This window comes from Quercus robur, chromosome 8 (genome assembly GCF_932294415.1).
Source record: "Quercus robur chromosome 8, dhQueRobu3.1, whole genome shotgun sequence".
NCBI classification, from domain to species: domain Eukaryota; kingdom Viridiplantae; phylum Streptophyta; class Magnoliopsida; order Fagales; family Fagaceae; genus Quercus; species Quercus robur.
The window spans coordinates 6,028,304-6,316,661 of record NC_065541.1 but is presented as its reverse complement, the minus strand read 5'-3'; the positions used below and the strand labels follow the sequence as shown (position 1 = coordinate 6,316,661).

Below are 288,358 nucleotides of genomic sequence, written 5' to 3'. Positions count from 1 at the left end.
CACCATACGCTTCTTTATAACTAGGTTGGCCTCAAGCTCGTTCTCAAATTCATTTGGACTAACTTTATGATGCATATGTATGGCTTTCACTAGGATTCTCTCTTGCTTGGCCGCCAAGAATTCTCCGGTTTTGCCCATGACTAGTCCAAGAAGTCCCATTCCGATGAAGGCAAAAATACTGGAGAGTAGCTTCGTAAAGCCGTTATATATCAGGCACAAGGTCCCCATTCCCAACTGTGGTCATTGTGGAAGCAACATAGTAGATAGAATCAACAAGTCCATTTGTTTCCTCCCCATTGAAATCGGGCGACAAGAAGTAGAAGCACAAAGTTCCCACAACCATATAGATGCCAAAGAGTATGCCTACTTGCTTATAAGCTGGCTCTAGTTTTGCAGAAATGGATTCAGATAGAGGGGTTGGGGCAGTGCCATTTGCCTTCGGAAAAACAGAATTTGCAAGGGAAGCACTTTTGCAGTACGTGCGATACATTCTTCTCTTAAGACCATCTTCCATACTATTATTTGTTTGGGGTGTAGGCTATTCCAACCTGACAGAGTAGTAAGCTTCTCAGCACCATTGAAGGCCATTGTGATGATTCAGCAACTAGTATTTATAGACCAGCATACACGCATTAGAGTTTAAAGGTAGCATGTTAGTCCCATTTTTCATGTAAATACCATCCAATTTTTCAATCAAAGAAAGTGAACTTTTATAAGCAGCAAAGTTTATGTACTGAATTAAACACAACAAAACTTTTCCTTCCATTTTGACCTCAACAACAATCATATTTCTTTGTGCACAACGAGCATGAACTGCATGTGAGTTGACATTGACATGCGTTACAAAGACTATATGCCAAGTGTTTTCTTGGGAAATACTCCATGGAATGAGTATTTCCAGAGTTCTTTTGTCACTTTCTTCGATTTTTGTTTCCTGATCAAAGTAGCCAAACCCATATATCTGGAGTCAAAATTTTAGTGCCGGCCGAATGTACATATATTTTATAGGAAAATGAACAAGGGACAGCTCAAACATATATTTCATTCATCTCTATGAAACTACATATGTTTGTTAAACCCAGTTGTCTTTTTTTTTTCTTTTTTAGGATGTGTCATGCACAAAGTTATGCATTGGATTCTCATCCGAACTTCTGTAATTATCGTGGCATACGAATACTTTGGGAGGTGGAGCTTGATTCGTCTCATAATTGGAAAATTACAAATAAAAGCAAAAATATATTACCATTTCAGAAATATATAGGAATCTATCACTTTTTTAGTACTTGAGTTTGGGAAAATTGAGTTTTTAATGGTACCATTGATGGAACTCGATTTCCATGAACTCGAGTACTATTGAGAACTTGAGTTCCATGAACTTGAGTGCAAAGAAGTGGTAGATTGCTACTTATTTCCGAAACAGTGGTAAATTTCCATATATTTTGCCTAAAGGTGCTACGGTGCAATTTTTGCCAAGAATTGACAGTATCACGATTAAACTATGAAATTAGTTTAAAGTAGTGTTTATTACACACACTCTATTATACACATTCTTACCCCAAGCCTCACATCAAACTTAGTTATGCATTTTTCTTCAACACTAAAATTGTGCCACACTAAAATCTAGACGAAAAGCTAAACAAGTACCATAAGCTAGCAACGGGGTTAAGTTACAACTACATTTCCTCTTTAAAATGTTGTTGTATTGTGAATGATTTTCCTATGTTGATTTGTTGCCACGCATTAATTATTATCTTTACTATTCTTTGTATTATACACCTGAATGTATTCTTTAAAATATATATATATATATATATATATTTCTAACGTTATTAAGTCAAAAAAGCCTCTTTCGTTTATGATATACCAATACCTTATTAGATTATAAGCATGCTATAAATAAAGGAAGCAAAATAAATAAAAGATTTTAAAAAGTTGGATCACCATTTTTTGTTGCCTAATACAAATTTAGCATGAAAACTTCTTTGTTAATTTACCTTTTTTCATTTATGTTTATGTGTTTTACTTGTTTAAAATATATACTCAAACTCGTAATCACCTTAGAATTTAGAATACCTTAAAAATAACAGTGACTACTAAATTTCAACTCTAACACTAGACAAGGAAATTTTTTTTTGAAAAAAGATGAAAACAAAATATAATTTACATGTACCTTTATATTTAATCTTCCTCCCCTAACCCAAAGTTCTGACTCCACCATTGATTCTTATACATACGCTTAAAGTAAACAAAAATGGTGACTTCAAGTCATGATTTCCAAATGTGTATAATGGGATATGTGTACTAGTATTTTCTCATTAGTTTATAACATTAACATTTTCTTTTTTTTTCTTTTTTTTGATGAACGTAACATTAACATCTGAGCATAATGTATAGCGAGATTGTCAGGTTGAATCAGAGTGACGAAACAGAAAAAGAAAGAGAGAAGAAAAAATTATGCAGTACGAATTATATCAATGTTTGCTTTATTTCATTAATGCTGATTTTTAAAATGTTGAAAAAAATTTTTTTTATTTTTTTTATTTTTGAGAATGAGTTGAAAAATTAGTTGGTGATCATTTTTCCTTTTAATGTTTTCTTTATTGTGTAGTCTATAGTCTATACACTAGTTTTTGGACTGAATTTACTCCAGTGTGAATTTCCTGACTCAAAAATGCACCACAAGGAGGTTTGTCTTTGTTGCCTTGAAAAATGATAGACTCAAAGCCATAATTGATGGTGCAATTGAACCAATATTGACATCTCCTTTGGAAACATTATGTGAGTAGTGTTATACATTCACAAGGTGCTTGGCTATTTTGGTTCATTAGGTTAGTTGGTTAATTCAATTTATACTTAAGATGTCTCAATTTCTACTTCTTATTAGTTAATATTAGTTACCATACCAAAGGTTTACTAGCATTCGTTAAAGTTCAAATTGTACTCTCTAAATTTGGAGTAATTTTTCTTTTTTTCTAAACTTTTAATTTTGTTAATTTCATCATTTATAAATGTTACTAATGTGGTTCTTTCATCCACAATCTTTTAAAAAAGTTGTTGCTATAATCACAAAACAATGTAGTTTAATTACTAAGTTTGATTGAAATTCATTTCATGTCTTTAATTTTACTTTCATTTAATTGAATCCTCAAAAAAATTATAAAAAAGAAAAAGAAATTGATGAAATACCTTTTTCATTTATATACTTTACAAAGTAAGACATACAATTAAGTTGTGTTGTAATTCAATAATAAATGAGTAATGTTAGAGACATTATTTTTCATAATTATTAACATAATTTGTTGTGATTAAAACAAAATTACTTTCATTTTTTTTTATCACCCATCACAATATTTGAACTTAGAAGAAGGAAAAAAAAAGTTTTCGGGGTATAGGATAATAATAACAAAATAAGGCCCCGTTTGGTTTAGAGCTAACTCAATTCTCAGTTCTCAGTTTTCAATTCTCATAACTCAAACCCAAAACTCATAACTCAATTCTCAAACCCCATTTTCACTCAAAATTTGCAAAATAATGTTTCGACTCAATTCTCAGTTACCTATTTCTACCACTTTTCCCCAAACCCGTGGGCCCCACCACTGACACTACCCAATGTTGCGGCTGTTGCTACCCGCGTCTCATTATTAATGAAAAACCCACTTCTTCCACCTTTTCTTAGTTCTGCTTTACTTCTCCCACTTCTTCTTCTTTACTTCTCCAGACTAAAAGAGTCACCGTGTTCTACCTCTTGCCTCTCGCCTCCCACATCGACGCACGCCGACATCAAAGCAGGTATTTTCTCTAACGCTCTTCGCTCCGTCTCTCTATCTCCCCTGCTCTATTTCGATCCGTTTTTTCGTCTCTTGCTTTTGTCAATTTTTGAGATATTGTTTTTGTTTTTACACAAAAACTATAGCTTTTCTCGTAAGTTGAAGGATAATATCAAATCATATACCTACCACAACTTTCCAATAAAAATTTCGTCTAACAAATCTTAACGCGCAGTGATTTAATAAGATCTTGATTGGTTTCTACAGGAGCAATGATTTCAATGCAAAAGTTTCATCTTCCAAATTAGCCGTGAGGAGAACCCAGCTTTGAGGGGCCCTTTGGTGTATGTTTGCTCTTTTACTTGTTATTTTCTTAGCTAGTAATATTGTTATCGTGAGTTTTTTGTGCATGTCTTTGTGGCGATTGTGATTTGAAACTTTTATTATGGTAATGATCTGATTTACAATCATATTGTGCATATTTTGCAATTTGACAGTCACCCATTTTTTTTCAATTCATTTTTTCAAGGGAAAATGAGTTGGGATCTTTGATTTACTATTAGAACAAAAGAGGGTTCTTTGTTATTCTCCTGAAAGGTGACATTTTTTAGACATACTAAGAGTGACAATCTCCATCTATTTGTTTAATGTCTCAAAATTTCAATGTGCACTCTATTTGTGGACTGGTTGCTCTTTTGGTTCAAAAAATTTATAAATATTGATTTCCTTTCAAGTTCTGAGAGAATTGTGAATGATTACCTGCTTACGATGCATAATATGTACCATTCAAAATGCATCATTTGTAAGGCTTAATTCTATATGCGCTCATGGTTCTTGATTACTAGATATCATCCAAATATTGATACCCAGCGTTACATAATATTTTGACATTAATTCTATATTATGTTCGTTAGTTTTTGAAATCTTAGATTGCTATAAAATTTTTTTTTTTTTTGGATGTATTTGTAATCTGTGGTTGTTGCATGGTAGTCCTCTTAATCTTGAATTGTAAACTTTGGATTCTTATATATTAGTTGTTCTTACAGTGTCAAGTGTTCCAATGCTGATGGAAATGGAACTCCAATGAAGAGAACAGTTCTTCATGATCTCTATGAGAAGGAAGGGTAGAGTCCATGGTATGATAACCTCTGCCGGCCTGTTACAAATCTGCTTCCTCTAATTGCAAGTGGTGTTAGAGGTGTTACTACCAACCCAGCGGTAATTATGCACATATTATTAATATTAAAACTTTTCCATGATTTGGAACCAGTCTGATACGCAAACTCGTCCACAAATTCACCCTCAGTTCTTCCCCCTAAATCAAACCCTAAATCCACACACTCACCTAAACACTCCGGCCACTCTGCCTCACTAAATCTCGCTACCCATACTGAAACCCACAATTTTTAGAAGCTCGTAAAACACCAAGTAATCCATTTTGTTAAATGCTCTTTTTGTTCTGTGGGTTTGATTTTTTGTTTTTTACGCTTTTTTGTGTTGGTGGGTTGAACTGTTGATATATGGTTAAATCATTGAATCATGTATATCAGGCAAATCAAATTTCTATCTTGTATTTTGTCAAAAAAAGGGAACGCATTGTCTGTTTCTATGCATTGTTTTGTGATATGCATTGTTCTGTTATATGCAATCTGAGTTGGATGGATCTTCTATCAAATTTCTATGCATTGTTCTGTGATATGCATTTCATTTCAGTAATAACTTGTAAGAGTTAAATTTGATTTGGCATACAATGAGATCAATGTATCCTCTAACAAGCTTGTTTTTTTTGGCCAAAGGAATTTTGAGAGGTGAGGAGGAGGATGGAGTGGTGATTTTGGATGTACACTATCTTCTGGATTCATAAGAAAAAGAGTGGAGAGTGTATTGGTATCTTAGGTTGAATCAAGTTAGAAGTGGATATACATTGTCTTTTGGATATACATTTTCTTTATTAACATATTTTATCCTCCTTAAGCCCAAACTCCCATTCTCTTTTGATTTACATAAACTACTTGGAGAACCTATTACTGTGGATTTGGATTGCTTTACTCATGCTTGTATAGAATGTTTCAAGTATTCTTGTATTCGTGATTGATATAGAGGTAGGTTCTTACCAATGTCGGAAACAAGTAATTATTACTCTAGTACCAGTGGGCATCTGTGTGACCTAGACCATTCCACCCTTAGAACATCCCTGAAACTTCATACTTTTGGTAGGAGGTTTCATGGCTGTCGCTATTGGTCACCAGTAAGTACCACATCCAAAATTAGTAAAACATTGATTATGTGCATTAAGTCACCAATTTGTTGAAACGCTATTTAATTGCTTTATTTGATTGTACAAGGTGATAACCGTGCATGTAAGTTCTTCAAATGGTTGGACACCGACACTTGCACGCGTGGCGCAGCAACATCACCTATTGTGTTAGCAAAATTCCGAAGATTGGAGCACGAGGTGGAACTTGCTAATGAAGAGTTGAAGCAAGCACGTGCAATGGGAGAAGCTGCAAAACGAAAGGCTGAAAGAGCCAAGGTTGCGCGCAGGATTTCCGAAGAGAAAGCAGAGAAGTTCAAGATAGCTCTAGTAATATCATAGGTGATGTTTGGAGTACTGCTTATTTTGTCTACTAGGTTTGAGGATGTTAGAAGCAAGCAAATGTATTTGCCTGGATGAGTTGGTTATGTGCGTAATAAGCTAGAATTGTATTGTGAAAATTGGAGATCACTTGTATTGTAATGGTACAACTTCATGTACCAATTTTTGTATTGTAAGTATAAACATTTATGGTATGTATGACATTGTACTTTTATAAATCTTCCTTCCATGTTTTTCCTATGCTCAATTATTTTACCCCATGCCATGGAAGTCTCACAATGCTTTTATCCATTGATTTATATATATATATATATATATATTCTTGTATTGATTCTCTATTGCCTACCTTCTTTTGTATTTTGGATGCATTTAGCTATAGTTTTAGTGCTTTTGATTGGATAATTGAGAACAGATGGTGGCTGATATAAGCTGTAGCAAATTTCAGTTCTTCACTTTAACTGCTATGAGTCAGGGAAGAACATTGGCAACATCCTTGCCTTACAGGCGGGAAGATTAAGAGAAATTATTTAGTGGAACTAGTAAAAGCTTAGGTGATGGGAAGGATTTAAATTATTTTATTATGTGCATTATCCATTCATCTTAGATGCACTCATGCACAGATTTAAATATAAATTATTTTGTGTCATCTTTTGTGTCCTTGAATATAAAAAAATTTGTTTATAAAAAAATTAACATGATATTCATTGACCCTGTAGCTAATAGATGAGATTCTTGAAATCCAACTTTTCCAAAATATTGCGAAAAGGAAGTACAGACAATTGCATATAAGCATGTTTACCTGTACTTACATTACCAATAGGTATTAGATACACCTATTTTTACATTGCCAAAAGGAATTACATCAGAAGTGTCAATGGGTTATTGACATTAAGCCATAACATGTAACCATTGTTCATAGTTAATGTAAATTTACAAAAAGATGCATCATAATATCTAAAAGAATGCATCATGTATCTAAGGGACTTCTAGTCACAGTACCTAACTTTATACAAAAGTCGCCACAAAAAGTCATAGGCAAAGGTAATAACTCTATACAACAAGTCCCAACAAAAAGCAGTGAATCTGTATACGTGCCCACCATTAACCCCGTCATCATGCGTACTCCTTCCACATGCAAGCAGTCACATCATCCCTAAACTCACCCATTGCCCTCTTCACCGCATCAGACATCTCCCTTACATGCCTCCTTTCAGCACTTGCACTTGACTCAGGAGAATTCCCATTGTTTCCAGCTTGTACATCATCTCTATTAACGTCAAGGTTCTCCCATGAGTTAAACATTTCATCTCTACGATTATTGATACGTATAAAATTGTGTAATGCACAACAAGCAGAAACAACCAAACATTGCCGAGATTCCTTATAGTTTGCCATACAACTCAAGATGGAAAAGCGAGCCTTAAGGACTCCAAAGCTCCTCTCAATTACCATGCACAATGAAGAGTGTCTATAGTTAAACAACTCTCTCCCCGATGCCGGTTGCCTATTGCTCCTCCTGAATTCCTGAGCATGATATCGGGTGGCCTTGTGTGGTGGAAGAAACGATGCACCAATGGGGTACCCCGAATCAACCAAGTAATAGGACCCTACAAGAATAGCATATCTCAATTAGTAATAGGTGCATGTTTTATATATATACAAGAATTACTAAATGGCATTAGCATTACATTCAAAACCAGCACATAATATTTTATTTTAATAAGACAATAGCAACAACATTCAAAACCAGCACATAATATTAGGACATCAAGACAGAACCGATCAAACCACAATTTAAAAAAGTGAAGCAACAAATAAATCCTTATATCAGTAATCAACCTAGATATGCATAATTGTGTGAAAACTTTACTTCCTATGGCAAAACAAGGCTAGTTAACATCACTTCTTCTGTAGAAAAATAGGAAACAAATAACGTGACAATAAACTAGACTGGAATAGAGTGCAGTATTGTACCAATTCTCATTATCAAATATCTATGAAAGTTCTAGCTTTTACTAAAACTGCAGAAACAAAAGCAACATACATAGATTATGCAAGACAGAAAAATACCATTTCTCTAATCCTAATAACTTCAATCAGTGATGGGAATAACAGCTTTGCTCCTTCAAGTGTAAACAACCAAACAAACATTCCAGTAGCACACATTGTGGTAATTTTTACAAAAATCCAATATACTAACATGGAATCACATCAGGGAGAACATGGAATCAGCAAGTATGCTTGAAAATTAAAAAGGAAAAAGAAAAAAAAAAGCTTAGGGAGAACAAGAAATCAGTATGTATATGCTATACCAAGGGGGGAAATTCCTGAATTAAAAACATGCTTACTAAAAACTAGCATAATTGAAGAAGATGGCAAATAAAAATTAAAATCTTCAAGCATTGTGCACTGTACCATAGGAATAAACTCCGACACAACAAAGGCAGCAAATGAATTACACAAAGATATTAAAGCAAAGCAGGTGACATGCAATATCCAAGAGGAACGAGCCACATCATGTGAAACGTCCCTCTTCAACTGCAATTTCACAATTTTATATGATGCCAAACATATAGTGTTCTGCATTCCTATATTCTGCATAGCAAAACTCACTCATAACAAAACTTTACTTCTCACAATAGAAGAACATTGCCTTCCCATGTTCAAAGTTTTGCATTAAAGTTATTCAAAGTTAGGAATATCCATAAACTGAAACAGTAAGCAACTAAAGATTCTTGACCACAATTCTACATTCTATCAACCTATTAAACTAAACCAACATCCATTTAATGGCATTTCCCCAATTAGAAAGTAAAGTAGCTCTCTCTCCACAAGAACAAATATGCAATCAAATCACCTCGTAACACTAATACTTACATACATGATACACCATAAATGAAATACCATATTATACGACTTCCACTCCATTAAAATTACAAAATTTACATAACAAATACCAACTAGGCAAAGCTAAAAACTTCCCAAATTTCTTAAATTGGCAATACTTATAAGAAAATAAACAAACCAATTACACCTCATACCTGATCATGGTTGACATCATCATCATATTTTTAGTGAAACATATGCCTCTTTTTTTTTTTAGTTAAATAAATCTGGCCAGTTGTTGATAATTATTGCACATTCTGAATCTGTGCCTCTATTAAACTATTAAAATTTCTAGAATGAAACTTTTAGGACCTAAAATTTTTGGTCTCTATTGCTATTTGGGCCTCTATTAAAGAATTCACTATGTCAACAATCAAACACCAGGACATATTGGTTTTTGAAGTCTACTAAGTTGAAAACCCTTAAATAGGGTAAGCTAGATAAAAGTTAAAAGGGGGGAAAAAAACAAAGAACTATGCTATAGGCCACGTCCTTCAGAGGGAGAAAGATTTTGAAAGAAGAGAAATGCATGATGATTAACATAAACTTTCAGCACCTACAGAAAAGGTCAACAAGCATTAAATATTACGCAAGTATTCTAAATTAGAAGTGCAGAATGCAGAATTATAATGCAGAATGCAGAATGAAGAATTAGATGTGCAGAATGCAAAATTATAATGCAGAATGCAGAATTATAATGCAGAATGCAGAATTTGTTGTGAGTAGATTAGGCACATGTGTAAAAATGCAGAATTAGTACAGAACAGAATAGAATGCAGAATTAAAACAGAACAGAACAGAAAACAGAATGAAAAAATAGAAAACAGAATTCAGAACTAGAACAGAACAGAATTCAACATAGAAAAAATTAGGACAGAACAGCAATATGAACAGAATTCAAAATTAGATCAGAACAGAATAGAAAAACATACCAGAATTCAGAATTACAACAGAATAGAATGAAAAAACAACAAACAGCAAATAAAACTAGAACAAAATAGAATTCGGCACAAAAAAAATAGGACAGAACAACAATATGAACAGAATTCAAAATTAGACCAATAGCAAACAGATCAGCAACATGAAGATGCATACCTTCCGATGGCCATAGGAATCCATGCTTCGGATCTTTAATAGCTTCTTCGAAGACCTTTGAGTCGTGGGCACTTCCCTCCCAACCAGAGTGGACATATGTAAACTTCATATCATGGTCACATGCGCACATAACGTTGGTTGTAATCAAGCTCTTGCAACTCCTACAAGGCTGGGTTCTCTCACTTGGAGGCCGAGCATTAATATGCGTTCCATCAATAGCTCCTATGCTTCTCTACATTGAAGAGAGCCAATTATTTGTAAATAATATCTCTATATGTGAATGAAGGAATACAAAATAGTAATATGTGTGAACATACTCATTGAAAGAACTTGTATTATGAATTGATTTACCTCAAACCAAGGGTAGTATTTGTTATTCGATCGCATATGCTTTGGAAGGCTTACCACATTCGGATCGGGCTTGATTAAATATTGGCCATAGGTGTGGACAGCTTGCAACACCCTACAAAACTTGCGGCTGACAGTTTCAGTGGAATGTTGGAATCTGTCACCCACAGGTCGCATTCGAGTATTATGGCCGACAATGTACAAGAATATGGCAACAGCCTCCTGCATGTCCACACGCCCCTTCCTTTCCTTCAAGTACCCATGCTGTTTCAGCTCATCCACCAAATGATAGAGCAAGTCCAATGTCATGCAGAATATGTCATGACAATTGGTAGGATTGCCATCCCTCACTTCAACCATGTAGTCTTTCCCACTCAAAATGCTAGTACGCATTGGGCGCTTGTCATAATGCCGCTGGAAATAAGCCACCATCTCACCAACAAATGGAAATACAATCCAAAACTCTTCCTCCTCGTTGTCATAGTTTGAATCTGTGTCTACACCAATTTCCATGTCATCATCACAGTCACTGACATCCATATCATCACCGCATCCAAAACTCTCCATGTCATCATCGTCAGAGTCAAAGTAAGCATCGTCAAAATCGAAGGTCCAAAATGGATCATTGGGAGAGACCATTCTACCCTATACCCTACAAAAACCAAAGCATCAGTACTAATTCATTGCAATATGTAAACTAACAAAAGGAATAATAAGTGGTATTGAAGATGCTACAATAATGTTAGTACAACTCTCCTTATAATATAAGTACTAAAAAACAATTACCATAGAAATGATACAATACTAAAAAAAACACCAAGTACATAACAACAATTACCAAACCCATATACTAATGTAAATTGCATCAAGTAGAGATCAACAAGTGAGAAAGCTCACATACTAACATATGCTAATCATGTCAAATCCACATGCATAGTTCACAACAATTACCATTACAACAAAAATAGCTTTAAGTAAAAATTTTCAGCTGAACAAGGCAAACACAACCAAAAGTCCAAGATCGTCTACGCACACACATAAAGTCCTTACAAGCTACATAAGTGATTCACATCCAAATCACAATAATCCATACAAAATAGAAATAAGAAGTCTCCATTAATTTTCTGTGTTGTGAGCATAGCGCTCCATCCACCTCCTCCTCCTATGTTCTGGCATGCCCATGAACATCACTCGTCTCTCTTTTTTTTGGAGAACCTCGGAGATGTTGATATAGGTGTCATCATCAAGATCATTGTACTAGTTCAGCACATCTAAAGCCCTCCCAAGGGAGCAAGGATCGCCACCAATAGCAGATTGTACAACATGGTCGGAGCTACCCATAGACTTGCCCATTTTCTTGTTAAACCGTTCCCTTGCCAATGTAGTGTACTCTTGAAGAGCAATGGTCATCTCACTAGCCTTATCTGCTTTCTTGGCAACCTTCTTCCCCTTGCTAGTAGGCTCTTCAATGAGACGTTTGTCCGCACGTTAGGTTTGCTCCGTAGCAAGGGGATCATCTTGGGTTATGCCCTCCATGTCAAGATTGTAGCAGTCATCGGTACCCAATTGGGTACGACGAGCCTCATTGGCAATTTCCTCCTCTAAGGCACACTCTTCATCACTATCTGGGGCTGATGTGTTTGATGAAATTTGATAGGCACCGATTGTAGCATTAGAAGCAAACAACTGCTGTAGTTTGTCATAGCTAGGACATCCACTCTTCCGTAATGCATTTGCTTTAGAATCAACCTAAAATGACAAGATGTACATCAAAATCATACTAATACAAAATAGAAAATTACGAACATTTTACCAAGGAATCAAGGTAGTAAATCTAACATACCGCAACCACATTCGCCCACACCTCCTCAGAAGCAGTAACCGTTTGGGTTGTCTCATCCCACCCCAACCCGATATGGCTCAAAAGCTGGCTCCACTTTCTCTGCTTTTGCCTAAGCCTATTATGCTTTTGTTGCACTTGCTTAATGCGAAAACTCCTCCCTGTTTGCTCATTTAGGGCATTCGTAATTGATAGCCAAGTTGTAGCCTTAAAAATACCATGTTCCATATTCCCCTTTTGCTGTTCATCCACCATAATATCAATGAAGATTTTTCAATGTGGGAAGGCCACTTTGGCTCCTCAGCATTTTGAGATTCTTGTGCTGTCTTATACAAATATCCCAACACAATTGCGGAGATGTTAATATATATATAGTTCCTTGAATTGGCCACTTCATTTCTATTGGAAGAGGAATCGAGACAGTATTTTACTAAAGTTTTCATTTCTTAATGTAATTTTGATAAATGTTTATGTCACTTTGAAAAACAAAAAACTAATGGATGGACAAATAAAGCTAAGAAATGTAAATAGTGCAATATGCAGTGCTCTATCTGTTTTATTTTTATTTAATGCTTACTATCATACAGTGTCAATATCTAAGATTAAGTCATCACTTATCAGTTAGTTCCAAACAAAGGAATGAAAACAGTATTCTTAATAACAAAGAAAAGAACCATATTCCTAATTAATCCAAAACCTCAAAAATTAATCTAAAGCTTAGACATTTTCCTTTTTTCATACGTGTATGAAAATCAAGAGACCAAAACCATCAAAAGACCACCCAAACATGAAGTGAGTGAAATCAACAAAATTTTGGTAATTGTTAAATTGCCAAAACCAGAACCTTCTTCACAAGTTACTATAATAATAGGAAACAAGAGATACTACAAGAATAAAGGTTGCACTTGATGAAGTTGCATATCAATTTTTTCAATATACAACACAAATTAATGATCTGAAATGTGGGAGAGAAAAACCTCATCCTTTTTGTCTTCTATACACATTAGACACAATCAGAGTAATAGAACCACAAACTTTTGCGAGCTAAGTAAGCACTGTCATACTTGAGTTGCCATCAAATCAAGGTTTGATATCTTATTTGTTGTAGATGGTGAAAGAATCTCTAAAGGTAGGAAAATAAATTAAACAAATGGCAGTTTGATATAAACAAATGAATTTGAAATGTAATCTTAAGCTATTGCAGCAAAGGTATGGTTGGGAGAATGGAGAGCCAAGGCATGGGTGACTCATGGCTGTGCTTTACAGTGTGGTTTGTTTTGGCAAAGCACATGCCGACATGCACACACACCAGAAAGGACTATGCTTTGCGGACTGAAGGTAAAAACTATATACCAAAGAGGCAAAGCAAGGGAAAAATGGGCAATTTTTCCTTAATTTACAACCAATTATGAAGCAAAATGGTTTTTTTTTTCTTTTTTTGATCTAAAAGCAAAATGGTTTTATTTTTGCAATTTAACACCATATTTGTTCATCAATTAAACAAATAGGTCACATAAATTTCATACCACAGCTGTGGAAAGAAAGACCCACTTCAATAAAACACAAATAATGAAAAGAAAGACCCATGTGCAGATCAATAAAACAGAAATTATAAAAAGAAAGAAAGATCGAAGATGAGTCCATGGAGAAAAACCCACTTCAACAACAAGGCAAATACCTGTGGGCAAAAATCAATAAAACAGAAATTATACCACAATGCCCAAATCATACAATGGTCATTGACAATAGAGAGGGAGATAGAGATATACACCACACCTAGGAGAAGATCACAGAAATGCCTTCAAATGGTTTTTGCAACGGACAGAGAAATGACTTCAAACCCACTTTAGTTCAGACCCAGGTGAAGAGAAATGACTTCAAACCCACTTCATGCTTCGGTTTAGATTGCTGGAGGCCGAGATTTGATGGAGTAATGAAATGTGAGAGAAAACGGAGAGAGGGAAGTGAAAAGGGGGAAAATTTTGGCTAAAATATTTTGAGGGAAGTGAGAAATGGTTTTTGAGGGAGCAACGGTAATATCAAATAGCAGCTCTGAACTGACTTGACAACACAGAAGAAATGGGTCCCACAGAGTCCGAAAATTTACCTTAGTGCCACTGAGTTATGTAACTCAGAAACAAAAAACAACATTTTGTTGTTTCCGGTTTTCATCACTCTCACTCAACCCAAACTGAGTTTGAGTGATGAAAACAGGGAGAGAAAATCAAGCCAAACACTCAAAATTGTGTGGGTCCCACGTAATTCTCAAACTCAGTTATGAGAATTCAGTCATATGACTCAAAACACCCCTAATCCAAACAGGGCCTAAGTAACCAAGTTCAAAACCGGGTCAACCTGACTTTTTTACACCATGATTCCGGGTTGGAACCTACCTCTATATATATATATATATATATATATATATATATATCCAGAAAATGAAAATCTAAAATTTGAAAAAATCGTATTCACAGTCACAGAAAGAAAAAATGGAGGGAAACCGTGGGAGCTCACAGCGCTGCGATTTGTTACGAAAAATCAGAGGTTAAAAAATTCATTTTCCAATTCAAAAAAACGCATTGAAATACATTTACATTCTTCAATCACACTGTAATCAACAATTCAAATTCTTATAATTTATAGTTCTATGAATTTTCAGAGTTCACTCGGGCAATAGTACAAGATCTGAGCATCGGACGGTCACCGATCATTCTCGTCGATCGGTTCAGAGTTCACTGCACGAATCCTCACGCAAACTGGTTCGTTTGCTTCTCTTTCAATTACATTGATGATCGTATTTAGGTTTCGAAATTTTGATTTGAAGTTCAAAACGGCACCGTTTTGTAGAGTATCTTCCTAGTTTTTGAAAAATTCACACATTTTTAGCTCCTAATTGCGAGTTTTTGTAAAAAAAATCTTGTTCCTTGATTTTTTTTTTTATCCGAAATATGCGTGAAGGAATTGTAGGTTTAGATGAGAATTTGGTTATTACACTTTAGCAAAATAGTAATTATTATTATTATTATTATTAGTGATTGATGATCGTATTTAGGTTTTTGAAAATTGATTCAAATATCAAACACCACTGTTTTGTAGAATTTCTAATTATGGTTAAAATGAGATATGCATGAAGGAATTTGTAGGTTTAGATGAGAATTTGGTTATTGCTCTATGGAAAAATAGTGATTATTATTTTTTGTTGTTTTTAACTTTTTATCAAAATTAATGAATTTTAATAGTAGGCTAATCACAATGCAACTGTTATTTGGCTATGAAGGCTGGTTATAGCAAATAGTATCGGACCTAAGGTTTTAGTTGGAGAAAATAACACATTTAACACTAGGAAGTTGGGACCACAGGCACCACTAGGAAGTTGTGATTACAGCACTGGACACAAGATGGATGCGCCACGTGGCGTTCATCAAATGAACCGGATTTGGCTAGGGTCCAATGCCTTTGCACATTTTGATGTGAGATCAATGGACGTGCCACGTGTCCATCTCTTTATATTCTAGTGTTCATTGAATGCATAGGATTTGGCTTGCATCCAATGCCTTTGTGCAATGGATGGGAGATGGATGCGCCACATGTCCATCTCTTTATATGTGGTGCATCTATTGTTTGTCTATTGCTTGAGATTTGGTTTGGCCTGCATCTAGTGTCTTTGCACATTAGACACAAGATAAACACGCCGCATCTTTTTATATGTCGCACATCTAGTTTGTGACTCTGCTTCACAAGATTTGGCTTGTGAACATGAGATAGACGTGCCATGTGTCCATCTCTTGTATGCGGTGCATCCAGTGCATTGGATGCAAGCCAGACCTTTAAGGTGAGGTAACTAGCGTTTGTCGTTAAATTCATCTAGCATGATTGGGATGTAGTTGAAAATGTTACTATTGTTGTATGCAACTTTGCTGATCCCCAAAATTTTGGTACTGAGGTTTAATTTTTATTGTTGTATGCAGCTGTTGCAGCTCTGTTTTGCCAAATGGGAAGGAAATTCTCACACTTCAAAGGGAAAACCATGTGCATAGGCTTGGTGAGTGGGTTTTGACCTTAACCACTTATGAGAACCTTACAATGAGTCCTCAATTGTATGGAATACTATCCAACTATTGATGAGTTATTGAATTCTATTTCAGATATCCTGCTAAGAGTGCTATTGATTGTTCAGCAACTTCTGCAAGAAAACCGGCATGGGTCCAAGAGAGATATATATTACATGCATCCATCTGTATTTTCAGGTAAATCTGAATTAAGCTTCAGTCCCAATTTCAAATGATATTTCTTTTTATAACTTAAAATTTTAGATCTTGTAATCTTGCGTTTGTGAGATTTATATTCAAGTTTCCCTATTACTGTGATAGGAATCTGAAAAATGCATGTTCAGTGGAACAAATTTGAGTATCTGCCCTTAATTTATACTTTGTGCAATCACTTAAAATATATATATTTATACTTTGTGCAATCACTTTATGTTAAAGAAAGTCACAAGCATCATCATGGGGAGAACTTTATGAGAGATAATTTGATATCTTTGATTGTGCTTAGGTCTCCATTTGTCAACATTGTCAGTTATTTTGAAGGGCATTATTCAGCACTTAGATATTTCGGAGAAATCTGAACTTAAAATTAGATAGTATTTTGTTTTCTTCCATAGATTTCAGTCCTGGTCTGCTTAAATGACATTGCTTTCTTAAATATCTTCTGCTTATTCTGCAATCCAGAACAGTCAGTTGTAGACCGGGCAATCAATGACATATGCATCCTTATGCAATGCAGTTGCCACAATCTAAATGTGGTAGGTGTTTTTCCTTATGCTTTCTTTTTCACCTGAATATTGCTAATTCGTTTTTTGGTTCTGCTGGAGTGTATAAAGCCTTTGTGGTTTAAACCGAACAAATTGGGGGAATGCTTAAAAAATTTCCAAGTGCATGGCTGCACTAGCCTCAAATTTTTGTAAAACCTCTGTCACTTTGTTGTCAGTTACAAGGAACTTACACTTATTGGGACATTTATATCTTGTCTCTTTTGGCAGGTTTCTGTAGGCAATGGATAGGTATTTGAGATCACACTCAGTCCTTTTAAGATAAGTAGACAATCATAATTTTTTTGTCTGAATTCTCTTTCTAAGATCGTACTCAAAAGTGTTGTTTGTCAATAGCATATATGTGTTACTGGGTGAATTTATCATATCTTTCCATGTCATAGGATTATTATAGCCACTCATGTCATAGGATTTTTATAGCCACTGAAATGTAATATACGTTTAATTGAATGATTATCAACATGAGTAGTTTATAAATTTTTGGATATATGGCATTCATTAGGCATAGCCAATAATTTCTATATGCCGAACTAATTATTTCCAGTGATCATAAAATTTTCAGATCTACCGATTCTACCCTCAGTTTATGTACCATTGGACTCCAACAAGGCAGACCTTTCTTCAAGTAAAAAATAAAAATAAAATAAAATAAAAAAATAATAATAATAATAATAAGGAATCCAATTACTAAGATAATATGCAGGACAATTTAGACCAATCTATATTTATAATTGATGCAGGCATTGGCAATAAGATTTTTTTTTTTTTTTCCTATGCATTAGGTGCAAGGATTTTTTATTGTATAGTAGATCATTGAAATTTTCCTAATTCTTGCATGTAGACATCATTAGTGTTGCTGACTACATTCTAGTTGTGGAGAAGGAATCAGGTAAGCAATTATACTGGTAATACTTATAGGAAGCGCAACTTCTAAGTTCTAACATTCTTCCTTTTGACTAAATTATTAATGATGTGCAGTATTTGAGCGATTAGCTAATGACCACTTCTGCAATGCAAAACGTTGCATTGTCATCACTGTAAGCTCTTCCTTAAGTCATTAGGCATTTCAAAATCCTTTTTGACCATTTTTTCCACAGGGAAGAGGCTATCCAGATATCCCCACCAGAAGGTGAAAACTTTCACTTTTATTTTACAATGTTTCTCATCATATTGCCATATATATCACTTATCATTTTGTTTTCATGTATCTATTTGGGATTTCTGTGAATATATGCATTTGTACCAATAGGTTTTTGCGGCTGCTCATTGAAAAGTTGTGTCTACCTACCTATTGTTTGGTCGATTGTGATCCATATGGCTTCGACATTCTGACCACATATCGGTTTGGTTCAATGGTTAGGTTTATTAAATTGTTAATGATATTGTTGTTTATTTATCATCCACTTGAGCAAGCTAAACAACATATATACTGGCAGCTAGGAGTCTAGGACCGTGTATATGAAACTCTAAGAACCATGTAAATTTCCAATTTTTTTGAAAAGTTGACAAGTATTTTTTTTTTCTCTTACGCTTCTATTTTGTTAGCAAATGGCCTATGATGCAAAGCAACTGCGTTGCCCAGAGGTATGCTGGCTTGGAGTTTTTCCTTCGGATTCTGAGAAATACTGTCTTCCACAGCAATGTTTCCTTCCTCTGACAGCAGAAGGTGAGAGATGATACTTGTAATGTTTCAGATTGGCTTTCTTATGTTCGTAGTCTTCTGCCAAGGTTCTTGATATTCCTGCCAGACAAGAAGAAAGCTGAAGCTATGCTAAATAGATGCTACCTGCAAAGAGAAGTCCCAAGATGGAGGTAAAATTCTGTGAAATAACCTGTCATTCTTCTGTTATCCTTGTTTGCCTGGACTACACAGATTCTGAAGTTTTACTTTATCTTGAAAGGTTGGAACTAGAGTTGATGCTGCAAAAAGGGGTGAAATTTGAGATTGAAGCATTGTCTGTGCATTCACTATCCTTTTTGTCAAAAGAGTACATAACATCTAAGATTCAAGGTGGAGTGCACATTTAACTCGTCTGAAATTTTCAGTGTACCTGCTACCATCTGGGAGAACATTTATATGATATCTGCAAGATTTAAAAGTTAACATAATCTTTAAACAATGTTTTATAGGTATAGGAAGAAGTCTAGTCAAATAGAGCCCAAGTACTCTCTTTTGGATCCAAGAAACAGCCCTTAGAGATCTTTTTTCCTTTTGGAAGATACAAGAGCAAAACACAACCTATTGATATTGGAAGAGCCAAAAGAGTTACAATGTATCATTTCTGGGTCCAATGAAATTCTTAGGTATAGGAAGAAGTCTTATCAAATAGAGATTTCTTCTCACAACCATGAACCATCTTTTAATTGTTAATACGATATATAAGAATCAGTACGAAAAATAGTACTACGCTCTTGATCGTGAAATATCAATTACTTGTTGAACCCTATGAATTGAAAATAAGATGCTCCAAATTTGAGAGTCCAAAAGTTTTATAATACGTTCTTGATGGGGAAAAATGTGAATGAAAGATCCCATTCATAGTTTTGGAGCATCATTTAATAACAGTCAAGTAAATTACCAACAACCTTCAAAGGAGAAAAAAAGAAAAAGAAAAAAAGGATTTTAGAAAGGGTTTGGATGTGGCAAACAGAAATCATTACTTGAGTAAAGCATCGAAAACCTTCAAAAGTTTATGCTAGTAGGCTGCCTGATTTTTTTTTTAATCATTCAAGAATTGGGGGTGGAGGATTTAATGTTGGTTCTCTGTTGAAACATCATGAGGTGCTAATTAGTTTGAGTTATAAGACTCTTCACAGTTTGCTGATTTAAATCAATCAAATAATGTGATCGGCCTTTGGTTTAAACCAACTGGCTGGGTTCTTTTAATCTTGTTTATCCAATCTAAAAATGGAATAAGGAATGGATAAAAAAAAAAGGAAAAAAAAAAAAAAGAAGCAATGGATTTCTTTTTATCTTTTTTGTGAAAAACATTATTGATTTTCATATGGATACCATTTACATGTTGCTTGGCCATGTCAAAAATATTGGATTTCAATATTTTTTTTAATAAAATAAAATAAAAATGCCACAGTGATCACCTTCTGTGGGTGAAAGGGTGATCTAAGACCCTTTTTTTTTTCATTAGAAGGACCAAATTCTTGAATTTCTGGGCGACTGGGCTTTAGGAAGGCCTGCTGTGTTTTTTAAAATCTACAGCCCTCACAAACAGCCTGGATATGGGCTTTTTGTCCTAGGAAATTCAAGCTTATTCCAATTAGGCCCAATTGTCTTCTTGAATGTTTTAGAAACACACAGCGAAAAGCAGAAAATCAAAGTCCATTTACAAAATTTGACATTATACAATTATTATTATTATTATTATTTTTTTTTTGGATAAATCACAGTATACTATAATTCACCATCAAGGACGAATGTTATATGAAACCTAACAAGTCGGTAGATTAAAAACAAGAATCACACAACCACATCATGACTAGATAAGTCTCCACCCATTTGGGATTAATGGTCCACGTATCACAGCCAGCATCACAGCTGATTTGGCTAATAGAGGCAAGGAATGATACAATAAAACGGTAAATAATAATAATTTTGGGGGGAAAATAAAGTAAAGAAGATTCTTTTGACTTGATGTAAAAGTCTACACTTACGAGTTTATTCACAAGAACATTATTGTGTTTGAATTTTGGTTATTTAGTAGTCGATTCTAACCTTGACTTGAGCTTGGCTCATTTGCTAAATAAACAAACAAAATCAAGTTTTTTTTTTCATAAACTAAATCCACTACAAGCAATATGAAAAATCACCTTAGTGCATTCTTCAATTTACTCAACTAGGATCCAATTAGCTTAAGCCTAACTAAACATTACGTTAAGAAAATGAAAAAATCCCTCTTTACTTTAAGAGAATAAGAATAGAAGTGCGGATAATAGGGTACGAAGAGGTCAACACAATTATTGTTAGGCATAGGTGCTCATAAACATATCTAGTTCCTAGTGGGCTTTCAAACTACAATCAAGTTTTAGTTTCAAAATTTAAATATGGTTATGGACAGTTAATAGAAAAATTAGGTCAAAATTAATTCAGGAAAATGGGCATTTGCCCTTAATTTATAAATTATGTAGCAAAATGTCTCTATTTTGAAACTCATTTTAACAAACTCGAGTCACAGGTGGAACTCGACATTAGTAATGTCGAGTTCTATGCATACTTCCCCCTCTCACATGAATTGTAGGTCTCACCATAAATTTAATTAATGAGACCCACAGTTATGTGAAAGGATATAGTACACACTTATGGTACTCTGAGAGTACCCAATAATTTTCCTCACATTAGCCCTTCAAAGCCAATCCATACTGTGTGTTGACTTTGGAGGGCCCCACTGGTTTCTATAGTATTAGCTTTTATTTATTTATTTTATGGTCCTATATTTTGGTCATGTTTTTAATTTGGTCCTCAATTTTTTATAACTTCATTCTTTTTTTCTTATATTTTTAAACTTACTGATATTTTGATCCCGACATCATCTCACTTACAAAAAAAAAAAAAAAAAGTTATTTCAAACTAGTAGTGCATTCCATTTATTACTTAAGCATTTTTTGTAAATAAGTCCATTTACTACTTAGACATTCTTTGTAAATGAGATGATAATAGGGACCAAAAGGACAACAAGTTTAAAAATATAGAGATCAAAATAAAGTTATAAAAACTTAAAGACCAAATTATAAATATGACCAAAATATAGAAAGCAAAAAGTATTGTTGTCAAACTAGGTTTTTTTTTTTTTTTTTTTTGGTTGCCTCAACATTTTTTGAAAATAATCCATCTTTTAGCTTTTTGTAACAAATTTAACATAAAAATTACCAAATACCATATGTTTTGATAAACACAATTTGAAAAAAAAAAATGCTACCTCCATAACACACTCTAAATATAATGGATTTATGCAAACTTAAAATAAATAAAAAATGGAAAACAAATACATGTGATGCACACAAATTTTATGTGGATTGACCTTAGATCTACGTTCACAAGTGGTGTCGAGGAAAAAGTTTAACTAAAAAAATGGAATGACAACCCTCATGACATTTAAATCCCAAATGCACTCAATGAACTCTCTCTCTCTCTCTCTCTCTCTCTCTCTCTCTCTCTCTCTCTCTCTCTCTCTCTCTCTCTCTCTCTCTCACAAAAGCAAAAGCTAAAATAATTCTTGTTTTCTCTAAACAAAATTTTGGACCTATACTCTATTAGAAATATAAACATATGGAGGAATATACATATATATTTGAATTCTCAAAATATTAATCCAATATATTTCTAAAAAAAAGAACATTAAAATCAAATAATATAGTTATAGATTAGTTTATCATCCCTAAGAGCACTTACATCAATGGGTGCAAAATTGTACAAAATAGAAAAAGATGCAAAATTTACATAATATTTCCTAAATCCGCTCTGCATCAGTCTGGCTATAGTTGTGTAAATATACACATTTGTTATAGTAACCGTGCATATTTGCATGGTTCCTGTAGATGTGTATATTACTATTTTATTAATTTTTTCTCTCACCCTTGCTCTCATCAGTCTCTCTTCCCTCACATACTCTCAACACCGCCTAACCACCACTCAATCACCACCACCACAACCCATGATATTCCACTCACAAAATCAACCAAAAACAAAGGAAAATCAATCCAAACCTAAAATCAAACCTTCAATGGAAAACTCAACAACTTAGAACCCAAAATCAAACTTTCAACAAAAAACTCATCAACCCAAACCCAAACTCAAATCAAAGCCACCATCACCACTGCCATGAATGTAATAATCATTTTGAAATACCTCTATCTCTAGCTATCTCTCTCTTTCTCTTGGACTAAGGGTCTGTTTGGGATTCGCTTATTTAAGATTTTTGAAAATGTTGTAGTAGCATTTCTCAATTTTATTTTATTTTTCCTTATCTCTCATACGTTTCTTGTTTTCTTTTCTTTTCTCTCTTATTTTCCTCCTCACACGTATCCCCACTTCTCCTCTTTATCTTCATTTTTGCTTTTAATTTTCTACCTCTTCATCTACCTCTATCTCTAGCTATCTCTCTCTTTCTTTTGGACTAAAGGTTTGTTTGGGATTTGCTTATTTTGCTGAAATTGAAAACTTTTTGCTAAAAGTACTATAAATAAAGATAAAATTTAGCTGAAATAATACAGTGAGACCCATGAATAGTACAAAAAAGTGTACTGGAACTCATGAATAGTAACAAAAAGAAGCTGAATAGTAAAATAAGTTGGCAAAAATAATTTTTACCAAACACACACTAAAAACACTAAAACATTTCATTCATCTTCTCATCACACAGAAGGGTAATCACCACTGTGCTTCACCAAGGGAGAGAGAAATAGTCTTCGTCCTCCATTGCCTACTTTGCCTCCACCACTTGTCATCATCCTCTCGCTAACCTCATACAGCCTAGATGGGTCAATTTTTTATTTTTTTTTTAATATTTGTTCTAACTTCATTAGTTTTATGAGAAAGATTGTGTTCTGTGATTCAATTGCATTTTGCATTTTGCTCTGATTGTGTTTTGGTATCTTTTTAGCCTTTGAGGTTGAAATAAATGCTAAAATTTTAAATTACTGTGCTAAATTTTTTTATTTAGATTTATTCGAGTGTAGATTATTTTTAGTGAGAAAAATGTTTAGAGTTGCTATAGTAATCGCTACAGTACTCTCTTCTTCAAGAGAGCTACTATAGTAACTCTAAAAAAAAATTTGAAAAAGTTTGTATTTTAAAGAGACTGTTAGAGCTGATTTTTTTGGTGTGCATTCCAAAAAATGACTTTGGCTATTCTATTAAAGATGCTCTTAAAGAGATAAAACTTGGTGAAAATAAATATGTTGGCTCTTAGAGTAGATCGAGTTCATATCTAATATATATTTATTAGATAAAATTTAGTTACAAAACTGATTGTAGTTTTAGACTACAATCTTTCTCAATAAAATAAATATTATTACAAATTTTGAAAATCTAATCGTTGAATTGCATGTTCTTTACGTTTTTAATAAATATGTCAAATTTTGTATCAATAGGATATTATTTACAAGATGATCTATAATCTTATATTTTATGCATAATTTTAAACTACAAACAATTGCAATTTAAACAATTTACTAATGACATAGCTATTAATCTTTAATTTTCTAGAAAATTTGCAAGTATGAAGTATATAAAAAGAAGATGTAATCCAGTTGTAAATTTGTCAAAATTCACTTCCACTAAAAATATATTAGGTAAAGTTAAAACGTAAAGTGATAACCAATTTTGTATTTAAGCTTTATTCATATTTATTTAGTTAAAATTGTAAATCCAAACATAAAAGCTGCCAAAAGAGGTAATTATTAAATACTCTCGATCCTTTTTCTCACATAATTATAAGTCCCATTAATTAAATTTAAAGTGAAATTCAAAATTCATACAAAAAAGAGAAATACATATTTACGACACTCTCAAAATATTTAATAATTTTTTCAAATGTGACAAGCAAAAGCTGCACTTTCCTTTTGAAATTCCCAAAAAATAATAATGATAATGCGAGGAATTCAGCTGCACTTGCACTTTATAAAATAAAAAATAAAAAAAGGAGAGAGATGCGTGGAATGTAGATGACAAATTTAAAATCACCGACTAATGTGAAGCCGTGGGGCCCACCCGAGTCAACACACGGTATGGGCCTTGATCGGCTAATGTGAAAAGCAAAACCTGTACTTTCTTTTTTGAAATTCCGAAAAAGGCTAAAGAGGAGGAAAGCTCCACTTTACTTTTTCTTTACTTTCGATGAAACATCCCTCCTCAAATGAAATGAATTTACAATAAAAATGCCCTCATTGTCATACAGCCGAGCCTCCATCCCTCGCTAGCAGATTAGTAGAGCAGAAACAAAAGAGAGCAAGGAAGGACGTTCCACATTCAAGAAATTATGCGCTGGAGTTGGTTCACCGATCATTTCTTTAATAAAAGAAAGCAAAGAGAGAGAGCGTTTTATGAGAATGGAAGCAAGTTACTTGAGAAGCTGATTGCCTCTTGCAATGCCAAGCCTATTCCCATCCGTACCTTCTCCCTTCAACAGCTCCGCCAATCAACCAACAACTTTTCTTCTGAACATCTGGCATATTATCTGGTCGGTTGGTACAAGGGTTCTCTTGAAGGACGAATTGTTCTCATTAAGCGTTTACATGGTTCGCCCGATTTAGTCATCAATGATTTAGTGATTTCTGCACAAATGAGTGGTCACAGCAATGTATTAAAGCCCATAGGCTGTTGTCTCCACACTCCATCTCCCATTCTGGTGTTTGAATTTGCCGCCAATGGTTTCCTTTCTGATCGAATTTTTGTCTCCCGTGTTACTGAACTACAACATGAGCCGATGGAGTGGGAGAGAAGGTTAAAGATTGCAAGGCAGATTGCTCATGCTCTTTCTTATCTCCATACTGCCTTCCCTAGACCTGTCATCCACATGTGGATCTCCATGCGCTGTATCTTATTAGATGAAAATGATGTTCCCAAATTGACCGGCTTTCATTTTTCTGTATCAATTCCCGAAGGTGAAGCTGACGTGGAAGGTTTTGGTGGCATTCGATATTTAGGTTTCTGCGCCCCCGAGTTTAAAGCAACAGGCAAGGTAACTGAGAAAGCTGATGTATATGATTTTGGTCGGTTTCTTCTAGAACTTTTAACTGGAGAGGATTCTTTTAAAATATCCCGATTGACAATTGGTAAAGATTCTAGTTTAGTAGCATACATACATAACAGTGCTCAAGGTAGTTGCATAAACGAGATTGTGGACCCTGCAATCTTGGCTGAAGGAGGTGCTAGTTTACAGTACCAATTACAGGCTGTGGCAGACCTTGGCTTGACATGCACAGAGGAAGATCCACAAAGAAGGCCAACTATGGTTGATGTCACCAAACAACTCAGGCGAATTGAGAGGTTCGTTCCATCACTAATTATTTTCTCACTTGATTTCATCCAATCATATGTTATACATAAACAGATTCACATTATTGCATATCCAAATGATTTAGGCATGACAACAAACAAAATTTACTCACTTGATTTTCAAACAAATGGCCATGGATGGAATTTAGAAAAGTTAAAAAAGCTAATTTGATGGAGAGCCATTTAATGACATTATTAAATCCCCATTGCTACTAAGAAGCAGGCCTAATAAACTGGTATGCATCTTAAGTAATAAAGGAGAATTCTCTATGAGATCAGCTAATGGTATTTCACAATCACACAGGTTCACACAAACGGGTGAAGTGCTTGGGGGAAATTTGCAAAATTTAAAGCTTCTTGAGAGTGTTGAAGAGCATGCTTCTGCATCATTGAAAAGGAATGCTTCTAGTGATGAAATCCAAGCAGTGAACGAAGCCTCTGAAAGGCCTCTTGAAGTTTAATTGTGATGCAACTGAATGATGACAGAGCTTCTATGGCAGTTTTAACCTGTCATTGGGAAGGTAAATTAAAAGTTTGTTGGGTCATGAAAATTCTGTGGGTTTCACCAATAGCAGTAGTAGTTCAGGCTATTTTTTTGGAGCATTTACATTCTAAAGAGATGAAATTTCAGAAAGATATCATTATGGCAGACCCTTTAGGTATGTATTGATGCTATAAGAACTGGAGGATAGGTTGTTATTGGCAAAGGAGTTTGATAATTGTTCTTTTTTTTGAATAAAAGGAATGCAAACTAAGTAGTTCATGGTCTTAGTAACTGGCTATGTATAGTGGCTTGTTGAGGGAAAAAAAGACTTTTGCATTGTTTAGTTGGTTTGTAAATTTTCTTTTTCCAGAATATATATGATTTCTCAATTTATTTGGCAAACCTTTTTCTTTTTGCAAAATAGTCTTAAATTTTAATCAATCATGTGAATTTGGGTTGAAAATTCATTAAATAACTTATTGATCTTCTAATTGGTATAATTGCAGTCAACACCTTCCCTTTGAATGAGATAAATATTGTTGTCCTAAAAAGTATGAAACAAAAATGTCATTATCCTAACAGAGATGTGCTTAATCCTTCTCTACTTTTACTGCTCCAGTTCATTGTTATCCTCTTAAATTCAAAAGTCACCTTCTGATGGAACTGTGCTGTAGAAATATGGTTGCATAGGGCTGCTTGAACTTTGTACAGTAGTGGAGAGATATATCAAAGAAAAAACTCTAGGTCACGCACTCACACTAACTCATTTGATGTGCAAAAACTCTAATCCAATTGCCTTGGGTATCAATCTATGCTAAGACAGATAGTTGGCATTGTAAAACATATCCAGATGCCTTATCCCACAATCACAAAGGATAGTCACAATAGAACCAATACAGTTAACCAAAAAGGCAAGTGTTGTTGGTGCAAACACTAGGCCCCTTGATGATGGAGGATTGAGAATAGGATATATTTTATTTGAATTTTATTTGGTTTGAATGCTGATTTTATTTCTGAATTATATTTAATTGACTGTTTTGTTTCTTTCCTTCTTGATTCTAGCTTTGGAGGTCCTACTTCAAAAGGCTCCAAAAAAAAAAAGGCAAAACATTGTGGTATGGTGAATTTGATAATAGATAATGTTGAATTGAAATTTTTCTCTAACTTGGTGGTGATTTCAAGCAACCTTAAGTGGTGAAGCCCTAGGTTTGTTATGCTCTTTATAAATCCCTAGACAAGTTTACAAACCTTGTACTGCATCAAATATGGTAGCAAAGCAAAAATTTGATCCATGTACTGAAATTCACAACCCAAAATGACCACAACTGTATGCAGCTTTTGAAACCAACCTCATCAAAGCATTCAAACACTACCACCCTCCTCAGTCAATCATACCAATCCACAATAGGATCTCAACTAAAACACTTTCGCCAAGTCCAAATCAAGTTGTATTGGTCCTTGCCTTGACATGTACTGAGGAAGATATAGAGAAAATGCTAACAGTGATAGATGTTACCAAAGATTTGGGGCAGATTGAGAGGCTTGTTCCACGGTTGATTATTTCTCATTTGGTTCATCAAAGTACCTTTCCAACTAGAATAGCCTCTTATTTAAGCATTGAAAATTCAAATTTTACCATGAAATCAAGTTTCCAAAAACACAATTTCTATGTAAAATGCGTTTATACTGAAGTTGTGTTTTCAATTTAGTTTGGCAATCCCTGTTTTCTTTACAAAATAGTCTTAAATTTTAATCATTCATGTGAATTTGGGTCGAAAATTCATTAAATAACTTATTGCCTCACAATTGATCGTCTAACTGAAATAATTGCAGTTAACATCTTCCCTTTGAATGAGATAAATATTGTTGTCTTGAAAAGTATGAAACAAAAATGTCATTATCCTTACAAACAGAGATGTGCTTAGTCCTTCTCTTGTGTTACTACTCCAGTTCATTGTTATCCTCTTAAATTCAGAAGGCACACCTTTTGAGGGAACTTTTCTGGGGAAATATAGCTGCATAGGGCTGCTTGAACATTGGATAGAAGGGGAGAGAAACAGCCAAGTCAAGACTCTAGGTCACACTAACTCATTTGATGCCCAAAAACTCTAATCCAATTACCTTGGGTATCAATCTAAAAACTGAGACAGATATTTGGCATTGTAATACATATACAGATGTCTCATCCCACTATCACAAAGGATAGTCACAAACAATAGCATGAACACACACACACACACACAAAGACAAAAAGAGTTTTGTTGGTGTGGACATTAGGCCTCTGGATGATGGAGGATCAAGGATGGACATTAAGAGCCACAATAACGAGTTTTATTTTTGAATTATTATGTGTTTGTGGTTATAATAATATTATCAATGTTGAAGAATTATGCTTGCTTTCGCTAGTTGCTTAATAACAATGGAAATTTTGGTTGGTATGTTCATTTAGTCATGCAATGCATTGAGTCCTTTGTCTTGTGACTGTTGTCCTTTAAAATGATTTGCATTTGATGTATAATAGGAGAGTGAGACCAGTTAATAATAAACAACATATTCACATTATTGCATATCCAAATATTTTAGGCACGCCAACAGGTTGATTTCAAGTCTTCCTAGTTCACAATGGCTCAAAAGTTAAGAGATTAAAAGGAAGAACTTGGTTGATTTTCAAAAAATTTTCTTGTCTGTAATAGCTCAAAAGTTAGAGATTAGAAGGCAAAGCCAAGGAAGATGAGGAGCATTCATTGTTAATATCCTTCTACAATGATGCCCTAAGAGTCTTATTCACAGTAAAATTAACTAACTACTCAAATTTGTCTGATACGACCCCATCCACGGCCGCGTGCCGATCCTCTTTTCCCTTGAGGGGCTATGGTTAGATCTAAGGATTTTCAGAAATAAAATAGTAGACAAGAGGAAATTTATGGTTATACTTCGAGGGATAACCGAGACCTCCTTAACAAGCAAAGCTTGATTTTTACTAAAATATTCTCCTCCCTCATTATTAATCATAATAGGCCTTATATAGGCTTACAACTGAACGTAAAAAACAAATCCAACACCTAAACGATAGAAACAATTCCTACAATCTAGCCTACTAATTTGATAAGGATAAAGGCAATTGTTATCCCAATAAATAACAAATACTTGAAATATTAGATAACAATCAATAGCTAAGATAAAGATAAACTCCTAAGCAAATTCAAAAGCAAGAACCAAATCTGATATGGCAGCTGGTACGTAACACAATCTGATATGGCAGCTGGTACGTAACACTCCCTTCCCCTTAAAATCATCCCGTGTCCTCAAGGGATCCTTCTCCATGCTCATCCGGCCAACCCACCTCAATAAAAAATAGCTTCTTACATTGATGTCCTGGTGCAAATTTTTCATCACAATTAAAGCACAAGCCCTTGTCTCGCCTCTCTTTGAGTTCAGTAGGTGTAAGTTTCTTGATAGTCTTAGTAGTAGGACTCACTTTGCTAAGAGATAGAGGCAAAAGCTCTTCATTTTCTTTAGATGGAGGTTGTTGATGTTGAAGTTGGGACTTGGCTTCATAGAGGCGAGCTAAGCCCACTGCAGCAGATAAGGAAGCTGGTTTAAGGGCTTGAACATCAATTCGTAGATGTTCTTTAAGGCCACTAATGAAGCAACCCACTTGTTGTGCTGGTGGTAATTTTCCTACTCTGCTAAGCAATCTTTCAAATTGGCTTTGATACTCTCTCACAGATCCCATTTGCCTAAGCTTCGTTAGATCACCAAAGAAGTCATCAAACTCTGTTGGGCCATAACGTGTGTACAAGCCTTCTTTGAGGAGAGGCCAAGTGATCACTCTCTCTTCTTCCTTTAGTAATTGATACCATAATTGTGCTTCCCCCTCCAAATGGTAGGCAGCCAATGAAATTTTTTCTTCCTCAGCAATATTTTGGAATTCAAAAAATTGCTCTGCACGGCAGATCCAACTAGTTGGATCTTCATTTCCGTTGAAGCGTGGGAAATCTAGTTTTGTCACCCTTGGAATGACAGCACCATGTGAGCCGGATGGTCCAGAGTTGAATCTACCTGAAGACCTTTCCCCCTCACCATGCTTGTGAGAACTCTCACTACTATGATTACTCGAAAGGTTGTCAAAACGAGTATGCAGTGCAGCAAGCATTTCCTGTATCTCCTTCATCATCTTCTGTTGTTCCGAAACCATGGAAGTCAAGTTGTTAACCTCACCTTCCAATCTGTCCACACGATCCTCAGCCATAACCTGCTCTGATACCAATTTGATACGACCCCCTCCATGGCCGCGTGCCGATCCTCTTTTCCCTTGAGGGGCTATGGTTAGATCTAAGGATTTTCAGAAATAAAACAGTAGACAAGAGGAAATTTATGGTTATACTTCGAGGGATAACCGAGACCTCCTTAACAAGCAAAGCTTGATTTTTACTAAAATATTCTCCTCCCTCATTATTAATCATAATAGGCCTTATATAGGCTTACAACTGAACGTATAAAACAAATCCAACACCTAAACGATAGAAACAATTCCTACAATCTAGCCTACTAATTTGATAAGGATAAAGGCAATTGTTATCCCAATAAATAACAAATACTTGAAATATTAGATAACAATCAATAGCTAAGATAAAGATAAACTCCTAAGCAAATTCAAAAGTAAGAACCAAATCTGATATGGCAGCTGGTACGTAACACAATCTGATATGGCAGCTGGTACGTAACACTGTCAGGCAAACGTATTTCTTCTTGACATTACTGTAGACCATAATAATTGCTATAATAGAATTAATTCATTCAACTTCACTTGATAAAATGATTTCAATCATCCTTGTACACAGCTTTGAATCAATACCTAAGTTTGTCTAGCTGCTATCAAATGGTCCATGGTGTATATTTTCCCTCACTAGTCAATAATGTAAACGTTGGAGATCATTGCAGGAATATTAGAAAGTCATTGGTCACAGAACTCTGCTCATTGGAAACACATTCCAAATATAAATTCCCAATCGTGGTATTATCAGGGATCACCACAAGGCATTTGCATCAATAGGGACATGAGCAACTGTAGCAAGCACTCCCCTCAGTAACAACTTCAACTCGAGCTAGCTTCCCAGATACCAAAGCCTGCATAGAGCCACAAATTGAAATGCTAAGAAAATAAAATCAACCCTAATCATCAACAAACACAACATCCTATACTAAACATGAATTTCCAAACTTAGCATCACTTTCTTTACTATACGACAAGGCACCAGTATCGCTAGCTATTTGTTACTTTAGAGAGCCTTAATTCATATTTAGCATTATTCCATTATTGACAATGCAAAGCATCACTTCATTTATTTAAGAGGGGGAAAAAAAAGCATAAAAAATAACAATTTAAGTTTTTTCATTAGCAAAGTATTGTTCATGGAGATGGGTGTAATATTCATCCTTCTCACAGGCCATTCCTGATTAATTGACATGTAATTGCCACATTCTATTTTATCCTATAACCATATTGTTCATGGTTTGTTTGATATTAAAAATAAATAAATGTTAACCATTTCATAGTTCCAAAGTACCTGCAAAACATAACCAAGTAAAAAGCAGCATAAGGTACAAAGAATGAATACACATCAGCAAGTAAATTAGAAAATCAACAACGGCAATTTCTGGCTGCTCACTAATTAAAGAAAGCAATAGGTGAGACTCATTTTTACTGGATCATAAAATTAACTGTAAAAGCCAATTTCTTGATTTGTAACCAGATTCAGTTGACTGATTCCAAGCTGAAATGTGACGAAGTACAGATCATGAACCAGGAATTTAAGATATTTGTTCACACTCCAAAGATATATCAAAGTATCCATTTCCAAATCTCGGAATGGTTTTTAGTGAGCAACATTCTTCACGAAATTACATCTATTGCACATAAATCAAATGGATTTAAAACGAATCTAATAACAATCAATCTGGTTGTCAACTGCAAGAATTATGAAGAAACTGCCCCAAGAATTCTTTGCAGTTCAGTTTCACATCTACGTTGTCACTAAGAAGGAGATAAATTAAATTCTGCTAAATAAGCCAAAGCCTCTGAGTTACTGCTGCAAACCGTCCATAGATTCAATCTCTCCTTGGACAATGTACCACAGTCATAGTTCACTAAAGGAAGGGAACATGAAGCTCTGACCCTATCCGTTCCAGTTGAATGAATGCTAATATCTTAACTTCAAAACCTCATCTAGAGTACCAATACAAACGGGAAGAGCAACTACAATCAGTTCTATCAGAAAAATTCCTCCTGCACTATTAAAAAGCAATTCATGCAAGTGAAAAGTATCAAAATCTGGTGATATAGCAGCAACGATAGTATTACCTGCAAGTAAGGTAAGTTTCTGAAGCTTGATACGGATGAAAATTTGAGGCTGTCCATTCACCAGCTTCTTTGCCAATCTTAAATCCACCCACTGGTTTTCATGCTTGTAAAGCATCTTTAGTTGTAGCATCCATTAGCCCAGAACCAACCCACTCCATGAAGTGCAATCGAAAAGATTCAGAGTCTGCTCCATGGACGGTGTAAGATCATAAGAAAAGGCTATGCACAGTCAATGGGAAAAGCATGTTTCCAACATGAACTTGCCTCTCTTCTCAACTCTAGTGCTTGCAGATAATGACGATGACCAGGTCACATCCTTGAAGAATGCAAATACACGACTCCACCCCCAAGCTAGTGTAAGAGTTCATAACGTTGTTCTCTCTTTTCTTTCCTGTCAAACAATAAAACCAAACTCCCTACTGAACCTTATTGCACATTCAACAAAATCGCAAAGCATTTCATAAATTCACAATATTCATAAATTTTCTTAGTGCGTGACACTCTTGGAACAACCAATAAGAATTTCTAAATCCTGGCATTAGAATCCATAAATTTCATAGTCCACTTACAAGTCTATACTCCACCCACTGGTTTTCCCACTTGTAAAGCAACTTTTTTTTTTTTTTTTTTGGGTTGAATGTAAAGCAACTTTAGTAGCTGCATCCATTAACCCCGGACCAACCCCACTCCATGAAATGCAATCCAAAAGATTCGCAATCTGCTCCATGGTTGGTGGAATAGAGACAGAGCTGCGAGTTTGACTGAGAGGGGGGCGAAGTATAAACACCAAAAAAAATCATGAAAATCCAAATATGTATCCATTTAGTATTAACAAACTATTTACAAATAAAATGACACAAAATAGTTGTTTCTTAATACATTACAATACAATTATCTATTAAAAGAGAACTCAACATTCATTTAAATCTCATAAATCATCAATAATAAAATTCATACTAAATGTCAGAATAATTTCCCTTTCATTGTATAAAATCAAAGAGTGTGAAAAACTCATTTTCCAAATTTTAATGACAAATGACAAATAAACAAATAATTGAACAAATAAAAAGAGGCACATACACAGAAAACACGTGCTATGCACACAACACAACATTGCTCTACAATTCACACAACACCATGATCAACTAATTTGATCAATTTTCAATTTTCAGCAACTAATCATTCGAAGAATCAGACCAACTCCACTTTAAAAGGCACCAACTTTTATCCAAAACAATAAAAGCATACTACTGGCAAAATTTGGTAAATAGTACATTTTTAGGAAAAAATACGGTGACTAGCTTGCGTTTGAACCTATTTAATTAGTTAGACTATTTTTGGAACTAGAATTTGGCAAACTCGAGTTCTAACCCAAAATCGACTTTACTACACCCAAGGTCCGACCAATATAAGTCTAACGTGGAATAAATAAATAAAATAAAATAAAAAGACCATGTGGAACTCAAGTTTATCAAACTCGAGTTCCAGCCCGTTAAAAAAAATTTACCTAGATGGAACTCAAGTTTGCTAAATTCAAGTTCCATGACATAAAATTTACCAGCGTGGAACTCGAGTTCTTTTTTGAATGGAACTTGAGTATAGTAAACTTGAGTTCCAATTAATTTCACACCTACCCCATCTGTCTCTGTTTTTAACTCACAAATCACTTAGAATTCTCACAGATGCAAACTCTCACAGATAGTGCCTGTCCCAACTCTCTCCCACGCCCAAAACCCTTTTGGTTTACTTCATAGCCAACAACTTTCATTTATCATTCTACAAAATTAAAAGCTTCCTTCTTCTTCAATTGTAGGTAAATATTTGAACCTTTTAATTTTTAATTTTTTTTTTGGTTAAACCTGGTTAATATAAGTTTTCATTTGGTAGATATATATACACATACCACTTTTATTGTGTTTATGAGTAATGTGTTGTTTGTAATTGTAATGTTTTATTTATTTATTTTTTGTATTTGTAATTGGTTGTTATTTGTTCTTTGCAATATGTAATGGGGTTTTCTTTGTAATGGGTTGTTATTTGTAATGTGTATGGGTAACATGTTATTATTTGCAATGTGTTGTTATTTGTAATGGGTTGTTATTTGTAAGGTTTAACGAGTTTTAATTTTTAAAGGTTAGTGACCATATAAAAATTGCTTGAATTTAAAAATTCAAATATTTATATTTACTTGGAGACAATGTTTTATATTTGCTTGATTAATCATACAATGCTATCTTTAATAAAAATTTGCTTGGAAATTTCAAAAATATTATCTCCAATGTTATATTTGTTGGACCATACAATGTTATTTTTACTTGGTTAACCATACAGTATTATATTTTATATTTGCTTGGAAATAATAAAATTTCAATTGTTTATAATTTTTTAGAGGACTATACAATGTTATCTTTATATTCCCATGGAGACATTATTTTATATTTCATATCGGATAAAAGTGTTATATTTGTCATAACTTTTATTAAACTTATTTGACTTTGAATAGGCTTGTAATGAGTTTAATTGATTTATATCTATATTATGGTGGGGAGCTCTGTAGTGATGTGACTCATGGAGTGACGCATGAAGAGTCTGGTAAAAAGTTAGAGATTATTTAGCTAAAAAAACTATGGGAGATCAATTTGAAGAAGTTGGAAAAGAAAATTATGAAAGAGCTGGATTTGGACTGTCAGTTTCATGACATAAAAATTATATATCGTGCTCCTCATGCAGTTTTCAGTGACCGCATTGTCTTCACATCTATTGAAATAAAAGAAAATAAGCATGTTAAGATTATGTTTGACAAGATAAACTCTACGCCCCAGTTAAAAGTTGTTGAGTTTTATATAAGTGTGGAGCCTCGTACAGAAGTTGGCAGTGAAGATGTGCAACAAACAACTTTGGAAGGTGGTGGAGGGGAAGAATTACCATCATTACATAAGGATGGTCATTTAACTCTTACCTTGTGCACCACAGTTGGGGGTTATACACTACCATGTCACGAGACACCAACTCCAATAGAGGTTTGCGGATCTAGTTATCAATAAGAATGTATTCAATCTCTTAGGGGGGGGGGGTAGAGATGAGTATGAAGAGATGATTGAAAGAGATGACTTCCACGAGTATGTTGATCACTATGAAAATGCTAACAATGTTCATAATGATGTCGTGGATGATCATGATGATGATGATGCTATGGAGTTTCATAATGATATAGGTGTACAACATGTTACGGATATAGTCCCTTCCTACGAAGCTCATGGCCCGTCATTCCATGCAAAAATATGGGATAATATAGTGGTTCCTTCAAATGTTGAGATACCATTTTCATCAAGTTGGGTGCGGGTAATGAATTTTAGCAAAAGGTTGATTTTCCCTAATAAAGAGGCGGTGAGGCAGGCATTAATAGTGTACTCTATGGACAACAACAAAAGTTATATAATTGAGTGGTCCAACTAGCAGAGATTATGTGTGAAGTGCGTGAACGACTCATGTGCATGGAAAGTCCGAGCATTCTCGCAACGGAAACTTAACGGACTATAGGCCATCACAGTATACAGCGGTCCTCACACTTGTCCATCAGTTGGGGTGAACAAAGATGGTAGAATGATGGATTCAAATTTTCTTGCTTAAGAACTTCATAAATATGTACTTGAAGATCATACTTGCAAAATAAAAGATCTCCAAAACTTGATGAAGGAAAGGTTTCAGCACAAAATATCGTACTACAAGATATGAGATGTAAAACAAAAGGCCATTGCAAACATACATGGGAATTGGGAAGAGTTGTACCAAAAGTTGCAGAAGTTGTTGTTAACACATAAGGACAGCAATCCGAGTACACAAGTGTCTTATCAGTCGATCAATGGGGACACACTAGGTATTGTTATATTCAAGTATGTGTTTTAGGCTTTCGCTCCTTCCATTGCTGGATTCGCACATTGTAGGCCAGTAATTAGTATTAATGAAACTCATCTTTATGGAAAATATAAAGGAAAGTTGTTGATTGCAATGGCAACTGATGCAAACAATGAGATTTTTCCGCTTGCCTTTGCGGTTGTGGATGATGAGATGGGGGCTAGTTGGGGATGGTTTTTATCTTACCTACGAATCGTGATACAAGATGTGGTACCCAAGTTCGACATTTGCATAATATCCAACCGACATAGAGCTATCATATCATCCATTGCACAGTGGCCCCATGATTATGTATCGGTATATCATCGATTTTGCATTAGACACGTGGCTAGCAACTTCAACACTCAATTTAAGGACCCATTCTTAAAGTCTCTAGCCTTGAAAGCAGGATATGCTACTTAAGCTCACAAACTTGATAAAATATTGAACTGCCTTAAGGAAGTTGAACTCAAATTCAATAAGAATCCCAATACAGAGAAAAAAAAAAAGCCATACTTATATTTAATGAAGGAGGATTTGGAGATGTGGACACTGTCACATGATCATGGACGCTGTTATGGGGCAATGACTACCAATATATCGGAGTGTTTCAATGGAGTTCTTAAAGGTGCACGTGGACTATCAATATCTACATTGGTTGACTACATTTGGTGCAAACTTGTTGCCTATTTCAATAATCGGCACACTAAAATATTGGGTGATCTCGTACATGGTCAAAAGTTTAGCAGTTATGCCATGGAGACCTATGAAGCAAATTACAAAAAAGGGCTCAAACATTATGTGAGGTCATTTCACCAGCAAAATGGTGTATATCAAGTTTGCACAACCTATAATCCACACAGCTCTAAAGGGGGAAACCATAGTCATAAAGTAAGGTTACAGGATAACACGTGTACTTGTGGCAAATGGGAAATCTATAAGATCCCTTGTTAACATGTAATTGTAGTTTGTATCAGAGAATATATCAATGCAATGGAGTATATTGACCCTTGTTATAGTTTACAAGAACAACTTGCCACTTATTCACATGATTTTTGTGTGCCCAAGGATAAGTCATTGTGGTGGGAGGTTGTTGGCCCAAAGTTGTACTTTAACCCTAATATGTTGTGAGACAAAGGTCAACCTATGACAACAAGAACAAGGACTGAGATGGATTGGAGGGAGAATCAACCCAAGCTGAAATGTGGAGTGTGTCATGAAGAGGGCCATAACCGCAAAAGATGTCCGAATGTGATTTGTGCATCAACAAGAAGTCATGTTCGAAACTAGGTAAGCAACACATGCATTCAATTATCCTAGGTAAAGTATTTGGTTGGTATATTTAGCTCTTAACATATTTTGGGCCTATTATTTTGAAGCTACCTTATGCAAGAGAAAGGTATTATACTCTTGTTATTCTCACTCCCTCTCTTCCTTATATATTTTTCAGTGCTCCCATAATTAGAAAATGTGCAAAAAAAACATGTAGTTGAACTAAATGATGCCATATTTATGATGTATCTATGTTTTCATATTTTTTGTAGACAAGCATTGGACACCCCACGTGAACATCTACCAATATCTCTACTTCTAGTGCCTTTGAACTTTGTGGCATAGTTTATTAGTATCGACTATTGTTATACCTAGCATCCTTAGTTTAGTTCATTTCCTTGTCAAAGCGTTGGTAACTTGCTGAATTTACAAGAGACGTTTTCTGGAGAGGCTGTCGTCTGATGAGCAAGAGCAAAAGGAAGACATGATGGTGGAGCAAATATAAGAGATAGAGAGAGGAGGCATTGAGAGAGCCACGAGACTAAGGGAGACAAGGGATTGAGGAAGACGAGTCAGAGTGAGGGAGGAGAGCGAGAGTGAGAAATGTCGTACTGTGTGAGTGAGAGAGACTGGAGGAAGAGAGAGAGAGATATGAGTTGTGAAAAATCAAAAAGTAAAAAAGTTCTCTAGCCTAGAACTCGAGTTTACCATACTCGGGTTCCATTCTAAAAAAATTTGCCTGATTAGAACTCAAGTTTACTAAACTCAAGTTTCATTTAGGTAAACTTTTAATTGGCTAGAACTCGAGTTTAATAAACTCGAGTTCCATGCGGTTTTTTTTTTTTTTTTTTTTTCAATTCCACGTCAGACTTATATTGGTTGGACCTCAAGCGTAGTAAAGTTGATTTTGGGTTGGAACTCGAGTTTGCTAAACTTGAGTTCCAAAAATAGTCTAACTAACTAAATAAGTTCAAACGCATTCTAGTCACCAAATTTTTCCTAAAAATGTACTATTTACCAAATTGTGCCCATACTACTATTATTTCTCTATTTCAATAAATATCGTTTCTTTTATGATTATGTCATTTCCTAGCTAGTAAAAAATCTTTACTACAATTTTTTTTTTTTTTTTGAGGAAACTAAATTTACTACTTAGCTTTTTCTTCTCAAAAAAAAAAAAATGCTACTTAGCTTTTGCAGTTTATTGATTATATACTCTTATTCATTAGTTTTTTTTTTTTTAATTTTAATTTTAATTTATGGCGTCTGTATAACTTATTCATTAGTTTTTGATTGAACGTATTTATTGGAGTTGATTGGGTTGTTCCAATTTTTTAAGTGTTAAATGGGCTAAATTTCAAATTTTTGTTGATAAAATTTGTTGATTGGGCTTTTTTTACTTTTGCTTAAGAGGGACAAGGGTGTTGTTAAGGGAGGGCCAAGTTTAATTCAATTGGGCCAAACTTCTGAAATTAGCCCATCTATATATACTAATAATTTTGTTGAAAAACTTTTGGGCCTTGCGGTGGAAGATCATATGCAAAAAAAAAAAGCTAACCACATTTTATAGGAAAAGTATGTGTTTCCAAGATGCAATCTGTGGTTTTGTGCTTCCAAGTCTCAGGGTTCTTGATGCATATGAATACGTGATTTAGATACAAATATTTACATGCATGAATCCCAGGCAGGAAGCAACTTAATTTAGTGCTTACTGCTTGCAGGTAATGAGAATGGCCAAGTACTATTCTTAAAGAACCAAAATACACGACTCCATGCCCAAGTCTGTGCATGAGTTCATAACATTGTTTGTTTGTTTGTTTGTTTTTTTTTTTTTTTTTTTTAATAATTTAGTTTGTAACATTGATCTATCTCTCTTCTAACCTTTTAACCAATAAAACCAAATTAGCTGCTAAACCTTTTCGTACATTCAACAAGTGTGATAAAGAGTAATGTTAAGACTATAATTTTTGCCACAACTTATTAACGTGCCAAGCTGTGAGTGGTGGAGTTGTAGACCCACTACTTTTATTCCATCACTCAAAACTTATCATACGTGTAAGTTGTGGCAAAAGTTATGGTCTTAACATTTTCTTTTGATAAATTTACAATATTCATAAATTTACTGTTACTCTTAGAACAACCAATAAGAAGTTCTAAATCCTGGCATTAAGATCCATAAATTTCATAGCCCACTTTCGATTCTCTAACCCACCTCTATTCCCAAAAAAATGACTAAGAACTCCCTTTAGATATATAAGAATGCTATTTGAGTGTACCCTAGGCAAGCAGTTCATTTTCCTTCTAGAATTGTAATCTTTTTACTTGCCTGCCAATATATATAATCAATCTTAATGTAAAAGTCATCCATTAAGAGATTGAAGTTCCATTTGTTTCGGTACAAATCAAAAGCAGGAAATGTAATGCATTCACTAGTGAGCTGAGAGGGCTTGTATGATGAAATGTAAAAGAATTTTATCAACAAATTGAGTTTATGATTTGGGCCTGCTTAAATTCAAACTGCATCCCACAGGATCCTTCTCATAATCATTCCTATGATCTGTATAGTGGTTTGTTGAGGGAAAAAAAGACTTTTGTATTGTTTTAGTTGGTTTGTCAATTTTCTTTTTCCAGAATATATATGATTCCTCAATTTAGTTTGGCAAACCTTTTTCTTTTTGCAAAATAGTCTTAAATTTTAATCAATCATGTGAATTTGGGTTGAAAATTCGTTAAATAACTTATTGATCTTCTAATTGGTATAATTGCAGTTAACACCTTCCCTTTGAATGAGATAAATATTGTTGTCCTAAAAAGTATGAAACAAAAATGTCATTATCCTAACAGAGATGTGCTTAATTTTTCTCCACCTTTACTCTCCAGTTCATTGTTATCCTCTTAAATTCAAAAGTCACCTTCTGATGGAACTGTGCTGTAGAAATATAGTTGCATAGGGCTGCTTGAACTTTGTACAGTAGTGGAGAGATACATCAAAGAAAAAACGCTTGGTCACGCACTCACACTAACTCATTTGATGTGCAAAAACTCTAATCCAATTGCCTTGGGTATCAATCTATGCTAAGATGGATATTTGGCATTGTAAAACACATCCAGACACCTTATCCCACAACCACAAAGGATAGTTACAATGGGACCAATACAGTTTGCCAAAAAAGCAAGTGTTGTTGGTGCAAACACTAGGCCCCTTGATGATGGAGGATTGATAATAGGTTTTATTTGATTTGAATTTGATTTGGTTTGAATTCTAATTTTATTTCTGAATTATATGTAATCGACTGTTTTGTTTCTTTCCTTCTTGATTCTAGCTTTGGAGGTCCTACTTCAAAAGGCTCCAAAAAAAAAAAAGGCAAAATATTTTGGTATGGTGAATTTGATAATAGATAATATTGAATTGAAATTTTTCTCTAACTTGGTGGTGATTTCAAGCAGCCTTAAGTGGTGAAGCCCTAGGTTTGTTATGGTCTTTCTTTATAAATCCCTAGACAAGTTTACAAATCTTGTACTGCATCAAATATGGTAGCAGAGCAAACAATTTGATCCATGTACTGAAATTCACAACCCAAAATGACCACAACTTTATGCAGCTTTTGAAACCAAACTCATCGAAGCATTCAAACACTACCACCCTCCTCAATCAATCATACTAATCCACATTAGGATCTCAACTAAAACACCATTGCCAAGTCCAAATCAAGTTGTATTGTTCCTTGCCTTGACATGTACTGAGGAAGATATAGAGAAAACACTAACAATGATAGATGTTACCAAAGATTTGGGGCAAATTGAGAGACTTGTTCCATGGTTGATTATTTCTAATTTGGTTCATCAAAGTACCTTTCCAACTAGAATAGCCTCTTATTTAGCATTGAAAATTCAAATTTTACTATGAAATCAAAGTTTCTAAAAACATAATTTCAATGTAAAATGTGTTTATACTGAAGTTGAGTTTTCAATTTAGTTTGGCAAGCCTTGTTCTCTTTACAAAATAGTCTTAAATTTTAATCATTCATGTGAATTTGGGTCAAAAATTCATTAAATAACTCATTACAATTGATCGTCTAACTAAAATAATTGTAGTCAACACCTTCCCTTTGGATAAGATAAATATTGTTGTTTAGAAAAATATGAAACCAAAATGTCATTATCCTAACAAACAGAGATGTGCTTAGTCCTTCTCTAGTGTTTCTGCTCTTGTTCATTGCTATCCTCTTAAATTTAGAAGGCACCTTCTAAGGGAACTTTGCTGGAGAAATATAGCTACATAGGGTTGCTTGAACATTGGATAGAAGTGGAGAGAAACAGCCAAGTCAAGACTCTAGATCACACTAACTCATTTGATGCCCAAAAACTCTAATCCAACCTTGGGTATCAATCTACGCTAGCTGAGACAGATATTTGGCATTGCAATACATACACAGATGTCTCATCCCACTATCACAGAGGACAGTCACAAACAATTTCATGAACACACACACACACAAAAAGAGTTTAGTTGTTGTGGACACTAGGCCACTGGATGACGGAGAATCAAGGGTGGACATTAAGAGCCACAATAATGAGTTTTATTTTTGAATTATTATATGTGTGTGGTTATAACAATATTCTCAATGTTGAAAAATTCAACTTGCTTTCGCCTGTTGGTTAATAACAACGGAAATTTTGGTTGGTATGTTCATTTAGCCATGCAAAGCATTGTGTCCTTTGTCTTGTCCATTAAAGATGATTTGCATTTGATGAATAATAGAAGAGTGGGACCAGTTAATAATAAACATATTCACATTATCGCATATCCAAATGTTTCAGGCATGCCAACAGGTTGATTTCAAGTCTTCCTAGTTCACTATGACTCAAAATTTAAGAGATTAGAGATTAGAAGGCAAAGCCAAGGAAGATAAGTAGTATTCATTGTTAATATCCTTCTACAATGATGCTCTAAGAGTCCTATTCACAGTAAAATGAACTAACCACTCAAATTTGTCTGGCAAACTTATTTCCTCATGACATTACCATAGACAATAATAACTGGTACATTGGCATTAATTCATTCAACTTCTCTTGAAAAAATGATTTCAATCATCCTCGTACACAGCTCTGAATGAAATATATATTGTACACCTCTTAAAGAAAATAAATATTGATTTCCCGAATAGAATGAAACAGAAAATTGACAATATCCTAACATAGATGCGTCTTATCCTGCTCTAGTGTTGCTACTCCGGTGTCTTTTTAACTACAAGAATTCAGATGGATAAACACCAATATGAATTAGAATTAAATACATAATTTTTTTGGAGAGATATAGTCGCATGGGCTTGCTCAAACTTTGGATGGAAGTAACAATAAACATCTAAGTCAAAACTTTGGATCACACTAACTCATCTGATGTCCAAGAGGCTCTAATCCAGTAGCCTTGGGTGTCAATCCATACTGAGACAGATATTAAGCACTGTATAACTTACTCAAATGACTCATCCCACGATCACAAATAATTGTCACAACTCACAATAGTGTGACCTGGGCCTATGGATTGTGTCATCAAACGTCTGACGGCTCTGACACAATTCATGGCCAATGAACTTCCAAGAAAGAGCCCATCATTCTTCAAAAGAAACCTGATAAAATTTCAAGAAGCATAGCATTCAAACACACAGAAAGTATTTTTGTTCTAGCAAAGGATAATGGGTGAAAGAATGGATTTTTATTTTTTTATTTTTCATCATCTGACAAATATTAATGGTGGACCAAAAAGGGAAAAAATCCGCAGTAGAATCAACAAAACAACAAACTAGTAGAATTGGCAGAATCTTTTTCCCATTGGTTTCATTCTCATCCTATCAGAAAAATATATCACTTTAAAAAAACAAAGGCATGCTCCAACCAAGACATTTCAACACCTTTCAAATCTGTGCCTCTGAAAGTCCCCTCAAGTTTTGCCATCATGAAATTCTGTGCTAACCTATATTTTCCAAGTCCTTCTGTTATTGTGTCGAATGGATTCTTCAATCTTCGTCCTTCAGCATCGTCTCTAGTGTGCATCGTCTCTAGTAGAAATTCCACTATAATTCTCATGTAATGGTTTTAAGTAATTTGATAAATATTAATTATAACTTATGACTGCTTTTGTTAATCTCAAAAAATGATTAAATTATAACAATTTACAAACATAGATATAGTAACTATTTATGCATCTAAAACCCTCGAGATTAGCTTGAAACCAATATCAAATTATTAATGCTATATTATTAAAAAAATTTATTACAAAACACTCATTTTTATGAAAAATAATAAATTATTACCTAAACTAGATGTGGTCTTTGCACTTTTTAAAGATAACAATACTTTTTAAATATTTTTTCTATTCGATTAAAGCATTTGCTTCTTAATTTTTTTTTTCTTTATTTCTTTTTTATAGTTTTTGAACTTTTAAAAACATTGATAACATAGGATGAGGCATGACAAACAATAAAGATATATATAAAAAATATAAAATGTAGTTAAAAAAGAAAAAGAAAAAAACACCTATGATGGGGGGTGGGGTTGTTTTGGGTGAGAGGGGTGTGCACAGGTTAAATTGAGTGGGTGGAGGGCAATATTTTTATAACCCCCTAATGGAAGGTTGGAAAAATTGCAATCCGCTGCCGACACCAATCTATAAATACGACGGATTGGTTGAACATCTTTAACAGTTTTAACTTGGCAGGTTGAGCAAATTAGGCGGGTTGACAAATACAATTATCTAAATGAAATTATTTCAATTAAATTGAATAATAGCTTCCCCCTCAAATAAAAAAAGGAATGAAAAATTTTCAAATTTTATTAAAATATCATAAATACTACATTATTTTTATAAAAATGATTGAAATTTTATCACACTGAAAATAAAAACATCTGAGAATCTTAAAGTGGACATGTAGATAGATTAAGAATAATAACAAAATCTTAGAGAGAGTCGCTAGAGTTTATTAGGGATGATAAATGTGGAAATGAAAAAATGAAAAGAAAGAGATAGAGATGAGAGAAATGAAATGGATGTGTATGTGAGGTAGAATTTTGCAACATAACAAAGTTTTATATATGTATAGGTGGGCGGGTGGGGTTGTGGCGGGTTATTCAACCTGACCCGCTAAATTATTTGTCAAACCCACCCAACCCGACCTGTCTCACTTAATAGACCTACATGGATTGAGTTGGGTTGGTTTAGATTGGGCAAGTTAGATGGTTTATTGCACGGACCTACTTAGAGAGTGCAAATTTTTTCATATACATGGTTTGGATCCAATCCTTTTGTGCATTGGACTCGTCACATGTCATTATTTGGTCCAATACATGAGAATTGGACCCAATCTTCGCCAATTTCCAACCATTTTGGATTAATGGTCCAAGTATCATATCCAATCAATGGTCTTGTAGCTAAATTGGCATCTCCCCATGTACTAAGTGGTTGGAAGTTTAATAGGAAAAATGTTTGAGTTGCGGTGTTAGCCGCATATTATAATTATCTCTACGAAAAAAAAAAAAAAAAAGTCACAACTGATTTGGCAAATAGATATTAAACGGTAATTAACAATTTTGGGGAAAAGAAAGAAAAGAAGATTCTTTTGGTTGGATGGAAATGCCTCAATTCAAATTCTCCATGATCCTTACCTTATATAAGATCTCGAGCTCGTTATGGGATTTTAAAGATTCTGCTTAGGTGAATTTATAGAAAGATGAATATAATCATAACTTTTAATTTATGGAGGGAGAGATTTTAGGACAATCTCAACGCATGACAACTCAATATGGTATTGTATATTTAAGGAATATATTTTCATAGTAACCCTTTTTTTTTAAGGTCAGGGCACACAATTTTTGAAGCTTAGTCATAGCTAAAAAATCACTCTCGTTCTCCTTCATTCCAGAAAACCCCATTGGAAAAAAGTTGAAAAAACTCCAACAAAGTTGGTTACAATGGAATACTCCTCCGCAGAAGTGGTTAGATATTAGAAACAAAAACCTTTTTCTCGTCTAATTGTTGTTTTATTTTAATAATTAATAATCTTTATTTTTGATTTTTGTCTTTTTGTTTAATTTTCTTGAATTGTTGTCTTTGTAGACTTGTGTTCTGAAAGTGAATTCACAGTGTGAGACTTGCAAGAGAAAAGTGATGGAAGTCTTGCAGAATGTCGGTGGCATGTTTTTTTTTCGACGAATTTGTTGCATCTTTAATTGATAATTTATTTTTGATCTATGAAGCACGGGTGCATTTCGGGACTCGGGTGCGGGTGCGGGGGCGGGTGCGGGACTCGGCAATTTTTGAAAAAGTAGGGTGCGGATGCGGCGGGACTCGGCGATTAAAAAATTATTAAAAATATTTTTATTTATATTTTCTATATATTTTTACTATAAAAATATTCTTAAAAAACACATTAATATACTTGATTCATAAAACAAAGAAAGAAGAAGGCAAAAAACACATCTGAGGTCAGAATTTCGGCTGCTCCGGCGAGTTTTAAGGCCAATTTCGGCCGTTTTCGGCAGATTTCGGCCGTTTCCGGCCTGTTTCGGCCGTATTGGTCTCCGGCCGATACGGCCCGATTCTAGCCGAATCAGCCCGATTCGGCTCGAATCGAAGCCGATTCGGCGCGAATCGAGCCGCGTCGGCGCGAATCCAGCCGATTTGGCTCGAATCCGAGAAAAAAAAAAAAAAAAAAAAAAACTCAGACGCGGCCGGACTCGCGGTCAACCGCGTCGGACGCCGCGTCCCGCGTCGCGCCGCGTCGGACTCGGGTGCGCCACCCTCCCAGCCGCGTCCGTGCTTTCTAGTTTTTGATACTCATCTTGTTTAATTTCATAGGGTGTTTTTTAGTAAATTAATAAAATATAAAACTACAAGAAAATTGTGTATGAACTTATAATGACAATAATAACAACACTCATTGACATTAATGGGATGATGGGTGGCCCTTTTTTGTATATAATTCCATAGTCAGTAAAAGGGGAATTTGATCCTTCAACTTTTTTGCTAAAATTTAAAAATAATAGGAAGTTTCAGTTTTTTTTTTTTAAATATAAAAAGGAAGTATCGGTTGAATTATAAAACTCGTGATGCTAATATGGTTACTTTAGTTTAAATTACCAAGTTTGTATTAATTTTCAGAACAAATTCTTCACTCATATTTCAATGTTTTTTTTTTTTTTTTTTTTTTTTTTTTTTCATTAGAAATAAACCAGAGGTTGGTTTGTTATTGCAGGACAAGTTGCAATTCCTAAACACTTTTCTTTTAAACCTTTTCTATTGTTAGGAGTGTATAATATTTCTATAGATGCTGAGGAAGGGACAGTGAAAGTTACTGGGAGAGTAAATCCGAATACACTATTGAGGGTGCTAGAAAGGTATGGGAGACATGCAGAGGTCAAATGGATTCGGTTTGATGGTGAGGTTAGGGAAAGAGGTTACTATTATTATGGTGAAAATGGATATGTTCCATCTCCATATGCTCCTGCTCCATATGGGGTGTCATACCATTATCCAGTATCAGTAGGGTATGAATACCCACCATATGGAGGCCTTGCTTACCCATGGTATGACAGCTGCCGCCACATTCCGCCATTAATGCTGATTTTTAAAATGTTGAAAAATTATTTGGTGATCATTTTTTTTCTTTTAATGTTTTCTTTATTTTTTGTAGTCTATAGTTTATACACTAGTTTTTGGACTGAATTTACTCCAATGTGAATTTCCTGACTCAAAAATGCACCACAAGGAGGTTTGTCTTTGATGCCTTGAAAAATGCTAGACTCTCAAAGCCATAATTGATGGTGCAATTGAACCAATATTGACATCTCCTTTGGAAACATTATGTGAGTAGTGTTATTACATAGTCACAAGGTGCTTGGCTATTTTGGTTCTTTAGGTCGTTGGTTGTTTACTTAATTCAATTTACACTTAAGATGTCTCAATTTCTACTTCTTATTAGTTAATATTAGTGACCATACCAAGGTTTACTAGCATTCGTTAAAGTTCAAATTGCACTCTCTAAATTTGGAGTAATTTTTTTTTTCTAAACTTTTAATTTTGTTAATTTCATTATTTATAAATGTTGCTAATGTGGTACTTTCATCCACAATCTTTTTAAAAAGTTGTTGCTATAATCCCAAAACGATGTAGTTTAATTACTAAGTTTAATTAAAATTCATTTCACTTCTTTAATTTTACTTTTATTCTATTGAATCCTCAAAAAAAAATTATAAAAGAAAGAAAATGATGAAATACATTTTCATTTATATACTTTACAAAGTAAGATTTACAATTAAGTTGGGTTGTAATTCAATAATAAATGAGTAATGTTAGAGACATTATTTTTTATAATTATTGATATGATTTGTAGTGATTAAAACAACATTACTCTCATTTTTGTTTATCACCAATTGCAATATTTGAACTTAGAAGGGAAAAAAAAAGTTTTTGCCCTATAGGATGATAATAACAAAATAAAAGTAATCAAGCTTTAAACCGGGTCGACCTGACTTTTTTATAGCATGATTCCAGGTTGGAACCTATCTATAAATATCCAGCAAATGAAAATTTAGAGGGTGTTTGGTAAAGGAGTTTGGGTAATATTGTTTGGGTGTTTTTGATATAAGTGTGAGTGAAAAAGTGTGTGAAAATGTGTATAAGTGTTTTCAAAATGTGAAAAATGTGTGTTGAGTTGGCTACCAAACGGGCCTAAAATTTGAAAGAATCGTACTCACAGTCACAGAAAGAAAAAATGGAGGGAAACCGTGGGAGCTCACAGCGCTGCGATTTTTACGAAAAATCAGGGGTCAGAAAATTCAATTTCAAATTCAAAACAACGCATTGAAATGCATTCACATTCTTCAATCACACTCTCATTAACAATTCAAATTCTTATAATTTATGGTTTCTTTGAATTTTCAGAGTTCACTCGAGCTATAGTACGAGATCTGAGCATTGGACGGTCACCAATCGTTCTCATCGATCGGTTCAGAGTTCACTGCACGAATCCTCAAGCAAACTGGTTCGGTTTCTTCTCTTTCAATTGCATGGATGGCAGTATTTAGGTTTCGAAATTTTGATTTGAACTTCAAACGGCACCGTTTTGTAGAATATGTTCATAGTTTTTGAAAAATTCATTCATTTTTATCTCCTCATTGCGAATTTTTGTAAAAAATTCTTGTTCCTTAATTTTTTTTAACGGAAACATGTGTGAAGGAAATGTAGCCATGTAGGTTTAGATGAGAATTTGGTTATTACTCGTAGCAAAATAGTAATGATTATTATTAATTAGTAATTTGATTTTTATTTTTTATTTTTTCCATTTGTTTCAATAACATTGACGATCGTATTTAGATTTTCAAAAATTGATTCGAAGATCAAACACCACTGTTTTGTAGAATTTCTAAAACCTTCATTAATTTTCAGCGTGTAATTGATTCGCTAAAGACCTTTATTTTAAAATATTTTTTGCTTAAAAAAAAAAAATTGTTCATTAGTTTATATAACGGAATTAGGCTTTATTTATGGTTGAAATGAAAAATGCGTGAAGGAATTGTAGGTTTACATGAGAATTTGGTTATTGCTCTATAGCAAAATAGTGATTATTAAAATTTAATGAACTTTTATAGTAGGCTAATCACTATCCAACTGTTATTTGGCTATGAAGGCTGGTTATAGCAAATAGTATTGGAACTAAGGTTTTTTTTTTTTTTTTTTTTTTTTTTGAGAAACGGACCTAAGGTGTTAGTTGGAGAAAATAACACATTTAACACTAGGAAGTTGGGAGCACAGGCACCACTAGGAAGTTGTGATTACGGCACTGGACACAAGATGTACACGCCACGTGTCCATCTCTTTACATTATACTGTTCATTGAATGCATAGGATTTGGCTTGCATCCAACGCCTTTGTGCAATGGATGTAAGATGGATGCGCCACATGTCCATCTCTTTATATGCGGTGCATCTATTGTTTGTCTATTGCTTGGGATTTGGTTTGGCCTGCATCTAGTGTCTTTGCACATTAGACACAAGATAAACACCCCACATGTCCATCTTTTTATATGTCGCATGCTTCACAAGATTTGGCTTGCGAACATGAGATAGACATGCCATGCGTCCTTCTCTCGTATGCGGTGCATCCAGCACATTGGATGCAAGCCAGACCTTTGAATAAAAATGGGATGTAGTTGAAAATGTTACTAGCATGAGGTAACTAGCGTTTGTCATTAAATTCATCAAGCATGATTGGGATGGAGTTGAAAATGTTACTATTGTTGTATGCAACTTTGCTGATCCCAAAATTTTGGAACTAAGGTTTAATTTTTATTGTTTTATGCAGCTGTTGCAGCTCTGTTTTGCCAAATGGGAAGGAAATTCTCACACTTCAAAGGAAAAACCATGTGCATAGGCTCGGTGAGTGGGTTTTGACCTTAATCACTTATGAGAACCTTACAATGAGTCCTCAATTGTATGGAATACTATCCAACTATTGATGAGTTATTGAATTCTATTTCAGATGTCTTGCTAAGAGTGCTATTGATTGTTCAGCAACTTCTGCAAGAAAACCGGCATGGGTCCAACAGAGATATATATTACATGCATCCATCTGTATTTTCAGGTAAATATGAATTAAGCTTCCGTCCCAATTTCAAATGATATTTCTTTTTATATTCAAGTTTCCCTATTACTGTGATAGGAATCTGAAAAATGCATGTTCAGTGGAACAAATTTGAGTAGCTGCCCTTAATTTATACTTTGTGCAATCACTTATCAAAAAAAAAATTATACTTTGTGCAATCACTTTATGTTAAAGAAAGTCACAAGCTTCATCCTGGGGAGAACTTTATGAGAGATAATTTGATATCTTTGATTGTGCTCAGGTCTCCATTTGTCAACATTGTCAGTTATTTTAAAGGGCATAAGTCAGCACTTAGATATTTCGGAGAAATCTGAACTTAAAGTTAGATAGTATTAAATTTTCTTCCATAGATTTCAGTCCTCGTCTGCTTGAATGACATTGCTTTCTTAAATATCTTCCGCTTATTCTGCAATCCAGAACAGTCAGTTGTAGACCGGGCAATCAATGACATTTTCATCCTTATGCAATGCAGTCGCCACAATCTAAATGTGGTAGGTGTTTTCCTTATGCTTTCCTTTTCACCTGAATATTGCTAATTCGTTTTTGGTTCTGCTGCAGTGTATAAAGCCTTTGTGGTTTAAACTGAACAAACCAGGGGAAGGCTTAAGAAATTTCCAAGTGCATGGCTGCACTAGCCTCAAATTTTTGTAAAACCTGTGTCACTTTGTTGTCAATTACAAAGAACTTACACTTATTAAGACATTTATATCTTGTCTCTTTTGGCAGGTTTCTGTGGGCAATGGGTAGGTACTTGGGATCACACTCAGACCTTTTAAGATAAGTAGACAATCATTATTTTTTTCTGTCTGAATTCTCTTTCTAAGATCGTACTCAGAGTGTTGTTTGCCAATAGCAGATATGTGTTACTGGGTGAATATATCATATCTTTCCATGTCATAGGATTTTTATAGCCACTGAAATGTAATATACGTTTAACTGAATGATTATCAACATGAGTAGTTTATAAATTTTTGGATATATGGCATTCATTAGGCATAGCTAATAATTTCTATATGCTGAACTAATTATTTCCAGTGATCATAAAATTTTCAGATCTACCCTCAGTTTATGTACTTTCCATTGGACTCCAACAAGGCAGACCTTTCTTCAAGTAAAAATAATAATAATTTTTTTTTTAAAAACCCTCTTTTGTGAAGGGGATTAAATAGTCCTTTAGAGAGGAGGGGGGGGGGGGGGGGGGGGTGTTCTGGATGAGCGATAGTGCTTTACCACTTAAATAGTTCTTCACACACTGTTTTTTCATTTTGGAGTTTTCTCAACTACATAGCTGACCCTTTGACCCATAATATGCTGTGTTGATTTTTCTGTAGCATCCTTAGCCAATGTGCTTAGCTGTTAAAGTTTGTTGATCCCAATATTCTACAGGTTGGTGATGGGCTGGATAAGATTCTTAGAAGGTGGAAGGAAGTTTGATTGCATAAATCGTCCTAACACAGTAAGAACAGGAACTGGTATGGTTATTTAATTGTCTCCAATTTATATATGTCTGAACCGGTTCTATTGCAGGCCCACCCCATCCCTGTTCAAGTTGAAGAAGTCAAAGGTATCCAATTACTAAGATAATATGCAGGACAATTTAGAACAATCTATGTTTATAATTGATGCAGGCATTGGCAATAAGATTTATCTATTTTTTTCCTATGCATTAGTTGCAAGGATTTTTTATGGTATTCCTCACTTGGTGTCACGTATTGTCTGGAATACAGAGAGTAGATAATTGAAATATTCCTAATTCTTGCATGTAGACATTGTTAGTGTTGCTGACTACATTCTAGTTGTGGAGAAGGAATCAGGTAAGCAATTATACTGGTAATACTTATAGGAAGCACAACTTCTAAGTTCTAACATTCTTCCTTTTGACTAAATTATTAATGATATGCAGTATTTGAGCGATTAGCTAATGACCGGTTCTGCAATGCAAACCGTTGCATTGTCATCACTGTAAGCTCTTCCTTAGGTCATTAGGCTCATCTCAAAATCCTTTTTGACCATTTTTTTCACAGGGAAAAGGCTATCCAGATATCCCCACCAGAAGGTGAAAACTTTCACTTTCAGTTTACAATGTTTCTCACCATATTGCCATATATGTCACTTATCATTTTGTTTTCATGTATCTATTTGGGCTTTCTGTGAATATATGCATTTGTACCAATAGGTTTTTGCGGCTGCTCATTGAAAAGTTGTGTCTACCTACCTATTGTTTGGTTGATTGTGATCCATATGGCTTCGACATTCTGACCACATATCGGTTTGGTTCAATGGTTAGGTTTATTAAATTGTTAATGATATTGTTGTTTATTTATCATCCACTTGAGCAAGCTAAACAACATATATACTGGTAACTAGGAGTCTAGGACTGTGTATATTAAACTCTAAGAACAATGTAAATTTCCAATTTTTTTGAAAAGTTGACAAGGTTTTTTTTTTTTACACTTCTATTTTGTCAGCAAATGGCCTATGATGCAAAGCAACTGCGTTGCCCAGAGGTATGCTGGCTTGGAGTTTTTCCTTCAGATTCTGAGAAATACTGTCTTCCACAGCAATGTTTCCTTCCTCTGACAGCAGAAGGTGATAGATGGTACTTGTAGTGTTTCAGATAGGCTTTCTTATGTACGTAGTCTTCTGCTAATGTTCCTGATATTCCTGCCAGACAAGAAGAAAGCTGAAACTATGCTAAATAGATGCTACCTGCAAAGAGAAGTCCCAAGATGGAGGTAAAATTCTGTAAAATAACCTGTCATTTTTCTGTTATCCTTGTTTGCCTGGACTACACAGATACTGAAGTTTTACTTCATCATGAAAGGTTGGAACTAGAGTTGATGCTGCAAAGAGGGGTGAAATTTGAGATTGAAGCATTGTCTGGGCATTCACTATCCTTTTTGTCAAAAGAGTACATAACATCTAAGATTCAAGGTGGAGCGCACATTTAACCCGTCTGAAAATTTTCAGTGTACCTGCTACCATCTGGGAGAACATTTATATTACATCTGCAAGATTTAAAAGTTAAAACATAATCTTTAAACAATGTTTTATAGTTATAGTAAGAAGTCCAGTCAAATAGAGCCCAAGAACTCTCTTTTGGATCCAAGAAACGGCTCTTAGAGATGTTTTTTCCTTTTGGAAGATACAAGAGTGAAACACAGCCTATTGATATTGGAAGAGGCAAAAGAGTCTTACAATGTATCATTTTTGGGTCCAATGAAATTCTTAGGTATAGGAAGAAGTCTTATCAAATAGAGATTTTTTCACGCAACCATCTTCCATTTGTTAATACGATATATAAGAATCAATGCTAAAAATAGTACTACACTCTTGATCATGAACTATCAATTGCTTGTTGAACCATATGAATTAAAAATAAGATGCTCCAAATTTAAGAGTCCAAGAGTTTTATAAAACGTTCTTGATGGGTAAAAGAATGTGAATGAAAGATCCCATTCATAGTTTTGGAGCATCATCTAAAAACGGTCAAGTAAATTGCTTACAACCTTCAAAGGAGAAAAAAAAAGGATTTTGGAAAGGGTTTGGATGTGGCAAACAGAAATCATTATTTGAGTAAAGCATCGAAAACCTTCAAAAGTTGATGCTAGTAGGCTGCCTGATTTTATTTTTTTTAAAATAATTTAAGAATTGGGGGTGGAGAATTTAAATGTTGGCTGTCTTTGTTGAAACATCATGAGGTGCTAATTAGTTTGAGTTATAAGGCTCTTGACAGTTTGCTAATTTAAATCAATAAAATAACGTGATCGATCTTTGGTTTAAACCAACTGGTTCATCCAATCAAAAAATGGAATAAGGAATGGATAAAAAGAAAAAACAATGGATTTTTTTTTTTATCCTTTTTGTGAAAAAAATTATTGGTTTTCATATGGATCCTATTTACATGTTACTTGGCCATGTCAAAAATATTGGATTTCAATATTTTATTTTAATAAAATAAAATAAAAATGCCACAGTGATCACTTTCTGTGAGTGAAAGGGTGATCTAAGACCCTTTTTTTTTCATTTGAAGGACCAAATTCTTGAATTTCTGGGCGACTGGGCTTTAGGAAGGCCTGCTGTGTTTCTTACAATCCACAGCTCTCACAAGCATTCATAGCCTGGATATGGACTTTTTGTCCTGGGAAATTCAAGCTTATGTCAATTAGGCCCAAATGTCTTCTTGAATGTTTTAGAAACACAGCGAAAAGCAGAAAATCAAAGACCATTTACAAAATTTGGCATTATACAATTATTATTATTATTATTTTGGATAAATCACAGTATACTACAATTCGCCATCAAGGACAAATGTTATATGAAACCTAACAAGTCGGTAGATTAAAGACAAGAATCACACAACCACATCATGACTAGATAAGTCTCCACCCATTTGGGATTAATGGTCCACGTATCACAGCCAGCATCTCAGCTGATTTGGCTAATAGAGGCAAGGAATGATACAATAAAACAAAACGGTAAATAATAATAATTTTGGGGGGAAAAGAAAGTAAAGAAGATTATTTTGGCTTGATGTAAAAGTCTACGCTTATGAGCTTATTCACAAGAACATTATTGTGTTTGAATTTTGGTTGTTTAGTAGTTGATTCTAACCTTGATTTGAGCTTGGCTCATTTACTAAATAAACCAAAAAAAAAAAAAAAGGGTTTTTTTCATAAACTAAATCCACTACAAGCACTATGTAAAATTGCCTTAGTGCATTCTTCAGTTTTCTCAACTGGGATCCAATTAGCTTGAGCCTAACCAAACATTACGTTAAGAAAATGAAAAAATCCCTCTTTACTTTAAGAGAATAAGAATAGAAGTGTACATAATAGGCTACAAACAGGTCAACACAATTATTGTTAGGCATAGGTGCTCATAAACATATCTAGTTCCCAGCGGGCTTTCAAACGACAACCTTTTTTAGTTTCAAAATTTAAATATGGTTATGGATAGTTAATAGAAAAATTAGGTCAAAATTAATTCGGGAAAATGGGCAATTGTCCCTAATTTATATACTATGTAGCAAAATGTCCCTGTTTTGAAACTCATTTTAACAAAATTGAGTTACAAGTGGGAGCTAATGTCGAGTTCTATGCATACTCCCCTCTCTTACATGAATTGTGGGTCCCATCATAAATTTAATTAGTGAGACCTACAGTTATGTGAGAGGAGGGAGTATGCATTTATGATACTCCGAGAGTACCTAATAATTACCCTTACATTAGCCTTTCAAAGCCAATCCATACCGTGTGTTGACTTTGGAGGGCCCCAACGATTTCTATAGTATTTGCTTTTATTTATTTATTTTATGGTCCTTTATTTTGGTCATGTTTTTAATTTGGTCCTCAATTTTTTATAACTTCATTTTTTTTCTTATATTTTTAAACTTAGTGATATTTTGATCTTGACATCATCTCACTTACAAAAAAAAAAAAAAAAGTTATTTCAAACTAGTAGTGCATTCCATTTATTACTTAGGCATTTTTTGTAAATAAGTCCATTTACTACTTAGACATTCTTTGTAAATGAGATGATAATAGAGACCAAAAGGACAACAAGTTTAAAAATATAGAGATCAAAATAAAGTTATAAAAACCTAAAGACCAAATTATAAATATGACCTGTACAGCACCGAGATCCCAAGACCCATATGGGTCCTATGCTCAGGCCCAATGGAACGGCCCCATCGCCCTAAGCCCTTCTTGAAACTGCCTTCATAAAGAACGAGTTTTGGGCCTCGGATCCTGAGCCGTGCTCGGCATAAGAACTTCCCAAACAATCACATAAACCCCGTCCGGGCAAGTCATGGGATGCTCGGGGAACATCATTACCGAGCAAATTCGCCTAAGCTGGAACCAAGTTCCAAGGCCATAATTGTTACATCCCACTCTCACCTAAACACTCACTTAAAACAGATAATATTGGACCTTCAATTGCACTAGCGATGGCAGTAATCATGATCTCCCCACTAACCTAAGCTATAAATAGCAGAAGTTGGGGAAGATGAGGGGGTTCAGATAAAAAGAGAGAAAACAGTCATTTAGAGAGGGGAGGAACATTACTTTGAGTCTCTGTGCCGAGAATGACCCAAAGTAGGAAATCTTGAAGCCCACTTTACAAATAAATTGTGAGTCCAAGTAAGGTTGAGCCCAACAGTCTCGTTTTAGGCTTGCACATGACCAAAATATAGAAAGAAAAAAGTATTGTCGACAAACTTTTGGTTTTTTTTTTTTTTTTTTTGCCTCAACATTTTTTGAAAATAATCCATCTTTTAGCTTTTTGTAACAAATTTAACATAAAAATTACCAAATACCATATCTTTTGATAAACACTATAAATAAAATAAAAGGTGATACGTCCCTAACACACTCTAAATATAATGGATTTATGCAAATTTAAAAAAAAAATGGAAAACATATACATGTGAAGCACAAAATTTATGTGGATTGACCTTGGATCTACGTTCACAAGTGGTGTCGAGGAAAAAGTTTAACTAAAAAATTAGATCCACGATTTGGTTTTTCTAAGTGTCATGAGGGTTGTCATTCTACTCTTTTGTCTTTCTATGTCATTTTTTTGTTGCATTATTTCTATAGCACTAGTTTCTTTTTTTTCTATCAAAGTAATTTTTAGTGTCTTCAAATCTTCTTTTTTTTAAGTCATCTTTTTCAAAGTCTTTCTTATTGTCTTTATATGTTATAGCTATAGGTCTTTAGGTTGCTTTTAGTTTTCTATCATCTTTTCTACTATTATTTATATGCCAGTTTTCTATTGCACTATTCCTTTCGTCATGCCAATTGTCTGTCATGGTTTTTACTGAAGGTGATCATACACATAAGGAATTTGAATATAATGATCATAACATACATGATAGAACTAAGGCCGAGGAATTTTTAGGCCACCTCTGTGCTTTGCTTGGGCTTGCAATTTTTTCCTGATTTTCAGGCCCGAGTATCACTCTAATATATATAGAGTACTGTATTAATTAGGTTTATATAGAGTTACTACGCAAAAAAATATGTTCATTTAAATTTAGATTCTAAGTAAAACTCACCATCAGTTTGGATAGAACAACCCAACACCAATCAAATCTTGAATAAATTTCTTTAAACAGAATCTAAGTATTTGTAGCTTATTGTCGAATTTGAGTTCTGATTGGTGTACCAATAGCTTGGGTTACAGTCAAATCTTAGCCTCTCTTTTGGGCTGGAATGCAAATTTTCACTAGAATTGTGGTTAGGCATCAATTATTATAGTCAAGCCAATTTGTGCCGTAAACAAGTGAAATTGTGGGTTCAAGATGCACCAAATATCTTTGTAACTTATCAATTAAAAATTTTCTGGAGTTACTTTCAATAGCACGGCCTAATAGGTTAACTCTACTTTATTCTTTAAAAAAAAAATACAGAAGTTTCCATTGGAAACAGAAAAATATAGTCACCATAAAATTGAGATATTATAGGACTTTAGCCCAAGACATAGGGCTTATCTCTCATGCCCAAAGAACACCGACATTAATAATTAGCAGTTTTAACAGTATAGCAAGCAGCCATGACCAATGACACATCAATGATCACTAAATATCATAGAGAACTCACTAGAAAGTTAAGATGACTTAACTCTTCCACTATTTTTTTTTTTTTTTTTGTCCTTTGGAGTGAGTTCAACCAATAGGACAAAATTGCCTTATACCCTTTTCACCCAAATTATATAGCCTTATGCTCCATTCCCAAATTAATTAGGGAAATGTCCTTTTAAAACTCGATTTTCTCAAAATCTAGTTAAGCCCTATAATGATGTTTTTAAGGACCTATAGTAACGTTTTGTAACTCGATTTTGAGAAAATCGAATTACAAAAGAATGACATTTCCCTAATTAGTTTGGGAAGGGGGACATAAGGCTATATAATTTGGGTGAAAAGGGCATAAAGCCATTTTGTCCCAATATATATATATATATATATATATATATATGGGACTTCAAGAGGCCCTGCACCTCAATTCTTTACGAATTTCAACATGTCGCCCATAAGATGTAAAGAACCAGTTACAAGGACCTGATGAATCAATTTAAATAATATTAGAAGACAGCCAAATGAATGGAGCGAGATCATTCTTTACAAAGATGCTATATGACCATAAAGAACAAAATGCAAAGACAAGCAGGGAACTCGTAGATGAAACAGAACAGCATTACTCATTGAAAGGTGGGCTTGCAAGTTTTAGCAATTTACTCAATGCAGGTGTTGCAAATTGATGCAAGTTGATCCCATGATTAAACTAATCAGGCCGTAGGTCGAGTAAATAATTAAATTTGTCTAATCATGGTTTTCAACTGGGCATTGAATACACTGCCCATTCAAGTAACTCTTTAAATTTCACAAGCACTCAAAACAATTCTGTCAAACTCCTCGGTATCAGGTTGCAGGAAATATATATATTTCCAAATTTGCAAGTATAATTTGAAAAGTTGTTTGGTGTAAAACTACATTCATTGTCACATCAGTTTGTGAGATTTTTTTAAAGTAGAAACATGTTAAAAATATTACAAATTTTACTACATAATGCTTAAAAACTAGTGTGGCAATAGATGTGATTAGTGAGTTTTAATCACCTCATAAATGATTGTTGAGTTGTCTCTTTGTTATTAGTGACACATTAATTAATAAGCTTAATGTAGAAATACTTGTAGTACCCGTCACACTACACTTTGTAGTAAAACTTGTAGTATTTTAGCATTTTCCTTACTTTTGATGACACATTAGTGTGTAGAAATCTATATAGTAAAAATTGTAAAACACTTAATATCACTCCTAAAAAATTTTAGGAAGTTTTAAAACTTAAATCAAACTTGACTTGAGTTAAAATTTCATAACACAAAGATTATTTGTATTTCTTTCAAAAAAGTATATGGACATATGGTAAATATATCTGTATTTTTGTTACTAATTTCTCAAAGATGAATGTAATATACTCGTACTATACACATACTGTTCTTTTTCCGTTTTTGTATTTTTATGTCGAGCTTTTGACACGTACTTTTTAAAAGATGCCGAATTGCACCCATTCGTATACCTACTGTATTAAACACGTACCGTATTTTATTAACTATAGGGTAGACAAATATAAAAATTTTAAATTATTGTCATTCTGATTTTTTATTTAAACTTTTTCCTCGACCCCACTTGTGAACGTAGTTCTAAGGTCAATCCACATAAATTTTGTGCTTCACATGTATTTGTTTTCCATTTTTTTTTAAAATTTTGCATAAATCCATTATATTTAGAGTGTGTTAGGGACATATCACCTTTTTATTTTTTTTATAGTGTTTATCAAAAGATATGGTATTTGGTAATTTTTATGTTAAATTTGTTACAAAAAGCTAAAAGATGGATTATTTTCAAAAAAAAAAAAAAAAAAAACCAAAAGTTTGTGTAGAAAATTTGAAGACACTAAAAATTACTTTGAAAAAGATGACTTAAAGAAAGATGATTTGAAGACACTAAAAATTACTTTAACAGAAAAGAAAGAAACTAGTGCTATAGAAATAATGCAACAAAAAAATGACATAGAAAGACAAAAAATTAGAATGACAACCCTCATGACACTTAGAAAGATCAAATCGTGGATCTAATTTTTTAGTTAAATTTTTTCCTCGACACCACTTGTGAACGTAGATCTAAGGTCAATCCACATAAATTTTGTGCTTCACATGTATATGTTTTCCTTTTTTTTTTTTTTTTTTTAGTGTTTATCAAAAGATATGGTATTTGGTAATTTTTATGTTAAATTTGTTACAAAAAGCTAAAAGATGGATAATTTTCAAAAAATGTTGAAGAAAAAAAACAAAAAACCAAAAGTTTGACGACAATACTTTTTGGTTTCTATATTTTGGTCATATTTATAATTTGGTCTTTAAGTTTTTATAACTTTATTTTGATCTCTATATTTTTTAAACTTTTTGTCCTTTTGGTCCCAATTATCATCTCATTTACAAAGAATGTCTTAGTAGTAAATGGACTTATTTACAGAAAATGCCTAAGTAATAAATGGAATGCACTACTGGTTTGAAATTACCATTTTTTTTTTTTTTTGTAAGTGAGATGATGTTGGGATCAAAATATCAGTAAGTTTAAAAATATAAGAACGAAAATGAAGTTATAAAAGATTGAGGACCAAATTAAAAACATGACCAAAATAGAGGACCATAAAATAAATAAATAAAAGCAAATACTATAGAAACCGGTGGGACCCTCCAAAGGCAACACACGGTTTAGATTGTGAGGAGGGAAGCTCCACTTTACTTTTACTTTACTTTCGATGAAACTTCCCTCCTGAAATGAAAATTTACCATAAAAATGCCCTCATTGTCATTCAGTGGAGCCTCCATCCCTCGCTAGCAGTAGCAGAGTAGTAGTATTAGATTTAGAGCAGAAACAAAAGTTTGATAATTTATTAACCTCCTTGATCAAAAATGGAATGTCATTTGTTGAAGGGTGGGAACATAATTTTTTATATATATTAAAATGGAACATGCACCACCTAATTTTTTTATATGAATTGATGGGTTGTTTGAATTGTTGGCAATACATTCTTGTTCTAGAGATCTGGAGAGAGAAGCAAGTCACTGATGGTAACTCTCATCTTATCCTAGTTCCTTGAGTCTTATCCTTCGGCAGAAAGAAAGTATAGAATTTTTAAGGAAGCTCTTTCAAGTAACATGGTATGAACTGAACTCTTGTTGTGCGAAGTACATAGCAGTAAGTTTGGGTAACTTTAAGGTGGATTATTTTACTTTCCCAAGGTTTTAATGAAAAAAAAAATCCTCATAAAAAAATAGAAAGTTAGTAAGTAAAAACTAAAAACCATGATAAATAGATATACTTATAAAGATAAATAAATGAATAAATATAAGATATGAAAATAATAAAAGGCCAACTATGATACATGTCACCAAAGAACTCAAGCGGATTGAGAGATTGGTTCCATGACTAATTATTTACTTATTTGGGTTCATCCTATCATCTGTTAGCCAGTTATTAGCTTAAATTAACTAATGTCAAATATTAGGATGATAGAATTAAGTCAATTTAATTTTACTGTTATGGTCATATAATATCCTTAATACGTTCAACCTACTTTGGACAATGGTTTTAATATATAGATAAATAGATTCACACTATTGTATATCCAAATGTTTTAGACACAACAACAAAGACAATTTTCTTGATTTTGGGTTGTATATTTTGGTCATATTTATAATTGAGTCGTCAAGTTTTTATAACTTCATTTTGGTCGCTATATTTTTAGATTTCTTGTCATTTTAGTCCATACTATTATCTCACCTACAAAAACTAGGTAAGTAATTAGTGGATTGCACTACTAGTTTTAAATTATGTTCTTTTGTAATTGAGATGACATCAAGGATTAAAATGTCAGCAAATTAGAAAATATAAGAACAAAAGGAAAGTTATAAAAACTTGAAGACAAAATTAAAAACATAGACAAAACTGATAAACCAAAAAAGTATTTTCATCAAAAATTTAGGCGAATCCCAAAATCACTCTTAATTACATGTCTTCATTTTTGTTGAATGGAAACATTTTTTTTTTTTTTAAGAGTAATTGAATGGAAACTTTTTATTTATTATTATTATTGGAATTGAAGGGAAATTTATTGTAAAGCAAATGACAAAAGAGTCCTATAACAAACAAACAAAAAAAAAAAAAAAAAAAGAGTCCCAACAACAATTGTGAAACCGGTGGGGCCCTCCCTAGTCAACACACGGTATGGATTGGCATTGAACGGCTAATGTGAAAGGAAAGCAAAAGGTACACTCACCTTTTGAAATTTAAATAAAAATAAATAAATAAAAACTAATAGAGGAATTCAGCTGCACCTCCTGAAATGAATTTACAATAAAAATGCCTTTCAATCGGTATGTTTGGCATTGAAAGGCTAATGTGAAAAGCAAAAGCTGCACTTTCCTTTTGAAATTCCCAAAAAAAAAAAAAAAAAAAAAAAAAAATGCAAATAGAGGAAGGACGTTCCATCCCTCGCTAGCAGTAGCAGAGTAGTAGTATTAGATTTAGAGCAGAAACAAAAGAGAGCAAGGAAGGACGTTCCACATTCAAGCTATTATGCGCTGGAGTTGGTTCATGCCATTTCATCATTTCTTTTTTAAAAGAACAGAGGAAAGAGAGGAAACAGAGAGAGCGTTTTATGAGAATGGAAGCAAGTTACTTGAGAAGCTGATTGCCTCTTGCAATGCCAAGCCTATTCCCATCCGTACCTTCTCCGCTCAACAGCTCCGCCAAGCGACCAACAACTTTTCTTCTGAAAAGCTGGTATTGGGGTTCTCTATTTGGTACAAGGTTTCTCTTGAAGGACGAATTTTTCTCATTAAGGCTTCTTTTGTTCGCAATACCAAGCTTATTCCCATCCATACCATCTCCCTTCAACAACTCCGCCAAGCAACCAACAATTATCCTGCTCAACATCTGGAAATTTATTGGTACAAAGGTTCTCTTGAAGGACGAATTGTTCTCATTAAGCGTTTAGATAATTTGGCCTATATAGCCATCAATGATTTAGTGATTTCTGCACAATTGAGTGGTCACAGCAATGTATTAAAGCCCATAGGTTGTTGTCTCCACACTCGAATCCCCATTTTGGTGTTTGAATTTGCCGCCAATGGTTTCCTTTCTGATCGAATTTATGTCTCCCGTGTTACTGAACTACAACATGAGCCGATGGAGTGGGAGAGAAGGTTAAAGATTGCAAGGCAGATTGCTCATGCTCTTTCTTATCTCCATACTGCCTTCCCTAGACCTGTCATCTACATGGGTATGGATCTGCACAGTATCTTATTAGATGAACATGATGTTCCCAAATTGTCCCACTTTCATTTTTCTGTGTCAATTCCCGAAGGTGAAGCTGACGTGGACGCTCCTTTTCTTTCAGCGTTCAAATCCCCCGAGTTTAAAACAGCAGGCAAGGTAACTGAAAAAGCTGATGTATATGATTTTGGTCTGATTCTTCTAGAACTTTTAACTGGAGAGGATTCTTGGCAAATATCTAGATTGACAATTGATAAAGATTCTAGTTTAGTAGCATACATACATAACCGTGCTCAAGGTAGTTGCATAAACGAGATTGTGGATCCTGCAATCTTGGCTGAAGGAGGTGCTAGTTTACAGTACCAATTACAGGCTGTGGCAGACCTTGCCTTGACATGTACAGAAGAAGATCCACAAAGAAGGCCAACTATGGTTGATGTCACCAAACAACTCAGGCGGATTGAAAGGTTCGTTCCATCACTAATTATTTACTCACTTGATTTCATCCAATCATATGTTTAAAAAAGCTAATTTGATGGAGAGCCATTTAATGACATTATTAAATCCCCATTGCTACTAAGAAGCAGGCCTAATAAACTGGTATGCATCTTAAATAATGAAGGAGAATTCTCTATGAGATCAGCCTAATGGTATTTCACAATCACACAGGTTCACAAAAATGGGTGAAGAGCTTGGGGGAAATTTGCAGAATTTAAAGCTTCTTGAGAGTTTTGAAGAGCATGCTTCTGCATCATTTAAAAGGAATGCTTCCAGTGATGAAATCCAAGCAGTGAACGAAGCCTCTGAAAGGCCTCTTGAAGTTTAATTGTGATGCAACTGAATGATGACAGAGCTTGTATGGCAGTTTTAACCTGTGATTGGGAAGTTATCATTATGGCAAACCCTTAAGGTATGTATTAATGCTATAAGAACTGGAGGATAGGTTGTTATTGGCAAAGGAGTTTGATAATTGTTCTTCTGTTTGAATAAAAGGAACGCAAACTAAGTAATTCATGGTCTTAATAAATGACTATGTATGGTGGTTTGTTTAGGGAAAAAAGACATTTGTATTGTTTAGTTGGTTTGTAAATTTTCTTTTTCCAGAATATATGTGATTTCTCAATTTAGTTTGGCAAACCTTTTTCTTTTTGCAAAATAGTCTTAAATTTTAATCATTCATGTGAATTTGGGTCGAAAATTCGTTAAATAACTTATTGCTCCACAATTAATCTTCTAATTGGTATAATTGCAGTTAACACCTTCCCTTTGAATGAGATAAATATTGTTGTCCTAAAAAGTATGAAATGAAAATGTCATTATCCTAACAGAGATGTGCTTAATCCTTCTCTACTTTTACTGCTCCAGTTCATTGTTATCCTCTTAAATTCAAAAGGCACCTTCTGATGGAACTCTGCTGGAGAAATATAGTTGCATAGGGCTGTTTGAACTTAGTACCATAGTGGAGAGAAACATCAAAGACAAAACTCTAGGTCACACACCCACACTAACTCATTTGATGTGCAAAAACTCTAATCCAATTGCCTTAGGTATCAATCTATGCTAAGACAGATATTTGGCATTGTAAAACATATCCAGATGCCTTGTCCCACCATCACAAAGGATAGTCACAATAGCACCAATACAGTTTGTCAAAAAAGCAAGTGTTGTTGGTGCAAACACTAGGCCCCTTGATGATGGAGGATTGATAATAGGTTTTATTTGATTTGAATTTGATTTGGTTTGAACTCTGATTTTATTTCTGAATTATGTGTAATTGACTGTTTTGTTTCTTTCCTTCTTGATTCTTGCTTTGGAGGTCCTACTTCAAAAGGCTCCAAAAAAATAAAAGGCAAATCATTTTGGCATGGTGAATTTGATAGTAGATAATATTGAATTGAAATTTTTCTCTAACTTGGTGGTGATTTCAAGCAGCCTTTAGTGGTGAAGCCCTAGGCTTGTTATGGTCTTTCTTTATAAATCCCTAGACAAGTTTACAAATCTTGTACTGCATCAAATATGGTAGCAGAGTAAAAAATTTGATCCACATACTGAAATTCACAACCCAAAATGACCACAACTTTATGCAGCTTTTGAAACCAAACTCATCGAAGCATTCAAACACTACCACCCTCCTTAGTCAATCATACTAATCCACATTAGGATCTCAACTAAAACACCATTGCCAAGTCCAAATCAAGTTGTATTGTTCCTTGCCTTGACATGTACTGAGGAAGATATAGAGAAAACGCTAACAATGATAGATGTTACCAAAGATTTGGGGCAGATTGAGAGACTTGTTCCATGATTGATTATTTCTAATTTGGTTCATCAAAGTACCTTTCCAACTAGAATAGCCTCTTTTTTAAGCATTGAAAATTCAAATTTTACTATGAAATCAAAGTTTCCAAAAACATAATTTCAATGTAAAATGTGTTTATACTGAAGTTGAGTTTTCAATTTAGTTTGGCAAGCCTTGTTCTCTTTACAAAATAGTCTTAAATTTTAATCATTCATGTGAATTTGGGTCAAAAATTCATTAAACAACTTATTAAAATTGATCGTCTAACTAAAATAATTGTAGTCAACACCTTCCCTTTGAATGAGATAAATATTGTTGTCCTGAAAAATATGAAACCAAAATGTCCTAACAGACAGAGATGTGCTTAGTCCTTCTCTAGTGCTTCTGCTCTTGTTCATTGCTATCCTCTTAAATTTAGAAGGCACCTTCTAAGGGAACTTTGCTGGAGAAATATAGCTGCATAGGGCTGCTTGAACATTGGCTAGAAGTGGAGAGAAACAGCCAAGTCAAGACTCTAGATCACACTAACTCATTTGATGCCCAAAAACTCTAATCCAACCTTGGGTATCAATCTATGCTAGCTGAGACAGATATTTGGCATTGCAATACATACACAGATATCTCATCCCACTATCACAGAGGATGGTCACAAACAATTTCATGAACACACACACACACACACAAAGAGTGTAGTTGTTGTGGACACTAGGCCACTGGATGATGGAGAATCAAGGGTGGACATTAAGAGCCACAATAACGAGTTTTATTTTTGAATTATTATGTGTGTGGTTATAACAATATTCTCAATGTTGAAAAATTCAACTTGCTTTCGCATGTTGCTTAACAACAACGGAAATTTTGGTTGGTATGTTCATTTAGCCATGCAAAAGCATTGTGTCCTTTGTCTTGTCCATTAAAGATGATTTGCATTTGATGAATAATAGGAGAGTGGGACCAGTTAATAATAAACATATTCACATTATCGCATATCCAAATGTTTCAGGCATGCCAACAGGTTGATTTCAAGTCTTCCTAGTTCACAATGACTCAAAATTTAAGAGATTAAAAGGAAGAGATTAGAGATTTGAAGGCAAGAGATTAAAGATTTGAAGGCACAGCCAAGGAAGATAAGTCGTGTTCATTGTTAATATTCTTCTACATTGATGCTCTAAGAGTCTTATTCATAGTAAAATGAACTAACCACCCAAATTTGTCTGGCAAACTTATTTCCTCATGACATTACCATAGACAATAATAACTGGTACATTGGCATTAATTCATTCAACTTCTCTTGAAAAAATGATTTCAATCATCCTTGTACACAGCTCTGAATGAAATATATATTGTACACCTCTTAAAGAAAATACATATTGATGTCCCGAATAGAATGAAACAGAAAATTGACAATATCCTAACATAGATGTGTCTTATCCTGCTCTAGTGTTGCTGCTCCAGTGTCTTTTTAACTACAAGAATTCAAATGGATAAACACCAATATGAATTAGAATTAAATACAGAATTTTCTTGGAGAGATATAGTCACAAAGGCCTGCTCAAACTTTGGATGGAAGTAACAATAAACATCTAAGTCAAAGCTCTGGATCACACTAACTCATCTGATGTCCAAGAGGCTCTAATCCAGTAGCCTTGGGTGTCAATCCATGCTGAGACAGATATTAAGCACCGTAAAACTTACTCAAATGACTCATCCCACCATCACAAATAATAGTCACAACTCACAATAGTGTGACTTGGGCCTATGGCTTGTATCATAAAACGTCTGACAGCTCTGACACAATTCATGGCCAATGAACTTCCAAGAAAGAGCCCATCATTCTTCAAAAGAAACCTGATAAAAGTTCAAGAAGCATAGCATTGAAACACAGAAAGTATTTGTGTTCCAGCAAAGGAAAATGGGTGAAAAGAATGGATTTTTATTTTTTATGTTTCATCATCTGACAAATATTAATGGTGGACCAAAAAGGGTAAAAATCCGTAGTAGAATCAACAAAACAACAAACTGGTAGAATTGGCAGAATCTTTTTCCCATTGGTTTCATTCTCATCCTATCAGAAAAATATATCACTTTAAAAAAACAAAGGCATGCTCTAACCAAGACATTTCAACACCTTTCAAATCTGTGCCTCTGAAAGTCCCATCAAGTTTTGCCATCATGAAATTCTATGCTAACCTATATTTTCCAAGTCCTTCTGTTATTGTGTCAAATGGATTCTTCAATCTTCGTCCTTCGGCATCGTCTTTAGTGTGCATCGTCTCTAGTAGAAATTCCACTATAATTCTCATGTAATGGTTTTAAGTAATTTGATAAATATTAATTATAACTTATGACTGCTTTTGTTAATCTCAAAAAATGATTAAATTATAACAATTTACAACCATATAGATATAGTAACTATTTATGCATCTAAAACCCTCGAGATTAGCTTGAAACCAATATCAAATTATTAATGCTATATTATTTAAAAAATTTATTACAAAACACTCATTTTTATGAAAAATAATAAATTATTACCTAAACTAGATGTGGTCTTTGCACTTTTTAAAGATAACAATACTTTTTAAATATTTTTTCTATTCGATTAAAGCATTTGCTTCTTAATTTTTTTTTTCTTTATTTCTTTTTTATAGTTTTTGAACTTTTAAAAACATTGATAACTTAGGATGAGGCATGACACACAATAAAGATATATATATATATATATATATAAAATATAAAATGTAGTTAAAAAAAAAAAATGAAAAAAACACCTATGATGGGGGGTGGGGTTGTTTTGGGTGAGAGGGGTGTGCACGGGTTAAATTGAGTGGGTGGAGGGCAATATTTTTATAACCCCCTAATGGAAGGTTGGAAAAATTGCAATCTGCTGCCGACACCAATCTATAAATACGACGGATCGGTTGAACATCTTTAACAGTTTTAACTTGGCAGGTTGAGCAAATTAGGCGGGTTGACAAATACATTTATCTAAATGAAATTATTTCAATTAAATTGAATAATAGCTTCCCCCTCAAATAAAAAAAGGAATGAAAATTTTTCGAATTTTATTAAAATATCACAAATACTACATTATTTTTATAAAAATGATTGAAATTTTATGACACTAAAAATAAAAACATATGAGAATCTTAGAGTGGACATGTAGATAGATTAAGAATTATAACAAAATCTTAGAGAGAGTCGCTAGAGTTTATTAGGGATGATAAATGTGGAAATGAAAAAATAAAAAGAAAGAGATAGAGATGAGTGAAATGAAGTGGATGTGTATGTGAGGTAGAATTTTGCAACATAACAAAGTTTTATATATGTATAGGTGGGCGGGTGGGGTTGTGGCGGGTTATTCAACCTGACCCGCTAAATTATTTGTCAAACCCACCCAACCCGACCTGTCTCACCTAATAGACCTACATGGATTGAGTTGGGTTGGTTCAGGTTGGGCAAGTTAGAAGGTTTATTGCACGGACCTACTTAGAGAGTGCAAATTTTTTCATATACATGGTTTGGATCCAATCATCTTGTGCATTGGACTCGTCACATGTCATTATTTGGTCCAATACATGAGAATTGGACCCAATCTTTGCCAATTTCCAACCATTTTGGATTAATGGTCCAAGTATCATAGCCAATCAATGGCCTTGTAGCTAAATTGGCATCTCCCCATGTACTAAGTGGTTGGGAGTTTAGGAGGAAAAATGTTTGAGTTACGGTGTTAGCAGCATATTATAATTATCTCTATGAAAAAAGAAAAAGAAAAAGAAGTCACAACTGATTTGGCAAATAGATATTAAATGGTAATTATTAATTTTGGGGAAAAGAAAGAAAAGAAGATTCTTTTGGTTGTATGGAAATGCCTCAATACAAATTCTCCATGATCCTTACCTTATATAAGATCTCGAGCTCGTTATGGGATTTTAAAGATTCTGCTTAGGTGAATTTATAGAAAGATGAATATAATCATAACTTCTAATTTATGGAGGGAGAGATTTTAGGACAATCTCAACGCATGACAACTCAATATGGTATTGTATATTTAAGGAATATATTTTCAGAGTAACCCTTTTTTTTAAGGACAAGGCACACAATTTTTGAAGCTTAGTAATAGCTAAAAATCACTCTCGTTCTCCTTCATTCCAGAAAAACCCATTGGAAAAAAGTTGAAAAAACTCCAACAAAGTTGGTTACAATGGAATACTCCTCCGCAGAAGTGGTTAGATATTAGAAACAAAAACCTTTTTTCTCGTCTAATTGTTGTTTTATTTTAATAATTAATAATCTTTATTTTTGGTTTTTGTCTTTTTGTTTAATTTTCTTAAGTGATGGAAGTCTTGCAGAATGTCGGTGGTATGTTTTTTTAGATGAATTTGTTGCATCTTTATTTGATAATTTATTTTTGATACTCATCTTGTTTAATTTCATAGAGTGTTTTTTAGTAAATAAATAAAATAGAAAACTACAAGAAAATTGTGTATGAACTTATAATGACAATAATAACAACACTCATTGACATTAATGGGATGATGGGTGACCCTTTTTTTATATAATTCCATAGTCAGAAAAAAGGGAATTTGATCCTTCAACTTTTTTGTTAAAATTTAAAAATAATAGGAAGTTTCAGTTTCTTTTTTGTTTAATATGAAAAGAAAATGTCAGTTGAATTATAAAACTCATGATGATAATATGGCTACTTTAGTTTAAATTACCAAGTTTGTATTAATTTTCAGAACAAATTCTTCACTCATATATTTCAATGTTTCTTATTTTTTTTTTCATTAGAAATAAACCAGAGGTTGGTTTGTTATTGCAGGACAAGTGGCAATTCCTATAACACTTTGCTTTTAAACATTTTCTATTGTTAGGAGTGTATAATATTTCTATAGATGCTGAGGAAGGGACAGTGAAAGTTACTGGGAGAGTAAATCCGAATACACTATTGAGGGTGCTAGAAAGGTATAGGAGACATGCAGAGGTCAAATGGATTCGGTTTGATGGTGAGGTTAGGGAAAGAGGTTACTATTATTATGGTGAAAATGGATATGTTCCATCTCCATATGCTCCTGCTCCATATGGGGTGTCATACCATTATCCAGTATCAGCAGGGTATGAATACCCACCATATGGAGGCCTTGATTACCCATGGTATGACAGCTGCCGCCACAATTATTTGGTGATCATTTTTTTCTTTTAATGTTTTCTTTATTTTGTGTAGTCTATAGTTTACACACTAGTTTTTGGACTGAATTTACTCCAATGTGAATTTCCTGACTCAAAAATGCACCACAAGGAGGTTTGCCTTTGATGTCTTGAAAAATGCTACTCTCAAAGCCATAATTGATGGTGCAATTGAACCAATATTGACATCTCCTTTGGAAACATTATGCGAGTAGTGTTACATAGTCACAAGGTGCTTGGCTATTTTGGTTCTTTAGGTCGTTGGTTGTTTACTTAATTCAATTTACGCTTAAGATGTCTCAATTTCTACTTCTTATTATTTAATATTAGTGACCATACCAAGGTTTACTAGCATTCGTTAAAGTTCAAAACTACAAATTGCACTCTCTAAATTTGGAGTAATTTTTTTTTTTCTAAACTTTTAATTTTGTTAATTTCATCATTTGTAAATGTTACTAATGTGGTACTTTCATCCACAATCTTTTTAAAATGTTGTTGCTATAATCCCAAAACGATGTAGTTTAATTATTAAGTTTGATAAAAATTCATTTTAGTTCTTTAATTTTACTTTTATTCAATTGAATCCTCAAAAAAAAATTATAAAAGAAAGAAAATGATGAAATACCTTTTCATTTATATACTTTATAGAGTAAGATATACAATTAAGTTGTATCGTAATTCAATAATAAACGACTAATGTTAGTGATATTATTTTTCATAATTATTCATGATTAAAACAAAATTACTTTCATTTTTTTATTAAAAAAAAGTTGTTGGACTTAGGATAATAATAACAAAATAAGTAACAAAGCTTTAAACCGGGTCGACCTGAAATTTTTACAACATGATTCCGGGTTGGAACCTACCTATAAATATCCAGAAAATGAAAATCTAACATTTGAAAAAATCGTGCACACAGTCACAGAAAGAAAAAATGGAGGGAAACCGTGGGAGCTCACAGCGCTGCGCTTTGTTACGAAAAATCAGAGGTCAGAAAATTAAATTTCAAATTCAAAAAAACGCATTGAAATACATTCACATTCTTCAATCACACTCTCATCAACAATTCAAATTCTTATAATTTATGGTTTCTTTGAATTTTCAGAGTTCACTCGAGCTATAGTACAAGATCTGAGCATCGGACGGTCACCGATCGTTCTCATCGATCGGTTCAGAGTTCACTGCACGAATCCTCAAGCAAACTGGTTCGGTTTCTTCTCTTTCAAATTCTTTCAAAAATTCTTGTTCCTTAATTTTTTTTAACGGAAACATGTGCGAAGAAAATGTAGCCATGTAGGTTTGGTTATTACTCGTAGCAAAATAGTAATAATTATTATTAATTAGTAATTTGATTTTTTTTTCTTTTCCATTTGTTTCAATAACATTGACGATCGTATTTAGGTTTTCGAAAATTGATTCGAAAATCAAACACCACTGTTTTGTAGAATTTCTAAAAGCTTCATTAATTTTCAGCGCGTAATTGATTCGCCAAAGGCCTTTAATTTTAAAATATTTTTTGCTTTAAAAAATTTTTTTTTGTTCATTAGTTTATTTAATGGAATTAGGCTTTATTTATGGTTGAAATGAAAAATGCGTGAAGGAATTGTAGGTTTAGATGAGAATTTGGTTATTGCTCTATAGCAAAATAGTGATTATTAAAATTTAATGAACTTTTATAGTAGGCTAATCACTATCCAACTGTTATTTGGCTATGAAGGCTGGTTATAGCAAATAGTATTGGACCTAAGGTGTGAGTTGGAGAAAATAACACATTTAACGCTAGGAAGTTGGGACCACAGCCGCAGGCACCACTAGGAAGTTGTGATTACGGCACTGGACACAAGATGTACGCGCCACGTGTCCATCTCTTTACATTCTAGTGTTCATTGAATGCATAGGATTTGGCTTGCATCCAACGCCTTTGTGCAATGGATGTAAGATGGATGCACCACATGTCCATCTCTTTATATGCGGTGCATCTATTGTTTGTCTATTGCTTGAGATTTGGTTTGGCCTGCATCTAGTGTCTTTGCACATTAGACACAAGATAAACACGCCACATGTCCATCTTTTTATATGTCGCATGCTTCACAAGATTTGGCTTGCGGACATGAGATAGACATGCCATGCGTCCTTCTCTCATATGCGGTGCATCCAGCACATTGGATGCAAGCCAGACCTTTGAATAAAAATGGGATGTAGTTGAAAATGTTACTAGCATGAGGTAACTAGCGTTTGTCATTAAATTCATCAAGCATGATTGGGATGGAGTTGAAAACGTTACTATTGTTGTATGCAACTTTGCTGATCCCAAAATTTTGGAACTAAGGTTTAATTTTTATTGTTTTATGCAGCTGTTGCAGCTCTGTATTGCCAAATGGGAAGGAAATTCTCACACTTCAAAGGGAAAACCATATGCATAGGCTCGGTGAGTGGGTTTTGACCTTAATCACTTATGAGAACCTTACAATGAGTCCTCAATTGTATGGAATACTATCCAACTATTGATGAGTTATTGAATTCTATTTCAGATGTCTTGCTAAGAGTGCTATTGATTGTTCAGCAACTTCTGCAAGAAAACCGGCATGGGTCCAAGAGAGATATATATTACATGCATCCATCTGTATTTTCAGGTAAATCTGAATTAAGCTTCAGTCCCAATTTCAAATGATATTTCTTTTTATATTCAAGTTTCCCTATTACTGTGATAGGAATCTGAAAAATGCATGTTCAGTGGAACAAATTTGAGTATCTGCCCTTAATTTATACTTTGCGCAATCACTTTATGTTAAAGAAAGTCACAATCTTGATCATGGGGAGAACTTTATGAGAGATAATTTGGTATCTTTGATTGTGCTCGGGTCTCCATTTGTCAACATTGTCAGTTATTTTAAAGGGCATAAGTCAGCACTTAGATATTTCGGAGAAATCTGAACTTAAAAGTTAGATAGTATTAAATTTTCTTCCACAGATTTCAGTCCTCGTCTGCTTGAATGACATTGCTTTCTTAAATATCTTCTGCTTATTCTGCAATCCAGAACAGTCAGTTGTAGACCGGGCAATCAATGACATTTGCATCCTTATGCAATGCAGTCGCCACAATCTAAATGTGGTAGGTGTTTTCCTTATGCTTTCTTTTTCACCTGAATATTGCTAATTCGTTTTTGGTTCTGCTGGAGTGTATAAAGCCTTTGTGGTTTAAACTGAACAAATCAGGGGAAGGCTTAAGAAATTTCCAAGTGCATGGCTGCACTAGCCTCAAATTTTTGTAAAACCTGTGTCACTTTGTTGTCAATTACAAAGAACTTACACTTATTAAGACATTTATATCTTGTCTCTTTTGGCAGGTTTCTGTGGGCAATGGGTAGGTACTTGAGATCACACTCAGACCTTTTAAGATAAGTAGACAATCATTATTTTTTTCTGTCTGAATTCTCTTTCTAAGATTGTACTCAAAGTGTTGTTTGCCAATAGCATATATGTGCTACTGGGTGAATATATCATATCTTTCCATGTCATAGGATTTTTATAGCCACTGAAATGTAATATACGTTTAACTGAATGATTATCAACATGAGTAGTTTATAAATTTTTGGATATATGGCATTCATTAGGCATAGCTAATAATTTCTATATGCTGAACTAATTATTTCCAGTGATCATAAAATTTTCAGATCTACCCTCAGTTTATGTACTTTCCATTGGACTCCAACAAGGCAGACCTTTCTTCAAGTAAAAATAAAAATAAAAATAATAATTAAAAAAAAAACCCTCTTTTGTGACGGGATTAAATAGTCCTTTAGAGGGGGGGGGGGGGGGGGAGGGGGCGGCTCTGGATGAGCGATAGTACTTTACTACTTAAATAGTTCTCAAACTCTGTTTTTTCATTTTTGAATTTTCTCAACTACATAGCTGACCCTTTGACCCATAATATGCTGTGTTGATTTTTCTGTAGCATCCTTAGCCAATGTGCTTAACTGTTAAAATTTGTTGATCCCAATATTTCTGTTACAGGTTGGTGATGGGCTGGATAAGATTCTTAGAAGGTGGAAGGAAGTTTGATTGCATAAATCGTCCTAACACGGTAAGAACAGGAACTGGTATGGTTATTTAATTGTCTTCAATTTATATATGTCTGAACCGGTTCCATTGCAGGCCCACCCCATCCCTGTTCAAGTTGAAGAAGTCAAAGGTATCCAATTACTAAGATAATATGCAGGACAATTTAGGACAATCTATGTTTATAATTGATGCAGGCATTGGCAATAAGATTTATCTATTTTTTTCCTATGCATTAGGTTCAAGGATTTTTTATGGTATTCCTCACTTGGTGTCACATATTGTCTTGAATACAGAGAGTAGATAATTGAAATTTTCCTAATTCTTGCATGTAGACATTGTTAGTGTTGCTGACTACATTCTAGTTGTGGAGAAGGAATCAGGTGAGCAATTATACTGGTAATACCTATAGGAAGCACAACTTCAAGTTCTAAGATTCTTCCTTTTGACTAAATTATTAATGATATGCAGTATTTGAGCGATTAGCTAATGACCAGTTCTGCAATGCAAACCGTTGCATTGTCATCACTGTAAGCTCTTCCTTAGGTCATTAGGCTCATCTCAAAATCCTTTTTGACCATTTTTTTTCACAGGGAAAAGGCTATCCAGATATCCCCACCAGAAGGTGAAAACTTTCACTTTCAATTTACAATGTTTCTCACCGTATTGCCATATAAGTCACTTATCATTTTGTTTTCATGTATCTATTTGGGGTTTCTGTGAATATATGTGTTTGTACCAATAGGTTTTTGCGGCTGCTCATTGAAAAGTTGTGTCTACCTACCTATTGTTTGGTTGATAGTGATCCCTATGGCTTCGACATTCTGACCACATATCGGTTTGGTTCAATGGTTAGGTTTATTAAATTGTTAATGATATTGTTTTTTATTTATCATCCACTTGAGCAAGCTATACAACATATATACTGGCAACTAGGAGTCTAGGAATATGTATATGAAACTCTAGAACTATGTAAATTTCCAATTTTTTTGAAAAGTTGACAAGTTTTTTTATTTTTTATTTTTCTCTTACACTTCTATTTTGTTAGCAAATGGCCTATGATGCAAAGCAACTGCGTTGCCCAGAGGTATGCTGGCTTGGAGTTTTTCCTTCAGATTCTGAGAAATACTGTCTTCCACAGCAATGTTTCCTTCCTCTGACAGCAGAAGGTGATAGATGGTACTTGTAGTGTTTCAGATAGGCTTTCTTATGTACGTAGTCTTCTGCTAATGTTCCTGATATTCCTGCCAGACAAGAAGAAAGCTGAAGCTATGCTAAATAGATGCTACCTGCAAAGAGAAGTCCCAAGATGGAGGTAAAATTCTGTAAAATAACCTGTCATTTTTCTGTTATCCTTGTTTGCCTGGACTACACAGATTCTGAAGTTTTACTTCATCATGAAAGGTTGGAACTAGAGTTGATGCTGCAAAGAGGGGTGAAATTTGAGATTGAAGCATTGTCCGTGCATTCACTATCCTTTTTGTCAAAAGAGTACATAACATCTAAGATTCAAGGTGGAGTGCACATTTAACTCGTCTGAAAATTTTCAGTGTACCTGCTACCATCTGGGAGAACATTTATATGATATCTGCAAGATTTAAAAGTTTAAAACATAATCTTTAAACAATGTTCTACAGTCATAGGAAGAAGTCCAGTCAAATAGAGCCCAAGAACTTTCTTTTGGATCCAAGAAATGGCTCTTAGAGATCTTTTTTCCTTTTGGAAGATACAAGAGCAAAACACAGCCTATTGATATTGGAAGAGGCAAAAGTCTTGCAATGTATCATTTTTGGGTCCAGTGAAATTCTTAGATATAGGAAGAAGTCTTATCAAATGGAGATTTTTTCTCGCAACCATCTTCCATTTGTTAATGCAATATATAAGAATCAATGCTAAAAATAGTACTACACTCTTGATCGTGAACTATCAATTTCTTGTTGAACCCTATGAATTGAAAATAAGATGCTTCAAATTTGAGAGTCCAAGAGTTCTATAAAACGTTCTTGATGGGGAAAAGAATGTGAATGAAAGATCCCATTCATAGTTTTGGAGCATCATCTAAAAATGGTCAAGTAAATTGCTAACAACTTTCAAAGGAAAAAAAAAAAAAGGATTTTGGAAAGGGTTTGGATGTGGCAAACAGAAATCATTATTTGAGTAAAGCATCGAAAACCTTCAAAAGTTGATGCTAGTAGGCTGCTTGATTTGATTTTTTTTTTTTTAATAATTCAAGAATTGGGGGTGGAGGATTTAAATGCTGGTTGTCTTTGTTGAAACATCATCAGGTGCTAATTAGTTTGAGTTATAAGGCTCTTGACAGTTTGCTAGTTTAAATCAATAAAATAACGTGATCGATCTTTGGTTTAAACCAACTGGTTCATCCAATTGAAAAATGGAATAAGGAATGGGTAAAAAGAAAAAGCAATGGATTTTTTTTTTTTTTTTTCCTTTATGTGAAAAAAATTATTGGTTTTCATATGGATCCTATTTACATGTTGCTTGGCCATGTCAAAAATATTGGATTTCAGTATTTTATTTTAATAAAATAAAATAAAAATGCGACAGTGATCACTTTCTGTGGGTGAAAGGGTGATCTAAGACCTTTTTTCTTCATTAGAAGGACCAAATTCTTGAATTTCTAGGAGATTGGGCTTTAGGAAGGCCTGCTGTGTTTCTTACAATCCACAGCTCTCACAAACATTCATTGCCTGGATATGGGCTTTTAGTCCTGGGAAATTCAAGCTTATTCCAATTAGGCCCAAATGTCTTCTTGAATGTTTTAGAAACACACAGCGAAAAGCAGAAAATCAAAGTCCATTTACAAAATTTGACATTATACAATTATATATATATATATATATTGATAAATCACAGTATACTACAAATCTACAATTCACCATCACGGACGAATGCTATATGAAACCTAACAAGTCGGTAGATTAAAGACAAGAATCACACAACCACATCATGGTCCGCGTATCACAGCCAGCATCACAGCTGATTTGGCTAATAGAGGCAAGGAATGATACAATAAAACGGTAAATAGTAATGATTTTTGGGGGAAAAGAACGTAAAGAAGATTCTTTTGGCTTGATGTAAAAGTCTACGCTTACAAGCTTATTCACAAGAACATTATTGTGTTTGAGTTTTGGTTGTTTAGTAGTCGATTCTAACCTTGACTTGAGCTTCGGTTCATTTGCTAAATAAACAAACAAAAACAAGTTTTTTATTTTTATTTTTTCATAAACTAAATCCACTACAAGCACTATGTAAAATGCCTTTGTGCATTCTTCAGTTTACTCAACTGGGATCCAACTAGCTTGAGCCTAACCAAACATTACGTTAAGAAAATGAAAAAATCCCTCTTCACTTTAAGAATAGAAGTGTACATAATAGGGTACAAAAAGGTCAACACAATTATTGTTAGGCATAGGTGCTCATAAACATATCTAGTTCCCAGTGGGCTTTCAAACAACAACCAGTTTTAGTTTCAAATTTTAAATATGGTTATGGACAGTTAATAGAAAAATTAGGCCAAAATTAATTTGGGAAAATGGGCATTTGTCCCTAATTTATATACTATGTAGTAAAATGTCCTTGTTTTGAAACTCATTTTAACAAAATTGAGTTATAGGAGGAACTCGATATTAGCAATGTTGAATTCTATGCGTACTCCCCCCTCTCACATGTATTATGGGTTCCACCATAAATTTAATTAGTAAGACCCACAGTTATGTGAGAGAAGAGAGTACGCATTTATGGTACTCTGGAAGTACCTAATAATTACCCTTGCATTAGCCCTTCAAAGCCAATCCATACCGTGTGTTGACTTTGGAGGGCCCCAACGGTTTCTAGAGTATTTGCTTTTATTTATTTTGGTCATATTTTTAATTTGGTCCTCAATTTTTTATAACTTCATTTTTTTTCTTATATTTTTAAACTTACTGATATTTTGATCCCGACATCATCTCACTAACAAAAAAAAAAAGTTATTTCAAACTAGCAGTGCATTCCATTTATTACTTAGGCATTTTTTGTAAATAAGTCCATTTACTACTTAGACATTCTTTGTAAAATGAGATGATAATAGGGACCAAAAGGACAACAAGTTTAAAAATATAGAGATCAAAATAAAGTTATAAAAACTTAAAGACCAAATTATAAATATGACCAAAATATAGAAAGCAAAAAGTATTATCGTCAAACTTTTGGTTTTTTTTTTTTTTTTTTTTTTTTTTTGCCTCAACATTTTTTGAAAATAATCCATCTTTTAGCTTTTTATAACAAATTTAACATAAAATTACCAGATACCATATCTTTTGATAAACACTAAAAAAAAAAAAAAAAAAAGAGGGTGCTATGTCCATAATACACTCTAAATACAATGGATTTATGCAAAATTAAAAAAAATTATTATTAATTAGTAATTTGATTTTTTTTCCCATTTGTTTCAATAACATTGACGATCGTATTTAGGTTTTCAAAAATTGATTCGAAGATCAAACACCACTGTTTTGTTGAATTTCTAAAAGCTTCATTAATTTTCAGCGCGTAATTGATTCGCTAAAGACCTTTAATTTTAAAATATTTTTTGCTTTAAAAAAAAAAAAAATTGTTCATTAGTTTATATAACGGAATTAGGCTTTATTTATGGTTGAAATGAAAAATGCGTGAAGGAATTGTAGGTTTAGATGAGAATTTGGTTATTGCTCTATAGCAAAATAGTGATTATTAAAATTTAATGAACACGCCACATGTCCATCTTTTTATATGTCGCATGCTTCACAAGATTTGGCTTGCGAACATGAGATAGACATGCCATGCGTCCTTCTCTCGTATGCGGTGCATCCAGCACATTGGATGCAAGCCAGACCTTTGAATAAAAATGGGATGTAGTTGAAAATGTTACTAGCATGAGGTAACTAGCGTTTGTCATTAAATTCATCAAGCATGATTGGGATGGAGTTGAAAATGTTACTATTGTTGTATGCAACTTTGCTGATCCCAAAATTTTGGAACTAAGGTTTAATTTTTATTGTTTTATGCAGCTGTTGCAGCTCTGTATTGCCAAATGGGAAGGAAATTCTCACACTTCAAAGGGAAAACCATATGCATAGGCTCGGTGAGTGGGTTTTGACCTTAATCACTTATGAGAACCTTACAATGAGTCCTCAATTGTATGGAATACTATCCAACTATTGATGAGTTATTGAATTCTATTTCAGATGTCTTGCTAAGAGTGCTATTGATTGTTCAGCAACTTCTGCAAGAAAACCGGCATGGGTCCAAGAGAGATATATATTACATGCATCCATCTGTATTTTCAGGTAAATATGAATTAAGCTTCGGTCCCAATTTCAAATGATATTTCTTTTTATATTCAAGTTTCCCTATTACTGTGATAGGAATCTGAAAAATGCATGTTCAGTGGAACAAATTTGAGTAGCTGCCCTTAATTTATACTTTGTGCAATCACTTATCAAAAAAAAAATTATACTTTGTGCAATCACTTTATGTTTAAGAAAGTCACAAGCTTCATCCTGGGGAGAACTTTATGAGAGATAATTTGATATCTTTGATTGTGCTCAGGTCTCCATTTGTCAACATTGTCAGTTATTTTAAAGGGCATAAGTCAGCACTTAGATATTTCGGAGAAATCTGAACTTAAAGTTAGATAGTATTAAATTTTCTTCCATAGATTTCAGTCCTCGTCTGCTTGAATGACATTGCTTTCTTAAATATCTTCTGCTTATTCTGCAATCCAGAACAGTCAGTTGTAGACCGGGCAATCAATGACATTTGTATCCTTATGCAATGCAGTTGCCACAATCTAAATGTGGTAGGTGTTTTCCTTATGCTTTCCTTTTCACCTGAATATTGCTAATTCGTTTTTGGTTCTGCTGGAGTGTATAAAGCCTTTGTGGTTTAAACTGAACAAATCAGGGGAAGGCATAAGAAATTTCCAAGTGCATGGCTGCACTAGCGTCAAATTTTTGTAAAACCTGTGTCACTTTGTTGTCAATTACAAAGAACTTACACTTACTAAGACATTTATATCTTGTCTCTTTTGGCAGGTTTCTGTGGGCAATGGGTAGGTACTTGGGATCACACTCAGTACCCGTTTGGTTCAACTTTTGGACCCAAAAAGTTGCGTTTTACAAAAAGTTGGCCCAAAATTTGCGTTTGGTAATTACAAAAAGTTGCGTTTGGGTCAAAAGTTGCGTTTTAAAAACGTTCAGAGAACGCGCATTTGATTATGGACCTCATCCGGTCCATTTTGCAAAAGTCCTTGGGCGTTTTGGGGTATCCGTTGGGAGTGAGTGTGCAAATACCAAATTTCCATTCAGCTCATGTCTTCAAAGATCGCACAGTGCATTCCCCTTTGGGTCATCTTTCTGCTCTACGCAAGCTCCTTCACCATTCTCCAACCCAAGCAAAAGAAACACAGAACAAACACAGCATCCCAACGGACACAACAATCCAGCAAAAGAAGAATAAAAGAAAAGGAGGGGCACCACCCTACCACCAACCCGACACCACCACTGCAATCCATTTTCAACAGTTGATAATCCACCACAAAATTGACCTAATATCAACAGAAAATCAAACCAAACCATCAGAAAATCCGACTTAAAATCAAGCCAAACCCACCGTATCTGCTACAATTGTTGCCGTCAAATCTGCCACCGTTGTTGCCGCCGCCGATCTGCCTTGCTGCTACCCGGATCTGCTTGCTTCCGCCGCTGGATTTTCTGCCATGTGTGAATTTTGGGTTTGATATATGAGAGAAAAAGAGAGTTCAGAGAGTACCAGACCTTTTGGTTTGAGACATGAAAGAGGAAGAGAGTTGAGGGAGTCCTAGAGGCAGAGAAGAATTTAGAGAGAGGGAGAAACACGGTGGAGACTTAGGCTGTGTTTGGTTCGCGTAAAATCATTTCCGAAAAATATTCTATTTTCCGGAAATGCTATTTTCCGGAAAGGAAAACGTTTTCATGTGTTTGGCTGTCACAAAATTCATTTTACGGAAAATTAATTTTAGTGTTTGGTTCATTTCATCATTTTACCAGAAAATGCATCAAATCCGACAAAACGCTCGTCCGACGAGCGTCCGACGAGCGGCGCTCGTCAATCGACGAGCGCGCTCATCGGACGAACGCGCTCGTCTCTCGTTGATCGCTCGGACGAATGCGCTCATCTCTCGTCGATCGACGAGTGCTCGTCGATCGCGATCGTCGATCGACGAGAGACTAGCGCGCTCGTCGATCGCGCCGCTCGATCGACGATCGCGATCGTGCACCGCGCCGCTCGTCCGCGAGGTGCGATCGTCGGACGAGCGGCGCGATCGTCCCTCTCTCTCTCTGATCTGGGCTCTCTCTTCTCTCTCTCTCTCTCTCTCTTTTTCCGGAAGTGAATTGAAGTGAAAATGAAGGCAGAAATGGATTTCCGTGGTCAAAGGGGAAATTTGTGGTCAACCGGAAATCATTTTCTGGAAAATAATGTTTTCCGTGACAGCCAAACGCATGCATTTTCCAGAAAATCATTTCCGGAATCACTTTGAAGTCGATTCAAACGCAGCCTTAAGATGAGGATAAGATGAATTAGATATTAATAAAATAATAATAATAAATATTATTTAAATAGAAAATATGGTAAAAGGTGAAAATGAGCAATGGTGGTTCTCCGTTATTTCATTGTTAATTTTATTTGGGGATAATAATTAGTAGTTGTCTTTTTTTTTTTAATATCATGTAGTACAATTTAAACTTTGGTGATTGGTATGTATTTTATTATCCTTTTTACATTTATATGTAGTATAATTTAAACTTGGATTATTGGTGTATATTTTATCATCTTTTTACATTTTCATTTTGTGCTGCATGATGATGAAAATTATTTAGATTTAATTAATATTGAAAAATAAGTCATTAATGGTAATAACAAATAATTATGACACTAAAAAAGAAAAATTGCCTAAACATTATTAAAATAATACCAATAATATATTATTATTATTATTATTTAGTAAGTATATGAAGTAGTTGATTTAAGTATAAAATAAATTCCCTTATATGTACATTATCCTTTTTGGTAATTTATCCTTCAAACTGCAACTTTTATAAGTGTTAGCCAAACACTCAGCTTTTTTAAAAAGTACTTTTTAACAGTTTTTACCAAACACTCATTTTTTTGAAAAAACACTTTTTCATTATGCACTTTTTAAAAACTCAACTTTTTAAAAAAGCCCAACTTCAAAAAGCCAAACCAAACTCACCCTCAGACCTTTTAAGATAAGTAGACAATCTTTATTTTTTTCTGTCTGAATTCTCTTTCTAAGATCGTACTCAAAGTGTTGTTTGCCAATAGCAGATATGTGTTACTGGGTGAATATATCATATCTTTCCATGTCATAGGATTTTTATAGCCACTGAAATGTAATATACGTTTAACTGAATGATTATCAACATGAGTAGTTTATAAATTTTTGGATATATGGCATTCATTAGGCATGGCTAATAATTTCTATATGCTGAACTAATTATTTCCAGTGATCATAAAATTTTCAGATCTACCCTCAGTTTATGTACTTTCCATTGGGCTCCAACAAGGCAGACCTTTCTTCAAGTAAAAATAATAATAATTTTAAAAAAAAAAAAACCCTCTATTGTGAAGGGGATTAAATAGTCCTTTAGAGAGGGGGGGGGGGGTTGTTCTGGATGAGCGATAGTGCTTTACCACTTAAATAGTTCTTCACACACTGTTTTTTCATTTTTGAGTTTTCTCAACTACATAGCTGACCCTTTGACCCATAATATACTGTGTTGATTTTTCTGTAGCATCATTAGTAGGGGTGGCAAATGGGCGGGTTGGGTCATAAATGGGTTGAATGTGTAATTATCCATTTATCCATTTATAACCCGTTTATATATAAATTAATTATCCATTATCCGCCCAACCCATTTAATTAGTAACCCGCCCATTTAACCCAATATAACCCAAATACCTCTAAAACTAGTTGAATACCCTATTGACTTCCAAAATTACCAAAATACCCTTAAATACCCAAAATGACCCAAATACCCCCTACACTTTCAAAATTACCAATATACCCTTGGACATCCAAAATTACCAAAATACCCCTAGAATGATAAATATACAAGTTTTCTCATTTGTCAAATTAGTTAGCCAAAAAAAAAAAAAAATCAAAAATTAAACTTGATTCCTGAATATAAGCTATATTTCCATAAGGTCCAACATTATCCATTTTTTTTTAACATAATCCCACAAAAAACGTAAAGATCCAAAATTTTAGGTGTGGCTGAATCTTTTAAACAAATATAAGCAACTTCTATTTTATGTAATTTAGAAACACATGTATGTCTCATAATTTCAATCTTACTCATTAAAACATGATTAGAGATTGGAACCTAAAGAAATTACTAAGTAGCTCATAATTCAACACCAATATTAAAACAGTAAAATTTATAACCTTAATTAACATTGCCCAAAAACTTTATTATGTTCCAGCAATCATAGAGAAAAATAAAACCACAAACACAGTAATGAGCTATATTTTAGCTTAAATTTTTAATGAATCTTTATCAAGATGGAGGTGATAATAGTCAACAACGACGAGGTGCTAAATCCATCAGATCACATGGGACAAGCCACTGCAGCTGGTCATGGTGGTGCAAGTTCCACTGTCACTGGAAAGTCCAAAGATTCTCACACAGCTACTCATCAAGATGCCTCTGTCTCTACTCATTGCCCAGCCACCCCAAAGAAGCTACCAGCTGTGAAACCTGCCTCTGCCTGCAAAGCTGAAGATCAACGTTGAACCCATGAAATTTGCACTTTGGAACTTTTGAGTACTGTCTTTTTCTTGCTGTTGAATGTTTGATTATGCTTTTCTTCTTTTGTCCTGCTTTTTCAGTGCTACCTGTTGTTTAGGATGGCTTCTTCTTTCCTTTTTCTTTTTTTTCCTGCGTTTGTAGAATTTCCTCTCTCTCTATATGTACAAAAATAAATTGAGAAAATGTGAGAGAAACTAAGGGACCCTTAGTTTAGGTAATGAGCTATATTTTAGCTTAAATTTTTAATGAATCTTTATCAGAATAGTACTCTGACATCCACAATGAAAACCACTTAAAATTTGAAGCCAAAGATGGTTGCACCTAAACAACTCCAAAATTGGCTGTCATGTGCTTTAAAGAATCAAATGTGGAGGAACCCAGGATTTCATCAAATATAGTTTTAGTACAAATAAGGCAAATGGAAGAGAAACTAATCAGCAAAGAACATAATTTACGTAAAAAACCATTGGTGCTCAACAATTTCGTCATGAATTTCATTATACAAACAATCAGTTTAGAATGCTAGAGTAAAAGTACTACCTACACAACTAGTTGCTGACTTATAACCCAAATCCCATTTCTCCATTTCAGTTCGACACAAACAAAGAGAGCATCATCTTCTGCCAAGCATTTCATCAAGCACGTAATTGACATTTCAAACCCACAAACAAAAACGGAAAATAAAGACAAACCCACAAACAAACAAAAAATTCAAATGAAGAAGAAGAAGAGTTGAGAGCCCATTTCTCCATTTCAGTTCGACACAAACAAAGAAAGCATTATCTTCTGCCAAGCATTTCATCAAACACGTAATTTACATTTCAAACCCACAAACAAAAACAGAAAATAAAGACAAACCCACACATTATATTGTTTAGTGGGTAATATGTGGGTATATTTAATTTTAAAATTTAAATGGGTTTAGTGGGTATAGTGGATTTATCCATTTAGACCCATTTAATTAAATAACCAAATGAGCCTTTATCCATTTAACCCAAATATTTAAATGGGTTGGGTTAAGACTTACTCAAATAAGGTGGGTAATGAACGGGTTAATGGATATGGATAATTTTTGCCACCCCTAATCCTTAGTCAATGTGCTTAGCTGTTAAAGTTTGTTGATCCCAATATTCTACAGGTTGGTGATGGGCTGGATAAGATTCTTAGAAGGTGGAAGGAAGTTTGATTGCATAAATCGTCCTAACACAGTAAGAACAGGAACTGGTATGGTTATTTAATTGTCTCCAATTTATATATGTCTGAACCGGTTCTATTGCAGGCCCACCCCATCCCTGTTCAAGTTGAAGAAGTCAAAGGTATCCAATTACTAAGATAATATGCAGGACAATTTAGAACAATCTATGTTTATAATTGATGCAGGCATTGGCAATAAGATTTATCTATTTTTTTCATATGCATTAGTTGCAAGGATTTTTTATGGTATTCCTCACTTGGTGTCACGTATTGTCTGGAATACAGAGAGTAGATAATTGAAATATTCCTAATTCTTGCATGTAGACATTGTTAGTGTTGCTGACTACATTCTAGTTGTGGAGAAGGAATCAGGTAAGCAATTATACTGGTAATACTTATAGGAAGCACAACTTCTAAGTTCTAACATTCTTCCTTTTGACTAAATTATTAATGATATGCAGTATTTGAGCGATTAGCTAATGACCAGTTCTGCAATGCAAACCGTTCCATTGTCATCACTGTAAGCTCTTCCTTAGGTCATTAGGCTCATCTCAAAATCCTTTTTGACCATTTTTTTTCACAGGGAAGAGGCTATCCAGATATCCCCACCAGAAGGTGAAAACTTTCACTTTCAGTTTACAATGTTTCTCACCATATTGCCATATATGTCACTTATCATTTTGTTTTCATGTATCTATTTGGGCTTTCTGTGAATATATGCATTTGTACCAATAGGTTTTTGCGGCTGCTCATTGAAAAGTTGTGTCTACCTACCTATTGTTTGGTTGATTGTGATCCATATGGCTTCGACATTCTGACCACATATCGGTTTGGTTCAATGGTTAGGTTTATCAAATTGTTAATGATATTGTTGTTTATTTATCATCCACTTGAGCAAGCTATACAACATATATACTGGCAACTAGGAGTCTAGGACTGTGTATATGAAACTCTAAGAACAATGTAAATTTCCAATTTTTTTGAAAAGTTGACAAGGTTTTTTTTTTTTTTTTTACACTTCTATTTTGTTAGCAAATGGCCTATGATGCAAAGCAACTGCGTTGCCCAGAGGTATGCTGGCTTGGAGTTTTTCCTTCAGATTCTGAGAAATACTGTCTTCCACAGCAATGTTTCCTTCCTCTGACAGCAGAAGGTGATAGATGGTACTTGTAGTGTTTCAGATAGGCTTTCTTATGTACGTAGTCTTCTGCTAATGTTCCTGATATTCCTGCCAGACAAGAAGAAAGCTGAAACTATGCTAAATAGATGCTACCTGCAAAGAGAAGTCCCAAGATGGAGGTAAAATTCTGTAAAATAACCTGTCATTTTTCTGTTATCCTTGTTTGCCTGGACTACACAGATTCTGAAGTTTTACTTCATCATGAAAGGTTGGAACTAGAGTTGATGCTGCAAAGAGGGGTGAAATTTGAGATTGAAGCATTGTCTGTGCATTCACTATCCTTTTTGTCAAAAGAGTACATAACATCTAAGATTCAAGGTGGAGTGCACATTTAACTCGTCTGAAAATTTTCAGTGTACCTGCTACCATCTGGGAGAACATTTATATTATATCTGCAAGATTTAAAAGTTAAAACATAATCTTTAAACAATGTTTTATAGTTATAGTAAGAAGTCCAGTCAAATAGAGCCCAAGAACTCTCTTTTGGATCCAAGAAACGGCTCTTAGAGATCTTTTTTCCTTTTGGAAGATACAAGAGTGAAACACAGCCTATTGATATTGTAAGAGGCAAGAGTCTTACAATGTATCATTTTTGGGTCCAATGAAATTCTTAGGTATAGGAAGAAGTCTTATCAGATAGAGATTTTTTCACGCAACCATCTTGCATTTGTTAATACGTTATATAAGAATCAATGCTAAAAATAGTACTACACTCTTGATCATGAACTATCAATTGCTTGTTGAACCATATGAATTGAAAATAAGATGCACCAAATAAGATGCTTCAAATCTTCTTTTTTTAAGTCATCTTTTTCAAAGTCTTTCTTATTGTCTTTATATGTTATAGCTATAGGTCTTTAGGTTGCTTTTAGTTTTCTATCATCTTTTCTACTATTATTTATATGCCAGTTTTCTATTGCACTATTCCTTTCGTCATGCCAATTGTGTGTCATGGTTTTTATTGAAGGTGATCATACACATGAGGAATTTGAATATAATGATCATAACATACATGATAGAACTAAGGCCGAGGAATTTTTAGGCCACCTCTGTGTTTTGCTTGGGCTTGCAATTTTTTCCTGATTTTCAGGCCCGAGTATCACTCTAATATATATAGAGTACTGTATTAATTAGGTTTATATAGAGTTACTACGCAAAAAAATATGTTCATTTAAATTTAGATTCTAAGTAAAACTCACCGTCAGTTTGGATAGAACAACCCAACACCAATCAAATCTTGAATAAATGTCTTTAAACAGAATCTAAGTATTTGTAGCTTATTGTCAAATTTGAGTTCTGATTGGTGTACCAATAGCTTGGGTTACAGTCAAATCTTAGCCTCTCTTTTGGGCTGGAATGCAAATTTTCACTAGAATTGTGGTTAGGCATCAATTATTATAGTCAAGCCAATTTGTGCCGTAAACAAGTGAAATTGTGGGTTCAAGATGCACCAAATATATTTGTAACTTATCAATTAAAAATTTTCTGGAGTTACTTTCAATAGCACGGCCTAATAGGTTAACTCTACTTTATTCTTTAAAAAAAAACACAGAAGTTTCCATTGGAAACAGAAAAATATAGTTACCATAAAATTGAGACATTATAGGACTTTAGCCCAAGACATAGGGCTTATCTCTCATGCCCAAATAACACCGACTTTAATAATTAGCAGTTTTAACAATATAGCAAGCAGCCATGACCAATGACACATCAATGATCACTAAATATCATAGAGAACTCACTAGAAAGTTAAGATGACTCAACTCTTCCACTATTTTTTTTTTTTTTTTTTGTCCTTTGGAGTGAGTACAACCAATAGGACAAAATTGCCTTATATCCTTTTCACCCAAATTATATAGCCTTATGTCCCCTTCCCAAACTAATTAGAGAAATGTCTTTCTTTTGAAACTCAATTTTCTCAAAATCTAGTTAAGCCCTATAGTGACGTTTTTAAGGACCTATAGTAACGTTTTGTAACTCGAACTCCATGAAATCGAGTTATAGAATTGCCTATAACTTGATTTCATGGAGATCGAGTTATACAACGTCACTATAGGTCCTTAAAAACGTCACTATAGGGCTCCAAATTTTTTTTTTTTTTTTAAACTTGATTTTGACAAAATTAAGTTTTAATTAGTTTGGAAAGGGAGGCATAAGGCTATATAATTTGAGTGAAAAGAGCATGAAGCCATTTTGTCCCTATATATATATATATATATATATGGGACTTCAAGAGGCCCTGCCCCTCACTTCTTTACGAATTTCAACATGTCGCCCATAAGATGTAAAGAACCAGTGACAAGGACCTGATGAATCAATTTAAATAATATTAGAAGACAGCCAAATGAATGGAGCGAGATCATTCTTTACAAAGATGCTATATGACCATAAAGAACAAAATGCAAAGACAAGCAGGGAACTCGTAGATGAAACAGAACAGCATTACAACAGTCATGCTTTTACTCATTGAAAGGTGGGCTTGCAAGTTTTAGCAATTTACTCAATGCAGGTGTTGCAAATTGATGCAAGTTGATCCCATGATTAAATTAATCAGGCCGTAGGTCGAGTAAATAATTAAATTTTTCTAATCATGGTTTTCAACTGGGCATTGAATACACTGCCCATTCAAGTAACTTTTTAAATTTCACAAGCACTCAAAACAATTCTGTCAAACTCCACGGTATCAGGTTGCAGGAAATATATATATTTCCAAATTTGCAAGTATAATTTGAAAAGTTGTTTGGTGTACAACTGCATTCATTGTCACATCAGTTTGTGAGATTTTTTTAAAGTAGAAATATGTTAAAAGTACTACAAATTTTACTACATAATGCCTAAAAACTAGTGCGACAATAGATGTGATTAGTGAGTTTTAATCACCTCATAAATGATTGTTGAGTTATCTCTTTGTTATTAGTGACACATTAGTTAATAAGCTTAATGTAGAAAAACTTGTAGTATTTTAGCATTTTCCTTACTTTTGATGACACATTAGTGTGTAGAAATCTATATAGTAAAAATTGTAATACACTTAATATCACTCTTAAAAAATTTTAGGAAGTTTTAAAACTTAAATCAAAATTGACTTGAGTTAAAATTTCATAACACAAAGATTATTTGTATTTCTTTCAAAAAAGTATATGGACATATGGTAAATATATCTGTATTTTTGTTACTAATTTCTCAAAGATGAATGTAATATACTTGTACTATACACATACTGTCCTGTTTCCGTTTCTGTATTTTTATGCCGAGCTTTTGACACTTACTTTTTAAAAGATGCCGAATTGCACCCATTCGTATACCTACTGTATTAAACACATACCGTACTTTATTAACTATAGGGTAGACAAATATAAAAATTTTAAATTATTGTCATTTTGATTTTTTATTTAAACTTTTTCCTCGACCCCACTTGTGAACGTAGTTCTAAGGTCAATCCACATAAATTTTGTGCTTCACATGTATTTGTTTTCCATTTTTTTTAAATTTTTTTTGCATAAATCCATTATATTTAGAGTGTGTTAGGGACGTATCACCTTTTTATTTTTTATTTTTTTTATAGTGTTTATCAAAAGATATGGTATCTGGTAATTTTTATGTTAAATTTGTTACAAAAAGCTAAAAGATGGATTATTTTCAAAAAAAAAAAAAAAACCAAAAGTTTGTGTAGAAAATTTGAAGACACTAAAAATTACTTTAACAGAAAAGAAAGAAACTAGTGCTATAGAAATAATGCAACAAAAAAAATGACATAGAAAGACAAAAAATTAGAATGACAACCCTCATGACACTTAGAAAAATCAAATCGTGGATTTAATTTTTTAGTTAAATTTTTTCCTCGACACCACTTGTGCACGTAGATCTAAGGTCAATGCACATAAATTTTGTGCTTCACATGTATATATTTTCCTTTTTTTTAGTGTTTATCAAAAGATATGGTATTTGGTCATTTTTATGTTAAATTTGTTACAAAAAGCTAAAAGATGGATTATTTTCAAAAAATGTTTGAGGAAAAAAAAACAAAAAACCAAAAGTTTGACGACAATACTTTTTTCTTTCTATATTTTGGTCATATTTATAATTTGGTCTTTAAGTTTTTATAACTTTATTTTGATCTCTATATTTTTTAAACTTTTTGTCCTTTTGGTCCCAATTATCATCTCATTTACGAAGAATGTCTCAGTAGTAAATGGACTTATTTACAGAAAATGCCTAAGTAATAAATGGAATGCACTACTGGTTTGAAATTACTTTTTTTTTTTTTTTTGTAAGTGAGATGATGTTGGGATCAAAATATCAGTAGGTGTAAAAATATAAGAACGAAAATGAAGTTATAAAAGATTGAGGACCAAATTTAAAACATGACCAGAATAGAGGACCATAAAATAAATAAATAAAAGCAAATACTATAGAAACCGGTGGGGCCCTCCAGAGTCAACACACGGTTTGGATTGTGAGGAGGGAAGCTCCACTTTACTTTTACTTTACTTTCGATGAAACTTCCCTCCTGAAATGAAAATTTACCCAAAAAATGCCCTCATTGTCATTCAGTTGAGCCTCCGTCCCTCGCTAGCAGACTAGGGCAATGACCCAGTCTGTGAGGTTCTAACCAAGACGCGTAATCCATACATGTTTACTTCACTTTTTTTTCAACCGGCAATAGACGCGTCTCGGTTAGAACCTCACAGACTGGGTCATTGCCCCAAGCGCAAAGATGAAACCTCCTGAAATGAATTTACAATAAAAATGCCCTCATTGTCATGTCATTCAGCTGACCCTCCATCCCTCGCTAGCAGAGTAGTAGAGCACAAAGAAAAGAGAGCAAGGAAGGACGTTCCACATTCAAGCTATTATGCGCTGGAGTTGGTTCATGCCATTTCATCATTTCTTTATTAAAAGAAAGCGAGGAGAGAGAGCGTTTTATGAGAATGGAAGCCTGTTACTTGAGAAGCTGATTGCCTCTTGCAATGCCAAGCCTATTCCCATCCGTACCTTCTCCCCTCAACAGCTCCGCCAAGCAACCAACAACTTTTCTTCTGAAAAGCTGGTAATGGAGTTCTCTATTTGGTACGAGGGTTCTCTTGAAGGAGGAATTGTTCTCATTAAATGTTCTTTTGTTCGCAATGCCAAACCTATTCCCATCCGTACCTTCTCCCCTCAACAACTCCGCCAAGCAACCAAAAATTATCCTGCTGAACATCTGGGAATTTATTTTTACAAGGGTTCTCTTGAAGGACGAATTGTTCTCATTAAGCGTTTAGGTTTTTGGACCGATAAAGCCATCAATGATTTAGTGATTTCTGCACAAATGAGTGGTCACAGCAATGTATTAAAGCCAATAGGCTGTTGTCTCCACACTCCATATCCCGTTTTTGTGTTTGAATTTGCCGCCAATGGTTCCCTTGCAGATCGAATTTATGTCTCCCACCGACGTCAGCCGATGGAGTGGGAGAGAAGGTTAAAGATTGCAAGGCAGATTGCTCATGCTCTTTCTTATCTCCATACTGCCTTCCCTAGACCTGTCCTCCACTTGTGTACACATACGCGCAGTATCTTATTAGATGAACATGATGTTCCCAAATTGTCCCACTTTCATTTTTCTGTATCAATTCCCGAAGGTGAAGCTGACGTGGACGCTCCTTTTCGTTCAATATTCTGCGCCCCGGAGTTTGAAGCAACAGGCAAGGCAACTGAGAAAGCTGATGTATATGATTTTGGTCGGATTCTTCTAGAACTTTTAACTGGAGAGGATTCTCTTAATATAACCCGATTTACAATTGATAAAGATTCTACTTTAATAGCATACATACATAACCGTGCTCAAGGTAGTTGCATGAACGAGATTGTGGACCCTGCAATCTTGGCTGAAGATGGGGAAGGAGGTGCTAGTTTACAGCATCAATTACAAGCTGTGGTGGACCTTGGCTTGACATGTACAGAGGAAGATCCACAAACAAGGCCAACTATGGTTGATGTCACCAAACAACTCAGACGGATTGAGAGGTTCGTTCCGTCAGTAATTATTTACTCACTTGATTTCATCCAATCATATGTTATAGATAAACAGATTCACATTATTGCATATCCAAATGATTTAGGCATGACAACAAACAAAATTTACTCACTTGATTTTCAAACAAATGGCCATGGATGGAATTTAAAAAAGTTAAAAAAGCTAATTTGATGGAGAACCATTTAATGACATTATGAAATCCCCATTGCTACTAAGAAGCAGGCCTAATAAACTGGTATGCATCTTAAGTAATAAAGGAGAATTCTGAATGAGATCAGCTAATGGTATTTCGCAATCACACAGGTTCACACAAACGGGTGAAGAGCTTGGGGGAAATTTGCAGAATTTAAAGCTTCTTGAGAGTGTTGAAGAGCATGCTTCTGCATCATTGAAAAGGAACGCTTCTAGTGATGAAATCCAAGCAGTGAACGAAGCCTCTGAAAGGCCTCTTGAAGTTTAATTGTGATGCAACTGAATGATGACAAAGCTTGTATGGCAGTTTTAACCTGTCATTGGGAAGTTATCATTATGGCAGACCCTTAAGGTATGTATTGATGCTATAAGAACGGGAGGATAGGTTGTTATTGGCAAAGGGGTTTGATAATTGTTCTTTTGTTTGAATGAAAAGAATGCAAACTAAGTAGTTCGTGGTCTTAGTAACTGGCTATGTATAGTGGTTTGTTGGGGGAAAAAAAGACTTCTGTACTGTTTAATTGGTTTGTTAATTTTCTTTTTCCAGATTATATATGATTTCTCAATTTAGTTTGGCAAACCTTCTGATGGAACTCTGCTGGAGAAATATAGTTGCATAGGGCTGCTTGAACTTTGTACAGTAGTGGAGAGATACATCAAAGAAAAAACTCTAGGTCACACACTCACACTAACTCATTTAATGTGCAAAAACTCTAATCGAATTGCCCTGGGTATCAATCTATGCTAAGACAGATATTTGGCATTGTAAAACATATCCAGATGCCTTATCCCACAATCACAAAGGATTGTCACAATAGGACCAATACAGTTTGCCAAAAAAGCAAGTGTGTTTGGTTCAGACACTAGGCCCCCTGATGATGGAGGATTGAGAAATCAAGTGATGTTCGAGAATTAAAAAAAATAAAAAAAATTCCAAGCAATTCCATTCCAAAAAAAATAAATTTCCAGGCAATTGCTTTCCAATTAAGCTTCAGGAGGCCTCTGGAAGGCCTCCTAAAGCTTCATTGTGATGCAATTGAGTGATTACAGAGCTTCTATGCTGTTTAGTTGGCTTGTAAATTTCAATTATGATGCAAGTAACATGGAATTTTATTAATGAATTATAACATGTGGTAACAATAATATTCTCAATGTTGAAGACTTCAACTAGCTTTCACTAATTGATTGATAACAATGGAAATCTGGAATGGTATGCTCATTTAGACAAGCAAAGCATTGCGTCCTTTTGCCCTTTCAATATAATTTACATTTTATGAATAAGAGGAGAGTGGGACTGGTTAATCATGCAATATATTCACATTATTGCATGTCCAAGTGTTTTAGGCATGTCAACAGGCATAACTACTTAGTTGATTTCAGAATATTTCCTGATTCACGACGTCTCAAAGGTTCTCATTCAAGAACTGAGTTGATTTCAAAAGGCTTCAAGCAAGATTAGTATACATTGTACAATGTATATATCCTTCTGGTAAGCTGGAACTTAGTCTGGCAGATTTATTTCCACCTGACAGTGGTTTTAATTGTTGATGAGAATTTGGGTAGGAAAAAACATATACACTATTGCCCCACAATTGATCATAATAACTGGTATATCTGCATTAACTCATTCCATTTCTCTTGGAAAAATGATATCAATCATCCCTGGATACAGCTCTGAAAGAAAATACATATTGATGTCCCAAAAATAATGAACCAAAAATTGTCAACATGAAGATTATTTTTGGTTTTCTGGATTTATGTCAACATGTCTCAACATGTCAACGTGAGGGAAGCATCACAAGAGCAATGTTTCTTGCTTACATGCATGCACTGGGCTATAGTTGGCAGTATATTACACAAAAATGTCAGATCTTCTGTTAATATATGGTTGTTTGCAAAGCTTATTCTGAATTATGCTTGAACTTCCTGTCAAATTGGAGACTCTTATGTCCTAGGCAGAGTTTATAATTGTTTCAATAACCCATTTCCACATATTTGTTACTAATTCATGTCCCTGTAGTTCATTTAGTGGGTTTAGTAGATTGACCATAAATCTTTCAGCTTTGTTTGCACATACACCTTACATTAGGATGAATGGAACTCCAGGTGTATGAGCTTGGTCCTTTGAAGTTGATAACTACCTGATGTTCATAACACTAATGTTTTTTCTGAATTTGTTTCTTGTGTCTTGGGGTCACACGTGATTCTTATGTGATTAATCATTGACGGGGTTATCTTTTCACAAGGACAATTTGTTTCATCCATTACTTTGTGCAATCACTTTATGTTAAAGAAAGTCACAAGCTTCATCCTGGGGAGAACTTTATGAGAGATAATTTGATATCTTTGATTGTGCTCAGGTCTCCATTTGTCAACATTGTCAGTTATTTTAAAGGGCATAAGTCAGAACTTAGATATTTTGGAGAAATCTGAACTTAAAGTTAGATAGTATTAAATTTTCTTCCATAGATTTCAGTCCTCATCTGCTTGAATGACATTGCTTTCTTAAATATCTTCCGCTTATTCTGCAATCCAGAACAGTCAGTTGTAGACCGGGCAATCAATGACATTTGCATCCTTATGCAATGCAGTCACCACAATCTAAATGTGGTAGGTGTTTTCCTTATGCTTTCTTTTTCACCTGAATATTGCTAATTCGTTTTTAGTTCTGCTGGAGTGTATAAAGCCTTTGTGGTTTAAACTGAACTAATCAGGGGAAGGCTTAAGAAATTTCCAAGTGCATGGCTGCACTAGCCTCAAATTTTTGTAAAACCTGTGTCACTTTGTTGTCAATTACAAAGAACTTACACTTATTAAGACATTTATATCTTGTCTCTTTTGGCAGGTTTCTGTGGGCAATGGGTAGGTACTTGGGATCACACTCAGACCTTTTAAGATAAGTAGACAATCATTATTTTTTTCTGTCTGAATTCTCTTTTTAAGATCGTACTCAAAGTGTTGTTTGCCAATAGCAGATATGTGTTACTGGGTGAATGTATCATATCTTTCCATGTCATAGGATTTTTATAGCCACTGAAATGTAATATACGTTTAACTGAATGATTATCAACATGAGTAGTTTATAAATTTTTGGATATATGGCATTCATTAGGCATAGCTAATAATTTCTATATGCTGAACTAATTATTTCCAGTGATCATAAAATTTTCAGATCTACGCTCAGTTTATGTACTTTCCATTGGACTCCAACAAGGCAGACCTTTCTTCAAGTAAAAATAATAATAATTTTTTTTTAAAAAAAACCCTCTTTTGTGAAGGGGATTAAATAGTCCTTTAGAAGGGGGGGGGGGGGGGGGGGGGGTTCTGGATGAGCAATAGTGCTTTACCACTTAAATAGTTCTTCAAACACTGTTTTTTCATTTTCGAGTTTTCTCAACTACATAGCTGACCCTTTGACCCATAATATGCTGTGTTGATTTTTCTATAGCATCCTTAGTCAATGTGCTTAGCTGTTAAAGTTTGTTGATCCCAATATTCTACAGGTTTGTGATGGGCTGGATAAGATTCTTAGAAGGTGGAAGGAAGTTTGATTGCATAAATCGTCCTAACACAGTAAGAACAGGAACTGGTATGGTTATTTAATTGTCTCCAATTTATATATGTCTGACCGGTTCTATTGCAGGCCCACCCCATCCCTGTTCAAGTTGAAGAAGTCAAAGGTATCCAATTACTAAGATAATATGCAGGACAATTTAGAACAATCTATGTTTATAATTGATGCAGGCATTGGCAATAAGATTTATCTATTTTTTTCCTATGCATTAGTTGCAAGGATATTTTATGGTATTCCTCACTTGGTGTCACGTATTGTCTGGAATACAGAGAGTAGATAATTGAAATATTCCTAATTCTTGCATGTAGACTTTGTTGGTGTTGCTGACTAAATTTTAGTTGTGGAGAAGGAATCAGGTAAGGAATTATACTGGTAATACTTATAGGAAGCACAACTTCTAAGTTCTAACATTCTTCCTTTTGACTAAATTATTAATGATATGCAGTATTTGAGCGATTAGCTAATGACCAGTTCTGCAATGCAAACCGTTGCATTGTCATCACTGTAAGCTCTTCCTTAGGTCATTAGGCTCATCTCAAAATCCTTTTTGACCATTTTTTTCACAGGGAAGAGGCTATCCAGATATCCCCACCAGAAGGTGAAAACTTTCACTTTCAGTTTACAATGTTTCTCACCATATTGCCATATATGTCACTTATCATTTTGTTTTCATGTATCTATTTCGGCTTTCTGTGAATATATGCATTTGTACCAATAGGTTTTTGCAGCTGCTCATTGAAAAGTTGTGTCTACCTACCTATTGTTTGGTTGATTGTGATCCATATGGCTTCGACATTCTGACCACATATCGGTTTGGTTCAATGGTTAGGTTTATTAAATTGTTAATGATATTGTTGTTTATTTATCATCCACTTGAGCAAGCTAAACAACATATATACTGGCAACTAGGAGTCTAGGACTGTGTATATGAAACTCTAAGAACAATGTAAATTTCCCATTTTTTTGAAAAGTTGACAAGGTTTTTTTATTTTTTATTTTTTACACTTCTATTTTGTTAGCAAATGGCCTATGATGCAAAGCAACTGCATTGCCCAGAGGTATGCTGGCTTGGAGTTTTTCCTTCAGATTCTGAGAAATACTGTCTTCCACAGCAATGTTTCCTTCCTCTGACAGCAGAAGGTGATAGATGGTACTTGTAGTGTTTCAGATAGGCTTTCTTATGTACGTAGTCTTCTGCTAATGTTCCTGATATTCCTGCCAGACAAGAAGAAAGCTGAAACTATGCTAAATAGATGCTACCTGCAAAGAGAAGTCCCAGGATGGAGGTAAAATTCTGTAAAATAACCTGTCATTTTTCTGTTATCCTTCTTTGCCTGGACTACACAGATTCTGAAGTGTTACTTCATCATGAAAGGTTGGAACTAGAGTTGATGCTGCAAAGAGGGGTGAAATTTGAGATTGAAGCATTGTCTGTGCATTCACTATCCTTTTTGTCAAAAGAGTACATAACATCTAAGATTCAAGGGGGAGTGCACATTTAACTCGTCTGAAAATTTTCAGTGTACCTGCTACCATCTGGGAGAACATTTATATTATACCTGCAAGATTTAAAAGTTAAAACATAATCTTTAAACAATTTTTTATAGTTGTAGTAAGAAGTCCAGTCAAATAGAGCCCAAGAACTCTCTTTTGGATCCAGGAAACGGCTCTTAGAGATCTTTTTTCCTTTTGAAGGATACAAGAGTGAAACACAGCCTATTGATATTGGAAGAGGCAAAAGAGTCTTACAATGTATCATTTTTGGGTCCAATGAAATTCTTAGGTATAGGAAGAAGTCTTATCAAATAGAGATTTTTTCACGCAACCATCTTCCATTTGTTAATACGATATATAAGAATCAATGCTAAAAATAGTACTACACTCTTGATCATGAACTATCAATTGCTTGTTGAACCATATGAATTGAAAATAAGATGCTCCAAATTTAAGAGTCCAGGAGTTTTATAAAATGTTCTTGATGGGTAAAAGAATGTGAATGAAAGATCCCATTCATAGTTTTGGAGCATCATCTAAAAAGGGTCAAGTAAATTGCTTACAACCTTCAAAGGAGAAAAAAAAAGGGATTTTGGAAAGGGTTTGGATGTGGCAAACAGAAATCATTATTTGAGTAAAGCATTGAAAACCTTCAAAAGTTGATGCTAGTAGGCTGCCTAATTTTATTTTTTTTAAATAATTCAAGAATTGGGGGTGGAGGATTTAAATGTTGGTTGTCTTTGTTGAAACATCATGAGGTGCTAATTAGTTTGAGTTATAAGGCTCTTGACAGTTTGCTAATTTAAATCAATAAAATAACGTGAACGATCTTTGGTTTAAACCAACTGGTTCATCCAATCAAAAAATGGAATAAGGAATGGATAAAAAGAAAAAACAATGGATTTTTTTATTATCCTTTTTGTGAAAAAAATTATTGGTTTTCATATGGATCCTATTTACATGTTACTTGGCCATGTCAAAAATATTGGATTTCAATATTTTATTTTAATAAAATAAAATAAAAATGTACAGTGATCACTTTCTGTGGGTGAAAGGGTGATCTAAGACCCTTTTTTTTCATTTGAAGGACCAAATTCTTGAATTTCTGGGCGACTGGGCTTTAGGATGGCCTGCTGTGTTTCCTACAATCCACAGCTCTCACAAGCATTCATAGCCTGGATATGGACTTTTTGTCCTGGGAAATTCAAGCTTATTTCAATTAGGCCCAAATGTCTTCTTGAATGTTTTAGAAACACAGCGAAAAGCAGAAAATCAAAGACCATTTACAAAATTTGACATTATACAATTATTATTATTATTATTATTATTATTATTATTATTATTATTTTGGATAAATCACAGTATACTACAATTCGCCATCAAGGACGGATGTTATATGAAACCTAACAAGTCGGTAGATTAAAGACAAGAATCACACAACCACATCATGACTAGATAAGTCTCCACCCATTTGGGATTAATGGTCCACGTATCACAGCCAGCATCTCAGCTGATTTGGCTAATAGAGGCAAGGAATGATACATTAAAACGGTAAATAATAATAATTTTGGGGGGAAAAGAAAGTAAAGAAGATTATTTTGGCTTGATGTAAAAGTCTACGCTTATGAGCTTATTCACAAGAACATTATTGTGTTTGAATTTTGGTTGTTTAGTAGTCGATTCTAACCTTGATTTGAGCTTGGCTCATTTGCTAAATAAACCAAAAAAAAAAAAAAAAGTTTTTTTCATAAACTAGATCCACTACAAGCACTATGTAAAATTGCCTTAGTGCATTCTTCAGTTTTCTCAACTTGGATCCAATTAGCTTGAGCCTAACCAAACATTACGTTAAGAAAATGAAAAAATCCCTCTTTACTTTAAGAGAATAAGAATAGAAGTGTACATAATAGGGTACAAAAAGGTCAACACAATTATGGTTAGGCATAGGTGCACATAAACATATCTAGTTCCCAGCGGGCTTTCAAACAACAACCAGTTTTAGGCTCAAAATTTAAATATGGTTATGGACAGTTAACAAAAAAATTAGGTCAAAATTAATTCGGAAAAATGGGCACTTGTCCCTAATTTATATACTATGTAGCAAAATGTCCCTGTTTTGAAACTCATTTTAACAAAATTGAGTTACAGGTGGGAGCTAATGTCGAGTTCTATGCATACTCTCCCCTCTCACATGAATTGTGGGTCCCATCATAAATTTAATTAGTGAGACCTACAGTTATGTGAGAGGAAGGAGTACACAATAATGATACTTCGAGAGTACCTAATAATTACCCTTACATTAGCCCTTCAAAGCCAATCCATACCGTGTGTTGACTTTGGAGGGCCCCAACAATTTCTATAGTATTTGCTTTTATTTATTTATTTATTTCATGGTCCTTTATTTTGGTCATGTTTTTAATTTGGTCCTCAATTTTTTATAACTTCATTTTTTTTCTTATATTTTTAAACTTACTGATATTTTGATCTTGACATCATCTCACTTAAAAAAAAAAAAAAAAAAAAAAAAAAAAAAAATTATTTCAAACTAGTAGTGCATTCCATTTATTACTTAGGCATTTTTTGTAAATAAGTCCATTTACTACTTAGACATTCTTTGTAAATGAGATGATAATAAGGACCAAAAGGACAACAAGTTTAAAAATATAGAGATCAAAATAAAGTTATTAAAACTTAAAGACCAAATTATAAATATGACCAAAATATAGAAAGAAAAAAGTATTGTCGACAAACTTTTGGTTTTTTTTTTTTTTTTTTTTTGCCTCAACATTTTTTGAAAATAATCCGTCTTTTAGCTTTTTGTAACAAATTTAACATAAAAATTACCAAATACCATATCTTTTGATAAACACTATAAATAAAATAAAAGGTGATACGTCCCTAACACACTCTAAATATAATGGATTTATGCAAAATTAAAAAAAATGGAAAACATATACATGTGTAGCACAAAATTTATGTGGATTGACCTTGGATCTACGTTCACAAGTGGAGTCGAGGAAAAAGTTTAACTAAAAAATTAGATCCATGATTTGGTTTTTCTAACTGTCATGAGGGTTGTCATTCTACTCTTGTCTTTCTATGTCATTTTTTTGTTGCATTATTTCTATAGCACTAGTTTCTTTCTTTTCTATCAAAATAATTTTTAGTGTTTTCAAATCTTCTTTTTTTTAAGTCATCTTTTTCAAAGTCTTTCTTATTGTCTTTATATGTTATAGCTATAGGTCTTTAGGTTGCTTTTAGTTTTCTATCCTCTTTTCTATTATTATTTATATGCCAGTTTTCTATTGCACTATTCCTTTCGTCATGCCAATTGTCTGTCATGATTTTTACTGAAGGTGATCATACACATGAGGAATTTGAACATAATGATCATAACATACATGATAGAACTAAGGCCGAGGAATTTTTAGGCCACCTCTGTGTTTTGTTTGGGCTTGCAATTTTTTCCTGATTTTCAGGCCCGAGTATCACTCTAATAGATATAGAGTACTGTATTAATTAGGTTTATATAGAGTTACTATGCAAAAAAATATGTTCATTTAAATTTAGATTCTAAGCAAAACTCACCATCAGTTTGGATAGAACAACCCAACACCAATCAAATCTTGAATAAATTTCTTTAAACAGAATCTAAGTATTTGTAGCTTATTGTCGAATTTGAGTTCTGATTGGTGTACCAATAGCTTGGGTTACAGTCAAATCTTAGCCTCTCTTTTGGGCTGGAATGCAAATTTTCACTAGAATTGTGGTTAGGCATCAATTATTATAGTCAAGCCAATTTGTGCCGTAAACAAGTGAAATTGTGGGTTCAAGATGCACCAAATATCTTTGTAACTTATCAATTAAAAATTTTCTGGAGTAACTTTCAATAGCACGGCCTAATAGGTTAACTCTACTTTATTCTTTAAAAAAAAATACAGAAGTTTCCATTGGAAACAGAAAAATATAGTCACCATAAAATTGAGACATTATAGGACTTTAGCCCAAGACAAAGGGCTTATCTCTCATGCCCAAAGAACACCGACATTAATAATTAGCAGTTTTAACAATATAGCAAGCAGCAGGGACCAATTACACATCAATGATCACTAAATATCATAGAGAACTGACTAGAAAGTTAAGATGACTCAACTCTTCCACTATTTTTTTTTTTTTTTTTTGTCCTTTGGAGTGAGTACAACCAATAGGACAAAATTGCCTTATACCCTTTTCACCCAAATTATATAGCCTTATGCTCCCTTCCCAAACTAATTAGGGAAATGCCCTTCTTTTGAAACTCGATTTTCTTAAAATCTAGTTAAGCCCTATAGTGACGTTTTTAAGGACCTATAGTAACATTTTGTAACACGATCTCCATTATAACTCGATTTCATGGAGCTGGAGTTACAAAACGTCATTATAGGTCCTTAAAACGTCATTATAAGTCCTTAAAAACGTCACTATAGGGCTTTAGAATTTTTTTTTTTTAACTCGATTTTGAGAAAATTGAGTTACAAATGAAGGACATTTCCCTAATTAGTTTAGGAAGGGGGCATAAGGCTATATAATTTGGGTGAAAAGGTCATAAAGCCATTTTGTCCCAATATATATATATATATATATGGGACTTCAAGAGGCCCTGCACCTCAGTTCTTTACGAATTTCAACATGTCGCCCATAAGATGTAAAGAACCAGTTACAAGGACCTGATGAATCAATTTAAATAATATTAGAAGACAGCCAAATGAATGGAGCGAGATCATTCTTTACAAAGATGCTATATGACCATAAAGAACAAAATGCAAAGACAAGCAGGGAGCTCGTAGATGAAACAGAACAGCATTACAACAGTCATGCTTTTACTCATTGAAAGGTGGGCTTGCAAATTTTAGCAATTTACTCAATGCAGGTGTTGCAAATTGATGCAAGTTGATCCCATGATTAAATTAATCAGGCCGTATGTCGAGTAATTAATTAAATTTGTCTAATCATGGTTTTCAACTGGGCATTGAATACATTGCCCATTCAAGTAACTTTTTAAATTTCACAAGCACTCAAAACAATTCTGTCAAACTCCTCGGTATCAGGTTGCAGGAAATATATATATTTCCAAATTTGCAAGTATAATTTGAAAAGTTGTTTGGTGTACAACTACATTCATTGTCACATTAGTTTGTGAGATTTTTTTAAAGTAGAAACATGTTAAAAGTACTACAAATTTTATTACATAATGCTTAAAAACTAGTGCGGCAATAGATGTGATTAGTGAGTTTTAATCACCTCATAAATGATTGTTGAGTTGTCTCTTTGTTATTAGTGACACATTAGTTAATAAGCTTAATGTAGAAAAACTTGTAGTACTTGTCACACTACTCTTTGTAGTAAAACTTGTAGTATTTTAGCATTTTCCTTACTTTTGGTGACACATTAGTGTGTAGAAATCTATATAGTAAAAATTGTAATACACTTAATATCACTCATAAAAATTTTTAGGAAGTTTTAAAACTTAAATCAAACTTGACTTGAGTTAAAATTTCATAACACAAAGATTATTTGTATTTCTTTCAAAAAAGTATATGGACATATGGTAAATATATTTGTATTTTTGTTACTAATTTCTCAAAGATGAATGTAATATACTCGTACTATACACATACTGTTCTTTTTCCGTCTCTGTATTTTTATGCCAAGCTTTTGACACGTACTTTTTAAAAGATGCCGAATTGCACCCATTCGTATACCTACTGTATTAAGCACGTACCGTATTTTATTAACTATAGGGTAGATAAATATAAAAATTTTAAATTATTGTCATTCTGATTTTTTATTTAAACTTTTTCCTTGACCCCACTTGTGAACATAGTTCTAAGGTCAATCCACATAAATTTTGTGCTTCACATGTATTTGTTTTCCATTTTTTTAAAATTTTTTTTGCATAAATCCATTATATTTAGAGTGTGTTAGGGACGTATCACCTTTTTATTTTTTTATTTTTTTTATAGTGTTTATCAAAAGATATGGTATTTGGTAATTTTTATGTTAAATTTGTTACAAAAAAGCTAAAATGGATTATTTTCAAAAAATGTTGAAGAAAATAAACAAAAAACCAAAAGTTTGACGACAATACTTTTTGCTTTCAATATTTTGGTTATATTTATAATTTGGTCTTTAAGTTTTTATAACTTTATTTTGATCTCTATATTTTTTAAACTTTTGGTCCTTTTGGTCCCAATTATCATCTCATTTACGAAGAATGTCTAAGTAATAAATGGAATGCACTACTGGTTTGAAATTACATTTTTTTTTTTTTTTTTTTGGTAAGTGAGATGATGTTGGGATCAAAACATCAGTAAGTTTAAAAATATAAGAACGAAAATGAAGTTATAAAAGATTGAGGACCAAATTAAAAACATGACCAAAATAGAGGACCATAAAATAAATAAATAAAAGCAAATATTATAGAAACCGGTGGGGCCCTCCAAAGTCAACACACGGTTTGGATTGTGAGGAGGGAAGCTCCACTTTACTTTTACTTTACTTTCGATGAAACTTCCTTCCTGAAATGAAAATTTACCCTCATTGTCATTCAGTTGATCCTCCATCCCTCGCTAGTAGTAGTATTAGATTTAGAGCACAAAGAAAAGAGAGCAAGGAAGGACGTTCCACATTCAAGCTATTATGCGCTGGAGTTGGTTCATGCCATTTCATCATTTCTTTTTTAAAAGAAGAGAGGAAACAGAGAGAGCGTTTTATGAGAATGGAAGCAAGTTACTTGAGAAGCTAATTGCCTCTTGCAATGCGCAGTATCTTATTAGATGAACATAATGTTCCCAAATTGTCCAGCTTTTATTTTTCTGTATCAATTCCCGAAGGTGAAGCTGACGTGGACGCTCCTTTTATTTTAAGGTTCTGCGCCCCTGAGTTTAAAGCATCAAGAAAAGTAACAGAGAAATTTGATGTATATTGCTTCGGTCAGCTTCTTCTAGAACTTTTAACTGGAGAGGATTCTTATAATATAACCCGATTGACAATTGATGAAGATTCTAGCTTAGTAGCATACATACATAACCGTGCTCAAGGTAGTTGCATAAACGAGATTGTGGATCCTGCAATCTTGGCTGAAGATGGGGAAGGAGGTGCTAGTTTACAGCATCAATTACAAGCTGTGGTGGACCTTGCCTTGACATGTACAGAGGAAGATCCACAAAGAAGGCCAGCTATGGTTGATGTCACCAAACAACTCAGGCGGATTGAAAGGTTTGTTCCATCACTAATTATTTACTCACTTGATTTCATCCAATCATATGTTTAAAAAAGCTAATTTGATGGAGAGCCATTTAATGACATTATTAAATCCCCATTGCTACTAAGAAGCAGGCCTAATAAACTGGTATGCATCTTAAATAATGAAGGAGAATTCTCTATGAGATCAGCCTAATGGTATTTCACAATCACACAGGTTCACAAAAATGGGTGAAGAGCTTGGGGGAAATTTGCAAAATTTAAAGCTTCTTGAGAGTTTTGAAGAGCATGCTTCTGCATCATTGAAAAGGAATGCTTCCAGTGATGAAATCCAAGCAGTGAACGAAGCCTCTGAAAGGCCTCTTGAAGTTTAATTGTGATGCAACTGAATGATGACAGAGCTTGTATGGCAGTTTTAACTTGTGATTGGGAAGTTATCATTATGGCAAACCCTTAAGGTATGTATTAATGCTATAAGAACTGGAGGATAGGTTGTTATTGGCAAAGGAGTTTGATAATTGTTCTTTTGTTTGAATAAAAGGAACGCAAACTAAGTAATTCATGGTCTTAATAAATGACTATGTATGGTGGTTTGTTTAGGGAAAAAATACATTTGTATTGTTTAGTTGGTTTGTAAATTTTCTTTTTCCAGAATATATGTGATTTCTCAATTTAGTTTGGCAAACCTTTTTCTTTTTGCAAAATAGTCCTAAATTTTAATCATTCATGTGAATTTGGGTCGGAAATTCGTTAAATAACTTATTGCTCCACAATTGATCTTCTAATTGGTATAATTGCAGTTAACACCTTCCCTTTGAATGAGATAAATATTGTTGTCCTAAAAAGTATGAAATGAAAATGTCATTATCCTAACAGAGATGTGCTTAATCCTTCTCTACTTTTACTGCTCCAGTTCATTGTTATCCTCTTACATTCAAAAGGCACCTTCTGATGGAACTCTGCTGGAGAAATATAGTTGCATAGGGCTGTTTGAACTTAGTACCATAGTGGAGAGAAACATCAAAGACAAAACTCTAGGTCACACACCCACACTAACTCATTTGATGTGCAAAAACTCTAATCCAATTGCCTTAGGTATCAATCTATGCTAAGACAAATATTTGGCATTGTAAAACATATCCAGATGCCTTGTCCCACCATCACAAAGGATAGTCACAATAGCACCAATACAGTTTGTCAAAAAAGCAAGTGTTGTTGGTGCAAACACTAGGCCCCTTGATGATGGAGGATTGATAATAGGTTTTATTTGATTTGGTTTGAACTCTGATTTTATTTCTGAATTATGTGTAATTGACTGTTTTGTTTCTTTCCTTATTGATTCTTGCTTTGGAGGTCCTACTTCAAAAGGCTCCAAAAAAATAAAAGGCAAATCATTTTGGCATGGTGAATTTGATAGTAGATAATATTGAATTGAAATTTTTCTCTAACTTGGTGGTGATTTCAAGCAGCCTTAAGTGGTGAAGCCCTAGGTTTGTTATGGTCTTTCTTTATAAATCCCTAGACAAGTTTACAAATCTTGTACTGCATCAAATATGGTAGCAGAGCAAAAAATTTGATCCACATACTGAAATTCACAACCCAAAATGACCACAACTTTATGCAACTTTTGAAACCAAACTCATCGAAGCATTCAAACACTACCACCCTCCTCAGTCAATCATACTAATCCACATTAGGATCTCAACTAAAACACCATTGCCAAGTCCAAATCAAGTTGTATTGTTCCTTGCCTTTACATGTATTGAGGAAGATATAGAGAAAACGCTAACAATGATAGATGTTACCAAAGATTTGGGGCAGATTGAGAGACTTGTTACATGGTTGATTATTTCTAATTTGGTTCATCAAAGTACCTTTCCAACTAGAATAGCCTCTTACTTAAGCATTGAAAATTCAAATTTTACTATGAAATCAAAGTTTCTGAAAACATAATTTCAATGTAAAATGTGTTTATACTGAAGTTGAGTTTTCAATTTAGTTTGGCAAGCCTTGTTCTCTTTACAAAATAGTCTTAAATTTTAATCATTCATGTGAATTTGGGTCAAAAATTCATTAAACAACTTATTAAAATTGATCGTCTAACTAAAATAATTGTAGTCAACACCTTCCCTTTGAATGAGATAAATATTGTTGTCCTGAAAAATATGAAACCAAAATGTCCTAACAGACAGAGATGTGCTTAGTCCTTCTCTAGTGTTTCTGCTCTTGTTCATTGCTATCCTCTTAAATTTAGAAGGCACCTTCTAAGGGAACTTTGCTGGAGAAATATAGCTGCATAGGGCTGCTTGAACATTGGATAGAAGTGGAGAGAAACAGCCAAGTCAAGACTCTAGATCACACTAACTCATTTGATGCCCAAAAACTCTAATCCAACCTTGGGTATCAATCTATGCTAGCTGAGACAGATATTTGGCATTGCAATACATACACAGATATCTCACCCCACTATCACAGAGGATAGTCACAAACAATTTCATGAACACACACACACACACACAAAGAGTTTAGTTGTTGTGGACACTAGGCCACTGGATGATGGAGAATCAAGGGTGGACATTAAGAGCCACAATAACGAGTTTTATTTTTAAATTATTATGTGTGTGGTTATAACAATATTCTCAATGTTGAAAAATTCAACTTGCTTTCGCCTGTTGCTTAATAACAACGGAAATTTTGGTTGGTATGTTCATTTAGCCATGCAAAAGCATTGTGTCCTTTGTCTTGTCCATTAAAGATGATTTGCATTTGATGAATAATAGGAGAGTGGGACCAGTTAATAATAAACATATTCACATTATCGCATATCCAAATGTTTCAGGCATGCCAACAGGTTGATTTCAAGTCTTCCTAGTTCACAATGACTCAAAATTTAAGAGATTAAAAGGAAGAGATTAGAGATTAGAAGGCAAAGCCAAGGAAGATAAGTAGTGTTCACTGTTAATATTCTTCTACATTGATGCTCTAAGAGTCTTATTCACAGTAAAATGAACTAACCACCCAAATTTGTCTGGCAAACTTATTTCCTCATGACATTACCATAGACAATAATAACTGGTACATTGGCATTAATTCATTCAACTTCTCTTGAAAAAATGATTTCAATCATCCTCGTACACAGCTCTGAATGAAATATATATTGTACACCTCTTAAAGAAAATACATATTGATGTCCCGAATAGAATGAAACAAAAAATTGACAATATCCTAACATAGATGTGTCTTATCCTGCTCTAGTGTTGCTGCTCCAGTGTCTTTTTAACTACAAGAATTCAGATGGATAAACACCAATATGAATTAGAATTAAATACAGAATTTTCTTGGAGAGATATAGTCGCAGAGGCCTGCTCAAACTTTGGATGGAAGTAACAATAAACATCTAAGTCAAAGCTCTGGATCACACTAACTCATCTGATGTCCAAGAGGCTCTAATCCAGTAGCCTTGGGTGTCAATCCATGCTGAGACAGATATTAAGCACCGTAAAACTTACTCAAATGACTCATCCCACCATCACAAATAATAGTCACAACTCACAATAGTGTGACCTGGGCCTATGGATTGTGTCATAAAACGTCTGACAGCTCTGACACAATTCATGGCCAATGAACTTCCAAGAAAGAGCCCATCATTCTTCAAAAGAAACCTGATAAAAGTTCAAGAAGCATAGCATTGAAACACAGAAAGTATTTGTGTTCCAGCAAAGGAAAATGGGTGAAAAGAATGGATTTTTATTTTTTATTTTTCATCATCTGACAAATATTAATGGTGGACCAAAAAGGGAAAAAATCCGCAGTAGAATCAACAAAACAACAAACTGGTAGAATTGACAGAATCTTTTTCCCATTGGTTTCATTCTCATCCTATCAGAAAAATATATCACTTTAAAAAAACAAAGGCATGCTCCAACCAAGACATTTCAACACCTTTCAAATCTGTGCCTCTGAAAGTCCCCTCAAGTTTTGCCATCATGAAATTCTGTGCTAACCTATATTTTCCAAGTCCTTCTGTTATTGTGTCAAATGGATTCTTCAATCTTCGTCCTTCAGCATCGTCTCTAGTGTGCATCGTCTCTAGTAGAAATTCCACTATAATTCTCATGTAATGGTTTTAAGTAATTTGATAAATATTAATTATATCTTATGACTGCTTTTGTTAATCTCAAAAAATGATTAAATTATAACAATTTACAACCATATAGATATAGTAACTATTTATGCATCTAAAACCCTCGAGATTAGCTTGAAACCAATATCAAATTATTAATGCTATATTATTAAAAAAAATTTATTAGAAAATACTCATTTTTATGAAAAATAATAAATTATTACCTAAACTAGATGTGGTCTTTGCACTTTTTATTGATAACAATACTTTTTAAATATTTTTTTCTATTCGATTAAAGCATTTGCTTCTTAATTTTTTTTTCTTTATTTCTTTTTTATAGTTTTTGAACTTTTAAAAACATTGATAACATAGGATGAGGCATGACACACAATAAAGATATATATAAAAAATATAAAATGTAGTTAAAAAAAAAAATGAAAAAAACACCTATGATGGGGGGTGGGGTTGTTTTGGGTGAGAGGGGTGTGCACAGGTTAAATTGAGTGGGTGGAGGGCAATATTTTTATAACCCCCTAATGGAAGGTTGGAAAAATTGCAATCCGCTGCTGACACCAATCTATAAATACGACGGATCGGTTGAACATCTTTAACAGTTTTAACTTGACAGGTTGAGCAAATTAGGCGGGTTGACAAATACAATTATCTAAATGAAATTATTTCAATTAAATTGAATAATAGCTTCCCCCTCAAATAAAAAAAGGAATGAAAATTTTCCAAATTTTATTAAAATAACACAAATACTACATTATTTTTATAAAAATGATTAAAATTTTATGACACTAAAAATAAAAACATCTATGATTCTTAAAGTGGACATGTAGATAGATTAAGAATAATAACAAAATCTTAGAGAGAGTCGCTAGAGTTTATTAGGGATGATAAATGTGGAAATGAAAAAATAAAATGAAAGAGATAGAGATGAGTGAAATGAAGTGGATGTGTATGTGAGGTAGAATTTTGCAACATAACAAAGTTTTAAATATGTATAGGTGGGCGGGTGGGGTTGTGGCGGGTTATTCAACCTGACCCGCTAAATTATTTGTCAAACCCACCCAACCTGACCTGTCTCACTTAATAGACCTACATGGATTGAGTTGGGTTGGTTCAAGTTGGGCAAGTTAGAAGGTTTATTGCACGGACCTACTTAGAGAGTGCAAATTTTTTCATATACATGGTTTGGATCCAATCCTCTTGTGCATTGGACTCGTCACATGTCATTATTTGGTCCAATACATGAGAATTGGACCCAATCTTTGCCAATTTCCAACCATTTTGGATTAATGGTCCAAGGATCATAGCCAATCAATGGCCTTGTAGCTAAATTGGCATCTCCCCATATACTAAGTGGTTGGAAGTTTAGAAGGAAAAAGGTTTGAGTTGCGGTGTTAGCAGCATATTATAATTATCTCTATGAAAAAAAAAAAAAGAAAAAAAAAATAAGTCACAACTGATTTGGCAAATAGATATTAAACGGTAATTAATAATTTTGGGGAAAAGAAAGAAAAGAAGATTCTTTTGGTTGGATGGAAATGCCTCAATTCAAATTCTCCATGATCCTTACCTTATATAAGATCTCGAGCTCGTTATGGGATTTTAAAGATTCTGCTTAGGTGAATTTATAGAAAGATGAATATAATCATAACTTTTAATTTATGGAGGGAGAGATTTTAGGACAATCTCAACGCATGACAACTCAATATGGTATTGTATATTTAAGGAATATATTTTCAGAGTAACCCTTTTTTTTAAGGACAAGGCACACAATTTTTGAAGCTTAGTAATAGCTAAAAATCACTCTCGTTCTCCTTCATTCCAGAAAAACCCATTGGAAAAAAGTTGAAAAAACTCCAACAAAGTTGGTTACAATGGAATACTCCTCCGCAGAAGTGGTTAGATATTAGAAACAAAAACCTTTTTCTCGTCTAATTGTTGTTTTATTTTAATAATTAATAATCTTTATTTTTGGTTTTTGTCTTTTTGTTTAATTTTCTTGGATTGTTGTCTTTGTAGACTTGTGTTCTGAAAGTGAATTCACAGTGTGAGACTTGGAAGAGAAAAGTGATGGAAGTCTTGCAGAATGTCGGTGGTATGTTTTTTTTTCGACGAATTTGTTGCATCTTTAATTGATAATATATATTTGATACTCATCTTGTTTAATTTCATAGGGTGTTTTTTAGTAAATTAATAAAATATAGAACTACAAGAAAATTGTGTATGAACTTAAAATGACAATAATAACAACACTCATTGATATTAATGAGATGATGGGTGGCCATTTTTTTATAATTCCATAGTCAGAAAAAGGGGAATTTGATCCCTGAACTTTTTTGTTAAAATTTAAAAATAATAGGAAGTTTCAGTTTTTTTTTTTTTTAATATGAAAAAGAAGTGTCAGTTAAATTATAAAACTTATTATGATAATATGGCTACTTTAGTTTAAATTACCAAGTTTGTATTAATTTTCAGAATAAATTCTTCACTCATATTTCATTTTTTTTTTTTTTTCATTAGAAATAAACCATAGGTTGGTTTGTTATTGCAGGACAAGTTGCAATTCCTAAACACTTTTCTTTTAAACCTTTTCTATTGTTAGGAGTGTATAATATTTCTATAGATGCTGAGGAAGGGACAGTGAAAGTTACTGGGAGAGTAAATCCGAATACACTATTGAGGGTGCTAGAAAGGTATGGGAGACACATGCAGAGGTCAAATGGATTCGGTTTGATGGTGAGGTTAGGGAAAGAGGTTACTATTATTATGGTGAAAATGGATATGTTCCATCTCCATATGCTCCTGCTCCCTATGGGGTGTCATACCATTATCCAGTATCAGCAGGGTATGAATACCCACCAATACCATATGGAGGCCTTGATTACCCATGGTATGACAGCTGCCGCCACATTCTGCCATTAATGCTGATTTTTAAAATGTTGAAAAATTATTTGGTGATCATTTTTTTCTTTTAATGTTTTCTTTATTTTGTGTAGTCTATAGTTTATACACCAGTTTTTGGACTGACTTTACTCCAATGTGAATTTCCTGACTCAAAAATGCACCACAAGGAGGTTTCTCTTTGATGCCTTGAAAAATGCTAGACTCTGAAAGCCATAATTGATGGTGCAATTGAACCAATATTGACATCTCCTTTGGAAACATTATGCGAGTAGTGTTACACAGTCACAAGGTGCTTGGCTATTTTGGTTCTTTAGGTCGTTGGTTGTTTACTTAATTCAATTTACACTTAAGATGTCTCAATTTCTACTTCTTATTAGTTAATATTAGTGACCGTACCAAGGTTTACTAGCATTCATTAAAGTTCAAAACTTCAAATTGCACTCTCTAAATTTGGAGTATTTTTTTTTCCCTAAACTTTTAATTTTGTTAATTTCATCATTTATAAATGTTACTAATGTGGTACTTTCATCCACAATCTTTTTAAAAAGTTGTTGCTCTAATCCCAAAACGATGTAGTTTAATTATTAAGTTTGATTAAAATTCATTTCAGTTCTTTAATTTTACTTTTATTCAATTGAATCCTCAAAAAAAAATTATAAAAGAAAGAAAATGATGAAATACCTTTTCATATATATACTTTATAGAGTAAGATATACAATTAAGTTGTATCGTAATTCAATAATAAACGACTAATATTAGTGATATTATTTTTCATAATTATTCATGATTAAAACAAAATTACTTTCATTTTTTTATTAAAAAAAAGTTTTTGGACTTAGGATAATAATAACAAAATAAGTAACAAGCTTTAAACCGGGTCGACCTGAAATTTTTACAGCATGATTCCGGGTTGGAACCTACCTATAAATATCCAGAAAATGAAAATCTAACATTTGAAAAAATCGTACACAGTCACAGAAAGAAAAAAATGGAGGGAAACCGTGGGAGCTCACAGCGCTGCGCTTTGTTACGAAAAATCAAAGGTCAGAAAATTAAATTTCAAATTAAAAAAAACGCATTGAAATACATTCACGTTCTTCAATCACACTCTCATCAACAATTCAAATTCTTATAATTTATGGTTTCTTTGAATTTTCAGAGTTCACTCGAGCTATAGTACAAGATCTGAGCATCGGACGGTCACCGATCGTTCTCATCGATCGGTTCAGAGTTCACTGCACGAATCCTCAAGCAAACTGGTTCGGTTTCTTCTCTTTCAAATTCTTTCAAAAATTCTTGTTCCTTAATTTTTTTTAACGGAAACATGTGCGAAGAAAATGTAGCCATGTAGGTTTGGTTATTACTCGTAGCAAAATAGTAATAATTATTATTAATTAGTAATTTGATTTTTTTTTTTTTTCCATTTGTTTCAATAACATTGACGATCGTATTTAGGTTTTCGAAAATTGATTCGAAAATCAAACACCACTGTTTTGTAGAATTTCTAAAAGCTTCATTAATTTTCAGCGCGTAATTGATTCGCCAAAGACCTTTAATTTTAAAATATTTTTTGCTTTAAAAAAAAAAATTGTTCATTAGTTTATTTAACGGAATTAGGCTTTATTTATGGTTGAAATGAAAAATGCGTGAAGGAATTGTAGGTTTAGATGAGAATTTGGTTATTGCTCTATAGCAAAATAGTGATTATTAAAATTTAATGAACTTTTATAGTAGGCTAATCACTATCCAACTGTTATTTGGCTATGAAGGCTGGTTATAGCAAATAGTATTGGAACTAAGGGTTTTTTTTTTTTTTTTTTTTTTTTTGGAGAAACGGACCTAAGGTGTTAGTTGGAGAAAATAACACATTTAACACTAGGAAGTTGGGAGCACAGGCACCACTAGGAAGTTGTGATTACGGCACTGGACACAAGATGTACACGCCACGTGTCCATCTCTTTACATTCTAGTGTTCATTGAATGCATAGGATTTGGCTTGCATCCAACGCCTTTGTGCAATGGATGTAAGATGGATGCGCCACATGTCCATCTCTTTATATGCGGTGCATCTATTGTTTGTCTATTGCTTGGGATTTGGTTTGGCCTGCATCTAGTGTCTTTGCACATTAGACACAAGATAAACACACCACATGTCCATCTTTTTATATGTCGCATGCTTCACAAGATTTGGCTTGCGAACACGAGATAGATATGCCATGCGCCCATCTCTCGTATGCAGTGCATCCAGCACATTGGATGCAAGCCAGACCTTTGAATAAAAATGGGATGTAGTTGAAAATGTTATTATTGTTGTATACAACTTTGCTGATCCCAAAATTTTGGAACTAAGGTTTAATTTTTATTGTTTTATGCAGCTGTTGCAGCTCTGTTTTGCCAAATGGGAAGGAAATTCTCACACTTCAAAGGGAAAACCATGTGCATAGGCTCGGTGAGTCGGTTTTGACCTTAACCACTTATGAGAACCTTACAATGAGTCCTCAATTGTATGGAATACTATCCAGCTATTGATGAGTTATTGAATTCTATTTCAGATGTCTTGCTAAGAGTGCTATTGATTGTTCAGCAACTTCTGCAAGAAAACCGGCATGGGTCCAAGAGAGATATATATTACATGCATCCATCTGTATTTTCAGGTAAATATGAATTAAGCTTCAGTCCCAATTTCAAATGATATTTCTTTTTATATTCAAGTTTCCCTATTACTGTGATAGGAATCTGAAAAATGCATGTTCAGTGGAACAAATTTGAGTAGCTGCCCTTAATTTATACTTTGTGCAATCACTTATCAAAAAAAAAATTATACTTTGTGCAATCACTTTATGTTAAAGAAAGTCACAAGCTTCATCCTGGGGAGAACTTTATGAGAGATAATTTGATATCTTTGATTGTGCTCAGGTCTCCATTTGTCAACATTGTCAGTTATTTTAAAGGGCATAAGTCAGCACTTAGATATTTCGGAGAAATCTGAACTTAAAGTTAGATAGTATTAAATTTTCTTCCATAGATTTCAGTCCTCGTCTGCTTGAATGACATTGCTTTCTTAAATATCTTCCGCTTATTCTGCAATCCAGAACAGTCAGTTGTAGACCGGGCAATCAATGACATTTGCATCCTTATGCAATGCAGTCGCCACAATCTAAATGTGGTAGGTGTTTTCCTTATGCTTTCCTTTTCATCTGAATATTGCTAATTCGTTTTTGGTTCTGCTGGAGTGTATAAAGCCTTTGTGGTTTAAACTGAACAAACCAGGGGAAGGCTTAAGAAATTTCCAAGTGCATGGCTGCACTAGCCTCAAATTTTTGTAAAACCTGTGTCACTTTGTTTTCAATTACAAAGAACTTACACTTATTAAGACATTTATATCTTGTCTCTTTTGGCAGGTTTCTGTGGGCAATGGGTAGGTACTTGGGATCACACTCAGACCTTTTAAGATAAGTAGACAATCATTATTTTTTTCTGTCTGAATTCTCTTTCTAAGATCGTACTCAAAGTGTTGTTTGCCAATAGCAGATATGTGTTACTGGGTGAATATATCATATCTTTCCATGTCATAGGATTTTTATAGCCACCGAAATGTAATATACGTTTAACTGAATGATTATCAACATGAGTAGTTTATAAATTTTTGGATATATGGCATTCATTAGGCATAGCTAATAATTTCTATATGCTGAACTAATTATTTCCAGTGATCATAAAATTTTCAGATCTACCCTCAGTTTATGTACTTTCCATTGGACTCCAACAAGGCAGACCTTTCTTCAAGTAAAAATAATAATAATTTTTTTTTAAAAAAAACCCTCTTTTGTGAAGGGGATTAAATAGTCCTTTAGAGAGGAGAGGGGGGGGGGGGGGGTGTTCTGGATGAGCGATAGTGCTTTACCACTTAAATAGTTCTTCACACACTGTTTTTTCATTTTTGAGTTTTCTCAACTACATAGCTGACCCTTTGACCCATAATATGCTGTGTTGATTTTTCTGTAGCATCCTTAGTCAATGTGCTTAGCTGTTAAAGTTTGTTGATCCCAATATTCTACAGGTTGGTGATGGGCTGGATAAGATTCTTAGAAGGTGGAAGGAAGTTTGATTGCATAAATCGTCCTAACACAGTAAGAACAGGAACTGGTATGGTTATTTAATTGTCTCCAATTTATATATGTCTGAACCGGTTCTATTGCAGGCCCACCCCATCCCTGTTCAAGTTGAAGAAGTCAAAGGTATCCAATTACTAAGATAATATGCAGGACAATTTAGAACAATCTATGTTTATAATTGATGCAGGCATTGGCAATAAGATTTATCTATTTTTTTCCTATGCATTAGTTGCAAGGATTTTTTATGGTATTCCTCACTTGGTGTCACGTATTGTCTGGAATACAGAGAGTAGATAATTGAAATATTCCTAATTCTTGCATGTAGACATTGTTAGTGTTGCTGACTACATTCTAGTTGTGGAGAAGGAATCAGGTAAGCAATTATACTGGTAATACTTATAGGAAGCACAACTTCTAAGTTCTAACATTCTTCCTTTTGACTAAATTATTAATGATATGCAGTATTTGAGCGATTAGCTAATGACCGGTTCTGCAATGCAAACCGTTGCATTGTCATCACTGTAAGCTCTTCCTTAGGTCATTAGGCTCATCTCAAAATCCTTTTTGACCATTTTTTTCACAGGGAAGAGGCTATCCAGATATCCCCACCAGAAGGTGAAAACTTTCACTTTCAGTTTACAATGTTTCTCACCATATTGCCATATATGTCACTTATCATTTTGTTTTCATGTATCTATTTGGGCTTTCTGTGAATATATGCATTTGTACCAATAGGTTTTTGCGGCTGCTCATTGAAAAGTTGTGTCTACCTACCTATTGTTTGGTTGATTGTGATCCATATGGCTTCGACATTCTGACCACATATCGGTTTGGTTCAATGGTTAGGTTTATTAAATTGTTAATGATATTGTTGTTTATTTATCATCCACTTGAGCAAGCTAAACAACATATATACTGGTAACTAGGAGTCTAGGACTGTGTATATGAAACTCTAAGAACAATGTAAATTTCCCATTTTTTTGAAAAGTTGACAAGGTTTTTTTTTTTTTTTTTTTTTTTTTTTACACTTCTATTTTGTTAGCAAATGGCCTATGATGCAAAGCAACTGCGTTGCCCAGAGGTATGCTGGCTTGGAGTTTTTCCTTCAGATTCTGAGAAATACTGTCTTCCACAGCAATGTTTCCTTCCTCTGACAGCAGAAGGTGATAGATGGTACTTGTAGTGTTTCAGATAGGCTTTCTTATTTACGTAGTCTTCTGCTAATGTTCCTGATATTCCTGCCAGACAAGAAGAAAGCTGAAACTATGCTAAATAGATGCTACCTGCAAAGAGAAGTCCCAAGATGGAGGTAAAATTCTGTAAAATAACCTGTCATTTTTCTGTTATCCTTGTTTGCCTGGACTACACAGATACTGAAGTTTTACTTCATCATGAAAGGTTGGAACTAGAGTTGATGCTGCAAAGAGGGGTGAAATTTGAGATTGAAGCATTGTCTGTGCATTCACTATCCTTTTTGTCAAAAGAGTACATAACATCTAAGATTCAAGGTGGAGTGCACATTTAACCCGTCTGAAAATTTTCAGTGTACCTGCTACCATCTGGGAGAACATTTATATTATATCTGCAAGATTTAAAAGTTAAAACATAATCTTTAAACAATGTTTTATAGTTATAGTAAGAAGTCCAGTCAAATAGAGCCCAAGAACTCTCTTTTGGATCCAAGAAACGGCTCTTAGAGATCTTTTTTCCTTTTGGAAGATACAAGAGTGAAACACAGCCTATTGATATTGGAAGAGGCAAAAGAGTCTTACAATGTATCATTTTTGGGTCCAATGAAATTCTTAGGTATAGGAAGAAGTCTTATCAAATAGAGATTTTTTCACGCAACCATCTTCCATTTGTTAATACGATATATAAGAATCAATGCTAAAAATAGTACTACACTCTTGATCATGAACTATCAATTGCTTGTTGAACCATATGAATTGAAAATAAGATGCTCCAAATTTAAGAGTCCAAGAGTTTTATAAAACGTTCTTGATGGGTAAAAGAATGTGAATGAAAGATCCCATTCATAGTTTTGGAGCATCATCTAAAAACGGTCAAGTAAATTGCTTACAACCTTCAAAGGAGAAAAATAAAGGATTTTGGAAAGGGTTTGGATGTGGCAAACAGAAATCATTATTTGAGTAAAGCATCGAAAACCTTCAAAAGTTGATGCTAGTAGGCTGCCTGATTTTATTTATTTTTTAAATAATTCAAGAATTGGGGGTGGAGGATTTAAATGTTGGTCGTCTTGGTTGAAACATCATGAGGTGCTAATTAGTTTGAGTTATAAGGCTCTTGACAGTTTGCTAATTTAAATCTGTAAAGTAACATGATCGATCTTTGGTTTAAACCAACTGGTTCATCCAATCAAAAAATGGAATAAGGAATGGATAAAAAGAAAAAACAATGGATTTTTTTTTTATCCTTTTTGTGAAAAAAATTATTGGTTTTCATATGGATCCTATTTACATGTTACTTGGCCATGTCAAAAATATTGGATTTCAATATTTTATTTTAATAAAATAAAATAAAAATGCCACAGTGATCACTTTCTGTGGGTGAAAGGGTGATCGAAGACCCTTTTTTTTCATTAGAAGGACCAAATTCTTGAATTTCTGGGCGACTGGGCTTTTGGAAGGCCTGCTGTGTTTCTTACAATCCACAGCTCTCACAAGCATTCCTAGCCTGGATATGGACTTTTTGTCCTGGGAAATTCAAGCTTATTTCAATTAGGCCCAAATGTCTTCTTGAATGTTTTAGAAACACAGCGAAAAGCAGAAAATCAAAGACCATTTACAAAATTTGACATTATACAATTATTATTATTATTATTATTATTATTATTATTTTGGATAAATCACAGTATACTACAATTCGCCATCAAGGACGAATGTTATATGAAACCTAACAAGTCGGTAGATTAAAGACAAGAATCACACAACCACATCATGACTAGATAAGTCTCCACCCATTTGGGATTAATGGTCCACGTATCACAGCTAGCATCACAGCTGATTTGGCTAATAGAGGCAAGGAATGATACAATAAAACGGTAAATAATAATAATTTTGGGGGGAAAAGAAAGTAAAGAAGATTATTTTGGCGTGATATAAAAGTCTATGCTTATGAGCTTATTCACAAGAACATTATTGTGTTTGAATTTTGGTTGTTTAGTAGTCGATTCTAACCTTGATTTGAGCTTGGCTCATTTGCTAAATAAACAAAAAAAAAAAGGTTTTTTTCGTAAACTAAATCCACTACAAGCACTATGTAAAATTGCCTTAGTGCATTCTTCAGTTTTCTCAACTGGGATCCAATTAGCTTGAGCCTAGCCAAACATTACGTTAAGAAAATGAAAAAATCCCTCTTTACTTTAAGAGAATAAGACTAGAAGTGTACATAATAGGGTACAAACAGGTCAACACAATTATTGTTAGGCATAGGTGCTCATAAACATATCTAGTTCCCAGCGGGCTTTCAAACAACAACCAGTTTTAGTTTCAAAATTTAAATATGGTTATGGACAGTTAATGGAAAAATTAGGTCAAAATTAATTCGGGAAAATGGGCATTTGTCTCTAATTTATATACTATGTAGCAAAATGTCCCTGTTTTGAAACTCATTTTAACAAAATTGAGTTACAGGTGAGAGCTAATGTCGAGTTCTATGCATACTCCCCCTTCTCACATGAATTGTGGGTCCCATCATAAATTTAATTAGTGAGATCCACAGTTGTGTGAGAGGAGAGAGTACGCATTTATGATACTCTGAGAGTACCTAATAATTACCCTTACATTAGCCCTTCAAAGCCAATCCATACCGTGTGTTGACTTTGGAGGGCCCCAACGATTTCTATAGTATTTGCTTTTATTTATTTATTTTATGGTCCTTTTTTTGGTCATGTTTTTAATTTGGTCCTCAATTTTTTATAACTTCATTTTTTTTTCTTATATTTTTAAACTTATTGATATTTTGATCCTGACATCATCTCACTTACAAAAAAAAAAAAAAAAAGTTATTTCAAACTAGTAGTGCATTCCATTTATTACTTAGGCATTTTTTGTAAATAAGTCCATTTACTACTTAGACATTCTTTGTAAATGAGATGATAATAGGGACCAAAAGGACAACAAGTTTAAAAATATAGAGATCAAAATAAAGTTATAAAAACTTAAAGACCAAATTATAAATATGACCAAAATATAGAAAGAAAAAAGTATTGTCGACAAATTTTTTGGTTTTTTTTTTTTTTTTTTTTTTTTTTTGCCTCAACATTTTTTGAAAATAATCCATCTTTTAGCTTTTTGTAACAAATTTAACATAAAAATTACCAAATACCATATCTTTTGACAAACATTATAAATAAAATAAAAGGTGATACGTCCCTAACACACTCTAAATATAATGGATTTATGCAAAATTAAAAAAAAAATGGAAAACATATACATGTGAAGCACAAAATTTATGTGGATTGACCTTGGATCTACATTCACAAGTGGTGTCAAGGAAAAAGTTTAACTAAAAAATTAGATCCACGATTTGGTTTTTCTAATTGTCATGAGGGTTGTCATTCTACTCTTTTGTCTTTCTATGTCATTTTTTTGTTGCATTATTTCTATAGCACTAGTTTCTTTCTTTTCTATCAAAGTAATTTTTAGTGTCTTCAAATCTTCTTTTTTTTTAAGTCATCTTTTTCAAAGTCTTTCTTATTGTCTTTATATGTTATAGCTATAGGTCTTTAGGTTGTTTTTAGTTTTCTATCATCTTTTCTACTATTATTTATATGCCAGTTTTCTATTGCACTATTCCTTTCGTCATGCCAATTGTCTGTTGTGGTTTTTACTGAAGGTGATCATACACATGAGGAATTTGAATATAATGATCATAACATACATGATAGAACTAAGGCCGAGGAATTTTTAGGCCACCTCTGTGTTTTGCTTGGGCTTGCAATTTTTTCCTTATTTTCAGGCCCGAGTATCACTCTAATATATATAGAGTACTGTATTAATTAGGTTCATATAGAGTTACTACGCAAAAAAATATGTTCATTTAAATTTAGATTCTAAGTAAAACTCACCATCAGTTTGGATAGAACAACCCAACACCAATCAAATCTTGAATAAATTTCTTTAAACAGAATCTAAGTATTTGTAGCTTATTGTCGAATTTGAGTTCTGATTGGTGTACCAATAGCTTGGGTTACAGTCAAATCTTAGCCTCTCTTTTGGGCTGGAATGCAAATTTTCACTAGAATTGTGGTTAGGCATCAATTATTATAGTCAAGCCAATTTGTGCCGTAAACAAGTGAAATTGTGGGTTCAAGATGCACCAAATATCTTTGTAATTTATCAATTAAAAATTTTCTGGAGTTACTTTCAATAGCACGGCCTAATAGGTTAACTCTACTTTATTCTTTAAAAAAATATACAGAAGTTTCCATTGGAAACAGAAAAATATAGTCACCATAAAATTGAGACATTATTGGACTTTAGCCCAAGACATAGGGCTTATCTCTCATGCCCAAAGAACACCGACATTAATAATTAGCAGTTTTAACAATATAGCAAGCAGCCATGACCAATAACACATCAATGATCACTAAATATCATAGAGAACTCACTAGAAAGTTAAGATGACTCAACTCTTCCACTATTATTATTTTATTTTATTATTTTTTTTTTTGTCCTTTGGAGTGAGTACAACCAATAGGACAAAATTGCCTTATACCCTTTTCACCCAAATTATATAGCCTTATGCCCCATTCCCAGACTAATTAGGGAAATGCCCTTCTTTTGAAACTCGATTTTCTCAAAATCTAGTTAAGCCCTATAGTGACGTTTTTAAGGATCTATAGTAACGTTTTGTAACTTGAGCTCCATGAAATCGAGTTACAGAATTGCCTATAACTCAATTTCATGGAGATCGAGTTACAAAACGTTACTATAAGTCCTTAAAACGTTATTATAGGTCCTTAAAAACGTCACTATAGGGCTACAGAATTTTTTTTTTTTTTTAAACTCGATTTTGAGAAAATCGAGTTACAAAAAAAGGGCATCTCCCTAATTAGTTGGGAAGGAGGGCATAAGGCTATATAATTTGGGTGAAAAGGGCATAAAGCCACTTCAAGAGGCCCTGCACCTCACTTCTTTACGAATTTCAACATGTCGCCCATAAGATGTAAAGAACCGGTTACAAGGACCTGATGAATCAATTTAAATAATATTAGAAGAAAGCCAAATGAATGGAGCGAGATCATTCTTTACAAAGATGATATATGACCATAAAGAACAAAATGCAAAGACAAGCAGGGAACTCGTAGATGAAACAGAACAGCATTACAACAGTCATGCTTTTACTGATTGAAAGGTGGGCTTGCAAGTTTTAGCAATTTACTCAATGCAGGTGTTGCAAATTGATGCAAGTTGATCCCATGATTAAATTAATCAGGCCGTAGGTCGAGTAAATAATTAAATTTGTCTAATCATGGTTTTCAACTGGGCATTGAATACACTGCCCATTCAAGTAACTTTTTAAATTTCACAAGCACTCAAAACAATTCTGTCAAACTCCTCGGTATCAGGTTGCAGGAAATATATATATTTCCAAATTTGCAAGTATAATTTGAAAAGTTGTTTGGTGTACAACTACATTCATTGTCACATCAGTTTGTGAGATTTTTTTAAAGTAGAAACATGTTAAAAGTACTACAAATTTTACTACATAATACTTAAAAACTAGTGCGGCAATTGATGTGATTAGTGAGTTTTAATCACCTCATAAATGATTGTTGAGTTGTCTCTTTGTTATTAGTGACACATTAGTTAATAAGCTTAATGTAGAAAAACTTGTAGTACCCGTCACACTACTCTTTGTAGTAAAACTTGTAGTATTTTAGCATTTTTCTTACTTTTGATGACACATTAGTGTGTAGAAATCTATATAGTAAAAATTGTAATACAATTAATATCACTCTTAAAATTTTTTAGGAAGTTTTAAAACTTAAATCAAACTTGACTTGAGTTAAAATTTTATAACACAAAGATTATTTGTATTTCTTTCAAAAAAGTATATGGACATATGGTAAATATATTTGTATTTTTGTTACTAATTTCTCAAAGATGAATGTAATATACTCGTACTATACAAATACTGTTCTTTTTCCGTTTCTGTATTTTTATGCCGAGCTTTTGACACGTACTTTTTAAAAGATGCAGAATTGCACCTATTTGTATACCTACTGTATTAAACACGTACCGTATTTTATTAACTATAGGGCAGACAAATATAAAAATTTTAAATTATTGTCATTCTGATTTTTTATTTAAACTTTTTCCTCGACCCCACTTGTGAACATAGTTCTAAGGTCAATCCACATAAATTTTGTGCTTCACATGTATTTATTTTCCTTTTTTTTTTTAATTTTGCATAAATCCATTATATTTAGAGTGTGTTAGGGACGTATCACCTTTTTATTTTTTTTTATAGTGTTTATCAAAAGATATGGTATTTGGTAATTTTTATGTTAAATTTGTTACAAAAAGCTAAAAGATGGATTATTTTCAAAAAATGTTGAGGCAAAAAAAAAAAAAAAAAAAACCAAAAGTTTGTGTAGAAAATTTGAAGACACTAAAAATTACTTTGAAAAAGATGACTTAAAGAAAGAATATTTGAAGACACTAAAAATTACTTTAACAGAAAAGAAAGAAACTAGTGCTATAGAAATAATGCAACAAAAAAATGACGTAGAGAGACAAAAAATTAGAATGACAACCCTCATGACACTTAGAAAAATCAAATCTTGGATCTAATTTTTTAGTTAAATTTTTTCCTCGACACCACTTGTGAACGTAGATCTAAGGTCAATCCACATAAATTTTGTGCTTCACATGTATATGTTTTCCCTTTTTTTTTTTTTTTTTTTTTTTTTTTTTGCATAAATCCATTATATTTAGAGTGTGTTATGGACATAGCACCTTTTTTTTTTTTTTTTTTTTTAGTGTTTATCAAAAGATATGGTATTTGGTAATTTTTATGTTAAATTTGTTACAAAAAGCTAAAAGATGGATTATTTTCAAAAAATGTTGAGGAAAAAGAACAAAAAACCAAAAGTTTGACGACAATACTTTTTGCTTTCTATATTTTGGTCATATTTATAATTTGGTCTTTAAGTTTTTATAACTTTATTTTGATCTCTATATTTTTTAAACTTTTTGTCCTTTTGGTCCCAATTATCATCTCATTTACAAAGAATGTCTTAGTAGTAAATGGACTTATTTACAGAAAATGCCTAAGTAATAAATGGAATGCACTACTGGTTTGAAATTACCAATTTTTTTTTTTTTGTAAGTGAGATGATGTTGGGATCAAAATGTCAGTAAGTTTAAAAATATAAGAACGAAAATGAAGTTATAAAAGATTGAGGACCAAATTAAAAACATGGCCAAAATAGAGGACCATAAAATAAATAAATAAAAGCAAATACTGTAGAAACCGGTGGGACCCTCCAAAGTTAACACACGGTTTAGATTGTGAGGAGGGAGATGCGTGGAATTCAGCTGCACTTGCACTTTATAAAATATAAAATAAAAAATAAAAAAGGAGGGAGATGCGTGGAATGTGGATGACAAAATCAACGACTAATCTTTCTCAAAAAAAAAAAAAAAAAAAAAAACCAACGACTAATGTGAAGCGGTGTTGCCCACCCAAGTTAACACACGGTATGGGCCTTGATCGGCTAATGTGAAAAGCAAAACCTCTACTTTCCTTTTTGAAATTCCGAAAAAAAGCTAAAGGGGAGGAAAGCTCCACTTTACTTTTACTTTACTTTCGATGAAACCTCCCTCCTGAAATGAAATGAATTTACAATAAAAATGCCCTCATTGTCATTGAGCTGAGCCTCCATCCCTCGCTAGCAGTAGCAGAGTAGTAGTATTAGATGTAGAGCAGAAACAAAAGAGAGCAAGGAAGGACGTTCCACATTCAAGCTATTATGCGCTGGAGTTGGTTCACCGATCATTTCTTTATTAAAAGAAAGCAAAGAGAGGAAAGAGCGTTTTATGAGAATGGAAGCAAATTACTTGAGAAGCTGATTGCTTCTTGCAATGCCAAGCCTATTCCCATCCGTACCTTCTCCCCTCAACAGCTCCTCCTAGCAACCAACAACTTTTCTTCTGAACAGCTGGTAACGGGGTTCTCTATTCGGTACAAGGTTTCTCTTGAAGGACGAATTGTTCTCATTAAAAGTTCTTTTGTTCGCAATGCCAAGCCTATTCCCATCCGTACCATCTCCCCTCAACAACTCCGCCAAGCAACCAACAATTATCCTGCACAACCATCATGGGAAGTTTATTGGTACAAAGGTTCTCTTGAAGGACGAATTGTTCTCATTAAGCGTTTAGATAATTTTGCCAATTTCGCCATCAATGATTTAGTGATTTCTGCACAAATGAGTGGTCACAGCAATGTATTAAAGCCCATAGGTTGTTGTCTCCACACTCGAATCCCCATTTTGGTGTTTGAATTTGCCGCCAATGGTTTCCTTTCTGATCGAATTTATGTCTCCCGTGTTACTGAACTACAACATCAGCCGATGGAGTGGGAGAGAAGGTTAAAGATTGCAAGGCAGATTGCTCATGCTCTTTCTTATCTCCATACTGCCTTCCCTAGACCTGTCATCCACATGGGTATACGAATGCACAGTATCTTATTAGATGAAAATGATGTTCCCAAATTGTCCAGCTTTTATTATTCTGTATCAATTCCCGAAGGTGAAGCTGACGTGGAAGGTTTTGATGGCATTCGATATCTAGGTTTCTGCGCCCCCGAGTTTATAGCAACAGGCAAGGTAACTGAGAAAGCTGATGTATATGATTTTGGTCGGTTTCTTCTAGAACTTTTAACTGGAGAGGATTCTTATAAAATATCCCGATTGACAATTGGTAAAGATTCTAGTTTAGTAGCATACATACATAACAGTGCTCAAGGTAGTTGCATAAACGAGATTGTGGACCCTGCAATCTTGGCTGAAGATGGGGATGGATGTGCTAGTTTAGAGCATCAATTACAAGCTGTGGTGGACCTTGCCTTGACATGTACAGAGGAAGATCCACAAACAAGGCCAACTATGGTTGATGTCACCAAACAACTCAGACGGATTGAGAGGTTCGTTCCGTCAGTAATTATTTACTCACTTGATTTCATCCAATCATATGTTATAGATAAACAGATTCACATTATTGCATATCCAATTGTTTTAGGCATGACAACAAACAAAATTTACTCACTTGATTTTCAAACAAATGGCCATGGATGGAATTTTTTTTCTCACATTTGACGATTCCATCCTCACATTGTGCGGTTCCAACATCACATATGACAGTTCTTTTATCACATTAGGTGGTTCCCTTACTTTTTTCTCACACTTGACGGTTCTATCCTTACATTGTGCAGTTCAAACATCACATATGACAGTTCTTTTCTCACATTAGGTGGTTCCCTTACTTTTTTCTCACACTTGACGGTTCTATCCTCACATTGTGCAGTTTTAACATCACATATGACAGTTCTTTTCTTACATTTGGTGGTTCCCTTACTTTTTTTCTCACATTTAACAATTCTATTATCAGATTGTGCAGTTCCAACATCACATGTAATAGTTCTTTTGTCACATTTGGTGATTTCCTTACTCTTTTTCTTTTCGCATTTGATGGTTTCATCCTCATATTGCGTGGTTCTAACATCACATATGATAATTCTTTTGTCACATTGGGTGGTTCCCTTACTTTTTTCTCACAGTTAACAATTCTATCCTCACATTATGTAATTCCAACATCACATGTGATAGTTTTTTCTCACATTTGATGGTTTTCTTACTTTTTTCTCACATTTAACGGTTTTATCCCCACATTGTGCAGTTCCAACATCATATGTGACAGTTCCTTTGTCACATTTGGCAGTTCCCTTACTTTTTTCTCACATTTGACAGTTTCATCCTCACATTGTGCAGTTCCAATATCACATGTGATAGTTCTTTTGTCACATTCGGTGATTCCCTTTTTTTTCTCACATTTGATGGTTTCATCCTCACATTGTGCAGTTCCAACATCACATGTGACAGTTCTTTTGTCACATTTGGTAGTTCCCTTACTTTTTTCTTACTTTTGACGGTTCCATCCTCACATTATATAGTTCCAATATCACGTGACTTTTTTTTTTTTTTTTTTATATTTAGTGGTTCCCCTTTTTTTTTTCTCACATTTAATGGTTCCTTTCTCACATTGTGCAGTTCCAACATTATACGTGACAGTTTTTTAGTCACATTCGGTGGTTCTTTAGTCATCAATCAAGGCTACTACACCAAGTTTTATGTTTTTTAGGCATCTTCATTAGATTTGACTTTAATATTGTGAATTTTATCTAGGTTCATGTGATTTAGGAGAATGGAATCCCAGAAATTGAAATTTAATTGTTTATTGATTATTTGGGGGGATTGGAATCCTAATTTTTATTTAAATTTTTGTTTAATTGATATTTTCAATTTCGTAATTCAATGTTTTGTATCAAGGATAGGGAATTTTGAGATTAGAATCCTAATGTGCAACATTCATTATTTGTGTTGAGAGTTAGATACTAATGTGCAATATTTATTCACATTCACAAAACTTAATGATAGGTATCCTATGCTTTCTTTCTTTGTGAAAAAATTCAAACCCATTCCATGTGTTTGTCTCATGTTTTTGTTTTGTGCAAGGTTACTAAGTATAAGTAGTAGCTTAAATTCTTATTTCATTGTTAGAATTTTTTTCCCATTTGCTTTGATCGTAGAAAATAAACAATGATTAATTAATAATTCATATTCAATAGTTTTTCAATGTATCGTCACATTCTTATTCCATATTTGTACTTTTTTCACATTCAATGTTTCTAATTTTGTTTACTCACATTTGACAATTCCATCGTCACATTAAGCCATACCAACATTACATATGGGCATAGTCAACCCAACCCAACCCAACCCCACCAAATTACCTAATAATCGACGAATATATATAACAAAAATACTCCTAAAATCTCTAAAATTTTTGAAATACCCTTAAATATACTAAAATTACCAAAACACATCCTAACACTTTAAAATTTCCAAAATAACCCCAAAACTCGCAAAAATTATTGAAATATCCTAAAAACCTAAAAAATGACTTAAATACCCTATAAACCTAAAAAATAATTGAAATACCCTTAGATACTAAAAAAATGTCCTAAATGACCATAAAACCAAAAAAAAATGACTGAAATGACTTTGTAACTTAAAAAGTGACAGTAATGCCCTTAAAACCTAAAAAACGACAGTAATGCACCTTAAACCTAAAAAATGACCGAAATACCCATAAAACCTTAAAAATGACCCAAATGACCCTAAAACCTTGAATAAATTTCAAAAATACCCTTAAAACCTATAAAATGACTGAAATACCCATAGAACCTTGAAAATGACCCAAATGACCCTAAAACCTTGAATAAATTTCAAAAATACCCTTAAAACCTATAAAATTACCAAAATACCTCATCAAACTTAAAAATGACCAAAATACCCTCGAAACCCTCAACAATTACCGGAATACACTTAGAACCTTAAAAATGATCAAAATACCTTTAGAACCTAAAAAAAAAGATTAAAATACCCTTAGGACCTAAAAAATGACAGAATTACCCTAAAATCACACCAACATTACATATGACTGTACTACTATCACATTTGATGATTCCCCTATGTTTTGGTCACATTGGATGGTTCCAACATTAAATTGGCAGTACTAATATCACATGACAGTACCATGACCACATTTGGTAGTCCCTTTTTTTTGTCACATTAGATAGTACTAACATCAAAATGGTTAGTACCAATGTCATATTTGGTAGTTCATTTAATTATTTTTAGTCACATTGGATGGTACCAACTCAATATTCTCTCTCTCTCACATATGTCCTTCTAGCCATCTTTGCATTTGAGATATTTTACAATTTTTTGAAAAAAAAAAATTTCATATTTTGATTAAAAACAAAATTGGATTATATAAAAAGTCTAAGTATGTCCGTCACTCTTACACTCTCCACCTCTCCAAGTAACTCTTTGGAATTGGTGGCTATTCATCAATTTTAATAAAACCCATGACAATGATTTTTTATAAATTCCAAATATCACCATTAATATCTCAGAGTTAGAGAAATGTTTTAGATTATTTTTTTTTTATAATGAAATTAAAGGGAAATGGATCAAAGTACATCATTCTATGCCAGAATAGAAAAATCCTTTAGCAAACACAAGAGATTAAATCAAAATGATATAGAAGATAATTCATGACCTCGCACAACTTGTGAGCTCAACGCGCTTTGATGGTCATTTGAATTAATCTATGTGTAGCAAATGGAAAACTTGATCTACAAGTGGTCATTGGAATCTATTATTTCAATTTTGCATAAAGTTGCAGTTTTTCTAAGGGGAACACATAGGTCATGTCTCTCTTTTTTTTTTTTTTTTTTTTTTTTTTTGAGAATCTAGGCTGAAAGGCCCTTTTTTATTCATTGATGAAATAAATTACAAAGCATCTCTAAAATAGATGAGCTATATCATCAAGAATAGACTCAAACCAAACCTGTAGCTCATTGCCTAACTTAGCACTTTTGGCAAGAAAATGGGCAACGGAGTTGCCTAAGTGTTGGACATGGGTAAAGTTATAGACCCGAAAACCAGAAGCAATAAACAAAACATCTTGGATAACATGGCCATACTCTGGATGAGAGACATCCCTGACCAACAACGATTTGATAATTATCACCATTAGATTTACAATTCAGACAACAAGCATACTTAACCACACCTCTACACAATAGGTTATGTAAAGTTGGAAAAGTCTCACTAGCTGCTCTCCAAATCAGGTGCTTCACCTTGTAAGGAGCCTGTAGATGTCATATCTCCTTCCATAACTATGTACTCCTTTCCCCTGATGAGTAGCTTGGCATCGAATTTTTGTCATTCATTGCTAGTAGTTTATAGGCTGACCGAGTGGTGTATTCGCCATGGTTTAAGGGTAACCACACCTGTTTGTACTGTGATTCATAAACACTAAGAGGTATCCCTTTTCAAATCTTTGCTTCATGAGGCAGAAAATTATTGTCAATTAGCTCTACCTTCCACTCATGCTTGTCATGTCTTTAAAAGTGATAAAATCAAAGCTAAAATCAAAATTGACCACATGAGACTTTGAAATGTTGTTCAATGTTTTAATTGTTGAACAACTACAATTAAATAACAAGACATGAAATAGCTAAAACTAGCAATATTTTGAATAACTGATTAAAAGTACTCAACATCCTTGGACTACATTGTCTTTTATCTTAAAAAGAATTTTATAAACACAAAGATAACTTGATTATCTCTCCCTCTTATCTATTTTTGCTCCAGTGCACTATCTGCATCTCTCTGGTAAGGGGGGAAAAGAAGAAACAAGTAAAAACAGCCAAATTTATAAAGAAATAAAACCATAATCAAAATCCGTCAAACTAATTCTTCTTATTTATTCTTGAGCTATTATTTGCTACTCCTTGGAAACCCTAAATAATATGATAATGATTCTAAATTAACTACAAGCCTTTTTCATTTTCTTTGCTTTTAAACCCATGTGTATTTTTAATAGTTGGGGTTTTCTAGGAGTAGCATATAACAGCTCAAGAATAAATGAGGCTAAAAAGGAAACAAAGAATAAGGAACAAGTACTCAGTCAAGCACAAAATGAGGCCGAAAAGGAAACAATGAATAAATTATTCATATTGATAAGCTGAGTTATCTTGATAGGAAAAATGAAATGGTTATATATAAGCTAAGTTATTAAAATTAGATATTACTTTAAAAAACATGTTATAAGTGTTTGGACCCATTTACAAAAGCAACACACAAAGTAAGCAAATAATTAAACTTATTTAATAAACCCATCAATAAAGGATTAGTCTCTGGTCACACCACTGGATTAGGAGTAGGTTCTTAGAAATAACTTATAAATGGGGTAGATTTTTTATCAAGGAACTTAGTTCATTCCAATTAGGATAGTTTCAAATTTAACCCACCAAAACAAAGCTATTGAATGGTATGTTTCACAAGGTTTTCAGTTCAATACTGTTAGGATAGTTTCAAAAGCAAATGAATGGTAATGGCTACAAATTTTTCACAACTTCAATAGTCATCCCTCTACTCCCTTGCAACTTTCCCTGCTCCTTGACTCAAGCTAAGGCATACTTTACAGCTAGCATTTCAGTAGATAATTAGAAATTCCTCCATTTCTCAATATCAGACAGATAAACAAGTTCATAATCTATTGCATTTCACAAATCATCCCCTAAAGGTCTTCTATCACTATTGCTTAATTAATTTAACTTAAAAAAAAAAAAAAAAAAAACACATTTTTTCCTGGTGAAATTAGCATAGTTCCATAGATAAATGTCATCCAAATACCCCAAACAAACCACATGGTTAGGTAGGATGAAATATAAGCAAAACTAGCTTTCTGTATGAAAAATGAAACAAAAAGGAAAAGGGCCAAACCATAAGTGAAGAACGGCTCTTTATGTAGTCTCACTTTACCTTAAACCCCAATATTCACCGTCAGTGATTCATTTCTTAACTCAATCATCGATCAAATGGGCATCTAATAATCCACAATTCAGAGCCAACAAATTATTGCTATTTACTCGTGCAAACAAAAGGCATAACCAAATTCTAGAGACAAAAACAAAACAAAACAAATTTTCAACTTGAATTAAGATAAGGAAAAAAAAAAACATACCCAGAATTGAAATGATATTGAAAAAGCTAAAAAAACCCAAAAATTTAGAGTCAAAATGAGAAAGAAAAAAAAAAGAAAAAGAAAAGAGAGACCCAATATCGAATACAAATTGATAAGACTAAAAAAAATATTAAGAGTAAAGAGAATTGAAGAAATCTCACAGGTCGATGATAGATATCCATTTGAGAGTGGAGTAGACAAAATCTAGGTCATTAGGTTTGAATGAGTTATTGACGAAGCACACGACCCGAGAGAATGAGTCCTTCTCTCTCTTGGGCCATTGGTGGTGAAGCCAAGCATTGCAAAGATGCATCGTTTAGTATTTTTAAGTAAAAGAAGGATCACCCACTAGGTTTTCAGTTTGAGAGAGAAGACACGAGAGAGAGAACATTAGTTTGTTTGTCTGTGTATTCTTGCTTTTATATATTACCTACTTAACCGGTAACTGGTTTTTCATTAAAAATAAATAAACAGTCAGGATACAAATGTGCAAAATCTATGGCTAAAGAGGGTACCGTTCCCTCCTAAAAATACAGGGGTACGGTAGAATGACCCAATATATTATGAGATATTAAAAATTGGTTTAATAGCTTCACTGCAAATTTGTAGCCTTCTTAAGGTGAGATTATTATTATTATTTTAAATCATGAAACCAAAAATAAATGCAAAATAGTAACGGGACCATGAAAATCAACTAATTTGTGCTGTGTTCATATATTTCATACTATGAAATAAAAGTATACTCAACTCTCTGATTGTCTTCCACTCATCGATAGTGCAACGTTAAGACATAGTGTGGGCAAGTGTATATGCATGTGTCTTATAGATGATTTAAAATTAAACCATGGTAGAATATGACTTTATATTGCGCACCAAATATTCTCTCTACTTATATACCAAAAACAAAAACTAACTAACAAAATTACCTAAACCTAAATCATATTTAAGCCCCTAATTTAAAAAGAAAAAATGATTACCTGTAGGGGTTTTGGTGTCTTGATGGTGGTGGGAGGCTAATATAACGAAGGTGGTGACCCCTCAGATTCCTCCTTTTCTCTCTTTCAAATGTTTTGTTAATTTCAGGTCTTTTATTTTGGTAATATATAGTGAAATGGTGCCTTTTATTTAACAATCTACAAAATTTTTGTGTCTCCCTGTCTCTCTCTAGAGTCTTATCTTGTTAGTTATTACTATTAGTCCTTACTCTTTCTTTTTCTTTTTTTAAATAAATATTAAAACAGTGGATATGCTAAAAGACATGAAGAATAGTGAAATGTGTGGTGTAAGCTTAGACAATTAATGAGATATTAATGAGATAACAGTAAAATAAGATAATGTGAACTTTTGGGTAACAATTAAAAAAAAAAAAAAAAAGCTTAATGAAAGAGGTAAAAAAAGGCTAAATGCAAAATTTGAGTGCCACTTGGCAGGACCTCATGCACTCTCGCATGAGGTCTTTGAGAGAGACATTTTGTAACAACTTTTATTCTACAATATTCCTCCAAAAAAAAATTTTTTACTCATTTCTTGAACTAAATAATTATAATGGTTATGTATGTGTGCAATTTATAATTGTTGTTTCACTACATATTTAAAGCCTTCTCAAGGTAAGATTATTATTTTTTTAAAAAAAATTATAAAACCAAAAAAAAATGCAAAAGAGTAACATGACCATGAAAATCAAATAATTTGTGTTGTGTTCACATATTAAATACTATGAAATAAAAGTATGCCATTTTGGATATACACCACTGTAAGTTTCTTTAAAAAAACCTTCTCTCCTCTCCTCGTGTGTGTGTGTGTGTGTTAAAAATATTTAGTATTCTCAAAAGAAAAAATAGTGGGTTAATCTCACATTGGAAAATGAGTGTGAGTAAAAGAGGTTTAAAGCCTGTGCTGTGTATCCAAGAGTTAGGCCCTTTTGGATATACATCACTGTCAGTTTCTTTAAAAAAACCTTCTCCCCTCTCCCCATGTGTGTGTGTATGTGTTAAAAATACTTAGTATTCTAAAAAAAAAAAAAAAAAAAAAAAAAAAAAAAAAAACCTCTCTTATTGTCTTCCACTCATTGATAGTGCGACATTAAAACATGGTGTGGGCAAGTGTGTATGCACGTGTCTTATAGATGGTTTAAAATCATGGTAGAATATGGCTTTACATTGTGCACCAAATATTCTTTCTACTTATATACCCAAAACAAAAATTATCCAACCAAACTACCCAAACCTAAATCATATTTAATCCTCTAATTTAAAAAAGAAAAAAAAAACCCGTAGGGGTTTCGGCGTTTTGATGGTGGTGGGAGGTCAATATGATGGAGGCAACAACCCCTTAGATTTCTCTTTTTCTCTCTTTCAAATGTTTTGTCAGTGTCAAGTCTTTTATAGTGAAACAATGCATTTTGATTTTGTAGTGAAATAATGCATTTTATTTAACAATCCACAATATTTTTGTGACTCCCTATCTCCCTCCAAGGCCTTATCTGGTTAGTAATTACTATTAGTCCTTAATTATTATTTTTTTTCTTTTTTTAAAAAATATTAAAATGGTGGGTATGCTAAAAGACATGAAAAAGAGAGAAATGTGTGATGTAATCTTAAGCAATTATTGAGAGACTAATGAGATAACAGTAAAATAAGTTAATGTAAACTTTTGGGTAACAGTAAAAAAATGCTAAATGCAAAATTAGAGCTCACTTGGCAAAACCTCATGCACTCCCGCATGAGATCTTTGCTTATATATATATATTGATGATTATTCCTTTATAACTCCTAATCACTAATCAACATGAGTCTCAAAAAACTTTATGATAGGACTTTATCATACATACAAAATAAGCACAGATTTTTTTTATTATTATTATTTTTTAAGGATATTGCTATTGTGTTCATCCTTATAAGAATATAAGCATAGATTAAATTTTCATTATTTTTGACATTTTTTCTTTGATTCCTTTATAATTTATATATTGTGTTAGTTTAAATGAATTTTTTTCTCAAGCTTTCAGAGGATGGACTTTAGATAAGATGTTCAACTTTTATACGCCAAGCATTGATTGTAAGTCTTGTACATGGAACAAATAGAGATAAGAAATTAAGAATATGGTCCATTTTGGTTGGCCTTAATTAGCTTGATTTGTCTAGACATCAATTTTCTCTCTTACCAAAAGTCCGACTTATTTTAGGCGGAAGTTTCCTTGATTATTACTTGTATACAAAATTCCAAGATTAGTAAATTGGAATAGGTCTTTACTAACCTAACCAATTGGAATAAGATGAAATTTCTTCCCATTCACACTAAACGTTGTGTACACTCCAAATTTTTTTTGTATCTCATAATGATATGTTGTTGATAGGTGTCATCCAAGTCCAACATGATTGAGAGTTGTAATTGAGACTATGGTCCAGAAGCTTTACTATTCAATACTTTGCAAGAAAAATTAAACACTCATTTGATGTAACAGGAGACTATGGAATTTGACAATGTATACATTGGGGTTTGTTCTTGATGTTGTGAAATTGCTATAGGTACTAAAAACTCTAGTTTGATTAGTTGGCAAGTCATGTTCTTTAATCGTGAAAAGTTTACAATGAAAAACTTTTATATTCCTACAATAAAAGTTTTGGAGAGAAAATTGTTAGCCCCCTCATCCCATGGACCCCCCCCCCCCCCTATTTATAAAAAGAAAAAATGGTCCAATATTCCTAAGTGTGACTTAGTTACATGGAATTTTTGTGCAATTGTGCCTAGATTTCTTTTAAAAATTTAATTATAATTTTAAACTCTAATTTGGTGATTTTTATATGATTTTTGTAGTTTGATTTTGATTCAGTAAAAACATATTAGCCAAAAGAAACGAAGGTAGAGCTATTAAAGAAATTTGTACTTTTAGTTTTGCAATTACAAATGGCTAATACTGCATTGTCATTTGTGGTTGTGGTATGAATAAGCAGTATGTTGTTTGGGCGACTGATTGAGGCAAAACAATTAACCATATTAAAAGGGATTAGCAACTTTTTCTTTCTCCTTTACCATTTGTGGTATGTATATGCATTTTTCACATATGCTCAAGTGAAGTACCCATTAGGATTTCCCTTAATTATGATAAACATATTAATGAAAGAATATATTTACTTATGCATTTTATGAGTTTTATTTTATATAAATGTATTTCATAAAATTAACAAAATCTATCATAAAACCCTTCATTGTATTTTTTAAAATCACTACATAAAAATGAAAGAATATATTTACTACCAAACAGGCCTATTTATTTTTCAAGTTTGTAAAATATAAAGTTAATAAGAGATGAATAATTATTTATTATATAAAATGATAGTTTGGATTTTCTCTATTTTGAGATATTTTGCACTTTTAAATTATTCACTCGACAGAGGTTATGATCTATAATAAATGATAGTCAATTAACTCAAAGTTTGGCTTTCATGTTAAAAACTTTAAATTTTGGCGTTCATATTAAAAATAAACAGAGTGTGTAATTCAATAAAGAGATTTGCAATGTATTAATTCAACAAATGTTTATATATATATATATATATATGGGATTTGAGACCAAAAAAAAAAAAAAAAAAAGCAAACAAACAAACAAATTTTTTGAGGACAATACCTTTTCGATTTCGATATTTTGATCGTATTTAAAATTTATTCTTTTAAGTTTTTATGACTTCATTTTGGTCTATATATTTTTTAAACTTCTTGTCATTTTGGTCTTTATTATCATCTCACTTACAAAAAATGCCTAAATAATAAATGAATTACTACTAGTTTAAATTACTTTTTTTTTAAAGTGAAATGCTGTCAGGATCAAAATATTGGTAAGTTTAAAAAATATAAGAACCATAATAAAATTATTAAAAAAATTGAGAACCAAATTTAAAACATGACCAAAATAGAGTCAAAAAAGGTATTTTCAACCCAAAAAAAAAAAAAAAAAAGGCAAATCTGAAATCTCATAGAAGCCGGTGGCGGTCTCCCAAGTCGACAAAGTGACATGCTGTCAGGATCAAAATATTGGTAAGTTTAAAAAATATAAGAACCATAATAAAATTATTAAAAAAATTGAGAACCAAATTTAAAACATGACCAAAATAGAGGCAAAAAAGGTATTTTCAACCCAAAAAAAAAAAAGAAAAAAAAAAGGCAAATCTGAAATATCATAGAAGCCGGTGTCCCAAGTCAACAATCGCTATGTTTGGCATTGAAAGGCTAATGTGAAAAGCAAAAGCTGCACTTTCCTTTTGAAATTCCCAAAAAAAAAAAAAAAAAATGCAAATAGAGGAAGGACGTTCCATCCCTCGCTAGCAGTAGCAGAGTAGTAGTATTAGATTTAGAGCAGAAACAAAAGAGAGCAAGGAAGGACGTTCCACATTCAAGCTATTAATATTATGCGCTGGAGTTGGTTCACCGATCATTTCTTTAATAAAAGAAAGCAAAGAGAGGAAAGAGCGTTTTATGAGAATGGAAGCCTGTTACTTGAGAAGCTGATTGCCTCTTGCAATGCCAAGCCTATTCCCATCCGTACCTTCTCCCCTCAACAGCTCCGCCAAGCAACCAACAACTTTTCTTCTGAAAAGCTGGTATTGGAGTTCTCTATTTGGTACGAGGGTTCTCTTGAAGGAGGAATTGTTCTCATTAAGTGTTCTTTTGTTCGCAATGCCAAGCCTTTTCCCATCCGTACCTTCTCCCCTCAACAACTCCGCCAAGCAACCAACAATTATCCTGCTCAACATCTGGGAATTTATTGGTACAAGGGTTCTCTTGAAGGACGAATTGTTCTCATTAAGCGTTTAGGTTTTTGGACCGATAAAGCCATCAATGCTTTAGTGATTTCTGCACAAATGAGTGGTCACAGCAATGTATTAAAGCCCATAGGTTGTTGTCTCCACACTCGAATCCCCATTTTGGTGTTTGAATTTGCCGCCAATGGTTTCCTTTCTGATCGAATTTATGTCTCCCGTGTTACTGAACTACAACATCAGCCGATGGTGTGGGAGAGAAGGTTAAAGATTGCAAGGCAGATTGCTCATGCTCTTTCTTATCTCCATACTGCCTTCCCTAGACCTGTCATCCACATGGCTATCTCCATGCGCTGTATCTTTTTAGATGAAAATGATGTTCCCAAATTGTCCAGCTTTGATTATTCTGTATCAATTCCCGAAGGTGAAGCTGACGTGGAAGGTTTTGATGGCATTCGATATTTAGGTTTCTGCGCCCCCGAGTTTAAAGCAACAGGCAAGGTAACTGAGAAAGCTGATGTATATGATTTTGGTCGGTTTCTTCTAGAACTTTTAACTGGAGAGGATTCTTATAAAATATCCCGATTGACAATTGGTAAAGATTCTAGTTTAGTAGCATACATACATAACAGTGCTCAAGGTAGTTGCATAAACGAGATTGTGGACCCTGCAATCTTGGCTGAAGATGGGGATGGATGTGCTAGTTTAGAGCATCAATTACAAGCTGTGGTGGACCTTGCCTTGACATGTACAGAGGAAGATCCACAAACAAGGCCAACTATGGTTGATGTCACCAAACAACTCAGACGGATTGAGAGGTTCGTTCCGTCAGTAATTATTTACTCACTTGATTTCATCCAATCATATGTTATAGATAAACAGATTCACATTATTGCATATCCAAATGATTTAGGCATGACAACAAACAAAATTTACTCGATTTTCAAACAAATGGCCATGGACGGAATTTAGAAAAGTTAAAAAAGCTAATTTGATGGAGAGCCATTTAATGACATTATTAAATCCCCATTGCTACTAAGAAGCAGGCCTAATAAACTGGTATGCATCTTAAGTAATAAAGGAGAATTCTAAATGAGATCAGCTAATGGTATTTTGCAATCACACAGGTTCACACAAACGGGTGAAGAGCTTGGGGGAAATTTGCAGAATTTAAAGCTTCTTGAGAGTGTTGAAGAGCATGGTTCTGCATCATTGAAAAGGAACGCTTCTAGTGATGAAATCCAAGCAGTGAACGAAGCCTCTGAAAGGCCTCTTGAAGTTTAATTGTGATGCAACTGAATGATGACAAAGCTTGTATGGCAGTTTTAACCTGTCATTGGGAAGGTAAATTAAAAGTTTGGTGGGCCATGAAAATTCTGTGGGTTTCACCAATAGCAGTAGTAGTTCAGGCTATTTTTTTGGAGCATTTAATCCTATGTGGTTCACTCTATGGTTATTGCTTTAAATCATGGCAAACTCACCCTTAATTTTATGTCGTTAGCACTATGGTAGTTGCCTTTTATCATCAAACCAAGACATCAATGGATGTCTTTTTGGTGAAGAGAGGATTTGATTCCAGTCCCCTATTCGATAACAAGAGACTTTACCAATCGAGTCAACTGGAACCCACATTTTCTTTTTATTTGAATGGCTATGGTTTTAGGGACATGGGTGATGATGGGTGTGGTGGGGTTTTTGATGATCTAACTCAAAGTGCAAAATGGGTTATAATTAAAGACTTTAGCTTTAATATATTTTTTACCCATTTGGCTATGTTATTTGTCAAGTGAGGAACTAAATCAAGTACATGCGTTTAAGGTTTCGTGGGTTCAAAAACATTGGGTACATGTGTAACTTACCAATAAAAAGAAAAATAAAAGTGTTAAAGATTTAGATACTCTTGTTGATTTCTGGGGAAGTTATCATTATGGCAGACCCTTAAGGTATGTATTGATGCTATAAGAACTGGAGGATAGGTTGTTATTGGCAAAGGGGTTTGATAATTGTTCTTTTGTTTGAATAAAAGGAATGCAAACTAAGTAGTTCAAGGTCTTAGTAACTGGCTATGTATAGTGGTTTGTTGGGGGAAAAAAAGACTTCTGTACTGTTTAATTGGTTTGTAAATTTTCTTTTTCCAGATTATATATGATTTCTCAATTTAGTTTGGCAAACCTTCTGATGGAACTCTGCTAGAGAAATATAGTTGCATAGGGCTGCTTGAACTTTGTACAGTAGTGGAGAGATACATCAAAGAAAAAACTCTAGGTCACACACTCACACTAACTCATTTAATGTGCAAAAACTCTAATCCAATTGCCCTGGGTATCAATCTATGCTAAGATAGATATTTGGCATTGTAAAACATATCCAGATGCCTTATCCCACAATCACAAAGGATTGTCACAATAGGACCAATACAGTTTGCCAAAAAAGCAAGTGTTGTTGGTTCAAACACTAGGCCCCCTGATGATGGAGGATTGAGAAATCAAGTGATGTTTGAGAATAAAAAATAAATTTCCAAGAAATTCCTTTCCAAAAAAATAAATTTCCAGGCAATTGCTTTCCAATTAAGCTTCAGGAGGCCTTCCAATTCCAAAAAAATAAATTTCCAGGCAATTGCTTTCCAATTAAGCTTCAGGAGGCCTCTGGAAGGCCTCCTAAAGCTTAATTGTGATGCAATTGAGTGATTACAGAGCTTCTATGCTGTTTAGTTGGCTTGTAAATTTCAATTATGATGCAAGTAAAATGGAATTTTATTAATGAATTATAATATGTGGTAACAATAATATTCTCAATGTTGAAGACTTCAACTAGCTTTCGCTAATTGATTGATAACAATGGAAATCTGGAATGGTATGCTCATTTAGACAAGCAAAGCATTGTGTCCTTTTGTCCTTTCAATATAATTTACATTTTATGAATAAGAGGAGAGTGGAATTGGTTAATCATGCGATGGATTCACATTATTGCATGTCCAAGTGTTTTAGGCATGTCAACAGGCATAACTACTTAGTTGATTTCAGAATATTTCCTGATTCACGACGTCTCAAAGGTTGTCATTCAAGAACTGAGTTGATTTCAAAAGGCTTCAAGCAAGATTAGTATACATTATACAATGTATATATCCTTCTGGTAAGCTGGAACTTAGTCTGGCAGATTTATTTCCACCTGACAGTGGTTTTAATTGTTGATGAGAATTTGGGTAGGAAAAAACATATACACTATTGCCCCACAATTGATCATAATAACTGGTATATCTGCATTAACTCATTCAATTTCTCTTGGAAAAATGATATCAATCATCCCGAGATACAGCTCTGAAAGAAAAAACATATTGATGTCCCAAAAATAATGAACCAAAAATTGTCAACATGAAGATTATTTTTGGTTTTCTGGATTTATGTCAACATGTCAACGTGAGGGAAGCATCACAAGAGCAATGTTTTTTGCTTACATGCATGCGCTGGGCTATAGTTGGCAGTATATTACACAAAAATGTCAGATCTTCTGTTAATATATATGGTTGTTTGCAAAGCTTATTCTGAATTATGCTTGAACTTCCTGTCAAATTGGAGACTTTTATGTCCTAGGCTGAGTTTATAATTGTTTCAATAACCCATTTCCACATATTTGTTACTAATTCATGTCCCTGTACTTCATTTAGTGGGTTTAGTAGATTGACCATAAATCTTTCAGCTTTGTTTGCACATACACCTTACATTAGGATGAATGGAACTCCAGGTGTATGAGCTTGGTCCTTTGAAGTTGATAAACTACCTGATGTTCATAACACTAATGTATTTTCTGAATTTGTTTCTTGTGTCTTGGGGTCACATGTGATTCTCGTGTGATTAATCATTGACGGGGTTATCTTTTCACAAGGACAATTTGTTTCATCCATTGCTGTGCTTTTTAGCTTGCACTTTTTCCTAAGCAATTAAATGAATTATACATAATTTACTATATATGTATATGTTGCTGAGAAACTGTGGGAAAGAAGAGGAAAGTTTTTGTATTTTTTTTATATTGGGTTTTCTGGATTTATGTCTACATGTCTTGACGTGATTATTCAATTATGCTATTGTGTTATGAGTGTTGTATTTCATTTGAAAATTATTGGTTTCACCATGCTTTTTTTTTTTATTACATTAACACGCCACAACCAAAACTGCAGGCAACAATTAGTTTCACTATGCATGGTTTTTGGTGATGGCGTTGCAATTGGATGTGTTAGTGTATAGTTGTTGATGCGCAGGGCTTGTGATTTGGATTTGGATTTGTGGGTCTTGTTGATTTTTATTGGTGGAGTTATGAGTTTGGTGTTGCATGAATATTTGGAATTGGGCATGTTTGTATTGTGTGATTTCTCATTTTTGGACTGCATTGTGTTAAAGTTTTTCTTTTTAACCCATCAGTGTTAAATTGGGTATGTGTGGGCATTAGAGGTTTAACAAAGAAATGTATTTAGTATTTGACTTTGTCTCAGGAGCTGTCTGCACATTTCAAATTGCAGAAAAGTTTTGTTCTGAAAAGAAATGTAGAGAAGCTGAAATACTTTAAGGGGTTTTCTTTAGACATTAGAGTTGAAGAGATTAAATTGTTGTATGAGAAAGATGACCATATCTAATGTTTCAAAAATGTCTTTTACTTAGCCAATAAAAGAATTTCTTATCTATTGATATAGCTAAATCATGGAACCTGGGAAAAAAAAAATAGGGACCTGAAATCAGAAGTTATATTTTACTTAAAATTTATGAAGGGAATGAGTATATGCCTAAAAAGTTGTTTTAGTTGTTGTCATGAAAAAGAAATTGAGAATATGTGGCCTACTGATTTGATATCTTCATTCCCGATGTTATTATGTTTATTTGATGGGAATAACTATAAAAATGTTAAATGAGTTTCCATTCTAATGAACATGGGTGAATATAGTTAGCTGAGGATTAAGTTGTCAGTGTGAGGGAAACATCACAAAAGCAATGTTTCTTACTTACATGTATGCACTGAGCTATAGGTGGCACTATATTACACATAAATGTCAGATCATTTGTTAATATATGGTTATTTGCAATGCAATTATGCTTAAGTTTCCTGTCAAAGTGGAGACTGTTATGTCCCTGTAAGAGTTTATTATTGTTTCAATGGGCCATTTCCACATATCTTTTTACTAACTCATTTCCTGTAGTTCATTTAGTGGGTTTAGTAGATTGACCATAAATTAGACTTAGTGATCTTTAAGCTTTGTTTGCGCATACATCTTACATTAGGATGATTGGAACTCCATGTGTATGAGCTTGGTCCTTTGAAGTTTATAACTATCTAATGTTCATAACTCTAATGTATGTTTCTGAATTTGTTTGTTGTGTCTTGTCACACATGATGATTATTATGTGATTAATCATTGACGGGCTAATTTTTCACAAGGACAATTTGTTTCATCCATTCCTGTGCTTTTTCGCTTTCACTGTTTCCTAAGCAATTAAATGAATTATACATTATTTACTATATATGTATATGTTGTTGCCCATTTTTTTTTTTTTATGTTGATATGGTTATGCAGTCTCTGTCTTTCCATCTTTTAGAAGACATAGTAAGAATATGAGTAATTATTCAGTAGAGAATGCTATGAGTAGAGGATTCAGTGAGTATAGAACGTAATGCCTTTCATGTGGCACTTGATAAATTTGGAGTCTTTGTAGTCTTTGAATTGCTCTAATTTGAAGTTGAGTTTGATATGTCTTAATTGTTAAAATCTCATTTATCCTGTTTACCAATTGAAGAATAGTAAATGTTAAGTTTCTTTCTTTGGCATAAGTATTGTTCATTTTGATGGGAGTAATATGCAGCCTTCTCACAGGCCATACTTGATGAATTGACATGTAACTAATTGGTGGACTGTTTGTGGTCTGCAAGAGTGGAAGGTGTAACATCTATCGCTGTCTCAAGGAACAATGTCTTTAGTTGTGTCATTACTTGTTACATCATTAGTAATTATCATATTGGAGAGAGTGTTTTCATCTTGTTATAATATCCCTTGTAGTTTGTATTCACAGATTGATTTCGTAGTTTAACCTTATATGTTAGTGTAATAGTGAGTAGATGTGATGGTAATTCTCATCTTGATGAATATGTTCTTTCACTTTTCGGTGACTTGTTTTTGTGACTGATCAAATTTAAAAAAAAATGGGTTCGTGTGGGTGTCATCAGCATTAACTTCTCTAAATTTTTTTAGGTGTCTCTTATTGTGCTTACATTAATCTATGTCCTTTATATGCATCAGACACTGATGGATTCGTGATTCCAAGCCTGGAAATAGGAGACTTAGATCGGAGTAAAACTGATGTTTTAGAAGTAGAAGCCTCAAAACCTCCTTCTCCAAAGGTCAGTCTCAAGAATCCTACACTATTCATTACAAAAGAAAAGGAAAAAAAAAAAAAAAATAGTTTGTAGATTATGGGACTACTTATGCATTTAAGTCTGTATTTTAAAATCTGTGTTTTTTTTTCACTTTTGCAGACCAAAAAAGAAGAGAATATCTACCTAGCAGCAATTATAAGCTTTCCTGGACCTTGGCTTGACATGTACAAAGGAAGATCCACAAAGAAGGCCAACTATGGTGGATGTCACCAAACAACTCAGGCGGATTGAGAGGTTTGTTCCATCACTAATTATTTACTCACTTGATTTCATCCAATCATATGTTATACATAAACAGATTCACATTATTGCATATCCATATGATTTAGGCATGACAACAAACAAAATTTACTCACTTGATTTTCAAACAAATGGCCATGGATGGAATTTAGAAAAGTTAAAAATGCTAATTTGATGGAGAGCCATTTAATGACATTATGAAATCCCCATTGCTACTAAGAAGCAGGCCTAATAAATTGGTATGCATCTTAAGTAATAAAGGAGAATTCTCTATGAGATCAGCTAATGGTATTTCGCAATCACACAAGTTCACACAAACGGGTGAAGAGCTTGGGGGAAATTTGCAGAATTTAAAGCTTCTTGAGAGTTTTGAAGAGCATGCTTCTGCATCATTGAAAAGGAATGCTTCTAGTGATGAAATCCAAGTAGTGAATGAAGCCTCTGAAAGGCCTCTTGAAGTTTAATTGTGATGCAACTGAATGATGACAGAACTTGTATGGCAGTTTTAACTTGTGATTGGGAAGTTATCATTATGGCAGACCCTTAAGGTATGTATTGATGCTATAAGAACTGGAGGATAGGTTGTTATTGGCAAAGGAGTTTGATAATTGTTCTTTTGTTTGAAAAAAAGGAATGCAAACTAAGTAGTTCATGGTCTTAGTAACTGGCTATGTATAGTGGTTTCTTAAGGGGAAAAAAGACTTTTGCATTGTTTAGTTGGTTTGTAAATTTTCTTTTTCCAGAATATATATGATTTCTCAATTTAGTTTGACAAACCTTTTTCTTTTTGCAAAATAGTCTTAAATTTTAATCATTCATGTGAATTTGAGTTGAGAATTCATTAAATAAATTATTGCTCCACAATTGATCTTCTAATTGGTATAATTGCAGTTAACACCTTCCCTTTGAATGAGATAAATATTGTTGTCCTAAAAAGTATGAAACAAAAATGTCTTTATCCTAACAAATAGAGATCTGCTTAATCCTTCTCTACTTTTACTGCTCCAGTTCATTGTTATCCTCTTAAATTCAAAAGGCACCTTCTGATGGAACTCTGTTGGAGAAATATAGTTGCATAGGGCTGCTTGAACTTTGTACACTAGTGGAGAGATACATCAAAGAAAAAACTTGAGTGGTGATTTCAAGCAGCCTTAAGTGGTGAAGCCCTAGGTTTGTTATGTTTTTTCTTTATAAATACCTAGACAAGTTTACAAACCTTGTACTGCATCAAATATGGTAGCAGAGCAAAAATTGATCCATTTACTGAAATTCACAACCCAAAATGACCACAACTGTATGCAGCTTTTGAAACAACCTCATCAAAGCATTCAAACACTACCCCACTCCTCAGTCAATCATACCAATCCATATTAGGATCTCAACTAAAACACCATCTGCCAAGTCCGCATCAAGTTGTGTTGGTCCTTGCCTTGACATGTACTGAGTAAGATATAGAGAAAATGCTAACAATGATAGATGTTACCAAAGATTTGGGTAGATTGAGAGGCTTGTTCCATGGTTGATTATTTCTCATTTGGTTCATCAAAGTACCTTTCCAACTAGAATAGCCTCTTATGTAAGCATTCAAAATTCAAATTTTACAATGAAATCAAGTTTCCAAAAACACAATTTCAATGTAAAATGAGTTTATACTGAAGTTGTGTTTTCAATTTAGTTTGGAAAACCTTATTCTCTTGACAAAATAGTCTTAAATTTTAATCATTCATGTGAATTTGGGTCTTAAATTCATTAAATAACTTATTGCCCCACAATTGATCGTCTAACTAAAATAATTGTAGTTAACACCTTCCCTTTGAATGAGATAAATACTGTTATTTTGAAAAGTATGAAACAAAAATGTCATTATCCTTACAAACAGAGATGTACATAGTCCTTATCTAGTATTACTGCTCCAGTTCATTGTTATCCTCTTAAATTTACAAGGCACCTTCTAAGGGAACTTTGCTGGAGAAATATAGCTGCATAGGGCTGCTTGAACATTGGTAGAAGTGGAGAGAAACAGCCAAGTCAAGAATCGAGGTCACACTAACTCATTTGATGCCCAAAAACTCTAATCCAATTACCTTGGGTATCAATCTACGCTGAGATAGATATTTGGCATTGTAATACATACACAGATGTCTCATCCCACTATCACAAAGGATAGTCACAAACAATAGCATGAACACACACACACACACACACAGAGACAAAAAGAGTTTTGTTGGTGTGGACACTAGGCCACTGGATGATGGAGGATCAGGGATGGACATTAAGAGCCACAATAATGAGTTTTAATTTTGAATTATAACATGTGTGTGGTTATAACATATTCACATTGTTGCATATCCAAATGTTTTAGGCACGCCAACAGGATGACTTCAAGTCTTCCTATTTCACAATGGCTCAGAAGTTAAGAGATTAAAAGGCAGAACTGAGTTGATTTTCAAAATGCTTTATTGTTTATAATGACTCAAAGGTTAGAGATCAGAAGGAAAAGCCAAGCAAGATAAGTAGTATTTATTGTTAATATCCTACTAAAATGATGCTCTAAGAGTCATATTCACAGTAAAATGAACTAACTACTCAAATTTTTTTGGCAAACTTATTTCCTCTTGACATTGCCATAGACCGTAATAACTGGTAATTGGAATTAATTCATTCAACTTCACTTGAAAAAATGATTTCAATCATCCTTGTACACAGCTTTGAATACAATATATATTGTACACTTCTTAATGAAAATACATATTGGTGTCTTGAATAGAATGAAACAAAAAATTGACATTTTCTTAACCGAGATGTACAAAACTTTGTTAGAGAAATATAATCACATAGGCCTACCCAAACTTTGGATGGAGGTAAAATAAACATCTAAGTCAAAGCTCTTGATCACACTAACTCATCTGATGTCCCAGAAGCTCTAATCTTGTAGCCCTCTTGTAGCCTTGAGAGTCAATCCATGCTGAGATAGATATTGAGCACTGTAAAACTTATTCAGATGACTTATCTCACTATCACAAATCATAGTTACAATAGAGTGACTAGGGCCAATGGATTGTGTCACTGAACATCTGATGGCTCGGACACAATTCATGGCCAATGAACTTCCAAGAAAGAACCCATCATTCTTCAAAAGAAAATTGATAAAAGTTCAAGAAGCATAGCATTAAAACACACAGAAAGTATTTGTGTTCTAGCAAAGGAAAATGGGTGAAAGAATGGATTTTTTTTTTTTGGTTTTGTCATCTGGAAAATATTAATGATGGAAAAAAAGGGAAAAAATCCACAGTACAGTAGAATCAACAAAACAGCAAACTGGTAGAATGGGCCCAATCTTTTTCCCATTGGTTTCATTTCTCATCCTATCAAGTATCAACAAAATATATCACTTTAGAAAAACAAAGGCATGCACTTACCAAGACATTTCAACAGCTTCCACCTGTGCCTCTGAAAACCCCGTCAAGTTTTGCCGTCATGAAATTCTATGATAATCTGTTTATTCCAAGTTCTTCTGTTATTGTGTCAAATGGATTCTTCATTCTTCGTCCTCTCTAGTGTGCATCGCCCCTCCTTGTAACCTTTTTGAATAAACCAGAACCAAGGGGATCTATCAAGAAGCACTTATTGTTTAAATTCTTTTCCTGTTGAACACATGCTAAGGGATTCATTGACAAATATAATAGGAATGTTTAAATTAAAGGAGGGAAAATAAAATGACTTGGAGAATCATGGAAAGACCAGCCACTGTCTGTCCTATGCCTGCAGCTGCGACAAATGCATCTAAACTACCCTGTTTGTTGCCAAATCTCAGGCCCTGTACCCTCATTGTGTGCTCAGAAGTTTGATAGATTTTCAAAATGATCAGCAAAGAAGCGAACTTTACAATTATGTGGTAGAGCCAAACTTTGTTTCTCTTCACCAGTTGTGTAATCAATGGTTTGTTCCACAAGGTTTCCATTCATTTGGTCAACTTCTCTATGCTTTGATGCTACTTCATTCGCTTCCAGAGCCCTTCTCCGTGTAATATTCACAAAGTGGTTTGTGTTTATAATTGAGACGGGTCTTACCCTTTCAACAATAACTCCAAGGGATTCAAGTATTTGAGACTTGGACAAATTTGCAATGAGATGAAAAATTAAGTAGGTTGTAGTTCAAAAAAGAGGGGCAAAGAAAGCTAAAGGGAAAAAATGAGGCTATGTCATATTTGAGTAGTTAGACAGGCAGTCATTGATCTCCTACAGCTTTCCTCACCAAGCCAACATATTTTTAAATCTAAAAATTCTTCACATTTTAGAGTCTTCAGACACCTACAATAATTGGATCCTACCTCATAAAAACAGATGTGAAAAATTGGCTACAATAATAATCCTAGAGATGATAAGAAGACAATTCTTGCTTTATCTTGCTTCAAGCCTTATCTAACAACTAAATTGCATATGGTGTGGTCAGTGTGGATATTCTTGTGCAAGAGGTTAAGCTAAAGAAATGGTTTAAGCATGTTGAACTGAAAGCAAGATATAATTATCACTTTCAAAATTTCAAGGAACTTTATATATTTCAAGAATCAAGTATACCCAAGTATTTCCTGCTGCTATCAAATTGTCCATGGTGCATATTTTCCCTCACTAGTCAATAACGTAAACATTGAAGATCATTGCAGGAATAAGAGAAAGTCATTGGTCACAGAACTCTGCTCATTGAAAACACATTCAAAATACACATTCCCAATAGCAGTATTATCAGGGATAACCACAAGGCATTTGCATCAATAGGGGTATGGGCAACTGTAGCAAGCACTCCCCTCAGTAATAACAACAACTCGAGCTAGGTTCCCTGATACCAAAGCTAGCATAGAGCCACAAATTGAAATGCAAGCAAAATAAAATCAACCCTAATTATCAACAAACACAACATCCTATACTAAACATGAATTTCGAAACTTAGCATCACCTTCTTTACTATACAACAAGGCACTGGTTTCACAAGCTATTTGTTAATTTAGAGAGCCTTAATTCATATTTAGCATTATTCCATTATTCACAAAGCAAAGCACTACCTGAAATATTTTAGAGAGCAAAAAAAACAAACTTAGCAAAGCACCACTTGAACTATGACTGATTCCATGCTGAAATGTGACAAAGTACAGATCATGAACCAGGAACTTACAATATTTTTTCGCACTCCAAAGATATATTAAAGAATCCATTTCCAAATCTCAGAATGGTTTTTAGTGTGCAACAATCTTTATGAAATTACGTCCATTGCTTACGAATCAAATGGATTGAAAACGAATCTCAAAACAATCAATCCATTGTCAACTACAAAAATTATGAAGAAACAGCCCCAAGAATAATTTGCAGTTCAGTTTCATGTCTGCCTTTGTCACTGAGAAGAAAAATTAAATTCTGCTAAATAAGCTAAAGCCTCTTGAGTTACTGCTGCAAACTATCCATAGATGCAACCTCTCCTTTGGACAATGTAACACAATCCTTACAATCATCAAGAAAGCCTAATAGCTTTAAATAGATTGTGTCATAGTTCACCAAAGTAAGGGAACATGAAGCTCTGACCCTATCCGTTCCAGTTGAATCAAACACCTCATCTAGAGTACCAATACAACCAGGAAGAGCAACAAGAAGCAGTACTATCAGAACAATTCCTCCTGTCCTCAAAAATAAAAATAAAAGACCTGCACTATTAAAAGCAATTCATGCAAATGAGATGTATCAAAATTTGGTGATATGGTAGCAACGATAGTATCACCTGCAAGTAAGGTAAGTTTCTAAAGGTAGATATGAATGAAAATTTGAGGCTGTCCATTCACCAGCTTCTTTTCCAATCTTAAATCCACCCACTGGTTTTCATGCTTGTAAAGCACCTTTAGTAGTTCCATCCATTAGCCCAGGACCAACCCCACTTCTTGAAGTGCAATTGACAAGATTCACAATCTGCTCCATGGACAGTGGAAGATCATAAGAAAAGGCTAAGCACAGTCAGTGGGAAAAGTATGTTTCCAAAATGCAATTTGTGGTTGTGTTTCCAAGTCTCAGCATTCTTTATGCATGTGAAAACATACAGAAATTTACATGCATGTATGAAAGGCAAAGCAGGCAGGAAGCCATACATAAAGTCACATGCCTCTCTTCTCAACTCTAGTGCTTGCAGATAATGACAATGACCAAGTCACATCCCTGAAGAATGCAAGTACACGAGTCCACGCCCAAGTTAGTGTAAGAGTTCACAACATTGTTCTCTCTCTTTTCTTTCTTGTCAAACAATAAAACCAAACTCCCTACTAAACCTTATTGCACATTCAACCAAATCGCAAAGCATTTCATAAATTCACAAATTTTCTTAGTGCGTGATACTCTTGGAACTACAATAAGAATTTCTAAATCCTGGCATTAAAATCCATAAATTTCATAGTTCACTTTCAATTCTCTACTCTGACCCCCACTACCAAAAATTGATATTAAAAGTACAATTGGATAAGTTTGACGAGAAAGTAATAGGACCCAGATATCTAGGCATGAACTGAAGAATAATTAAAAAAAAAAAATTTAAGTTGTTCCTTTTAGATATATAAGAATGCTATTTGTTTCTACTTATCCAAACTGTTCATTTGCCTTTGTAGAATCGCAATCCTTACTTGCCTGCCAATATATTTAACCAATCTTAACATAAAAGTCATCCATGAAGACCATTTGTTTTGGTAGAAATCAAAAGCAGGTAATGTTATTCATTCACTTATGAGCTGAGAAGGCTTGTATGTGCAGCCTAACTCCCAGAACTTCGCAACAGGCAAATTAATTACTGTAGCTGAATATCAATTAATTAATTATTTTTATTTTAAAATATAGCCCCAACAGTGTAATATGATTTTAATTTTAATTTTAATGATGGAAGGTGATAAAATAGATAAAATAGTTTTAAAGTAGTTTTAGTATATTTAGGGTCTATTTGGGATCCATTTATTTTGTTGAAATTGAAAACTTTTTACAGAAAGTACTATAGATAAAGATAAAAATTAGCTGAAATAGTATAGTGAGACCTATGAATATTACCAAAAAGTGCAAGCGAAGGAGTAGTGTACCATTAGTTATAAGGCTTCGCTTCAGAGCTTATAAGGCAGAAAGTGGGGGAAGATTCTTTCAATGTGAGACTCCGAAGGATGCTGTGTAAAAGCCAAAGGCTTTAAATCAGTACATTCGAGGAACCCACAGTCAATGTAGGCTTGATTATTCTATTTTGTTAAGTTTATTTAACATTTTTATTTTTATATCATTGTCATTATCTATTTGTCATTGATATTAATATTATAATGATATTTAAAATTAAATTAGTATAAAAAATATTTTATACATATAAATTTTCTTTTCTTTTCAAGGCGGCCGCAGGGGGTTCATTATGAACCAAGCCTGAAATACATGTGCAGCCGCCCGTGTTCATCCAATCATCTGTTATAGATAAACAGATTCACATTATTGCATTCCCAAATGTTTTAGGCACGATTACAAACAGAATTTATTTGATTTTCAAACTATTGGCCATGGATGGAGTTTAGACTAGTTAAAAGGCTTATTTGATGAAGAGCCATTAAATGCCATTATGAAATCCCCATTGCTACTAAGAAGCAGTCCTAATAAACAGGTATGGATCTTAAGTAATAAAGGAGAATTCTCTGAGATTAGCTAATAGTATTTCTCAATCACACAGGTTCACACAGACGGGTGAAGATCTTGGCGGAAATTTGCAGAATTTAAAGCTTCATGAGAGTTTAGAAGAGCATGCTTCTGCATCATTCAAGAGAAATGTTTCTATTGATGAAAGCCAAGAAGTGAAGGAAGCCTCTCACGGGCCTCTTGAAGCTTAATTGTGATGTGACTGAATAATGACAGAGCTTGTATTCCCTTTCAATCTGTGATTGGGGCAATGTAAAAGTTAGGTGGGTCAAGAAAATTATGTGGGTTGCACCAATAACAGTAGTTGCTTAGGCTATTCTTCTTTTGGAACATTTAGATTTCTGAAGAGATGAAATTGCAGAAAGTGATCATATATTGATGCTATAAGAACTGGAGGATAGATTGGTATTGGCAAAGGAGTTTGATAGTTGTTCCTTTGTTTGGAATAATAGGAATGCAAACCAAGTAGGTCATAGTCTTAGTAATTGGGGTATGCATAGTGGCTTGTAGAGGGGAGAAAAAAACTTCTGTACTGCTGAGGACAATGGACTTCTACTGTTTTGTTGGTTTATAAATAAAGTTTTCGTTTGTGCAAACCAAAAAAAGGGTAAGTCTTATTTACAATAAAATGAAATAATTACTCAAAGTAGTTGGCAAACCTTTTTCTCTTTACGAAATAGTCTTAATTCATTTGAATTTGGGTCAAAATCCATTAACTTATTACCCCACAATTGATCTTCAAGCTGGTATAATTGCAGTTAACTCATTTCCTTTGGATGAGAGTATTGTTGTCCCAAAAAGAATGAAATCAAATAGTTAATATTTAACAAATAGAGAAGTACTTAATCCTGCTTGTGTTACTGCACAAGTTCATTGTTATCCTCAAAAATTCAGAAGGCACCTACTGAGGGAACTTTGCACAAGTAAGAGAGCACCACCATGGTGATAGAAATAGCAGCAGCAGCAGCGACAATAGCGCCTGTGGTTCACACAGGCACAATTGTAGTGCTTTGAATTTTGAAGTCAAGGCCTCGTACCAAAAATCTTAAAGATATGTATAACAGTTAATTTTTTGCCGCATTCTATTTTGTCCAATAACCATATTGTTCATGGTTCATTTAAAAATAAATAAAATAAAATGTTAACCATTTCTTGGTACCAAAGTACCTGCAAAACATAACCAATCAAAAAGCAGCATAAGGTACCAAACCATGGTAATTTCTGGCTGCTCACTAATTAAAGAAAGCTATAGGTGAGAACTCATTTTTACTGGATCACAAAATTAACAGTAAAAGACAATTTCTTCATTTGTAATTAGATTCAGTCAACTGATTCCAAGTTAAAATATGAAAAACTACAGATAATGAACCAGGATTTCACAATAATTTTTCCCACTCCAAAGAGACATCAAAGCATCCATTTCCAAATCTCAGAATGCTTTTTGGCTTGCAAAATTCTTCATGCCATTACATCTATACAGATCATGATCCAGGATTTCACAATAATTTTCCCCACTCCAAATAGACATCAAAACATCCATTTCCAAATCTCGGAATGCTTTATGGCTTGCAAAATTCTTCATGCCATTACATCTACACAGATCATGAACCAGGATTTCACAATAATTTTCACCACTCCAAAGAGACATCAAAGCATCCATTTCCAAATCTTGGAATGCTTTTTGGCATGCAAAATTCTTCATGCCATTACATCTACTGCACATAAAATCAAATAGATTGAAAAATAATCTCATAACAGTCGATCAATCGTCAACTGTAAAAATATAAAGACACTGTTGCCCCACAAATACTTTGCAGTTCAGTTTCACTTCTACATTTGTCACTAAGAGGGAGACTATTAAATTCTGCTAGATAAGCCAAAGCCTCTGAGTTAATGTAGCAAACCATCCATAGTGATGCAATCTCTCATTTGGGAAATGTACCCCATTCCTCACAATCATCAATAAAGTCTTATTGCTTTGAATAGAATGAGTCATAGTTCATTAGAGTAACGTAAAAGGTGATTATAATTTTTTTTTTTTTTTAAAAAAAAGGAAGGGAAAAGGAAGCTCTGACCCCATCCATTCTAGTTGAATTAATGCTAATATTTCAAACACCTCATCCAGAGTACCAATACCCCCTGGAAGAGCAACACCAGCAATTCTATCAGAACTACTGCTCCTAACTGCAGCATCCACCAACCCATGCTACCTCGCAGAAAAAACCGGCACTACTGAAAAGCAATTCATGCAACTGAGAAGCATCAGGTGACAACAATAGATTATCTGCAAGTAAGATAAGTTTCTGAAGGTAGACACAGATGAAAATTTGAGGCTGTCCCTTCACCAGCTTCTTTACCTATCTTTAATCCACCCGCTGGTTTTCCCACTTGTAAAGCACCTTTTGTAGCAGCATGCATTAGTCCAGGACCAACCCCACTCCATGAAGTATTCAAAAGTGTCACAATCTGAAGACCATAAGAAAATGCTAACCACAGTCAAAAGGAAAAGTATGTTTCCAAGATGCAATTGTGGTTTTGTGCTGCCAAGTCTCAGCATTCTTTATGCATGATTATCTCAGCATGTGAAAACATGATTTAGATACAGAAATTCACATTCATGTAAACCAGGCAAAGGAGGCAGGAAGCAATCTATAAAGTCACGTACTTCTCTACGCAACTCTAGTGCTTGCAGGTAATGAGAATGACCAGGTCCCATCCTTCAAAAACACAAATTCAAGACTCCTAGACCAAGTCTGTGTATGAGTTCATAACATTTTATTTTTATTTTTTACATAATTAAGTTTGTAACATTGTTCTATCTCTCTTCTGACCTTTCAACCAATAAAACCAAATTAGCTACTAAAACTTTTCGCACATTCAACAAAATTGCAAAGCATTTCATAAATTCACAAATCTTCTTAGTACATGACACTCTTGGAACAACCAATAAGAACTTCTAAATCCTGGCATTAGAATCCATAAATTTCATAGTCCACTTTCAATTCTATACTCTGCTCCCTCTCCCAAAAATTGATATTAAAAGTAAAACCAGAGATGAAGAATTCTCTGAAGATTGAAACTGAATTTTATTCAAGCTCACTAAAATGAATACATAACCCTTACTCACTATTTATACAATACATAGCCCGTAACTACCTCTAGAAGATTCCTATCTAACAAACTCTAACAGAAAATACAGCTGTACATGATAAACAAAATATCTACAATCTGATAAGGAAAATATCTGGAGCTTAAGTCATGAAGAACAGAGCAATTCCAGAATTGTTTAGAGAAGAAGAGCTGTGTCAAAACGATGTCGTCTGCGGTCTTGAGTTAGTGAGTAAGACACACTTGAGTAAAACGATGCCGTTTATCATTTAATGAAACGTCATCGTTTTAAGTATCTTTGAATCAATGTTACCGTTGCTCTTGTGACCGTTGGAACAGTGAGTCTTCTTGCTTCTTCTCTTGTTCATTAGTTCCACTTTCAGCCTGCCAATATAAATAACCTATCTTAATGTAAAAGTCATCCATGAAGAGATTGCAGTTCCATTTTTGGTAGAAATCAAAAGCAGGAAATGTGATGCATTCACTTATGAGCTGAGAAGGCTTGTATGTGCAGCCTAACAATTGGCCACTGGCAAATAATTTGGAAAAGCATCCCTCTATTGAAATGCAAAAGAATTTCATCAACAAAGCCACTACATGTTTATGATTTCAACTTGCTTAAATTAAAGCTGCATCCCACAAGACCTTCTCATTCCTATGATCTCACAATACGTCTTTTATTCAAATGGTTCTTTTGGCAGCATACTGCAAAACAGGCATCCAAAATCCCATAGTGGACAAATTAAAATTCTTCAAATCGCTTGAATACTTTTCTGTTTTGTTAATCTTTTACATCCAACACCGGAATTGATGCTGAAATACCTGCTTGTCACTAACATAGACATCCCCTTCACTTCAGGGAGCAACTACTAATTATGCTTCAAATTCTTTGTTATCTTATTTGAGAAAAAGAAAATTTTCTGCTAGTACATGAAAGATTCAACATGGTTCACCAGATTCACTGATACTGTACAATAACCATGTCCTCTGTTTTCAGAATAGTGGAAAGTGAAACCAAACTAATCTAAGTAGTCTCAAACGTCTTTCTTTTTCGTTTTAATCTTTTTCTTTTTTTCTTTTATTTTATTTTATAGAAAATTCTCAGTTCCTAGCATGACTGATAATACACCCAATGCACACTCTTAAGTGATAATCCACCTCACTAATTTAGTTTTGCATCCATATGTATAAGAGTGTAATCCACCTCCATATGTAAAAACATTAACTTGATGACAGCCTGATAGTAAAATATTGATATACACGACAGTTATGAACTCAGTTGTATGGTCAAATATTATCATTTTCACCAATATGTTAGTTTTCAGTCCACAAAAGCAATCATTCAAAACTGTTATTTTCCAACAAACTAAATCATCTATCAAAGAGCAACAAGAATGTACTAGCTCAGATAAAACCCTCAAAAGAACAAAAATGAAGGGGGATTGCAAAGTGGGTTAACCTCAATTTGGTTCGTTGTCCTATTGAAAATACTCCAAAGGGGGGGAAAACTTAATAACAATAATAGTGAAAATGAAAATTCAAAGTGGGTTCACCTCATAGGCCTGCTCAAAGCTTTGGGTGTCAATCCATGCTGAGACAGATATTCAGCACTATAAACCTTACTCAGATGACTCATCCCCCTATCACAAATAATAGTTACAACAGTGTGGCCAGGGCCAATGAATTGTGTATCATTATGGTTTTTTGAAATTTAGAATCACTTGGAAATGACTGTTTCTTAAATTGAATTTAAAAATCATTAAATTTTAAATAGACAGATTGGATATTGTACTTCCTTGCAGACATTTATCAGTTTCACTGATACAAATCTGCAATCAAACAGCAGGACAAAGTGTCATCATACAACCACAATTAAAGGATAGTCAAATTAGTATGTTGTGTCCCAAGATGTAGAAGCGTAGTCAAGAAATCATCACAAAATCATTTGGTATCTAAGAATTGTATAAAATATAAATATTGACATAAAGAGATGCATTCATATCAATCTTTGTCAAGCAAATAAAAATACACTGCCTTGCAATTGCATAGTTTAATCAAAATTACTTTGTTTACTTACTTTACTACCCACAACCCCAATTGCCCAATGCAAATCTCACCCAAGAGACAAAACAACACATAAGCCAAAAGGCTTAATCACAGTACTGGGTCAAGTTGAAGTCAAATAAGTATATATTGCAAGCAAAGGGATATCAGTATATCATATACACATACACATACACATTTCTGCTACTTTCAATATTTAGTTTAGTTCCACAGAAAAAGAAAAAGAGAGAGAACTGGGATAAGGCGATGAAGGCTGGACAGAGACAGTGGGTCTGGCAATGTAAGATGCTGGGTTTATAGCAAATTAATTATTATTATTATTATTTTGTTGATATTAAACTCTGTATGAGGAGTGAGGACGATCTTGGTTTTTTTTTTTTTTTTTTTTTTCTTAGATTTAAAATCTATTGGGCCTGCTATTATTATTATTATTATTATTATTCTTTTCAGATTTTAGTTCAATAAAATTTTTCTTTGACTTTTCCTTTTTATTTGAAAGAACCTAATATATTCTCAAGAGGACCAAATTATAGATCAATGTTTAACTTTACTGGGCTTAAAAAAAATTTAGCATGGTCACAACTATTTTTTAAGGGTTGACAAATATAAAATTTTTAATTATTATATATAATTTTTTTTTTCCCAGAGGGTAGGGTGGTCGTGATGCCGCGTTTGTGTCACATAGGAAAGTGAACTGGTGTAATAGTTTTTGCACAAAATTTAACTACAAAATTAGTTATAGCTTAAGGGTACAATCTTACTTAATAAAATAAACATTACTACATACTTTAAAAATCTAACCGTTAAATTGTATGTTTTTTACATTCTTAATACACATGTCAAATTTTGTGTCAATCGGATATTATGTAATATATGATTTATAAGTTTATATTTTATGCATAATCTTAAACTGCAAAAACTAACAATTAAAACAATTTATCAATGGCATAACTATATATTGATCTCTAATTTTCTTGAAATTTTGCATGCATAGAGAATAAAAGAAGAAAATGTAATCCATTGGTGGAATTCTCAAAATTCACCTCTAATAAAAAAAAATATTATGTAAGATTTTAACCTTAGACTACAACCAATTTTGTAACTAAACTTTATCTATGGTTCTTTAAAGAATAACACAAATGTCATTATTTACTTCTAATTGATGCCAATCTACTTCAAACCTTATATTTTCATTGATTATTGTGCTTTAGATCCAAAGTTATATCTATGTTTCATTACTTCTTGGGAAAACTCTAAGGGATTTTTATTTTATTTTTTCCTTTATTTCGTCTTCCCTTTTTATTCTTAAAAATGTTATGTTGTCTATATGAATATCAAATGGTTTTATATATATATAAAAAAAAATATATATATATATATATATATAGAGAGAGAGAGAGAGAGAGAGAGAGAGAGAGAGAGAGAGAGAGAGAATGTAGTCTCTTAGGCATTTAAATTAGGACAATATTTGGCTACAAACTTTGTTATAATCTAAAATTACTACTCCTACTAATGAAATTAACATGACTAATTGAACATATAATTGTTGAATTGCAATGTTCTTTATATTTTTAATACACATGTCAAATTTCATGCCAATCAAATGTTATTTATTATACAATCTTTAAACTTATTTTTTATGCATAATTTTAGATTACAAAAATTTAAAATTTAAACATTTGATTAATCACATAACTATTAATTTTTGACATTCTAAAAATTGTGTAAGCACAAAGGATATAAGGAGAAAATGTAATTTGATGGTAGATATATTTGTCAAAAATCACATCTAATAAAAAGAAATTGATTGGAATTGTAGCTTTAGGCTACAACAAATTTTGTCTTTTAAATTATTGGTTAATAAAATTTTAAAGAGATTTTCTCCTTTCCTTTTTATGGTGGATCATATGGTCTTCTTGTGAATTTAAGGGTTTATTGTTGAGATAATGTTTCTTGTGGTGACTCGCTACGCTAAGAATTCCCATTAATTGTTTGTCCCTTACAAAATCTACCACATGAAAAGAAATAACAAAAATGTAATATCGTAATTCAATCTAAAATATCAAACAACTAAACTGTCATGGTCATTTGATAAATTAAATATAAATAAAAACCAAATAGAGTAATTAATTTATTTTTTTTTAATAAAATGATACTAGTTGATACCACAAACAATTTTTTTTTTTTTTTATTATAGAAAAAACACTAAAACTTTACGCATTTGGATTAAGAAAATAGACGCAGTGGAGAGTGGATTAGTGACCGTGTATATGCATGCGGGCTATGAGGCACTTGTTCACTTGGAGTAGTGAGGTTGATATAAAAATAACAAGGGTAAAACAGCATGGGACATCTTGCAAGAACAAACACAAGACAACTAAGAGATGAGGAAGATGCTAATCCATGTCAGTGCTTCAAAGGGTTCATCTATTATTACTTACTAGTCGCGAACCCGCGCGTTGCGCATGATAATTATTTTTGTGGTGGTTTTATTAAAAAAAATTTTACAATTTAAACAAATCTAATAATGAGTAATGTATTTCATAATTATATTTTTATTTATTATAGAAACAATCATAAATGTAATATAGGAACAATCCAAAACACCAAAAAAACGTAAACTAAAAAAAATTAATAAAACTTAACAATGATTAATTGAACCAATATTAGGATAAAATTTTGTTTCTGATAATCTATTAAGGTTATTTTCTTTGTAGAAATTATAATTTCGGCCGTCCAAAACATATTATCAAATAAACAATTATTAGCAAAATCTAAGAATTAAATTTCTATACATGCATTGTTATAAAATAATAATAATAAAAATAAAGTTGTAAAAGTTAAAATTTGTCACCTATCCGGTTATTTTCATTTGGCTAACATTTGATTTTCTTTAAATAAATGGTGTGGGGCCAAAGAGCTTGACGACCCCGGCCCACTTTGTATTGGGCCCAAGGACCCCGTTGAGGAGGGAAAAATGTCCGAGGATGTACAAAGAAAGCCCAAATGGCCTAGAGATGTTGTCGAGGACTATCCTATTCTCGCACTTCAGACCCCGGAAGGAAACAATGGCGCGCCATCAAAGGCAACTTCCCAGAGCGCCCCCAGAAGAAAGGATGAGTACAATAGGACACCCATGGGGGTATGGTGTAGGAGCAATTCAAGGAGAAGCTATTACCTCCACATTGAATGCACCCAACTAACATTTTGACCGCATTAATAAGGAAAGGACCCATGAACAGTGTGGCCTTGGTTGCCGCAACTTACAGAGGGTTTGGGAAGGTGGCTGACAGGATGAGCACTCGGTAATGACCTGCACGATCAACAAGTGGAGGGTCAAGATCGACTGAAAAGAAGTATATAATGTGAGAGACCCCCCAAGAATAAGGGATCGCAAAAATAGAGCAAGAGGAGAGAAAAAGGAGAAAACGGTGTCAGTCTGCATGTTCTTGAAAACCACTGTAACCTAGTACTAAAAGTAGAAGAAGAAGAATACTAAGTTCCTCGGATGAAACGCCCGAGGACAAAATTCCATACTTTAATCCATTTCCTTATTGTTCAACCCGCACCTAACCATGTCTAGTGATTGTGGTTCAAACTAAGACCTAGTTCTTAAACCCATCCTCTAAAAATTCATTGTATTGGGCCAGTGGGGCTTGAAACCTTTCGTCCAATAAAAGGAGCGCTCAAACCCATCCCCTACAAATGGCATTATAGAGTACTTTTAATATAACTATTAAGAGTGCTTTGTCCACCGCAAAGGATTAAAAAATAAACAAAAATTAGTAAAGTCTCATAGTTTAACATCTAAATTGAGTACTATAAGAAATCATGCTATGTAATAGAATAAATACCAAATTATTCAAATCATGCTATGTAATAAAATAATATTATATCTTTATATGCTATATTTAATTCTTTAGAATGCAACAAGATAACATTTAACAATCAAAGAGAATAAAAAATAAAAAAACCAACAACAACAATTTAAAAAACAAAACTAAATCACAATTTAAAAAACAAAATTAAATCACATTAACCCAAAATAGACACATACAACCAATGCGGGATAAACATCCCTATTTTTTTGAGTAAACAGTATTACTTATTAGAATACACACGAAAATAGTAATAATAGTGTTTTAAACCAAGTTTATAATACATTACATATAGATAAAGGGATAGCCAATCTTTAATTTTTTGAACACAATCCCTTTTTCGGTGTTCTTGTTTTCTAATTCTGTGACATTTCTTATCTCAAACTCAGTAACCATTCTCCTCATTCTAGAAGGGTACATTATTGATTGGATGTTATCCGGAACTCAAGCCTTCCTCTAGGCTTGCTACATTATGTCCTACGTGGCCATAACAGGCTATACATATTTTTGGATTACTCTAACTATTGGTACAGGTAATCAAAATTTATCATATAATTATAATTAATATTACTAAAATAATTGATAGTACTCTCAATTCAAACTTATATTTTCTCATTTTTAAGTAGTACACCAAATTGGACTGAAGTGATCTGAAATAGACCAAACTGGACCACATGGACCGTAGGGACTAAATTAGACCAAAGTAAACTGAATGGACTGAATTTGACGGACTGGACTGAAGCAGACAGAACAGGACCAAATTGACTAAAATAGACCGAAGTGAACCAAATGGACTGAAATTGACCGAATTTGACTGAAGTAGAACGAATGGACCAAATAGATGAAGTGGACCGGAATAGACTGAATGTTGATTTGTAATTAGCATAACCAAGATTGTGTTTTGATATAAACTCAAATTCTTACTTACAAAATAAACAAGTATTAGCTCCAAAAAAAAAAAAAAAAATCAAACCAAAAACTAAGAGAGAGAGAGAGTACTTGTAATGGCGAACTAAAAAATACAACAACAAAACGTATGAACCCAAAATAGAATTTTAAAAATCACAACAATTCATCAATATAAAGTAAAGTTGCCAGAAAGAATAAAAAATCAAGAAAGAGAGAATAGCCACATTTTCAAGAGAGAATGTGAAAGAGAATAATAAGAAATTTATTGAATATAATATGAGAAAAAAAAAATATATATATATATATATATATAGTATTAACACCAAATTATCTAAGTCATGTTATGTTATGTAACAAAATAACATTATATTTTTATATGCTATCTTTATAATGAAATATGATAACATCTATGAAATAAAAGAGAAGAAAAAATAAAACAACTTAAAAACACAACTTAATCATCAACCCAAAGTAGAGTTCCAAATAATACGAAAATTCATTAACCTAAAGTAGAAATGTAAGAAAAATAAAAAATTCACCAAAAAATGAAAAAGAAAAAAAATTGTCAAAGAGAAAGAGAGAAGTAACATTTTGTGTGTGGGAAAACTAAGTATAGAATGGGAGAGAGAATTGTAAGTTTATACTAAGAGGAGAGGAATAAAAAAAGCCAAAAATAAGTGAAGATAGTGTATAGAGGAAAAGTGAGGCCAAAATGGGGTTTTACCCCTTTCTCACAAACTTTCCAGCAAAATGCCCCTTGTCTAAAACTATTTAGGAATATGTCCCTATTTTGAAACTCGATTTTTAGAAAATCAAGTTTCAAATGTAAAACTCAATTTTTGGACAATCGAGCTATAGCGAAATTAAACTCAGAATATATATATATTTTCTAGAACTTAAATTCCACTTGAATATTTTCAAGGAACTCAAGTTCCACATTTTTTTTTTTTTTTTTTTTTTTTTTTTAAGTTTCAGTTCGCTATAACTCAACTGTCCAAAAATCGAGATTTAAATAAAAACTAGATTTTTAGAAAATCGTTTCGAAACAGGGACATTTCCCTAAATAGTTTCAGACAGAGGGCATTTTGCTGAAAAGTTTTGGTGAAAGGGGCAAAAGCCCATTTTGGCCGGAAAAATGATATTAAGGTAGATAGTAGTGAGGAAATGAAAAGGTAAAAGGAATGGGAAAAGTTGGAGAATGTATAATAATAAGTTGGTAAATTATTAAGGAAAAAAAAGTTAAAAATAAGAGAAAATGTTGAAAATGGGTGGATGATGTGGCCTCTGATATGGCTCAATAATAGCATAGCAACAATAAATACTGTGCTTTAGCTTTTAGATATATATAGATAAATTGTTTAATGCGTGTGCGATCCACAAGTAAAATTTAAATAAATGTGTAATATATACATACTCTATCACTAATGAAACAATTTCCCACTATACTAGAGAAGAAAGGGAAAATTCAAAATTATAGAATAAATTGACAATTATTTCTATGGTAAGATATTGTAGTTCACTTGTATGAATGGTCTAACTTTTGGTGCTACCCAAATTTTATTCTATATAGACCTAGGTTTTTGAAATTTATAACTTAGACTACCAAAAAGCCACCTTTTTTTTTAATAGACGTCTTTGTGTCATTTTTTTAAGGTAAAAATGCAATTTGTACCCCTAAGTTTGACTAAAGTTCATTTCAATTCAGGTCTTTTGTCCAATTTTGTTCAAAGTTGTTGTTAAATATGCAATTAACTAATAAAAAAGATTTTTTTTTTTTAAAAAAAAAATCTCACATAAAAAATCTATTTTTTTAAAAAAAATTATAGATTCTTTTTCCATGTGAGAATAAGTGAATGACATTATTTTTAATGGCATTTTTTTAATGCAATTGGACAGAAGACTTGAATTAAATAAATTTGAAATTTAGAAGGCTCAATTGAAAGAAAGTAAAGTTAGAAGACTTAAATGAATTTTAGTTTAATATAGAAGGTACAATTTTCATTTTAGTCTTTTTAATTTATCGGACTACTAAAAATGTTTATGGGGAAGAAATTAATTGTTTTCATCATAGAACAAATTATTAGATTTTATGTAACATAGTTCAATGTTCATTGTCATTTTTTTTTTTTTTTTTTACTTGGATAGTTATCAAAACATTTATGGAAAATTTTACTTGAGACAATATTTCATCTTATATATGTTAGTACATATTTCCATATTCGTTGTCTTTTTTGTTTTCTGGTTGGGAAATTAAAGGAGGTTGTTTGTTTTAGGCAAAAATTATTTATCACTCACTTTTCAAAATCCATAGACCCCACCTCAAGAAAATTTGTTTGGTTAAGTTTTTCTTCTCTATTTCCACAACTCATTAGTCATAACTCAAAAAATTGAGTCAGAGTTATGGAAATTGAGAACAATTTTTTTGAAATTTTAAATTGTGTGGAGTCCTCCCAAGTCAACACACGGTATGGGCATTGAACGGCTAATGTGAAAAGCTACACTTCCTCTTGAAATTCCAAAAAAAGGTAATGAGGAAAGCTCCACTTACTTTCGATAAAACCTCCGGAATTTTACTACCTTCACTTTGAATTGTAAGCATTTAATTGCTACCCACAAGGCCACAACAAAATGCTCTCATTGCAGGCAGAGTAGTAGAGCACAAAAGGGAGCAAGGTTCCACATTGAAGCTATGCGGAGGAGTTGGTTGACAGATCATTTCATGTGGCACTTGATAAATTTGGAGTCTTTGTGATCTTTGAATTGCTCTAATTTGAAGTTGAGTTTGATATTTCTTAATTGTTAAAATCTCATTTATCCTATTTACCAATTGAAGTATAGTAAATATTAAGTTTCTTTCTTTGTCGTAAGTATTGTTCATTAAGATGGGAGTAATATGCAGCCTTCTCACTGGCCATACCTGATGAATTGACATGTAACTAATTGGTGGACCGTTTGCGGTCTGCAAGAGTGGAACGTGTAACATCTTGAGTAAAAGCTTAATTGATTGGCACGTAATACTATAGCCTTTGACTATCAAATTCCAAAAAAAAAAAAAAGCAGAGGAATTCAGCCCCGAGCGCAATAGACGCGTAATCCATACCTATTTTCTTCACTTTTTTTTTCAACCAGCAATAGACGCGTCTCGGTTAGAACCTCACAGACTGGGTCATTGCCCCAAGCGCAAAGATGAAACCTCCTGAAATGAATTTACAATAAAAATGCCCTCATTGTCATTCAGTGGAGCCTCCATCCCTCGCTAGCAGTAGCAGAGTAGTAGTATTAGATTTAGAGCAGAAACAAAAGAGAGCAAGGAAGGACGTTCCACATTCAAGCTATTAATATTATGCGCTGGAGTTGGTTCATGCCATTTCATCATTTCTTTATTAAAAGAAGAGAGGAAAGAAAGCAAAGAGAGGAAAGAGAGAGAGCGTTTTACTTTTATCAGAATGGACGCCTGTTAGTTGAGAAGCTAATTGCCTCTTGCAAGGCCAAGCCTATTCCCATCCGTACCTTCTCCGCTCAACAACTCCGCCAAGCAACCAACAACTTTTCTTCTGAAAAGCTGGTAATGGAGTTCTCTATTTGGTACAAGGGTTCTCTTGAAGGACGAATTGTTCTCATTAAGTGTTCTTTTGTTCGCAATGCCAAGCCTATTCCCATCCGTACCTTCTCCCCTCAACAACTCCGCCAAGCGACCAACAATTATCCTGCTGAACATCTGTGTTTTTTCTCTATGGGACAGTATGGGGTCCATTGGTACAAGGGTTCTCTTGAAGGACGAATTGTTCTCATTAAGCGTTTATGTTATGCTTGGGCTGATGTAGCCATCAATGATTTAGTGATTCCTGCACAAATGAGTAGTCATAGCAATGTATTAAAGCCCATAGGCTGTTGTCTCCACACTACAATTCCCATTTTTGTGTTTGAATATGCCGCCAATGGTTCCCTTGCAGATCGAATTCATGTCTCCCACCGACGTCAGCCAATGGTGTGGGAGAGAAGGTTAAAGATTGCAAGGCAGATTGCTCATGCTCTTTCTTATCTCCATACTGCCTTCCCAAGACCCGTCATCCACATGGGTATCTCCATGCGCTGTATCTTATTAGATGAAAATGATGAAATGGTGAATTTGATAATAGATAATATTGAATTGAAAATTTTCTCTAACATGGTGGTGATTTCAAGCAGCCTTAAGTGGTGAAGCCCTAGGTTTGTTATGTTCTTTCTTTATAAATCCCTAGACAAATTTACAAACCCTGTACTGCATCGAATATGGTCGCAAAGCAAAATTTGATCCATGTACCAAAATTCACAACCCAAAATAACCACAACTATTTGCAACTTTTGAAACCAACCTCATCGAAGCATTCAAACACTACCACCCTCCTCAATCAATCATACCAATCCACATTAGGATCTCAACTAAAACACCATCGCCAAGTCTGAATCAAGTTGTATTGGTCCTGGCCTTGACATGTACTGAGGAAGATATAGAGAAAACACTAACAGTGATAGATGTTACCAAAGATTTGGGGCAGATTGAGAGGCTTGTTCCATGGTTGATTATTTCTCATTTGGTTCGTCAAAGTACCTTTCCAACTAGAATAGCTTCTTATTTAAGCATTGAAAATTCAAATTTTACCATGAAATCTTCCAAAAAAAACAATTTCAATGTAAAATGTGTTTATATTGAAGTTGTATTTTCAATTTAGTTTGGCAAACCTTGTTCTCTTAACAAAATAGTCTTAAATTTTAATCATTCATGTGAATTTGGGTCGAAAATTCATTAAATAACTTATTGCCCCACAATTGATCGTTTAATTGAAATAATTGCAGTTAACACCTTCCCTTTGATTGAGATAAATATTGTTGTCTTGAAAAGTATGAAACAAAAATGTCATTATCCTTACAAACAGAGATGTACTTAATCCTTCTCTATTGTTACAACTCCGGTTCATTGTTATTTACTTAAATTTAGAAGGCACCTTCTGAGGGAACATTGCTAGAGAATTATAGCTGCATAGGGCTGCTTGAATATTGGATAGAAGTGGAGAGAAACAGCAAAGTCAAGACTCTAGGTCACACTAACTCATTTGATGCCCAAAAACTCTAATCCAATTACCTTGGGTATCAATCTAAGCTAAGACAGATATTTGGCATCGTAATACATACATAGATTTCTCATCCCACTATCACAAAGGATAGTCACAAACAATAGCATGAACACACATGCAGACAAAAGGAGTTTTGTTGTTGTCGACACTAAGCCACTGGATGATGGAGGATCAAGGATGGACATTAAGGAGTTTTATTTTTGAATTATTACATGTGTGTGGTTATAACAATATTCTCAATGTTAAAGAATTCAATTTGCTTTCGCCAGTTGCTTAATAACAACGGAAATTTTGGTTGATATGTTCATTTAGCCATGCAAAGCATTGTGTCCTTTGTCTTCTCCTTCAAAGATGATTTGCATTTGATGAATAATAGGAGAGTGGGACCAATTAATAATAAACAACATATTCACATTATTCCGTATCCAAATGTTATAGGCACGCCAACAGGTTGATTTCAAGTCTTCCAAGTTCACAATGCCTCAAAATTTAAGAGATTAAAAGGAAGACTTAGTTGATTTTCAATATGTTTTCTTGTCTATAACGGCTCAAAGGTTAGAGATTAGAAGGCAAAGCCAAGGAAGATAAGTAGTATTCATTGTTAATACCCGTCTACAATGATGCTCTAAGAGTCTTATTCACAGTAAAAATGAACTAACTACTCAAAATTGTCTGGCAAACTTATTTCTTCATGACATTACCATAGACCATAATAACTGGTATATTGGCATTAATTCATTCAACTTCAATGATTTCAATCATCCTTGTACACAGCTCTGAATGTAATATATAATGTAGACCCCTTAACGAAAATACATATTGATGTCCCAAATAGAATGAAACAGAAAATTGACAATATCCTAACATAGATGTGTTTTATCCTGCTCTAGTGTTGCTGCTCCAATGTCTTTTTATCTACAAGAATTCAGATGGATAAACACCAATAGTGATTAGAATTAGATACAGAACTTTCTTTAGAGAAATATAGTCGCATAGGTCAGCTCAAACTTTGGGTGGAAGTAACAACAAACATCTAAGTCAAGCTCTGGATTACACTAACTCATCTGATGTCCCATAAACTCTAATCCAGTAGCTTTGGGTGTTAATCGATGCTGAGACAGATATTCAACATTGTAAAACTTACTCAGTTGACTCATCCCACCATCACAAAAAAATAGTCACAATAGTGTGACCAGGGCCAATGGATTATGTCACTGACTGTTTGACGGCTCCTACACTAGTCATGGCCAATGAACTTCAAAGAAAGAGCCCGCCATTCTTCAAAAGAAACCTGATAAAATTTTAAGCATAGCATTCAAACACACAGTATTTGTGTTCCGGCACAGGAAAATGGGTGAAAGAATGGATTTTTTTTTTTAAATGTTTCATCATCGGCAAAATTTGGTATTTAGACTGTTTTTAGAAATTTTTTTTGTGAATAGTATGCACATCAAACTATTTAGTTAGTTGGACTGATTTAGGAACTCGAGTTCCGGCGCAAAATTCAAACTATAGTGGCATTTTTTTTAGTGGGGTTTTCCAAAAAGGCCACTATATGTACCCTATAGTGGCGTTTTTTATAAACGCTGCTATAGGCACAATAAAACGCCATTATAGTGTTTGCTTTTCAGCTCAAAGTCAAGTTTACCAAACTCGAGTTCCAAAATCAGTTCAACTAACTAAATAGCTTGACGCGCATACTGTTCACAAAAAAAATTTCTAAAAAGTAGTCTAAATACCAAATTTTGCCTTTCATCATCTGACAAATTTTAATGGTGGACCTAAAAGGGAAAAAATCCAAAGTACAGTTGAATCAACAAAACAACAAACTGGTAGAATTGGCACAATCTTTTTCCCATTAGTTTCACTTCTCAATCTATATCACTTAACAAAAACGAATGCATGAACTTACCAAGACATTTCAACAACTTCCAAATCTGTGCTCTGAAAGCCAGTCAAGTTATGACATCATGAAATATTGTGTTAACCTATTTATTCCAAGTCCTTCTGTTATTGTGTCAAATGGATTCTTTAGTCTTTGTCCTTCAGCCTCCTCTCTAGTGTGCATCACCCCCCCTAACCTTTTTGAATGAACCAGAATCAGGAGGATCTATGAAGAAGCACTTAATGTTTGGATTCTTTTCCTGTTGAACACATTCGCTAAGGGATTCATTGACTAATTTAATATGAATGTTTAAATTAATGGAGGGAAAAGAAATTGACTTGGAGAAACCTGGAAAGCCAGCCACTGTCCGTCCAGTGCCTTCAGCTGCAACAAATGCATCTAAGCTACCCCGTCTGTTGTCAAATCTCAGGTCCAATACCTTCATAGTGTGCTCAGAAGTTCGCTAGATTTTCAAAATGATCAGCAAAGATGCGACCTTGCAAATAATGTTCTATAGCCAAACTTTGTTTCTCTTCACCAGTTGTGTAATCAATGGTTTGCTCCAGGGGTTTTCCATTATTTTGGCCAGCTTCTCTATGCTTTGATGCTGCCTCATTTTCTTCCAGTGCCCTTCTCCATGCAATATTGACAAAGTGGTCTGTGTCCGTAATTGAGACAGGTCCACCCTTTCAGCAATAACTCCCTGGGATTCAAGTATTTGAGACAGAAAAATTTACAATGAGAAGAAAAATTAAGCAGGTTGCATTACATAAAAGAGAGACAAAGAAAGCTAAGGGGGAAAAAGGAGGCTATGTCATATTTGAGTAGTTAGACAGACAGTCATTGATCTCCTACAGCTTTCCTCACCAAGCCAACATATTTTGAAATCTAAAAATTCTTCACAGTTCAGAGTCTTCAGACACCTACAATCACTGGATCTTACCTCTCAAAAACCAATATGAAAAACTGGCTACAATAATAATCCTAGAGATGATAAGAAGACAATTCTTGCTTTATCTTGCTTTAGGGCTTATCCAACAACTAAATTGCATATGATGTGGTCAATGTGGATATTCTTGTGCAAGAGTTCAAGCTAAAGAAATGGTTTTAAGTATGTTGAACTGGAAGCAAGACATAATTATCATTTTCAAGAAACTTTATATATTTCAAGAATCAAGTATACCCAAGTATGTCCTGTTACTATCAAATAGTCCATGGGGCATATTCTCCCTTACAAGTCTATAGTGTTAATGTTGAAGATCATTGCAGGAATAAGAGAAATTCATTGGTCATGGAACTCTGCTCATTGAAAACACATTCTGAATATACATTCCCAATAGCTGTATTATCAGGGATAACCACGAGGCATTTGCATCAATAGGGGCATGAGCAACTCCAACTCAAGCTAGCTTCCCAAATACCAAAGCCTGCATAGAGCCACGAATTGAAATGCCAACAAAACAAAATCAACCCTAATTATCAACAAACACAACATCCTATACTAAACAGGAATTTCCAAACTTAGCATTACCTTCTTTACTATACAACTTGGCACTAGTTTCACTAGCTGTTTATTAATTTAGAGAGCCTTCATTCATATATAGCATTTTTCCATTATTGACAAAGCAAAGCACCACATGAATTGTTTAAGAGAGAAAAAAAAAAAGCATAAAAGTAACAATTTAAGCTTTTTCTTTAGCAAATGAATTGTTCATGGAGACGTGTTTTTTCTTCCTTTTTTTTAATAGGAGTTGTTTGCGGAGATGAGTATAATATGCAACCTTCTCACAGGCCATTCCTGATTAATTGACATGCGATTGCCACTCCAAAGAGACATCAAAGCATCCATTTCCAAATCTTGGAATGCTTTTTGACATGCAAAATTCTTCATGCCATTATATCTATTGCACATAAAATCAAATAGATTGAAAAAGAATCTCATAACAGTTAATCAATCGTCAACTGCAAAAGTATAAAGAAACTGTTGCCCCATGAATGGGAGATTAGTCAATTCTGCTAAATATGCCAAAGCCTCTGAGTTTAAGTTGCAAACCATCCATGGTGATGCAACCTCTCCTTTTGGAAATGTACACCATTCCTCACAATCATCAAGAAAGTCTAATAGCTTTGAATAGAATGAGTCATAGTTCATTAAGGTAAGGGAACAGGTGATTATCAAAAAAGAGGGGGGAACAGGAAGCTCTGACCCTATCCATTCTAGTTGAATCAATGCTAATATCTCAAACACCTTATCTAGAGTACCAATACCACCAGGAAGAGCAACAACAGCAATTCTATCAGAACTACTGCTCCTAACTGCAGCATCCAACAACCTATGCTACCTCGCAGAAAAAACCAGCATTACTGAAAAACAATTCATGCAACTGAGAAGCATCAGGTGACAACAATAGATTATCTGCAAGTAAGATAAGTTTCTGAAGGTAGACAGATGAAAATTTGAGGCTGTTCCTTCATCAGCCTCTTTACCTATCTTTAATCCACCCACTGGTTTTCCCACTTCTAAAGCACCTTTAGTAGCAGCATGCATTAGTCCAGGACTGACCCCACTCCATGAAGTGCAATTCACAAGATTCGCAATCTTAAGACCATAAGAAAAAGCTAACCACAGTCAAAAGGAAAAGTATGTTTCCAAGATGCAATTGTGGTTTTGTGCCGCCAAGTCTCAGCATTCTTTATGCATGATTGTCTCAGCATGTGAAAACATAATTTAGATACAGAAATTCACATTCATGTAAGCCAGGCAAAGGAGGCAGGAAGCAATCTATAAAGTGTACTTCTCTACTCAACTCTAGTGCTTGCAGGTAACGAGAATGACCAGGTCCCATCCTTGAAAAACACAAATTCAAGACTCCTAGCCCAAGTCTGTGTAGGAGTTCATAACATTTTTTTTTTTTTTTTATAATTAATTTTGCAACATTGTTCTATCTCTCTTCAGACCTTTCAACCAATAAAACCAAATTAGCTACTAAAACTTTTCGCACATTCAACAAAATTGCAAAGCATTTCATAAATTCACAAATCTTCTTAGTATGACACTCTTGGAACAACCAATAAGAACTTCTAAATCCTGGCATTAAGATCCATAAATTTCATAGTCCACTTTCAATTCTCTACTCTGCTCCCACTCCCAAAAATTGATATTAAAAGTAAAATAGGCCAAGTTTGAAATAGGGCTCAGATATCTAAGCATGAACTGAAGATTTTTTTTTTTTTTTAAATTATAGTTTTCCCTTTAGATATATAAGAGTGCTATTTGTTTTTACTTAGGCAAGCTGTTCATATGCCTTGCTAGAATTGTAATCCTTACTTGCCTGTGAAAGAAAAAGAAGAGCTTGAAGGTTTATGAATGGTGGAAACAGAGAAAACCAGAGATAAAGAATTCTCTGAAGATTGAAACTGAATTTTATTCAAGCTCACTGAAATGAATACATAACCCTCACTCACTATTTATACAATACATAGCTCGTAACTACCTCTAGAAGATTCCTATCTAACAAACTCTAACAGAAAAAATCCTTTAGCAAACACGAGAGATTAAATCAAAATGATATAGAAGATAATTCATGACCTCGCACAACTTGTGAGCTCAACGCACTTTGATGGTCATTTGAATTAATCTATGTGTGGCAAATGGAAAACTTGATCTACAAGTGGTCATTGGAATCCATTATTTCAATTTTGCATAAAGTTGCAGTTTTTCTAAGGGGAACACATAGGCCATGTCTCTTTTTTTTTTTTTTTTTTGAGAATCTAGGCCGAAAGGCCCTTGTTTTATTCATTGATGAAATAAATTACAAAGCATCTCTAAAATAAAGGAGCCATATCATCAAGAATAGACTCAAACCAAACCTGTAGTTCACTGCCTAACTTAGCACTTTTGGCAAGAAAATGGGCAAGAGTTGCCTAAGCGTTGGACATGGGTAAAGTTACAGACCCAAAAACCAGAAGCAATAAACAAAACATCTTGGATAACATGGCCATACTCTGGATCAGAGACATCCCTGGCCAACAACGATTTGATAATTATCACCATCAGATTTACAATTTAGACAGCAAGCATACTTAACCACACCTCTACACAATAGGTTATGTAGAGTTGGTAAAGCCTCATTAGCTGCTCTCCAAATCAAGTGCTTCACCTTGTAAGGAGCCTGTAGATGCCATATCTCATTCCATAACTATGTACTCCTTTACCCTGATGAGCAGCTTGGCATCGAATTTTTGTCATTCATTGCTAGCAGTTTATAGGCTGACCGAGTGGTGTATTTGCCATGGTTTGAGGGTAACCACACCTGTTTGTCCTGTGATTCATAAACACTAAGAGGTATCCCTTTTCTAATCTTTGCTTCATGAGGCAGAAAATTGTTGTCAATTAACTCTACCTTCCACTCATGCTTGTCATGTCTTTAAAAGTGATAAAATCAAAGCTAAAATCAAAATTGACCACATGAGACTTTGAAATGTTGTTCAATGTTTTAATTGTTGAACAACTACAATTAAATAACAAGACATGAAATAGCTAAAACTAGCAATATTTTGAATAACTGATTAAAAGTACTCAACATCCTTGGACTACATTGTCTTTTCTCTTAAAAAGAATTTTATAAACACAAAGATAACTTGATTATCTCTCCCTCTTATCAATTTTTGCTCTAGTGCACTATCTGCATCTCTCTGGTAAGGGGGGAAAAGAAGAAACTAGTAAAAACAGCCAAATTTATAAAGAAATAAAACCATAATCAAAATCTGTCAGACTAATTCTTCTTATTTATTCTTTAGCTATTATTTGCTACTCCTTGGAAACTCTAAATAACATGATAATGATTCTAAATTAACTACAAGGCTTTTTCATTTTCTCTGCTTTTAAACCCTTGTGTATTTTTAACAGTTGGGGTTTCCGAGGAGTAGCATATAACAGCTCAAGAATAAATGAGGCTAAAAAGGAAACAAAGAATAAGGAACAAGTACTCAGTCAAGCACAAAATGAGGCCGAAAAGGAAACAATGAATAAATTATTCATATTGATAAGCTGAGTTATCTTAATAGGAAAAATGAAATGGTTATATATAAGCTGAGTTATTAAAATTAGATATTACTTTAAAAAACATGTTATAAGTGTTTGGACCCATTTACAGAAGCAATACACAAAGTAAGCAAATAATTAAACTTATTTAATAAACCCATCAATAAAGGATTAGTCTCTGGTTACACCACTGGATTAGGAGTAGGTTCTTAGTAATAACTTATAAATGGGGTAGATTTTTTATCAAGGAACTTTGTTCATTCCAATTAGGATAGTTTCAAATTTAACCCACCAAAACAAAGCTATTGAATGGTATGTTTCACAAGGTTTTCAGTTCAATACCGTTAGGATAGTTTCAAAAGCAAATGAATGGTAATGGCTACAAATTTTTCACAACTGCAATAGACATCCCTCTACTCCCTCGCAACTTTCCCTGCTCCTTGACTCAAGCTAAGGCATACTTTACAGCTAGCATTTCAGTAGATAATTAGAAATTCCTCCATTTCTCAATATCAAGACAGATAAACAGGTTCATAATCTATTGCATTTCACAAATCAACCCCTAAAGATCTTCTATCACTATTGCTTAATTAATTTAACTTAAAAAATTAAAAAAAAACACACACACACACATTTTTTCCTGGTGAAATTAGCATAGTTCCATAGATAAATGTCATCCAAATACCCCCAACAAACCACATAATTAGGTAGGACAAAATATAAGCAAAACTAGCTCTCTGTATGAAAAATTAAACAAAAAGAAAAGGGCCAAACCATAAGTGAAGAATGGCTCTTTATGTAGTCTCACTTTACCTTAAACCCCAATATTCACCGTCAGTGATTCATTTCTTAACTCAGTCATCGATCAAATGGGCATCTAATAATCCACAATTCAGAGCCAACAAATTATTGCTATTTACTCGTGCAAACAATAGGCATAACCAAATTCTAGAGACAAAACAAAACAAAACAAAAATTTCAACTTGAATTAAAATAAGGAAAAACAAAACATAACCAGAATTGAAATGATACTGAAAAGGCTAAAAATACCCAAAAATTTAGAGTCAAAATTAAAAAAAAAAAAAAAAAAAAAAAAAAGAGAGAGAGACCCAATATCGAATACAAATTGATAAGACTAAAAAAAAAAAAATTAAGAGTGAAGAGAATTGAAGAAATCTCACAGGTCGATGATAGAGATCCATTTGAGAGTGGAGTAGACAAAATCTAGGTCCTTAGGTTTGAATGAGTTATTGATGAAGCACACGACCCGAGAGAATGAGTCCTCTCTCTTGGGCCATTGGTGGTGGAAGCCCAGCATTGCAGAGATGCATCGTTTAGTATTTTTAAGTAAAAGAAGAATTGCCCACTAGGTTTTCAGTTTGAGAGAGAAGACACAAGAGAGAGAACACTAGTTTGTTTGTCTGTGTATTCTTGCTTTTATATAATACCTACTTAATCGGTAACTGGTTTTTCATTAAAAATAAATAAACATTCAGGATACAAATGTGCAAAATCTATGGCTAAAGAGGGTACCGTTCCCTCCTAAAAATACAGGGGTACAGTAGAATGACCCAATATATTATGAGATATTAAAAATTGGTTTAATAGCTTCACTGCAAATTTGTAACCTTCTTAAGGTGAGATTATTATTATTATTTTAAATCATGAAACCAAAAATAAATGCAAAATAGTAACGGGACCATGAAAATCAACTAATTTGTGATGTGTTCATATATTTCATAGTATGAAATAAAAGTATACTCAACTCTCTGATTGTCTTCCACTCATCGATAGTGCGACGTCAAATATTCTTTCTACTTATATACCCAAAACAAAAATTATCCAACCAAACTACCCAAACCTAAATCATATTTAATCCTCTAATTTAAAAAAAAAAAAAAAATCTATAGGGGTTTCGGCGTTTTGATGGTGGTGGGAGGTCAATATGATGGAGGCAACAACCCCTTAGATTTCTCTTTTTCTCTCTTTCAAATGTTTTGTCAGTCTCAAGTCTTTTATAGTGAAACAATGCATTTTGATTTTGTAGTGAAATAATGCGTTTTATTTAACAATCCACAATATTTTTGTGACTCCCTATCTCCCTCCAAGGCCTTATCTAGTTAGTTATTACTATTAGTCCTTAATTATTATTTTTTTTTCTTTTTTTCAAAAATATTAAAATGGTGGGTATGCTAAAAGACATGAAAAAAAGAGAAATGTGTGATGTAATCTTAAGCAATTACTGAGAGACTAATGAGATAACAGTAAAATAAGTTAATGTAAACTTTTGGGTAACAGTAAAAAAGTGCTAAATGCAAAATTAGAGCGTCACTTGGCAAAACCTCATGCACTCCCGCATGAGATCTTTGCTTATATATATATATTGATGATTATTCCTTTATAACTCCTAATCACTAATCAACATGAGTCTCAAAAAACTTTATGATAGGACTTTATCATATGTACAAAATAAGCACAGATTTTTTTTTTTTATTATTTTTTTTAAGGATATTGCTATTGTGTTCATCCTTATAAGAATATAAGCATAGATTAAATTTTCATTATTTTTGACATTTTTTCTTTGATTCCTTTATAATTTATATATTGTGTTAGTTTAAATGAATTTTTTTCTCAAGCTTTCAGAGGATGGACTTTAGATAAGATGTTCAACTTTTATACGCCAAGCATTGATTGTAAGTCTTGTACATGGAACAAATAGAGAGAAGAAATTAAGAATATGGTCCATTTTGGTTGGCCTTAATTAGCTTGATTTGTCTAGACATCAATTTTCTCTCTTACCAAAAGTCCGACTTATTTTAGGCGGAAGTTTCCTTGATTATTACTTGTATACAAAATTCCAAGATCAGTAAATTGGAATAGGTCTTTACTAACCTAACCAATTGGAATAAGATGAAATTTCTTCCCATTCACACTAAACGTTGTGTACACTCCAAATTTTTTTTGTATCTCATAATGATACGTTGTTGATAGGTGTCATCCAAGTCCAACATGATTGAGAGTTGTAATTGAGACTATGGTCCAGAAGCTTTACTATTCAATACTTTGCAAGAAAAATTAAACACTCATTTGATGTAATAGGAGACTATGGAATTTGACAATGTATACATTGGGGCTTGTTCTTGATGTTGTGAAATTGCTATAGGTACTAAAAACTCTAGTTTGATTAGTTGGCAAGTCATGTTCTTTAATTGTGAAAAGTCTACAATGAAAAACTTTTATATTCCTACAATAAAAGTTTTGGAGAGAAAATTGTTAGCCCCCTCATCCCATGGACCCCCCCTATTTATAAAAAGAAAAAATGGTCCAATATTCCTAAGTGTGACTTAGTTACATGGAATTTTTGTGCAATTGTGCCTAGATTTCTTTTAAAAATTTAATTATAATTTTAAACTCTAATTTGGTGATTTTTATATGATTTTTGTGGTTTGATTTTGATTCAGTAAAAACATATTAGCCAAAAGAAACGAAGGTAGAGCTATTAAAGAAATTTGTACTTTCAGTTTTGCAATTACAAATGGCTAATACTGCATTGTCATTTGTGGTTGTAGTATGAATAAGCAGTATGTTGTTTGGGCGACTGATTGAGGCAAAGCAATTAACCATATTAAAAGGGATTAGCAACTTTTTCTTTCTCCTTTACCATTTGTGGTATGTATATGCATTTTTCACATATGCTCAAGTGAAGTACCCATTAGAATTTCCCTTAATTATGATAAACATATTAATGAAAGAATATATTTACTTATGCATTTTATGAGTTTTATTTTATATAAATGTATTTCATAAAATTAACAAAATCTATCATAAAACCCTTCATTGTATTTTTTAAAATCACTACATAAAAATGAAAGAATATATTTACTACCAAACAGGCCTATATATTTTTCAAGTATGTAAAATATAAAGTTAATAAGAGATGAATAATTATTTATTATATAAAATGATAGTTTGGATTTTCTCTATTTTGAGATATTTTGCACTTTTAAATTATTCACTCGACAGAGGTTATGATCTATAATAAATGATAGTCAATTAACTCAAAGTTTGGCGTTCATGTTAAAAACTTTAAATTTTGACGTTCATATTAAAAATAAACAGAGTGTGTAATTCAATAAAGAGATTTGCAATGTATTAATTCAAAAAATGTTTATATATATATATATGGGATTTGAGACAAAAAAAAAAAAAAAAAAAAAAAACAAACAAACAAACAAATTTTTTGAGGACAATACCTTTTTGATTTCGATATTTTGATCGTATTTAAAATTTAGTCTTTTAAGTTTTTATGACTTCATTTTGGTCTATATATTTTTTAAACTTTTTGTCATTTTGGTCTTTATTATCATCTCACTTACAAAAAATGCCTAAATAATAAATGAATTACTACTAGTTTAAATTACATTTTTTTTTTAAGTGAAATGCTGTCAGGATCAAAATATTGGTAAGTTTAAAAAATATAAGAACCATAATAAAATTATTAAAAAAATTAAGAACCAAATTTAAAACATGACCAAAATAGAGGCAAAAAAGGTATTTTCAACCCAAAAAAAAAAAAAAGAAAAAGAAAAAAAAAAAGGCAAATCTGAAATATCATAGAAGCCGGTGTCCCAAGTCAACAATCGGTATGTTTGGCATTGAACGGCTAATGTGAAAAGCAAAAGCTGCACTTTCCTTTTGAAATTCCCAAAAAAAAAAAAAAAAAATGCAAATAGAGGAAGGACGTTCCATCCCTCGCTAGCAGTAGCAGAGTAGTAGTATTAGATTTAGAGCAGAAACAAAAGAGAGCAAGGAAGGACGTTCCACATTCAAGCTATTATGCGCTGGAGTTGGTTCACGTCAGATCATTTCTTTAATAAAACAAGAAGGGAAAGAAAGGAAAGAGAGGAAAGAGCGTTTTATGAGAATGGAAGCAAGTTACTTGAGAAGCTGATTGCCTCTTGCAATGCCAAGCCTATCCCCATCCGTACCTTCTCCCCTCAACAGCTCCGCCAAGCAACCAACAACTTTTCTTCTGAAAAGCTGGTATTTGGGTTCTCTATTTGGTACAAGGTTTCTCTTGAAGGACGATTTGTTTTCATTAAGGCTTCTTTTGTTTGCAATGCCGAGCCTATTCCCATCCGTACCTTCTCCCCTCAACAACTCCGCCAAGCAACCAACAATTATCCTGCTCAACATCTGGAAATTTATTGGTACAAAGGTTCTCTTGAAGGACGAATTGTTCTCATTAAGCGTTTAGATAATTTGGCCTATATAGCCATCAATGATTTAGTGATTTCTGCACAAATGAGTGGTCACAGCAATGTATTAAAGCCCACAGGTTGTTGTCTCCACACTCGAATTCCCATTTTGGTGTTTGAATTTGCCGCCAATGGTTTACTTGCAGATCGAATTTATGTCTCCCGTGTTACTGAACTGCAACATGAGCCGATGGTGTGGGAGAAAAGGTTAAAGATTGCAAGGCAGATTGCTCATGCTCTTTCTTATCTCCATACTGCCTTCCCTAGACCTGTCATCTACATGGCTATGGATCTGCACAGTATCTTATTAGATGAACATGATGTTCCCAAATTGTCCCACTTTCATTTATCTGTGTCAATTCCCGAAGGTGAAGCTGACGTGGACGCTCCTTTTCGTTCAATATTCTGCGCCCCGGAGTTTGAAGCAACAGGCAAGGCAACTGAGAAAGCTGATGTATATGCTTTTGGTCGGATTCTTCTTGAACTTTTAACTGGAGAGGATTCTCTTAATATAACCCGATTTACAATTGATAAAGATTCTACTTTAGTAGCATACATACATAACCGTGCACAAGGTAGTTGCATAAACGAGATTATGGACCCTGCAATCTTGGCTGAAGATGGGGATGGAGGTGCTAGTTTACAGCATCAATTACAAGCTGTGGTGGACCTTGGCTTGACATGTACAGAGGAAGATCCACAAAGAAGGCCAATTATGGTAGATGTCACCAAACAACTCAGGCGGATTGAGAGGTTCGTTCCATCACTAATTATTTACTCACTTGATTTCATCCAATCATATGTTATACATAAACAGATTCACATTATTGCATATCCAAATGATTTAGGCATGACAACAAACAAAATTTACTCACTTGATTTTCAAACAAATGGCCATGGATGGAATTTAGAAAAGTTAAAAAAGCTAATTTGATGGAGAGCCATTTAATGACATTATTAAATCCCCATTGCAACTAAGAAGCAGTCCTAACAAACTGGTATGCATCTTAAGTAATGAAGGAGAATTCCCTATGAGATCAGCTAATGGTATTTCTCAATCACACAGGTTCACAAAAAACCGGTGAAGTGCTTTTGGGAAATTTGCAGAATTTAAAGCTTCGTGAGAGTTTTGAAGAGCATGCTTCTGCATCATTGAAAAGGAATGCTTCTAGTGATGAAATCCAAGCAGTGAACAAAGCCTCTGAAAGGCGTCTTGAAGTTTGATTGTGATGCAACTGAATGATGACAGAGCTTGTATGGCAGTTTTAACCTGTAATTTGGAAGTTATCATTATGGCAAACCCTTAAGGTATGTATTGATGCTATAAGAACTGGAGGATAGGTTGTTATTGGCAAAGGGGTTTGATAATTGTTCTTTTGTTTGAATAAAAGGAATGCAAACTAAGTAGTTCATGGTCTTAGTAACTGGCTACGTATAGTGGTTTGTTGGGGAAAAAAAGACTTCTGTACTGTTTAATTGGTTTGTAAATTTTCTTTTTCCAGATTATATATGATTTCTCAATTTAGTTTGGCAAACCTTTTGATGGAACTCTGCTGGAGAAATATAGTTGCATAGGGCTGCTTGAACTTTGTACAGTAGTGGAGAGATACATCAAAGAAAAATCTCTAGGTCACACACTCACACTAACTCATTTAACATGCAAAAACTCTAATCCAATTGCCCAGGGTATCAATCTATGCTAAGACAGATATTTGGCATTGTAAACATATCTAGATGCCTTATCCCACAATCACAAAGGATTGTCACAATAGGACCAATACAGTTTGTCAAAAAAGCAAGTGTTGTTGGTTCAAACACTAGGCCCCCTGATGATGGAGGATTGAGAAATCAAGTGATGTTCGAGAATAAAAAAATAAATTTCCAAGCAATTCCTTTTCAAAAAAATAAAATTTCCAGGCAATTGCTTTCCAATTAAGCTTCAAGAGGCCTCTGGAAGGCCTCCTAAAGCTTAATTGTGATGCAATTGAGTGATTACAGAGCTTCTATGCTGTTTAGTTGGCTTGTAAATTTCAATTATGATGCAAGTAAAATGGAATTTTGTTAATGAATTATAACATGTGGTAACAATAATATTCTCAATGTTGAAGACTTCAACTAGCTTTCGCTAATTGATTGATAACAATGGAAATCTGGAATGGTATGCTCATTTAGACAAGCAAAGCATTGTGTCCTTTTATCCTTTCAATATAATTTACATTTTATGAATAAGAGGAGAGTGTGACTGGTTAATCATGCAATAGATTCACATTATTGCATGTCCAAGTGTTTTAGGCATGTCAACAGGCATAACTACTTAGTTGATTTCAGAATATTTCCTGATTCACGACGTCTCAAAGGTTGTCATTCAAGAACTGAGTTGATTTCAAAAGGCTTCAAGCAAGATTAGTATACATTGTACAATGTATATATCCTTCTGGTAAGCTGGAACTTAGTCTGGCAGATTTATTTCCACCTGACAGTGGTTTTAATTGTTGATGAGAATTTGGGTAGGAAAAAACATATACACTATTGCCCCACAATCAATCAATATATTACTAAAAGCTGAAGCGTGGCATTTATAGCTGCTAAGCTCCTGTTGCGCCACCTCATCACCACATCATTCACCACATAATTAATATTTATTCCTATTATATATATATATATATATATATAGATTATTGACTTTACATATTCATCTTTGTCGGTTTTAACATCTATATATAATTAATATTTATTCCTATTTTTTTTTTACAAATATATATATATATATATATATAAATAGATTATTGACTTTACATATTCATCTTTGTCGATTTTAACATCTATATATATTTCTTTTTTATTTCCAATTTTTCTATAATTTTTTTTTTTTTACATTCACTTATTTTTTTAAATATTTACATTTTCTTCAACCTTTCTTCTTCCCTTACCTTTTCATCTCCCCACTACCCTCTACTTTAATATTGTTATTCATCCTTCTCTTCATCTTCCTTTATTTGTCTTTTCTTATCCCATCCCTCTTACTATAAATTTGTCACCCTTTTTCCATTCTTTGCATAGTTTTCTCTCACAAAAAGGTTCTCTCTCTCTCTCTCTCAATGTTTTGGTGGATTTTTATTTTTTATTGTATCTCTGCTTTAGGTTGATAAAATTTTGTATTTTTAAGAACTCTAATTTATGTTGATACGATTTAGTTTTGTGTTTTAATTTTTTATTATTATTATTATTTTGCTCTTTGATTGTTAAATTTTATCCGATTACATTATAAAAAATTAAAGATAGTAGATAAAAATAAAATAGTATTCCATTACATAGCATAATTTGGATAATTTAGTGTTTATTGTTATATCTTTTAATTTTTCTTATTTTTTTTCTTCTCTTCCATTTACTCAATATTGAAATTCAACCACATCTTCCTTATCATTAAATTATTTATATTTTCTCTCTTTTTTTGTTTTAAAAAATAAAAAATGTAATATTTTACTTAAATTCAAATAAAAGAAAATTGTGCTCATCAAATTGTACTAATTTTTTTTTTTAACATTTACACTTTCTTCAACCTTTCTCATTCTCTTTACCTTTTCATCTCCCCAAAAATTCTACCTTGATATCACTCTTCCTCTTTCCTTTTATCTTCCTTTATTTTGTTTTTTTATATTATCATCCTCTTAATATAAATATATCATTCACTCTTCTATTCATTACATAATTTTATCTCACAGAAAAGTGGTTATTTCCCACTCTTTCTCCCTCAATTTTTTGGTAGATTTTTATTTTTATTTTTCTTGCATCTCTATTTTAGCCTGATAAAGTTTTGTATTCTTTAGAGCTCTATTTTGGTTTATGGGATTTAGCTTTGTGTTTTAAGTTTTTTATTTTTATTTTTTATGTCTTTGATTGTTAAATATTATCATATTTCATTATAAATAATTAAAAATAGTATATAAGAATGTACTATTATTATATTACATAGAATTATTTGGATAAGTTAGTGTTTATTGTTATGTATTTTATTTTTATTTTTTTTTCTCATATCATTTTATTTAACATTTAAATTCAACCACATCCCCCATATATATCATTAAATTATTTATATTTCCACTCCTTTTTATTTTTAAAAATTTTAAATATAATATTTTGCCTAAATTAAATAAATAAAATTGTCCACATTAAGTGGAGTAATGATAGGGAAACACTCATTCTCACACCCAATGCATCAAAGGAAGAATGAAATACAAAACAAATCAAGTTAGAAACACTAAATAAAAAAAAAAAAATTTAATAATGCATATTTAATGTCATAGAATCATCATCAAATTTTGGAAAACAATAGGTTGCCAGTGGAGAGAGAGAGAGAGAGAGAGAGAGATGGTATAGAAAAAAAAAACCAATACAAAGTAATAAAGAGTAGATAAAGGAAAAAAAAAAAAAACCAAACGTCAATTAGTAATCGTTGATTGGAAAACAAAGAGGTTGTTAGGAAAAGTAAAAAATAAAATAGAGATTACCGTGTGGAGAACGTTAAAAACTTTACAGTGTAGTAACATAAACTGTTTAATTCACTTAAAAAATTAAATCAACAATCAATAATTAAATACAATCATAGTACTAAATTTAAATTTAAAACTAATCAAATTCTAACTATGGAAACCATATTAATCATAACTAAAAAAGAGATGTTCTCTGATAGTAGTAGAAATTGAATAAGAAATAAAGTTAGAAAATTTAAAAATCCATTTTTTGACATTTCATTTAACCTTATTTATAATATATATATATATATATATATATATATATATATAATTTTCATGCACTATTACTTTCGAAAATCTAATGAACAATGCTACCTCTCATTTATCGTCTTTGTTATGCAAATCATCAGTTAGTAAATATATGATAATGGTAAGAAGCGTTACAAATGAGATCACTAAAAAAAAATATATAATTAATTAGCCACTATCATTATGGAGTAGTAGTCTATAATTTTATGCATCCAAAAAAGTGGAATATATAGAGTTTTTTTTAAAGGTATGTGTAAAGATTCACTATGTGTGTGTGTGTGTAAAGGTAAAAAAAAAAAGGGTATATTTAAGGTTTTTGTTAACTTAAAAACTAATGATAATCAAATGGTTAATAACTAAAATTATAGTATTAATAAAATATTTAATGAGACCATCCTAAAAAAATTACCGCGCGCAACGCGCGGGTATGCGACTAGTATATATATAAAAGCAGAGACCTCATGTGAGAGTGCATGAGTCTTGCCACGTGGTACTCTAATATTACATTTAGCTTTTTTACCTTTCTTCATTAAGCTTTTTTTACTGTTACCCAATAGATCATAGTAACTTATTTTTACTATTATATAAATTTAGCATTTTTTACCTCTTTTTATTATTATTATTATTATTATTTATTTTTACTGTTATCCAATAGATCATAGTAACTTCTTTTTACTATTACATAAAATATGGGCTGTTCTTGAAAATTAGACCAATTAGACCAAAAGTTATTCACTATAAAATAGACTACCTTTTAAAAGTAGACCAAACCTTATGAAAAACTCAAGCCCAGTTCTTACCCTACATATTATGACCCAAGTTTGACCCTTCCAATGTGTAAATCAAAGCAAAAACTCTTACCCTCTTACAAACTCTCTTCTTCCTCCCCACGTATAGATGATAATTCTTTTTACTGTTATCCAATAGATCATAGTAACTTATTTTTACTATTATAAAAATTTAGCATTTTTTACCTCTTTTTATTATTATTATTATTTATTTATATATATTTTTTACTGTTATCCAATAGATCATAGTAACTTCTTTTTAGTATTATATAAAATATCGGTTGTTCTTGAAAATTAGACCAATTAGACCAAAAGTTATTCACTATAAAATAGACTACCTTTTAAAAGTAGACCAAACCTTATGAAAAACTCAAGCCCCGTTCTTGCCCTACATATTATGACCCAAGTTTGACCCTTCCAATGTGTAAATCAAAGCAAAAACTCTTACCCTCTTACAAACTCTCTTCTTCCTCCCCACGTATAGATGATAATTCTACAAAATCTTATTCTCATGAAATCATGTCTTCATTTTCCCCCAATTTCAATTCAATAAGCTTTTGTCTATTAATAATGTTCTATGCAATTTCTGCAGAAAATTCTCTATCAATGACCAGTGCAACAAAAATATTTATAAATCTTGAGATCCCTGAGGTTGCTGAAATAACTGACAAGTGCATATTTCTGAAATTTATAATAACAAAAAAGTCTAATAAATAGCATATACTATCTCACAAAATGCCATTAACTTAATATTTTCTTTTTAAAAAATTCAATGATAGGAATGGTAAAAAACATGATCCCATACAAGAAATACCAAAAATACATGCAAAACAATTTTCATAGGAGGATTTATCTTTAAAGAATACGAAGAAAATAGTAAAGATAAAATCCATTAAATGAGATCCTACGAAATAGGTTTGTTAATCATTTCAAATTATACTTATCATTTACGTAAAAAAATAATAATACATCATATTATTTACATTAAAAAAATAATACATATTAATTTCAAAGTTCATTGCAAGATGTGAACTGCTAGGGTATTGCAATAAAAAGTAATATTGATACAACAATGGGTTGGTATTACATTTTGTGCATACTTTGTGAAAGGAATGTCAAACCACAAGTAGGATCATTTTGGTGTGCAAAATGTGAAACAAAAATAAATCTTTCTATCCCAAAGTTAGAGGCACTCACATTAACTACATACTCTTCAAATATTTATAATATATTTATCTCACTATAACTACTAGATATATACAATTGCAAACTACTTCAGATAAAGTTTTCAAATTGAAGTTTTTGATGCAACTAACAAAACAAATTTTGTGATATTTGATCAAGATACTAAGAAAATCCTAAACAAATCTACAAGAGATCTTGCTGAAAAATAAACCGAGGTACAACTTATTTAAATTATTGTAAAAATATTGATATTGGAGAAGGAATCCCACATGATTTGAAAAAAAAAAAATTAGGAAAAAAATGGATTTCTCTACTTCATTTGAATGAATTCAATCTAAATGATGGTTTTGAAAATTACATAGTTGCTAAGATTTTTAATGCACCTTCAAATGATAAAAAGGTATGGAAGAAAAAAAAATACACAATTCAAAATGCTATATTAATTCTTTTTGCCTCACTATTCCAAAATTAACAAAAATAAAAAAATAAAAACATTGATAAAAAATTGTCACATCATTGAAATCAATATATATATATATAAATAAAAGCAGAGACCATATGCGGGAGTGCATGAGGTCCTACCAAGTGTCACTCTAATTTTGCATTTTTTTTTTACCTCTTTCATTAAGTGTTTTTATTGTTATCCAAAAGTTCATATTAACTTATTTTACTGTTAGCTTATTAATGTCTCATTAATTTACTAAACTTACACCATACCTTTCTCTATTCTTCATGTCTTTTAGCACACCCACCATTTTAGTATTTTAAAAAAAGCAAAAAAATAATAATTAAGGACTAATAATAATAAGTAACTAGATAAGGTCTTGAAGAAAGATAGAGAGACAAAAAAATGTTGTGGATTGTTATAGAAAACGCAATGTTTCACTATATATTACCAAAATAAAAAACCTAAGATTGATAAAACATTTGAAAGAGAGAGAAAGAGGAATCTAAGGGGTTACCGCCTTTGTTATACAGGCCACCCACTACCATCAAGTCACCGAAACCCCTACAGGTTTTTTTTTTTTTTTTTTTTTTTTTATCCTTTTTCTTTTTAAAATTAGGGCCTTAAATATGATTTAGGTTTACAAATATGAACATTAACATGAGCATGAACATGAAGGTAAATTTCTATTCATTTTCTTGAAGAAAAAATATACTTACAAAAAATTCCAAACTTTATTAGGTAAAGAAGAATCAAGTTATAGATAGCAAAATCAACAAACCAACAATTTTAGGAACCTAAGAGGAGCCATTACTCATTTGAAACAACCCAAAATACTCAAGGACAAAAAAAAAAAAAAAAAAAACCATCCGCTCCACACATCCATTGCAACTACTTTAGCTCAAGGAAAACAATATATATATATATATATATATATATCTTTTTTTTAATTTATAAATAATTACAATATCTATGCTAACCCCGCAACTTGAACCTTTTCTCCTCGACTCCCACAATTTGAACATTTTCTCCCTTAAACCCTAGACACTTTATGTATGGGGAGGTGCCAATTCAGTTACATGGCCCTCGACATATATATCTCATTCAATAAATATAGAACTTCCTTTAAAAAAAATTTAATATGTTTATCATAATTAAGGGAAATCCTAATGGGTACTTCACTTGAGCATGTGTGAAAAAGGCATATACATACCACAAATGGCAAAGGAGAAAGAAAAAGTTGTTAATCCCTTTTAACATGGTTAATTGCTTTGCCTCAATTAGTCGCCCAAACAACATACCGCTTATTCATTCCACAACCACAAATGACAATGCAACATTGGCCATCGGTAACTACTAATCTGAAAGTATAGATTTCTTTAATAGCCCTACCTTCGTTTCTTTTGGCTAATATGTCTTTACTAAATCTAAATCAAACCACAAAAATCATATAAAAATCACCAAATTAGAGTTTAAAATTATAATTAAATTTTTAAAAGAAATGTAGGCACAATTGCACAAAAATTCCATGTAACTATGTCACACTCAGGAATATTGGACCCTTTTTCCTTTGTATAAATAAGGGGGTCCCAATGGGATAAGGAGGCTAACAATTTTCTCTTCAAAACATTTATTGTAAGAACAGAAAAATTTTCCATTGTAGACTTTTCACGCGTACAGAACATGACTTGCCAATTAATCAACCTATAGTTTTTAGTACCTACAGCAATTTCACAACATCAAGAACAAACCCCAGTGTATACAGTGTCAAATTCCATAGTCTCCTATTACATCAAATGAGTGTTTAATTTTTCTCGCAAAGTATTGAATAGTGAAGCTTCTGGGCCACAGTCTCAACTATAACTCTCAATCATGTTGGACTTCGATGAAACCTTTCCACAACGTATCATTATGAGATGCAAAAAAAATTTGGAGTGTACACAACGTTTAGTGTGGATGGGAAGAAATTTCATCCTATTCCAATTGGTTAGGTCAATAAGGGACCTATTCCAATTTAATGATCTTGGAATTTTGTATACAAGTAATAATCAAGGAAACTTCCGCCTAAAAGTCGGACTTTTGGCAAGAGAGAAAATTGATGTCTAAACAAATCAAGCCAACCAAAATGGACTATATTCTTAATTTCTTATCTTGATTTATTCCATGTACAAGATTTACAGTCAATGCTTGGCGTATAAAAGTTGAGCATCTTATCTAAAGTTCATCATTTGAAAGCTTGAAAAAAAATTCATTTAAACCAACACAATATATAAATTATAAAGGAATCAAAGAAAACTTGTCAAAAATAATGAAAATTTAATCTGTGCTTAAATTCTTATAAGGATGAACACAATAACAATATCCCTTTTATTTATTTAATTAAATAAAGATAAAAAATATATATATATGTTCTTAAATTCTTATGAGTATGAACACAATAGCAATATCCTTTTTTTTTAAAAAAAAAGATAAAAAAAATCTATGCTTATTTTGTACGTACGATAAAGTCCTATCACAAAGTTTTTTTAGACTCATGCTGATTAGTGATTAGGAGTTATAAAAGAATAATCATCAATATATATAAATATATATATATATATATAAAGCAAAGATCTCATGCGGGTGTGCATGAGATCTTGCCAAGTAACGCTTTAATTTTGCATTTAGCATTTTTTTTTTACCTCTTTCATTAAGTTTTTTTACTGTTATCTAAAAGTTCATATTAACTTATTTACTGTTAGCTTATTAATGTCTCATTTACAAAACTTACATCACACCTTTCTCTATTCTTCATGTCTTTTAGCACACCCACCATTTTAGTATTTAAAAAAAAGCAATAATAATAATAATAATAATAATAATAATAATAATAATTAAGGACTAATAGTAATAACTAACTAGAGAAGGCCCTGAAGAAAGATAGAGAGACAAAAAAATGTTGTGGATTTTTGTATAAAACGCAATGTTTCACTATATATTACCAAAATAAAAAACTTGAGACTGAAAAAACATTTGAAAGAGAGAAAAAGAGGAATCTAAGGGGTCACCGCCTTTGTTATACAAGCCACCCACTACCATCAAGACACCGAAACCCCTACAGGCTTTTTTTTTTTTTTTTTTTTTATCCTTTTTCTTTTTAAAATTAGGGCCTTAAATATGATTTAGGTTTACAAATATGAACATTAACATGAGCATGAACATGAAGGTAAATTTCTATTCATTTTCTTGAAGAAAAAATATACTTACAAAAAATTCCAAACTTTATTAGGTAAAGAAGAATCAAGTTATAGATAGCAAAATCAACAAACCAAAAATTTTAGGAACCTAAGAGGAGCCATTACTCATTTGAAACAACCCAAAATACTCAAGGACAAAAAAAAAAAAAAAAAAAAACCATCCGCTTACACATCCATTGCAACTACTTTAGCTCAAGGAAAACAATATATATATATATATATATATCTTTTTTTTTTTAATTTATAAATAATTACAATATCTATGCTAACCCCGCAACTTGAACCTTTTCTCCTCGACTCCCACAATTTGAACATTTTCTCCCTTAAACCCTAGACACTTTATGTATGGGGAGGTGCCAATTCAGTTACATGGCCCTCGACATATATATCTCATTCAATAAATATAGAACTTCCTTTAAAAAAAATTTAATATGTTTATCATAATTAAGGGAAATCCTAATGGGTACTTCACTTGAGCATATGTGAAAAAGGCATATACATACCACAAATGGCAAAGGAGAAAGAAAAAGTTGTTAATCCCTTTTAACATGGTTAATTGCTTTGCCTCAATTAGTCGCCCAAACAACATACCGCTTATTCATTCCACAACCACAAATGACAATGCAACATTGGCCATCGGTAACTACTAATATGAAAGTATAGATTTCTTTAATAGCCCTACCTTCGTTTCTTTTGGCTAATATGTCTTTACTAAATCTAAATCAAACCACAAAAATCATATAAAAATCACCAAATTAGAGTTTAAAATTATAATTAAATTTTTAAAAGAAATGTAGGCACAATTGCACAAAAATTCCATGTAACTATGTCACACTCAGGAATATTGGACCCTTTTTCCTTTGTATAAATAAGAGGGTCCCAATGGGATAAGGAGGCTAACAATTTTCTCTTCAAAACATTTATTGTAAGAACAGAAAAATTTTCCATCGTAGACTTTTCACGCGTACAGAACATGACTTGCCAATTAATCAACCTATAGTTTTTAGTACCTACAACAATTTCACAACATCAAGAACAAACCCCAGTGTATACAGTGTCAAATTCCATAGTCTCCTATTCAATCAAATGAGTGTTTAATTTTTCTCGCAAAGTATTGAATAGTGAAGCTTCTGGGCCACAGTCTCGACTATAACTCTCAATGATGTTGGACTTCGATGAAACCTTTCCACAACGTATCATTATGAGATGCAAAAAAAATTTGGAGTGTACACAACGTTTAGTGTGGATGGGAAGAAATTTCATCCTATTCCAATTGGTTAGGTCAATAAGGGACCTATTCCAATTTAATGATCTTGGAATTTTGTATACAAGTAATAATCAAGGAAACTTCCGCCTAAAAGTCGGACTTTTGGCAAGAGAGAAAATTGATGTCTAAACAAATCAAGCCAACCAAAATGGACTATATTCTTAATTTCTTATCTTGATTTATTCCATGTACAAGATTTACAGTCAATGCTTGGCGTATAAAAGTTGAGCATCTTATCTAAAGTTCATCATTTGAAAGCTTGAAAAAAATTCATTTAAACCAACACAATATATAAATTATAAAGGAATCAAAGAAAACTTGTCAAAAATAATGAAAATTTAATATGTGCTTAAATTCTTATAAGGATGAACACAATAACAATATCCCTTTTATTTATTTATTTAAATAAAGATAAAAAAAAAATCTATTCTTAAATTCTTATAAGGATGAACACAATAGCAATATCCTTTTTTTAAAAAAAAAAAAGATAAAAAAAATCTATGCTTATTTTGTACGTACGATAAGGTCCTATCACAAAGTTTTTTTAGACTCATGCTGATTAGTGATTAGGAGTTATAAGAGAATAATCATCAATATATATAAATATATATATATATATATATAAAGCATAGATCTCATGCGGGTGTGCATGAGATCTTGCCAAGTAACGCTTTAATTTTGCATTTAGCATTTTTTTTTTACCTCTTTCATTAAGTTTTTTTACTGTTATCTAAAAGTTCATATTAACTTATTTACTGTTAGCTTATTAATGTCTCATTTACAAAACTTGCACCACACCTTTCTCTATTCTTCATGTCTTTTAGCACACCCACCATTTTAGTATTTTAAAAAAAGCAATAATAATAATAATAATAATAATAATAATAATAATAATAATAATAATAATAATTAAGGACTAATAGTAATAACTAACTAGAGAAGGCCCTGAAGAAAGATAGAGAGACACAAAAATGTTGTGGATTTTTGTATAAAACGCAATGTTTCACTATATATTACCAAAATAAAAAACTTGAGACTGAAAAAACATTTGAAAGAGAGAAAAAGAGGAATCTAAGGGGTCACCGCCTTTGTTATACAAGCCACCCACTACCATCAAGACACCGAAACCCCTACGGGCTTTTTTTTTTTTTTTTTTTTTCCCCTTTTTCTTTTTAAAATTAGGGGTGGGTAATTTGGTTGGATAGTTTTTGTTTTGGGTATATAAGTAGAGAGAATATTTAGTGCACAATGTAAAACCATATTCTACAATGGTTCAATTTTAAATCATCTATAAGACACATGCATACACATTTGTCCAAACCATGTCATAATGTCGCACTATCGATAAGTGGAAGACGGTCAAAGAGTTGGACAAACTTTCATTTCATGGTATGAATTATGTGAACACAACACAAATTAGTTGATTTCATGGTCGCGTTACTCTTTTGCATTTATTTTTGGTTTCATGATTTTAAAAAAAAAAAAAAAATCTTACTTTAAGAAGGGTATAAATATGCAATGAAGCTACTAAACTAATTTTTAATACCTTAAAATGTATATGTTTCTTTACTCTAATTTAGTTTACTTTTTCTTTATAATATATATACACAATATTATCCAAAGCAATCTTACATAAAATATTACAAAATTATCCGTGCATCATACGGGCAACTTACTAGTTGATCATAATAACTGGTATATCTGCATTAACTCATTCCATTTCTCTTGGAAAAATGATATCAATCATCCCGGGATACAGCTCTGAAAGAAAATACATATTGATGTCCCAAAAATAATGAACCAAAAATTGTCAACATGAAGATTAATTTTGGTTTTCTGGATTTATGTCAACATGTCTCAACATGTCAACGTGAGGGAAGCATCACAAGAGCAATGTTTCTTGCTTACATGCATGCGCTGTGCTATAGTTGGCAGTATATTACACAAAAATGTCAGATCTTCTGTTAATATATGGTTGTTTGCAAAGCTTATTCTGAATTATGCTTGAACTTCCTGTCAAATTGGAGACTTTTATGTCCTAGGCAGAGTTTATAATTGTTTCAATAACCCATTTCCACATATTTGTTACTAATTCATGTCCCTGTAGTTCATTTAGTGGGTTTAGTAGATTGACCATAAATCATTCAGCTTTGTTTGCACATACACCTTACATTAGGATGAATGGAACTCCAGGTGTATGAGCATGGTCCTTCGAAGTTGATAACTACCTGATGTTCATAACACTAATGTATTTTATGAATTTGTTTCTTGTGTCTTGGGGTCACATGTGATTCTCGTGTGATTAATCATTGACGGGGTTATCTTTTCACAAGGACAATTTGTTTCATCCATTGCTGTGCTTTTTCGCTTGCACTTTTTCCTAAGCAATTAAATGAATTATACATAATTTACTATATATGTATATGTTGCTGAGAAACTGTGGGAAAGAAGAGGAAAGTTTTCGTATTTTTTTTATATTGGGTTTTCTGGATTTATGTCTACATGTCTTGACGTAATTGTTTAATTATGCTATTGTGTTATGAGTGTAGTATTTCATTTGAAAATTGTTGGTTTCACTATGCTCTTTTTTTTTTTTTTTTTTTTTAACACTAACACGCCACAACCAAAGCTACATGCAACAGTTAGTTTCACTATGCATGGTTTTTGGTGATGGCATTGCAATTGGATGTGTTAGTGTATAGTTGTTGATGCGCAGGGCTTGTGATTTGGATTTGGATTTGTGGGTCTTGTTAATTTTTGTTGGTGGAGTTATGAGTTTGGTGTTGCATGAATATTTGGAATTGGGCATGTCTTGTATTGTGTGATTTCTCAGTTCTAGACTGCATTGTGCTAAAGTTTTTCTTTTTAACCCATCAGTGTTAAATTGGGTATGTGTGGGCATTAGAGGTTTAACAAAGAAATGTATTTAGTATTTGACTTTGTCTCAGGAGCTGTCTGCACATTTCAAATTGCAGAAAAGTTTTGTTCTGAAAAGAAATGTAGAGAAGCTGAAATACTTTAAGGGGTTTTCTTTAGACATTAGAGTTGAAGAGATTAAATTGTTGTATTAGAAAGATGACCATCTCTAATGTTTCAAAAATTTCTTTTACTTAGCCAATAAAAGAATTTCTTATCTATTGATATAGCTAAATCATGGAACCTGGGAAAAAAAATAGGGACCTGAAATCAGAAGTTATATTTTACTTAAAATTTATGAAGGGAATGAGTATATGCCTAAAAAGTTGTTTTAGTTGTTGTCATGAAAAAGAAATTGAGAATATGTGGCCTACTGATTTGATATCTTCATTCCCGATGTTATTATGTTTATTTGATGGGAATAACTATAAAACTGTTAAATGAGTTTCCATTCTAATGAACATGGGTGAATATAGTTAGCTGAGGATTGAGTTGTTAGTGTGAGGGAAACATCACAAAAGCAATGTTTCTTACTTACATGTATGCACTGAGCTATAGGTGGCACTATATTACACATAAATGTCAGATCATTTGTTAATATATGGTTATTTGCAATGCAATTATGCTTAAGTTTCCTGTCAAAGTGGAGACTGTTATGTCCCCGGAAGAGTTTATTATTGTTTCAATGGGCCATTTCCACGTATCTTTTTACTAACTCATTTCCTGTAGTTCATTTAGTGGGTTTAGTAGATTGACCATAAATTAGACTCAGTGATCTTTAAGCTTTGTTTGCGCATACATCTTACATTAGGATGATTGGAACTCCATGTGAATGAGCTTGGTCCTTTGAAGTTTATAACTATCTAATGTTCATAACTCTAATGTATGTTTCTGAATTTGTTTGTTGTGCCTTGAGATCACACATGATGATTATTATGTGATTAATCATTGATGGGCTAATTTTTCACAAGGACAATTTGTTTCATCCATTCCTGTGCTTTTTCGCTTTCACTGTTTCCTAAGCAATTAAATGAATTATACAGTCGAACATTATTTACTATATATGTATATGTTGTTGCCCATTTTTTTTTTTTTTTTATGTTGATATGGTTATGCAGTCTCTGTCTTTCCATCTTTTAGAAGACATAGTAAAGAATATGAGTAATTATTCAGTAGAGAATGCTATGAGTAGAGGATTCAGCGAGTATAGAACGTAATGCCTTTCATGTGGCACTTGATAAATTTGGAGTCTTTGTAGTCTTTGAATTGCTCTAATTTGAAGTTGAGTTTGATATGTCTTAATTGTTAAAATCTCATTTATCCTGTTTACATTGAAGAATAGTAAATGTTAAGTTTCTTTCTTTGGCGTAAGTATTGTTCATTTTGATGGGAGTAATATGCAGCCTTCTCACAGGCCATACGTGATGAATTGACATGTAACTAATTGGTGGACTGTTTGTGGTCTGCAAGAGTGGAAGGTGTAACATCTATCACTGTCTCAAGGAACAATGTCTTTAGTTGTGTCATTACTTGTTACATCATTAGTAATTATCATATTGGAGAGAGAGTGTTTTCATCTTGTTATAATATCCCTTGTAGTTTGTATTCACAGATTGATTTCGTAGTTTAACCTTATATGTTAGTGTAATAGTGAGTAGATGTGATGGTAATTGTGATCTTGATGAATATGTTCTTTCACTTTTCGGTGACCTGTTTTTGTGACTGATCAAATTTTTAAAAAAATGGGTTTGTGTAGGTGTCATCAGCATTAACTTCTCTAAATTTTTTTAGGTGTCTCTTATTGTGCTTACATTAATCTATGTCCTATATATGCATCAGACACTGATGGATTCGTGATTCCAAGCCTGGAAATAGGAGACTTAGATCGGAGTAAAACTGATGTTTCAGAAGTAGAAGCCTCAAAACCTCCTTCTCCAAAGGTCAGTCTCAAGAATCCTACACTATTCATTACAAAAGAAAAAGAAAAAAAAAATAGTCTGTAGATTATGGGACTACTTATGCATTTAAGTCTGTATTTTAAAATCTGTGTTTTTTTTTTCACTTTTGCAGGCCAAAAAAGAAGAGAATATCTACCTAGGTCCACACGGAGCACCTCCTTCACAGTCCAAGCAGCAAGAGCCAAATTCTGCTGGTCGTAAGCAGCGGTTCAAGCAAAAATTGAAGGAAGCAGATGAGAGGACCAGTGGGACAGGTCGTGAGAATAAGTTAGAGAGTCTCAGAGAACTTGTGGGTGGTGGCAAAGCCACCGGCAACATGACAAAGGGCTCTACCAGGGATTGGCTGGACCCACATTGTCATGAGTCTCAGTTTGAGAAGTGGAATCCCCAGTGAGTGGAATATTTGAGAGCTTTTTAAACTTGGTACACAGGGTTATTTTGGAGACTGAATTTATAAAAGTTTATGTATTTTGACAATAAATTTTCAACTAGGCCTTTGAGATTTGCTTTTGCTGCGAAAGATTCTTTCAGTAGCATTTCCGATGTTTGGGTTGTATTTGCTGCAGTTGGTGTTCGGCCCTTCTCTTATTTTGGGCTCCTTCCACTTTGAGTTTGGATCACTGTTGGATCTTGAAAAAAAAAATGATGATAATAACCTCAAGCGGAATTTTGCTTGTTCTTTAAAACCCCAGGATAATGGCTTGAAAACCTTGAATGAGGTGGCCCATGTGTGGTAATGTCCAAATGTAGTCAGTTAGCAAAGCTGAAGCCCACTATGCTTTGAATTAAATCTTGAGTAAAAGCTTAATTGATTGGCACCCTCTTGCCTCCGACTATCAAATTATCAATAAAATGAAAAAAATAAAAAAAACTTTTACCTAAAGCTTATGCTGACCTTGGAATATTAGAGCATCTTCAATAGGTTCTTTAAGAGTATCTCCAATGGTGTAGTTAAATACATAAAAATCTTTATAATAGAGAATGACACCATAAAAATAGTCTTTAATGAATTCTCTATCCCTGAAATTATTTTTCGGCTCATAAGCAGTAGTTCATCAAATCTGATGGGCTACTATTCATTCTTCAAATATTTTTTTTTCTATTATAATAATCAAGTATTGAATAAAAAAAATGTTAAAAAATATGTAATTGTTAAAAAATAAATAAATAATGAATGAAAAAATAATATTTAAATGATATAGAGAGTGAGATTGAGAATCTGTTAGAAAGTGTATTTGAAAAAAATGATAGTTAAAAAGTAAAAATCATTATTTATTCCCAAACAGTACAAAAATTTGCGTAATCTGATGAAGATGCTCTAAAGCTAATTTTGGAGAGCAAGCACACAAAAAGAACTCCAATAGCCTCTCCCAACTCCAAATTTATTTTGAGAATTGCTACAGTAGCTCCTTGAGTCTTGACCTGGAGAGCCCTATACCAACTCCAAACTGTTTTTTCCTATTAAAAAAAATATCCCACTGAATAAAAGAATGATTCTCTATCTCATCCCTTTCCCTTTCTCTTTTCTCTTCTCTTTATTTCTTTACTCTCTCACTTCTCATCAGAGAACAAGGCAGCTCTCTCTCAGAGCCTTGAAGAAAGAAAAACCAAAGACAATTTTACTCACAAATTGAGAAAACGAGAAAAAAAAATATAAAAATCTTTCTAATTTTTGTAATGCATGCATTCTCTTATTGAGATCAGAATCAAAGGATTTTTTTTCCCAGAAAAAATTTTGAAGGCAAAGGTCTCTCTCCTCCTCTTCTCAATCAAAACACACCACAATCTTATTCTCATAAAACCAATTAAATTAGAACAACAAAGCTAAAAATCTGAACAAAGAAAAAAAAATTACAAAGAAGACGATCTGACCAAATCCGGTCACATGCATAGAGACTAGCAAGTCGAACCATCAGCACACACCTCCACATCTATGAAAACCTTCTCAATCTACCGTTGGAACTAGGACAACTTGACGAAACCAGAGCTCCAAGACTTCCAGATCGATGCGAAAGGCTTTGGGCAAATGGTCCTAGATGCTCTGAAATTATTTTAGATAGAAATTTTTTTACAATCAATACAATGGTATAGAGGCTGAAGAGGAAGAATCGGCTGGAAACAAAAAAGGAAGGGGGTGGAGAAAAAAAGGAAAACAAGTGGTGTGCCGTGTGCGCCTATGTGGTGGTATTGTTTTTAATAATAACCCGTAAAGTTACGGTGCAAAGCACAGATAATTTTATGATTTCTATACAACTATTTAAGGGTCTTTTCTTATTTGATTTTCCATTTTCATAATTCTAAAATACCTCTATACCATTAACTTACAAGTTTTTAACTAACAAGGATAAATATATAAAATAAAACTTTTTTACTTTAATAACTCACAAACCCATGTACGCGGCAGTTTACAACCCAATAACATCTATTCTCAATCTCATTCTGCCATAAAAAAAAAAAAAAAAAAATCTACTCTCCTTCTTCAAATTATACAAATTCGGTCTCAACGGTACGACCTCTTCTTTCTTCTTTTTCTATTTCTAGATTTGGATTCTAAACGATTCAACATAATTTACACAATTCAAGTAGCTTTTCAAGTTCTATCTTCTGCATCTCTAATATAAATTGCAAGTTGTTCTTTCTTTTATTTTTTTATTTTTTTTCATCATTGACTATTGTTTGAGTTCTTACCTAGAAAGCACGGACGCGGTTGGGAGGGTGCCGCACTATAAGAACTAAAATAAAGTTATAAAAACTAGAAGACAAAATTAAAAACATGACCAAAATAGAGGGACTATTTTCATAATAAATAAAAATTTAGGCGAATCCTAGAACCACTCTTAATTACTTTTTTTTTTTTTTTTAGAAATAAATACACATAACGGAGAGGAAAAGGGTTCTAACAATACACATCTTTCATTTTTGGTTGAATGGAACTTACTGTAAAGCACTAAAGCAAATAAAAAAAGAGTCCCTTAAAAATAAAATAAAAAATAAAAAAAGAAAGAGAGATGCGTGGATGACAAATCAACAACTAGGGGTGTCAATTCGGGTTAGCGTGTCGGATTCGTGTCGTGTCGAGGTAGGGGTATTAGACTAAATGGCTCAACCCTAACCCGACCCATTTAATAATCGTGTCAGGATCCTTCAACCCTAACCCGACCTATTAATAAGGCGGGTTGACCTGACCCAACCCATTTGACACGTTTAATAAACGAATCATGTTGGGTTGACACGAATGTAACACGATCTATTTCAACCTGCATAATATTAAATATAACATCCATCTATAAATTATTTTTTTTTACATCCCAAAAACTAGTGCATACACTTTAAGTCTTCGACCCACATTCAAAATAATATAGTTTAACAAAAATATAACATTCATCTAGAAATAAGTTTTTTACACTCCAAAAGAAGTGCAACACTTCAACTCAAATTCAAAATAACATAGTTCAACAAAAATATAATATCCTTGGAACTCGCCAAATGCTAAGTATCAATATTAAAAGAATTTGAGCAAACAGTAGACTAATCTTGACTATGACCACGATTATCATCCATAGATTCTTTGTTGATGTCCAAGTTCATAACATCTTCCACAAGCTCATCCAATTTCATTTGTACAAGTTCTATGCCAAAAAAAAAAAAAAGTATTAATAGTTACAAAATATGATCATGCCTCAACAGTTTTACAAGAACTAAATAATAATAATGTAAGAGTAATAATAACTAATGAAACAAATAAGATTACCTTTCTCATTTGTAATTACTTACTTTTCTTTTTAAATTTAAAATATATGTTGGATATAAAAGGTATTTGACAAATCTAAAATAAAATAATTATTTATTTGTTATACAAGTTAAACGGGTTGTGTTAAGTGAGTCATTTCGGGTTTGACACAAATAAATTGGCGTGTCAAACGTGTCTATTGCGAGTTACGTGGGTTGACCCGCTTATGACACGTTTCTTATCATGTCGCTTTTGGATCGACCCATTTATGACCCAAACCCATTAAGGCCCAACCCTAATCCGAAAAAAATCGTGTTGGGTTCGTGTCGTGTTCGCGGGTTGGGTCGAACATTGACACCCCTATCAACAACTAATGTGAAACCGCTGCGCCTCCCAAGTCAACACATGGGGTATGGACTTTGAACGGTATTTACTTCCCTTCACTTTGAATTGTAAGCATTTAATTGTTATCCACAATCGAATGAAACGCTCCATTGAGCCTCCCTCGGTAGTAGAGTAGCAAGTTCCACATTCAAGCTATGCGCTAGAGTTGGTTCACGTCAGATCATTTCTTTAATAAAACAAGAAGGGAAAGAAAGGAAAGAGAGGAAAGAGAGAGGGCGTTTTATGAGAATGGAAGCAAGTTACTTGAGAAGCTGATTGCCTCTTGCAATGCCAAGCCTATTCCCATCCGTACCTTCTCCGCTCAGCAGCTCTTCCAAGCAACCAACAACTTTTCTTCTGAAAAGCTAGTAATGGGGTTCTTTTGAAAACCAAAAATAAATGCAAAAGAGTAACATGACCATGAAAATCAAATAATTTGTGTTGTGTTCACATATTAAATACTATGTGATAGAGAAGCGGAAAATAATCCATCTCCAGCTCGTCCAAATGGTTCGTCCAGAGCCTACAGCACAGATTGATCCAAGAGTCAACCCAGAAGAAGGAGAGACGTCCATTAAATAATAGCACCACTCCATAAGTTTAAGTCTCCCATGGACGAAAAGATCGTCCATGAGGATCGTCCATGAGGTTCGTCCATGAGAAGTCGTCAAATATCCTTGGACGACTAAACCACCCTACACCAGACGGACGAACCCTCAACACTTAGACTTTCAGCAACCCTCAACTATCTCGACAAACCCTTCGAATAAATTAACCTCCATTTAGCAGTTACCATTTTATATCCGTTGAGGGAGGTTACTCCGGAGTTGTTGGATTCCACAAAACCTGGGGAGGTTATCGAACAAATAACCGCCCCTGGCTCCCTATATAAGAGACCGGTCTGGACCCGACAGAGGTAAGTCTTTTCTCTCAGACACATTTCCAAAACACTTGGAACTTACTCTCCTACAAATCTAACTTCTCCATCGGAGGGGGTTCGACCGGTCTTCTCCGGTCTCCTCTTTTGATCGCCTTCTCTTCCTTGCAGGCCATCAACCGCTTGAACAGCCCACCGAAGCCAGGCCATTCTACCTTACTGATTTCAAACATCATCAGTTGGCGCCGTCTGTGGGAACCGAAGGTTGTTTTGCGATTTTCTTTTCCGCGACAAAAAGGTTAGGATGGTCAGGACCAGGTCGAGGGCTACTAGCCCTGGCCGTCAGGGAAGCAGAGGCGCTTCAAGTGATCCTCAGCGTGATCGCCAATCCGCACCAGTCATGCAAACGTCTTCCGTTCAAAATATGCAATCCATGGCGGCTGCAATGGCGGAATTGACTCGCCAAAACCAGGAGTTAAGGATGGAGATCACTCACAGGAGACAGACACGTGAGGAGCATGCAGGGCAGACGCAAGGCCATGGTGACACACAGAATACTGAGATTGGAAGTCAGTTTAGAGGCACCACTTCACGGACAGTGCCACACCTGAAAGAGGAGATGGATCAAATGAAGAAAGTCATGGAGGAGATGAAGGAAAACATGAGAAGAACGAATCCTATAGAGGATTTGGTCCACAGGACTGACTCTCCTTTTACGGCTTCCATCAATGGCCACCCTCTACCATCAAAGTTCAAACTACCTTCCCTGGACTCGTATGACGGGACGCGTGACCCCTTCGATCACATTGCAACATTCAAGACAACAATGCACCTTCAGGGGGTCCCTGATGAAATCATGTGTCGAGCCTTCCCTACTACCCTTAAAGGCCCGGCACGGGTTTGGTTCAGTAAAATCCCCCCAAGTTCCGTAAGTTCTTTCGAAGAGTTAAGCAAATTGTTTGTTAACAATTTCATCGGGGGACAGAGGCACAAGCGCTCTTCGTCCAGCTTACTGACCATAGAACAAGGGGAGAACGAAAGCTTGCGGTCATTCATCACTCGCTTCAACAGAGAAGCCCTTAGTGTGGACGAGGTGGACGACAAGCTTCTACTGGCAGCCTTCCACAACGGGATTAATTCGGATTTATTTATCCACAAGCTATATGAGAAGGAGCCTCAAACCATGGCCGAGCTCGTCCATTCGGCTCAGAACTTCATGAATGCAGAAGATGCAATCATAGCCAAGAAGAGGAAAAGAACTGAAAGGATGGAAGCGCACCCAGCTCGACACTCAGAACAAGCCCCTCGTCCAAAGAAGGGACGGACGGAAGATAGGAAGGAACGAGATAGCAGGAAGACAGGTCCCTCGGGAAGAAGCCAGAACTATACGCCCCTGAATGCTCCACTTAATCAGGTGCTCATGCAAATCAAAGACGATCCTGCTTTAAAATGGCCAGAGAAGATGAAAGGGGATCCCAACAAGCGCAATAAGAACAAATATTGTCGCTTTCATAGGGACCATGGGCATGACACGGATGAGTGTTATGACCTAAAACAGCAAATAGAGAACCTTATCAGACAAGGAAAGTTGAAGCACTTTGTTGGAAGGGATCGTACAGATGAGAAGCTGAAAGGCAAAATGGAGGAATCATCCCGGCCCCCACTAGGAGAAATAAGGATTATCGTTGGGGGGAACTCGACGGGGCAGTCTTCCAAGTCAAAGAAGACGTATCTCAAAGCGGTACAAAGCGTCCAGCTCTCTGGACGATCACCAAGGACGAGATCAATGGACGAGCCAACCATTTCCTTCACCGACGAAGATGCTGAGAGGATCCATCACCCGCATGATGATGCGATCGTCATTACATTGCTCATTGCAGATTATACAACCAGGAGAGTGTTGGTTGACAACGGAAGTTCAGCAGACATATTGTATTACCCCGCCTTCCAACAGATGAGGCTTGGACGAGATCAACTTCGTCCAGTATGCTCGCCACTGATAGGATTTGGAGGAATGAAGGTGCAGCCTGTGGGTACCATTACATTACCAGTTGTGGTAGGGTCGTACCCGCAGCAGATAACCAAGGAAGTCAATTTCCTGGTGGTAGATTGTGCATCTTCATACAACGCCATTATTGGAAGGCCCACTCTTAATAGTTGGAAGGCGGTAACTTCGACCTACCATCTATCAGTCAAATTCCCTACGGAATACGGGATAGGACAAGCACAAGGAGATCAGTTGGCAGCTAGAGAATGCTACTTAGCCATGGTGGCTTTGGACGAACAGGTGCAGACAATGAGCATCGAAGAAAGAAGAGTTATTGCAGAGCCCACGGAAGTGTTGGAAGATGTTATTTTGCAGGAAGATGATCCAGAGAAATTTACCAGAATTGGAACATGTATGAAGGATAAGGCAAGAGAAGACCTCATCCAGTTCCTGAGGAAAAGTATCGACGTTTTTGCATGGAGTCATGACGACATGCCTGGAATCGACCCAAGTGTGATCACTCATCGGTTGAATGTATACCCCTTTTTTAAGCCCATTCGTCAGAAGAAGAGGGTATTCGCTCCCGAGAGGGACAAAGCAATCAAGGAAGAGGTTCAAAAACTGACCACAGCAAAGTTCATCAAGGAAGTCTATTACCCGGATTGGTTAGCCAATGTGGTGATGGTGAAGAAAGCTAATGGAAAGTGGAGAATGTGCGTAGACTTCACGGACTTAAACAAAGCATGTCCCAAGGATAGTTATCCTCTACCACGCATTGATCAATTGGTGGACTCTACTGCCGGCCATCAGTTGCTGAGTTTCATGGATGCCTTCTCAGGATATAATCAAATCAAGATGGATGAAGCTGATCAGGAGAAAACTTCCTTCATTACCAGCCAAGGCTTGTTTTGCTACAAAGTAATGCCCTTCGGCTTGAAGAACGCAGGGGCAACTTATCAGAGGTTAGTGAATCACATGTTTCGTCCACAGATAGGACGGAATGTGGAGGTTTACGTCGACGACATGCTTGTGAAGAGCATCGACGAAGGAAGCCATCTAGATGACCTACAGGAAACCTTTGAAACACTTCGGCGATATAAGATGAAGTTGAACCCAAGCAAGTGTGCATTCGGAGTGTCGTCGGGAAAGTTTCTGGGGTTCATGGTCTCGCAAAGGGGAATTGAAGCAAATCCGGATAAGATCCAGGCTATATTGAACATGGAGCCACCGAAGAGTATCAAGGAAGTCCAATCCCTCACAGGACGAGTTGCCGCTTTGAACAGGTTTGTTTCAAAAGCCACAGATAAGTGTTTACCTTTCTTTAAAGTCCTCAGGAAGGCATTTGAGTGGACGGACGAATGTCAAAGGGCCTTCCAAGACCTGAAAGATTATCTTACAACGGCCCCATTATTAAGTCCATCTGTGCAAGGAGAAGAACTGTACCTATACTTAGCGGTGTCCCCACATGCCGTAAGTTCAGCTTTAATCAGAGAAGAAGGGAAAATACAAAAGCCAGTGTACTACACTAGCCGGGCACTCAGAGGAGCAGAGGGAAGATATCCGCTCATGGAGAAATTGGCTTTCGCACTAATAACAGCTTCAAGGAAGTTAAGACATTACTTCCAAGTTCATATCATTAATGTCATGACGGACCATCCGCTTAAGAAGGCAATGAACAAGCTGGAAGCCGCAGGACGACTCGTTCAGTGGGCAGTTGAACTTAGTGAATTCGACATTCGGTATCAACCGAGAAGTGCAATAAAGGCTCAAGCCTTGGCAGATTTCATTGCGGAGTTCACTCCACGTTATGAAGACCTGGGGGAAGGTGAGTACAACAACAAATGGGTCGTCCATGTTGATGGATCGTCTACATTATATGCTGGAGGAATAGGAGTTGTTTTGCAGTCGCCAGAAGGGGACAAATTCAAATACAAGGCCCGTCTGCAATACCAGACTACTAACAATGAAGCGGAGTATGAAGCCCTTTTAAAGGGGTTGGAACTGGCCAAGTCTGTAGAAGCAGACTCAATACTTGTCTTGGGAGATTCTCAACTGATCATAGGCCAAGTCAATGGGACATGTGAAGCGAAGGAAGACAGAATGAAGAAATATCTAAGGAAGGTAGTACGCCTTGTGAAGAAATTCAAAAAAGCAGATTTTGTTCAAATCCCAAGGGAAGAGAATGTGGAGGCAGATACTCTGGCGAAGGAAGCATCTGCGAATGAGGCCTTGGACGAGATGAATGATGTACACTACATGCCAAGCATAGACCTTCCAGAACTGATGCAGATAGAGGGAGAAGGAAATTGGATGACCCCGATAGTGTCATACTTAAAGGACGGAATGCTTCCAGAAGAGAAGGATGAAGCTAGAAAGCTCAGAGTCAAGTCAGCAAGGTATGTGCTTATGGACGAGGTGTTATATAAGAGAGGTTTTTCCCAGCCTCTCTTAAGATGTTTGGCTCCAGACGAGGCAAATTACATGTTGAGGGAGGTTCACGAAGGAGCATGCGGGAACCATTCGGGAGCCAGGTCACTCGTCCATAAAGTCATCCGAAGTGGATTCTATTGGCCAACCATCCAAGCTGACGCTAAAGCATATGTCAAAGTCTGTGATCAATGCCAACGCTTTAGCAACATTCCCAGACAGCCAGCAGAATATCTCACGCCAATGATGGCCCCTTGGCCTTTCGCACAATGGGGGCTAGATATTTTGGGGCCCTTTCCGACTGGAACTCGGCAAATGAAGTTTCTGGTGGTGGGAATAGATTACTTCACAAAATGGGTGGAAGCCGAACCCTTAGCCAAAATTACACAGCAGAATGTCAAAAACTTCGTCTGGAAGAACATTGTATGCAGATTCGGAGTACCTAGAGTACTAGTGTCAGACAATGGACGACAGTTTGACAACACACCCTTCAGGGAATTTTGTGAACAGCTTGGAATGAAGAACCATTACTCCTCACCCTCCCACCCACAGGCCAATGGCCAGGCAGAAGTAGCGAACCGATCCTTGCTAAAGATCATCAAGACTCGGCTCGAAGGGGCAAAGGGGATATGGCCGGATGAATTACCAGGTGTTTTATGGGCTTATAGAACTACAGCGAGAACTCCAACAGGAGAAACTCCTTTTAAGCTAGCCTACGGAAGCGAGGCAGTTATACCAGCAGAAGTACACATGACGAGCCACAGGGTCAGGAAGTACCAAACTGAAGAAAACGACGAACAGCTCCGTCTTAACCTTGACCTTATGGACGAGGTCAGGATGGATGCAGAACAGAGGACAGCAAGGTACAAAAATCTCATGGCAAGACAATATGATGCTATGGTAAAGCCTAGGCGTTTCAACATTGGAGATCTCGTCTTGAAGAGGGTTACCTTGGCAACAAGAAACCCGGCCTACGGGAAACTTGGCCCAAATTGGGAAGGACCTTATAGGGTTGTCAACTGCAAAAGGCAAGGATCCTATTATTTGGAAGCTTTGGATGGGCGGAGGCTGGAACACCCTTGGAATGTTGAGCACCTCAGGAAGTACCATCAGTAAGTGCTGACCCTTCACCGGTGTCCTTGGACGAGATGTATGGACGAGAAGAAGTATTTTACTACTGTTAAGTGTTTTTAAGTATTTTAATAATCCCCTAGAAGGTACATTAGTGTTTTCACTTTTGTGCTATTCATGGACGACTTGGTTTGTATTTTAAATTCAATAAGGCACTAGCTAATAAGCATGTGCCATGCCTGTGGACGAATGATTACATAAGTTTGGGTTTTCAAATATATATATATTGTTTTCAAATATATTATTGGAATCCTTATATGTTCATTCAGATTGATCCGCAAAAAGAAAGCATGAACGAATGAAATCCTTGGACGCAAGGATATATCGTCCATGAACCTTTCTCCAAAGGAAATATGAAAAGTTTCATCCGTCCAGAACATGGGACGAGGTGAAACCTAAGCTAAAATACGGAGGTTCATCCGTCCAGAACATAGGACGAAGATGAAACCCAAGCTAAATACATAGCAAGTTTCATCCGTCCAGAACATAGGACGAGATGAAACCTAAATACAGAGGTCCATCCGTCCAGAACATAGGACGAGATGAAACCTAAATACAGAGGTCCATCCGTCCAGAACATAGGACGAGATGAAACCCAAATACATAAGTCGATCCGTCCAGAACACAGGACGAGATGAAACCCATGCGAAAAATAAAGCATGATTCATCCGTCCAGAACATGGGACGAGATGAAAAGGGCATACTCGTCTAGACCCCAAGACGAGATGAATTCCCAAAAGTATTCGTCCGAAACGCAGACGAGCCAAGACTTCAAAATTAGCTTAACAATCCATTACCTTGGACGAGAAACGCTAAAAGTCTAATCATCCAGGACGACAAAATGATCGTCCATAATTTCGGAGTGATGGAAAATCTAGCCAAAGGGATCAACATACTTTATCTTGGTGATGTAGTAAAATTCACCCTCATGACCAAGACGAGGAGAACTGAATTCCTAGATGGACGAATCACATTGCTGATATGATAATAAAAAGTTCATACATAAAGCTGAAAACATATATATTCAAACAACAATGGAAGTGAAAATAGAATTATTCATTTCTTTCATTTAAAGGGTGGACGACCAACGTCCAAAAACCCATTTAGTTTTGAATATATAAAGCTCGTCCACAATCCTGGACGAGATGATTGTACTTGCATGAGCTTTTAAAAAAAAAAAAAAAAAAAAAAAGTAAAAAGCCCAAAACAACGGGCACTTCCATGAAAAGCAAATAAAAACAAATTCTCTAAAGAAATAGACTTCACTTGGGTTCGTCCTGAGTAACTTCAGTGTTAGCATCGTCCATGATGTTGACGTCCTCGGAACTCGTCTGCAACACAGAACTCTCGGTAGCAAGAGGAAGCTTGAACGAGTTAAAGTCCAAATCAGGATACGCGTCTTTGGCATCAGCACGGAAGTCTTCATAACCAGCTGCATAATGACTGTCTAGACGATTCTTATACTCGTCAGACTTCTTAAAAGCAGCAATTGCTTCTTCACGTGCCTTCTCCAAGGACGAGGTAAGCTCTGCAACTTGTCCTTCTAGATGGACGATGCGGGTATCCTTCTCTAAGTTGTCAGCTTTGAGCTCCTCAACATCGTTCTTCAGCTTCGTCTCGCTTCCCAGCAGACGATTAAAGTCCTCGGTCAACCTAATGACCTCCCCCTTCTTGGATAAGACCTCATGGCTTAGCTCCTTAGCCTTATCCTTGGCAGTCTTGGCCTCTGTAGCAAGCTCCTTGGCCTGGCAAGTCGCTGTATAAAACTTTGACATAGCCTGCATTTGGACGAAAAGGAGTTAGACATTTCATTCAAAAGTTAAATGTTTACACACAAGGACGAGGAAGAAACTTACCTTGAAAAGGTCATGGATGCCAGAACGCTCAAACTCCTTCACTGACATGTTGTAACATTCGTTAACTTCATGATCAGTGACGATCCCTTTGAACGTCCTCCATGCATAACCCTCGTCCAGAACCAAATTAGAGGGACGATCAGAGGGCTCAGACGGGCTAGGCTTGTAAGAAGTTTTGGGAGCAGGGGGAGGATCAGACTGGACAGGATGAACTATTTGGACGGGCTCCACGTCCACAGGCTCGTCCAAGTTCACTGTTGGTGGAACGAACTTTGGAACCTTGGGAAGGGAAGTCTTACTTGGTTTTTGCTTCTTGTGGCCACGACGACTGGGAAGGTCGTCCAGGTCCACATTGCTTGAAATACCCTTGGACTTCCTCTTCCCAGCCTGGACGGAAGCCACTTTGGGAGTTGGAGCAGCAACATCCTCGTCCCCGCTAGCCACTGTTTTTTCCTTGTTTTCCCTCATTGTGCTTATCCCTATGACGAGAAAAATTAATCAGAAAAATTAAAAAAAATTTAAAAAAAAAAAAAAAAAAAAAAAGAGAGCTGAAATAATAGAATATAATGGACGACACTTACTTCGACGAGTGACCTCCTCGTGACTTAGGTTCTCAGCCGTAGGAAGTGGACCAAGTCCCCAAGTTGCTAGACGACTAAGAGTAACTAAGTCGTGGAAAGTCCTTCCTGGAAAGGTGCGAACCACGTCTATCCGGTCCAAGGAAAACTTGTCCAAGCGTGGACGAACAACAGCTGCATCACCAAGATAAATGGTTAGACGAGTAACAGATAAGAAATTTTAAGGGACAAACAGGGTAAAATGGAAAGAAAGACATACCCTCAGGACGAAGACGACCTAGAGGGCTGGTAAAAGGTGGGAAGAGGGGAATACCCACATCAGCTGGGTCCCCAGCCCAATTTCCAGAAATAATAAAAAATTCTTTTTTCCAAAGCCGGTCAGACGAACTACGGCCCGTTATTAAACTGTAATATGTACCTCTGGACGAAAACTGGTAGAACCCAGCAGATTTTTTGATCTCTGAGGGCTTATAACAGTAAAGGAACTCGTCCACTGTAATTGGACGGTTCCCTTCCAGTGCCTCACGCCATAATACTTGCATGGCAACAATCGTCCTCCAGCCATTGGGGTTGAGCTGGTTTGGCCCAATACCCAACCTTTGGAGGAGTTCTCTGCAGAAAGAGTTTAAGGGAAACCTAAGGCCAGCTAATAGGTAAGAAGTATATACCCCTAAGCCAGAGGAAGGGGAACAACACCATTCACCAGGCTGGGGTAGACGAGGGTTAAGCTCTTTAGGGATTTGGTATCTATCTACAAGAGTTTTCAACTTAGCGCCGTCTAAGGTGGATGCTACCTCTGGGGCACAACTATAGATCACATCCTCTTCGTCCTCCTCCTCGTCTTGAGGAGGACTAGATGGCTCTCTGGACGAACTAGCCTTAGATCCAGAAGCTGCCCTACGTCGTTGCTCCTGAAATTCCTCTAAAGGAATGCCAGGAACCCCAGACGAGTAATGCTCGTCTGAGGAATCACTACAGGACGAACTACCTATACTACCCTCACTCTCAGAGCCGTCCAGGTAGTCGTCTATCTCTCTCTCTAAACTAGACGATGAAGACATGTTTGGAATGTAGAAGACTTAAAATGAGAGCCTAAAAAAAAAAAGAAAAGAAGAAATACCTGATGAAACTAGGACGAGAGCTAGACGAGAATCTTGGACGAATTGGCAGAAGAGAGAATGAGAAAAAAAGTGAGGGGCATGAAAGAGAATGTACTATTTATAGGCCCCAGCAACAGGGTCAACGAAACGACGTTCACCACTCAGATACAGACACGTGGCGATTCTTTTGGGAAACGAGATCGACAGGACTGGCTAACCAACAGTCTCGCGACACGTGGCGTACGAAAAAGTGAAATTTAGCCAAAATCACAACGATGTCCTGGACGACCCTTTGAACAAAGGGGCAACTGATAGAGAAGCGGAAAATAATCCATCTCCAGCTCGTCCAAATGGTTCGTCCAGAGCCTACAGCACAGATTGATCCAAGAGTCAACCCAGAAGAAGGAGAGACGTCCATTAAATAATAGCACCACTCCATAAGTTTAAGTCTCCCATGGACGAAAAGATCGTCCATGAGGATCGTCCATGAGGTTCGTCCATGAGAAGTCGTCAAATATCCTTGGACGACTAAACCACCCTACACCAGACGGACGAACCCTCAACACTTAGACTTTCAGCAACCCTCAACTATCTCGACAAACCCTTCGAATAAATTAACCTCCATTTAGCAGTTACCATTTTATATCCGTTGAGGGAGGTTACTCCGGAGTTGTTGGATTCCACAAAACCTGGGGAGGTTATCGAACAAATAACCGCCCCTGGCTCCCTATATAAGAGACCGGTCTGGACCCGACAGAGGTAAGTCTTTTCTCTCAGACACATTTCCAAAACACTTGGAACTTACTCTCCTACAAATCTAACTTCTCCATCGGAGGGGGTTCGACCGGTCTTCTCCGGTCTCCTCTTTTGATCGCCTTCTCTTCCTTGCAGGCCATCAACCGCTTGAACAGCCCACCGAAGCCAGGCCATTCTACCTTACTGATTTCAAACATCATCACTATGAAATAAAAGTATGCCCTTTTGGATATGCACCACTGCAAGTTTCTTTAAAAAAACTTCTCTCCTCTCCTCGTGTGTGTGTGTGTGTGTGTGTTAAATTTACTTAATATTCTCAAAAGAAAAAATAGTGGGTAAATCTCACATTGGAAAATGAGTGTAAGTAAAAGAAACTTGTGCTGTGTATCCAAGAGTAAGGCTCTTTTGGATATACATCACTGTAAGTTTCTTTAAAAAAACTTTCTCCCCTCTCCCAATAGGTGTGTGTGTGTGTTAAAAATACTTAGTATTCTCAAAAGAATAAAAAATAAACTCTCTCATTGTCTTCCACTTATTGATAGTGCGACATTAAAACATAGTGTGGGCAAGTGCGTATGCACGTGTCTTATAGATAATTTAAAATCATGATAGAATATGGATTTACATTGCGTACTAAATATTCTCTCTACTTATATACCCAAAACAAAAATTATCCAACCAAATTACCCAAACCTAAATCATATTTAATCCTCTAATTTAAAAAGAAATAAAAAAAATGCCCGTAGGGGTTTCAGCGTTTTGATGATGGTGGGAGGCCAATATGATGGAGGCAACGACCCCTTAGATTTCTCTTTTCCTCTCTTTCAAATGTTTTGTCAGTCTCAGGTCTTTTATGGTGAAACAATGCATTTTGATTTTGTAATGAAATAATGCATTTTATTTAACAATCCACAACATTTTTGTGACTCTCTATCTCCCTCCAAGGCCTTATCTGGTTAGTTATTACTATTAGTCCTTAATTATTATTTTTTTGCTTTTAAAAAAAATATTAAAATGGTAGGTATGCTAAAAGACATGAAAAAGAGAGAAATGTGTGATGTAAGGTTAGGCAATTACTAACAGACTAATGAGATAACAGTAAAATAAGTTAATGTAAACTTTTGGGTAACAGTAAAAAAATGCTAAATGCAAAATTAGAGCGTCACTTGGCAAAACCTCATGCACTCCTGCATGAGAACTTTGCTTATATATATTGATGATTATTCCTTTATATCTCTTAATCACTGATCAACATGAGTCTCAAAAAACTTTATGATAGGACTTTATCATACGTACAAAATAAGCATAGATTTTTTTTTAAGGATATTGCTATTGTGTTCATCCTTATAAGAATTTAAGCATAGATTAAATTTTCATTATTTTTGACATTTTTTCTTTGATTCCTTTATAATTTATATATTGTGTTGGTTTAAATGAATTTTTTTCCCAAGCTTTCAGAGGATGGACTTTAGATAAGATGTTCAACTTTTATATGCCAAGCATTGATTGTAAGTCTTGTACATGGAACAAATAGAGATAAGAAATTAAGAATATGGTCCATTTTGGTCGGCCTTAGCTTGATTTGTCTAGACATCAATTTTCTCTCTTGCCAAAGGTCCGACTTATTTTAGGCGGAAGTTTCCTTGATTATTACTTGTATACAAAATTCCAAAGATCAGTAAATTGGAATAGGTCCTTACTAACCTAACCAATTGGAATAAGATGAAATTTCTTCCCATTCATACTAAATGTTGTGTACACTCCAATTTTTTTTTGCATCTCATAATGATATGTTGTTGATAGGTGTCATCCAAGTCCAACATGATTGAGAGTTGTAATTGAGACTATGGCCCAGAAGCTTTACTATTCAATACTTTGCGAGAAAAATTAAACACTCATTTGATGTAATAGGAGACTATGGAATTTGACACTGTATACATTGGGGTTTGTTCTTGATGTTGTGAAATTGCTATAGGTACTAAAAACTCTAGTTTAATTAGTTGGCAAATCATGTTCTTTAATCGTGAAAAGTCTACAATGAAAAACTTTTATATTCCTACAATAAAAGTTTTGGGGAGAAAATTGTTAGCCCTCTCATCCCATGGACCCCTCTATTTATGAAAAGAAAAAAATGGTCCAATATTTCTAAGTGTGACTTAGTTACATGGAATTTTTTTGCAATTGTGCCTAGATTTCTGTTAAAAATTTAATTATAATTTTAAACTCTAATTTGGTGATTTTTATATGATTTTTGTGGTTTGATTTTGATTCAGTAAAGACATATTATCCAAAAGAAACGAAGGCAGAGCTATTAAAGAAATTCATACTTTCAATTTTGCAATTACAAATGGCTAATGCTACATTGTGATTTGTGGTTGTGGTATGAATAAGCAGAATGTTGTTTGGGCAACTAATTGAGGCAAAGCAATTAACCATATTAAAAGGGATTAGCAACTTTTTCTTTCTCCTTTACCATTTGTGGTATGTATATGCATTTTTCACATATGCTCAAATGAAGTACACATTAGGATTTCCCTTAATTATGATAAACATATTAATGAAAGAATATATTTACTTATGCATTTTATGAGTTTTATTTTATATAAATGTATTTCATAAAATTAACAAAATCTATCATAAAACCCTTCATTGTATTTTTTAAAATCACCACATAAAAATGAAAGAATATATTTACTACCAAACAGGCCTATATATTTTTCAAGTTTGTAAAATATAAAGTTAATAAGAGATGGATAATTATTTATTATATAAAATGATAGTTTGGATTTTCTCTATTTTGAGGTATTTTGCACTTTTAAATTATTCACTCGATAGAGGTTATGTTCTATAATACATGATAGTCAATTAACTCAAAGTTTGACGTTCATGTTAAAAACTTTAAATTTTGGTGTTCATATAAAAAATAAACAGAGTGTGTAATTCAATAAAGAGATTTGCAATGTATTAATTCAACAAATGTTTATATATATATATATATATATATATATGGGATTTGAGACCAAAAAAAAAAAAAACAAACAAACAAACAAACAAATTCAACAATACACATCTTTCATTTTTGGTTGAATGGAACTTACTGTAAAGCACTAAAGCAAATAAAAAAAGAGTCCCTTAAAAATAAAATAAAAAATAAAAAAAGAAAGAGAGATGCGTGGATGACAATTGACAAATCAACAACTAATGTGAAACCGCTGCGCCTCCCAAGTCAACACATGGGGTATGGACTTTGAACGGTATTTACTTCCCTTCACTTTGAATTGTAAGCATTTAATTGTTATCCACAATCGAATGAAACGCTCCATTGAGCCTCCCTCGGTAGCAGAGTAGCAAGTTCCACATTCAAGCTATTATGCGCTGGAGTTGGTTCACGTCAGATCATTTCTTTAATAAAACAAGAAGGGAAAGAAAGGAAAGAGAGGAAAGAGAGAGAGCGTTTTATGAGAATGGAAGCAAGTTACTTGAGAAGCTGATTGCCTCTTGCAATGCCAAGCCTATTCCCATCCGTACCTTCTCCGCTCAACAGCTCCGCCAAGCAACCAACAACTTTTCTTCTGAACAGCTGGTAACGGGGTTCTCTATTCGGTACAAGGTTTCTCTTGAAGGACGAACTGTTCTCATTAAGGGTTCTTTTGTTCGCAATGCCAAGCCTATTCCCATCCGTACCTTCTCCGCTCAACAGCTCCGCCAAGCAACCAACAACTTTTCTTCTGAACAGCTGGTAACGGGGTTCTCTATTCGGTACAAGGTTTCTCTTGAAGGACGAATTGTTCTCATTAAAAGTTCTTTTGTTCGCAATGCCAAGCCTATTCCCATCCGTACCTTCTCCCCTCAACAACTCCGCCAAGCAACCGACAATTATCCTCCTCAACATCTGGGAATTTATTGGTACAAGGGTTCTCTTGAAGGACGAATAGTTTTCATTAAGCATTTAGATGGTTGGGCCGATTTAGGCATCAATGATTTAGTGATTTCTGCACAAATGAGTGGTCACAGCAATGTATTAAAGCCCGTAGGCTGTTGTCTCCACACTCCATATCCCTTTTTAGTGTTTGAATTTGCCGCCAATGGTTTCCTTTCTAATCGAATTTATGTCTCCCGTGTTACTGAACTACAACATCAGCCGATGGTGTGGGAGAGAAGGTTAAAGATTGCAAGGCAGATTGCTCATGCTCTTTCTTATCTCCATACTGCCTTCCCTAGACCTGTCATCCACATGGCTATCTCCATGCGCTGTATCTTATTAGATGAAAATGATGTTCCCAAATTGTCCGGCTTTTATTTTTCTGTATCAATTCCCGAAGGTGAAGCTGACGTGGAAGGTTTTGAAGGCTTTCGACATTTTGGTCTCGGCGCCCCTGAGTTTAAAGCAACAGGCAAGGTAACTGAGAAAGCTGATGTCTATGATTTTGGTCGGATTCTTCTAGAACTTTTAACTGGAGAGGATTCTCTTAATACAACCCGATGGACTATTGATGAAGATTCTTCTTTAGTAGCATACATACATAACCGTGCTCACGGTAGTTGCATAAACGAGATTGTGGATCCTGCAATCTTGGCTGAAGGAGGTGCTAGTTTACAGTACCAATTACAGGCTGTGGCAGACCTTGGCTTGACATGTACAGAGGAAGATCCACAAAGAAGGCCAACTATGGTTGATGTCACCAAACAACTCAGACGGATTGAGAGGTTCGTTCCGTCAGTAATTATTTACTCACTTGATTTCATCCAATCATATGTTATACATAAACAGATTCACATTATTGCATATCCAAATGATTTAGGCATGACAACAAACAAAATTTACTCACTTGATTTTCAAACAAATGGCCATGGATAGAATTTAGAAAAGTTAAAAAAGCTAATTTGATGGAGAGCCATTTAATGACATTATTAAATCCCCATTGCTACTAAGAAGCAGTCCTAACAAACTGGTATGCATCTTAAGTAATGAAGGAGAATTCTTTATGAGATCAGCTAATGGTATTTCTCAATCACACAGGTTCACACAAACCGGTGAAGTGCTTTTGGGAAATTTGCAGAATTTAAAGCTTCATGAGAGTTTTGAAGAGCATGCTTCTGCATCATTGAAAAGGAATGCTTCTAGTGATGAAATCCAAGCAGTGAACAAAGCCTCTGAAAGGCCTCTTGAAGTTTGATTGTGATGCAACTGAATGATGACAGAGCTTGTATGGCAGTTTTAACCTGTGATTGGGAAGTTATCATTATGGCAGACCCTTAAGGTATGTATGTATTGATGCTATAAGAACCAAAGGATAGGTTGTTATTGGCAAAGGGTTTTGATAATTGTTCTTTTGTTTGAATAAAAGGAATGCAAACTAAGTAGTTCATGGTCTTAGTAACTGGCTATGTATAGTGGTTTGTTGAGGGAGAAAAAGACTTTTGTATTGTTTAGTTGGTTTGTAAATTTTCTTTTTCTAGAATATATATGATTTCTCAATTTAATTTGGCAAACCTTTTTCCTTTTGCAAAATAGTCTTAGATTTTAATCATTCATGTGAATTTGGGTTGAGAATTCATTAAATAAATTATTGCTCCACAATTGATCTTCTAATTGGTATAATTGCAGTTAACACCTTCCCTTTGAATGAGATAAATATTGTTGTCCTAAAAAGTATGAAACAAAAATGTCTTTATCCTAACAAACAGAGATGTGCTTAATCCTTCTCTACTTTTACTGCTCCAGTTCATTGTTATCCTCTTAAATTCAAAAGGCACCTTCTGATGGAACTCTGCTGGAGAAATATAGTTGCATAGGGCTGCTTGAACTTTGTACACTAGTGGAGAGATACATCAAAGAAAAAACTTGAGTGGTGATTTCAAGCAGCCTTAAGTGGTGAAGCCCTAGGTTTGTTATGTTTTTTCTTTATAAATACCTAGACAAGTTTACAAACCTTGTACTGCATCAAATATGGTAGCAGAGCAAAAATTGATCCATTTACGGAAAGTCACAACCCAAAATGACCACAACTGTATGCAGCTTTTGAAACAACCCCATCAAAGCATTCAAACACTACCCCCTTCCTCAATCAATCATACCAATCCATATTAGGATCTCAACTAAAACACCATCTGCCAAGTCCGCGTCAAGTTGTATTGGTCCTTGCCTAGACATGTACTGAGTAAGATATAGAGAAAACGCTAACAATGATAGATGTTACCAAAGATTTGGGTAGATTGAGAGGCTTGTTCCATGGTTGATTATTTCTCATTTGGTTCATCAAAGTACCTTTCCAACTAGAATAGCCTCTTATGTAAGCATTCAAAATTCAAATTTTACAATGAAATCAAGTTTCCAAAAACACAATTTCAATGTAAAATGAGTTTATACTGAAGTTGTGTTTTCAATTTAGTTTGGAAAACCTTATTCTCTTGACAAAATAGTCTTAAATTTTAATCATTCATGTGAATTTGGGTCTTAAATTCATTAAATAACTTATTGCCCCACAATTGATCGTCTAACTAAAATAATTGTAGTTAACACCTTCCCTTTGAATTAGATAAAGACTGTTATTCTGAAAAGTATGAAACAAAAATGTCATTATCCTTACAAACAGAGATGTACATAGTCCTTATCTAGTATTACTGCTCCAGTTCATTGTTATCCTCTTAAATTTAGAAGGCACCTTCTAAGGGAACTTTGCTGGAGAAATATAGCTGCATAGGGCTGCTTGAACATTGGTAGAAGTGGAGAGAAACAGCCAAGTCAAGAATCGAGGTCACACTAACTCATTTGATGCCCAAAAACTCTAATCCAATTACCTTGGGTATCAATCTACGCTGAGACAGATATTTGGCATTGTAATACATACACAGATGTCTCATCCCACTATCACAAAGGATAGTCACAAACAATAGCATGAACACACACACACACAGACAAAAAGAGTTTTGTTGGTGTGGACACTAGGCCACTGGATGATGGAGGATCAGGGATGGACATTAAGAGCCACAATAATGAGTTTTAATTTTGAATTATAACATGTGTGTGGTTATAACATATTCACATTGTTGCATATCCAAATGTTTTAGGCACGCCAACAGGTTGATTTCAAGTCTTCCTATTTCACAATGGCTCAGAAGTTAAGAGATTAAAAGGCAGAACTGAGTTAATTTTCAAAATGCTTTATTGTTTATAATGACTCAAAGGTTAGAGATTAGAAGGAAAAGCCAAGCAAGATAAGTAGTATTCATTGTTAATATCCTTCTACAATGATGCTCTTAAGAGTCATATTCACAGTAAAATGAACTAACTACTCAAATTTTTTTGGCAAACTTATTTCCTCTTGACATTGCCATAGACCATAATACCTGGTAATTGGCATTAATTCATTCAACTTTACTTGACAAAATGATTTCAATCATCCTTGTACACAGCTTTGAATACAATATATATTGTACACCTCTTATTGAAAATACATATTGGTGTCTTGAATAGAATGAAACAAAAAATTGACATTATCTTAACCGAGATGTACAAAACTTTGTTAGAGAAATATAATTGCATAGGCCTACCCAAACTTTGGATGGAGGTAAAATAAACATCTAGGTCAAAGCTCTTGATCACACTGACTCATCTAATGTCCCAGAAGCTCTAATCTTGTAGCCTTGAGAGTCAATCCATGCTGAGATAGATATTGAGCACTGTAAAATTTATTCAGATGACTTATCTCACTATCACAAATCATAGTTACAGTAGAGTGACTAGGGCCAATGGATTGTGTCACTGAACATCTGATGGCTCGGACACAATTCATGGCCAATGAACTTCCAAGAAAGAACCCATCATTCTTCAAAAGAAACCTGATAAAAGTTCAAGAAGCATAGCATTAAAACACACAGAAAGTATTTGTGTTCTAGCAAAGGAAAATGGGTGAAAGAGTGGATTTTTTTTTTTTTTTTTTTTGGTTTTGTCATCTGGAAAATATTAATGGTGGAAAATAAAGGGAAAAAATCCACAGTACAGTAGAATCAACAAAACAGCAAACTGGTAGAATGGGCCCAATCTTTTTCCCATTGGTTTCATTTCTCATCCTATCAAGTATCAACAAAATATATCACTTTAGAAAAACAAAGGCATGCACTTACCAAGACATTTCAACAGCTTCCAAATCTGTGCCTCTGAAAGCCCCGTCAAGTTTTGCTGTCATGAAATTCTATGATAATCTATTTATTCCAAGTTCTTCTGTTATTGTGTCAAATGGATTCTTCATTCTTCGTCCTCTCTAGTGTGCATCGCCCCTCCTTGTAACCTTTTTGAATAAACCAGAACCAGGGGGATCTATCAAGAAGCACTTATTGTTTAAATTCTTTTCCTGTTGAACACATGCTAAGGGATTCATTGACAAATATAATATGAATGTTTAAATTAAAGGAGGGAAAATAAAATGACTTGGAGAATCATGGAAAGACCAGCCACTGTCTGTCCTGTGCCTGCAGTTGCGACAAATGCATCTAAACTACCCTGTTTGTTGCCAAATCTCAGGCCCTGTACCCTCATTGTGTGCTCAGAAGTTTGATAGATTTTCAAAATGATCAGCAAAGAAGCGAACTTTACAATTATGTGGTAGAGCCAAACTTTGTTTCTCTTCACCAGTTGTGTAATCAATGGTTTGTTCCACAAGGTTTCCATTCATTTGGTCAGCTTCTCTATGCTTTGATGCTGCTTCATTCGCTTCCAGAGCCCTTCTCCGTGTAATATTCACAAAGTGGTTTGTGTTTGTAATTGAGACAGGTCTTACCCTTTCAACAATAGCTCCAAGGGATTCAAGTATTTGAGACTTGGACAAATTTGCAATGAGATGAAAAATTAAGTAGGTTGCAGTTCAAAAAAGAGGGGCAAAGAAAGCTAAAGGGAAAAAAAGAGGCTATGTCATATTTGAGTAGTTAGACAGGCAGTCATTGATCTCCTACAGCTTTCCTCACCAAGCCAACATATTTTGAAATCTAAAAATTCTTCACATTTCAGAGTCTTCAGACACCTACAATAATTGGATCCTACCTCTCAAAAACAGATGTGAAAAACTGGCTACAATAATAATCCTAGAGATGATAAGAAGACAATTCTTGCTTTATCTTGCTTCAAGCCTTATCTAACAACTAAATTGCATATGGTGTGGTCGGTGTGGATATTCTTGTGCAAGAGGTTAAGCTAAAGAAATGGTTTAAGCATGTTGAACTGGAAGCAAGATATAATTATCATTTTCAAAATTTCAAGGAACTTTATATATTTCAAGAATCAAGTATACCCAAGTGTTTCCTGCTGCTATCAAATTGTCCATGGTGCATATTTTCCCTCACTAGTCAATAACGTAAACATTGAAGATCATGGCAGGAATAAGAGAAAGTCATTGGTCACGGAACTCTGCTCATTGAAAACACATTCCAAATACACATTCCCAATAGCAGTATTATCAGGGATAACCACAAGGCATTTGCATCAATAGGGGTATGGGCAACTGTAGCAAGCACTCCCCTCAGTAATAACAACAACTCGAGCTAGGTTCCCTGATACCAAAGCTAGCATAGAGCCACAAATTGAAATGCAAGCAAAATAAAATCAACCCTAATTATCAACAAACACAACATCCTATACTAAACATGAATTTCCAAACTTAGCATCACCTTCTTTACTATACAACAAGGCACTGGTTTCACTAGCTATTTGTTAATTTAGAGAGCCTTAATTCATATTTAGCATTATTCCATTATTCACAAAGCAAAGCACTACCTGAAATATTTTAGAGAGCAAAAAAAAACAAACTTAGCAAAGCACCACTTGAACTATGACTGATTCCATGCTGAAATGTGACAAAGTACAGATCATGAACCAGGAATTTACAATATTTTTTCGCGCTCCAAAGATATATTAAAGAATGCTAAAGCCTCTTGAGTTACTGCTGCAAACTGTCCATAGATGCAACCTCTCCTTTGGACAATGTAACACAATCCTTACAATCATCAAGAAAGCCTAATAGCTTTAAATAGATTGTGTCATAGTTCACCAAAGTAAGGGAACATGAAGCTCTGACCCTATCCGTTCCAGTTGAATCAAACACCTCATCTAGAGCACCAATACAACCAGGAAGAGAAACAAGAAGCAGTACTATCAGAACAATTCCTCCTGTCCTCAAAAATAAAAATAAAAGACCTGCACTATTAAAAGCAATTCATGCAAATGAGATGTATCAAAATTTGGTGATATGGTAGCAACGATAGTATCACCTGCAAGTAAGGTAAGTTTCTAAAGGTAGATATGAATGAAAATTTGAGGCTGTCCATTCACCAGCTTCTTTTCCAATCTTAAATCCACCCACTGGTTTTCATGCTTGTAAAGCACCTTTAGTAGTTCCATCCATTAGCCCAGGACCAACCCCACTTCTTGAAGTGCAATTGACAAGATTCACAATCTGCTCCATGGACAGTGGAAGATCATAAGAAAAGGCTAAGCACAGTCAGTGGGAAAAGTATATTTCCAAAATGCATTTTGTGGTTGTGTTTCCAAGTCTCAGCATTCTTTATGCATGTGAAAACATACAGAAATTTACATGCATGTATGAAAGGCAAAGCAGGCAGGAAGCCATACATAAAGTCACATGCCTCTCTTCTCAACTCTAGTGCTTGCAGATAATGACAATGACCAAGTCACATCCCTGAAGAATGCAAGTACACGAGTCCACGCCCAAGTTAGTGTAAGAGTTCATAACATTGTTCTCTCTCTTTTCTTTCTTGTCAAACAATAAAACCAAACTCCCTACTAAACCTTATTGCACATTCAACCAAATCGCAAAGCATTTCATAAATTCACAAATTTTCTTAGTGCGTGATACTCTTGGAACTACAATAAGAATTTCTAAATCCTGGCATTAAAATCCATAAATTTCATAGTTCACTTTCAATTCTCTACTCTGACCCCCACTACCAAAAATTGATATTAAAAGTACAATTGGATAAGTTTGACAAGAAAGTAATAGGACCCAGATATCTAGGCATGAACTGAAGAATAATTAAAAAACAAAATTTAAGTTGTTCCTTTTAGATATATAAGAATGCTATTTGTTTCTACTTATCCAAACTGTTCATTTGCCTTTGTAGAATCACAATCCTTACTTGCCTGCCAATATATTTAACCAATCTTAACATAAAAGTCATCCATGAAGACCATTTGTTTTGGTAGAAATCAAAAGCAGGTAATGTTATGCATTCACTTATGAGCTGAGAAGGCTTGTATGTGCAGCCTAACTCCCAGAACTTCGCAACAGGCAAATTAATTACTGTAGCTGAATATCAATTAATTAATTATTTTTATTTTAAAATATAGCCCCAACGGTGTAATATGATTTTAATTTTAATTTTAATGATGGAAGGTGATAAAATAGATAAAATAATTTTAAAGTAGTTTTTGTATATTTAGGGTTTATTTGAGATCTATTTATTTTGTTGAAATTGAAAACTTTTTACAGAAAGTACTATAGATAAAGATAAAAATTAGCTGAAATAGTATAGTGGGACTTATGAATATTACCAAAAAGTGCAAGCGAAGGAGTAGTGTACCATTAGTTATAAGGTTTCGCTTCAGAGTTTATAAGGCAGAAAGTGGGGGAAGATTCTTTCGATGTGGGACTCCAAAGGATACTGTGCAAAAGCCAAAGGCTCTAAATCAGTACATCTGAGGAACCCACAGTCAATGTAGGCTTGATTATTCTATTTATTAAGTTTATTTAACATTTTTATTTTTATATCATTGTCATTATCTATTTGTCATTGATATTAATATTATAAAGATATTTAAAATTAAATTAGTATAAAAAATATTTTATACATATAAATTTTCTTTCTTTTCAAGGCGGCCGCAGGGGGTTCATTTTGAACCAGGCCTGAAATACATGTGCAGCCTCCTCTGTGTTCATCCAATCATCTGTTATAGATAAACAGATTCACATTATTGCATTCCCAAATGTTTTAGGCACGATTACAAACAGAATTTATTTGATTTTCAAACTAATGGCCATGGATGGAGTTTAGACTAGTTAAAAAGCTTATTTGATGAAGAGCCATTAAATGCCATTATGAAATCCCCATTGCTACTAAGAAGCAGTCCTAATAAACCGGTATGGATCTTAAGTAATAAAAGAGAATTCTCTGAGATTAGCTAATAGTATTTCTCAATCACACAGGTTCACACAGACGGGTGACGATCTTGGCGGAAATTTGCAGAATTTAAAGCTTCATGAGAGTTTTAGAAGAGCATGCTTCTGCATCATTCAAGAGAAATGTTTCTATTGATGAAAGCCAAGAAGTGAAGGAAGCCTCTCACGGGCCTTTTGAAGCTTAATTGTGATGTGACTGAATAATGACAGAGCTTGTATTGCCATTTCAATCTGTGATTGGGGCAATATAAAAGTTAGGTGGGTCAAGAAAATTATGTGGGTTGCACCAATAACAGTAGTTGCTCAGGCTATTCTTCTTTTGGAACATTTAGATTTTTGAAGAGATGAAATTGCAGAAAGTGATCATATATTGATGCTATAAGAAATGGAGGATAGATTGGTATTGGCAAAGGAGTTTGATAGTTGTTCCTTTGTTTGGAATAATAGGAATGCAAACCAAGTAGGTCATAGTCTTAGTAATTGGGGTATGCATAGTGGCTTGTAGAGGGGAGAAAAAAACTTCTGTACTGCTGAGGACAATGGACTTTACTGTTTTGTTGGTTTATAAATAAAGTTTTCGTTTGTGCAAACCAAAAAAAGGGTAAGTCTTATTTACAATAAAATGAAATAATTACTCAAAGTAGTTGGCAAACCTTTTTCTCTTTACGAAATAGTCTTAATTCATTTGAATTTGGGTCAAAATCCATTTACTTATTACCCCACAATTGATCTTCAAGCTGGTATAATTGCAGTTAACTCATTTCCTTTGGATGAGAGTATTGTTGTCCCAAAAAGAATGAAATCAAATAGTTAATATTTAACAAACAGAGAAGTACTTAATCCTGCTCGTGTTACTGCACAAGTTCATTGTTATCCTCAAAAATTCAGAAGGCACCTACTGAGGGAACTTTGCACAAGTAAGAGAGCACCACCATGGTGATAGAAATAGCAGCAGCAGCAGTGACAATAGCGCCTGTGGTTCACACAGGCACCATTGTAGTGCTTTGAATTTTGAAGTCAAGGCCTCGTACCAAAAATCTTAAAGATATGTATAACAGTTAATTTTTTGCCGCATTCTATTTTGTCCAATAACCATATTGTTCATGGTTCATTTAAAAATAAATAAAATAAAATGTTAACCATTTCTTGGTACCAAAGTACCTGCAAAACATAACCAATCAAAAAGCAGCATAAGGTACCAAACCATGGTAATTTCTGGCTGCTCACTAATTAAAGAAAGCTATAGGTGAGAACTCATTTTTACTGGATCACAAAATTAACAGTAAAAGACAATTTCTTCATTTGTAATTAGATTCAGTCAACTGATTCCAAGGTGAAATATGAAAAACTACAGATCATGAACCAGGATTTCACAATAATTTTTCCCACACCAAAGAGACATCAAAGCATCCATTTCCAAATCTCAGAATGATTTTTGGCTTGCAAAATTCTTCATGCCATTACATCTATACAGATCATGATCCAGGATTTCACAATAATTTTCCCCACTCCAAATAGACATCAAAACATCCATTTCCAAATCTTGGAATGCTTTATGGGTTGCAAAATTCTTCATGCCATTACATCTACACAGATCATGAACCAGGATTCCTCATAATCATCAAGAAAGTCTTATTCCTTTGAATAGAATGAGTCATAGTTCATTAGAGTAACGGAACAGGAGATTATAATTTTAAAAAATAAAAAAAGGAAGGGAAAAGGAAGCTCTGACCCTATCCATTCTAGTTGAATTAATGCTAATATTTCAAACACCTCAACTAGAGTACCAATACCCCCTGGAAGAGCAACACCAGCAATTCTATCAGAACTACTGCTCCTAACTGCAGCATCCACTAACCCATGCTACCTCGCAGAAAAAACTGGCACTATTGAAAAGCAATTCATGCAACTGAGAAGCATCAGGTGACAGCAATAGATTATCTGCAAGTAAGATAAGTTTCTGAAGGTTGACACAGATGAAAATTTGAGGCTGTCCCTTCACCAGCTTCTTTACCTATCTTTAATCCACCCGCTGGTTTTCCCACTTGTAAAGCACCTTTTGTAGCAGCATGCATTAGTCCAGGACCAACCCCACTCCATGAAGTATTCAAAAGTTTCACAATCTGAAGACCATAAGAAAATGCTAACCACAGTCAAAAGGAAAAGTATGTTTCCAAGATGCAATTGTGGTTTTGTGCTGCCAAGTCTCAGCATTCTTTATGCATGATTATCTCAGCATGTGAAAACATGATTTAGATACAGAAATTCACATTCATGTAAACCAGGCAAAGGAGGCAGGAAGCAATCTATAAAGTCACGTACTTCTCTACTCAACTCTAGTGCTTGCAGGTAATGAGAATGACCGGGTCCCATCCTTGAAAAACACAAATTCAAGACTCCTAGACCAAGTCTGTGTAGGAGTTCATAACATTTTATTTTTATTTTTTACATAATTAAGTTTGTAACATTGTTCTATCTCTCTTCTGACCTTTCAACCGATAAAACCAAATTAGCTACTAAAACTTTTCGCACATTCAACAAAATTGCAAAGCATTTCATAAATTCACAAATCTTCTTAGTACATGACACTCTTGGAACAACCAATAAGAACTTCTAAATCCTGGCAGTAGAATCCATAAATTTCATAGTCCACTTTCAATTCTATACTCTGCTCCCTCTCCCAAAAATTGATATTAAATGTAAAACCAGAGATGAAGAATTCTCTGAAGATTGAAACTGAATTTTATTCAAGCTCACTGAAATGAATACATAACCCTTACTCACTATTTATACAATACATAGCCCGTAACTACCTCTAGAAGATTCCTATCTAACAAAATCTAACAGAAAATACAGCTGTACATGATAAACAAAATATCTACAATCTGATAAGGAAAATATCTGGAGCTTAAGGGCCTGTTTGGGTAACCTTTTTTCATCACTCAATTTCCATCACTCATCACTCATCACTCATCACTCATTTTTTCACACTCATTTGGCAACATCACTTTTATTTTCATCACTCAATTTTTTCACACTATTCATGGGTCCCACACCTGTCAGCAAGTACAATAGTTTTTTTTTAATTTTTTTTATTTTATTTTATTAATACACAACTCACCGAACCATAAAAAAAAAAAAAAAAAAAAAAACCGAACAGCCAACCCAGGAAAAGAAAAAGAAAAGAAAAAAAAAAGAAAAGAAAAGAAAAGAACAACGCCAACCCAGAAAAGAAAAAAAAAAAAAAAAAAAAAAAAAAAAAAAAAAAAAAAAAAAAAAAACCTGAACGGCCAACCCAGGAAAAGAAAAAGAAAAAAAAAAAAAAAAAAGTCAAAAGTTGCGGCTGTGGGTCCCTCATGTGTGTTTATTTACGGAAATGCCATTGAGTTATGAGTTATGGAAACTGAAAACAGCAAAAAAAATCAGAGAATTGAGTGATGGAAACAGAGTTATCGTTTGGCCAAACAACCTTTTTACTATGGGTCCCACCATTTTTGAGTTATGAGTTATGGAAACAGAGAATTGAGTTATCAAAAAACTCAATCCAAACGGCCCCTAAGTCATGAAGAGCAGAGCAATTCCAGAATTGTTTAGAGAATAAGAGCTGTGTCAAAACGATGTCGTCTGCGATCTTGAGTACGTGATTAAGACACGCTTGAGTAAAACGATGCCGTTTATCATTTAATGAAACGTCATCGTTTTAAGCATCTTCGAATCAATGTTACCGTTGCTCTTGTGACCGTTGGAACAGTGAGTCTTCTTGCTTCTTCTCTTGTTCATTAGTTCCACTCTCAGCCTGCCAATATAAATAACCAATCTCAACGTAAAAGTCATCCATGAAGAGATTGCAGTTCCATTTTTGGTAGAAATCAAAAGCAGGAAATGTGATGCATTCACTTATGAGCTGAGAAGGCTTGTATGTGCAGCCTAACTCCTAGAAATTGGCCACTGGCAAATAATTTGGAAAAGCATCCCTCTATTGAAATGCAAAAGAATCTCATCAACAAAGCCACTACATTTTTATGATTTCAACTTGCTTAAATTAAAGCTGCATCCCACAAGACCTTCTCATTCCTATGATCTCATAATACGTCTTTCATTGAAATGGTTCTTTTGGCAGCATACTGCGAAACAGGCATCCAAAATCCCATAGTGGACAAATTAAAATTCTTCAAATTGCTTGAATACTTTTCTGTTTTGTTAATCTTTTACATCCAACACCGGAATTGATGCTGAAATACCTGCTTGTCACTAACATAGACATCCCCTTCACTTCAGGGAGCAACTACTAATTATGCTTCAAATTCTTTGTTATCTTATTTGAGAAAAGAAAATTTTCTGCTAGTACATGAAAGATTCAACATGGTTCACCAGATTCACTGATACTGTACAATAACCATGTCCTCTGTTTTCAGAATAGTGGAAAGTGAAACCAAACTAATCTAAATAGTCTCAAACTTCTCTCTTTTTCGTTTTAATCTTTTTCTTTTTTTCTTTTTTTTTTATTTTATAGAAAATTCTCAGTTCCTAGCATGACTGATAATACACCCAATGCACACTCTTTAAGTGATAATCCACCTCACTAATTTAGTTTTGCATCCATATGTATAAGAGTGTAATCCACCTCCATATGTAAAAACATTAACTTGATGACAGCCTGATAGTAAAATATTGATACACACGACAGTTATGAACTCAGTTGTATGGTCAAATATTATCATTTTCAACAATATGTTAGTTTTCAGTCCACAAAAGCAATCATTCAAAACTGTTATTTTCCAACAAACTAAATCACCTATCAAAGAGCAACAAGAATGTACTAGCTCAGATAAAACCCTCAAAAGAACAAAAATGAAGGGGGATTGCAAAGTGGGTTAACCTCAATTTGGTTCGTTGTCCTATTGAAAATACTCCAAAGGGGGGAAAACTTAATAACAATAATAGTGGAAATGAAAATTCATAGTGGGTTCACCTCATAGGCCTGCTCAAAGCTTTGGGTGTCAATCCATGCTGAGACAGATATTCAGCACTATAAACCTTACTCAGATGACTCATCCCCCTATCACAAATAATAGTTACAATAGTGTGGCCAGGGCCAATGGATTGTGTCACTATCATTATGGTTTTTTGAAATTTAGAATCACTTGGAAATGACTGTTTCTTAAATTGAATTTAAAAATCATTAAATTATAAATAGACAGATTGGATATTGTACTTCCTTGCAGACATCTATCAGTTTCACTGATACAAATCTGCAATCAAACAGCAGGACAAAGTGTCATCATACAACCACAATTAAAGGATAGTCAAATTAGTATGTTGTGTCCCAAGATGTAGAAGCGTAGTCAAGAAATCATCACAAAATCATTTGGTATCTAAGAATTGTATAAAATATAAATATTGACATAAAGAGATGCATTCATATCAATCTTTGTCAAGCAAATAAAAATACACTGCCTTGCAATTGCATAGTTTAATCAAAATTACTTTGTTTACTTACTTTACTACCCACAACCCCAAACCAATTGCCCAATGCAAATCTCACCCAAGAGACAAAACAACACATAAGCCAAAAGGCTTAATCACAGTACTGGGTCAAGTTAAAGTTAAATAAGTATATATTGCAAGCAAAGGGATATCAGTATATCACATACACATACACATACGCATTTCTGCTACTTTCAATATTTAGTTTAGTTCCACAGAAAAAGAGAAAGAGAGAGAACTGGGATAAGGCGATGAAGGCTGGACAGAGACAGTGGGTCTGGCAATGTAAGAGGCTGGTTTTATAGCAATTTAATTATTATTATTATTATTATTTTGTTGATATTAAAATCTGTATGAGGAGTGAGGACGATCTTGGTTTTTTTTTTTTTTTTTTTTTCCTTCGATTTAAAATCTATTGGGCCTGCTATTATTATTATTATTATTCTTTTCAGATTTTAGTTCAATAAAATTTTTCTTTAACTTTTCCTTTTTATTTGAAAGAACCTAATATATTCTCTAGAGGACCAAATTATAGATCAATGTTTAACTTTACTGGGCTTAAAAAAAATTTAGCATGGTCACAACTATTTTTTAAGGGTTGACAAATATAAAATTTTTAATTATTATATATAATTTTTTTTCCCAAAGGGTAGGGTGGTCGTGATGCCACGTTTGTGTCACGTAGGAAAGTGAACTGGTGTAATAGTTTTCGGACAAAGTTTAACTACAAAATTAGTTATAGCTTAAGGGTACAATCTTACTTAATAAAATAAACATTACTACATATTTTGAAAATCTAACCGTTGAATTGTATGTTTTTTACATTCTTAATACACATGTCAAATTTTGTGTCAATCGGATATTATTTAGTATATGATTTATAAGTTTATATTTTATGCATAATCTTAAACTATGAAAACTAACAATTAAAACAATTTATCAATGGCATAGCTATATATCGATCTCTAATTTTCTTGAAATTTTGCATGTATAAAGAATATAAGAAGAAAATGTAATCCACTAGTGGAATTCTCAAAATTCACCTCTAATAAAAAAAAAAATTAAGTAAGATTTTAACCTTAGACTACAAACAATTTTGTAACTAAACTTTGTCCATAGTTCTTTAAAGAATAACACAAATGTCATTATTTACTTCTAATTGATGCCAATCTACTTCAAACCTTATATTTTCATTGATTATTGTGCTTTAGATCCAAACTTATATCTATGTTTCATTACTTCTTGGGAAAACTCTAAGGGATTTTTTTTTTTTCCTTTATTTCATCTCCCTTTTTATTCTTAAAAATGTTATGTTGTCTATATGAATATCAAATGGTTTTATATATATATATATATATAGAGAGAGAGAGAGAGAGAGAGAGTATGTAGTCTCTTAGGCATTTAAATTAGGACAATGTTTGGCTACAAACTTTGTTATAATCTAAAATTACTACTCCTACTAATGAAATTAACATGACTAATTGAATATATAATTGTTGAATTGCAATGTTCTTTATATTTTTAATACACATGTCAAATTTCATGCCAATCAAATGTTATTTATTATACAATCTTTAAACTTATTTTTTATGCATAATTTTAGATTACAAAAATTTAAAATTTAAACATTTAATTAATCACATAACTATTAATTTTTGGACATTCTAAAAATTATGTAAGCACAAAGGATATAAGGAGAAAATGTAATTTGATGGTAGATATATTTGTCAAAAATCACATCTAATAAAAAGAAATTGATTGGAATTGTAGTTTTAGGCTACAACAAATTTTGTTGCCAAATTTTGTCTTTTAAATTATTGGTTAATAAAATTTTAAAGAGATTTTCTCCTTTCCTTTTTATGGTGGATCATATGTTCTTCTTGTGAATTTAAGGGTTTATTGTTGAGATAATGTTTCTTGTGGTGACTCGCTACACTAAGAATTCCCATTAATTGTTTGTCCCTTACAAAATCTACCACATGAAAAGAAATAACAAAAATGTAATATCGTAATTCAATCTAAAATAGCAAACAACTAACTGTCATAGTCATTTGATAAATTAAATATAAATAAAAACCAAATAGAGTAATTAATTTTTTTTTTTTAATAAAATGATACTAGTTGATACCACAAACAATTTTTTTTTATTATTATTATATAAAAAACACTAAAAGTTTATGCATTTGGATTAAGAAAATAGACGCAGTGGAGAGTGGATTAGTGACCATGTATATGCGTGCGGGCTATGAGGCACTTGTTCACTTGGAGTAGTGAGGTTGATATAAAAATAACGAGGGTAAAACAGCATGGGACATCTTGCAAGCACAAACACAAGACAACTAAGAGATGAGGAAGATGCTAATCCATGTCGGAGCTTCAAAGGGTTCATCTATTATTACTTACTAGTCACGAATCCGCGCGTTGCGCATGATAATTATTTTTGTGGTGGTTTTATTAAAAAAAAATTTACAATTTAAACTAATCTAATAATGAGTAATGTATTTCATAATTATATTTTTATTTATTATAGGAACAATCATAAATGTAATATAGGAACAATCCAAAACACCAAAAAAACGTAAACTAAAAAAAATTAATAAAACTTAACAATGATTAATTGAACCAATATTAGGATAAAATTTTGTTTTTGATAATCTATTAAGGTTATTTTCTTTGTAGAAATTATAATTTCGGCCGTCCAAAACATATTATCAAATAAACAATTATTAGCAAAATCTAAGAATTAAATTTCTATACATGCATTTTTATAAAATAATAATAATAAAAATAAAATTGCAAAAGTTAAAATTTGTCACCTATCCGGTTATTTTCATTTGGCTAACATTTGATTTTCTTTAAATAAATGGTGTGGGGCCAAAGAGCTTGACGACCCCGGCCCACTTTATACTGGGCCCAAGGCCCGCGCTGAGGAGGGAAAAATGTCCGAGGACGTACAAAGAAAGCCCAAATGGCCTAGAGATGTTGCCGAGGACGATCCTGTCCTCGGCACTCCAGACCCCGGAAGGAAAGAACGGCGCGCCATCAAAGGCAACTTCCCAGAGCGCCCCCAGAAGAAAGGACGAATACAATAGGACACCCACGGGGGTATGATGTAGGAGCAATTCAAGGAGAAGCTGTCACCTCCACATTGAATGCACCCAACTAATGTTCTGACCGCATTAATAAGGAAAGGACCCCTGAACAGTGTAGCCTTGGTTGCCGCAACTCACAGAGGGTTTGGGAAGGTGGCTGATAGGACGAGCACCTGAGTAATGACCTGCATGATCAACAAGTGGAGGGTCAAGATCGACTGGAAAGAAGTATATAATGTGAGAGACCCCCTAAGAATGGGGGATCGCAGAAATAGAGCAAGAGGAGAGAAAAAGGAGAAAACGGTGTCAGTCTGCATGGTCTTGAAAACCACTGTAACCTAGTATTGAAAGTAGAAGAAGAAGAATACTAAATTCCTCGGACGAAACGCCCGAGGACAAAATTCCATACTTTAATCCATTTCCTTATTGTTCAGCCCGCACCTAACCGTGTCTAGTGATTGTGGTTCAAATTAAGACCTAGTTCTTTAACCCATCCTCTAAAAATTCATTGTATTGGGCCAGTGGGGCTTAAAACCTTTCGTCCAGTAGAAGGAGCGCTCAAACCCACCCCCTACAAATGGCATTAGAGAGTATTTCTAATACAACTATTAAGAGTGCTTTGTCCACCAAAAAGGATTGGAAAATAAACAAAAATTAGTAAAGTCTCATAGTTTAACATCTAAATTGAGTACTATAAAAAATCATGCTATGTAATAGAATAAATACCAAATTATCCAAATCATGCTATGTAATAGAATAATATTATATTTTTATATGCTATATTTAATTCTTTAGAATGCAATAGGATAACATTTAACAATCAAAGAGAATAAAAAATAAAAAATAAAAACAACAACAACAATTTAAAAAACAAAATTAAATCACAATTTAAAAAACAAAATTAAATTGCATTAACCCAAAATAGACACATACAACCAATGTGGGATAAACATCCCTATTTTTTTGAGTAAACAGTATTACTTATTAGAATACACACGAAAACAGTAATAATAGTATTTTAAACCGAGTTTATAATACATTACGTATAGATAAAGGGATAGCCAATCTTTAATTTTTTGAACACAATCCCTTTTTTGGTGTTCTTGTTTTCTAATTCTGTGACATTTCTTATCTCAAACTCAGTAACCATTCTCCTCATTCCAGAAGGGTACATTATTGGTTGGATGTTATCCGGAACTCAAGCCTTCCTCTAGGCTTGCTACATTATGTCCTACGTGGCCATAACAGGCTATACATATTTTTGGATTACTCTAACTATTGGTACTGGTAATCAAAATTTATCATATAATTATAATTAATATTACTAAAATAATTGATAGTACTCTCAATTCAAACTTATATTTTCTCATTTTTAAGTAGTACACCAAATTGGACTGAAGTGATCTGAAATGGACCAAACTGGACCACATGGACCATAGGGACCAAATTAGACCAAAGTAAACTGAATGGGCTGAATTTGATGGACTGGACTGAAGCGGACAGAACAGGACCAAATTGACCAAAATAGACCGAAGTGAACCAAATGGACTGAAATTGACTGAATTTGACTAAAGTGGAACGAATGGACCAAATAGATGAAGTGGACCGAAATAGACCGAATGGTGATTTGTAATTAGCATAACCAAGATTGTGTTTTGATATAAACTCAAATTCTTACTTACAAAATAAACAAGTATTAGCTCAAAAAAAAAAAAAAATCAAACCAAAAACTAAGAGAGAGAGAGTACTTGTAATGGCGAACTAAAAAATACAACAACAAAACATATGAACCCAAAATAGAGTTTTAAAATCACAATGATTCATCAATATAAAGTAAAGTTGCAAGAAAGAAAAAAAAAATAAAGAAAGAGAGAATAGCCACATTTTCAAGAGAGAATGTGAAAGAGAATAATAAGAAATTTATAGAATATAATATGAGAAAAAAATAAAAATCAAAAATATAGTATTAACACCAAATTATCTAAGTCAAGTTATGTTATGTAACAAAATAACATTATATTTTTATATGCTATCTTTATAATGAAATATGATAACATCTATGAAATAAAAGAGAAGAAAAAATAAAACAACTTAAAAAAACACAACTTAATCATCAACCCAAAGTAGAGTTCCAAATAATACGAAAATTCATTAACCTAAAGTAGAAATGTAAGAAAAAAAAATTCACCAAAAAATGAAAAAGAAAAAAAAAAATTGTCAAAGAGAAAGAGAGAGAGAAATAACATTTTGCATGTGGGAAAACTAAGTATAGAATGGGAGAGAGAATTGTAAGTTTATACTAAGAGGAGGGGAATAAAAAAAGCCAAAAATAAATGAAGATAATGTATAGAGGAAAAGTGAGGCCAAAATGGGATTTTACCCCTTTCTCACAAACTTTCCAGCAAAATGCCCCTTGTCTAAAACTATTTAGGACTATGCCCCTATTTTGGAACTCGATTTTTAGAAAATCGAGTTTCAAATGTAAAACTCAATTTTTGGACAATCGAGCTATAGTGAAATTAAACTCAGAATATATATATATATATATATATATATATATATTCTAGAACTCGAATTCCACTTGAATATTTTCAAGGAACTCAAGCTCCACAATTTTTTTTTTTTTTTTTTTAGTTTCAGTTCGCTATAACTCGATTGTCCAAAAATCGAGTTTTAAATTAAAACTAGATTTTTAGAAAATCGAGTTTCGAAATAGGGGTATTTCTCTAAATAGTTTCAGACGAAGGGCATTTTGCTGGAAAGTTTTGGCGAAAGGGGCAAAAGCCCATTTTGGCCGGAAAAATAATATTAAGGTAGATAGTAATGAGGAAATAAAAAGGTAAAAGGAATGAGGAAAGTTGGAGAATGTATAATAATAAGTTGGTAAATTATTAAGAAAAAAAAAGTTAAAAACAAGAGAAAATGTTGAAAATGGGTGGATGATGTGGCCTCTGATATGGCTCAGCAATAGCATAGCAACAATAAATACTGTGCTTTAGCTTTTAGATATATATAGATAAATTGTTTAACACGTGTACGATCCACAAGTAAAATTTAAATAAATGTGTAATATATACATACTCTATCACTGATGAAACAATTTTCCACTATACTAGAGAAGAAAGGGAAAATTCAAAATTATAGAATAAATTGACAATTATTTCTATGGTAAGATAATGTACTTCACTTGTATGAATGGTCTAACTTTTGGTGCTACCCAAATTTTATTCTATGTAGACCTAGGTTTCTTAAATTTATAACTTAAGACTACCAAAAAGCCATTTTTTTTTTTTTTTATAGACGTCTTTGTGTCATTTTTTTAAGGTAAAAATGCAAATTGTACCCCTAAGTTTGACTGAAGTTCATTTCGATTCAGGTCTTTTGTCCAATTTTGTTCAAAGTTGTTGTTAAATATGTAATTAACTAATAAAAAAAGATTTTTTTTTTTAAAAAAAAAATCTCACATAAAAAATCTTTTTTTTTTAAAAAAAATTATAGATTTTTTTTCCATGTGAGAATAAGTGAATGACATTATTTTTAATGGCATTTTTTTAATGCAATTGGACAGAAGACTTGAATTGAATAAATTTAAAATTTAGAAGGCTCAAATGAAAGAAAGTAAAGTTAGAAGACTTAAATGAATTTTAGTTAAATATAGAAGGTACAATTTTCATTTTAGTCTTTTTTATTTATCGGACTACTAAAAATGTTTATGGGGAAGAAATTAATTGTGTTCATCAAAGAACAAATTATTAGATTTTATGTAACATATTTCAATGTTCATTGTCAATTTTTTTTTTTTTTTACTTGGATAGTTATCAAAACATTTATGGAAAATTTTACATGAGACAATATTTCATCTTATATATGTTAGTACATATTTCCATATTCGTTGTCTTTTTTGTTTTCTGGTTGGGAAATTAAAGGAGGTTGTTTGGTTTAGGCAAAAAATATTTATCACTCACTTTTCAAAATCCATAGACCCCACCTCAAGAAAATTTGTTTGGTTCAGTTTTTCTTCTCAATTTTCACAACTTATTAGTCATAACTCAAAAAATTGAGTTAGAGTTATGGAAATTGAGAACAATTTTTTTGAAATTTTAAATTGTGTGGAGTCCTCCCAAGTCAACACACAGTATGGGCATTGAACGGCTAATGTGAAAAGCTACACTTTCTCTTGAAATTCCAAAAAAAGCTAATGAGGAAAGCTCCACTTACTTTTGATAAAACCTCCGGAATTTTACTACCTTCACTTTGGATTGTAAGCATTTAATTGCTACCCACAAGGCCACAACAAAATGCTCTCATTGCAGGCAGAGTAGTAGAGCAAGGTTCCACATTGAAGCTATGCGGAGGAGTTGGTTGACAGATCATTTCATGTGGCACTTGATAAATTTGGAGTCTTTGTAATCCTTGAATTGCTCTAGTTTGAAGTTGAGTTTGATATTTCTTAATTGTTAAAATCTCATTTATCCTGTTTACCAATTGAAGTATAGTAAATATTAAGTTTCTTTCTTTGTCGTAAGTATTGTTCATTAAGATGGGAGTAATATGCAGCCTTCTCACAGGCCATACCTGATGAATTGACATGGAACTAATTTGGTGGACCGTTTGCGGTCTGCAAGAGTGGAACGTGTAACATCTTGAGTAAAAGCTTAATTGATTGGCACGTAATACTATAGCCTTTGACTATCAAATTCCAAAAAAAAAAAAAAAAAGAAACAGAGGAATTCAGCCCCAAGCGCAATAGACGCGTAATCCATACCTGTTTTCTTCACTTTTTTTTCAACCAGCAATAGACGCGTCTCGGTTAGAACATCACAGACTGGGTCATTGCCCCAAGCGCAAAGATGAAACCTCCTGAAATGAATTTACAATAAAAATGCCCTCATGGTCATGTCATTCAGCTGACCCTCCATCCCTCGCTAGCAGAGTAGTAGTAGAGCAGAAACAAAAGAAAGCAAGGAAGGACGTTCCGCATTCAAGCTATTATGCGCTGGAGTTGGTTCACCGATCAATTCTTTAATAAAAGAAAGCAAAGAGAGAGCGTTTTATGAGAATGGAAGCCTGTTACTTGAGAAGCTGATTGCCTCTTGCAATGCCAAGCCTATTCCCATCCGTACCTTCTCCCCTCAACAGCTCCGCCAAGCAACCAACAACTTTTCTTCTGAAAAGCTGGTAATGGGGTTCTCTATTCGGTACAAGGTTTCTCTTGAAGGACGAATTGTTCTCATTAAGGGTTCTTTTGTTCACAATGCCAAGACTATTCCCATCCGTACCTTCTCCCCTCAACAACTCCGCCAAGCAACCAACAATTATCCTGCTCAACATCTGGGAACTTATTGGTACAAGGGTTCTCTTGAAGGACGAATTGTTCTCATTAAGCATACTTTTGCTTGGGCCATCAATGATTTAGTGATTTCTGCACAAATGAGTGGTCACAGCAATGTATTAAAGCCCATAGGCTGTTGTCTCCACACTCCATCTCCTTTATTAGTGTTTGAATTTGCCGCCAATGGTTTCCTTTCTGATCGAATTTATGTCTCCCATGTTACCGAACGACAACATGAGCCGATGGTGTGGGAGAGAAGGTTAAAGATTGCAAGGCAGATTGCTCATGCTCTTTCTTATCTCCATACTGCCTTCCCAAGACCTGTCATCCACATGCATATAAATCTGCACTGTATCTTATTAGATGAAAATGATGTTCCCAAATTGTCCAGCTTTTATTTTTCTGTATCAATTTCCGAAGGTGAAGCTGACGTGGAAGGTTTTGAAGGCTTTCGACAGTTTGGTCTCTGCGCCCCTGAGTTTAAAGCAACAGGCAAGGTAACTGAGAAAGCTGATGTCTATGATTTTGGTCGGATTCTTCTAGAACTTTTAACTGGAGAGGATTCTCTTAATACAACCCGATGGACTATTGATGAAGATTCTTCTTTAGTAGCATACATACATAACCGTGCTCAAGGTAGTTGCATAAACGAGATTGTGGATCCTGCAATCTTGGCTGAAGGAGGTGCTAGTTTACAGTACCAATTACAGGCTGTGGCAGACCTTGCCTTGACATGTACAGAGGAAGATCCACAAAGAAGGCCAACTATGGTTGATGTCACCAAACAACTCAGGCGGATTGAGAGGTTCATTCCATTACTAATTACTTGCATTCATCCAAACATCTATTAGCTTAAATTAACTAATGTCAAATGCTAGGATGATAGATTGAACTCAATTTAATTAATTATGATATAAAACGAATTTCAACTGTTATGGTAATTTGCTCATACAAAAGAATCATATATTATTCTTAATAAGTGCAACCCAATTTTGCCAACAGATTTAATACATAGCTAAATAGATTCGCATTATTGCATATTAAAATCTTTTAGCCATGACAACAAGCAGAATTTACTTAATTTTAAAATAGATGGCCATGGAAGGAATTTAGACATGTTAAAAGCTTACTTGATGAAGAACCATTTAATGCTATTATCAAATTCCCTTTGCTACTGAGAAGCATGCCTAATAAACCATTATGGATGATAGAGGAAAATTTTCTATTAGATCAGCTAATGGTTTTTCTCAACCACACAGATTCACACAGGAATGTGAGGCACTTTTGGGAAGTTTGCAGAATTTAAAGCTTCATGAGCGTCTTGAAATGTTATTATGGAAGATTGCAAATGATATCTTACCAACAGAAGCTCGAATGAAGCCAACATGTAAGATGGAAACTACTTGCTGTCCTTTGTGTGAAACTGAAGAAGAAACATGCCTGCACTTGTTCAAAAACTGTTCTGTAGCAAAAGCAGTTTGGTTTAGCTCAAGCTGGGGGTTCTTTATTGAGTCTTTGAATGCTAATAACAGCTTTGATCTCATTAAGAGTATAGTCAGTCCTCCAGCTCATGTGTTACCTGAGCAGGTCACCAAGGGGCAGTTTGTTCTTATGGCTGCAAAAATTATGGATCACATTTGGAGTTTGAGAAATCAAGTGGTGTGCGAGAATAAGAAAATAAATTTCCAAGCAATTCCTTTCCAAAATTTCTCAGAAATTTGAAGTGCTTGATTATGCATCATTTAAGGGCAGACTTCTATTGATCATCGATGAAAGGCAAGTTGTGTTGTAAAAGTGGCCTCTGGAAGGCCTCCTGAAGCTTAATTGTGATGCAATTGAGTGCTTACAGAGCTCCTATACTGTTTAGTTGGCTTGTAAATTTGGAATGGTATGCTCATTTAGACAAGCAAAGCATTGTGTCCTTTTTTCCTTTCAATATAATTTACATTTTATGAATAATAGGAGAGTGGGACCTGTTAATCATGCAATAGATTCACATTATTGCATGTCCCAAGTATTTTAGGCATGTCAACAGGCATAACTACTTATTTGATGTCAAAAGATTCCTGATTCACAACGGCGCAGAGGTTGTGAATCAAGAACAGAGTTGATTTTAAAAGACTTCAATAGCTCAAAAATTAGACATTAAAAGGCAAAGCCAAGCTAGATTAGTATACATTATACAATGTATATATCCTTCTGGTAAGCTAGAACCTAGTCTGGCAGATTTATTTCCACCTGATACTGTGTTTTTAATCGTTGATGTGAAGTTGGGTAGGAAAAGACATATACAGTATTGCCCCACAATTGATCATAATAACCGCTATATCTGTATTAACTCATTCCATTTATCATGACAAAATGATATCAATCATCCCTGTATACAGCACTGAAAGAAAATACATATGATGTCCGAAAAAGAATGAACCAAAAATTGTCCGTAGAACAAGCAGAGATGTGCCTCTTGCTATAGTGTTACTGTAAGAGAATAAAGCAAAAAACTAACACTATCCTAATGGAGATGTGCCTACTGCCTAATCCTGCTTCAATATGTTATCTATAAAAAACTAAGATGGCACGTTCTAAGGGAGATAAACACTGATATAATTGCCATAATTTAATACAAAACTTTGCTGAAGAAATGTAGCTGCATAGGCCTGCTCAAAACTTTTTGGATGGAAGTGACAAGAAACATCAGCTCTAGGTCACACAAACTCATCTGATACCCAGAAACTCTAATCCAGTAGCCTTGGGTGTCAATCCATGCTGAGACAGATATTCAGCATTGCAAAACTTACTCAGATGCCTCATCCCACTGTCACAAAGAATAGTCACAATAGTGTGACCAGGGCCAATGGATTGTGCCACCCTAACAGCTCCAACACAATTCATGGCTGATGAACTTCCAAGAAAGAGCCCATCATTCTTCAAAAGAAACCTGATAAAGTTCAAGCAGCTTAGCATGAAAACACATAAATTAATTGTGTTATAATCAAGGAAAATGGGTGAAAGAAAGAATTTTTTTATGTTTCATCATCGGAAAAATATTAATGGTAAATCGAAAAGGGGAAAGCGTCCACAGTACTGTAGAATCAGCAGTACAACAAACTCATTGAGTTGGAACAACTTTTTCCCATTAGTTCCATTTCTCAACCTCTCAGCAAAATATATCACTTTAAAAAAACAAAAGCATACACTTACCTAGACATTTCAACAGCTTCCAAATCTGTGCCTCTGAAAGCTCCATCAAGTTTTGCCATCATGAAATTCTGTGTTAACCTGTTGATTCCAATTCCTTCTGTTATTGTGTCAAACGGATTCTTAAGTCTTTGTCCTTCAGCCTCCTCTCTAGTGTACATCACCCCTCTTGTAACCTTATTGAATAAACCAGAACCGGGAGGATCTATCAAGAAGCACTTAATGTTTGGATTTTTTTCCTGTTGAACATACGCTAAGGGACTCATTGACTACTTCAATATGAACGTTTAAACAAATGGAGGGAAAGAAATTAACCTGGAGAAACCTGGAAACACCAGCCACTGTCCCTCCTGTGCCTGCAGCCGCTACAAATGCATCTAAACTACCTCCAGTCTGATCCCAAATCTCAGGCCCAGTACCCTCATAGTGGGCTCGGAAGTTTGCTAGATTTTCAAACTGATCAGCAAAGAAGCCACCTTTGCAATTATGTGGTAGAGCCGAACTTTGTTTCTCTCCACCAGTTGTGTAATCAATGGTTTGCTCCAGGGATTCACCATTCATTTGGTCAGCTTTTCTATGCTTTGATGCTGCCTCATTTGCTTCTAGTGCCCTTCTGCGTGCAATATTGACAAAGTGGTCCCTGTGTGTAATTGAGACAGGTCTTACCCTCTCAACAGTAGCTCCAAGGGATTCAATTATTTGAGACTGAGACAAATTTGCAAAGCGTAGAAAAGTTAAGTACATTGCAGTACATAAAAGTGGAGCAAAAGAAAGATAAGAGAGAAGGAGAGGGATTTTGGGGGGGGTGGTTGGAGAATCTATATCATATTAGAGTATTTAGCCATGCATCCATTCAAATCTTACAGCTTCCCTCACCGTGCTAACATTTTTTATGAAATCTAAAAATTATTCACAATTCAGACATCTACTGACCTACAACCACTGGATTGCTACCTATGAAAAAATTATGTGAAAAAAATGGCCACAATAATCTGCTTAGAAAAAAGAAATAAGAAGAGAAATCTTGGTTTATTTTGCTTCAAGCCTTACCTAACCACTAAATTGCATATAGCGAGATCAGTGTGGATATTCTAGTTCATGAGGCTAGGAAAAGAACTGGAAGCAAGACATAATCATCATTGTTTAAGGAACTTTATATATTTCAAGAATGAAGTATACCCAAATATGTCCTGCTGCTATCAAATGGTTCGTGATGCATAAGTTCCCTAACAAGTCAATAATGTAAACCTTGAAGGTCGTAGCAGAAACACAGAACACTGCTCATTAGGAATACTTTCCATATATACCTTCTCAATAGCAGCATCATCGGGGATAACCACATGGCATTTGCATCCATAGGCAGGAGCAACTGTAGCAAGGCTGATAGCAGTGCTTCCTGCACTCCCCTCAGTAACAATTCCACCTTGAGCTAGCTTCCCAGATTCTAAAGCCTGCATAGAGTCACAAATTAGAATGCATACAAAATAAGACCAACACCAATGATCAACAAACACAGCATTCTATACCAAACATTAATTTTCAAAATAATTGGCATTACTTTCTTTACTATTCACCAAGGCATTCATATCACTAGCCATTTATTATTTTAGAGATGTTTCATTCATATTTAGCATTATTCCATCCTTTACAAAGCAATGTACCGCTTGAACCAATTAAGGTAGCATAAAAAAAACAAGCATACAAATAACATTATAACATTCCTATGATTGCCAATTCTTACTATTACCAATTCTTCAAAATAGCTGCTAAGAGTACTGAAATTTGTGCTTGATGGTTTGGTAAAATTCAGTTTTCAGAAAATTCTCAACTAAGTCAGATATTTGTATTGATCTCAGATTACTACAACTTCTTGAATACCCAAACAAAGATAAATAAAACACCAACATTAAAATTTCTTCCTTTTTTTCCCCCTAAATCACTCCAACAACACCAAATAAAGAAGTTTAGATAACAGATATTTACCTCTTCAATTATTTTGACCGCAACTCTATCTTTCACACTCCCTCCAGGATTCAAAAACTCACACTTCCCAAGAATCTGAACAACCCCACAAACAGAACAAAACAGAAACATCATCCAAGGAAGAAAGAAGAAACTAATCTTTGGCATGAAAGTTGAAACTTCTCTCAAAATGAAAATTAAATGAACTGGACACCAAAAAAAAAAACTTATTAAAAACGAAAACTAAAGAAAACCCAGATGATAAAATGAAAGGAAGATTGAAAAAGTGGATTGCTTTTTGTTAACCTCGCAACCAGTGGCATCAGAGAGGCTGTTGATGCGAATCAAGGGAGTGTTTCCAATGGCATCAATAAGCCCATTTCTGGGCTTCTTCTTTTTCTTCTTTAAGAGGACCAAGTTGGGTTTTTTGGAGCTGAACAAGTAGGAAAGCACCGCCATGGATATAGCAGCAGCAGCGACAATAGCGCCTGTGGTTCTCACAGGCGCCATTGCAGCAGTTCGAACCCAGGGCCTCGGACCAAAAACCTTTAAGATTAGTGCACCGATTGAAGTGTCCAAGGAGGACTGGAAATTTATTAAGATAGGTCATGTTAACACGTGCTTATGTCAATCATCTTATAAAAGTTTTTACACCATTTTGTATAAAAAAAAAAAATTTACTTTTTTATTTTTTTATAAAATATTTCATAAAATAATTTTTAAACTAATATGCACCATCAGTTAACTTCTCCATTGTAAGATTACCAGAAAAATAAATGGATGTCAGAAGCTGGATGGGCTGAATCTATGGACCTCTTTATTGTGATAGTTGCCCAAATTAAGGGTTTGTTTAGATACCGTTGAAAATTGAAAACTGAAAAATACTGTAGCAAAATAATTTTTAAATGTGTGAATAGTACCGTGGGACCCATTTTTAATGAAAAAATTGCTGAAAAGTGAAATTTGTGGGTCCATGAACAGTATACAATGTGCACTGATTGGCTGAAAAAAGTTTGAAAAGTCAAAATTTGCGGTTTTCAAAGTCAAATCTAAAAAACGCGTGAAAAAAAAAAAAAAAAAAAAAAAAAACACAAACGCTCTGGTTTTCAGCGCAATCCAAACGCAGCTTAAGTGTCATTCCCCCAAATTTTAAAAAATGAGAATGTTATTACCCCAAATTATAAAAGTAAAAGGAGGTTAGTTGCATTTTTCTTGAAAATTTTTCAAGTATCCTTCTAAACTATAAATTCGACCAATGTCCCTTATGAACTATTAAAAAAAAGCAAATAGCCTCTCTACTCTTACCAATTTTTGTTAAATTTATAAATTTTAACTAAATTTAATTATGTCGAAACAAAAAATATAGCACGTAAGATACCAAGTATATCCTAGTTAAACAAACTAATCATCATGTTTTTAAAAAAATTAATCACATCTCTCTCTCTCTCTCTCTCTCTCTCTCTCTCTCTCTCTCTCTCTCTCTCTCTCCAATTAGTATTATTTACAAATCTACACATTTTTACAAACACAAGAACCGAATAGATGGTTTATAAATCTACTATTTTTGCTCTCTCTCTCTCTCTCTCTCTCTCTCTCTCTCTCTCTCTCCAATTAGTATTATTTACAAATCTACACATTTATACAAACACAAGAACCTCTACACATTTATACAAACACAAGAACCGAATAGATGGTTTATAAATCTACTACTCACAAACACAAATAAATTCCTTAGCAAACCCATCATATACATTTTGTAGGGGCCTTTTTTGTATATGGTATATTGGGCTGCCTCCTGCGGTAATGGGCTAGGCTGCCTCCTGCGGTGATGGACCCTAATGTTTCTGAGTAAGGAGCTGGGGCCGGTCTAATTGTAACTCAACTTGGACCGGTTTGTGCACAAACTTATGCCTTGTCTGCCATGAGCAAATTTACGACAAGCAGAACTGTTGCAGACGAGTTACGACAGGCAGATATAATAATAACTAAAACAGAGTACTTTGACTATTTAAATAAATGACTATGTATTCCTTGCTAATATAGCATAATTACAGTCTTACTGATATCATATCAATCAAAATGAAGAAAATAATACTGGCTAATTTAAATGGGCATAAATTATTTTGACCGCAACTCTATCTTTTACACTCCCTCCAGGATTCAAAAACTCACACTTCCCAAGAATCTGAACAACCCCACAAACAGAACAAAAGAGAAACATCATCCAAGGAAAAAAGAAGAAACTAATCTTTGGCTGAAAGTTGAAACTTCTCTCAAAATGAAAATTAAATGAACTGAACACCAAAAAAAAAAAAAAAAAACTTATTAAAAACGAAAACTAAAGAAAACCCAGATGATAAAATGAAAGGAAAATTGAAAAAGTGGATTGCTTTTTGTTAACCTCGCAACCAGTGGCATCAGAGAGGCTGTTGATGCGAATCAAGGGAGTGTTTCCAATGGCATCAATAAGCCCATTTCTGGGCTTCTTCTTTTTCTCCTTTAAGAGGACTAAGTTGGGTTTTTTGGAGCTGAACAAGTAGGAAAGCACCGCCATGGATATAGCAGCAGCAGCGACAATAGCGCCTGTGGTTCTCACAGGCGCCATTGCAGCAGTTCGAACCCAAGGCCTCGGACCAAAAACCTTTAAGATTAGTGCACCGATTGAAGTGTCCTAGAAGGACTGGAAATTTATTAAGATAGGTTATGTTAACACGTGCTTATGTCAATCATCTTATAAAAGTTTTTACACTATTTTGTATAAAAAAAAAAAAAAAAACTTTACTTTTTCTACCAAAAAACAAAACATTACTTTATTATTTTTTTATAAAATATTTCTAAAAATAATTTTTAAACTAATATGCGCCATCAGTTAACTTTTCCATTGTAAGGTTGCCAGACAAATAAATGCATGTCAGTAGCTGGGTGTAGGGATGGTAACAGGACAGGGTGGGGTCGAAAGATGAGCTCTTCGTCCCGCCTTACATGGATTTTTCTTGTTTCATCTTTATCCTGTCCCGCATGATGGGAAAATTTTTTTGCCCCATCCTCACTCCTTAAGGTCCCGCGAAGACACGTAAAGCCCTGCCCTACACCATAAAACTTTATTTCTTATTAATTTTCCCTACAACTATTACCATTTTTTCAAATAAAATGACATGTTTCAATAATAAAAATATACTTGAAATTATAAATAAATTTATCCTATCAAATCAAACTAATTTTTAGCAAAAATTAAATAATATTATCTAAATTTTTATATTTCATTGGCCTAAAAAACACTCAAACAAATCTCCTTTATACTAAGTAGTGTGCATTATTTAATTCCTCCCATTTTGTGACTATTTCATAGAGAATGGGACAAAGTCTCAAACTTGTACCTTATGTTTTTTAATAAAAATACAGAAAACTAAATTATATTGTATATAATTTTTGTGTGGAGAACGAAAACGATCAACTAGAGCTAGTACATGATTGATGCCATCATATTTGCAATCAAACCAATAGGGAAACATATTCCTCATCATCTCGTTCTCCAACAAAAAAAAAAAAAAAAAACTAGCTTGTAAAATAGATATGGATTTTGACAAGCATAAAGAAGCAGTGTTGTTAAGCAGCCAAATGCCCACACAAAATTATAAAAACAATGACACAAACACAAATATTTAGAGCCTCAAAGCCATACCTCATTAAAAAAAAAAAAAAAAAAACTATATTATGTTCATGATGAAAAATAAGTTGAGAAAAAAGTATGAATCATGAATGAAACCAGTAATTCAATAGTATATAAATTTGTTTCTAATAAAGACAAAAAAAAAATGTTAAAATTGGTACCTTATTTCCAACTTTGCTAGAGAAAAAAAAGAGGTAGAGTCACGTTAGGTAGAATAAAATAAGTTAATGATATTTTTGTTTAAATAGTAGGGTTTTCGGGTATGAAAAAATTATATTTTAACCCTTATTAATGTGGAGTGGGATCAGGATGGGGCGAGACGGGGCGGGGTGGGTCTAAGAAGTGTAAACCCATCCCCGCCCCGCCCCGTGGTGTGGGTCTAAAATCTCGCCCCATCCCCGCCCCACCACCTTTGCGGGGCAGGGAAAACCCGCACGGGACGAAGCGGGGAACGGCGGGTCAAGCGGGGCGGGGCAAAATTGTCATCCCTAATTGGATAGGCTGAATCTATGGACCTCTTTATTGTGATCGTTGCACAAATTAAGTGTCATTCCCCCAAATTTTAAAAAATGAGAATGTTATTACCCCAAATTATAAAAGAAAAAGGAGGTTAGTTGCATTTTTCTTGAAAATTTTTCAAGTATCCTTCTAAACTATAAATTCGACCAATATCCCTTATGAACTATTAAAAATAAGCAAATAGCCTCTCTACTCTTACCAATTTTTGTTAAATTTATAAATTTTAACTAAATTTAATTATGTCAAAACAAAAAATATAGCACGTAAGATACCAAGTATATCCTAGTTAAACAAACTAATCATGTTTTTTAAAAAATTAATCACATCGCATCTCTTTTTGCTCTCTCTCTCTTCTCCCCAATTAGTATTATTTACAAATCTACACATTTATACAAACACAAGAACCGAATAGATGGTTTATAAATCTACTACTCACAAACACAAATAAATTCCCTAGCAAACCCATCATATAAATTTCAAATCCATTGTTAACAAACCCCAAAAAATCAAATCAATACAATCCCCATTGTGGACACCAAATTGCAATTATGATTAGTGGTGTTCAAAGATAAAGGAAGGCTAATGTGGTTGTTAGCATAGCATAATCACGATATCCGTAGTGGTGCATACGTAAAAGGGCTCATCCTTGGAGACACAAGGAGATTGAGAACCACCGCCATCCTTAGTAGTGGTGAGTGCTCTATAAGTGGTGGCAATAACAAAACAAGCACATTGACAATACCGTGAAATTTCAAATCAAGAGAGAGATAGAGGCAAGGCTGGTTCAAGAGATGAATCATTGGCGAAGACAATCAATAGTGAGTGAAGTAAAAATGATGACTAGTTCGTGCTTAAATCGACCAAGGTCTGCATGAGATGCTTGAAAGAGAGAAATGGAATGTATTTCAATTAATACTAGCCCCTACGCACGCGCGTGTTCAAAGGCTCTTTTTCTTTTCTTTTTTTTGGTAAAGATTAATAATTTGCATTAATTATAATTTAGAATTACTACATTTTCCAATCACAAAAATACCCACAAGAGTGATGAGTAAATTATTTCACCTACAAACGCATAACACTCATCACATCTCTAAATATATTTGTGATTGGAAAATGTAATAATTTCAAATTATAATTAATGCAAATTATTAACTTTTACAAAAATAAATAAAAATAAATAAATAAGCCTTTGAGCACGCGCATGAGCACGTGCGCGAAGGCTAGTTTATTTTTTTATTTTTTTTATGCTTTGGCCTCGAAAGATATTAAGACAAATGAAAATGATTTTGAAATTATATAAGACATAAATAACGTAATTGAAATTTTAGGATTTATATAAAAGGTTTTTTTTTTTTTTTTCTCTTTTGATGGTTCTTAACAAAAAATTGGACGACAAGAAACTATTTGCTTATTCCTAACAGTTTATATGGTACATTGGTTGATTTTTTTAGTTTAGGGGAGTTGAATTTGAACCAAGTGTTTGATGAGTTTTTTTTTTAAATCTTTTCTTAACGTCTTTTCTATCAAATCTTCTTTCTTAATTATGTGTTCTAACTTCTAAATGGTGACGGCTTTCTCAATTTCCTCATGTTTACTATATTCATAATTTCTTCCCTGTCAGTATCGTACTTTCTTAGGATCTTCAAATTATGTTCTCTATGATCATACAACTATTATTTTTACTATTTATTTTTTATAGGTTTCCATAAAATACTGTTATCTTATCCCATTCCAAGACTGAGTTACTATTAATTTTCCTGAATTGGTTACCTTTATTGACCTTTCTTTTTTTTTCTTCTTTACGTGTCTCTTTTTTTGTTCATGCAAATTTTTGCATCAATTTTATCAAAATCTTTTCCTATAGTCTGATATATTGTCTTTACTTTCCTCCTTGGTATTTATCCCATTCATAAGATTCCCCCTCCATAGACCATATTAATTTCCATCTGTTCTATCTACCTTTGGCGGACCTCCGAAAGTTTGGAAACATTAATGTGGTATCATTTCAAAAAAAAATTTGATATAGAAACGCAGGCCATTAATTCTAAGGAAGACTCTCTTTTCAATTTACAACTGGGGTTAAATGTATTACATATTGAGAGTCTAATGCTCAACCTCCACATTGGACCCCATGAGATAAACAGATGAATATTTTAACCGGCTTGTTGAAGTCATGCTGAGAAGGATGGACATGGATGAAAATGAAATGCAATCATTTGTGATCATGGCTTGGAATATATGGCAATCAACTACTCCAAGTTCCTTTTTTTTTAGTAGCCACTTATGCTGAAAGCATTGTAGATGATAGTGTTTGGCTGGAGTATTTATCTGGTAAAATTTATGCAGGCAATAGTTTCTAACTTTATTTATTTATTTATTTATTTAGAGAGTTTCAAGTAATAGTTTCTAACTTAGTAATATATATTTCTAAATTTTGCATAAAAAAAATATGATGACGTGATAAAATCCAACCACTCATTTTAAAATAGATTAAATAAATTTTTAGAAAGTATACTACAGATATATTTTTTTTGGCACAAAAAAAAAACTAAAATGTAGAATTACCTTTAAAAAAAAAAAAACTATTGAGGTTCCTAGTATCACTATATTCATACTTATGCTTGAGCAAATCAATATTATTTTTTACCAAGAGTTTTATAAATCAATTAACAGTTCTTAATGTTTCCAACAGAAATATTTAAGGGTGTTTAGTATGAGAGAATCTACCTTAGAATTTGGATGTCTAAGAATATATATAATTATTACTATTTTAGTTTGATTGAGTATCTAATAAAACTCCCAAGATTATGAGATTATTATGTTTAGTTTATTCCTAAGAATTTCATTGGAATTATTTATATTTCCCAAAATATCCTTAAATCTGTATACATAACTCAGGTTTATCCTTAGATTTGTAAACATAACTCAGTTTGGAGATGGTCCATATGGTATGCGGATGCCATGAGAATACCAATTTGTAAGCAAAAGGTTAAGAACCATTTAAGTGTGATAATAAAAAGAATAGCACCGACAGGTTTGGGATAAAATTCATTGTGACTTTCGTAAATATATGTATGACTCAATTTTTTTTTATTTGGTGGTCGTTCTATGAATTAGGGGTTGAGATTAGGTGGTATTGCACTGATGTAATTATTATAATAGTTGATATTGATAGTTGCAAAAAGCAACTTTCAATCTTAATCATTGATTAAAAAATGTTTTTAAAAAGTAAAAAAAAAAAAAAAAGTTAAAAGTTAAAGTTAAAATAGTGAACAGAAAAAAAAAAATTGTGAAGGAAAATAGATGAATTACACCCGGTACACTGGATCTAATCAATGAATTAGATAGCACAAACTCTAAGAAGTAACATAAAAATTGAAGGGCAAAGCTACAAAGATAACAAAGAGCAAGTAATTCAGGAAGTGGAATTAAAATTTTGTTTTATATATATTTATGTAAATTTCGTATTGTACATTTGTACTTAAAAGTTAAAAGAGCCACGCAGTACATGAAGACAAATTTGTTGAAATCCATGTTACTCGTGAACTCCTTTTCCACGACCAAATTCTAATGTGAAGATCTGAATTTTTGATAATCCGAATAGTAACGTTGTTGATGAAGATATCTAAAAAGCTGTCTTTTCCCTACCTAGCAGGGGGTAAAGAGATAAAGACAATGGGGGTGTTTAGTAACATCTCTAGTAACGCTGTTTTTTGTTCTTTTTTTTTTTTAGGGGACTAGTAATGTTGTTTGTATTTATTAGAAATATATATGGGTAAAAAAATGTATAAAAATACGTGTAATGTTATTTAAAAACTGAAAAATATTGCTCAAATAACCATACCAATCGCCCCCCATGTTTTTTAAGATTTATCCTTATTTGTTAAAAAATGATTAGTATTAAGGAGGAATAGGCTAAAATCGTCCAAATATAATTTTAAAAAATGTAATTTTTTACTGGCATGATAATATGAATACTCTCCAATAATCGAGGAAGGAAATTTACATTGTTACAAAAGTGGAGTCAGAGCTGGATTTTATTGTGTGATTTGCAAACAAACATTAAAATATTAGAGAATCAAAAAAAAAAATTTAAAATATTAGAAAGTTTTTCAATATTTCTAAGAACGTACAAAGAATACCCCATATCAAAAGCCTTTATTTAATTATTTGTTAGAAGAGTTTGGCTTGGGTTCAATTTTACTAAACTCCATTGGATGCTGCTATATATCTAAAAATTGTCGTGTGTCAACATCCTATCCAGTCAAGTAATGATCTAATTCAACCCAAAAAAAAAATATAAATATAAATATATATATATATTTTAAAGTCAATGAGCTATTGCAAAAATCAATACCATTTGTTCCTAAATTTTTTTAATATATATATATATATATATATATTTTTTTTTTTTTTTTCCTGCGTGCTCTCTCACCCACTGGCGATCCTATCAAACAAGTAACACCCAATTTAAAAAGTAGTAAAAAGTAACCAGACTCTCACTGGGGCGCACCATGACCCCACAAAGGTGGGTCCCACCAGCACAAGATGCTGCGAATTTCTTGCAATACCAGCCGTTGGATACCAAATTCAAATCACAGCCGTCCGTTAAATTCCAGGATTTCAAAACTTTCACCCCACTCCTGACACCCACGTCCAACGTGGCACCTTTTTAACAGCACTTTAAAATCCGGGCTTGAAATCCGAACTTCTGTGAAATCCCCAAAATACCCCCCAACTTTTAGAGAAAGAGAGAAAGAAAGAGCCCCAAAGCCAAAATATTTGTTCCCAAAAACTCAAAAGTACACACACTGACTCTGCACACAGAGAGAGTCCAAAGTCACAGAGCGAGAGAGAGTCTCTGTTTTTTGAAGCAAAAAAAAAAAAAAAACCCCAAAAATCTCTGTAAGTTTCTTCCAATTCCCTAATTTTGCAATCAATTTGTACAATTGTTTGTTTTTTTTTTTTTTAATTTTTTAATTTTTTTGTTTTGATCTGGTATGGATTTTGTGGTGCAAATCTTAGGGTTTTGAAATTGGGTAAGTTACAAAGCTTTGAACTTTTCGACTTGTTGTGCTGTTTTTTTACTGTTTTAGTTGTGAATTCGATGTTGGGTCTCTGTTTGTTTCCCGAGAAAATGTGGGAAACGCTGAGAGATTCTGTTGTTTGAATTTTGGGTGTTTATTATTCTGGGGTAGTTAGGGACTGAGTGGGAATGAGAGCTTAGCTAAATTGTGGTTTTGTGGGGCTTTGTTTAGCTCGGTTTTTGCATTTCTTAAAGCTGCATACAAGTCAAAGATTCGAAATTTTTTGTTAGTGTAAGTGTGTTTTGGCTTTTGAATTGTCAATTTTGATTGTGTTACTTGTCAATACTATGGGTTTTTTTTTTCTCTCTCTCTTTTTGATGGGTGTATTCAAGTTTCTGGCTTTTTAAGATCTTGTTAGGGTTTTCAGTGTGTTAAGCTATCTATAATTACACTTAATTTTACTCTCTTTTTTCTTTGGAATGTTGTTGATGTAGTTCAGATGTTTGCTCCAGTGTAGTTCATCTCCATTTATTGCTTTTCAATTTTTATGGTTTTTCCAAACTCCAATTTAGGTTAACTTTTTAATCTCTTTAATTATGGAGTTTTTTTTTCCCCAATAAAGATTTCTTTTTCTTTTTTTGCATTAATTTTATTTATTTATTTATTTTATTTGAGAAGCTTGCAAAACTTTATCATGTATGGAAAATGGAAACTTGCAAGTCAATTTCCTGCAACCTTAGCCATTTAAGTGATTATCGATTATACATGTTGTGCACTGCTTTATATGTGACCAACATGACAGTATCTTTGTTCCAAGATTGTGCCACAACTTGAGGGAGTCAGTAATGGAAAATGTTGTATCAATATAATCTGAAAAACCGTTTTCCTGAAAAACCAAAATTTAGGGTAGTGCTACTAACTGATAGTGTTCAATTAACACCTATGCTCTCTGGAAGTGAAGTTTATCTGATTGGGAACCTTTATATAACTGCAGAATTTTGTTGTCTTCGCTTTACTAGTTCTGTCAGGAGGGGAAAAGGCAGTTGCTGCTGGAGCATTTGCTTTGACTTAAGTTGATTATGGGTGAGGAGAATACAGTGAGTGAAGCTGCAGAGGCCACGGAAAATGGTACTAGCTTGCCAGAGAAAAATGGTGAAGCTGTGACTGAGAAGAAAGAGGTGCAAAACGGAGTAAAAGACATGGAAGAAGATAAAGATGATGAGAAAGATGAGAAAGCTGAGGCTGGAAAAATGGATGAAGAAAAGGAAAGCAAAGAGGAAAATGGAAATGGAAAAGCAGAGGAACCAAAAGCAGAAGCAATGGAAGAAGATACTAGTCCAAATGAAAAAGAGGTGATTGAAGAAAAGGGTGAAGCCAAAGATGAAGTGGAGGAAAAGGGGGATGTGACTGAGAAGGAAGAAGGCCAGGATGAAAAGAAGGCAGCTGGTAAGGCAGGTAAGGGGTCAAAGAAGCGAGCGAGAGGGAAGAATGCGGAAAAAGTAAAAGAGAAGACAAGGGAAGTTAAAGAGAAGAAGGAGAAGGAGCTAGAGCCAAGGACTCCTGCTATTGACCGCCCTGTGCGTGAGAGGAAATCAGTTGAAAGGCTGGTGGCATCAATTGAAAAAGAAGTTGTCAAGGAATTCCATATTGAAAAGGTGTTCATTATAATTTGCTTTTGATTCTATAAACTTTTAATTCTGGCTTTCATCTGAATTTTTTTCACACTTTAATTTCAAAATTTCAGGGCCCTGGTACTGCACTGAAAGATATACCTAATGGTATGGTTCTTAACCTGAGATGATTAAGCTTCTATTGTATTATGTATGAAGGTTTTTTTTTCCTCCCAGTTTTAAGCTGAATACTTGTTTTAAGCCAGTTATGGGCTTGAGAACATAACTAGAGGATACATGTTTAACAGGAAGAAGAAGTGTTTTTTTTTTCAGGTCACTTTTGAACCTGCAGTCATGGGCTTGAGAACATAACTTGACGATAATATTTGATTAGATTCTATAAATTTTGCTGAGAACCTTTGGGGTGGTAATTCTATAATTAGCAGTTTTATGGAAGGACATATAATTGTATAATACTGGATTTATATAGTGATAAAAATCTTGTCTTTGCTGGGTAAGCATTTGAGATATTTAAGGACCAAAAGTACGTGTGGTGGTATCTATGGAGCAATAGATGTAACAACCTTAATATTTTTTCTGCTCCAGTGGCATTCAAGCTATCAAGAAAAAGGACTGATGACACTTTCAAACTGCTTCATACGATTCTCTTTGGAAGGAGGGGGAAGGTAATACATATTCTAAAGACTTTTGTATGTTTCTGTTTATACATTTTGCTTTTCTTTCCTCCTTTATAGTAGGTAATGAATTTGCAATTAAGGCCAATAAATTGGACTCTGGTGTTGTGATTCATCCCAGATGTTACCAGTCAGTGACTCAGTATGCAAATCTGTATTCTATGTAAAATCCACTTTTTCTTTTTACAGGCATTTCAGGTCAAGAACAATATATCCCGGTTTTCTGGTTTTGTATGGCATGACAATGAGGTAATATTTTGTACAAGTAACCATTTTCTAGACTTGGCATTGAATTTTTCGTTTATCATGTTTGGTATGTGGTAGCATGGCAGACTTGATCTCACTAATATTCCATCATTGCAATGTTTTTTATCTTACAGGAAAAGCAAAAGATCAAAATAAAAGAGAAATTTGACAAGTGTCATAAGGAGAAACTAGTGGAAATCTGCGATGTGCTTGACATACCAGTTTCCAAGGCTTCTACAAGGAAGGTTTGTTGATTTACTACTGATGCATATTAAGCTGGGAATGTACTTGTGGCTAAATAACTTTGTACTATTTTTTGACACCTAGTTCATGTGTTGATTCTGTCACTAACTGAGGAAGTCATCTGCTGGTGGATATTCTTTTATGGTTGATTAATTTATGGTTAAGTTCTAGATCATTAACTGGCATTTTCTGTATGCCAGCAAAGAATGTGCAAGTAGACTAATCAGACAGTCTGTTATGCATCAGTGTTACCTGGCAGCCTGCATTTGGATGCTAGCTTTGATGCTATTGAAGGTTCTCATGTCAATTGATATTGTTTTTAATGAGCTTATTTTGCACATGCAGGAAGATATTGTCGCAAAACTGATAGACTTTTTGGTGGCTCCTCACCCTACGACTACTGTGCTACTTGCAGAGAAAGAGAAGGTTTGTTTATCTGACTTTTAATTTTTTATTGATTTTCCATTTTAGCAAAGAATTGCTTTCTTGCTATGAGATCTTCATTCTTTTTTTTTATTTTAAAATATTATCTATGATTATCAGTCAAGTAAGGGCAGCAAAAAACGCAAGAGGGTGGTCAAAGGAAGTTCATCAAGATCTGGAGGTTCTGCTTCAAAACGTTCAGTAAAGGTACTATTCTCATACATTGGAATTTGATTTGAGTTAAAGCAGTTAGTATAATTGGTAAATCAACATTCTTCATTAGGAAATTTCTTACCATTTGAAAGGTGACCTATTCTATCATGTACTTGTAAGTGGTTGATAGGTTATTCTTTATTCATTTATCAATATCGTAAGAGGAAAAATGAGAACTCCACTTTTCCTTGGCTGTAAACATGATTCTTTCTAAGCTGATAAGTTGCACTTAGCTTCACATCTGTTATGGTTTTTATTATACTCGGACTTGAGATTCACTATTCAAGATCAAGAATTCCTACTGTGTTCCTGAGACATAATGCTAATTAATTGCATTGTAAGGGGCCACACTTTTCCAGCTAGAAATAGGATTTTAGTGGGAGCAGGGTGTGTCTGTAAGTAGGGGTTTGTATTTTTCTTGGATCAATAGGTACCTAAAAGATTTATAGAGTTTCTAATGCTGTGGCTTCTGATCTGATTTTGCAATTTGTATTGCTTTTATTATTGTTGCTGGACCTTAACCTTTCGTCTACATATCTTGCATACATACAATTACTGCAACTCTTATCTCTGGAGTAAGTGAAGCCTAGACGAACTGCATATGTTCTTAATCATTTGTGGAACCTAACTCCAATTACTCCAATTTCTAGGCGTAGTGTAAAATAGAGATGTGTCTATCTAATCTTAACAAATGGATGAACCCATGATTGAAAGTGGATTAAATGGAGTGTATTTCCTTTTTAATTTTTTTTTTTTAAAAGAGGTATAATTCCTCTTATGGAAGGCCTAAACTTAAACTAGTAGATAAGCCAATGCATCAGAAAGAAGCAGAATCATGAAAACCTATAGAACAATCTCTCTCTTCCTCCATTTAGATCACTTTTATACTATTTATGCTGTTTCTCTCTTCTTCTATGTTTCCTAGTCCATTTTAAATGGTTTGACATATTCTCCAGAACCGAAAAAATACCGAGGATACATTGAAAATGGAGGATAAAAAGAGTGCAGCTGAGGAGGAAGATGAGTCTGAAGAAGAGGAAAAAGAAGAGGCTGAAGAAAACGAAGAGGAGGAAAATGAAAATGGTGTTCCAGAAAAATCTGAGGATGAGATGCTTGAGCCTTCCGAAAGTGAGGAGAAAAATGATTCAGAAGATGATTCTGAAGAAGATGTGGAGAAACCCAAAAGAAGTTCTAAATCATCTTCTAGAAAGAAGGAATCTGCTGGGAAAGCTAAACCCAAGAAAATTACAGTTTCAAAGAAATCCATTACACCACCCAGAAGAACACCTAAGAGAGCATCTTCCAAACGCTCCAAGATTGATGATGACAGTGATACAAGTCCAAAGGTGTTTTCAAGGAAAAAGAAGAACGAAAAAGTAGTAAAAGAAAAGGCTTCAACTCCATCGAAACCTGCATCCAGGGAGAAAGCTGGTATAAATCATGGCCTCTGGCCTCCCCTCCCTGTATTCTTATAGTTTATATTTTTCTGGTTTTAATGTTTAGAGAAAATGCTTAAATTTTTGCTAAGAGATAAATTCTAATTGTGAACTTTAAACAGAACTAGAATAGAAGCTTGTATATTATTCTCTCTGCTAATCAGCAACAATAAGAATCTCTTTGCTGTTTTTTTAGGGAAAAAGGTTGCTAAAGGAAAGGACAGGGCCAGAGAGGAGAAACTCAGGCCAAGTGATGATGAGTTGAGAGATGCAATATGCGAAATTCTTAAAGAAGTTGACTTTAATACGGTAAGCTGCTGATACCAGTACTGTATAATGGTTGTTAGGGAAATTTTGAGAGATCTCGAGTAATTGATCATGCTGACGTGTTCAATTGACCCTGCAAAAAGTACATGTCATAATGGTGCTTTGTTGTGGTTCTTTGCTTTAGTGCCTGCCTCAAAGCTGATTGCGATTGCTTGTATGGGTCATATGTTCTTCCTGAACTACCCATGAGTTTTATAGGTTAAGATTAATTGAATGTTAATGCATACATATGTACACATAGATGCATTAATGTCTGTATGTGCATATATGTATTTTCCCTTCTATCCAGGATTGTATGTTCTTGTCTCGATGTTGTTTCTCTTCATTACATGTGTGCATTTATAGTTGAATACAGTAGAGGCAAAAGTAAGAATGAATAGAGAAGGAACCTGGCATTTTGATTGCTGAGATAATGGAGAAAATGCAAAGTTTGAAATATTTAAGAGGTTGTAATGAGTTGCTGTTGCCTAATGCCAGATTTCTTGATCTCCTAAGTCTTGCCTATTGAACTGAAGGATCTGTAAATATTTTGCTTTATTTTGCAGGCCACCTTCACTGATATTCTGAAGCAACTCGGTATGTTATTTTCATCTTTATTTTTACTATTGTATTTTATGATTTTTGAATCTTCAAGTATTAAATCATATTAATCCGTGGCCTTGGCTTTTAAACTGTAGCCCTCCATGCAATGCATTATTCATGTGTTGAAACTTAACAAATATGGGTGTTCTGAAAAAAAACAAAAAACAAAACAAAAGCTTAAAAACTTTCATTTGCTGCGTTATGAAGTAAGTTGCAGAAAAACCATTAATTTTTCATCAGTTGAGCGATAAAAATAATCCTCAACAGTATAAGATCTGGGAAATATTCCTCCTTCCAAACGCCCCAAGATTCTTTTTTTTATTAGGTTTTTTTTTTTAATCACAAGATCGAGTATCCTCTATCATTTTAAGTAGTAGAAACTTTTTCAAACAAAAACCTTGCTGTTATAAACTGAGAATGCTACTTTCTAGAATTTTATGCATTGGTGGCTAACAGAGTTTTGACAAATTTTCAGCTCGGCAGTTTAGTATGGATCTCGCCCCAAGAAAGTCGTCCATAAAGCTCATGATCCAGGAGGAGCTTACTAAACTGGCTGATGAGGCAGATGATGAAGATGATGGAGAAGCTGATGCCGAGAAAGATGAAAACCAGTCTGCCGGCCAAGAGGTGGAAACCTGAACAATAAGATTGAACATGACTGCAAATGGAAATTAGCATAGCTGCTTATGTTTTCCTTAATTCCTGCCAACCTGTACCATTTAGTCTGTCACTGCATAAAGCTGGCTGTAATCTATTGTTCTTAGTTCTATTTGCCCGAAACAAACTAGTAATTATTAGAGATTAGCAGAGTACTGGAGCTGCGCTGTAGGATTCCGGCTTGTATACATTAACAAATTTTAGGAACTTTTCTGTTCTAATATAACTGACTTTCAGGAGACTGAGGTTCATATTCATTCGTATTTCATAATTATTTTTCTGCCGTTTGGGAGTTTCTTCATATGCTTTGCAAAGCATGGTATTATTGTCAAGTTATGTCAATTTTTTTTTTCTTTTTTGGTAAAGAATTGTGTCAATCTTTCATTAACAATGTTCTCTAATGAGCTGATTCAATGGGAGCCTATTTGTGGAATTCTAAGCGTTTATTTGATCTGTTGTGCGTGTTGTGACCCATCTCACTGAGAGCAAGATGCTTTGCATATAAAGTTTTAAATCCATCAATCACTGACACGTTAGGATACTGAATTGTCTCGACTTGAAGAGTTGGCTAAGCACCAAGAGACAAATAACTCTACTGTGAGGAATGTTACCAATGTGATCAACTCCTTGAGGTTTAATATATTACTCATTGAACAATGGTTTCTAGAATTCATGTTCTCTACTTGAAAAGTTGGGTGATATTTCATGGTCCAAATTGATCATAATGTCGGGTGGCTCAATGTTTACTAGGCATAAATTGTTGCTAAACGTTATGATGAAAAGTGATGGCCAATTTGGATGAAGGGTTTCAAAGAGAGTATAGTAGAGTAGAGCTAGCTGTAAAATCCCCTCATCCAAATTGGTTATAAAGTTGTAGTACTATTGATATTATATCATGGTAGGGGTATGCTAGGTAAATTTTTACCACTAGCCAAAAAAAGTATATTATGATACACATGAATTTAGAATCATATAATCGACCAAAAATTCAAATCCTCTTCATGTAAAACAGATTTATACATCCTTTCAAACAAATTGATCTATATCATGGTTCGAATTAAATATAATATACAATTAAAGATGTAGCTATTATAATATTATTTAAAATTTTAAATAATATTACACTATATAAAATGTTAGATAAAAGATAAATGGACACTTTATTTTTAGTTAAAATTGACGTAATTTATAGTTCATATAGCATGGTTATAAGATTAATTTTTAACACGAGATAGATGGATGACTAACATGAGAGAGAGAGAGAATTGTTTGGGATTCTAAGTTAGCTTGACATTGTAGCATCACTATTTTTTTTTGTTAGGGCTGGTTCTCCAATTTATATTAGGCTTCTACTTAATTTGGGCTTGGGTTGAGTAGGAAGATCCAAATGTGTTCTTCTAAGCAAAATAAACATGACAAGAACTATATTTGCACTAAGGATTTTGAACTCGATCCTTGAGTTAAACATTCTTTTGTTAACATGGGTTACCAAGACTCTTAATATAACCCATCAAAAAAGACTCCTAAATATCTGACTAATTCTGGTTGTGTGTAGTCTACCTAATAATTCTATTGGAATGGCCTTAAGGTGTTAGCTAGGAGACAAAAATATATCACAAGCTAATAATTTAAAATTAAAAAACCAAGAATTGAAAGGAAAAAAAACACTAGGCTTGAGCAGAGATAATTTAAAATTTTAAAAAAGGGGAGGAAAATTGTATGTGACCTTTAATAAAGCATTAACTTTCTTTGACACCTCTTTTCAGCCTGCTTTCAATTAAATTGTTTTGAGTGCAACAACCACTACATCATGGACCATCCTAGGACCTATACGTTAGGGAAAGTTCTGTTATATGGTTGACTAATCACACCAATTTATGGGGTTAAGAAATCCAATTTTAATTGTCAAAAGTTGCAAAGTCCTTTTCATGTTTGTACGGAGGATCAATGCATTACCTATTACAAGAAGAATGTAGCGTCATTTTGAGAAAAATTCTGAGGAAATTTTGGAGCATGGTAAAATGGAGATCATTCCGTTTGCATTTATGATGAACTCTACCATAAATTTAATAAATGAATATAATCATGATTTTGAGAGTTCAACAATAAAAAACTAGACCGTTCGACTTTTTATATGCAAGTCAACACAAAATATCTTCCTATCACTTTTTTAATAATTGCACTTTAAACTTATTACCTTAAAAAAGAATGATAATTTGTCAAAATCCTCCACCTAAAAAGCAGTGGAGCACTAATCTAAACTCTAGTAATCAAGACCCCTAGGAGACTAATTAGAGGCATAAGTGGTGGATGGCAGATCATTTTCATGTGTTTAATGACTAATTAGTTCACGTTTGGATATTGCTAAAAACTGAAAGTTTTTAGCATTCAGCGTTTTTAGTGGTTCCGTGCAATGTTCACAGGACCCGCATATACTTTTTTTAATAAAAAAAAATATAAAACTGGGTCCCACGATACTATTCACACATTTAAAAATTATTTTGCTACAATGTTTTTAGTTTTCAGTTTTTAGCAATAAGCAGTATCCAAACAAACCCTTAGTATTTTTGTTACTATTTGTTTTCAATGGGTCTACTTTAATTGCAACGTGGAGAGGCTCTGTTTCTTATCAACAAATTAGTCACTCAAGATTATGATTTAAGGCTAAAGTCGGACACCATATCATCCAATGATAGACTTGGTGAGTGCTTTCTTACTATTTTTTATTATTTTATAGAATGATTGAATGAGGTCATACAATCAAAATTCTTGAGTAGTTCTTGAAGTTCAACTAGAAGTATAAAAAATAGTGTATATATATATATAATTGGTAAAAACATTATTTTGGTCCCTACATTTTGGGGCCACAATCAATTTGGTCTTTACATTTTGGGACCACAATCAATTTGATCTTTACATTTTGGTAGCAATCAATTTGCTTCCTACCGTGGTAAACGGATTGCCTAATTGGCATATTAAAGCTTATGTGGCCAATAAAATATTAATAAAAAAAATTTTAATTAACATTTAAAAATGCCACATAAGCATTTGTTTTCAAAAACTTCACGTCAGGAAAAAAAAAACACCAAAACATTATTTAAAAATTCATCAAACACATTAAAAAAATAAAAAACATAGGAGTTAAAATTAACCCAGCATCTATTTTCTCAAACTTAGTGCGTGTAGCTTTGTGGGTAAATGTCCAGCAATGCCCAAATCAGTCAACCCGAGATCCAAACAGCTGTGTCGCTGCCATCCACGTCGTAGCCAACCTCATCTGTCATGGTCGAGATCGCCGATCTGCCATGGACGAGTGACTCCAAGCTCCGTCTCCTCTACCTAGATCTGGGTTATCGTTTCCCTTTCACCTGTTGCGATTTTCTAAATTTGCTAAGAATTCTAAGATGAATGTTTAAGGAATCAAGGGAGTAAGATGTGGGTTATCGCAAATGTTGGCTTTTTTTCTTCTTTTCTCTATTTGAATATGTACAGGCTTTACAAGTTTGAATATGTATTTAGTTGAATCATATTTGTGTGAAAGAGAAATTTTTGGTTTAACTTGATTTTATTTTTGGAATAATTTGTATAGACGTTCTGTATTGAGATATAAAATTTTGATGAAAGGGTTCAAGATTACAAATTTTGCTCTTCCTATTTGATTTTTTTATATTTCGTGTTCTTCTTGTTTGAAGATTAAAGATTAAGTTAATTCATTTTAATTTTATGGTTCTTTTTTTTTTTTTGGCCCTTTGATGACTCTGATGATTTTTTTATTTATTTAATTTTTGTGTTTTTAAGTTTTTTTTTTCTTTTAGCTTTTTTTTTTTTTTTTTTTTCTGACGTGGAATTTTTTATCGTTCAAATGCTTATGTGGCATTTTTAAATATTAATTTAAAATTTTTTTATTAATATTTTATTGGCCACATAAGATTTGATGTGCCAACTAGGCAATCCGTTTGCCACGTAAACATTTTCCGTCAGAAAGTTAACGGTAGGGACTAAATTGACTGTAAATTGAAAATAACAGGTACCAAATTGATCGCTACCAAAATGTAGGGACCAAATTGATTGTGACCTCAAAATGCAGAGACCAAAATAGTATTTTTGCCTATATAATTTGATAGTTGGGGAGGGATAATTTGAATCATAGACATTTCTATTGAAATTATTTGAAAAATCAAATCATTATAAGTTCATATAAGAGACCTCCATTCATGTAAATAATGTTATATGTTTTCATTTTAAAAAATAATATAAAAATTACATTTTATATCTTATAATATAATGAGGGTTCCAAAATAAAACCTTTTAGCAGAGGGATTTAAAATTAAATCCTATAGTATCATTACAAGTTAGATCTGTATTTTTAACTATGTATCAATTCAAACCCTCCTTCTCTAATAGTAGGGCTCAAAATTTGAATTGAAAGGGATATAATTTGAAACCTCTATTAAAATATAGGATTTAATTTGTAACTTATAAAATTATAGAATTTAATTTGAAGCCTCTATTATATTATAGGGTTCATTCTGTAAGATTTAAAATATATTTTTCCAAAATATTTATAGGGGAATAGACAACCTTAAACAAATGATGCAAAGATTAGTGAGTGAGTGGGTCTTCAGTTTATAAGCTTCGCTAGTACTTACAAAGGTTAAGCCCCTTTTGTAAGTACTAGTATTGTAAGTCTTGTTTTTCCACTTCCTCCTTCCCTATCTCCTGTGTCTTCTATTTATATTATCTCAAAAAAAATAATAATAATGCAAAAAATGAAATGTTTGGTGAGATATATGCATTCATACCTGCATATTTTAAAAATGGAAGATTTGGCATTATCCTTGTAGCATACGTGCAAGTTATTGTGGGTGTGGCCACTAAGCAAATGAGCAATGCCACCAGACACAAACCTCACTGGTTGATAATGCTATTAACTAAGGGAAATGCTAATAAGTTAGATAACGAAGATAGATTATTAAATTAAGATGATTCATCAACTTTTCTTATTTTATTAGTACAAAATATTTATCTAACCCCTCTTAAACACATTGGGGGGGGGGGGGGGGGGGGGGGACCAAAATACCTTTCAAAACTTTTGAAATCTAAGACCAATTGCCTCTTCAATTAGTGGTACGAGGTAGGTTTAAGTTTAATACATATTTTTTTATGCCCAAGGTACGAGAATAATTCAAACTCATGCATTAAATCACTGTTTTGTTTTTGACAAAATTCCTTTAATTGTTTAAGTTATCATTTTAATGGCTTCGAAATTGTAAAAAAAAAAAAAAATCATCAGAAGTCTTTTATGCAACCTGATCTACTACTCAGACAAATTGTTATTAAAAGAATATCATTGAAGAAGCCAATCCTCTGAAAGATGGAAGAAATAAGGTTAAAAAAATACTAAAACCTACTTTTCTCCATACCATAAATATCTTTTTTTTTTTTTTCCCTTAAAAAAAGATATATATATATATATATATACACACACTATGAATTTCATTTTGCATTTGGAAACTATTCTAGGAGAAGTTCTTTAAAAAATTTTGAGTCATTAGCCAAAATTGTTTAAGACACATTATGGCATTAATTTATATTTCCTTGGGATAGAATATTATATTTTCAGTATTCTACCGATATATTTGTAACTATTATTTTATACATACCTTTAACTCGTTTATTATGATTATAATTTTTGACAATTTTGGTTCTGGTCATTAATTTAATTTTTAATTTATATTAATTGATTTTGTGATATATGTGGTTCATGTAGTGCATTAATATAACTAGTGTGTAACTCCGTGCATATGCATGAATACATTTAAAAACAATCATATATGATTTAAAATCTAATTGGATCTAGACTCTTCGATTTTTGCTCCCAATAATTCACTTGCCACAAAAATTAACAAATTAGATAGAACACATAACGCAAAATTGAACTCCAATTAAAATTCAATAAAAAAATCTAATTGAATTTAGACCTCTTGATTTTTGCACCTAATAATTCACTTGACACAAAAATTTGAAAATTAAATGACACGTGACACAAAATTAGACTCCAATTTAGAATTCAATTAAATTTTCTCTCTACTTTAGCTATTAATATATATATGACTTATAAATTTGATTTTTTTTAGTTATATGATTATTTTTTTTATGGTTTATTATATTGGATTCCTCGTTTTCTACATTAAATTAACTAATTTGGCACAAAAATTTAAAATAGATGGAACATGTGGCGCAAAATTAAACTTTAATTGAAATTCAATTTTTACCTAAATTAACTCACTTGGCACAAAATTCTAAAATTTAGATTAGATGAGACATGTGGCGTAAAATTATACACTAATTGAATTCTAATTTGAAATTTAATTGGATTTTCTCTCTGCTTTACCTATTATTATATATATAGATATATAGATTATAGGCAATTAAGAAAAAGAGTAGATGACCCTCCACTAGTACTCGATGGTTAAAATATGAGATAAACCTGCAAATCACATGTTCAATCCATCACATTATCGGTCTAAGAGTTTCTAAGGTGCCTCGTGAATAGAGAGGTGATAGTTTGATCTTTGACTAAAGGCTAGAACATCATTTATTTATCAAAAAAATTAAGAGAGAGAGAGAGAGAGAGAGAGAGAGAGAGAGAGAGAGAGAGAGAGAGAGAGAGAGGGTTGAACTTTTAAAAAAATCAGAAATAGGACTCATTGGTCTTGTCAAAATGTGTGATATTTAAAAAATAAAAAATATAAGTTTTATCTGTGTTTTTTTTTTTTTTTTTTTTTTCGGGAGAATGGAAATATTAATATCAAATGAATTCTTATACTGTTCCTAATTTAAAGAAACCTACACTCTCCATGAAAACTATATAGGTTTTATTTAGGTATAACATTCTATAGCTTGACCCATCTAAGGAAACTAAAAGCACAAAGTGATAAACCAATTAAATTCAGGACCATTAAATTGGTCGTATTTATCTTAAGAGAAGCTTTTACATGACTTCTTCAATATAGCCCAAAGAAATGTTGATGTCTATTACAATCACTTTCGAATGGCTCAAAAAAATGCAACTGATCAGCGGTCTAGAAAATAAGGTTCTTGCTTGAGGAACAAGCCTGAGCACCTTAAGAAAAGAAAAAATTAAAATTTTCTTGAGTGATTACAATCTTCTTGAAGTCTTGAGAACTTAGTTGTTCATCATAATTCTTATTGGGTCACATAAATATGGTTGACCTCCTTTTGAAAAGAGAGAATAAAGAAGTAGAAGTGTGAACCTTATATTCTTACATATTCATAAATAAATAAATAAACCCTTATATTCTTTATTTCTTACATCAAATAACTTACAGAAATCAAGAAACTAAAGAAGAAAATAAGCAAGTCTCATTTATACAGTACATATTAATAGAGTCGACAGAACCAACAAAAAGAAAAGGAAGCATATTCTTTTTAGGCACAAAATGCACACAGCATTTCTTGCAAGCCGTGAGTCCGTGACAACCAATAACACTTCAGTCAAATTTAATTGCGTTAAGATTGTGCAAGATTCTTATAAAATATTAACTGGAAGGTTTGTGCACTCTAGCTATTACCAATTTTATTATTAAAAAAATTATAAATTCAAGTGACAATAAATATAATTAGTATCATATTAATGAGTATTACTTAGAATACAATACTTTAAGTTTAGTATATATATACCGCGTATCGCTTCACATGATACTTGATAGGAGTTGAGCGATTCAAATAGTTGCGCTTTAACAAATGTGTTGTACTCACGATGATAGTCCTATCAAGGCTCAGTGGTATACAAGGTATTATCCATTGTCATCACATGATTTGAGGTCGATGAGTCCATACCGAAGACCCTTTTTTTTTATTAAGCAAAAAAAAAAAAAAATTTTTGATTGCCTTGAAGAAAAATAAATTGTATTTGTGTTTTACTAGCTAATACAACCATATCTTTAAATATATTATACTACACTCAAGATATTGTATTTAAGTTTTACCCTCAAAAGCAAATATTTTTTTATGTATTGTTATGCATCCAAGAGTTAGACATTTTTGGATATACACCACTATAAGTTTCTTTAAAAAACCTTCTTCCCCTCTCCCTGTGTGTGTGTTAAAAATACTTAGTATTTAAAAAAAAAACATAAAAAAATCAACATTATATAATTAGGCATAAAACAAACAACAATACATGAAATACAAAATTTTAAAGACACTACTTTTTTTTTTTTTTTTGTTTAAGAAATGACACTACTTAAGTTTGAATCTTTGAATATAAAATCACTAATTTGTTTTGAAAAAGAATATTCATAGTTATAAAAAATATAAAATCACTAATTTGTTTTTAAAATGAATATTCATATAAAATCACTCAACAATGTAAACGAATTCGGTGATTAATATGCATCTTAACCCTTTGCATAGTTATTGAAATTTATAAATAAATAAATCAAAGACAATTGACTAAATCATTAAAATAAAATAAAAACATAATCCAGGTCAGACCGATCACGTGCCAAGATGCGAAATCAACGGTCCACATCACCCTCCACTCACAAAATCGGACGGCTCCAAACCCGTCCGTGAAAACACACACTTATCGACTAACAACGGTCCACAACACTCCACGTGTCACCCTGGATTCGCATTATTAACTCTCTGATCCAACGGACCCAAACTCAATTCATTTTCGCTCCCAAAATTTCTCTCTCTCTTTCTCTCTCTCTCTAAACTCCGATTCGTCATTTTAATTTTCCGATCACTCTCCGAAACCCGAAATTTCCGTTAACTTCAAAACCGTAAACTCTCTACACGGTTTTTTCTTTTGTTACTGAATTCTAAACTCGCTATCTAAATTCACGACTCTAAATTTTTTTTTTTTTTTTTTCAGAAAAAAAAAAAAAAGGTTTGAATTGAAGAAAATTACCTCCAAGGTCCATCAATGGCCGACTCGGACAACGATTCCGGCGGTAGGGGCGGAGGGAGCGGCTCGGCCAATGAGCAGTCGCCGCGTGAGCAGGACAGGTTTTTGCCGATCGCCAACGTGAGCCGGATCATGAAGAAGGCGCTCCCTGCGAACGCGAAGATCTCCAAGGACGCGAAGGAGACGGTGCAGGAATGCGTGTCGGAGTTCATCAGCTTCATCACCGGCGAGGCCTCAGACAAGTGCCAGAGAGAGAAGCGGAAGACGATCAACGGCGACGATTTGCTCTGGGCGATGACGACGCTTGGGTTCGAGGACTACGTGGAGCCATTGAAGGTTTACTTGCAGAGGTTCAGAGAGATGGAAGGAGAGAAGACTGTGGCGGCGCGTGACAAGGACGTCCCCGGTGGCGCCTCGTCGGTGACTGTGAGTGTGGGTTTGGGAAATGGAAGTGATGTTTATGGAGTGAGTAGTAGTAGTACTAGTAGTGGGATGGGGATGATGATTCATCAAGGACACGTGTATGGCTCTGGTGGGTTTCATCATATGGCGGGTGGCGGTGGTGGCAGTAACAGCGGTGGTTTAAGTGGACCCAGCTACGTAGGACTCGGGTCCAATACAGGTCGATCAAGATAACTGCGATAACATGTGTATTTATCGGAGTAATGCTAGGGACATAATTTGCCACACGTAGTGAGTTGTGATTGATAAAAGTATGTCCTCACATAGTCTACCATCACTCTTTTACTAATTATAACTCGTCACGTGACAAGTAGTGGCACAAAATTATAGTAAATTATGTATTTCTATTATTACTTGTATTTAACGTTCCTTCCATATATATGTATAATTTTTATGCAACGAGTCTAGGTTTGTCGAACTTGGATACAATAGAAGTTGATTCAGATCATTGTCGGTTGTTTTATTAGTTATTTTATGTAACCGGTGCATGTAATGCTTTTCTCATGTATGTATAAGATTTAATTCCATAAATCTTGTGGGTTCTAATTAGCTCAACTGGTAAAGTCTTTGATGGTTGAATACGAGATCTGAGGTTCAATCCTCGCCTACACCAAAAACTGATTGGTATCTTAGTTTGATGATAAAGAGCTATTATCAGAGGGGACGTCATAAGTTGAAACTATCTCCCAAAAAAATTCCATAAATCTCTTATGGGAGAGAGAGAATAAGGAAAACATGTGCAGAAAATTAGTGTCAATTAAAGCCAATATTGTTTTTATTAAATTTGTTGTGTTATTTTTAATCTTTTCAACTTTGATTTTTTTTTTTTTTTTTTTTAATTTGGGTTTAGAGAATGAACGAGGTTTTGATAGTTTTATTTTTTGTTTGAATAGAATGAGATTGGTTCTTCCTATGGTGGGTACGGTGAGTGGGTAAATGTATGCTTGAGTAGGTTGGTAGGAATTTTACTTTGAAACTTGGGTGAAAGATGAGGATATAATGGAATGGGAAGGTAAAATCACAGTGCCATAGATTTGTAATCATGAACTATAATTTTTGTTTGTTCCATTTGGTAATGGATTGAAGTTTGGTTCTAGTTAACGACTGTCTAAGTACAATCGTTAAGGTAGAATTTTATAATACTGTCAAGCAACATTATATAAGAAGTTGAGTCACTTTTAACCTAACGTCTAGTTTTTTAATATATAATGTTAGCAAATATTTTAAGAGATTTAGTTAAAAATTAATAAATGTTTAATTATGAGTTGTAATACACATTTTTCAAAGAAAAAAATACATTTATTAATAATTCATTGACTTACACGCACAGCGCAAATTGATTGTGGTTATATATGCATTTTTTTTTATATTTTTGTACATGTTGACCTTATTTTTTAAAAGTGTATAAAAATATTATTTAATAAAACATCAAATGCACTTTAACCATTCTTCTCTGTGCATTCATTGGCAAAAGCCTTTTTTTTAAAATAAATTTTGTTATTTCCCAATAAAAGTGAGATCTCCTAGAAGCCTTCTTAACCTCCTTAACGTGTGCTTAAGGCATTCATTAACAAAAACCTTGAAATTTTAGTGAATAATATTTCAAGACACCTTGGAACATTTTTAAGCCTTACTTTAAAAAAATTAAGTTATCCCAAAAACCTAGAGATGCAGTTCCCTCATATCTCTCCTTTTTCTTTTTCTTTTTTCTTTTTAAAATAATTGTGAGCTAAATTTTAGACAACTGATTTTTCAAGTACAACATAAATGTGTCTTACTAATGCAATGGGTTACCCAAACGGCCAAGCATGGTGTGTGGAGTAAGGAATAAAACACTTCAAAAGAAATTTTTTATATATATATATATATATATAAGAAAAATTAATAAATGAAATATTTTTAAGAACTTTTTATAGGAAAATAAAAAAGTAACTGTTTTTTTTTTTTTACTACTTTTTTTTTATTTTTCATGAAAGTTGTATTAAAACTTTCCTGATTCATTAACAAATGTCCTAAGAGCACCCGTTAATAAGACTTATGTATTAAAAGAATCATTGTACTTTGTATGTCTCACAAGTATTTTGTAATCACTTATTGGAAGCAGTAAAGTACATGGTTGCTAGAGTTGGATAATTCAACTCCTTTAGGTTTGTGAACAGGTTCAGAATTGGGTCATGATCAAGCTGTACTTAACACCATCAAAACTTTCAACCAGCTACCAACTTCACCCAAGAAAAAAGGAACGTAATAAAGAGCAGTAAATTACAGAGTCGTTGGAGAGCCCAATCTGGATCGAACTAAAATTTTAGAATGGTTGGATTCTAATATGAAAGAGACTGATAACACAAATTGGGCCCAACTGAGAATTTCATGTAACCTCAGGACTTTTTGATGCCTTTCACTATGGTTCATATCAACCTTGTAACTCAGTCAACCCCAACAGTAAGCTGCATGAATTTTATTGCTCAGCACTAGCATCTAATGTCTTCTCCATTGGTACATTTTTGAAGGAGATGTGGATGACAGCATAATAGCTTGGAGTAGGTAACCAAAATTCGACAGTACCAATATCCTTTTTCCTTGTTTGATGCTTTCCCTTGAGTAATTATTTAGCCTTTTGCAGTCTCAACCTTTAGGCTTAGTTTAGGCTCTTGAAAACCACAATACTCTTGCTTTGAATTATTCACCTATAGTTTGTAGAATCCATAGCTAGAATATTACAAGGAATAGCGTTTTGTAATTTACGCCTCATATATGGTGACAAGACACATCCACTACAATTTCACCCACAAGATAGGTCATGTTCTTCTGTGGTGTCTCAAAAGGCAACTGTAAGCAACATGGATGCATGTTATCTCTGATGGTTGCATATACAAAATACTCACAGAGAACACAATCTCTATATTGATTCCATTCCTGCACTCCAAAATGCAACCTTTTAGATCTCCCAATCGGCATAGTGATTGCGAGAATAAAGTAGATGCAACAATTGTGCTCTTTAACTTGCACACCATCACATCCATGGGGGGTTTGCTATTGTTCCAAAACAACAAATTTTAGCCACTCCACCCAAGGTGCATTTGACCTTCTCAATTTAACACTATGATTGGATGATTTAACCCTATATTTGGATGGACGAAAATGAGGGGAGAGCAAAGGAGTAAAAAAAAAAAAAGACCAAAATTTACTAAATTTTAATATATTTCAACTGTTTTCTCATTTACTCTCCTCTCATTTCCCAATAATTATTTTATGCTCTAGACATCTACATATTCCTTCTCACAACATGTGAACCACATAGCCATATGAAACCCGTAGAGGAATTATACGAGTATCCAAATCGATATCTCCCTCCACTCCAAACACCCTAAGTGTCTATATAAAAAGGGGAACAAAATATCTGAACATCTTAAAATAAGGGAGCAGGTATGCACATTATGAAAATTTGCTCAACTTCAATATATCGATATACACAATGTAGTATATACAATTCCAGGGTCGAAAGAATTGCATAAATGAAATGGTTAGTATTCTACTTCTACATCTTCACAAAAAATTTGCATGGCTAACATGGTATTCTAGAAACAAAAAAAATAGGGGTGAAAGGATACAACTAGACAATCAGAAAAGGAACATTACCAACTAGACAACTAAATCCTATTACATCACCATTCATACATTTAAGTTGTACAACAATCTACCACATTTCAGACTTCAGCAATTTCAAGCCATAACATTATCATCCACAACATTGGTTTGATCAAGTTCTAATTAACTAAAACATAAATGAAAAGAAAGCTAAAAACTTTAAGAAAGAGTTCCGCTTCCACATCAATGTAGGCCAACCAGTAAACACCATGCAATGTCTCTACCAAGTAGAAGTTTGAAGTCCTCTTATCTCCAAGGCAACTCAGAGTTCTGCTGAACAGCTTTAGTTCCCCAGTGATCAAATATCCTTCAAGCTATGAAACAAAGAATTAGATGATGAACATATTTCCTATAATAACATATAATAAACAGAAAGCAATAACGGCGCCAAATTGATAAAGGACAGCACGAGGAAGTCCTCCTGAACAGAACCAGAAAGTATGTACAAAAATAGAAAATCTTGTTCATATACACCATATATAAACTAGTCTGTCTAAATTTTATAACACATGATAAACATAAGAAGGCCAAAGGAAGTTGCTTTTACATAAAGAAGAATATGATCTCCTCTGCAACAAATCAGGTCTATGTGGACAACTAGATCCACAAGAATTGATAAAATGTAAACTAGATCTCACTTCCATGGTCACCGTAAACATTAGCAAGCACTCCAAAGCAAGTAGGACCTAGGAGCACATAAAAAAGTAATGCATCCACTGGCAGCCTATGTCAAAATATGCCTACTGAAAGGTAAGCTAAATCAGGGGCACATACATATTGGCCCACTAACTCTATTTAGCATAGCTTATACTTAATTGTTCACTCTGGGTTACTGTCTATGGCAGTATGGCCCAATGGAAATATAATTTAGTATGCTTAACAGGGCACAGAAAATTCCAAACAAATTTCACTTTAAATGAATAATTTCAGCATGGCAGGATAAATGAAACATATTTCCAAGTCTGCCTGATTGGGCAAACAATGGGAATGTTTAGAATTTTCTCCCTCTCTTTGATAAGTAAGAAATTTATTAGAGAAAATCTACATTTGATGTATAAACTAGATCCTCTAAACAGAATATAATTGAAAATTCAATAAAATCCAAGAAAGAATCCATGCAATATTGCCTAGTGCACACAGCCAATCATACAACGGGCTAGGAAAATGGTTTTGAGTGAGTTTCCATCTAGCTCAGCATCCTCACCTTTTTCCTCTCCCTCCAAAACATTAATAGTATAGTGGTGGGGTTACACCTGCCGAAGCTCATGTGACAGGTTATCTTGAGCAAATCCACATAAACAGTTATAGTACTGCCCGAATAACTATGTGAAAGAAGGCAAATGAAAGATGAAGCAACATCTCCCCTCCACCCTCCCTTTACTTCTTTGAGGGGGAAGCATCTCCTCCTTTTATTTTCTTAATTAGTAACTTCTCATCCTTCAGAGTGATCTATAAAGTTTAATATAGTAAGTTTGATGCCGTTGATATTAAGGTTTCTAAAAGCTACAGATATTTTCACAAATCATCTTAAAAAAAAAAAAAAATACTAATTTATTAAAAATTCAAGAAACTGCATCAATGTGGTACGAGTTTTGTACTTCCACTTGACATATATCTTTCGAGGGAACTATGGTGCATAAATCAGTGAAGTAATGGTGATGTCATAACCACATTCTGACTCCATTCAAGTAGACTGTACTCTTTCATTTTAAAAAGAAATAAGTAATAATAATTATTATTATTATTATTATTTTAAACGTTACTCTTAAGAGCAAACAAAGTGGCTAAAAACAAGAAAACCTAGGAAAAGGCACATGCTAAGTGCAAGGTGCACAGAATAATAAATATAATGAGAGAAACTAGGCACATCAAAATTGAGAAAGAAATGGAAAACTAAAACAGGGGGGAAAAAAAAAGGTCATAAACGTTGATGAAACCTTGTGCAACATCTCAAGATCTTTAAAATTGTATATAAAACCACTTATATAAGGAGAATTCTTTTCCAAAGAAAACAAAAAAATAAAGAATTTGTACTTCACTGTCAACCAAAGATAAGATAAACATAAAAGGATGTCGTAACTTGATAGGAACTAGAGCATAGCAACTTGATGTAGTCAAAAGTTAGCAGAAAGAGCAAAGTTTATAAGTTATAGCTGAGACTCTAGATAAGCGAAATTAGAGGTTAGTAAAGGCAACAAGCTTCTGTAGCAGTGTAGCCAACAAAAAGAGTTTGTTTATTGCAGTGGCATAAAACAATAACAGGAAGAACAAAAATGGTGTTAAAAGTTCCCAAAATAAAAGACAAGCATCACTATCAGCACATGTATATCGTGAACTATTGACAGGTTCATAATCCACAGACAAATTTCTCTACAGTTAAAGATTAAGAAGCAACAAAACAGTACAGCAAAGTTAGAAGGAAAAAATTCCAATAAGCAAGTACAAGCATCTGAATGAGCATTTTTATAATGCACAAGTATGAGTAACAGTGCGTCAAGTGCACAACAACAGAAGCATGCAACAGTTAGAGAAGACTCATGATCATTATCCAACAATTACCATATGAAAGGGAAAACAAAATTGGATCTCAGCAACTTACATTTCTTCACACAGGAATGGAACGATGCTCCTGTGTTGAAGAAGCAGTAAAGAAATTTCAGGCAATGAAGTGAGAACAGCTGTTCAACAAATCAAGGACCCCACTAACAGCACTTGAAGGAGAGTCCAAGTATCATGATGAATCCAGAGCTGTTCAACAAATAAGAAGCATCTGATTCAGTTATTCAGAGGTAAGCCTCCGTCTCTTCCCATAATCAGCATCCCTTGATCTTGAACGGTGATGCTCCTCCTCTTGTGATATCCGTGACTTGCTGTGAGTCCTTGATGACCGGCCCCTTTCCCATTCATCCTCATGCTCCACTTCCCGGTCCCTGTACCTATGATGATCAGCATACCTATCTCTGTCGTCTCTGTACCTCTCACGGTCACGGTCTCTATCACGAGACCTCTCACGGTCACGATCCCGGGATCGCTCTCGGTCCCGATCACGCTCCCTATCCCGTTCTCGACCAATGTCTCTATCATCGCGGTGCCTTCTTTCTGTCCAGTCAGAATCATGACCCATATCTTTTTCTCTAGGCATTTCCCTATCATAACCTGGATCTCTATCATCCCTATACCTTCTCTCAGAAGACCCAGACCAGTCCCTTTCAGAACCTCTATCTTTTTCCTTCATGGCATTCGACCAACCTGCTCTATCATGACTCACCTCACCATATTGATGATCAGATGCAGCTTCCTCCCCATAACTTGACTCCCCAGCTCTCCCACCACCATGTTCCTCACCACCCCATCCACCCATACTAGGATCTGACCACATTCCCATGTTAGGTCCATCAACACCAGATGTGGGCATCATGCCCATTCCATTCATTCCATTCATGGGCATCCCTCTTCCAAAGAATGCCGGATTCACATGTGGGGCTACTCCAGGCAAACCAACACCTCCTACAGGAGGGAAAGAAGACAAAATCCCTGAGAATGGAGGTGTTGGAGCACCAGGAAAGCCTCCATAGCCTCCCATTCTCCCCATAGGCCCACCAAATGCCGGATCAAAACCCTGACCCATCATTGGCTGAGGGTGCAACAAAGGTGGGGTTGCACCAATACCCTGACCAAACCCATTACCACCATTACCCATTATACCTCTCCCTCCCATCCCACCACCACCCCTATTCCTCATTGGCCCAGCTGGCCCTCTATTCCCCATTCCTCCTTGCCCATTCCCTCTGCCCCAATTCCCTCTCCCATAACCTCTATTATTATTATAATTATTATTGTTATTATAATTATTATTATTGTTGTTATTATTATTACTATCCCCACCTTGATAATTCCCACCAGTAGCAATGTTACTCCCACCACCACCACCACCACCCCCACCATTCTTACCCCCACCATCATTAGGCCCACCTCTCCTCCCCTGTGTAACCCCAGATTGGGCCATCTGTTGATTCCTATTCACCTGAGCCTCCCCCATCCTCTTTACACTAAAAGGAGATGCAAACGCCACCACACACGGCCTACCATTAAACAAATGTCCATTCATCCCTTCCTTACACGCAGTCGCTGAAGCAGGGTCATAAAACTCCACCTGACAGTAACCCTTCGACTTCCCACTAGCTTTCTCATCGAAAAACCTCACCTCCTTCACTGGCCCATACTTACACAACTCCGCCTCCAACTCTGCATCCGTCGTCCACCAATGCAAATCCCCAACAAACAATATCGTCCCCCCACCTCCACCTCCTCCTCCTCCACCCCCACTATTCCCAAACCCATTCACATTCCCACTAGGCCTCACCACACCCTCATTAGCTCCACCACCACCAACAACAACACCAACACCACCATGTAATTGTTGTTGCCCACCACCAATGTTCCCTGGAACCCCAACAGGCACAGCATGCCCAACACCACTATTACTATTATTACCATTAATATTCACATTATTGCTGTTGTTGTTGCTATTGCTAAACCCACTTTGCTCCTCTACAACCTCATTGATCTTACTGTGTTGAACTAACTCAACCCTAATCCCACCACTCCCTTTCATCTCATTCCCTCTAAACCCTTGATTACTCTGACCAACACCAACACCAACACCATACCCACCAGAACCCGAAACCCTAACATTCCCACTACCTTCACCCACACCAGGAATCGAAACAGCACCACGCGGTTGTTCCTGCGCTACCTTCGGTGGTGACTCTAACTTCTTCTCCTCTTCCTCCTCCTCTTCCTTAAACCCTAATTCCTCGTTCTTCTTCAAAGTCTGCAAGAACCCCTCGCCGACATTGACGTCGTTGTACAAATCCTCGTAATCCTCTTCGTCCTCTTCCTCTTCGCCGAGAAAGGCCACGTCGGCGACGGCGGATATCGCCTCGTTCCGATGGAACTGGTCCATCTGATCCGCCGTCGTTCCCTCCCCTTCGTCCATCTTCTTCTAGGGTTTCAAAACGAAACGTTTCTTCTTCTTCTTTTGAATCAATTTTTGTGGTGAGTGTGAGAGTACGAAATTAAAGCATATTTTTTGTTTTGTTTATGGAAACAGAGAAATCAGAAACATAAAAAACAAAAAGATTTAGAGAGTTAGAGATCTTACCAGAGAGAGAAAGAGAGACTCTGAGTTTGTGGTTTCTAGAGAGAGAGAGAGAGAAACCCTAATCTGGAAAGTTGTGAAGGGGTGTGAATTGAATTCTCTGGTTTTTTTTTTTTTTTTTTTTTTGGTTTTTCCTATCTTTTTTGTCTTTGTTTTTTTGTGATGATGTGTATTGAGTAATCTGTTAAAATAATGCCGTATAGTTCTCGTTTGGGCTAAACGAAAAGCTGCGGTGCGTTTTGCTCTTTCCTCATCCGCCTATTACACGTTCACACTTAACACTAGCCTATAATAATTCTTTTTTAGTGTTGTAGCCACAGTCATATTTTACCATAATTTTCATACATTTGTCTTTGTGTTTGTGTTATGGTGTGAATTATAAAATATAATGGCAATTATTACCTTTTACCCATGTCAATTCCTTTGTTATTGGTCAAGAGTTTTATAATTAAATTTGTTTAGTATTTTTTTTAAAAAAAATTTATAAGAACTAGTTAGTAGTTAGTACCTCCTAATAGGAACATAAGATTTAAGGTTCAAATTATCTTCTCTAGTGTAATTATTGAATTATCAAAAAAATAAAACACTTTCTTTTGTTTATATATTGAAAAAAATCATGTCACTACAATTCCAAATTCCTTTAATTAATGATAATGGAATTTATAAATTAATTGAAATCCACCCAACTCATTCTTATTGGACTTAAAAAAATTTAAATACTCTAATAGTTTGGATGTAATATTTTGTTTAATGAATATTTGAACACACAGACATATATATATATCTTAATTTGTCATGTATTTGAATCCATCGATTTGAATGGTTTTACAAGTTCACTTAGAGCACTAGTATCAATTGTGCTAAATGTTAACTAGTATCAATTGTGCTAAATGCTAATTTTTTAGCATTTAGCACACCAAACACCAAAAAACAAGTTACAAAATTAGCATTTAGCACACCAAACACCAAAAAACAAGTTACATGAGATGTTTCAAAAGCCAAAAAATCTTAGCATTTGTGATGGTACCATCCTACTAGTACAACGGTACAAACGTAAATATTAAAACTAAAAACAATTTTTTACTTCTTTCTCTCTCACCTTTGCCTCTTTGCTCTTCCCTCAGATTGTGTTTGCTCCTCTCTCTCTCTCTCTCTCTCTCTCTTAAACCAACCTTCAACCTATTGCTACCTCTGCCCATCTCTACCTCTGCTCACCATCTCGCCCATCACACCTCCACATGCCATCTCGCCATCGCCGATTTGAGTTTTCTAGGTTAATGATGCCAATGATTTTGGTGGGTTTATGTTGGTGGGTCATGGAATGATTTTGGCTACTAGTAAATTGGTCGTGGGTCGACTTAAATTTTTCCTTCGATGGTGGTGAGTTTCAGATGGTGTTCTAGGTTTTTTTTTTTTTTTTTTTTTTTTTTTTTTTTTTTTTTTTTTTTTTTTTTTTTTTTTTTTCCCAATGGTGGTGAGTTTGAAACACAAATAATGTGATTGTGATTGGTTTTGGTGGTTGAGTGTAGTGTTGGTGTGGGTGTGTGTGTGTTACAAACACTTTTTTTTTTTTTTTTTTTAGCCGTTGGCAATTTATGAGTAAAATAGTCATTGGGCAATTATGAAAAAAATAGCAGTTAAGTAATAATTAATAATATAGCGGTTGGGCTTTTATAAGTTATTAGTAACCAATAACTATAGACTATTATTTTCTTATAAAAAAAAAAAAAAAAAACTATAGACTATTATTTTCATAAGTAGCTTATATAATATTCATCACAACACATTTTCTCATAAGTTTTTTTTACTACTCTATATTTAGATATACACAATTTTATTATCTTTCTCTCCCACATATTTTTCTACAAGAATTGTTGTTTTTATGGAAAGACAATATAAGGTTGTTCTTAAACCTTTGTGAGTGGAAGTGCATGTATCACGAAGTTTTACTTAGAGTGGCATGAATAAACTTTTCAGAACAATACTCTTTGCATGATTCTATAGCACTGTGAAATTGTTCCTAAATTTACATATATTTATTTTGTTATTACTTCTTTACATTATTGCTAATTATTTGGGATATTGTTTGTTGTATCAAACTTGTTAATTCATTACTATATTTCCAACATGTAGTGGTTAGTTTCAAACAAAGAGAGAGATAAAATTAGTGAAGAGAAAGAGAGAGAAAAGAGAGCTTCATATTAGAAAGCCTAATAAAGAGGAAGAGAGATAAATGAATAAATAAAGGAATAGGATTTGAAAGTAGAACATGTGATGTAAAATGTATTGTCAAATACTATATTAAAGTAGCAAAAGTAAATTTTAGGGTGTAAAAATAGAATTTGTGGGGGCCAGTTACTCAGGAAGTATTGTTAAAAGCGGTACTAACTGGGCCTTTGGCCCTATCTGAGGATGTTGGACCATCCGAGGAGGCCCAAATAAGGCTATGAGTATAATAAAGTTAAGAAAGGAGTAGAGGCAATGTGAGATGGGTCCAATAAGTGTCCGAGGACAAAAGTATCCTCAGCAACATGCGTCTGAGATGAATCTGAATACCTTATCATCACGAACTTACTTCGGGGCTACGTCACAGCTGAGAGTAGGACATTGGACTAGGGATAAGGATAAAAAGGCAGACAAATATCTTCAAAGGCTGTGACCTTCGCATTAATTGCCTTTCAACCAACTCTCTGGCTGCATTAATGTGGAAATGATGCCTAAACAGTGATCAAGCAGTTTTACAGCTACTGGTTGATGGTTCTAGGAGATGTTAGATGGGACAGGAAGGAGTCTCCAAAATCTAACCAACATGTGTGTGGTAAGGATGATACCAAAACTGCAATATATAACCCGAAAGAATGCACTGAGAAAGGGATACAATTTCTGTCTTGAGAAAAACCATATAAAACAAGGAACTTAGCTTATTCCGAGAGTGAAAAAAGTTGGATAATCTTATTTGTGTCGAACCATCTTGAATCGTTGAAATTAATCATTTTCCTTCTGGGATAAATCTAGTTCTTCCATCCACGCTCTACAAATTTATTGTTTGGGCCGTTAGAGTTTGAGTCCAATCCGGTTCTGGGATCAATACAATTTCAGTCCCTACAGAATTGTTTTGCAACCGCTATCGATGATGCTCTTCTACGTTGAGTAAATTCAATAAGTTAAACTGATGCACCTAACCCATAATTAAGTTTGCACAAAGCCTTGCCTTGCCAATCATCGTTTGTCACCTTCTGTCTCTAGTATGGTATGATTTGACGAATACTTGATAAAGATCTTAAGATATCCATAAGCTCACGATCTTTAAAAACACTTAAACCGTCAGCTTAAAACCTTTTACTAGAGGCACCATAGTTTCAACCAACACAACCTCACTAAATCAATTGATAATTCTCAATGTCTTGGTCGACATTGATTAAATCAATATTCAACCTTATGTGATTAGGTTGGTTCGCAGGTTAACACTTAATTACGAAGTTTATTATTATTATTATTATTATTATTGTATAAGTAGCTTACATTTTCTATGTAATTACCAAAAAAAAAAAAAAAGTTTTTTCATTAACTAAAATTTGATGAAGCCACACTAAACACCAAAATATGAATTTTTAGAAAACATTTAATGTTGAAATAATGGCCTTAAATGTTAAAGCTTCTTCAGTTATTCTTTTTTAATTAAAACTTGATCTTAATTAATAATTTAATATAACTATTGTGGGGCCAGAGAACTTGGCGACCCCGACCCACTTTGCGCTGGGCCCAAGGCCCACGCCGAGGAGAGAAAAATGTCCGAGGACATATGATGAAAATCCAAACAGCCTAGAGATGTTGCCGAGCACGATTCTGTCCTCGGCATTCCAGAATCCAGAAGGGAAGAACGGCATGCCGTCAGAAGCTGCCCCCCAGGGCGTTCCCCGAAGAAAGGGCGAGTACAGTAGGACGCACACAGGGGTATGGTGTAGGAGCAATTCCAGGAAAAGCTGTTACCTCCACATTTAATGCGCCCAACTAACGTCCTGACCGCATTAATGAGGAAAGAACCCTTGAACAGTGCGGCCTTGGTTGCCGTAACTCATAGCGGGTTTGGGAAGACGGCTGATGGGACGAGCACTCGAGTAATGACCTGCACAATCAACAAATGGAGGGTCAAGATCGACTGAAAAGACGTATATAATGAGAGAGACCCTCTAATAATGGGGGATCGCGAGAAAAGGGAGAGGAGGAGAGAAAAAGGAGAAAATTGCAGCAGCCTGCATGGTCTTGAAAAACCACGAGAACCTAGTACTGAAAGTAGAAGAAGAAGAATATCAAGCTCCTCGGGCGAAACGCCCGGGGGCGACATTTCAGGCTTGAGCCCATTCCCCCATTGGTCCGTCCACACCCAACCATGTTTTTTTATTGTGGTTTAGACTAACACCTAGTTCTTAGGCCCACTCTCTAAAAATTCATTGTACTGGGCTAGTTGGGCTTGAGACCTTTCGTCCAATAGGAAGAGTGCTCAAAACCAACACCCTACAACTATATAAGCTTTCTAAACAATGATTACTACTGTTAACAATTGTGTGATGCATTTTAATATTTATTATTTATGGAAATTAAAGGTAAATTACATTTTAAATTTCATTGTTGATTTCCAATCAATTCCAAAATTTCAAAAGTTTATTATTAAACCCCACATTTTTTTATAATTTTTTTTAAAAAAATTCTAACCAGTAACCACAAAGTAATTCCATAATTGGAAAAGCTTAAACAAAAAATGTTATATGGTTTTGAGTAAAAAAAAAAATATTTATAAATATTAGGCACATGTATTGAATTACATAATACTATTTTATTTAGGCGAAACGACATTATTGGTTTCTCAAGTTTGCCTACCGAGGGCTCTTAGTCCCTCAAGTTTAAAGTGAGTGCTATTAATCCTTCAAGTTTAAAAAACGAGCACAATTAGTTCTTTTGTTAATAACCATTAGTCCTAATGCTTAGGTGTCTAATGGAACTATGACATGGCAAATTTTAAATGACGTAACATCAAATTTAATATTAAAAAATCAAAACACAAAATCCAACTCATTAAAAAAAAAAATCCACCCATTACTAACCCATTTCAGGAGACCCATCCATTAAGAAACAAATGTTCCCAATTTGAAGCCTCGTGATTTGAAGAGAGAAATCTAAAATCCTAGTAGCACCATCTTCAATTGCTGGCAGCGCCGTCCTCTACCCCTGCAACCGCTTTCTCTCAAATGTGCAACTGCTGAGACAGATCTTAGACTTTCAAAATCCTATTAGTGGTTGAACATCACGCTCCAAAGTCACATACTTGCTTTATAAGCACTTCAACGTTTAGAATCACGTCAAATGTTCAGCGAATGTGTTTAAGATCCAAAGCAAATAGCCAAACATATCATAGCACATAATGTCTCATTTACAATGCTTAAATAATCTATATAGCCATATTGTTGCACCATTTGGAAGAACTTTTTGAAATCAGGACCAAATAGTTAGTTATTATTCTAGTGACTAAAATGCATTTGAGTTGTCTGTCGCACCAATGGTTATGCATGTGAGAGGAATGTGTCGCAAGGGAAAAAGACGGCAGCGCCAGTAGTGGATGACGACGACATCGTTAATAATCTCTCTCTCTCTCTCTCTCTCTCTCTCTCTCTCTCTCTCTCTCTCTCTCTCTCTCTCTCTCTCTCTAAATCATTGCAATGTGATTTCAAATTGGAAAGACCCATTTTTTAATGGGTCACTTGAAATGAGTTGGGTGGATGAGTTTTTTAATGAGCCTGATTTTGTGTCTTGATTTTTTTTAATGTTAAATTTGAAGGCACATCACTTAAAATTTGTCATGTCATAGTTCTGTTAGCCATGTAGGCATATGACTAATGACATTAATAGAATGACCAATTGCTTTCATTTTTTAAATTTGGGAGACTAATAACACCCACTTCAAACTTAAGGGACTAATAATGCTTGCTAGGCAAACTTTAGGGACCAATAATGTAGTTTCGCCTTTTATTTAAACAAAATTCTATTATTGATTGGAATTTAAATTTTTTTAAAGTAAAAAATTTAATTTGAAACAGCTCATACCTAGTATTTAAAAGGTATTTTATCCAATAATATATTCTTATTGTTAATTTGTCTCTACCTACTATATATAATTAACAAGATAAGTTATTGGATATATTTATCCAAGCCTGGACCAATAAACTTGATTTTCTTACTTTCATTTCATATAGACTTTTTTATTTTTATTTTTTAGATAATGCATTTCATATAGACACCATGGTTGTTAAAATCCCGATCTGGATCATACGATCCTACGATTTTACGATTGCATCTGCCCAAAACGATCTGGATCTTTCAAGGATCTTTGCAATTGTTTAGAATTGGTAGGATCGTATGATTTTGATGATCCCAGATAACCTTGATTTCTTGTAATCTTTTTTAACTTGACAGAAGGCTTAGTTGAACCCAAATGAAAAATAAAATCTCAATAGACCAAGTTTTTCCACTCTAATGTAGAGAGAGTGTCAATTGGACCCAAATAAAAAATATTCTAATAGAGTCACATTTTGAGGTTTTTTGCCTCTTTAAATGATGCTTATAAATGGATGTAGTGATGTATGATAATTATATCAATGAATGTATAACTTATATGATTATTTAACATATCAATGTGTATTTTTTGTTTTTTACTCAAATAATGTAAGATCTTACAATTCATGATCCGATCCTACGATCCACGATCCCACTTATCTTCCACGATCCTACATAGGATCTCGATTTTGACAACCTTGATAGACACCATTGCATACCCTTGATGCAATAGTCACTCTACAAGTGTAAGTACTTGTAGGGTGTGGGGTATAGGGTGTCGGGGGTAAGGGTCAGGGTTTAAGTCTCTAAGAGAGTGTTTTACACACATATACACTTAAATTGGGTTAAAGTAGAATTTCTATCTTGCATAAGAAATAATAAATAAATAAAATTCATATAGACGGTGGAATGGTCCCAAATAGTTTATGTGGGGCCCAATAGTTTGTGGGTTCGGCCCGCTCGCTTATGGGGAGTCCACAGACCCCAAACTGAAGGAGGCCAGGGCCCAAGCCCAAAAATATTAAGCCCAAAGGGGCCCGAAGATATGGCCGAGGACAGCTTAGTCCTCGGCAGACCCAAAGTCTCATTGATGAAAGTGGCATACAAGCAAACTTAAAAGATCAGAAAATATCTCGGGGAAATTGTCCTTAATACCCCTCATTGATATGACATTGCACCTTACAGAACCGGATTCTTAGGCTTTATTAACCATGCCCAACAATGCTGGGATGGGATTGACGGGACAAATATCAATCCTGGAAAAACTGACCCTACACGTGGACGAGGGACAACAAACGTAGGCTAGTATAAAAGGAAAGGTAAACTAATTCGGAAGAGGGCCCCCATCTCACTTCCTGGGGAAAAACTCCAGGAATGAGAATGCCCGGATAATATATGCGCTCCACCATGGAAAACCCATCGACGGGTAACCGGAGAAATACACTAGTGCTCCTCGGACATGATCCGAGGAGTCCAATCCCTCAATTTATAAAGTTATTGGGCTTGGATATCCGGACTAAAGCCTTTTCTAGTCTGGGTTTATCTAAGGTCCGGCCTATACTAACGCCCCGTGACCCAACGCTAGCCTTTCAAGCCCACTCTCTACAAATTTTATTGTGAGGGATCCATCACGCGCGAGCCCAACGTCATTGTTGGGCCGTTTGAGAACCGTGTCCCTACAATTGGCGCCGTCTGTGGGAAGGCTTACGCGTTGGCACGGGTGGCGCATGAGTCAGCTCTCTAGCAAGCAGAGATTCACGAGTCTTTCCCATCTCCGGCGACGTGCAGTCGTTGCTCCACCATAAGCTTCTGCTAGGGGCTACGCCTTGCACTGCTAACGGCGCGGGCAGCTCTAGGGGCTTCCGCCCTCGAGCCAACTCTCCCCTCCCTGGCCTAGAGGCTGACCTTCGAAAAATAAATAAGTATAGAGAAAAAAGTACAAAAAAGAGATCTTACAAGTTTTGGACAGAACCAAGGCCTTGTATGGTCCTCGGACCCAAGCCTATGGGGAAACCAAGTACAAAAAAGAGATCTTACAAGTTTTGGACAGAACCAAGGCCTTGTATGGTCCTCGGACCCAAGCCTATGGGGAAACCAAGTACAAAAAAGAGATCTTACAAGTTTTGGACAGAACCAAGGCCTTGTATGGTCCTCGGACCCAAGCCTATGGGGAAACCAAGTACAAAAAAGAGATCTTACAAGTTTTGGACAGAACCAAGGCCTTGTATGGTCCCCGGACCCAAGCCTATGGGGAAACCAAGTACAAAAAAGAGATCTTACAAGTTTTGGACAGAACCAAGGCCTTGTATGGTCCTCGGACCCAAGCCTATGGGGAAACCAAGTACAAAAAAGAGATCTTACAAGTTTTGGACAGAACCAAGGCCTTGTATGGTCCTCGGACCCAAGCCTATGGGGAAACCAAGTACAAACAAGAAATCTTACAAGTTTTGGACAGAACCAAGGCCTTGTATGGTCCTCGGACCCAAGCCTATGGGGAAACCAAGTACAAAAAAGAGATCTTACAAGTTTTGGACGGAACCTAGGCCTTGTATGGTCTTCGGACTCAAGCCTATGGGGAAACCAAGTACACAAGCATCATCGGAGTACCCTACTTCCTAGTCGATTGCTCGGATGGATCATTTAGAGATTATCAGCCTTGGACGGTGTTCACGCGCGTATCACAGAATATTCAACTGTTATCCCGGTTAGTTTCCTAAGTTTGATTTACTCTGAATTATCGATATAATGCCTGGTAGTATTGATAAATTGGAGTTAGTTAGATTATGTTTCAAGCTACTTTGCTCTAAATATTCTTGAGGAAACACACACATAGGGCACACCCATTCACTAAGTAGTGTTGTCAAAGGAACAGTATCCAAAACGAGTAAAGAAATTTCCATTTTCACTAAAACAAAGAAATAGTACAGCATACAATGAAAAGCTGGAATCAATTTGTGTAAAAGCTCACTACATAACCAAAAAGAAAGGAAGATACAAGAGAATAAAATAAAGCTGAGGAAGTAGATCAGAGGAGAGGTTGGCTACAGCTCCACGACCTTGTTCTTCCTCAATGCTTTCACATGCCCACAACTCAAACAGCAAAAGAGACCCAACTTGAGCCTGACACCGCTGAAGGAAAGGTGCAGGGAGTTGGAAGTTGAGGGGCTTTCTCTAAATATTCGCCTGCCACAAAACAGAGGCGCTGATGGCGGAAAAGCTTTCTTCTGACATACCAAAATTCTGGCATGAACAGAACCTGCTTCGGATTTTGACTAAAAGAGGGAGAGATCCCCTTCCCCCTCGGACGAAATGGAGTGTTCTCCTGAACTTATACTTCCTGTGCCCATACCTTACTACTTTGAGTCTCATAAGGACACGGTGCTTCTGCGGCGGAGAGAGTTCTTTCTTCCCAACCCTTGCCTTAAACGTGTTGTGCTAAGGGAGGAGAGCTCCGGATGTGGGAGTTATGATATGGGAGAAAACTGAAGGATTTGTGCGTATATAAGGCAACTTTCTCTCCCTCCTGTTTATTTGAAAAGATAAGGTGGTGGCAGTCAACTCACGCAGCATCCCAAGGTACGCTACAGACAAAACAGTTTTGGCTCAACTTCCAACATCAACTGCAACCACAAGATTAAAGAAGCCTCGTAAAGGCGCACCTCGATCATTGTGACATAAGAGAGTACCGCGTGGCCAGAGGTTGCAGAAATATCTCTTAATTCAGGGGCTAAGTGGATTCGCAGCCCAGGCCCACTCTGCGTGAGGGCCCAGGGACTGCGGCCCACGCCGAGAAATAGCCGTTGCCGAGGACAACCCCTGCTCGGCGCCTTATGAAATGCCTGATGAAAGGGAGAATCTGAACTCGAAGAGTTTTGGACAGAACCTAGGACTTGTATGGTCCTCGGACTCAAGTCTATGGGAAAACCAAGTACATAAAAGAAAAAACATAAGTCTTGGACAGAACATAGGACTTGTATGATCCTCGGACTCAAGCCTATGGGGAAACCAAGGACATAAAAGTCTTGGACAGAACCTGGGACTTGTATGATCCTTGGACTTAAGCCTATGGGGAAACCAAGGACATAAAAGTTTTGGACAGAACCTAGGGCTTGCATGGTCCTCGGACTCAAGTCTATGGGGAAGCCAAGTACATAAAAGAAAAAACGTAAGTTTTAAATAAAACCCAGGCTTTGCGAAGTCCTCGGACTCAGGCCTTTTGGGAAATCAACTGTTCGGATGGAGAAGTTTCTCGGTTCAAATACGGGAAAAAGTTAAGGCCAGTGTGTTAAGAAGACGGCAAAACGAACCGATGATCGTTAGCCTAAGGAAATTGTTCATTGGGAAGGTGACATGTCCTCGGATAACTACTTCTTACACCTTATCGAACACTTAGTCCCCACCTCGACTAATTTTAAGGTAAGTCTCGTTCTTCACTGATCGGATTGTTATGTCGAATAGTAATTTTGTTAAAGTTATTATGGCGTCTTTTTATTAGCGAGTATTTTGGCCTTAGTTGTCATTGGTTCAAATGCTATACTACTGTGCCGAGCAGAGCTTGCAAATTTATTAAAACATATAAACAGAATATGCGAAATAGAATAACAGTAACTTTTATTAATATAAAAAATTATTACAACGTACAAGGAAGGGCTTAAGCAAGCCTATACAAAAAATGAACTGCCGAAGCAGTAATAACATCCGTAATACAGATAAGTAAACCGTCAGGTGTCCTTTAAACTCGCCTTCAAAGTCTCTCTAAAATCTCTGCCTCAGTACTGCTCATATCAGAAGAAGAGCCTTATATAGAAAAGGAGAAGGAAGAAGAATTGGAACACATGGAAGCACTTCAGCAAGCTCTTGTCGCTGAGGAGAGCAAAGGGAAAAGAAGATGGAGGACATGAGCAGGAAGGAGGAGAAGAAGAGGGAAGAGATGAAGAAAATAGAAAGGAGCAAAAGAGAGAGAAGGGGAATCAAAGGATGGCGCCAGTGAACAAAGAGAAGAAGAAGTAAGGGCATTTAGTCCCTGCCTCAATCCTAACTCTTAGCACACTGGAGCCATATTAGGTATGCTCATGAGAGAGCGGATGGAGATGATAAGGGAGGTTTTCGACTCAGTCACACCGGAAGTGAGATGTGACGAGTCCCTGCTTCGGATTTTGGCTAAAAGAGTGGGGAGGCAAATTTTGAGTCTTCGC

The 288,358-nt window shown here is 34.1% G+C and overlaps 13 protein-coding genes, 4 long non-coding RNA genes and 8 pseudogenes across 88 annotated transcripts; 10 read left to right on the top strand and 15 right to left on the bottom strand.

Annotated features, from left to right (window-relative positions):
- The window catches only part of LOC126695749 (two-pore potassium channel 1-like), a 1,086-nt pseudogene extending 572 nt beyond the window's left edge, over nucleotides 1-514 (bottom strand).
- Nucleotides 515-7,476: 6,962 nt separating this feature from the next.
- LOC126695748 (uncharacterized) lies at nucleotides 7,477-12,102 on the bottom strand. Its single transcript, XM_050392570.1, has 4 exons — nucleotides 11,962-12,102; nucleotides 10,696-11,337; nucleotides 10,345-10,576; nucleotides 7,477-7,970 (listed from the first exon to the last, which is right to left on the bottom strand). Exons 1-4 carry the CDS (start codon nucleotides 12,100-12,102, stop codon nucleotides 7,477-7,479), a joined length of 1,509 nt encoding a protein of 502 aa, XP_050248527.1.
- Nucleotides 12,103-14,977: 2,875 nt separating this feature from the next.
- LOC126694339 (meiotic recombination protein SPO11-1-like) lies at nucleotides 14,978-54,396 on the top strand. The gene is made up of 15 exons (XM_050390575.1): nucleotides 14,978-15,076; nucleotides 49,327-49,426; nucleotides 50,746-50,819; nucleotides 50,923-51,024; nucleotides 51,463-51,536; nucleotides 51,772-51,788; nucleotides 52,432-52,501; nucleotides 52,573-52,609; nucleotides 52,812-52,859; nucleotides 52,949-53,007; nucleotides 53,070-53,101; nucleotides 53,222-53,327; nucleotides 53,514-53,634; nucleotides 53,717-53,780; nucleotides 53,870-54,396. The coding sequence occupies exons 1-15, from the start codon at nucleotides 15,022-15,024 to the stop codon at nucleotides 53,994-53,996; spliced, it is 1,086 nt and encodes a 361-aa protein (XP_050246532.1). The 5' UTR covers nucleotides 14,978-15,021; the 3' UTR covers nucleotides 53,997-54,396.
- On the top strand, nucleotides 17,635-19,709 carry LOC126694336 (meiotic recombination protein SPO11-1-like). 5 transcript variants are annotated; one of them, XM_050390571.1, is made up of 7 exons: nucleotides 17,635-18,252; nucleotides 18,461-18,492; nucleotides 18,613-18,718; nucleotides 18,909-19,029; nucleotides 19,112-19,175; nucleotides 19,265-19,374; nucleotides 19,494-19,709. In XM_050390571.1, exons 3-7 carry the CDS (start codon nucleotides 18,716-18,718, stop codon nucleotides 19,517-19,519), a joined length of 324 nt encoding a protein of 107 aa, XP_050246528.1. In that variant the 5' UTR covers nucleotides 17,635-18,252; nucleotides 18,461-18,492; nucleotides 18,613-18,715; the 3' UTR covers nucleotides 19,520-19,709. The 5 variants fall into 5 exon arrangements, 4 of the variants coding, with proteins under 4 accessions (XP_050246528.1, XP_050246527.1, XP_050246530.1 ...); XM_050390570.1 differs by having other exon boundaries at nucleotides 18,342-18,492; XM_050390573.1 differs by lacking the exon at nucleotides 18,613-18,718.
- Nucleotides 31,588-34,135, bottom strand: LOC126694341 (uncharacterized). Its single transcript, XR_007645739.1, has 2 exons — nucleotides 33,222-34,135; nucleotides 31,588-31,987 (listed from the first exon to the last, which is right to left on the bottom strand). It is a non-coding gene; the product is annotated as an uncharacterized LOC126694341 (long non-coding RNA).
- An 8,560-nt stretch (nucleotides 54,397-62,956) lies between the features above and the next one.
- LOC126694330 (meiotic recombination protein SPO11-1-like) lies at nucleotides 62,957-77,341 on the top strand. Of its 3 annotated transcripts, XM_050390560.1 has the most exons (15): nucleotides 72,294-72,364; nucleotides 72,481-72,580; nucleotides 73,730-73,803; nucleotides 73,907-74,008; nucleotides 74,414-74,487; nucleotides 74,723-74,739; nucleotides 75,390-75,459; nucleotides 75,531-75,567; nucleotides 75,770-75,817; nucleotides 75,906-75,964; nucleotides 76,028-76,059; nucleotides 76,180-76,285; nucleotides 76,483-76,603; nucleotides 76,686-76,749; nucleotides 76,839-77,341. In XM_050390560.1, the coding sequence occupies exons 1-15, from the start codon at nucleotides 72,310-72,312 to the stop codon at nucleotides 76,963-76,965; spliced, it is 1,086 nt and encodes a 361-aa protein (XP_050246517.1). In that variant the 5' UTR covers nucleotides 72,294-72,309; the 3' UTR covers nucleotides 76,966-77,341. The 3 variants fall into 3 exon arrangements, 1 of the variants encoding a protein (XP_050246517.1); XR_007645733.1 differs by lacking the exons at nucleotides 72,294-72,364; nucleotides 72,481-72,580; nucleotides 73,730-73,803; ... (9 more) ...; nucleotides 76,686-76,749; nucleotides 76,839-77,341 and adding exons at nucleotides 62,957-64,356; nucleotides 64,559-64,799; XR_007645734.1 differs by lacking the exons at nucleotides 72,294-72,364; nucleotides 72,481-72,580; nucleotides 73,730-73,803; ... (10 more) ...; nucleotides 76,686-76,749; nucleotides 76,839-77,341 and adding exons at nucleotides 62,957-64,356; nucleotides 64,559-64,799; nucleotides 67,192-67,457.
- LOC126694342 (uncharacterized) lies at nucleotides 63,243-92,748 on the bottom strand. The gene is made up of 2 exons (XR_007645740.1): nucleotides 92,655-92,748; nucleotides 63,243-63,342 (listed from the first exon to the last, which is right to left on the bottom strand). It is a non-coding gene; the product is annotated as an uncharacterized LOC126694342 (long non-coding RNA).
- On the top strand, nucleotides 80,197-88,078 carry LOC126694333 (meiotic recombination protein SPO11-1-like; annotated as a pseudogene).
- On the top strand, nucleotides 87,350-99,269 carry LOC126694337 (meiotic recombination protein SPO11-1-like). Its single transcript, XM_050390574.1, has 4 exons — nucleotides 87,350-87,475; nucleotides 98,421-98,581; nucleotides 98,664-98,727; nucleotides 98,817-99,269. Exons 2-4 carry the CDS (start codon nucleotides 98,464-98,466, stop codon nucleotides 98,941-98,943), a joined length of 309 nt encoding a protein of 102 aa, XP_050246531.1. The 5' UTR covers nucleotides 87,350-87,475; nucleotides 98,421-98,463; the 3' UTR covers nucleotides 98,944-99,269.
- LOC126697981 (U4 spliceosomal RNA) lies at nucleotides 92,303-92,378 on the bottom strand (annotated as a pseudogene).
- LOC126694329 (serine/threonine-protein kinase ZRK1-like) lies at nucleotides 92,315-146,388 on the top strand. 8 transcript variants are annotated; one of them, XR_007645730.1, is made up of 4 exons: nucleotides 92,316-93,487; nucleotides 106,015-106,192; nucleotides 106,395-106,635; nucleotides 146,141-146,388. XR_007645730.1 is itself a non-coding variant. In XM_050390558.1 (3 exons), exons 1-3 carry the CDS (start codon nucleotides 92,515-92,517, stop codon nucleotides 106,549-106,551), a joined length of 1,308 nt encoding a protein of 435 aa, XP_050246515.1. In that variant the 5' UTR covers nucleotides 92,316-92,514; the 3' UTR covers nucleotides 106,552-106,735. The 8 variants fall into 8 exon arrangements, 3 of the variants coding, with proteins under 3 accessions (XP_050246516.1, XP_050246515.1, XP_050246514.1); XR_007645731.1 differs by having other exon boundaries at nucleotides 106,395-106,668; nucleotides 146,174-146,388; XR_007645732.1 differs by lacking the exon at nucleotides 146,141-146,388 and adding an exon at nucleotides 140,879-141,730.
- On the top strand, nucleotides 114,179-119,182 carry LOC126694334 (meiotic recombination protein SPO11-1-like). Of its 4 annotated transcripts, XM_050390564.1 has the most exons (15): nucleotides 114,179-114,259; nucleotides 114,376-114,475; nucleotides 115,592-115,665; nucleotides 115,769-115,870; nucleotides 116,309-116,382; nucleotides 116,618-116,634; nucleotides 117,277-117,346; nucleotides 117,418-117,454; nucleotides 117,657-117,704; nucleotides 117,794-117,852; nucleotides 117,915-117,946; nucleotides 118,067-118,172; nucleotides 118,374-118,494; nucleotides 118,577-118,640; nucleotides 118,730-119,182. In XM_050390564.1, exons 1-15 carry the CDS (start codon nucleotides 114,205-114,207, stop codon nucleotides 118,854-118,856), a joined length of 1,086 nt encoding a protein of 361 aa, XP_050246521.1. In that variant the 5' UTR covers nucleotides 114,179-114,204; the 3' UTR covers nucleotides 118,857-119,182. The 4 variants fall into 4 exon arrangements, with proteins under 4 accessions (XP_050246521.1, XP_050246523.1, XP_050246524.1 ...); XM_050390566.1 differs by lacking the exon at nucleotides 116,309-116,382 and having other exon boundaries at nucleotides 115,801-115,870; nucleotides 116,618-116,668; XM_050390567.1 differs by lacking the exons at nucleotides 116,309-116,382; nucleotides 116,618-116,634 and having other exon boundaries at nucleotides 115,801-115,870.
- On the top strand, nucleotides 126,097-240,214 carry LOC126694325 (non-functional pseudokinase ZRK2-like). Of its 50 annotated transcripts, XR_007645718.1 has the most exons (7): nucleotides 126,121-127,128; nucleotides 139,378-139,753; nucleotides 140,063-140,279; nucleotides 140,855-140,878; nucleotides 145,216-145,316; nucleotides 145,452-145,586; nucleotides 153,312-153,415. XR_007645718.1 is itself a non-coding variant. In XM_050390525.1 (6 exons), the coding sequence occupies exons 2-6, from the start codon at nucleotides 166,580-166,582 to the stop codon at nucleotides 239,758-239,760; spliced, it is 1,653 nt and encodes a 550-aa protein (XP_050246482.1). In that variant the 5' UTR covers nucleotides 138,390-138,559; nucleotides 166,480-166,579; the 3' UTR covers nucleotides 239,761-240,214. The 50 variants fall into 50 exon arrangements, 37 of the variants coding, with proteins under 37 accessions (XP_050246479.1, XP_050246498.1, XP_050246494.1 ...); XR_007645723.1 differs by lacking the exons at nucleotides 145,216-145,316; nucleotides 145,452-145,586; nucleotides 153,312-153,415 and adding exons at nucleotides 141,959-142,067; nucleotides 196,995-197,099; XR_007645722.1 differs by lacking the exon at nucleotides 140,855-140,878.
- LOC126693997 (uncharacterized) lies at nucleotides 154,168-156,059 on the bottom strand (annotated as a pseudogene).
- LOC126697979 (U4 spliceosomal RNA) lies at nucleotides 166,263-166,424 on the bottom strand (annotated as a pseudogene).
- LOC126694340 (uncharacterized) lies at nucleotides 169,056-176,627 on the bottom strand. 3 transcript variants are annotated; one of them, XR_007645737.1, is made up of 5 exons: nucleotides 176,461-176,627; nucleotides 171,419-171,662; nucleotides 170,584-170,938; nucleotides 170,263-170,494; nucleotides 169,056-169,641 (listed from the first exon to the last, which is right to left on the bottom strand). It is a non-coding gene; the product is annotated as an uncharacterized LOC126694340 (long non-coding RNA). The 3 variants fall into 3 exon arrangements; XR_007645738.1 differs by having other exon boundaries at nucleotides 171,471-171,662; XR_007645736.1 differs by having other exon boundaries at nucleotides 170,584-171,662.
- LOC126694335 (uncharacterized) lies at nucleotides 208,821-210,798 on the bottom strand. Its single transcript, XM_050390569.1, has 3 exons — nucleotides 210,087-210,798; nucleotides 209,506-209,984; nucleotides 208,821-209,427 (listed from the first exon to the last, which is right to left on the bottom strand). Exons 2-3 carry the CDS (start codon nucleotides 209,971-209,973, stop codon nucleotides 208,912-208,914), a joined length of 984 nt encoding a protein of 327 aa, XP_050246526.1. The 5' UTR covers nucleotides 209,974-209,984; nucleotides 210,087-210,798; the 3' UTR covers nucleotides 208,821-208,911.
- On the bottom strand, nucleotides 214,995-215,868 carry LOC126694343 (uncharacterized). Its single transcript, XR_007645741.1, has 2 exons — nucleotides 215,780-215,868; nucleotides 214,995-215,623 (listed from the first exon to the last, which is right to left on the bottom strand). It is a non-coding gene; the product is annotated as an uncharacterized LOC126694343 (long non-coding RNA).
- LOC126693996 (cysteine synthase 2-like) lies at nucleotides 218,708-228,278 on the bottom strand (annotated as a pseudogene).
- LOC126697980 (U4 spliceosomal RNA) lies at nucleotides 237,392-237,558 on the bottom strand (annotated as a pseudogene).
- Nucleotides 240,215-240,345: 131 nt separating the features above from the next.
- Nucleotides 240,346-245,884, bottom strand: LOC126694331 (cysteine synthase 2-like). Of its 3 annotated transcripts, none has more exons than XM_050390562.1 (6): nucleotides 245,600-245,884; nucleotides 243,220-243,294; nucleotides 242,544-242,687; nucleotides 241,552-241,941; nucleotides 241,240-241,475; nucleotides 240,346-240,976 (listed from the first exon to the last, which is right to left on the bottom strand). In XM_050390562.1, exons 1-6 carry the CDS (start codon nucleotides 245,801-245,803, stop codon nucleotides 240,754-240,756), a joined length of 1,272 nt encoding a protein of 423 aa, XP_050246519.1. In that variant the 5' UTR covers nucleotides 245,804-245,884; the 3' UTR covers nucleotides 240,346-240,753. The 3 variants fall into 3 exon arrangements, with proteins under 3 accessions (XP_050246519.1, XP_050246520.1, XP_050246518.1); XM_050390563.1 differs by lacking the exon at nucleotides 245,600-245,884 and adding an exon at nucleotides 243,505-243,785 and having other exon boundaries at nucleotides 241,240-241,412; XM_050390561.1 differs by lacking the exon at nucleotides 245,600-245,884 and adding an exon at nucleotides 243,505-243,784.
- Nucleotides 245,885-246,642: 758 nt separating this feature from the next.
- Nucleotides 246,643-246,729, bottom strand: LOC126697951 (small nucleolar RNA Z102/R77; annotated as a pseudogene).
- A 5,413-nt stretch (nucleotides 246,730-252,142) lies between these two features.
- Nucleotides 252,143-259,103, top strand: LOC126694324 (DEK domain-containing chromatin-associated protein 3). Of its 2 annotated transcripts, none has more exons than XM_050390516.1 (12): nucleotides 252,143-252,292; nucleotides 253,434-254,069; nucleotides 254,159-254,192; nucleotides 254,631-254,710; nucleotides 254,909-254,968; nucleotides 255,100-255,210; nucleotides 255,554-255,634; nucleotides 255,752-255,838; nucleotides 256,801-257,275; nucleotides 257,477-257,589; nucleotides 258,153-258,183; nucleotides 258,665-259,103. In XM_050390516.1, exons 2-12 carry the CDS (start codon nucleotides 253,494-253,496, stop codon nucleotides 258,826-258,828), a joined length of 1,812 nt encoding a protein of 603 aa, XP_050246473.1. In that variant the 5' UTR covers nucleotides 252,143-252,292; nucleotides 253,434-253,493; the 3' UTR covers nucleotides 258,829-259,103. The 2 variants fall into 2 exon arrangements, with proteins under 2 accessions (XP_050246473.1, XP_050246472.1); XM_050390515.1 differs by having other exon boundaries at nucleotides 252,162-252,292; nucleotides 253,409-254,069.
- Nucleotides 259,104-267,564: 8,461 nt separating this feature from the next.
- On the top strand, nucleotides 267,565-268,694 carry LOC126694323 (nuclear transcription factor Y subunit B-3-like). The gene has a single exon (XM_050390514.1). The coding sequence runs from the start codon at nucleotides 267,803-267,805 to the stop codon at nucleotides 268,418-268,420; it is 618 nt and encodes a 205-aa protein (XP_050246471.1). The 5' UTR covers nucleotides 267,565-267,802; the 3' UTR covers nucleotides 268,421-268,694.
- A 3,166-nt stretch (nucleotides 268,695-271,860) lies between these two features.
- LOC126694322 (uncharacterized) lies at nucleotides 271,861-277,201 on the bottom strand. Of its 2 annotated transcripts, none has more exons than XM_050390512.1 (3): nucleotides 277,059-277,201; nucleotides 274,494-276,932; nucleotides 271,861-272,208 (listed from the first exon to the last, which is right to left on the bottom strand). In XM_050390512.1, the coding sequence occupies exon 2, from the start codon at nucleotides 276,891-276,893 to the stop codon at nucleotides 274,674-274,676; it is 2,220 nt and encodes a 739-aa protein (XP_050246469.1). In that variant the 5' UTR covers nucleotides 276,894-276,932; nucleotides 277,059-277,201; the 3' UTR covers nucleotides 271,861-272,208; nucleotides 274,494-274,673. The 2 variants fall into 2 exon arrangements, with proteins under 2 accessions (XP_050246469.1, XP_050246470.1); XM_050390513.1 differs by having other exon boundaries at nucleotides 274,494-276,929.
- Nucleotides 277,202-288,358: the final 11,157 nt, after the last annotated feature.

Bases quoted from the DNA above. Each gene is read 5' to 3' on its own strand.
- LOC126695748 (XM_050392570.1), bottom strand. From the start codon at position 12,102: ATGACCATTGCTCTTCAAGAGTACACTACATTGGCAAGGGAACGGTTT. The intron at 10,577-10,695 runs GTAAATCAATTC...TCTTCAATGTAG, and splicing joins AATACTACCCTTGGTTTGAG to AGAAGCATAGGAGCTATTGA. The intron at 7,971-10,344 runs GTATGCATCTTC...CTATTCTTGTAG, and splicing joins ATTCCTATGGCCATCGGAAG to GGTCCTATTACTTGGTTGAT.
- LOC126694339 (XM_050390575.1), top strand. From the start codon at position 15,022: ATGGAGGGAAACCGTGGGAGCTCACAGCGCTGCGATTTGTTACGAAAA. The intron at 15,077-49,326 runs GTTAAAAAATTC...TTGAATTTTCAG, and splicing joins TTTGTTACGAAAAATCAGAG to AGTTCACTCGAGCTATAGTA. The intron at 49,427-50,745 runs GTTCGGTTTCTT...TGTTTTATGCAG, and splicing joins ACGAATCCTCAAGCAAACTG to CTGTTGCAGCTCTGTTTTGC.
- LOC126694336 (XM_050390571.1), top strand. The intron at 19,030-19,111 runs GTGAGAGATGAT...TATTCCTGCCAG, and splicing joins CCTTCCTCTGACAGCAGAAG to ACAAGAAGAAAGCTGAAGCT. The intron at 19,176-19,264 runs GTAAAATTCTGT...TTATCTTGAAAG, and splicing joins AGAGAAGTCCCAAGATGGAG to GTTGGAACTAGAGTTGATGC.
- LOC126694330 (XM_050390560.1), top strand. From the start codon at position 72,310: ATGGAGGGAAACCGTGGGAGCTCACAGCGCTGCGCTTTGTTACGAAAA. The intron at 76,286-76,482 runs GTTAGGTTTATT...CTATTTTGTTAG, and splicing joins CATATCGGTTTGGTTCAATG to CAAATGGCCTATGATGCAAA. The intron at 76,750-76,838 runs GTAAAATTCTGT...TCATCATGAAAG, and splicing joins AGAGAAGTCCCAAGATGGAG to GTTGGAACTAGAGTTGATGC.
- LOC126694329 (XM_050390559.1), top strand. From the start codon at position 92,515: ATGCGCTGGAGTTGGTTCATGCCATTTCATCATTTCTTTATTAAAAGA. The intron at 93,666-106,394 runs GTTCGTTCCGTC...ACAATCACACAG, and splicing joins CAACTCAGACGGATTGAGAG to GTTCACAAAAATGGGTGAAG.
- LOC126694337 (XM_050390574.1), top strand. From the start codon at position 98,464: ATGGCCTATGATGCAAAGCAACTGCATTGCCCAGAGGTATGCTGGCTT. The intron at 98,582-98,663 runs GTGATAGATGGT...TATTCCTGCCAG, and splicing joins CCTTCCTCTGACAGCAGAAG to ACAAGAAGAAAGCTGAAACT. The intron at 98,728-98,816 runs GTAAAATTCTGT...TCATCATGAAAG, and splicing joins AGAGAAGTCCCAGGATGGAG to GTTGGAACTAGAGTTGATGC.
- LOC126694334 (XM_050390564.1), top strand. From the start codon at position 114,205: ATGGAGGGAAACCGTGGGAGCTCACAGCGCTGCGCTTTGTTACGAAAA. The intron at 117,705-117,793 runs GTAAGCAATTAT...AATGATATGCAG, and splicing joins AGTTGTGGAGAAGGAATCAG to TATTTGAGCGATTAGCTAAT. The intron at 118,495-118,576 runs GTGATAGATGGT...TATTCCTGCCAG, and splicing joins CCTTCCTCTGACAGCAGAAG to ACAAGAAGAAAGCTGAAACT.
- LOC126694335 (XM_050390569.1), bottom strand. From the start codon at position 209,973: ATGAGGGAAAACAAGGAAAAAACAGTGGCTAGCGGGGACGAGGATGTT. The intron at 209,428-209,505 runs GTAAGTTTCTTC...GTCCAAATGCAG, and splicing joins GCATCCATGACCTTTTCAAG to GCTATGTCAAAGTTTTATAC.
- LOC126694325 (XM_050390518.1), top strand. From the start codon at position 215,310: ATGCGCTGGAGTTGGTTCACGTCAGATCATTTCTTTAATAAAACAAGA. The intron at 216,101-238,297 runs GTTAAAGATTGC...GTGGGAGAGAAG, and splicing joins CCGATGGTGTGGGAGAGAAG to GTTAAAGATTGCAAGGCAGA. The intron at 238,844-239,297 runs GTTCATTCCATT...TCAACCACACAG, and splicing joins CAACTCAGGCGGATTGAGAG to ATTCACACAGGAATGTGAGG.
- LOC126694331 (XM_050390562.1), bottom strand. From the start codon at position 245,803: ATGGCGCCTGTGAGAACCACAGGCGCTATTGTCGCTGCTGCTGCTATA. The intron at 242,688-243,219 runs GTAAATATCTGT...GACTCTATGCAG, and splicing joins CGGTCAAAATAATTGAAGAG to GCTTTAGAATCTGGGAAGCT. The intron at 241,942-242,543 runs GTATATATGGAA...AATTTGTCTCAG, and splicing joins ATGATGCTGCTATTGAGAAG to TCTCAAATAATTGAATCCCT.
- LOC126694324 (XM_050390516.1), top strand. From the start codon at position 253,494: ATGGGTGAGGAGAATACAGTGAGTGAAGCTGCAGAGGCCACGGAAAAT. The intron at 254,193-254,630 runs GTATGGTTCTTA...TTTCTGCTCCAG, and splicing joins ACTGAAAGATATACCTAATG to TGGCATTCAAGCTATCAAGA. The intron at 257,590-258,152 runs GTAAGCTGCTGA...TTTATTTTGCAG, and splicing joins AAGAAGTTGACTTTAATACG to GCCACCTTCACTGATATTCT.
- LOC126694323 (XM_050390514.1), top strand. From the start codon at position 267,803: ATGGCCGACTCGGACAACGATTCCGGCGGTAGGGGCGGAGGGAGCGGC.
- LOC126694322 (XM_050390512.1), bottom strand. From the start codon at position 276,893: ATGGACGAAGGGGAGGGAACGACGGCGGATCAGATGGACCAGTTCCAT.